The following is a 288,358-nucleotide window of genomic DNA, read 5'->3' on the forward strand; positions in this document are numbered from 1 at the left end:
TATATGCAACAGTTTGGGCTGCCTGGCACATTGCGAACTAATTTGCCAGAATTTTACGTAATTATGACATACATTGAAGGTTGTGCAATGTAACAAGACTATTTAGACTTAGGGATGCCACCCGTTAGGTTCCGTATTTCACTGAAATAATAAACGTTTTGTTTTCGAAATTATAGTTTCCGGATTCGATCATATTAATGACCAAAGGCTCGTATTTCTGTGTGTTATTATGTTATAATTAAGTCTGATTTGATAGAGCAGTCTGACTGAGCAGCAGCAGGCCCGTAATCATTCATTCAAACAGCACTTTCGTGCGTTTTGCCAGCAGCTCTTCGCAAGCACAGGGCTGTTTATGACTTCAAGCCTATCAGCCTAATGGCTTGTGTAACCAATGTGAAATGGCTAGCTAGTTAGCTGGGTGTGCGCTAATACTGTTTCAAACGTCACTCGCTTTTAGATTTGCGTTGCAAGGGCCGCGGCATTTGTGGAGCCATGGGTAACGATGCTTCGAGTGTGGCTGTTATCTATGTGTTCCTGGTTCGAGCCCAGGTAGGGGCAAGGAGGGGGACGGAAGCTATACTGTTACACTGGCAATACTATAGTGCCTATAATAACATCCAATAGTCAAATGTATATGAAATACAAATGGTATAGAGAGAAATAGTCCTATAAATACTATATTAACTACAACCTAAAACCTCTTACCTTGGAATATTGAAGTCTCATGTTAAAAGGAACCACCTGTTCTCATGTTCTGAGCAAGGAACTTAAACGTTAGCTTTTTTACATGGCACATATTACTTTCTTCTCCAACACTTTGTTTTTGCATTATTTAAACCAAATTGAACATGTTTCATTATTTATTTGAGGCTAAATTGGTTTTATTTATGTTTTATATTCAGTTAAAATAAGTGTTAATTCAGTATTGTTGTAATTGTCATTATTACAAATCAAAAATATAAAAAAAATCGTCCGATTAATCGGCATCGACTTTTTTGGTCCTCCAATAATCGGTATTGGCGTTGAAAAATCATAATCGGTCGACCTCTAATTTGGAGACTAAAAAACCCTGACCTAGTGAGATATACATGGAGGAGATTTAATCAATCAGATTTAATCGTCTTGACTACTTTCTTGTCTCTTTCTCTCTTGCATCAAATGTTAAAAAAGTTTTAATAGGAGACAGAATGCGATCTGATCATCATCTAATTGGCATTCACATAACTCTTGTAGATTGTCCACATGGACGGGGGTATTGGAAATTTAATCAAAGTTTACTGGAGGACAACTTATTTTTAACTAAGACAAAATAATTTATAACTGAATTTTTCCAGTATAATATAGGTTCAGCAAATCCCCTTATTGTTTGGGATACCTTTAAATGTACCTTAAGGGGTCATTCAATTCAATATTCATCAATAATAAAAAAGCTGTTTCTGTCTAAAGAGACTACTAACAAGGGAAATCCATGAACTAATAGTACAGGTAGATAGCAATAAAAACTATACTACAGAGATACAAAATAAGTTAGAGGAAAAACAAAAAGAACTTGAGGAACTTATTCAAGAACAATCTAATGTAATTTATTACAAAAATAAAGCAAACTGGATGGAATATGGAGAAAAATGCACAAAGTTCTTCCTGAATCGTTAACAAAAATAATTTGCAGAAACTCATTACTGAAGACTGAGTCATTGTCAGCGTCGTGTGTATAGGTGACAGGGAAGTCAGGCGCAGGAGAGTCAAAATGGAGTGTAAATGGAGTCTTTTAATAACTGTCCACGGAACATGCTCCATAACACTAAAAGTACAGACATGAACAAACATGGGTACGAGGACAAGTCGAGCACCAACACAACAATAAACAACACTGACAATAAAACAATCTCTGACAAAGACATGAGGGGAAACGGTAATGAATGGGATTGAAAACAGGTGTGTGGGAAGACAAGACAAAACCAATGGAAAATGAAAATGGAAAATGGATCAATGATGGCTAGAAGACCGGTGACGTAGAACGCCGAGCACCGCCCGAACAAGGAGAGGCAACGACTTTGGCAGAAGTCGTGACAGTCATCTATGATTCTTCGAATTATATTTTAAAAGAGGAAGCAAATTATTTTAGGCAGATGTTCTCTTTTCCGTCTCATCCTTTCCCACTGAATGAAGATTATGGTAAGGAATCCTTTCTAAATCATGCTTCCGGGTTGGAGCGAGCGGTCGCATTCGCACTTCGGCCGCAGGTTGTATAACTTTTCATAACTTTTCATTACATTCCACTATAGTACAACGGTTTGATTTGTCTAATCTTAGCAATTTCCTCTTAGCTAGCTACATAGCCGTCTTTGTATCAAAGATAATTGCGTAATTATCGTATTTCGTCGTCCTAACGCAGTCTACACTGCTATCTGCCCAGCAGCTAGCCAGCTAGCCAGCTAGCTAACGTCCACCGTCTATCGAATAGCAGCACTAAAAACTATTACACTCAACTGAATGACCTGATTAGTGTAGTGTTAGCTAGCTACATAGTTGTCTTTGCTGTCTTCGTATCCAAGATAATTGTGTAGTTTAGAGTGTGTAGTCTTAGAGTGATTATCTTAATTTACCGAGGTTAGCTAGCCAGCTATTTGTCGTCCTTAACGTAGGAGACACTGCTAGCTAGCCAACAGCTAGCCAACGTCCACCGAATTGAACTTCCTCACTCAACAACCCGGTCGCATTCCGCTTCGCTCCACAGGTAGTATCACATTTTCATTTCATTTCATTACAGTACAACGGTTTGATTTGTTTGATCGTAGCTAGCTACATAGCTAGCTACATAGCCGTCTTTGTATCAAAGATAATTGTGTAGTCTAGAGCGATTTTCTAGGTTAGCTAGCCAGCTATTGTCGTTCTTTTAACGCAACGTAACGTAATCAACACTGCTAGCTAGCCAGCTAGCCCCGAATAGCAGCACTGTCGAAACTATCACACTCAACGGAACGACTTGATTAGTGTAGTGTCAACAACGCAGCCACTGCCAGCTAGCCTACAAAGTCAACAACGCAGCCACTGCCAGCTAGCCTACTTCAGCAGTACTGTATCATTTTAATCATTTTAGTCAATAAGATTCTTGCTACGTAAGCTTAACTTTCTGAACATTCGAGACGTGTAGTCCACTTGTCATTCCAATCTCCTTTGCATTAGCGTAGCCTCTTCTGTAGCCTGTCAACTATGTGTCTGTCTATCCCTGTTCTCTCCTCTCTGCACAGACCATACAAACGCTCCACACCGCGTGGCCGCGGCCACCCTAATCTGGTGGTCCCAGCGCGCACGACCCACGTGGAGTTCCAGGTCTCCGGTAGCCTCTGGAACTGCCGATCTGCGGCCAACAAGGCAGAGTTCATCTCAGCCTATGCCTCCCTCCAGTCCCTCGACTTCTTGGCACTGACGGAAATATGGATCACCACAGATAACACTGCTACTCCTACTGCTCTCTCTTCGTCCGCCCACGTGTTCTCGCACACCCCGAGAGCTTCTGGTCAGCGGGGTGGTGGCACCGGGATCCTCATCTCTCCCAAGTGGTCATTCTCTCTTTCTCCCCTTACCCATCTGTCTATCGCCTCCTTTGAATTCCATGCTGTCACAGTTACCAGCCCTTTCAAGCTTAACATCCTTATCATTTATCGCCCTCCAGGTTCCTCGGAGAGTTCATCAATGAGCTTGATGCCTTGATAAGCTCCTTTCCTGAGGACGGCTCACCTCTCACAGTTCTGGGCGACTTTAACCTCCCCACGTCTACCTTTGACTCATTCCTCTCTGCCTCCTTCTTTCCACTCCTCTCCTCTTTTGACCTCACCCTCTCACCTTCCCCCTACTCACAAGGCAGGCAATATGCTCAACCTCATCTTTACTAGATGCTGTTCTTCCACTAACCTCATTGCAACTCCCCTCCAAGTCTCCGACCACTACCTTGTATCCTTTTCCCTCTCGCTCTCATCCAACACTTCCCACACTGCCCCTACTCGGATGGTATCGCGCCATCCCAACCTTCGCTCTCTCTCCCCCGCTACTCTCTCCTCTTCCATCCTATCATCTCTTCCCTCTGCTCAAACCTTCTCCAACCTATCTCCTGATTCTGCCTCCTCAACCCTCCTCTCCTCCCTTTCTGCATCCTTTGACTCTCTATGTCCCCTATCCTCCAGGCCGGCTCGGTCCTCCCTCCCGCTCCGTGGCTCGACGACTCATTGCGAGCTCACAGAACAGGGCTCCGGGCAGCCGAGCGGAAATGGAGGAAAACTCGCCTCCCTGCGGACCTGGCATCCTTTCACTCCCTCCTCTCTACATTTTCCTCTTCTGTCTCTGCTGCTAAAGCCACTTTCTACCACTCTAAATTCCAAGCATCTGCCTCTAACCCTAGGAAGCTCTTTGCAACCTTCTCCTCCCTCCTGAATCCTCCTCCCCCTCCCCCTCCTCCCTCTCTGCAGATGACTTCGTCAACCATTTTGAAAAGAAGGTCGACGACATCCGATCCTCGTTTGCTAAGTCAAACGACACCGCTGGTTCTGCTCACACTGCCCTACCCGGTGCTCTGACCTCTTTCTCCCCTCTCTCTCCAGATGAAATCTCGCGTCTTGTGACGGCCGGCCGCCCAACAACCTGCCCGCTTGACCCTATCCCCTCCTCTCTTCTCCAGACCATTTCCGGAGACCTTCTCCCTTACCTCACCTCGCTCATCAACTCATCCCTGACCGCTGGCTACGTCCCTTCCGTCTTCAAGAGAGCGAGAGTTGCACCCCTTCTGAAAAAACCTACACTCGATCCCTCTGATGTCAACAACTACAGACCAGTATCCCTTCTTTCTTTTCTCTCCAAAACTCTTGAACGTGCCGTCCTTGGCCAGCTCTCCCGCTATCTCTCTCAGAATGACCTTCTTGATCCAAATCAGTCAGGTTTCAAGACTAGTCATTCAACTGAGACTGCTCTTCTCTGTATCACGGAGGCGCTCCGCACTGCTAAAGCTAACTCTCTCTCCTCTGCTCTCATCCTTCTAGACCTATCGGCTGCCTTCGATACTGTGAACCATCAGATCCTCCTCTCCACCCTCTCCGAGTTGGGCATCTCCGGCGCGGCCCACGCTTGGATTGCGTCCTACCTGACAGGTCGCTCCTACCAGGTGGCGTGGCGAGAATCTGTCTCCTCACCACGCGCTCTCACCACTGGCGTCCCCAGGGCTCTGTTCTAGGCCCTCTCCTATTCTCGCTATACACCAAGTCACTTGGCTCTGTCATAACCTCACATGGTCTCTCCTATCATTGCTATGCAGACGACACACAATTAATCTTCTCCTTTCCCCCTTCTGATGACCAGGTGGCGAATCGCATCTCTGCATGTCTGGCTGACATATCAGTGTGGATGACGGATCACCACCTCAAGCTGAACCTCGGGAAGACGGAGCTGCTCTTCCTCCCGGGGAAGGACTGCCCGTTCCATGATCTCGCCATCACGGTTGACAACTCCATTGTGTCCTCCTCCCAGAGCTCTAAGAACCTTGGCGTGATCCTGGACAACACCCTGTCGTTCTCAACTAACATCAAGGCGGTGGCCCGTTCCTGTAGGTTCATGCTCTACAACATCCGCAGAGTACGACCCTGCCTCACACAGGAAGCGGCGCAGGTCCTAATCCAGGCACTTGTCATCTCCCGTCTGGATTACTGCAACTCGCTGTTGGCTGGGCTCCCTGCCTGTGCCATTAAACCCCTACAACTCATCCAGAACGCCGCAGCCCGTCTGGTGTTCAACCTTCCCAAGTTCTCTCACGTCACCCCGCTCCTCCGCTCCCTCCACTGGCTTCCAGTTAGGCTCGCATCCGCTACAAGACCATGGTGCTTGCCTACGGAGCTGTGAGGGGAACGGCACCTCAGTACCCCCAGGCTCTGATCAGGCCCTACACCCAAACAAGGGCACTGCGTTCATCCACCTCTGGCCTGCTCGCCTCCCTACCACTGAGGAAGTACAGTTCCCGCTCAGCCCAGTCAAAACTGTTCGCTGCTCTGGCCCCCCAATGGTAGAACAAACTCCCTCATGACGTCAGGACAGCGGAGTCAATCACCACCTTCCGGAGACACCTGAAACCCCACCTCTTTAAGGAATACCTAGGATAGGATAAAGTAATCCTTCTCACCCCCCTTAAAAGATTTAGATGCACTATTGTAAAGTGGCAGTTCCACTGGATGTCATAAGGTGAACGCACCAATTTGTAAGTCGCTCTGGATAAGAGCGTCTGCTAAATGACTTAAATGTAAATGTAAAAAATAGAAAATTAACAAATGTACAGAAAGATCAGTGCTAAGGCCAAATGACAGAGGAATAACTTTTTGAGGCTATTAAATCCTTTCAGTCTGGAAAAACCCCCAGGGCTTGATGGCATACCGGTAGAGGTATATCAAATATTTTTTTATATATTTAAAGCTCCATTGTAAGATTACCATTTCTATAGGAGTAGTTAAAACAGTCTGTCAGGTACTCAGCAGGAAGGTCTGATTTCTCTATTATTAAAACAGGACCCAGATGGCAAATATAAAGACCCAGTTTATCTAAAGAACTGGAGGCCCTTTACACTTCAATGTTGTGATGCACAAATACTAGCAAAATGCATAGAATTAAAAGGGTTTTATCAGGTATTGTTCATCCTGATCAGACAGGTTTTTTACATAGACGATACATTGTAGATAATATACGACAACTATTAGAAATAATAGAACATATAAGAAGCCAGGAATGGTATTCATAGCGGATTTTGAAAAGGCATTTTTCAAAGTAAGACTGGATTTAATTTATAAATGCCTGGATTTTTTCAATTTCGGTAATTCTCTTATAAAATCAGAATTGTACGGAAAGGTCTGTTCAATCCAAGAGTACAACCAATGGATTACAGCATTACCCCAAAAATGGAGGAGGCGGGTGGCAGCGGGAAGAGGTCGGTGAACTGGTCTGTCTCCCCAATATAAAGGATCAAAACTGACAGAGGAATAAAAATAGCATAAATAGGAAAGTATACCAGTTTAATTTGAGGACCAGGATGTTGACAACTGTGCCATACCGATTGCAAAATAGTTGGGAAGAGATTTTTGATGTACCGATTCCATGGTACAGGGTGTATGAGTTGATATATAAAACAACTCAAGATTCAAGACTTTGTGCTTTTCAGCTAAAATTATTATATAGAATTCTTGCCACCAACAAAATGTTGAATATTTGGGGCATAAAATCATCGAAGCTCTGCAGATTTTGTTGTGAGGATACAGAATCAATAGACCATTTATTTTGGTATTGCCCTCAGGTAGCCTGTTTCTGGTCTCAGGTTTCACTAATGGCTGAAAATGCATAGCATTGATCTAAAATTGACCCTATAAATAGTATTGTTAGGAGATCTGGACAGACCGGGTCAGTCAATTACTAATATACTAATACTCTTAGTAAAAGTATTTATCTTCAACTCGCAATCTGTGGATTCTATTCGATTAGATTGATTGAAATTGTACGTTAAACATCACTGCATAGTTGAAAGATATGTTTTGTGTAGCAACCCGTTGTGGGTGGCCAGCAGAGATAGATGGGATGGGCTGAGGGACGCTGAGGGTTGGTATGTGGAATTGGAGTCAAGTGGGAGTGGAGTTGCTGTGTGGGAGATAGAATGATGGTCAAAGATAAAAGTAAATGTTTTTTTTAAAGTCTAAATTAAACATAATAAAAAGTACATTTGAATGACAATAAGTGACAGTGTTTTTACAACTAATGCCGGTTTGCCTGAGGCTGATGCCGTGCAGGTGTTTGTACACATGCATATACACACACTCTCATTAAAATAAACACATACAAGAACACCCACATACATGTATTAGTGCCAGACATGCACAGAAACATATCGTTGGCATTGCTGATATGACTTTAGTTGTCCTTGATGTCCTTTGTTTGAAATGTATTATTATTATTTTTTTGCATTGTTGTTTGCTGTTTTCTCTACTCCCCCGCTAAGAGTTCATTCTCTTGGTTGTTGGTGCATTGGGGGGGGGAGGGGGGTGGGTTCTTGGGTGGTGGGGAATGGAATTAATTGTATTTTTATTTTTATTCCTGGGGGGACTGTGGGAGGGGTTTCAAATGGTTGATGGACAGCTATGGGGAACTGTGGGGGGGATCTTGGAGGGTTCGGGTTCACGTTTTTTGGCCTGGTGGTAGATTGGTCAACATGCCCTTGAGCAGGGCATTGACCCTGGATGCTTCTGTGTGTTGCTCTGAATGGGAGTCGGATGACTGATATGATGTAGTTGTTGAGCGGCTTCACTGCAAGTATATTGTGTGTTTCGAATATTCAATAAAAAAACAATTTTATTATATATATATTTTTTAAACATCATCTATGCCAATAGTTACTGTAGACATTTGCATTACAAACCTGCACATACTGTTGCAAACTTGACATACAGCGTTGGGCCAGTAACCAAAAGGTTGCTGGATTGAATCCCTTGAAATCCCCGAACTGACAAGGTAAACATCTGTTGTTCTGCCACTGAGCAAGGCTGTTAACCCACTGTTCCCCGGGTGCTGTGGATGTCAATTATGGCAGCCCCCTGCCCCTCCCTGATTCAGAGGGGTTGGGTTAAATGCAGAAGATGCATTCAGTTGTACAAGTGACCCTTACAATGACATCATTGTGGACTTTGTAAACACTAGCAATAGAACCTGGCACCATATAGTCTGGATGGAGTACTTCAGCAAAAGTTTCTAAATGTAAATTGACAATCAATCAAAATCGGGTTGTTTTGACCATGCAGTTTGTAGTTACTCAGCCCCTAGGAGTTTTACCACCGATGTGAGAAAGTTGAGTGTTAGCAGTCCATGGTGTTCCGTACTCCTGTAGGAGTGCCTACCCTGTGCCTCACTCAGCGAAAGCATACCCTCCCCAAAGCAGAAAAACTGGTTCCACCTTCAGCATACCTTCCCCGTGCCTCAGTCGGTGAAAACATACCCTCCCCAAAGCGGACAAACTGGTTCCATCTTCGGCATCCCTTCCCCGTGCCTCAGTCGGTGAAAACATACCCTCCCCAAAGCGGACAAACTGGTTCCATCTTCGGCATCCCTTCCCCGTGCCTCAGTCGGTGAAAACATACCCTCCCCAAAGCGGACAAACTGGTTCCACCTTCAGCATACCTTCCCCGTGCCTCAGTCGGTGAAAACATACCCTCCCCAAAGCGGACAAACTGGTTCCATCTTCGGCATCCCTTCCCAGCCACAAACTGTCACACACATTCTTCAGTCCAGGTAGGCAGGGTGATCACGGAAAACTGGCCTCTCAAGACTGGAACTGTGAGATGGAGAGTGCTCTGTTTTTCTCCATCAACACACCAAGACAGGTGGAAAAAAATATTTGTCTGTTGATATAACAAAAATGCAGAGGTGTGCCAAAGAGTTGTCTTGTTTCAAGGGAGGGGCAGCTAGGCGTTCATTTATGACTCATGGTAATTATAAGGCACAACAATGAAGGTGTGGCATGATTGAGAGATTAACACTTGAATAGAACTGATTTATGAGACATAACATTCTTACTACCGGTATGTAACCATACCTTTAAGGTGGGGCTCCTCCTCCTTCCAATTATCGTTAATGACAATTGTGTAATCGTACTGAGATTCTGATCAACCCAAACTCAACAAAACAATAACATGGCATGTGTAAAACAGAAATATAACTAATGACTAATTATGACGATTATCATAATGAACTTCAAGCAGTGACAAGACGTGTAAAACCAGTAGAGCCATTTGATTTTGAACATGTTACAACTTCATATTACTGTACATGAGAGTACTGACCTCAAGTGAAAACGCTGTATGTAAAGGCGATTCTCCCTGAGATGTTCTCTCTTACAGTGTATTACAAAACAGAAACATTCTCAAATGACTGATATACAGTAGTTCTACTACAGAATGGCTTGAAATCAGATGTAACAATATTGTGAGGAACTTCCAAACAAATGTTCTCTGTGTGAATGGTAAACAAATAGAAAAAAGAGTAACTTTAAAATGTCTTTATCTCAGTCTATTTGTCTGCAACACGTCCATAGAGCAAACAGTGTGTAAAACATGAATTTTATCTATGTGAAGAATGTCCATTATTGTGCACTCTGTCTAGCTATAAAGGTCATACTGCCAACAGACCAGGTGCAAGAGGAATCTCAGACATTCATAAATGATTGACGATGCTGAAATGTGAATGACTGTCTTACTCTAGGAAGAAAACTTTTCAGTCAAAATAAATCCATTATAGCTCTATAAATTACTCCCTTCAACACAAAAGCAATTACAGTACTTATTCTATGTTCCTTCATTCCTTCTGTGCTACTGACACATCAGTTCTTTGTACCACATTAACGTGTTTCCTGAATAAAAAGCAGAGAAATTCCACAATGCCCAGGTTAGAAAATTAACCCGGCTTCCTAAAATGTAGTTAAATAATAATCTCACTTGGGTTGGACTATTCAGACCTTGCTCTCTGAGGTGAAATGTCAGTCGGTGGGCCTCAAGGCAGAAGTCTCAGCCCTTAACCACAGATCTAGGATCAGATCACCCTACACTAAATCCTAACCTTAACGATTATGGGGATGAAAAAAAAAATCGATTATGACCCTGGACCAGTAATTATTATAGGGCCAACTTCTACCACCTCCATTGAACAGGTGGCTGGTTGGTCCACCGAGTCCGACCACCACTGGCCTCCTGTGAGGAAACAGAGAGAGAGAGATCCCCATTGACATTTCCCATTGTCTTTAGTCCTCTGATAGCTTCTCTTCTTATTCTCCCCTCCCACCAACCAGCTTGCAGAAAATAGAGTCATCTCTTTGGCACAGATCAGCAGGGGTGTCAAACTCCACCACCTTCCCAGAATGCATCACCAGCACCCTGTCGGAGTCCAAGATGGTGTTGATCCTGTTGACAGAGAAAATCAAGATGTCAAATTACGTTATAAAATGTACCATGAAAACTTAAGTTATGTATAATTTGGTTTAAATGTCTACTAAAGCACTTAAGATTATTATGTAAAGTTGTGTTCTTCGAGTAATTTACCTATGGGCAATGGTGAGGACGGTCTTGTCTTGAAATGTCTCTCTGATTGTCTGTTGTAGCAGTTTGTCAGTCTTTTGGTCAACGCTGGCTGTAGCTTCGTCAATACACAGTATCTATAGAGAGGAAACAATGGTTGAGAAATAAAGCCATGTTAGTTTTTTATTTCACCTTTATTTAACGAGGTAGGCCAGCTGAGAACAAGTTCTCATTTACAACTGCGACCTGGCCAAGATAAAGCAAAGCAGTGCAACAAAAAACAACACAGAGTTACACATGGAATAAACAAAAGTACAGTCAATAACAATATAAAATATATATACAGTGTCTGCAAATGGAGTAAGGAGGTAAGGCAATAAATAGGCCATAGTAGCGAAGTAATTACATTTTAGCAAATTAACACTGGAGTGATAGATGTGCAAGTAGAAATACTGGTGTGCAAAAGAGCAAAAAAAGTAAATAAAAACAATATGGGGATGAGGGAGGTAGTTGGATGGGCTATTTACAGATGGGCTGTGTACAGCTGCAGCGATCAGTGAGCTGTTCAGATAGCTGATGCTTAAAGTTAGTGAGGGAGAAGTCTCCAACTTCAGCAATTTTTGTAATTCGTTCCAGTCATTGGCAGCAGAGACCTGGAAGGAAAGGCGGCCAAAGAAAGTGCTGGCTTTGGGGATGACCAGTGAGATACCTGCTGGAGCGCGTGCTCTGGGTGGGTGTTGTTATTGTGACCAGTGAGCTAAGATAAGGCGGAGCTTTACCTAGCAAAGACATATAGATGACCTGGAGCCAGTGGGTCTGGCCGACGAGAGCATACAGGTCGCAATGGTGGGTGATATATGGGGCTTTGGTGACAAAACAGATGGCACTGTGATAGACTGCATCCAGTTTACTGAGTAGAGTGTTGGAGACTATTTTGTAAATGACATCGCCGAAGTCGAGCATTGGTAGGATAGTCCATTTTACGAGGGTATGTTTGGCAGCGTGAGAGAAGGAGGCTTTGTTGCGAAATAGGAAGCCGAGTCTAGATTTAATTTGGGATTGGAGATGCTTAATGAGTCTGGAAGGATAGTTTATAGTCTAGCCAGACACCTAGGTATTTTTAGTTGTCCACATATTCGGGCGGGCGGGTGCAGGCAGCGATCGGTTGAAGAGCATGCATTTAGTTTTACTAGCGTTTAAGAGCAGTTGGAGGCCACGGAATGAGTGTTGTATGGCATTGAAGCTCGTTTGGAGGTTTGTTGACACAGTGTCCAAAGAAGGGCCAGATGTATACAGAATGGTGTCGTCTGCGTAGAGGTGGATCAAGGAATCACCCGCAGCAAGAGCAACATCATTGATATATACGGAGAAAAGAGTTGGCCCGAGAATTGAACCCTGTGGTACCCCCATAGAGACTGCCAGAGATCCGGACAACAGGCCCTCCGATTTGACACACTGAACTCTATCTGAGAAGTAGTTGGTGAACCAGGTGAGGCAGTCATTTGAGAAACCAAGGCCGTTGAATCTGCCGATAAGAATACGGTGATTGACAGAGTCGAAAGCCTTGGCCAGGTCGATGAAGACGGCTGCACAGTACTGTCTTTTATTGATGTCAGTTATGATATCGTTTAGTACCTTGAGCATGGCTGAGGTGCACCCGTGACCAGCTCGGAAACCGGATTGCACAGCGGAGAAGGTACTGTGGGATTCAAAATGGTCAGTGACCTATTTGTTAACTTGGCTTTTGAAGACTTTGGAAAGGCAGGGCAGGATGGATATAGGTCTGTAACAGTTTGGGTCTAGAGTGTCACCCCCTTTGAAGAGGGGGATGACCGCTGCAGCTTTCCAATCTTTAGGAATCTCTGACGATACAAAAAGAGAGGTTGAACAGACTAGTAATAGGGGTTGCAACAATGGCGGCAGATAATTTTAGGAAGAGAGTGTCCAGATTGTCTAGCCCAGCTGATTGTCTAGTAATTGATATGGATGGTTGAATTCAAAGCCATGATAGTACTTGGTATGGATGGATGAATTCAAAGCCATGTTAGTAATCGATATGGATGGATGGTGTGGGCTGGTTCTTACATTAGCTTCAGTCAGCAGAGCCCTGGCCAGACACAGCAGCTGTCTCTGTCCCAAAGAGAGAGACTTGCCCCGCTCTCCCACCTCAGCACCAAGACCACCTAAGATACACAGATGTTAGTGAGGCCACCTGACCGAACTCTTACAGACAGAAACATGAACTAATTACTACCGTCACTCTCTTCCTTCCTTGTTCTTTCACTCTCACTTGGTTTGATACCAAACGTGAAAGTAGAATTAATGTCTTACAGGTACTAGACATGCTATGTTTTTTTTTAATGGGTCTAATCTAGGGCTGTGGCGGTCATGACATTTTGTGATTGTAAAGCAAATAACTGCCGGTCTCACGGTAATTGACCGTTAATTAACAAACACATTTGGCATCTCCTGGCTTCCACACTGATGCAGACCTTTGGAACCTCTACATTTTAAAAAGTCTAATAAACCTATGTAATATAACCTACACCATCACAATAAATCCATTATTTATTTTAGACAGGTCTAAAGAAACATGATATGAAGAAAATGCAGTCTATTTCAGAAGAACAGAAACGCATATTCTGAGTTGTCGTTATGTTAGGCCCTGATCTGGCTTTGCCATATGGCTGTGGGCGACACTATTTCAATTAGCAGACAAGATTTGCTTAGAATTCAGTGGCATTATTTTATAGTGTGAAGAATACAATTCAAAAAGAATACATACAGTTGAAGTCGGAAGTTTACATACACTTAGGTTGGAGTCATTAAAACTTGTTTTCCCCCACTCCACAAATTTCTTGTTAACAAACTATAGGTTTGGCAAGACAGTTAGAACATCTACTTTGTGCATGACACAAGTAATTTGTCCAACAATTGTTAACAGACAGATTATTTCACTGTATCACAATTCCAGTGTGTCAGAAGTTTACAAACACTAAATTGACTGTGCCTTTAAACAGCTTGGAAAATTCCAGAAAATTATGTCATGGCTTTGGAAGCTTCTGATAGGCTAATTGACATTATTTGAGTCAATTGGAGGTGTACCTGTGGATGTATTTCAAGGCCTACCTTCCAACTCACTGCCTCTTTGCTTGACATCATGGGAAAATCAAAAGAAGTCAGCCAAGACCTGAGAATAATAATTGTAGACCTCCACAAGTCTGGTTCATCCTTGGAGCAATTTCCAAATGCCTGAAGGTACCACGTTCATCTGTACAAACAATATCACGCAAGTATAAACACCATGGGACCTTGCAGTCGTCATACCGCTCAGGAAGGAGACGCATTCTGTCTCCTAGAGATGAACGTACTTTGGTGCGAAAAGTGCAAATCAATCCCAGAATGACAAAGGACCCTGTGAAGATGCTGGAGGAAAGAGGTACAAAAGTATCTTTATCCACAGTAAAACGAGTCCTAGAGCGACATAACCTGAAAGGCCGCTCAGCAAGGAAGAAGTCACTGCTCCAAAACCGCCATACAAAAGCCAGACTACGGTTTGCAACTGCACATGGGGAAACAAGATCGTGCTTTTTGGAGAAATGTCCTCTGGTCTGATGAAACAAAAATAGAACTGTTTGGCCATAATGACCATTGTTATGTTTGGAGGAAAAACGGGGAGGCTTGCAAGCTGAAGAACACCATCCCAACCGTGGCGCACGGGGGTGGCAGCATCTTGTTGTGGGGGTGCTTTGCTGCAGGCGGGACTGGTGCACTTCACAAAATAGATGGCATCATGAAGAAACATCTCAAGACATCAGTTAAAGTTTGTTTGCAAATGGGTCTTCTAAATGGACAATGACCAAGCATACTTCCAAATTTGTGGAAAATGGCTTAAGGACAACAAAGGCAAGGTATTGGAGTGGCCATCACAAAGCCCTGACCTCAATCCTTTAGAAAATGTGTGGGCAGAGCTGAAAAAGTATATGTGAGCAAGGAGGCCAACAAACCTGACTCAGTTACACCAGCTCTGTCAGGAGGAATGGGACACAAGTTACCCAACATATTGTGGGAAGCTTGTGGAAGGCTACCCGAAACGTTTGACCCAAGTTAAACAATTTAAAGGCAATGCTACCTAATACTAATTGAGTGTAAGTAAACTTCTGACCCACTGGGAATGTGATGAAAGAAATCAAATCTGAAATAAATCACTCTTATTATTCTGACAGTTCACATTCTTAAAATAAAGTGGTGATCCTAACTGACCTAAGATAGGGAATTTTTACTTGGATTTAAATGTCAGGAATTGTGAAGTTTAAATGTACAGTGAGGGAAAAAAGTATTTGATCCCCTGCTTATTTTGTATTTTTGCCCACTGACAAAGAAATGATCCGTCTATAATTTTAATGGTAGGTTTATTTGAACAGTGAGAGACAGAATAACAAATACATCCAGAAAAACGCATGTCAAAAATGTTATAAATTGATTTGCATTTTAATGAGGGAAATAAGTATTTGACCCCTCTGCAAAACATGACTTAGTACTTGGTGGCAAAACACTTGTTGGCAATCAGAGGTCAGAGGTTTCTTGTAGTTGGCCACCAGGTTTGCACACATCTCAGGAGGGAATTTGTCCCACTCCTCTTTGCAGATCTTCTCAAAGTCATTAAGGTTTTGAGGCTGACGTTTGGCAACTCGAACCTTCAGCTCCCTCCACAGACTTTCTATGGGATTAAGGTCTGGAGACTGGCTAGGCCACTCCAGGAGATTAATGTGCTTCTTTTTGAGCCACGCCTTTGTTGCCTTGGCCGTGTATTTTGGGTCATTGTCATGCTGGAATACCCATTCACGACCCATTTTCAATGCCCTGGCTGAGGGAAGGAGGTTCTCACCCAAGATTTGATGATACATGGCCCCGTCCACTGTCCCTTTGATGCGGTGAAGTTGTCCTGTCCCCTTAGCAGAAAAACACCCCCAAAGCATAATGTTTCCACTTCCATGTTTGACGGTGGGGCTGGTGTTCTTGGGGTCATAGGCAGCATTCCTCCTCCTCCAAACACAGCGAGTTGAGTTGATGCCAAAGAGCTCTATTTTGGTCTCATCTGACCACAACACTTTTACCCAGTTGTCCTCTGAATCATTCAGATATTCATTGGCAAACTTCAGACGGGCATGTACAGTGGGGCAAAAAAGTATTTAGTCAGCCACCAATTGTGCAAGTTCTCCCACTTAAAAAGATGAGGCCTGTAATTTTCATTATAGGTACACTTCAACTATGACAGACAAAATGAGAAAATCACATTGTAGGATTTTTAATTAATTAATTTGCAAATTATGGTGGAAAATAACTATTTGGTCACCTACAAACAAGCAATATTTCTGGCTCTCACAGACCTGTAACAACTTCTTTAAGAAGCTCCTCTGTCCTCCACTCGTTACCTGTATTAATGGCACCTGTTTGAACTTGTTATCAGTATAAAAGACACATGTCCACAACCTCAAACAGTCACACTCCAAACTCCACTATGGCCAAGACCAAAGAGCTGTCAAAGGACACCAGAAACAAAATTGTAGACCTGCACCAGGCTGGGAAGACTGAATCTGCAATAGGTAAGCAGCTTGGTTTGAAGAAATCAACTGTGGGAGCAATTATTAGGAAATGGAAGACATACAAGACCACTGATAATCTCCCTCGATCTGGGGCTCCACACAAGATCTCACCCCGTGGGGTCAAAATGATCACAAGAACGGTGAGCAAAAATCCCAGAACCACACAGGGGGACCTAGTGAATGACCTGCAGAGAGCTGGGACCAAAGTAACAAAGCCTACCATCAGTAACACACTACGCTGTCAGGGACTCAAATCCTGTAGTACCAGACGTGTCCCCCTGCTTAAGCCAGTACATGTCCAGGCCCGTCTGAAGTTTGCTAGAGAACATTTGGATGATCCAGAAGAAGATTGGGAGAATGTCATATGGTCAGATGAAACCAAAATATAACTTTTTGGTAAAAACTCAACTCGTCGTGTTTGGAGGACAAAGAATGCTGAGTTGCATCCAAAGAACACCATACCTACTGTGAAGCATGGGAGTGGAAACATCATGCTTTGGAGCTGTTTTTCTGCAAAGGGACCAGGACAACTGATCGGTGTAAAGGAAAGAATGAAATGGGGCCATGTATAGTGGGATTGAGTGAAAACCTCCTTCCATCAGCAAGGGCATTGAAGATGAAACGTGGCTGGGTCTTTCAGCATGACAATGATCCTAAACACACCGCCCGAGCAACGAAGGAGTGGCTTCGTAAGAAGCATTTCAAGGTCCTGGAGTGGTCTAGCCAGTCTCCAGATCTCAACCCCATAGAAAATCGTTGGAGGGAGTTGAAAGTCTGTGTTGCCCAGCAACAGCCTCAAAACATCACTGCCCTAGAGGAGATCTGCATGGAGGAATGGACCAAAATACCAGCAACAGTGTGTGAAGCCAACAAAGGGTATATAACAAAGTATTGAGATAAACTTTTGTTATTGACCAAATACTTATTTTCCACCATAATTTGCAAATAAATTCAATAAAAATCCTACAATGTGATTTTCTGGATTTTTTTAACTTTTCATTCTGTCTGTCATAGTTGAAGTGTACCTATGATAAATTACAGGCCTCTCATCTTTTTAAGTGGGAGAACTTGCACAATTGGTGGCTGACTAAATACTTTTTTGCCCCACTGTATATGTGCTTTCTTGAGCAGGGGGACCTTGCGGGCGCTGCAGGATTTCAGTCCTTCACGGCGTAGTGTGTTACCGATTGTTTTCTTGGTGACTATGGTCCCAGCTGCCTTGAGATCATTGACAAGATCCTCCCGTGTAGTTCTGGGCTGATTCCTCACCGTTCTCATGATCATTGCAACTCCACGAGGTGAGATCTTGCATGGAGCCCAAGGCCGAGGGAGATTGACAGTTCTTTTGTATTTCTTCCATTTGCGAATAATCGCACTAACTGTCACCTTCTCACCAAGCTGCTTGGCGATGGTCTTGTAGCCCATTCCAGCCTTGTGTAGGTCTACAATCCTGTCCCTGACATCCTTGGAGAGCTCTTTGGTCTTGGCCATGGTGGAGAGTTTGGAATCTGATTGATTGATTGCTTCTGTGGACAGGTGTCTTTTATACAGGTAACAAACTGAGATTAGGAGCACTCCCTTTAAGAGTGTGCTCCTAATCTCAGCTCGTTATCTGTATTAAAGACACCTGGGAGCCAGAAAACTCTGATCGAGAGGGGGTCAAATACTTATTTCCCTCATTGAAATGCAAATCAATTTATAACATTTGTGACATGCGTTTTTCTGGATTTTTTTGTTGTTATTCGGTCTCTCACTGTTCAAATAAACCTACCATTAAAATTATAGACTGATCATTTCTTTGTCAGTGGACAAAAGTACAAAATCAGCAGGGGATCAAATACTTTTCCCCCTCACTGTATTTGGCTAAGGTGTATGTAAACTTCCGACTTCAACTATAGCTGAATAAAATAGAAAGGATGCTTTCACCAAACAATTTCTGAGGCAGTGCGCTATTCTGTGTTGAGGGGTTAACAAAGAAATACAAAACTTTAGTTGTGATACAAACTTTGGGCTATATGTTTTGATTGGTAATACAATCTAAGGCTGCAAGATGCGAGTAAGGAAGATTTGAAAAAAGTTGCATGAAAGGCATGAGTTCTGCTTTGTTGCTTGCACAGGCTGCACACACTTCATCAGTCTCTCATTCACAATTTGACAAGCACTTGATAATGCCTTAAATTTCCTGGTGGCATCCCCCTAGTGTGGCCGTAATGCCCCCTTAAAAAAACGATGCCTTTTTACGGCCAGTGGCAGTTGTGCGCTTGGTCTGAATATACAGTGCATTCGTAAAGTATTCAGACCCCTTCACTTTTTCCACATTTTGTTACGTTACAGCCTTATTCTAAAATGGATTAAATAAATTTTGTTCCTCATCAATCTACACACAATGACAAAGTGAAAACAGGGTTTTAGCATATTTATTACAAATAAAAAACTTTTTAAAAGCAATGAGGCTGATCATTGACTACAGATCAGAACATGTAGCTTAAAATGTTGATAAACATTGGGCTATTTCTTCACATTATAAGCACGAATGTTCCAAAATGCAATCAATTAGCAGGAAAACGCAATTCGCAAAAGTGAGCATAAATGCGATTATGCATGCAATTCTTTATTATAAAGGTGTATTTTTATGGTGAAAATTATTTGCCCCAAATTTTAAACTCGTGTGCTACCTATGTATGCACGTTAGGCTCTACACCGGTCATTAAGCAGATTAATGTGCTTAATTTTAAGAAGTTATTTGACCACTTTAGTTGTGATTCAAACCTTATCAAAACATATAGGCCTATGGGCTTGGCTACATTAGGTGTTTCCTGCCTTAATGCACACAAGCGGCATCATTCACAATTGATAATATATCATTCACAAGTGATAGGCTAATCATGTCACCCATTAGACTATTCTCAAATCAAACTTTGTCACATGCGCAGAATACAACAAGTGTAGACTTTACCGTGAAATGCTTACTTACAAGCCCTTAACCAACAGTGCAGTTCAAGAAGAAGAAAATATTTATCAAGTAGACTAAAATAAAAAGTAATAATGAAAAGTAACACAATAAGAATAACATAACGAGGCTATATACAGGGGGCACCGGTACCGAGTCAGTGTGCTGGGGGTCAGGCTAGTTGAGGTAAATAAATGGGGGGGGTTAACGTAAATTGTCTGGTGGTAATTTCATGAATTGTTCAGCAGTCTTATGGCTTGGGGTAGAAGCTGTTGAGGAGCCTTTTGGTCCTAGACTTGGCGCTACAGTACCGCTTGCCGTAGCAGAGAAAACAGTCTATAACTTGGGTGACTGGAGTTTCTGACAATTCTATGGGCTTTCCTCTGACACCACCTATTATATAGGTCCTGGATGGCAGGAAGCTTGGCCCCAGTAATGTAATGGGCCGTTCGCACTACCTACTGTAGCGCCTTACGGTCAGATGCCAAGCAGTTGCCATACCAGGCGGTGATGCAACCGATCAGGATGCTCTCAATGGTGCAGCTGTAAAACCTTTTGAGGATCTGGGGACCCATGCGAAATATTTTCAGTCTCCTGAGGGGGAAAACGTTTTGTCGTGCCCTCTTCACGACTGTCTTGGTATGTTTGGACCATGATAGTTCGTTGGTGATGTGGACACCAAGGAACAAGAAACTCTCGACCCGCTTCACTACAGACCCGTCGATGTTAATGGGGGCCTGTTCGGGCCGCCTTTTCCAGTAGTCCACGATCAGCTCCTTTGTCTTGCTCACATTGAGAGAAAGGTTGTTGTCCTGGCACCACACTGCCAGTTCTCTGACCACCGCCATATAGGACGTCTCATCGTTGTCGGTGATCAGGCCTATCACTGTTGTGTCGTCAGAAAACTTGATGGTATTGGAGTTGTATTTGGCCACACAGTCGTGGGTGAACAGGGAATACAGGAGGGGACTAAGTACACACACCTGAGGGGCCCCAGCGTTAAGGATCAGCGTGGCAGACGTATTGTTGCCTACTCTTACCACCTGGGGGCGGCCCGTCAGGAAGTCCCAGATCCAGATCCAGTTGCAGAGGGAGGTCCTTAGCTTAGTGATGAGCTTCGTGGACACTATGGTGTTGAACAATGAGCTGTAGTCAATGAACAGCATTCTCACATAGGTGTTCCTTTTGTCCAGGTGAGAAAGGTCAGTGTGGAGTGCGATTGAGATTGCGTCATCTGTGGATCTGTTGGGGCGGTATACGAATTGGAGTGGGTCTAGGGTGTCCGGGAGGATGCTGTCGATGTGAACCATGACCACCCTTTCAAAGCACTTCATGGCTACTGAAGTGAGTGCCACGGGGTGGTAATCCTTTAGGCAGGTTACCTTCGCTTCCTTGGGCACAGGGACTATGGTGGTCTGCTTGAATCTATGCACTTAAATAGCAAATGAAGGAAACTTTTCCCGTGATTAATTTTAATGCCAGCCAGGGAGGCTATACTTCTGTTTTAAAGCAAAGCAATGTGTTTAATATTAGGGAAGCCTAGCTTATAGAAAGCTGATGGGATCCTCCTCTTTTTAATAGAGGCCATCAAAACACTGTTCTCTCCCACAATTTCATATCCTATAGAAATGTTGCGCAACATGAGCTCATGAAGTGTTTGATTTGATTTCTGATTACATTTGCATTGCTGTCAGAGTGATTAGAAGGACAATAGAGTGCTGAGTACCAGGCAGTTAGCAAGTTTGGTAGGCTACTAATGACCATCAGCAGCATCAGAGCTTGGAGAAGCCTAGTTACCATGACTAAACGGTCACGCGGAATTTGACTGCGGTCATGACTCGTGACTGCCGGTGTGGCGGTAATATGGTCACTAACAGCCCTAGTCTAATCATAGAATGACATATAGATGGATATATTACATATAGAATCGCTATTAATGTCATATGATCGCCGTGTCATAACTTTTATCATGTATTAACTTTTAATGTGGCATAAAAACAACCAGTCATGAAGTTTTCACTTGAATGTGAAACAATCACTTCAAAAGGCACTCCTTTTAGCTACCCACGCATGTTTGTCCACTCACAAAATAATTCCAGCATCCAGTGCACCCGCAATTTTCTGAATGGAAAGACAAATCTGTTACAAAAAAACTAAAAGTGTAATGACATTCAGCGATTGTCATTAGGCCCACTACTCTTGTAGCCTGAATTGATGCATCCAATGCTGTATGTGCGCATCTGTCACTTATCTCCGCAACATTTTTGTGTTCTCTTTCGAACCACAGCACGTGGACCAATTTTAAGTAAACTCGCTCATTTTCATGCAGCTGACATGCGGTAATGTTAAATAATGGTGTCATTGCATATAGTTTTCTTGGCATTTCCTTTTAATTATTGCAATGGGCAACGTTTTACCAGGACGGCATTCCACCACTAATTATTGTGTCGGGACATGTTACCGGAATGTACCGGCTTACTTTCACCCATGTTTGATACCCCTCCTCTCCATTGGTCTCTCATTCTGTTTGTCTGTTTAATTCAACTCCTCCTCCTATTTCTTATCCGCTATATCACCCTTTCATTTGCATGCTTTTTCATCATCCATCTCCCTTCTATCACCATCACAATCTCCCTCCTCTATTGTCCTCAATCCTCTCCCACCCTCCCGCTTTCTCACCGATGCGGTTGATGACAGGGCTGAGGTGACAGTGTTCCAGGACCTCCAGTAGCCGGGGGTCAGGGTGACGTCCACATGGGTCCAGGTTCTCCCTCACTGTCCCGCTGAACAGGAATGGGTCCTGGGGGATAATGGCCAGTTTGGACCTGCAGGGGGAGCCACAAATACAGTGTGAAAGATTGATCTGTCAACTACTCTAGATTCATGAATGAATGAAGGAAGGAACACAGATTTCTTATAGTTCAAAATATGCAGATGTGCACGATGAATGTCGTCACCTATAAAGGGCTTTTATTACAGATGCACAGATCACCATCCAAGTACACAATAATGTTGAGTCTAGCAGTTGGAAAAGTACCAAAAAAAACATTCAAATCCATTATCATCATATCACCACCATATTCATCAACATCATCTCTTAATCCTCTCACCTGAGCTGGGCCAGTCCCACCTGTCTGGTGTCCACTCCGTCCAGTAAGATCTGACCCTGGTTCAGCTCCACCATGCGGAAGAGGGCCAGGAACAGGGTGGACTTTCCTGAGCCCGTCCGGCCCACCACCCCCACCTTCTCCCCAGGCCGGACCACCAGGCTCACCCCGTCCAGGGCGTTGGGCAGCCCCTCTCTGTAGGACAGCACGGCCCCACGGAACTCCACCCAACCCTGCTCCGGCCACGAGGTGGGCACCTATGGTAAAGACGGAAGTAGATGGGTCCTCAGTCATTTAACAAATGTACTTGTTTTCTATTCCCCCGAGTGGCCACTTCAGTAAGAAGTAACTGACCAGGCTAAAAGACCCAAAGAACTTGAACAAATAGATTTAGTAATTTTAGAAATAACATCTATCCAACACCTCATAAAGACAACCACTGAAAACCTGCCACATAACCTTCTAAAGGTCTACAGAGTGGTGTACACTTCTGACATTGAAAAAATGAATTATGAAACCTCTTCAATGAGGTGCAGCTGAGTGGTATGCAATAAGACACACGCCCTCACAGGACTCCTCACCTGTGGGTTGCTGTGTTGTGGCTCAGTGGGCAGGGTGGTGGAGTACTCCTCGGTGCGCTCCACACTCACCAGCTGCAACTCTGTCTGGGTGAAGCTGAAGATGAGGCTTGACAGCAGGCCTGTGATGGACAGAGCATAGGACAGGGACAGACCCACCAGACCTGGCAGGGAGAACACCCATAGGACAAACAGTCATTATTAAGGCCTAGACACAGCAAACAGGACATATCTAGAGTATACTCAATACAAAACAATATTGCCCTCAGAACAGCCTCAATTCGTCAGGGAATGGACTCTAAAAGGTGTCAAAAGTATTCCACAGGGATGCTGACCCATGTTGACACCAATGCTTTCCACAGTTGTGTCAAGTTGGATGGATGTCTTTTGGGTGGTGGACCATTCTTGATATACACAGGAAACTGTTGCGCGTGGAAAAACCCAGCAGTGTTGCAGTTCTTGACACAAACTGTGCGCCTGGCACCTACTACAAAATATTTTGTCTTACCCATTCACCCTCTGAATGGCACATACACAATCCATGTCTCAATTTTCTCAAGGCTTAAAAATCATTTAACCCGTCTCCTCCCCTTCATCTACACTGATTGAAGTTGATTTAACAAGTAACATCAATAAGGGATCATAGCTTTCACCTGGATTCACCTGTTCAGGCGATGTCATGGAAAGAGGTGTTCTTAATGTTTTGTACACTCAGTGTACATATACTGATACTATTTCTAAATTCTCCTCTACACCAGCCTCAACAACTAATAGACATAAACAGTGTAATCTGAGTCAAGGCCTGTGTTGTGCTAGGTCTGTGCTGACTATGGGACACCTGCTAACACGCTAGCTGGCTGCTCACCTGGGTCGATGGATTTGAACTGGTGCTGGACGATGGCGATCACGCCGATGCCCGTCACCACGACGACGCCGATCATCTGCAGGCGGATGTCCAGCCACTGCATGGCGGCGTTGCAAAGGAACAGACAGCGCTGGTTCTGCTCCAGGCGCCGCTCATTCTCCTCCTCGAATCTGGAACCACAACAGACAGAGAACATGAACATCCTTCCACTCAAAGTTAACCTAATTCATGCATTGATAGCAATATTTTCAGCTGTAACCACAGGCAGACAACTGTGTATTTATACTGAAATCCTATTCACTTATTTTTACATTTTCAAATATTACAGTAGTAGCCAGCACAAAATACATGTTTCGGCTTGGACCTTGGACTGGTCCTAGAGAGGTACAGGTTAAGCAGGCTTTTGTGCCAGCTCAACACTAACCGCTAACACCCCTGATTCAACTAGCCAAATCAAAGTTGGCAACCACAGATCTAGGTTGGCCTAAAATATAAATTCCTCATTCTAACTTTACCGTCCTCACCTGGAGGCACTGGAACTTGCTCGGATGGTACCCAGGCCACTCAGCGTCTCAGAGAAATGTGAATACACCGGCGAGAGGGTGAGGCTGCACAGACGCTTTAGGTCTCTGGATGTGTGTCGGTAGAAGCGCTGTGTGCAGTGGTAAAGCAGGCCCAGGGGAAGCAGGGGCACTAGGACCCAGGGCAGGCCGTAGCTCATCACTATCAGCATGCCCAGTAGGCCGAAGATGTTAGCCAGCAGGATGTTGAGGAAGAAAGGGAGAGTGTCGTCCACGCTGTACAGGTCGGAGGAGAAGCGGTTAAGGATGCGGCCCAGCGGTGTAGTGTCAAAGAAGGTAACTGTAGCCTGGATTGATATAGAGAGAGGCGGGTCAGGGGTAGTTAGGTGTGTTTGTACTCTATCATGGCAATGTAAATAGTAAACATTACAAACACGTGGATTAAGGTGGTCTAGCAGTCTAAACCGCTGCCTCCCGATCACATATAGCGCTGCAGCATGGGACCAAAGCCTTTTCAGCCTAAAATTAGCTTTCCCACTGTCTCTCCTCTATCCAATAAAGCATTTTGTTTAAGTACAAAAAAAGTATGTATAATAATTGAATATATGCCATATATAATATATATATAATATTTTTTTTTACAAACAGTACCAAACACTAGAAATGTGTGGACACACAACAAGTACACTGTAAATTATTTGAAAGCATCAACTCTCACACAGTGGAGGCTGCTGAAGGGAGAACGGCTCATAAGAATGGCTGGAATGGAGTCAATGGTGGTATCAACCACATGGAAACCACGTCTTTGATGTGTTTGATATCATTCCATCGACTCCATTCCAGCCATTACTATGAGCCATCTTCCCCTCAACAGCCTCCACTGCTCTCACAGCATGAGTTGAACAATGAGAATTTTTCAAAATAAATCATATTTATGCTACAAATTTAAAATACTGCCTTTGCATGATTGAAACCATGACCATGACTAAACCAGTTTCCCGAGGAGTCAACTTAACAGAAAAAGCCCACCTTGAGGACTGTGTCCAGCAGTCTGTTGTGGACAACCGATGCCGCACGGATGCCTCCATAGGCGAAGAGGAAGGCTCGGATGGCGGTGAAGATCGTGTTAGCCCCCGCAATGGAACCGTAAACCGTCAGATAGAACTTCACCTCTGAGCTTATGTTGGCGAAAGGTGTCGTTTCCATAATACTGACCGGGTGCCTGGAGATAAGTGGAGAAAACATGCATTTTAATATGCAATTGCTTAATAAATCTTGTCATGCGTGTGTGCTGCATCATGGATGTCTGTGGGATTTGACACCTCATCCTTTTACTGCACAATCTAAAATATGTAGAGGCTCTATATATAAATGTATCTAAGTATGACTTAAAGCAGTGTGGAGTCGTAAGTGGATTATATAAGAGGAATCACACTGCACATTCTGAGTAATTGGAATCTTATCTAGGGTATCAGTCCTAACGTTGTAACAACCTCTAACTTACATTAGTCCTCCAGGAGAGAATAGCAGCAGATGTGGTGAGCTGTAGGCAGGCATTAGAACACTCTGGGAGGAACCATTGTTCTTCAGGTTAGAGATCCAGTGGGACAGCCACCAGTCAGACACATTCTTAGAGGCTGAGGGACAAAGACAGCAAAATGTACAAAACATACACAAGCCTGCAAAGGCAACAGAAGTGTGATGTGATTAAGGCACCAGGTGGTCACTGTACCTTGCATGAGGAGTAGGGACAGTAGGATGGAGACAGCCAAAGCCCCTCCTACCGCTCTCCAGTAGGCGTGGTAAACCTTCCAGGCCAGCCCGCCCACAGCCTTCTGCTCCTCCCCTGAGAGTGAAGACTCCACCTCTGCAAACAGCTCATTGGACGGACCCTGCTCCTCCTCTCGCTCAATAACATCTGATTCAAGTCAGAATGCATATAAAAACACCTGGCAATTTTTTCATACAATAGTCCACCACTCAATTCAAGATGTAGAAAGTAATTAAATGGAGCTTCGTTCCTCTGCATCAGTGATATTAGCACTGTGTCGCAAGCAATACATTCCCAAAACACAATGCTAAGAGACATTAATGACTACTGTTACCTTTCTCCTTTGCATTACTGTCATTCTTCCGGTTCTTGGGCACTGCTTCTACCAAAGGAAGGACCTCTTCAGGTGTACCTATTTAAAACAAATGAGTTTATTCAGACATATAAATGCGTTAACACAGAAAAGTAATTAATTATTCCATTATCAATTGAAGAACATAAGGCCCAAGTTCACTACCAGTTTTAATAATTGTTCCATTGTCCATGAGAATCACCACATCAGCTTTGTCCACAAACTCTATGCGGTGGGTGCAAAGGATTCTGGTCTTGCTCCTGAGGATTCCCATGATGCATCTCTCCATGAGGTGATGGGCCACGTCAGTGTCTACTGCTGCCAGTGGATCGTCCAGGAGGAAAATGTCTTTCTCCTTGTGTGTTTAAAAGAGAGAGTGGGAGTAATGCAGATGTGTGCAAGAGAGATAAAGACAAAGAGAGATAAACCTTCAGTACAAAAAGCTAATCATTGAATGTTTTCTGCTATCCAAACTCCCAACCTGGTAAAAGCTTGCTTGTTAAATCAAGTTGGAGATTCACTGTTCTAGATGGCTGTTACCATGGAATCTGGTGAGGACTCTTACCATGTAAACAGCTCTGGCCAAGGCCAGGCGAGCTTTCTGTCCTCCACTCAGATTAACTCCATTCTCTCCCACCTCGGTCCTGTCCCCATTAGGCAGAATCTGGACAAACAAGACAATTCAGTCAAATACTTTCATATGCACCGAGTTTGGAATTTGTGTTTATAACATTCATTGGATATATCACAAATATATTAGGGGTTGTCAAGTAAAGCTTGTACTGGGCCAAAATAAAAATGGAACAAGGGATAAAGCTAGCATTGAGGTTGTCTGTGAGGATAAGAGAGATTGAAGCAGAGACAGAAACAAATAAAGAGAGTGAAAAAGAAAAAGAGAGATGCTGAGTCTCACATTGATGTCGTCTGTGAGAGCACAGGCCTCCACCACGGCCTGGTAGAAGGAACTGTTGTAGTCTCTGCCAAACAGGATGTTGTCCCGAACTGTTGCATGCTGGATCCACGGCTCCTGAGCGGCTAGACCGAAACCATCCTCCCTGCCCTGGACGTATACAACACCTCCACGCCTACAGAGGGAAGTAATAACTCAATGATAGATCGAAAAAGGTCACTGAAATAAACAAACAAAACAAATTTACTTGAGCTTTGTAAACTTAGTAAATGAGGCGATGAGCACTACCTGTTGAGTTCTCCAGTGATGGCTGCCAGTAACGAGCTCTTCCCAGAGCCCACCTTTCCCACCACAACAACTAGGGATCCCTGACAGACAAGAAAAAAAGCATTACAACATTGCAGTGATTAGATGGTAGACCCCATGATTTACACGCTGTATAGGTTACATAGTTTGTGATGCAGGGTACACACCTTAGTGATGGTGAGGTTGAGGCTATGGAGCAGCAGACTTCCTTTGGTGGATTCAGTCTCAGAGCCTGTATCTCCCTCTGTGGGGTGGTCTGGCCCCCCAGGCCCCTGCCATGAGAATGTGCCCTGACTCATCACAATGATGTCCTGGGTGTCCTCAGGGGCCACTGTAAGTTGGAGCCACAAAGTAAATGAAAAACATTCATACACATAATCGCATCTCACTTTCATAGACAGAGTTATTGAACATGTATTAATCATGTATAACAATTAATGATGTATGTACAAGCAAAATGTACTTAATTTATGCTGCGCACTCTCACACACACACCTACCATGACTGAAGTATGCATCGAGGTCCTGGTTGGGCAGCTTGAGGAAGCGTTGGATGCGGTCCAGGGACACCTTGGCCTCCAGGGTGCCGTTGAGGACCCAGGGGAAGCTGTTGAGGGGGAGAATCAGCATGCCCACTAGAGCCAGAGTGGTGAACACCTGCAATGGAGGAGGGGAAGTGTCCCTATTCGAATTAGTCTCATGTACCCACATCCTCATTGTGTTCCTGGGTATCAGCTAGTAGGTCTTTCAACAGTTAATACGTCTCTTCCAATGTCCATTCTGGCATAGCCACCACTTGGAATGTTCTATCCGAAACATTACTTCATACAAGGTGGTATGCTAGTGAGGACATTGGAACAGATTGATTGCAAAATAGTTTGCTGACATTTAAAAGTGAAGCGCTCTAGTTTCACAAAATGAAACATGCCTACCTTGGCTGCAGTGAGCTCATGGCCGAGCAGCACGTATGTGACGAAGGTGATGATAGATATGACTACGGGTAGAGCTCCCCAGGTGTACACACACAGAGCATCCAGGTACTTAATGGCCTTGAGGTGGGACAGCTCTTGCCTCCGACAATCTGCTATCTTCTGGGCAAAGTAGGCCCCCCAGTTGTAGAACTTGATGACTCGTATTCCAAAGAGGACCTCTGTCATTAGCTGGAAGGCAAGGACATGGCAGACAGACGACATTGAATGAGTTCACATCTCACATCTGATATTGAAGTATTTTAATATAAAAGCTGTAGGACTAGGTCCACAAGAACCCGTATAGTATGTATGAAGTTGTATAATGCAATTACTACTTTATTACTACTTAATAGTACTACTCTAAACAATAAACATAGTGTCCATATTGATGTTTGCTATGGTTGGTATGTTAAGATAAAAGTCAAAGATAGCCAAAGCCATAGAGAACTTCTCACCTTGACACGACTATCCTTATGTGTGAGCATGTGCTTGTTATTCTCCATGATCTTCGAGGCCAGCACCTTATTGAGCGGCACCAGCAGCAGAGCCACACCCAGTCCTCCTAGGAAGGCCACGCCCACCTGCAGGTAGAGCAGGTAGAGGGCAATAGAGAACTGGAAGGGCAGACTCCACATCTCGTGGAAACTGTTGAAGAAGTTGACCACGCGGTCCGTGTCCGTGCTCATGAAGTTGACCACCTCACCCAGGGTGAACCGCGCCGCCAAGCCACCGCCGTTGACCCGCAGTGCTTTGCCGTAGATGGAGGAGACGAGGGCGGCGCGCGCCGATAGTGAGACCTTCGAGACCTCAAAGACGAAGAGGTTCCGGATGAGGGCGGAGAATAAGGTGCTGAAAAAGAGGCCCGTGGCACACCAGGCCCCCCAGCTGATGGGGGCCCCCTTCTCCTCCATGTAGGTCACCAGGCTGCTGAGGAGCAGGGGCCCCGCAAAGCCCAGCATGTTGCCTGCTAGCTTCAGCACTCCAAGCAGGTAGTAGCGCAGCCCGAAGGCTTTGTGCAACACTTTTAACAGTCCTACCTCCTCCACTGCTATGCCAGATAGTTCCTCCTGGAGGGGTGAAGTCCATGTTCCATTCTGTAGGCTCCTGCTTGCAGGCCTGGGTGTAGTGTTCCCTCTCTGTGTTGCTGCCCGCTGTTGGCAGTCCTCCCAGCAGCGGAGGAAGTGTCGGCGCACTACGCTGGTGCGCAGTCTCCGGGGAAGGAGATAGACGTCGCATGGCCTCTCCAGCTCCCCACGCCGCCCACGCCTCAGCAGAGGGTTCAACCACAGGTACAGCAGGCGGGAGATGCAGCCACTGCCATCCTCTGCCACCATCTCTCCCGTGTCCTGGTAGAAACTCTCTGGGATGAGGAGTGAGCTGTCTGCATCATTGACTGACATGGAGGTGTAACTCCATTCACCAACGCAGGGAGCAGCGAAGGCCAGGAGGTAGACCAGGAGAGGGAGTCCCCGGGCGGCTGCGAGCACCAGCCGGGCCACTCTAAGGGGCTCCGCCAGGTCCAGGTAGGTGGAATCCCGGGCGTAAGCCAGCAGGATGACCACCAGGTTAGGGATAGGCAACAGCACCAGCAGTAGTAACATAGAGGGACCCCTGGTTCTTCTATGGATGGACCTCTGGAGGACAAGCAGGGCCCCAAAGTGGACCAGCCAGGCTAGAACGGCACATCCATCAGCTAGGACGTCCAGGTACATGTCCCCCCGGTGGAGGAGGGCCACCAGGACTAAGTCCCCCACAAAGAGCAGGGCCACCAGTAGGGCCGAGGCCACCCTGAGGCCCCAGCCACACGGGGGAGAGGGCCGGAGGAGACTGCATCTGTGTAATGCAAAAGGATAAAATGGTAGATGAGCCGTCTGAAATATTGCCTGGCTAGATATAATAACTGATAAAGATGCCGATCTACTGAATGGGATCCAGGACAGACATGAACTAGACATGAACTAGACATGAACTAGACATGAACTTACTGTTCTGGAGGTATGCATCTTTATTTTGCCTAGGTGCAATATGGGGGCCTGTATTGCATGCTACTGTATGTGCTGTAGGATTAATAGAGGCCAGAATGTTCTAGCCTATGCCTTGTGATTTTGTGAGCGGCCTGACTGTGACCTAAAGTTACCTCTGAGCACTCAGGTAGACGGCACTGAAGACGGCCACCACAGCGTGAGCCAGGGCTCCCAGAACCAGCTGGTTAAAACAGGGGCTGATGGCTCCATCCTGCCACACTGGGAACGGGTCAAGGGTGTCCGTGTGGCACAGGCCAGAGATTAACTCACTGGGGCCAAAATCAGCCACCACACCTGTCCCCATTCTCCAAGCATCTGGGGAAAAGATATATACACAACTTACACTACTGTTCAAAAGTTTGGGGTCACTTAGAAATGTCCTTGTTTTTGAAAGAAAAACACATTTTTTGTCCATTAAAATAACATCAAATTGATCTGAAATACATTGTAGACGTTGTTAATGTTGTAAATAACTAGTAGCTGGAAACGGCAGATTTTTTATGGATTATCTACATAGGCGTATAGTGGCCCATTATCAGCAACCATCACTCCTGTGTCCAATCGCACGTTGTGTTAGCTAATCCAAGTTGATCATTTTAAAAGGCTAATTGATCATTAGAAAACCCTTTGGCAATTATTTTAGCACAGCTGAAAACTGTTGTACTGATTAAAGAATCAATAAACTGGCCTTCTTTAGGGTAGTTGAGTATCTGGAGCATCAGCATTTGTGGGTTTGATTACAGGCTCAAAATATCCAGAAACAAATAACTTTCTTCTGAAACTCGTCGGTCTATTCTTGTTCTGAGAAATGAAGGCGATTCTATGCCAGACATTGCCAAGAAACTGAAGATCTCGTACAACGCTGTGTACTACTCCCTTCACAGAACAGCTCAAACTGTCTCTAACCAGAATAGAAAGAGTGGGAGGCCCCAGTGCACAACTGAGCAAGAGGACTACAGCACAGTTCTGTACTACCTAGCTATAGTTACACTACATATATAGCTAAATGATTTGTTTTAAGAAATGTGTTTGTCTCTCAATAAGCAGTCTACTGTCAACTCATTTGAAGCCCTCTATGATTCAGTTACACATGGTTTAGCTAGCTAGCTGTCATATTCTACTGGTCAGCCACACTTGCTTGGGGGGAAAATGTGTAAACATTGGGATGAGACTGGCTAGCAAATCTCTCAACAGCAGCGTGTGTTATTGTTCGTCAAGTTAATTAAACATTGCCTTTTTCATGATATAAAGCGTATATATGGCAAGACTCTCTCTGCAACTTGGGATAACATAATTGTCAATATAAAGTTAAATACCTGTTCACAGCTTTGGATTTATGGGAGAATGTAGCGTTTGGTGGCGGAGCATCAGCAGTGTGACAACTTCCGGTGACGAGACAGATATTTTTCTCCAAGCGTAGGGTGCGTTCGCAATTGTATACAAAATGTATAAAGATTGGAACTTTCTAGATTAGAAATCCACATTAAAACATATTTTCGCCCAAAAAATTAACTAATGTAACAACATTTTTTAAATTGTTATATATTTTTTATTTCACCTTTATTTAACCAGGTAGGCTAGTTGAGAACAAGTTCTCATTTACAACTGCGACCTGGCCAAGATAAAGCATAGCAGTGTGAACAGACAACAACACAGAGTTACACATGGAGTAAACAATATTATTAAAACACTTAGATTTTTCAGGCTACACCATAAATAGAACAATAAAACAATGTATGGTTATTAGTTACATTGAGCATAAAAGACACAGGATGCTTCTCTATATGGAATGTTTTTTTATTCCGTGTCAGAAATATCAGTAAGAAAAGTCCTATAAAAGACAGGTATGTATGTATGTATGTATGTATGTATGTATGTATGTATGTCTTTAAAATATAAATATATCATCACAAAGTTGAATAGTTTACAAATAATAAAAATGTATTTCTTTTTAAATGTAAGTAAACTGCAGGTGAACAGAATATTTTTGGTGACAGACATAGTCACAGACTATCAATACTATGAAGGCCTACATTGAAAATAAGACATATTATTGGACAAGCTCTGCATTGTGTTTGGTTTGAGGTAGGCTATGTTGTATTACCTGTGTCTCTGTAGATGTGTGTGTGTCAATAAGTCTGATTCGATGGCAACTCTAACATACACAATTCCAAACCTGCGCATCTCCTTGTTCCAGTATTGCGCCCCAGGTTTCTTCTTGCGGCCAAAGAAACCGCAGAACCAGCCACAACACTTGTTTTTCTTGGGAGCCAGCTCCAGCCAGAAGAGGGGTCAGAGTTCCTGTGAACAAACAGAGCTCGTGAGCAGTGGTGTGTATTCATGAATGCCAAGGGAAGCCAGTCTTTCCCAAAACATTTACCAAGAAAAAAAACATAAAATAATTCATCTTTCATGTCTCTGTGTTTCATAATTTTCCTTCAATTCGCAAGAGGCTGAATATGCAGTATCTCCACTGAGAAAGCATCCACACGACCGAAACAGCGCCCCTCTGCCGCTGTACAGTATGTGTAGGCCATCTATCTGATGCTGTCTGGTCCAAAAGAGTATACCATTGTTGACGGCTATAGCTTTGAACACAAGGGAAGCCAGCAAGCATTTGGCCTCCCTTGATAAAATTGTATATAAAATAATAGCCAATCAATAATAGCCAATTAAACTGTGTGCGTTCAACTGTAAATGGTCCTGGCGCACTAAAAAAGTGTCAATGGATGCCAGTTTGGATTTTCCTTCACTCTTATCAAATTGTATTGAGAGCATACTATCATTTAAAGAAACAACTTGAATTGTTTCATTTTGGTGATTTCATGCAAATTGCCATTTCCTATATTAGTCATGGATGGAGATAGCTATTTGGACTTGTGGTTTTACTTAATTCTCCGTACTGGCCAATGATTATAAAAGCGATTCTGATCCAACCATTAAGTCATACATTGTGCCCTTGGCCTGAGAGGATGGACGTTCAATATGTAGCTAGATGGTGAAGGCTAATGTTAGCTAGCTAACGTTGCCCATGAAAGGACGTAAGGCTAGCGAGAAAACATTTTAGCCAGGTAGCATAGGACAACCAAAAATAAAAGCATGTACTGTTTGACAGAGTGATAGACTGTTTTGTCAACATGAAAGAGAGAAGGGTGGCATTGGCTGCAGCTCAGTATGGGACAGACAACATTCAAATTGACGGATATTATCAATGAGACAACACAGAATACAGTGTAGCTGACCTTCTCAACTGGGGTGAGGAGTTTTTCCCAGCACTTGCTTTCTCGATATGTAGGTCCATCTTGGTTTTTATCTGGGATTAATGGTAAAGTGACAAAATAGGACCTGTTAGAACAGAAGTGCATTGTTATTGCCCAACATGTTAACAGCTGTGTACTCGAGGGGATGTAACTTCATTTTGTATGTATGTATTCATATTTGCTGACAATTATTATGGCTAAATAAAAAATATTTGATCACATAAAAAAAAGTAGCTGTGTCCTCAACATTGGATATTGTTGTGAAATTGTGAATGAAAAAACATTGTGGAATACAAGTAATTTACAAGAGACTAGGCCTGATTCTGAATGTACCACACCAACAGTAACAGTGTTCTACCTGTATCATCCGGGGTTCTAGTCTCTCTCTTGACCGGGATGTTGATGCAGTATGGCCGGTCATCACCCTTCTTGGTGTCCTTGGCGAAGGTCAAGGTAGACCTCAGGTGAGCCATGATCTCACTGACCGCAATGTTGCATACCAGCAGAGATCGTCTGTCTGGATACAGCTGGGATTTACATCTTGCACATTGACAGAAGGTCTTGAAGTAGTCCTTCCTAATGTAGAGTTTAATGTCTTCTAAGAATTTGGCCATATTGTCTGGCTCATTGTTGAGTTACTTCAGTGCCTAAGACTATACAGTGCCTCCAACACTCTACTCAACAAATTGGATGCAGTCTATCACAGTGACATCCGTTTTGTCCCCAAAGCCCCATACACTACCCACCACTGCGACCTGTACTCTCTCGTTGGTTGGCCCTCGCTTCATACTCGTCGCCAAACCCACTGGCTACCGGTTATCTACAAGTCTCTGCTAGGTAAAGCCCTGCCTTATCTCAGCTCACTGGTCACCATAGCAGCACCCATTCGTAGCACTCGCTCCAACAGGTATATCTCACTGGTCACCCCCAAAGGCAATTCCTACTTTGGTTGCCTTTCCTTCCAGTTCTCTGCTGCCAATGACTGGAATGAACTGCAAAAATCACTGAAGCTGGACACTCATATCTCCCTCACTAGCTTTAAGCGCCAGCTGTCAGAGCAGCTCACAGATCACTGCACCTGCACATAGATGGGCTGTTTACAGATGGGCTATATACCTCATCCCCTTACTGTATTTATTTATTTATCTTGCTCCTTTGCACCCCAGTATCTCTACTTGCACATTCATCTTCTGCACATCTACCATTCCAGTGTTTAATTGCTATATTGTAATTACTTCCCCACCATGGCCTATTTGTTGCCTTAATTAACTCCCTTATCTTACCTCATTTGCACTCACTGTATATAGACTTTTTGTTTTCTATTTTCTACTGTATTATTGACTGTATGTTTTGTTTATTCCATGTGTAACTCTGTGTTGTTGTATGTGTCGAATTGCTATGCTTTATCTTGGCCAGGTCGCAGTTGCAAATGAGAACTTGTTCTCAACTAGCCTACCTGGTTAAATAAAGGTGAAATAAAAATGTAAAAAAATCCTCTTGGTTTTGGTATTTCAATGCCTCATTCTGAACGTGGATATGTATGTGCTGGACCATATCACTGCAAAGTGGGATGTTATTACATTCGTAATAGTGCTTGAATGTGCATGAATCCTGGAACACACTTTCCTGTCAATAATAACAGGAACAATATCAAGGTTTGTCACCTTTGGTTTGTCCCTCTCTGCATCCTCCTGAGCCTGATCTTGTGGAGTCTTTCCACAATCCTTTGAAGTTGGTCTCTGATGTTACAACCTCTTCATAGTCATCCCCAACAAAATATTTGGGACGGATCCAGACCACATCTCTGACGGAGAAGTGAGGCAGAGTTACACGGTGGATGTATTCTAACTTGTCGCTGTCAGTCAAAGGAGGGAATTCCTCCTGAGGAGGGAACGCCTTCTGGGACAGTGCCAGTTTCCCAACCTGAGAGCTGCACTAATGGAAAATGCCCTTCTTTAGGTCTTCAGGTAGGGCAACTGTAAAGAACTTCCTCTGCAAAGCCTCTTCGCAGCTCTTAGCTATTGGACGCCGTGGGCTGCGGACTTGAAGCGGATAGGTGTCACTTGTACACCATCAAGATTCCCTCACAGATATAATTGGGAATGGTGGAGATGACTGCTGGGTCCTTCATGGCCACAAGTTTTTATTTTTATTTAATTAAAAACATTTCAATCTTACTCCTGGAGCCAAACGTACATTGCCTTGCAAAAGTATTCATCCCCCTTGGCGTTTTTCCTATTTTGTTGCATTACAACCTGTAATTTAAATGGATTTTTATTTGGATTTCATGTAATGGACATACACAAGATAGTCCAAACTGGTGAAATGAAATGAAAAAATTACTTGTTTCAAAACATTCAAAAAAATTAAAAACAAAAGTGGTGTGTGCATATGTATTCAGCCCCTTTACTTTGAAGCCCCTAAATAAGCCCCTAAATAAGATCTGGTGAAACCAATTACCTTAAGAAGTCATATAATTAGTTAAATAAAGTCCACCTGTGTGCAATCTAAGTGTCACATAATCTGTTCTGAAAGGTCCCAGTGTCTGCAACACCACTAAGCAAGGTGCACCACCAAGCAAGCGGCACCATGAAGACCAAGGAGCTCTCCAAACAGGTCAGGGACAAAGTTGTGGAGAAGTACAGATCAGAGGTGTTGTTTTTTAAATATCAGCAACTTTGAACATCCCACGGAGCACCATTAAATCCATTAAAAAATGGAAAGAATATGGCACAACAACAAACCTGCCAGAGAGGGCCGCCCACCAAAACTCACGGACCAGGCAATGAGGGGCATTAATCAGAGAGGCAACCAAGAGACCAAAGATAACCCTGAAGGAGCTGAAAAGCTCCACAGCGGAGATTGGAGTATCTGTCCATAGGGCCATTTTAAGCAGTACACTCCACAGAGCTGGGCTTTAAAGAAGATTGGCCAGAAAAAATTGCTTTAAGAAAATAATAAGCAAAGACGTTTGGTGTTCGCCATAAGGCATGTGGGAGACTCCCCAAACATATGGAAGAAGGTACTCTGGTATGATGAGACTAATATTTAGATTTTTGGCCATCAAAGAAAACGCTATGTCTGGCACAAACCCAACACCTCTCACCACCCTGAGAACACCATCCCAGCATTATGCTGTGGGGATGTTTTTCATCAGCAGGACTGGGAAACGGGTCAGAATTGAAGGAATGATGGATGGTGCTAAATACAGGGAAATTCTTGAGGGAAATCTGTTTCAGTCTTCCAGAGATTTAAGACTGGGACGAAGGTTCACCTTCCATCAGGACAATGACCCTAAGCATACTGCTAAAGCAACACTCAAGTGGTTTAAGGGGAAACATTCCAATGTCTTGGAATGGCCTAGTCAAAGCCCAGACATCTATCCAATTGAGAATCTGTGGTATGACTTAAAGATTGATGTACACCAGTGGAATCCATCCAACTTGAAGGAGCTGGAGCAGTTTTGCCTTGAAGAATGGGTCAAAATCCCAGTGGCTAGATGTGACAAGCTTATAGAGACATACCCCAGTAGACTTGCAGCTGTAATTGCTGCAAAAGTTGGCTCTACAAAGTATTGACTTTGGGGGGTGAATAGTTATGTACGCTCAAGTTTTCCGTTTTTTTGTCTTATTTCTTGTTTGTCTCAACAAACAAAAAAATATGTTGCATCTTCAAAGTGGTAGGCATGTTGTGTAAATCAAATTATACAAACCCCCTAAAAAACTGTTTTAATTCCAGGTGGTAAGGCAACAAAATAGGAAAAATGTCAAGGGGGGTGAATACTTTCGCAAGCCACTGTATGTATCATGGCACTCTGCTTTTGCAACACTGATTAATACTTGATTAAAAGTTCAAAGTAAACACTATACATCAAATTCCTTATATTAAGCAAACCGGACAGCACGATTCTTTTATTTTTATTTTTTACAGACAGCATGATTGTCTTGTTTTTAATTTATTTACAGACAGCAGGGGCACACTCCAACACCCAGCTTCTTCACCTGCAGGATCGTCTGAGACCAGCCACCCAGACAGCTGATGAAACTGTGGGTTTGCAAATCCAAATAATTTCTGCGCAAACTGTCAAGAAACTGTCTCAGAGAAGCTCATCTGCATACTCAAATCAAATCAAATGTATTTATATAGCCCTTCGTACATCAGCTGATATCTCAAAGTGCTGTACAGAAACCCAACCTAAAACCCCAAACAGCAAGCAATGCAGGTGTAGAAGCACGGTGGCTAGGAAAAACTCCCTAGAAAGGCCAAAACCTAGGAAGAAACCTAGAGAGGAACCAGGCTATGTGGGGTGGCCAGTCCTCTTCTGGCTGTGCCGGGTGGAGATTATAACAGAACATGGCCAATATGTTCAAATGTTCATAAATGACCAGCATGGTCAAACAACAACAATCACAGGCAGAACAGCTGAAACTGGAGCAGCAGCACGGCCAGGTGGACTGGGTACAGCAAGGAGTCATCATGTCAGATAGTCCTGAGGCATGGTCCTAGGGCTCAGGTCCTCCGAGAGAGAGAAAGAAAGAGAGAAAGAGAGAATTAGAGAGAGCATACTTAAATTCACACAGGACACCGGATAGGACAGGAGAAGTACTCCAGATATAACAAACTGACCCTAGCCCCCCGACACATAAACTACTGCAGCATAAATACTGGAGGCTGAGACAGGAGGGGTCAGGAGACACTGTGGCCCGATCCGATGACACCCCCGGACAGGGCCAATCAGGAAGGATATAACCCCACCCACTACTCGTCTTCTTCACCAGGGTCTATAGCAATTTGATAAGATCCTGAGGCCCATTGTTGTGCCATTCATCCGCCGCCATCACCTCATGTTTGAGCATGTTAATGTACTGCCCCATGTCGCAAGGATCTATACACAATTACTGGAAGCTGAACATGTCCCAGTTCCTCCATGGCTTGCATACTCACCAGACATGTCACCCATTGAGCATGTTAGGGATGCTCTGGATTAACGTGTACAACAGTCTGTTCCAGTTCCTGCCAACATCCAGCAACTTCGCACAGCAACTTCGCATCATTGAAGAGGAGTGGGACAACATTCCACAGGCCACAATCAACAGCCTGATTAACTCTATGCGAAGGAGATGTGGCAAATGGTGGTCACACCAGACACTGACTGGTAACTTATTTTTGAAGGTATCTGTGACCAACTGATGCATATCTGTATTCCCAGTCATTTGAAATCAATAGATTAGGACCTAATTCATTTATTTCAATTGACTGATTTCCTTATAAGAAGTTGTTGCATGTCAAGTTTATTTTTTGTTTAGTATAGAAGAATAGCAAGACAGTTAGGTGGGATTTCCATCGATGCCATCAGACCAAGGGCGAAATGGTGGTGTAGATATTGGGGGGACGAACACTAGACATACACTTTTTACAGTTTAAAAACACATTTCCTGCAATTCTACACAGTTTGACATAACTTATTATGTCCCTCAAGGGGTGTTTTGAGGGATATTTTGAAAACGCAGTATACGTGGAAGGATAAGTCGTCACCATCATCAATGAAGGTATTTCACGGCAAATATATAGACACAAAATATGTAGAATGAGTTGTATTATAATGATGCACACATGGATATTTATTTATTTTAAAAAGACACAAAAGATGAAGACTGAGTTTTATTATAGTTTGAGTTTGCCTACCTTATGCCCAGTCCACATTTATATACAGTGGGGAGAACAAGTATTTGATACATTGCCGATTTTCCAGGTTTTCCTACTTACAAAGCGTGTAGAGGTCTATAATTTTTTATCATAGGTACACTTCAACTGTGAGAGACGGAATCTAAAACAAAATCCAGAAAATGCAAATTAATTACTTAAAAATCATACAATGTGATTTCCTGGATTTTTGTTTTAGATTCCGTCTCTCACAGTTGAAGTGTACCTATGATAAAAATGACAGACCTCTACATACTTTGTAAGTAGGAAAACCTGCTAAATCCGCAGTGTATCAAATACTTGTTCTCCCCTCTGTATGTGTATATATATATATATATATATATATATATATATAAAATAATTGAGTGTGAACATACCATGGACACAGAATCTTGTTAAAGGTTGATCCTGACTTTCGAGTCTGTCTCCCGACCGTATTCTGTCAGCTATTCAGAATTTTTAATTACATTTTTTTATTTTTATAAATAACTTATTTTAAGTTAAAGAAATTATTGTGGGGGACGAATTGACCTATTCTGAATATTTGGCGGACATGTCCCCCCATCCCCAATGGCAATTTTGCCTATGCATCACAGCATACAGTACATGTCTAGCATGAACAGCTGGGGTCTATGCTGCATCAGTTGGGCTACAGGTGATCATGCTTATTGCTAATAGCACATCTGATAGTATAGTATCTCCAACCCTGTTCCTGGAGAGCTGTACTCATGTAGGTTTTTGCTCCAACCCTAGTTGTAATTGACCTGGTTCAGCTTATCAAACAGCTAATTATTAGAATCAGGTGTGCTAGATTAGGGTTGGAGTGAAAACATACAGGACGGTAGCTCTCTAGGAACAGGGTTTGAGAGCCCTGATATTGACAATGCACAGGAACAGGGGTTCTCAACTATTACCCTACGAGGTCCGGAGCCTGCTGGTTTTCTGTTTTACCTGATAATTAATTGCACCCACCTGGTGTCCCAGGTCTAAATTAGTCCCTGATTAGAGGGGAACAATGAAAAAAAAATGCAGTGGAACTGGCTTCGAGGTCCAGAGTTGAGTAAGAGGGGGCTATATGCATGGTCCAATATGTTAAAAATAATTGTAAGATACAGTAATTTCTACAATATGTTAATGTGCTCATTTCTGGTGGTGGAAACTATATTTTAGATGAGTGTCAGCATCATTAAAAAAAATATATATATATATATATACTGTATATAATTATATATATAGTAGAAGGTTCTTTTAAAAAGTCACCAGAACAGAGCTTGTCCTTCTACATAAAAATGATCCCGAGGAGGACACTGAACCCACTAAGCAAGGGGACTGGAATTGGTCAAATTTACAGCTTAATACATGTAGAAAGTTATCCTCTTTCCCTAAAAACACAATGGTCATTACTTATTTTTGTACATGAAAGCAGAGGTTAACTTTGCCCTGCAGGCAATCGATCTGAGATCGACTAAAGTTTGCTTTAACCCTAAAGAACATTATGTGACAAACACATTTAAGTCAACTGTCCAGACATCAATCCATGAAGGGGATACAGCACCGAGACCCTATAGCTTGGAAACGCTCAATCCTTTTGTTTTCTGAAAGTACAATTCTAAAATAAATTATTTTATTTTCTCATTAGCCATGCACATTTAGCATAGGGTTTCCCAAGCTCGGCCCACGTTTCGGGGCAGCGCACAACTGTCCCAGCGTCGTCTGGGTTTGGCCGTGGTAGGCCGTCATTGAAAATAAAATAAAATGTTCTTAACTGACTTGCCTAGTTAAATAAAATGTCATTAAAAAATGTTTTTTTGCCCGAGTACTACACAACTGATTCAAATAATCAAAGCTTGATGAGGAGATAGATATTTGAAATCAGCTGTGTAATCATAGAGCAAAAACCAAAACATGCACTCAGGGCGGGGCCCCAGGACCAAGTTTGGGAAACCCTGATTTAGCGGACACTCTTACCCAGAGCACCTTACAGGAGCAATTATGATTAAGTGCCTTGCACAAGGGCACATCAGATTTTTTTCACCTGTCAGCTCAGGGATTCAAACCAGCAACGTTTCAGTTACTGGCCCAATGATCTAGACTACATGCCGCCCCATGTAAAACAAATGACAGCCAGGTAAATACTTATACACACACACCCGTTTCAAAATTCACCCTATGGTCCTCAGTGAGGGCAATCTCTCGTGAAGGCTGATGGGACCTGAATGAAGGACAACACAGAATACAGTTTGAATGCTTTATTGAGGGGGTGGGTGACTGTAAAAAAGGAGCAAGCACCTGTAGTAAGCGCCTTAATACAAGTTATAAAAGATGGGCAATAGCTGGATATCTGAGAACTTCTGTTAAACAAAGGAAGTCTGAAATGTCACCCTATTCCCTATATAGTGCACTACTTCTGACCAGAGACCATAGAGCTGTGGTTGAAAGTAGTGCACAATATAGGGATTAGGGTGCCATTTCAGACATACACAGGGCATGTATCTATTACTGTGGTAGATTAGGTTTAGAGAGGGAAAAGCACCTGGTTCACTGAGACCAACATTAGGACCTTTTCAGTTTAGGTAAAATAACTCATCCACTGATCATTACTTAAAAATAAAATAAAAATCACATATTTTCAACCTGGGCTCAAGTCAGTGCACAAACATTGGCATTATGTAACATAAGTTAGACAAAAATAAAAGGAACTCTACAAATGCCATTCCCTGGAAATTAGACAGAAATCTCTTTAAATACTGGGTGCAACTGTCTAAGGCAACTTTAAATTCGATAGAAAAGGGATTATCTAGAAGTAATGGTGTACAAAGCAGGAATGAAGCTATACAACGTCACATTACGCATTTTCCTTTCACACTGTACAGAGTCCACTTCCTTCAGCTCTGACCAGGCCGGCCAAAAATACAAGGCAGTGCAACTTTCTATCCTACATTTTACTGTGTCTCCCAGACACATTGTATATACACATTCAGGACATACAATACAAACATAAATATGAGCAGGACTTTCTTTCCGTCCCCAAGGCCCAGTTTAGGCATCCAGACATACTGGACATGATTTTCATATGGGCTATTCAATGAAACGTTGATCTCATTTTAAAATGCACGAGGATCATATTTTTTTGTTGGGGGACATTTATAAATCTTTCTGATTAGTTAATTAAATATTTGAAATAAAAATAAAATGTAGGCTGTTATGCAGTTAGCTACATAAACAGTCAATATGTATTCATTGAACAGAACTTATTGTAATACTACAAGTAAAAGTATAGCGCTGGTGTTCTCCCTTGAGGTTTAAAGGAATTGAAACACCAGAAACCTTAGATAAATAATAGTAGATAGCTTGTCAACTTGTATGTCATATGAATCGGAAATGTTTTATCAAACATATTTGCCTCAAACGGATCTTAATGTAGATCATAATAGACAAGTTATGACTTCTAATGTAATCTAATAACTTGTGACAGGCCCGAGAAAGCATTTTAATGTCGATTTTTTTTTCTCTTCATCTTATGACATGATTGTCATGCCAGACCAATATTTGGGACATATTTAGTTAATATCATAATGATATACACATAGCAAAGCACTACATTTAAACTCATTAGGAGGGAGTCTGTATTCAAAATAATTTGTAACTCTTCACTCAAACAAAAAAATGCCAAAACCTAAATTACATTTTCGATTTACAAAAAACCTCCCGAAAAGGGTATTATGTCTGAACATCATAAATATCTATACTTGCCCATGTATGTGTGGATGTATGTTTGTACGCATATGCACAAATTCTTTTGCCAACTTAGGTTTTCCGAGTCTGGAACTGTGTAAGGTTTCAAAGTGGTCACCAAGGCCTCATAGGTATGCATGTTTTCTTTCCAACCAAATCATTTATTTGTTGGAAAATCAATAATATTACTTTGATATTGAACAAGAATAGAATTACAAATACCGTTCAAACTATGTAAAAGGATATGCATGTAGTGCAATTTACTGAATAGGATTTGTTTGACTGAAAAAAGTACCTTGGATACTCGTGGGGCTTGAGGATCAACTTTGAAAAAACCTTATTCTGGAGCTTCAACAACAATAATATTTGTTATTAATATTGAAAATAATGAAACATGGAAAAACAAGAAGGGGCAAGAGTGGCTGGAGTCTCCTTTGGGCTCGGGTACTTTGGTAGACTAAATCTATCCGTTTCGCTCTCATTCCTCCCTCAGGCCTGGTGACTGGATTTGGATATGGCGCTCCGAGCGTGAGGTCATCAGAACACAGCAGCCACGCTTGTCTGTCTTTCTGGGAGACCACCTTTCGCTGTTATAAGAATTCTGCCTACGTAGGTAAGCATGCTGCCCATAATTATATATATATTTTAATCATTAATAACTTGACTGGAACAGTTGAGTCCGTGAGGGGGAGGATTGGTATGTACACCAGGCTACGAAGCCTCTGTGGGGGAGTAAGGAGAATGGGGCGTATGGGGCCTTTTTGGGGTTCACCCATCTTGGTATCCTCTCCTGCGGCCCTCTATGGGGTTTAGTTCATCAGGGCATGTCTGTGTATACAGTCGGTATACAGCACAGCTCAGCTCACAAGTTCTTGGTGTTTATGTGTGTTTTGTAATGCTTCGTGAGATGGTCGCTCCTCATGAACCGTTTCTGACACTGGTTGCACTCGAAGCGCTTGTCTCCTGCAAGGAAAAGACAGAATAAATGAGTGGTTTAATTTTCCTACATAACACAAAACTATGAAACAGCAATACCATTCTTCTCTGCTGCAAGGGAATCTCTGCTTCAAATCTGAGTCCTGACATGTGGTGAAAACAATGGTGTATGAGAATGTTTTGGCATATGGAGCATTGTCGACTGACTTGCTGTGTACGTACCTCCTGGGGTGTGTTCAGTAGGGGGAAAACATTTTCAAAAACAGGGGAGGTACTATCTGAACTTGTCCAATAAGAACACAGAATTTTATCCAATGAAAAACATTTTGCTACAGTGTCTTACTGAACATGACCCAGTGAGTGTTGTACAGGCTGACCTACATTCATCCTACAGTGTGTATTAGTGTGTCCCCTACGGTGGACAGACCTGTGTGTGTCCTGGCGTGTCGCTGCAGCTCGTCACTGCGCGTGAAGCGTTTGCCACAGAAGACCCAGTTGCAGACGAAGGGCCGCTCGCCGGTGTGCAGGCGCACATGTGCCCGGAGGAGGGATGTTTTCCGGAACGTCTTCTCGCAGCCCGGGATGTGACAGATGTGCTTCCTCTTCCCCACCTCGCCGGGCCTGCACAACACAGAAAACACAAACTTAACTACACTATATATACACAAAAGAATGTGGACACCCCTTCAAATTAGTGGACTTGGCTATTTCAGCCACACCTGTTGTTGATAGGTGTATAAAATCAAGCACACAGCCACACAACCTCCATAGACAAACATTGGCAGTAGAATGGCCTTTACTGAAGAGCTCAGTGACTTTCAACGTGGCACCGTCATAGGATGCCACCTTTCCAACAAGTCAGTTCGTCAAATTTCCCCCCTGCTAGAGTTGCCCTATAAGTGCTGTATAGTGAAGTGGAAACGTCTAGGAGCATCATCGGCTCAGCCGGGAAATGGTAGGCCACACAAGCTCACAGAACGGGAGCGCCGAGTGCTGAAGTGCGTAAATATCATCTGCCCTTGGTTGCAACACTCACTACAGAGTTCCACTGGAAGCGACGTCAGGAACTGTTCGTCTGAAGTTTAATGAAATGGGTTTCCATGGCCGAGTAGCCCATCACAAGCCTAAGATCACCATGCGCAACGCCAAGCATCGACAAGAGTGGTGTAAAGCTCGCCGCCATTGGACACTAGAAGTGCGTTCTCTGGAGTGATGAATAATGCTTCACCATCTGGCAGTCCAACGGACTAATCTGGGTTTGGTGGATGCCAGGAGAACGCTACCTGACCCAATGCATTGTGCCAAATGTAAAGTCTGGTGGAGGAGGAATATTGGTCTGGGGCTGTTGTTCATGTTTCGGGCTAGGCCCCTTAGTTCCAGTGAGGGGAAATCTTAACGCTAGAGCATACAATGACATTCTAGACGATTCTGTGCTTCCAACTTTGTGGCAACAGTTTGGGGAAGGCCCTTTCCTGTTTCAGTATGACAATGTCCCCATGCACAAATGAGGTCCATATAGAAATGGTTGTCGAGATCGATGTGGAAAAACTTGAGCCCTGATCTCAACCCCATGCGAGGCCAGGCCTAATCACCCAACATCAGTGCCCGTCCTCACTAATGCTCTTGTAGCTGATTGGAAGCAAGTCCCCGCAGCAATGTTCCAACATCTAGTGGAAAGTCTTCCAAGAAGAGTGGAGGCTGTTATAGCAGCAAAGGGGGGGACCAACTCCATATTAATACCCATGATTTTGGAATGAGATGTTTGATGAGCAGGTGTCCACATACTTTTGGTCATGTAGTGTATTCACTATATTTCTGATTGATGCACAGGTATTTAACGCAGGAGGATGGAAAGTAGTTGCTTGCAATCGTGGTTGTTTCCCTGCCCCAATCTCACAAAAGGGTACATTTTGCCATACAGGTATCAGTTTGTATCAACCAAGACTTTCCATATTGGTAAATAAATATATGGGTTTATACTGTATATCATGTTTTTTTCCACCAGGTGCTCAGGCCTGTCTCTAGTTTGCTAGTAAGAGCCACTTGCCTCTTCTCGGAGTCCTTACAGTTGGGGCAGGTGCAGGCCATGCGGCGTTTCTTCTCCCCAGGCTGGCCCTGCAGCTCCAGAGCCAGAGTCTGCTCCATCTGCACCTGGTGGCCCTGGGAGGTCACGCCGCCCAGCTGGAGGGCCCCGCCCTGCACCGTCTGCACTGTCAGGTGCTGCTGCCCTGAAAGAACAGTAGAGAAACTTTAACATATTGCACATGAGTAATAAACATATATTGTACATATATAAACATACATTACACAGACACACATACTGACACACACATGCAGGCCTCCATTAGCTTGCTAAAAGTACACTGGAATGCAAACCATTTTTAAAGGAAGACAGTATGGAAATAGAGCGGATATGCCCTTGTGGATTTGGATACGGACAAGCACTTTTTATATTTGTCACGAACACACAGTACACACACACACCTCCTGCGTTGGTGATGGTGACGGGCACTCCTTGCACCTGGACCCCGTTGATGTTTATAGTCTGCACGGCCTGGCCCGCCGAAGAGAGCTGGGCCGCGTTCAATGCTATCATCCCCCCCGCCGGAGCTATTTTTGGTAGGGTCCTCTCCTTCCTGCCCCCCGCCAGTGTTCGCTTGGTGGCCCCCACGGACGACAGGGTGGTGGTGACCATGCTGGAGGGCGTTGTTGCCGTGGAAACTGTGGTTTCCTGGAGCTGTACAGTCTGCCATTCGCCTGATGCCGTTTTGATCAGCAGCTGAGAGGAGCACAGTGGTGTCAGACTAACATGGAACAAATCTGTCAGATTAGGACACAATTCTGTATTAAAGTCCCACTTCCATTACATTTCAGCTGTTTGGAAAGCGCATGTGCAATCAAGACTCAATCGTGGACACCCTTACTGACAGTTGTGGCTGCTTCGCGTGATGTATTGTTGTCGCTAACTTCTTGCCCTCTGTGCTGTTGTCAGTGCCCAATAATGTTTGTATGATGTTTTGTGCTGCTACCATGTTGTGATGCTACTATGTAGTTGTCATGTGGTGTTGCTACCATGCTGTATTGTCATGTGTTACTGCCATACTGTGTTGTTGTCTTGGGTCTTTCTTTATGTAGTGTTGTCTCATGTCGTGATATGCGTGTTGTGCTATATTTATTTTTAATCCCAGCCCCCGTCCCTGCAGGAGTCCTTTTGCCTTTTGGTAGGCCATCAGTGTAAACCCAAATTTGTTCTTAACTGACTTGCCTAGTTAAAAAGGTTAAATAAATAAAAATAAAATAAATAAACATGTGGATAGCCTGGAGTGAGTGTAGAGAGGTGGTGTGCATGCAGCACATAGGTGTTTTGTGTGTGTGTGTGCATGACTACATTGACAACTTCAGACTGACCGATCTACAAATCACCTTGCATCCTAACTAACTACTCTGAGTAACTCCTAGATCTGTCAGTTTGCTGAGAGAGCTACATTGACGATCTATAACAACTTGTGTGTGTACCTGAGTAGGCTCTGGCTGCAGGCTGGGTGCAGGCTGTCTCTGTGGGACCTGAGGCAGGGTGGCGGAGGCAGCCTGCACCACCTTCAGGGCCTGCTGGGGGATCTGGACCACCTGCTGCTCCTGTTTCTGCTGCACCAACTGCACCAGCTGCTGCTGGCCCGACCCGGTGTTTTGCACAATCAGAAGCTGGTTCCCCGCCTGGGGAGAACACCGAGAGAGCAGCAATGAAACACAGCCCTAAATCTGTCCAATACTTACTCATACAGGGACCCCAATATTGGAGGTTGAAGGGGTGATAGAGTAGGCTAACCCCCACGTAAAGCATTGCATTTTGAGTTTGAGAAATACATATGAAATAATTAGATACTCATTTACACACACACACTCACAAGCATTGTAGACACATTCAGTAATTAGTACCCATTTGTAGCCCAATCAAGCAAGTGAATTGGTCCACAAGTCATGGTTGACCCCACACCAAATGCAGCAGAACAAACATACCTGAATAATATTCTCCCCAGCTTCTAACAATATAGTCTCCATCTGCTCGGGGGGCGGAGAGGTGGTCTGTGGTGGAGGGGCTGCTGCCACCAGCTTCTTCCTTCCTCGTCTGCCCTTTGTTGGCGGGGGAGGAGCTGCCGCTGGCTCATCTCCGGTGGCTACGTTGAGGGGCAGCGTGAGCCCGCTGGGCAGCCGCACCACGTTGGCTGCATTGGGTTTCCGCCCCCTGGGGGACGGCTTGATGGCCACCGTCTTCTGCGGGGTGATGGGCGCGGTAGCGGGCTGCGGCTGGGGGACCGTCATGGGCGTGGTGATAATGGCCTGGTTGGTACCCGGGATGAGCTGGATCTGTCCGCCCTGCTGCATCATCTGGATGGTCTGTGTGCCTCCCAGCTGCGGCATCACCTGGTATTGGATGTTGGATGTTTGATTCGAGCGGCCAGGGCTCTGCTGGATGGTGAGGACGATGGGGGTGCCGGGGTTGTTGGAGCCCAGGCCTGCTGGCAGCTGGATCACATTTCCTTTAGCGGACAGGAAGCCCAGGTTTTTGGGAGGGGCGGGGGCGATGGGGGCGGGCTTGATGGGGAGGAGACGGCGAGGTTGGGGTTGGGTAGGAGGGGCACTGACAGGGGCCTGAGCAGCAGGGGGGCCGATCTTACTACAGGTGGCGGCCAGGAGGGCCAGTGGGGAGGGCTGGGAGTCCTGTAGACAGGACCAAAGAGAGATGGACAAATGGTTAGGGGTGCAACGAGTCAGACACAAATGATTTACTGCTGATACCAGACCTGGGCCAAATCCCTGTCATTCGCATGAAGAAGAGGGGACGCAGGTCCCGGGTGCCTTGTGAGAATTCATCGGTAAGTGGGTAACACGCCTCTACCATCTGTCCTATTGGCCAACGTCCAGTTATTAAGTTAAGAATAAACTGGATGAGCTCTGTTCAAGAATATCCTACCAACAGGACATTAAAAACTGTAATATCTTAGGTTTCACAAGTCGTGGCAGATCGACGACATGGATAACATACAGCTAGCTGGCTGGTTTTTCCATGCATTGGCAAGACAAAACAGCTGTCTCCGGTAAGGGGTGGCGGTCTGTGTCTATTTGTCAATAACAGCTGAATTGAATTCTACTGCACTGGCTCCGACGCTCGTTGGATGTGGCAGGGCTTGCAAACTATTACGTACTACAAAGGGAGGCTCAGCCACGAGCTGCCAAGTGACATGAGCCTACCAGACGACCTAAATGACTTCTATGCGCACTTCGACACTGAAGCATGCATGAGAGCACCAGCTGTTCCCGACAACCGTGATCACGCTTTCCGTAGCCAATGTGAGTAAGTCCTTTAAACAGTCAACATTCACAAGGCTGCCGGGCCAGATGGATTAGCAGGACGTGTACTACGAGCACGCGCTGCGCCGAACCAACTGGCAAGTGTATTCACTGACATTTTCAACCTCTCCCTGACCGAGTCTGTAATACCTACATGTTTCAAGCAGACCACCATAGTCCCTGTGCCCAAGAACACCAAGGTAACATGCCTAAATTACTACCGACCCGTATGACTCAAATGTAGCCATGAAGTGCTTTGAAAGGCTGGTCATGGCTCACATCAACACCATCATGCCAGAAACCCTAGACCCACTCCAATTTGCACACCATTCCCAACAGATGACGCAATCTATATTGCACTCCACACTGCCCTTTCCCACCTGGACAAAAGAAACACCTACGTGAGAATGCTGTTCATTGACTACAGCTCAGCGTTCAACACCATAGTGCCCTCAAAGCTCATCACTAAGCTAAAGACCTTGGGACTAAACACCTTGCTCTGCAACTGGATCCTGGACTTCCTCACGGGCCGCCCCCAGGTGGTACGGGTAGGCAACAGCACATCTGCCACGCTGATCCTCAACAAAGAGGCCCCTCTGGGATGTGTGCTTAGTCCCCCCCTGTACTCCCTGTTTGCCAACGACTGTGTGGCCAAGCACGACTCCAACACCATCATTAAGTTTGCAAGGAACACAAGTGGTAGGCCTGATTACCGACAACGATGAGACAGCCTATAGGGAGGAGGTCAAAGACCTGGCAATGTGGTGCCAGGACAACAACCTCTCCCTCAAGGTGATCAAGACAAAGGAGATTATTGTGAACTACAGGAAAAGAGGGCAGAGCACGCCCCCTTTCTCGTCGACGGGGCTGAAGTGGAGCAGTTTGAGAGCTTCAAGTTCCTTGGTGTCCACATCACCAACAAACTATCATGGTTCAAACACACCAAGACGGTCGTGAAGAGGGCACGACAAGAGCATCTGGTTGCATCACCGCCTAGTATGGCAACTGCTCTGCCTCCAACCGCTAGGTGCTACAGAGGGTAGTGCCTTCGGCCGAGTATATCACAGGGGACAAGCTTCCTGCCATCCAGGACCTCTATACCAGGCGGTGTCAGAGGAAGGCCCTAAAAATTGCTAAAGACTCTAGACTGTTCTCTCTGCCACCGCCCGGAAAGCGGTACCGGAACACCAAGTCTATATCCAAAAGGCTTCTTAACAGCTTCTACCCCCATGCCATAAGACTGCTAAAGAGATAATCAAATGGCTACCCAGGCAGTGACCCCCCCCTTTACGCTGATGCTACTTGCTATTTATTATCTATGCATAGTCACTTTACCCCTACCTACATTTTACCTCGACTAACCAGTACCTCCGCACATTGACTCGGTACCGGTACCCCCTGTATATAGCCTTGTTATTGTATTGTTGCTCTATTTGTTTTGGTTTATCTTTTGTTTTATTTAGTAACTATTTTCTTAAAACTGCATTGTCGGTTAAGGGCCTTTTAAGTAAGCATTTCATGGTAAGGTCTACACCTTTTGTATTTGGCAAATTTTTTGCACCATGGATGGATATGGGCTGGGCGATATATTTAATTAGAATGTATGTTTTAGCGCAATGTTCCAAATGCCTGTATCACAAGAATCAAAGTTTTATTTTTGTTCAGTTTTAAATGAGCGTTTTTCCCTTTTTGGTCACGTCTCCTGTGCTGTGTGCGTGCACCTTCCCAATCGCACAGACACCAAGCCCCTCCCCCTGCCACTCACCACAAGATCACTTCTTCCTCTCTGACAACAAGCAATTCCAACTTGCTATTTGCATTTGAGGTTTGGTCCAACAGAATCGGTTAATTCCCCTTCTAACGATACCCTTTTTATGTCTAAACTTATGTCTCAAAATTTAGAACAGATCATACTAAAATGGGAGTGTCAACGAACATGATTGTGGAAAATAAATGCTCAGTTTGTCGCATGCAGTATTGCAGTACGGTTAGTGCTATATGTGATCCTTGGGACATGCCTACCCTAAATCTTACCTAGCCCCAAACATTTAAAATGTCAACTTCAATGGGGTAGGGACGTCCCAAAGATTCCAGATAGCCAATATCATTGCGGTACCATGTACCGCTAGCAGCATTTTAGCCACATGCTGTTATGTGCCAGCTGTCTAGTCTGTGTTTTATACATTTGCAATGAGCATAAAAAGACGCATTTATATAAAAGGTATTGGCAACTCGTTCTCATTCTGGGAAATAAACATCTTATCCAGGTAGGTTACTTGATTTCAACATCTAAACAAAGTGAACAGGCTGTTGGAGACTGACAGCAGGGTGTATTCATAACAGTTCAACTGTTCTACGCTGCTAGCAAGCAAATAGATCCACGTTGGCTAGACTTTAAATATAAAAATTAGCTGGCTACCCAATGGCACGTGGGCTTGTGCTTGAGAGATTACTTATGAGACCAGTGTACATGTTCTATTATGCCTATTACAAGAAGAACATTATTAGTGGATGTGCATTGTGCATGGTTCCAGTATATATATATATTTTTTTTATCAAAAAAGGGTATTTTCATAGACTTGAAAGCCAGATCAGTGATTATTGCAACAACAAAAAAAACAGGTTAAACTATTTTAATTAAATTGTTAGTGTGTCTTATGGTGGTGGAAGGATTATATTTAGCCTAGGTATATTTTTTACAATCCCTGAATTCATTAGATTGCAGTGTATTGACCTTTAATTGTGGGTCATTTCAGCAAGCCATGACACCCACCATCTCAGATTGCTCTGAAATTGTTTCTGTAGTTAGAAACATATGATTTGCATTCCTGAAACATTATTTTGTTGAAATATGATTTGATCTCTGAGAAATTAAGCTAATTGATTGCACCCAAATTGCCCATTTTAAAATGTGTAGGATTCATATGATCTTCCATAAATATAGTACCTAACATCCGATTTGGACCATAATTCTTGCTAACAATGAGTAAGACATAAGGAATCTTATAAAATGATGAAAAGCCACCCACGGACCTCCCACACCCCACCCCAACAACCAGTATCAGTTCTCTGTCTGACAGTAGTATGGAACTGCTGCTTGGAGTATTGCATCTTCATCCTTTGTAATGTATTCCTGGTGAATCTGGTGATGTTTCCCACCGTTCAGAGAAAATAGCCATTGAAGTCGCTTGCATTCTTTACCATAAATTAATGTGAAAGTACCTAGTTTTGCACACTAGATGCCGCTGTTCCTGCTTCTGCCACCACACCCTATATCCACTTTGTTGTTCTCCTGTGTTTATTAATCGTATCACAAAATAGTTTTTACAACTTTGGATAGAAAACCAATGGCTATTGCTCATGATGAAAATAAACTGTGTGGTCATCCTCACAATTCAAGCCAGTCCTCCATGAACGCAATTCAGTTTTTCCTTCTCTTAGGCTTAATTTGTGTCCAGGAAAAGTCCCCTCTGTGTCTGGTTTACTACCTTAAAGAAAGGTCTGGATTAGACCATTCCTGGTGATTGGCGAACAAGCAAACCATTAGGCTACAGCAGTTCTAATGGTCTACATGCTACGGTCTCCAATGGTCTTCAATAATAAAAAGTCCTAAAACACACACTGTATAGTGTTTTGCAATGGTATTGGGTTGGGTATAATGGTAAATGTCACTAGTCACACTACATAGAGATATTTTCTAATCATTTTATTTAAAAAACATACGACTTCCATGCAATGGTTTATAATTGTACTTTATTAGGGTTGTCACAACATTTTAGTCACTAGCACATTTCTCCATCAAAGTTTTGGGCCTGTAGAAAAAGTATTCACCATACGGATAGCCCTCTCAGAGAGCTCCAATGTTTTGGACAATTCAAGGAGAATTGGGTTGAAACATTAGGTAGCTAAGAGAAGGTCAAGCTGAATTGCTTTCATGGAGGACTGGCTTGACCACACAATTTATTTTCATCATGAGCAAATGCTATTGGTTTTCTACCCAAAGTTGCAAAGAAAATGTTAATCCATTTAATAAACACAAGAGACTGGCAAAATTGATAAAAGGGTGTGGTGGCAGTGGCAACAGAGAAAAACTAGTTTGAAATTAATAATATAAAATATTATTTGTAAATTTTAGAAGCAATATATAAACATGTAATGTCATGAAATGTGAGATGCGTGTGTCTGCCGCCCCACCCCAACCCACATGAAATAGCCTATTTGAGGCTGTTGAGGGGAGGGCAGAACCACACAACAATGGCCAAAGTGAAATGGAGACAGTAGATCTATCTGAAATGTCATAATATAAGAGACAGTAGATCTAGCAGGTCATAATAATGTATTCAACCTTATGTTCCCTGTACTCTCTCTATATATATCTGTTTATTATACCTGTTGATACAGGGCTCATATGTGAAACTATTCTAACTTAACATTTTCTTTCACAGTGACACTGACTCCGAATGGGAGCCTTATCCGGTGTTAATTTAAGTATGCTCTCTCTAATTCTCTCTCTCTTTCTCAGAGGACCTGAGCCCTAGGACCATGTTTCAGGACTACCTGGCATGATGACTCCTTGCTGTCCCCAGTCCACTTGGCCTTGCCGCGGTTCCAGTTTCAACTGTTCTGCCTGTGGCTATGGAACCCTAAACTGTTCATTTTTACTCTTGAGGTGCTGTCCTGTTGCACCCTCTACAACCACTGTGATCTCTACCCGGCACAGCCAGAAGAGGACTGGCCACCCCTCATAGCCTGGTTCCTCTCTAGGTTTCTTCCTAGGTTTTTGCCTTTCTAGGGAGTTTTTCCTAGCCACAGTGCTTCTACACCTGCATTGCTTGCTGTTTGGGGTTTTAGGCTGGGGCTATATAAATAGATTTGATTTGATAGAGGACTGAGGGTCTTCCAAATATTGAAAGTGTGTAAATAGTTATCCATGTTATTTTGTAAATGTTTTTTAATCAATAATTATTCCCCCCCCCCCCATTTTTTTTCCCTTGATTTTTTTTTTTTGGGGGGGGGGGGGGGTGTTAGAATACCATTTTGGTATTTTGTAAATAGTTATTTGTTTCAAAATGTATACCTTCACCAATTTGGCCACTTGGGTACATTTGGGCTACTTGTGTGGGACACCTGGGTGACTCATTTTGCAAGTTATCATTCTGAAACTTTGCACAAGTACTGTTGCCCTCTTATATTTTTCACTGAAATTGTCCCCATCATCTTATCTGAATGTTTGTTTTATCTTGTTCATTTCAAAGATGATACAAAAATAAAAATCATATGGTTTTTTTCATTGTTTTATCTAAACCAGATCTATTGTGTTATATTCTCCTACATTCAATTCACATTTCCACAAACTTCAGAGTGTTTTCTTTCAAATGGTACCAAGAATATGCAAATCCTTGGTTCTGTGCCTGAGCTACAGGCTGTTAGATTTGGGTATGTCTTCAGGCGGAAATTGCACAAAGTAGGGGGGAGCTCTAAGAGTTAACAAACACTAAGTTGACTGTGCCTTTAAACAGCTTGGAAAATTCCAGAAAATGATGTCATGGCTTTAGAAGCTTCTGATAGGCTAATTGGATAATTTGAGTCAATTGGAGGTGTACCTGTGGATGTATTTCCAGGCCTACCTTCAAACTCAATGCCTCTTTACTTTGACGTCATGGGAAAATCTAAAGAAATCAGCCAAGACCTCAGAAAACAATTGTAGACCTCCACAAGTCTGGTTCATCCTTGGGAGCAATTTCCAAACGCCTGAAGGTACCACGTTCATCTGTACAAACAATAGGACGCAAGTATAAAAACCATGGGACCATACAGCCATCATACCGCTCAGGAAGGAGACGCGTTCTGTCTCCTAGAGATGAACGTACTTTGGTGCAAAAAGTGCAAATCAATACCAGAACAACAGCAAAGGACCCTGTGAAGATGCTGGAGGAAACAGGTACAAAAGTATCTATATCCACAGTAAAACGAGTCCAATAGCGACATAACCTGAAAGGCCACTCAGCAAGGAAGAAGCCACTGCTCCAAAACTGCTATATAAAAGCCAGACTACGGTTTGCAACTGCACATGGGGAAACAAGATTGTGCTTTTTGGAGAAATGTCCTCTGGTCTGAAGAAACAAAAATAGAACTGTTTGGCCATAATGACCATCGTTATGTTTGGAGGGAAAAGGGGGAGGCTTGCAAGCCGAAGAACACCATCCCAAACATGAAGCACAGGGGTGGCAGCATCATGTTGTGGGAGTGCTTTGCTGCAGTTCACAAAATAGATGGCATGAGGGAGGAAAATTATGTGGATATACTGAAGCAACATTTCAAGATATCAGTCAGGAAGTTAAAGCTTGGTCGCAAATGGGTCTTCCAAATGGACAATGACCCCAAGCATACTTCTAAAGTTGTGGAAAAATGTCTTAAGGACAACAAAGTCAAGGTATTGGAGTGGCCATCACAAAGCCCTGACCACAATCCTATAGAGAATTTGTGGGTAGAACTGAAAAAGCGTGTGCGAGCAAGGAGGCTACAAACCTGACTCAGTTACAGCAGCTGTCAGGAGTGGGCCAAAATTCAACCAACTTATTGTGGGAAGCTTGTGGAATGCTACCCGAAACGTTTGACCCAAGTTAAACAATTTAAAGACAATGCTACCAAATACTAAATGAGTGCATGTAAACTTCTGACCCACTGGGAATGTGATGAAAGAAATAAAAGCTGAAATAAATCATTCTCTCTACTATTTTTCTGACATTTCACATTCTTAAAAATAAAGTGGTGATCCTAACTGACCTAAAACAGGGAATTTTTACTAGGATTAAATGTCGAGAATTTTGAATGTAGTGTATGTAAACTTTTAACTGTGGGTGTGTGTATATTAGAAACTTTGAAGGAACAATACTCCACGCAGTAGCTCCATACTACTTCTAAGAGATAGAACTGATACTGTACTCTGGTTGTTGGGTGGGCTTGGGGGTCCGTGGGTGGCTTTTGATTAATTTTATTGGATTCCTCATGTCTTACTCATTGTTAGGAAGAATTATGGTCCAAATTGGATGTTAGGTACTATATTTATTGAATATTATATGAATCCTATAAATTAAAATGGCCTATTTGGATGCAATCAATTGGCTTAAATTTCTCAGTTATGAAATTATATTTCAACAAAACGTTTCAGGAATGCTAATCTTATGCGTTTCTAACTACAGAAACAATTTCTGAACAATCTGAGATGGTGAGTGTCGAAATGCTCTTTCTTGTGCTTTTTGAAGTGGAATGACTCTAGTGCAACAAAGCTTTAAAAAAAAGAGATATATCGTGAATTTCACCCAGCCCTAGGTGGAACACAGTTTACATACAGGAGGTTAAGCTACATCTCACCATAGGCTACCAATAAAATACATAAACTATTAACATCATGATTCACAATAGGATGGCATTGCTGGACTCAGTATGCAAGCTAAAGTCAAATAATGAACCCCTTAGTCACTTTTAAGACACCACTGGGTGATATTTACACATCCAAGAACAAGCAGGAAGTAGTCTAGCTGTGACTCACTTGAGAGGAAGTGGCAGAGGGCTGGAGATACTCGCTGGGACTGACAGCAACAGTGGTGGCCATACTGTCCTGTTGATCTGCAACACACATGGAAACACTCATTGCATATACTGTAAATAGTCTTAAAACATTTCAAGTACCAAAAATAATGGTCGCTGTCAATACCTCTGCTGCAGAGATTCAGGAAATTATTACATCCGAGGGAGCTGTTTTGCCCTAAACACGTGTAAAGGCATTCAAATAAGACAGTTCACAAAGGAAATGGGACCTGCAACTCCAATAGATGAGTTGTGGATGGCTAGCTACCACCCCGTGAATGCCAGTCACCGCAGATGTGTGTAAATTGCGTGACCTTTAATCCGTAATAAAAGGGCGGGTATATGACAAAAAAAAGATTGTCAGACACATGCATTGCCAACTACAACTCCTCGTCTACGAAGTACAAAATTAAAAAGCCCTAAACAAAAGTACAGTATAATAGCTAGCAAATGGGCACAGTAGAGGGCTACGATTTACAGTGAGATAGTGACTACGGTACCTGTCTGACTTCTCACGCAACCTCACAAACAGCTCGAGCATGATAATGTATCGCGAGAGTATCAATAAAAATGTGGACTGTGGATTATTGGGGTCAGTTGCAATCATGACCAATGTGACTGTCTCTTTAAAATCTGATATTTTGTGTTTAGAAAAAAAAATGTTTGAGCGCGGCCTGAAAATAGCGCCGCCATCAAACGTACACAGATAGCTTCTTGCTAACTAAACGGTTTGCTGGCTAACTGGTAGTCAGAAATGAAACAATTAGATAGCATTGCAAATACTTTTTAGTGCAGCTGACTTTTCGAACTGAGTGGAATAGACAGCCCATGGCGATACGTGCATGTGGAGTTTGTTTTAATGTGAAATATCGAAAATGATTAGCATCAATGTATAGCTAACGGTAGTTGGAATTACAAACAGGATTCAGCTTTACTGGTTAGTATGCTAAGCTAGATACGCGTAGCAAATCAAACTCTTTGATACTGGAAAAAAGGCAGCCCTTTTCCGGAAATGCATAGCTGGCTTGCACAATGCTCCTATTCAACCTTACACATAAAGGAATTTCCAGCACAAACTGTTCAATGTGTTTTGTTTAACACAGACCAAATTGTTTTACGAAGTACAATGTAATATAAACACCAATGTTTTAATTCCTACCCACCGCTCATGACGACACTCGCTCTCCGTGAGCCTTCAAGAGCAAGCCCCTGGAAGATTCCGCCCACGCTCATAGACCAATCCACGCGCTGTTGTTCAATGAAGGATGCCCAGGCCAGCCAATCGACAAGAGCTCTCAGTGTGATTGAAATTAAATTTAGCCAATGAATAACCTGAATCCTCTCACAACCGTCGATGGACGCAATTTTAACCAATGGAGTATATAGATTAGTGTCAATAGGGTGGGTTTTAAGGAACAGGTGGACTAGGCAAAGGGCCTATTATAATGCCTTTACATTTAAATGACGTCTATAATGTCCAATAAGAGCTCTATGGGACAAATCGGTCAAACTCAGAATGACATCCATTTTGATCAATGAGCTTGTTTTAAACCATTTGAATCAGATACTACCTGCGACAAAAGCACAGATACAGTATGTTATTAGAATGGATAGGCTATACTCAGTTTGTCATAGTCAACACACAATAAGGCTTACGGATAACAAGGTAGGAAGGCAGTGCTGATAAGAGCACAAGGCAAACTGTTACAAACATGTTTATCACTCAAACTAAATTACAGCAGATCTGTAGTGATGTAGGTCCTCGGGTAATCTATAGTAATAACATGTGCATGTTTTCTAAATACTCACCTACATCTTTGTCAATATCCCAGTCATTAGTCATCGGTTACAGGTGTAGCGCAATCATTGAGTGCATGCAAAATAGGCTTATTATGCATGATGATCAAGCTTGCAAAATTATGTCTAGGGGAACTATCAGATGTGCATTTCTGTTTATTATAACATTATAGTACCACTTTACACTAGTACCTAGTGGCCTACCCCTAGGCTGATTTGATTTATGACATGGATAATAAGCCTATAGAGCAGGGGTATTCAACTATTACCCTACAAGGTCCGGAGCCTGCAAGTGTTCTGTTCTACCTGATAATTCATTTTAAACACCTTGTGTGCCAGGTCCAGGTCTAAATCAGTCCCTGACTAGAGGGGAACAATGAAAACAAGCAGTGGCACTGGCTTCAAGGTCCAGAGTTGAGTTTGATGGGTATAGAGGGCAAGAATTTGAAACCAGTCAGCAACAAGAGACCAGTTAATGGTTAGAGTAATTTCCATTTCAACACAATCAGTAAAACAATTATACAAAAAAAATCTGCTCAGAATTTAAAATATCAAATGATTAAACTCTTAGTGTAGATCTGCTGGGCCTTCATATCTATTTTCCTATTTCAATGTATCATCACAAACCCATTCACACAACTGGATTCTCTCTATAGAGGCAAATCACCAATACTGCTGGCATAGTTAGCTGTCAAGTTCATCTGTTGTTCATCCATTGAGCTGGCCCCCAACATAGGAGCATGTGTGAATGAGCAGTCCTTGTTCTCCTAAAATGATCCTTCCTCTGTGTGTGTGAGTCTGTGTGTGTGTGAGAGTCTGTGTGTGTGTGCATGTGTGCATGCATGAATAGGATAACAATGAAAAAAGAGCACTATGACATGAGCATACGTTTGGTAGGGGGGAACTAAAAAGCAAAGCAGTCAAAATTACAGGATGAGTTGTTTTTGTCAAGTGCAAGTGTTAAAAACTATTCTGTGTTAAGATTGCCTTTATGCTTTGCATGCCTCTTGCCCCCACAACTATACAACAGGTTGTGTGTTGTCATTGGTGGTTTAGTTATCAAGAGTGTATGACAGAGTAAAAACATTTGACATTGATGCTGTTTAGACTACTACTTAATTATTACATCAGTCTGTATGGATTGAAAGGGCCATGTTCATCATTACCACAAAAACACCCACACAGGGAACTAACATACACTGAGTGTACAAAACATTAGGATCAACTTCCTAATATTGAGTTGTGCCCTCTCATGAAGGCCTGCATGTGTGTGTCAGTGGTCATGTGTCACTATGTACAGTGGGGCAAAACAGTATTTCGTCAGCCACCAATTGTGCAAGTTCTCCCACTTAAAAAGATGAGAGAGGCCTGTAATTTTCATCATAGGTACACTTCAACTATGACAGACAAAATGAGAAAAGAAAATCCAGAAAATCACATTATAGGATTTTTAATGAATTTATTTGCAAACTATGGTGGAAAATGAGTATTTGGTCACCTACAAACAAGCAAGATTTCTGACTCTCACAGACCTGTAACTTCATCTTTAAGAGGCTCCTCTGGCCTTCACTCGTTACCTGTATTAATGGCACCTGTTTGAACTTGTTATCAGTATAAAAGACACCTGTCCACAACCTCAAACAGTCACACTCCAAACTCCACTATGGCCAAGACCAAAGAGCTGTCAAAGGACACCAGAAACAAAATTGTAGACCTGCACCAGGCTGGGAAGACTGAATCTGCAATAGGTAAGCAGCTTGGTTTGAAGAAATCAACTGTGGGAGCAATTATTAGGAAATAGAAGACATACAAGACCACTGATAATCTCCCTCGATCTGGGGTTCCACGCAAGATCTCACCCCGTGGGGTCAAAATGATCACAAGAACGGTGAGCAAAAATCCCAGAACCACACGGGGGGACCTAGTGAATGACCTGCAGAGAGCTGGGACCAAAGTAACAAAGCCTACCATCAGTAACATACTACGCCGCCAGGGACTCAAATCCTGCAGTGCCAGACGTGTCCCCCTGCTTAAGCCAGTACATGTCCAGGCGAGTCTGAAGATTGCTAGAGAGCATTTGGATGATCCAGAAGAAGATTGGGAGAATGTCATATGGTCAGATGAAACCAAAATATAACTTTTTGGTAAAAACTCAACTCATCGTGTTTGGAGGACAAAGAATGCTGAGTTGCATCCAAAGTACACCATACCTACTGTGAAGCATGGGGGTGGAAACATCATGCTTTGGGGCTGTTTTTCTGCAAAGGGACCAGGACGACTGATCCGTGTAAAGGAAAGATTGAATGGGACCATGTATCGTGAGATTTTGAGTGAAAACCTCCTTCCATCAGCAAGGGCATTGAAGATGAAACGTGGCTGGGTCTTTCAGCATGACAATGATCCCAAACACACCGTCCGGGCAACAAAGGAGTGGCTTCGTAAGAAGCATTTCAAGGTCCTGGAGTGGCCTAGCCAGTCTCCAGATCTCAACCCCATAGAAAATCTTTGGAGGGAGTTGAAAGTCTGTGTTGCCCAGCAACAGCCCCAAAACACCACTGCTCTAGAGGAGATCTGCATGGAGGAATGGGCCAAAATACCAGCAACAGTGTGTGAAAACCTTGTGAAGACTTACAGAAAACGTTTGACCTCTGTCATTGCCAACAAAGGGTATATAACAAAGTATTGAGATAAACTTTTGTTATTAACCAAATACTTATTTTCCACCATAATTTGCAAATAAATAAATTAAAAATCCTACAATGTGATCTTCTGGATTTTTTTTCTCATTTTGTCTGTCATAGTTGAAGTGTACCTATGATGAAAATGACAGGCCTCTCTCATCTTTTTAAGGGGGAGAACTTGCACAATTGGTGGCTGACTAAATACTTTTTTGCCCCACTGTATGTGTGGATTGAGATGTGCATTACCCTCAGAACAGCCTCAATTTGTCAGGGTAGGGACTCTACAAGGTGTGAAAAGTGTTCCACAGGGATGCTGGCCCATGTTGACTCCACTGCTTCCCACAGTTGTGTCAAGTTGGCTGGATGTCCTTTGGGTGGTGGACCATTGTTGATACACACAGGAAACTGTTGAGTGTGAAAAACATAGCAGCGTTGCAGTTCTTGACACACTCAAACCGGTGCGCCTGGCTCCTACTACCACTTTACTTCAGTCAATTGAAAATGATTGTGCAAAAGAGGGAAGCCATATTTTTTCTCTTTTACTGAAAATGCTGAGCCTGTGGCCAGCTTGGGGTACGGAGGAACAGAATGATGCGCAAGTTACAATCAGGGATTTTTTGACGATTAAAACGAACAAACAAAGATCAACCATGGCCTCCTGTGGGCCAATTGGAGTCCACAACAACCCTCATAGCAACAGGAGGGAAGAAAACAAGAAAATTATGATAATGGAAAATAAATAGTAGTACAAATGGACCAGTGCATCAACTTCAGTTCATAGGTACAGTGAATATCTGTCTAGGGATTGATTCAAAGTCTAGGTTCAAGTTGTTTTTTTGTTTGTTTTCAGGTTGTTACAGGCTAGACGAGTCCGTTCTCCAGTCCGTTCTCAATGAGGCTGTGTCCTTTTTTGTCCCAGCCCCATGTGTGCACTCCGTATGGACAATTTTCCAGCATTCCACTACTGTCCCTTTCTACTCTCATTGGCCAAAGTCAAGAGAAGGGCTAGGTAATCTGGACCCCTTTGACTGCAGCCGACTGGATTCAGAGGGTGCCGAGGACTTTGATTGGCTGATGCTGGAAGACTGGCAGACCAGCAGACACCTCTTCCAGTTACGTCTGAGACTCCGCCTCTTTCTCTACTCCAGCCCCTGGTCGAATGCTCTTGATTGACAGGTACATCTCTTCCTCTGCATCGTAGTAGTAGAACTTCCTCAGGTACATGATCAGTGGTCTGGAGAGGGAGAGGTCAAATGAGTAACCCCCTATGCAAAAATATACCTTTACATTATGTTTCGCATGTGAAGTAGTTTTCTTTCTGTGTATAACACTCTCCATAAAAGAAAGGAAACTGATGATGATGATGATGGATTGCATTAAGTAGTATTCTATCTGTGTATAACACTCCATAAAATAAAGGAAACTGATGATGATGATGATGATGATGGATTGCATTAAAGTACAGCTGCTATATATACCACTTTTCACTTGGTCTCAAAGCGCATCATCCATGTCTAGTCTGTCAGCAATCAAGGATTATTTCCATTAGTTCTTTATTTAAACTAAAAGAATATGCTGAGGCATTTCTGTCAAAGCTCAGGAGAGAATGCTAATTCACTAACAACTATTTCCAAGAAAACAAATACAAGGTTAAAATGAATGACTAAATCAATATTTGGGTAAATTGAGTATGGCAGTACTTGGGCAGCGGCAGCTCCTGGATGTGGTCGATGCGGACCATTTGTCGGATGCAGAAGCGACAGAGGTGCTGCAGGGACTTGACGTTGCTGAACCGGGACACTGGGTAGAGCAGCTGCACCGGGGTAGGGGGGAGCCCTGGAACACACACAAACACACACACACACGAATGAGCACAAACAACCAATACAGATGTTCGTAACCTCTCAGCAACCTTGTATGCTATGCTTACTGTCATTACAACCACTACACTATGTGGTAGTTCACATAAACATCTAATTGGTTAGGCAGTGTAGGAATGGGGGACATTTTTACCTGGCACACGTGAACGCAGGAAGTAGAGGAATTTTCCATTTTTGGAGTGCATGATGGCTCGCTCGATAAACTCCACCACAGAATGACATCGGTCCTCAAACTTGGGATGACACCACAAGCTGAATGTCCCTATAGATGGAAACATGGAAGGGACACACCACTGAAGGTTACACCGAACACTCACACATACATACCATTTAAAGGGGAATGAAATAGAACCTTGTGGTACCACTTTATTTAAAGTGTTCAGGTATAATGCTTTATTACTTTTTTTAACAGCACGTATTATATCATATGTCATGTATCAAACCTGTTTTTCTCAACTACCCTGTGAGTTGGGTGGCTGATATGTGCAGTATGTGTAAACCATAAATATAATTAACTGCATGCTTTCTGTCTGTCATTTATTTACACTGCATGATGAATGTGTCTGTATGTGAGTAAATCCTGTTAGAAGTGCTTTATGCATATGCCATGTATATTTGCGAGCATGTCGTTGTCGTTTACCCACTTTGTGTGTGGGTGACTCACCACTTTGCTGTGTGCGTGTGTGTGTGTGTGTGTCTGTGTGAGTGTATGGGTGTGTGTGCGTGTGTACGTGTGTTAATAAACATAATGACTGAGTGAGTAGCTACAACATTTATATTTGTGTGATTGACTGACTATGTGTTTCTGAGTATTTACGGTACACACGACACCTCTTCAGTGCACCGTGCGCGTGTGGTGTGTGTAACTCACCTCTGTAGTGCTCCATGCGCGTGTGGTGTGTGTAACTCACCTCTGTAGTGCTCCGTGCGGGTGTGGTGTGTGTAACTCACCTCTGTAGTGCTCCGTGCGGGTGTGTTGTGTGTAACTCACCTCTGTAGTGCTCCGTGCGGGTGTGTTGTGTGTAACTCACCTCTGTAGTGCTCCGTGCGGGTGTGGTGTGTGTAACTCACCTCTGTAGTGCTCCGTGCGGGTGTTGTGTGTGTAACTCACCTCTGTAGTGCTCCGTGCGCGTGTGGTGTGTGTAACACACCTCTGTAGTGCTCCGTGCGGGTGTTGTGTGTGTAACTCACCTCTGTAGTGCTCCGTACACGTGTGGTGTGTGTAACTCACCTCTGTAGTGCTCCGTGCGGGTGTGGTGTGTGTAACTCACCTCTGTAGTGCGCGTGTGGTGTGTGTAACTCACCTCTGTAGTGCTCCGTACGCGTGTGGTGTGTGTAACTCACCTCTGTAGTGCTCCGTGCGCGTGTGGTGTGTGTAACTCACCTCTGTAGTGCTCCGTACGTGTGTTGTGTGTGTAACTCACCTCTGTAGTGCTCCGTGCGGGTGTGGTGTGTGTAACTCACCTCTGTAGTGCGCGTGTGGTGTGTGTAACTCACCTCTGTAGTGCTCCGTGCGCGTGTGGTGTGTGTAACTCACCTCTGTAGTGCTCCGTGCGGGTGTGGTGTGTGTAACTCACCTCTGTAGTGCTCCATACGCGTGTGGTGTGTGTAACTCACCTCTGTAGTGCTCCGTACGCGTGTGGTGTGTGTAACTCACCTCTGTAGTGCTCCGTGCGCGTGTGGTGTGTGTAACTCACCTCTGTAGTGCTCCGTGCACGTGTGGTGTGTGTAACTCACCTCTGTAGTGCGCGTGTGGTGTGTGTAACTCACCTCTGTAGTGCTCCGTGCGGGTGTGGTATGTGTAACTCACCTCTGTAGTGCTCCGTACGTGTGTGGTGTGTGTAACTCACCTCTGTAGTGCTCCGTGCGCGTGTGGTGTGTGTAACTCACCTCTGTAGTGCTCCGTACGCGTGTGGTGTGTGTAACTCACCTCTGTAGTGCTCCGTGCAGGTGTGGTGTGTGTAACTCACCTCTGTAGTGCTCGATGCGCGTGTGGTGTGTGTAACTCACCTCTGTAGTGCTCGATGCGCGTGTGGTGTGTGTAACTCACCTCTGTAGTGCTCCGTACGCGTGTGGTGTGTGTAACTCACCTCTGTAGTGCTCCGTGCAGGTGTGGTGTGTGTAACTCACCTCTGTAGTGCTCCGTGCAGGTGTGATGTGTGTAACTCACCTCTGTAGTGCTCGATGCGCGTGTGGTGTGTGTAACTCACCTCTGTAGTGCTCCGTGCGCGTGTGGTGTGTGTAACTCACCTCTGTAGTGCTCCGTGCGCGTGTGGTGTGTGTAACTCACCTCTGTAGTGCTCCGTACTCGTGTGGTGTGTGTAACTCACCTCTGTAGTGCTCGATGCGCGTGTGGTGTGTGTAACTCACCTCTGTAGTGCTCGATGCGCGTGTGGTGTGTGTAACTCACCTCTGTAGTGCTCGATGCGCGTGTGGTGTGTGTAACTCACCTCTGTAGTGCTCCGTGCGCGTGTGGTGTGTGTAACTCACCTCTGTAGTGCTCCGTGCGCGTGTGGTGTGTGTAACTCACCTCTGTAGTGCTCCGTGCGCGTGTGGTGTGTGTAACTCACCTCTGTAGTGCTCCGTGCGCGTGTGGTGTGTGTAACTCACCTCTGTAGTGCTCCGTGCAGGTGTGGTGTGTGTAACTCACCTCTGTAGTGCTCCGTGCGCGTGTGGTGTGTAACTCACCTCTGTAGTGCTCCGTACGCGTGTGGTGTGTGTAACTCACCTCTGTAGTGCTCCGTGCAGGTGTGGTGTGTGTAACTCACCTCTGTAGTGCTCGATGCGCGTGTGGTGTGTGTAACTCACCTCTGTAGTGCTCCATGCGCGTGTGGTGTGTGTAACTCACCTCTGTAGTGCTCCATGCGCGTGTGGTGTGTAACTCCCTGGGAGCGGAAGCTGAGGCTGAGGATGTAGCGGGGGTCAGAGCTGTCCCTCACCAGGAACGCCCCGTCATGCTTCCCCTTCAACTTCATCTCTGCATCTTCCCAGTTCATAGGACCCCAATACCAGCCACACTGGGGATAGACATGTAGATGATTATGAATGAATATCATAGAAACATACACACACACACCATCCATAGAATCGAATACAAACACAGAACTGAATTAATGTCATCAATTAAAGGTTTGTTATTACACACACACACCCACCCACACTTGGCAGTTATTATCAATTAAAGGTTTGTTATCACACACACACCAAGGCAGTTATCATCAATTAAAGGTTTGTTATCACACACACACCCACCCACACCAAGGCAGTTATCATCAATTAAAGGTTTGTACCTATTTGTTAGTATGTAACCCAATCGATTAGTAGTGATTCAATCAATATGTATGTGTATTTGCGAGTGTTGTTGAGTGTGTCGCAATTACTTTTTCCAGCTCTCTCAGACTAGCGGTGAAGTTGCTGGCCTCAGGCCGCCTCAGAGGACAGAGCCTTGGGGGCGGGGCCAACCTGGAAGGGGGAGGAGCTGAGAGGAGCTGTGAAGAGGTGGAGTGAGGCAGGGCCCGGAGGAATGCATCTGAAACAAATAGAGAAATATTCAGCTAGACACAATGATATGAATGTGTAGCCCAAACCATTGCATTTGGTATAAATGGGAGTTGCAAGAAAGTACAAGTTACATGCATAGATCTCAAGTTAGGACTTGTTATTAATAGATGATAACAGTGTTCAGTTTGAGTAAGACTGCTTAGACAGACCAGGTGCCACAAATACTCATTCTCAAGGCATATAATACAAATATTAGACAAGCATTGGTTTCCAACCACACACCATGCACCTTCACGATTCATTTCCACGCTGATCGGTCTGTATAGTCTTTCCTGAATACAAGCACTTACAGTATTTCACCTGAGGGAAATTATGCAACCTTCACCACAACACGCAAGTGTCACACCATATCACTCTATGAACTTAGGCATTAGCCGACAGGCATATAGGTTTTATGTTACATATATATTCAGAACTGCAGATATTACACATATGAAGGATTACTGATATATTCACACGTTTATAAATACAGCATTATAAATATATCATATTGGTACTGTTTTGTATTATGGTATTTTTATAGTCTTTGGCTCTGGCCATTACGTGCTCTATTACCACACCGTCCGCCCATTTGCCCCATGCACAGCTCCCAGCTCCCAGCTCTCTGCTCTCTGGTGTCTTACCATTGAGGCTGATACTATGCTGGATGGTGGCATGGGAGGGATGAGGAGGAGGAAGAGGCAGGGGGAGGGACTGTAGGGAGGCCCCCATAACACTCACTAGGAAAGGACCAGGCTGCGGCCCACCTATGTCATCTGGAACAGAGCAGGGGGGAAGGGGGGTTTCAGACCAGGGAGGGGTCTATATCACAGGCTTTCTCAACTCCGCTCCTTTGGACCCACTGTGATATGAAGTTTTCATCTCAACTTATTTATATATATATATATATATATATTTATTTTTTTATGCACTTTTTAATGCACTCCTTGAAGTATTCTAGGGTAACTAACAAATCCAAACTACAGTTGATATTTATAGGTTGCGAGAAACGGGTGATTCAACGTGACATTCAGCAAATTGGTTTGTCCTTGTTCCACTGCTTGGCTGAACATTCAATTCTGATAGGTCGAGAGGGTGGGTCCCCAGGATCGACGTTGAGAAACACTGGTCTGTAAGGCCACAATACAATGATGTGAGTGTTGCCGTGGGGATCAGAGAAGGTGTAAAGCTATTAGGCTCTCCATCACCATAAAACAGAATGGGTATGTTTATATACTGTGATATAGCTTTCAGGGGAGGGAGGTAATACAGTGGGTATAGGAGAGTAGGGTGAGTGAGGGTATGCAGTAATCATTTTTAGTGTTTATGTGTGCCTACAGGTACAATCATAAGCAAAAGAGATGCGTGCAAGAAAGGGAGGGACACAAGGAAACACACAGAGAAAAATAGGCTACTCTACAGAGAGACACACAGAGAGAAAGAGAGAAAGAACAGAGAGAAAGAAAGGAGGTAAAGTACCTAATAGACTGAGACTTCTGCGTGGCGGAGGTGGAGGCGTGGGAGGGTGCGGAGTGTTCGCCCCTCTCCTCGAAATATCCACATCCACCAATGAAACAGTCTCGCCTGCACCCAGAAATGGAAAGAAGGAAAGAGAAAGAGAGAGAGGGAATGTGAGAAAGGAAATGATAGAGGAAGAGAGTGATGCTAGTAAAGAAACGTAAGTTCTTGGACCCGAGTTTGCCTCCTCAGCCAAGAAATGGTAGAGCCCCTTACCAGTGAAAGGAGCAAAGGAAGCAGGAGAGAAAGCACTTTGGGCCCTGGTCATTTGGGGTTGGCTGTGGCAAGAGAAAGACAGCAAAATAGGAATGAAATAAGTTATAGAGGGATGGAATATAGAGGTGATCAGGTGAAAAATAGATATTAGGTAGCCTAGATTTAGAGAAACCCAGATTTAGAAACAATTCTGACAGTTCTGGGCCTATAATATCCTGATAGAAAATATTATATTTTAGGATAGGCTCTACAATAGTACCTGGCACTGAAACCAATCAATAAATGAGTTGATCTCTATAGCCTGCTATAAATTATAGGTATACAATCAGTAATTACTCACGATGCTTAAAAGTGTGGAAGTCCTTACCTGTCCACGTCATGCTCCCCACCACTTCCACTGGCCATGTCCACCAGACTTCCAGCGGAGGAGATTGAATAGGCCACTGATGGCCTCTTATCCAGAAGGCTATTGGAACCACTACAGCTTTTAGTTCTGAAAAGTTTACTCAGGCGTATTTTAAGTGAGCCCTTTCTGGACTTCCCTGGAACTTTGAGTGTTTTCTCGACCCGACCGGTTGGAGTCCGGGGCTCACTGACGCACTTGTCCGCCCGCTTCCGGGGTGTCGATGCCTGGCTAGGGGTTGGACTGACAGGTCGGTCCGAGCTCGGTGTAGCCGCAGAGGCCCCAGGTAATGTCGACACCTCCGGATTCTGTTCTGTATCTCCCGGGATCGGTTGAGTTGGGTTAGGTACGTTTCCATGCAGGCTACATACTTCTGCGTCACCGTGCGCCGACGGACAAGGTTCTCCAGCCACCCCTTCCATCTGTCTGGTCAACTCTGCCTGAAAGCTACTGAGAGAAAATGCACCGGACATCTTCTGAACTCGACGTGCTCGACTTTCATCCGAATCATCCTCTGGGCATCCAGTGATACCCAGCCTGGCCACGTCCCCAGTCCCCAGCCCCTCTAGCACCAACAAAGCATCGCTAGTCTCAGTGGGGTCATCCCCATGCCCCATCCCCGCTGGTGCCGGCCCATGTGCGCCCTGACACGAGCACTGGGGCATCGCCCCGTCCTTGAATAATATCTTGGGTACCGCGCCGAGCCCCAGCTCCCCGAACCTTCTGGCCAGGTCGAACACTGGGCCGTCGGGCAGCTCCCCGGTTGTGCATCCCCATTTCGACTCTATCATTGTGAAAGGATTGGATGTATCCCTTAAGGGAGGCCAGTCTGATGGGTTGGTGATCAAACTGTGCCGGTGGCATAGCTCACCTCCCTCGATATCGGCAGCAACCGTGGATAATACCACCCGGGGATGCAGACCCCAGCTCTGGGACAGATGGTTCTGCTGTTGCGCGTCGCCGGCACTGAGCGTATTGTTATTGATGCCTCCGGTTAGGTCGGAGACAGAGCCGGAGGTCTTGTCCAAACCAATATGTTTCCTCGACTGATTCCGACCGTCGGATTCACATTCTAAAATCCCCTCACCATCCCTCAATATGTTAGGAAACACAAGGAGCTGAGGCCGTAAGCCGCCTCTGTGAGCAAACTCAAAGCCCTTGGCCTCCATGGCGCTGTGTGGAGGAGGAATAGACACCGACGGTTTAGTCGCCATCACCCCGCTGTCAGGTGCCGCCGTTCCGCCGCTCTGCTGTGCATTGTTCAGCGAAGAGAGATTGCCGGAATGCGCGAGGCCTGTCGTGGGATCTCGGGCGAATTCCAAGCTCCCTTTCATGTTGCTATGAGCCAAGACCTCTTTACCGAGTCCTGCCACCACTCCACCCGACGACAGATTCCCATTCTCCTCGTCCAAGCGGTCATCCTCGGCCGCGGAAACCAAGCGCATCAAGACAAAATCGGGAGACATATCTTGCGCGTTGTTCATAATTATTCCTCAATTCACGAAAGGGAATAAACGAGTTCTACGCTTCACATAGCTACCGCCGTTTGATGGATCCCCGTTGTCTTATAATAAAGAAGGGCCAAAGCGCTATCTACCATAAATAGGCTACAAGCGAGTAAACTATTTCAAGCGTTCTTTCATTATCGCACAGATAAAGCGCCTACAAAAAAAACGACATCCATTTATATTCTAACGAAGACCGAGCGAGTGCACGCATAAATATATCCAGCTTGCTGTTGTAAGCAGGCGAACCCCGGGGTCAAACATACGGTCTCATTTGTTAGAATAAAAAGCCTCACAAGTCTGACCACTCTCTCTCTCTTTCTCTCCCTATCTCTATCTCGCTCTCTCTCTCTCCGGTTCCCAGCGAAGCCCCACCCGCTCCCTCACTTCCGCAAATCCTATGCATTCTGCGTTCAGTGTGTTACTTTGTGTACCTTGTCTCTGTCTCCCTCTCCCTCCCCCGTTTCAATTCAATTCAAGGGGCTTTATTGGCATGGGAAACATATGTTAACATTGCCAAAGCAAGTAAGGTAGATTATACACAAAAGTGAAATAAACAATAAAAATGGACAGTAAACATTACACTCACAAAAGTTCCAAAAGAATAAAGACATTACAAATGTCATATTATGTATATATACAGTGTTGTAACGATGTACAAAGGGTTAAAGTACAAAAAGGTAAACAAATAAGCATAAATATGGGTTGTAGTTACAATGGTGTTTGTTCTTCACTAGTTGACCTTTTCTTGTGGCAACAGGTCACAAATCTTGCTGTTGTGATGGCACACTGTGTTATTTCACCCAGTAGACATGGGAGTTTATCAAAATCAGGTTTGATTTCAAATTCTTTGTGTATCTGTGTAATCTGAGGGAAATACGTGTCTCTAATATGGTCATATTGGAATATTTAGGCTACAATGCAAGTCACTGATTGCAAAGTAGCCTAGCACGCTGAAATGATTAATTATTTGTTTAATGTTGTGTGTATTTTTTAAATAGCTAAATATTACTGCACTGTTGGAGCTAGAAAACACAAGCATTTTGCTGCACCTGCGATAACTTCTGCAAATCTGTGTACACGACCAATAAACCTTCATTTGATTTCTCTCTCTAATATGGTGCAGGAGGTTAGGAAGTGTAGCTCAGTTTCCATCTAATTTTGTGGGCAGTGTGCACATAGCCTTTCTCTCTCCCTGTAGTGTGAAGTGATGAGAGAGAGAAATCAAATGAAAGTTTATTGGTCGTGTACACAGATTTGCAGATGTTATCGCAGGTGCAGCAAAATGCTTGTGTTTTCTAGCTCCAACAGTGCAGTAATATCTAGCAATACAGAAAAAATACACACAAAATAAAACAAATAAGAAAAAATGTCAGAATGCTAGGCTACTTTGCAATTTGTGACTTGCATAGTAGCCTAAATATTCCAACATTCAAATTGTTCCTATTATTGACATTGATTGGGGGAAATTAATTCAATACAGGACTATATTTGTTGTTGCTGAATTTGATTGATTGATGGCTGTATAATAGGCTATGGATTGATTCATTGCAAGAATCAGCATAGTAATAACATCCGTAATAGTTTAGGCAATAATAAACATTTAGTATGCAAGGCCTATTTTGATTTCACTGCATGTCTTGGCAAATTATTGCATGACTTCAACAAATTTGTCCATTATTTTCTCCAGTGCACAGAATACAAATCTGACCACTTGTGCCAATGGCTGTGGGCAGTGCTGGGCACCTGTTCTGCTCAGTCTGTTCTTGGCATCTCACCGCCCAGTCTTCGCCAACTTAAAAGCTGTGTCAATTTCAATTCAATTTGGCTCAGGAAGAAATAATCTAACATTGTGCTATTAAAGTGACTAAGGAAATTAGGGGAGAAAAATAAGAAATAAAATATTCAGATTCTATTCTACTCCAGACTGTGACACATCGTCAAAACATCCTGGACGAGAGTCCTTACACAGGCCCTCACACTCTATGACTGCACTTAAAAACATAAATATGGTGATTCAGCAATCCATGTGTCACTCATAAAATGTAATGTCATAGAATAGAACAGGATAGAATATAAATTCCACCAATTCATTTTCAAAAGATAAATCATCAATGCATGGGCATTTATAATTAGACCTCTCCTATCATAACCATTTGACTTCCACTTTTAGCCTGCTAGATCCAGAGGAGTGGCCTCCTAGACTGCACTCATTGTTCCCCAATTAAAGTGATAAGATGTGATTGGGTAATTCTAGAGCCTTCCATCAGAGCAAGCAGCACGGTCCTGTGCTTGACAACCTACATTTCAGAAATGCCTATCTCCCCTTGTTGGTATTTCAAATTTCAGGTGCTATCAATTTCCTCCACCTCTCATATACAAAACACACCACCTTGCAGACAAAGGATGACAAAGGTTTTCACCCATAAATCATGACTCATTCAATCCATTGTAAAAATACAATTGAAGTCGGAAGTTTACATACACTTAGGTTGGAGTCATTAAAACTAGTTTTTCAACCACTCCACAAATTTCTTGTTAACAAACTATAGTTTTGGCAAGTCAGTTAGGACATCTACTTTGTGGATGACACAAGTAATTTCTCCAACAATTGTTTACAGACAGATTATTTCACTTATAATTCACTGTATCACAATTCCAGTGGGTCAGAAGTTTAAATACACTAATTTGATTGTGCCTTCAAACAGCTTGGAAAATTCCAGAAAATTATGTCATGGCTTTAGAAGCTTCTGATAGGCTTATTGATATCATTTGAGTCAATTGGAGGTGTACCTGTGGATCTATTTCAAGGCCTACCTTCAAACTCAGTGCCTCTTTGCTTGACATCATGGGAAAATCAAAGGAAATCAGCCAAGAAGTCAGAAAAATAATTGTAGACCTCCACAAGTCTGGTTCATCCTTGGAAGCAATTTCCAAATGCCTGGAGGTACCACGTTCATCTGTACAAACAATAGTATGCAAGTATAAACACTATGGGACCACGCAGCCGTCATACCGCTCAGGAAGGAGACACATTCTGTCTCCTAGAGATGAACGTACTTTGGTGCGAAAAGTGCAAATCAATCCCAGAACAACATCAAAGGACCCTGTGAAGATGCTGGAGGAAATAGGTACAAAAGTATCTATATCCACAGTAAAACGAGTCCTAGATTGACATAACCTGAAAGGCCGCTCAGGAAGGAAGAAGCCACTGCTCCAAAACTGCCATAAAAAAGCCTGACTACCGTTTACAACTGCACATGGGGACAAGATCATACTTTTTGGAGAAATGTTCTCTGGTCTGATAAAACAAAAATAGAACTGTTTGGCCATAATGACCATTGTTATGTTTGGAGGAAAAAGGGGATGGCTTGCAAGCTGAAGAACACCATCCCAAACGTGAAGCACGGGGGTGGCAGCATCATGTTGTGAGGGTGCTTTGCTGCAGGAGGGACTGGTGCACTTCACAAAATAGATGGATTCACGAGGGAGGAAAATTATGTGGATATATTGAAGCAACATTTCAAGACATCAGTCAGGAAGTTAAAGCTTGGTCGCAAATGGGTTATCCAAATGGACAATAACCCCAAGCATACTTCCAACGTTGTGGCAAAATGGCTTAAGGACATCAAAGTCAAGGTATTGGAGTGGCCGTCACAAAGCCCTGACCTCAATCTTATAGAAAATGTGTGGGCAGAACTTAAAAAGCGTGTGCAAGCAAGGAGGCCTACAAACCTGACTCAGTTACACCAGCTCTGTCATGAGTGGGCCAAAATTCAACCAACTTTTTGTGGGAAGCTTGTGGAAGGCTACCTGAAACATTTGACCCAAGTTAAACAATTTAAAGGCAATGCTACCAAATACTAATTGAGTGTATGTAAACTTCTGACCCACTGGGAATGTGATGAAAGAAATAAAAGCTGAAATAAATCATTCTCTCAACTATTATTCTGACATTTCACATTCTTAAAATATAGTGGTGATCCTAACTGACCTAAGACATGGAATCTTTTACTAGGATTAAATGTCAGGAATTGTGAAAACCTGAGTTTAAATGTATTTGGCTAAGGTGTATGTAAACCTCCGACTTTAACTGTATATATTTTTTATTTACATCTCTCAACCAGAAGGTGGTGCTACAGGCCACCAATGATGGTAAACCCACAAGTCCAGTTGAATACAAATGACTATAGTGGAATGGATGGAAAAGACATTTAATTCTTGATGAGTGCTAGCTAGTATGTAAACACATATATTTAAGTCAATGAGATGGTGCAGAGTAATGCATTATCATGATCACAGATAATGTTTAATTCAAAAGCTGCTCATACAGGTAATGTTGGACAGGGTTGGCAACACAAGGGGCTGAAAATGCACATATGCTCAACTATAAAATTGATTGCTTATCTAGGGTCATTTTAAACAGTGTCCTGATTGTGAGATTTGCATTGCCATTAAGTCCTGAATGTGAGATTTAAATGGATGTATACATAAACACAGACTATGCACGGATCATTAGGTATCTTAACATTTACAAGTAGGCTTAATTCTGTATTACTATGAACAAACTCCCAACTACATACAGTAAAAGCACAGGCACATTTGAACACACAGATGATACACATTTAAATACACACACACGCACACACACGCACACGCACACACATGCCATATGCACGGACCCACACTAACAAATACGTTGATAAAGTCTGCACATACATTCATACAACTGCAATCAATGTACTGTGACATACACATGCACACACACACACACACGCACACACACACACACACACATCTGTGCAGCCTCATTGTCTTTCCCACACCACTGCAGCACCTCCCCTGCTCTGCAGTCCTGGGTGGGGGTAGGGGGCCCACAGGAATGGATGAAAATTCTCAGAAGCCCGTTGCCATGGCACCAAAACAAGGATTTGCCTGCATCACCCAGAGCCTGCTCCATCACTGCGATATGGGATGGGGTGGGAGGTGTCTCTCTCTCATTCTCTCTCTCTCTCTCTCTCTCTCTCTCTCTCTCTCTCTCTCTCACAATCACACTCGCTCCCTCTCACACACACAAACACTCCCCCTCACTCTCTCCTTCTCTCCCAACCTCCCTTCTTCCATCATTCTAAGGGAGATTCCCATTTTATAGCCAAACATAACGACACTCAATATGAATCTATCTCCACCTGTTCACTAAATAGACACGGGCAATCTATTTGTCAACACACATCATATAGCTGAAAGCATCATCATATCTATAGAATCCCTGGCTTCCCTTACAGTGTGTGTCACTGTGTACATATTCCAGGATGATCAAAGAGCAGCCTGGTCCCTCATCCACTCTCCTGGCTGACCCCGCTGGAATGCCAGGGGTTAATCCATCGAGCGCACGATTCTGATGGATCCCCAAATACAGGCGGATTAACCCTCATCCTGCATCCTCCTCTCTCCTTTTTGCGCTGCAGACACACACACACACACACACACACACACACACACACACACACACACAAACACAAACACACTAAAACACACACAAAGACACACACAGACATACACGGCCGTCCCTGCCACCAACAGATGTGCACTCTCATCACTCCACGGGCACAACAGTTACATTAGCATCTCCAGCAGCATACTGAGGGGGAATCACAGAAAGAGAGAGAGGGAGGGGCAGAGAGAGAGAGGGGAGGTAGAGGTTGAGGAGCAGGGGTAATCACCGTCAGTCAGAGAGAGAGAGAGAGAAAGAGAGTGGACAGTGAGCGCGAGAGATGCTTTACAGAGGAGCTGTGGAGCGAGAAAGAATGTAACAGGCAGATAGAAGGAGGAGCGCAGAAGAGAGACGGAGGAAAGCTGCTCTTTTTCTTTCCCCTTCTACACGCTACTATACCTGCTTTCTCACTCTCCTCCCACCTTGCCTCAGACCTTCAATTGTGGGCTGTTCCCTCCCTACCCTCCTCCCTCTCTGCCTCCTCCTATCGTACACGCTAGCGCTTGCTTTGGGCTGGGAGTGTGGCGCACCTCTCTCTCTCTAATCTCGGGTGGTTTTGTCTCTCGTTGCTCTGCTGCTGCTCTCAGGGGACTCGTCGCCGGGAAACTGGAATACAAACATGGGAGTGACAGGCAGATTGACTGTGGACATGCTGGGAATGGTAGTGGGATTGAGTGGGAACGCCACTGGATTTCCCCAACAATTCCCTCTCCTTCCCACCGACATGCAGGATTAACCAGGAACACCAGTTGGATTCCCCCAATTCCCATCGGAGGTAGAGAGTATGATTTTTATCCGTGTGTGTGTGTGTGAGGAGAGTGGGAATATGGGGCACAAATGAACACGGTGTCTTGTGTGTCTGAGACAGTGCTACAGATGATTGACTCGCCCTTGTCGTTACAGCAGACACCTGCTGGACCACCTCTGCCTGTATGACTACAACTGGGGAGAAGAGACGTAAAGAGAGATGAGAGAAGAGGCTTATGAGGCTATCCAAGCCTAGGTCAAAATGTGACATTTATTTGAGGATTTTGAAAAAGGTCAAAACTAGAGATTATAAAATAGTATTAGTATATGGCCCTCCCAACTAGAGTGGATTTGAGAATGGGCCCTGTTTGGCTCCTCCTGTTGCTGCTCACACCCCTCCTTTCAGCACAGGTTAGCATAGTTTCTGAATTGGGGACTACAGCCGAGTCAGAGGACCCAACGGAGTCTGTTGTGAGCACTACAGGGGAGCCGGGCACCCCCTACAGCCCCGATCCCTCAGGGTCGGTCACGATCCCCTCGGAAGCCCCAAAGGAGGACTGGACGCCGGCAGAGGTTTTTCTCTACAGCGGGGACTACTCCGTCTTGGGGAGAGTGGAGTGCGACCGGGCGTACAGTCTCACGGGCCAGAACGGCCCCCTGCCGCGAGGGTTCTATGGCCCCCTCCGACCGTCCATGGACGCCCTGGCCAACACGGCCAACTTCCTCAACATGATCTTCCAGGCCAGCGATCTGCGGGAGAGCAGTGTGCGGGAGGACATGGAGTGGTACCACGCCATGGTGCGCGCCCTTCTGGAGGCCGACCCCCTCATCCGGCAGGCCCTCCTCACCTTTGACGCCGACCCAGCCTCCACCACCCCCCAGCTTGTGCTCCGCGCCTCCCGGAACCCTGCCCCCCCCAGGTACCAGAACATCCTCCTCCAGGACCTCTCTAGCCAATGGGAAAGTCTGCACCTCCCGGCCCCCGCACCCGACGACACCTGGTTCAGCAGTTTCAAGTTTCCCGCCACCTCCAACCAGCCCACCTCGACACTATCTAAAAGAGTCCTCCTCAATGACCTCAGCACCCTGGACACGCCCAAATGGGGGCGGGGTGATAGCTACGTGACCAATCGCAGTGGGGTGCGCTGGGCCAATGGGCCATTCCTAGAGTGTGAGGACGGCCGCTTCCTGCCGGGCTGGCTGCTCACCCTATCCACTTCCTTCTACGGCCTGAAGCCCGACCTCAGCCCTGAGTTTAGGTCAGTCAGGGCCCTGGCTGCGTCTAAAATGGCACTCTATTGCTTATAAAGGTTTTGACAAAGTGTCACCCTATTCCCTATATAGTGCAATACTTTTGACCAGGGCGAGTTGGGCGAGGGCCCTGGTCATAAGTAGCACACAACATAGGGAATAGGGTGCCATTTGGACAAACCCATGTCTCTGTGTCTCATACTGATGACATAATTGATGTAGATAGGTTAAGTACCATCATCAAGGCATATGATGGCCCCAACCCACTACTCCTGCCCCCAGTAGGCTATAATTCACGTTTAGTGCATGGCTCTCAAAATATCTGGCCCCAGTAGTAGCAGTAGCAGGTGTAGTAGCAGCAGTAGCAGCAGCAGTAGCAGGTGTAGCAGCAGTAGTAGTAGCAGCAGCAGTAGTAGTAGTAGTAGCAGCAGTAGCAGTAGTAGCAGCAGTAGCAGTAGTAGTAGCAGCAGTAGTAGTAGTAGTAGCAGCAGCAGTAGTAGTAGTAGTAGCAGCAGTAGTAGCAGCAGTAGCAGTAGTAGTAGTAGTAGCAGCAGTAGCAGTAGTAGTAGTAGTAGCAGCAGTAGTAGCAGCAGTAGCAGTAGTAGTAGTAGTAGCAGCAGTAGCAGTAGTAGTAGTAGTAGCAGCAGTAGTAGCAGCAGTAGCAGTAGTAGTAGTAGCAGCAGCAGTAGTAGCAGCAGCAGTAGTAGTAGCAGCAGCAGAAGCAGTAGCAGTAGTAGCAGTAGTAGTAGTAGTAGCAGCAGTAGTAGCAGTAGCAGCAGTAGCAGTAGTAGTAGTAGTAGCAGCAGTAGTAGCAGTAGCAGCAGTAGCAGTAGTAGTAGTAGTAGCAGCAGTAGTAGCAGCAGTAGCAGTAGTAGTAGTAGTAGCAGCAGCAGCAGTAGCAGTAGTAGTAGTAGTAGCAGCAGTAGTAGCAGCAGTAGCAGTAGTAGTAGTAGTAGCAGCAGCAGCAGTAGTAGTAGTAGTAGCAGCAGCAGTAGTAGCAGCAGCAGTAGCAGAAGCAGTAGTAGTAGCAGCAGCAGCAGCAGCAGTAGTAGCAGTAGTAGTGTAGTAGAAACCAGAGAGCCACACTGGAGATACTTTGATAAGCATTTGAAATAGCAGATATGATTGAATTACCCATTGCTGGAAATCATCTGACATTTCAAAGTAAGTCACTTTTAAAGGCCAAAGAAGTTTATCGAGAGAAAATGTCAAGCTTCAGGCGATATTGTTGAATAATGGATGATTCAATTATAATAATAATATATTTGTTCCCATAAAAGGTCCTGTTGTTTATGTTGCTATTTGCAGGGATATTCTCTTTTACTGAAATGGATGTTTCTCTTTGTGTGTGTGTGTGTGTGTGTGCGCGCGTACTTGTGCCAGGGGTGTAATCCGTGTGGATGTAAACGTACAGGGCCTTGATGTGAACCAGTGTGACACGGGGGACGCTTGGTTTGCCAACACACACCAGTGCAACCGCACCACCATGGAGGTAAAGATCTTCTCAAAACATTTAAATGGAAAAATAGTAATTGAACTCCAAATTGTTGTTGAAGAGTTACAGAACCCCTTGTCTCTGACCAAGGCCTAGATTCAATCAGATCAAGCGTTAACCGGTGATAGTGTTGGAGCTGTCAAATCGGTCAGCAGCTGCTCTTGATCATTGTCACGAATCCACACCCATCCCACTCGCATTACACTGGGTGTTGACCAGAGGCAATGCCTCCTCTTGACAATCCTTTGCTCCAACGCTTCACTTTGCTTGAAATTTGTATAAAGTAGAGCATTTTTCTACTGCTCTGCTAGCAGGGTTCTCGCGGCTCACCTTCTCACAATCCCCCGCACATTTCTCTGCATGCCCTCGTTGAAAATGAATGGGAACACAACTTCTCCTTGTTGGTGAAACCCCCAACGAGAAAGTGTAGGCTACATATACACAATGACGCTCAAATTGAAAATCATTCAATGAAATAATGAGGATTTCTATCACCCTAACCGAGGTGTAGATCTCACATTCCAGTTTTGGAATTTGTAAACAAGGCTGCATTGGAATTATCTTAATGCAACTCCATGCACTCAATGGCAACGTCTGCTTTAGATATAATGCCAGGAGCCACTTGTGCATTTGACCGCTCTAATGCACTTCCACTTCCGACAATGCCAAAAACAACAGCGGATGTCTGCTAAAGCGGATCTGATTGAATAGAGCCCTACATCTCCTAGGACCAAACCTTGAGTGGGCTACTCTGTCACAAGAGATTGCAAAATCTCTAACTGACTAAGCTCAACTCCACGATTTACATTGGAGTTGAGGGTACTGGAGCTCCGACGCCACATAAAATGTTTATTTTATTCAAAACTACTGATTAAATCACCCAAAGAATAGCCCGCAATTACACACAACATTGTTCTGTGTAATTGCGGCCTATTCTTTGGGTGCTAAAATCTGTAGTTTTTGACACGACTACAATACGCCAAGCCCTAACCTATACACTTTTGTAAGTCACCATATAGGCACCATTTAAGTAGTAGTAGTGGGTATTGTTACATCATATGATGCATATAAATACACTCATCAAACCTAACCGCTTTAAATAGGTTTACTCTCTCTCCATCTCCTCCTTTACCTTCACCCTCCGATTTATTCCCCTTCTCTTGTTTGATCATCATCTGTCCTTTCTGACACAATCCTCTCCCTCTCATCCAGCCCTTCTGTGAAAAGATAGCTGTGCTGGGTGGCGGAGGGATGAGCTGCAGGATTAAGATGATAATCCAGCCATCCTTCCCCCAATCCCCATGCACCCATCACTCATCTGACAGACAGAAACAACACAGGAGCACAACCATATCCCAATCTCATCAGCATCATCCCCTCTCTAGTCTCATCCTGTCCCCTCATGGAACATCCAGAGACAGGTCAGAGGTGGAACAAGAGAGAGATTGATTTCCAGGTAGAATGGGATGTTATATTAGATATTATTTCATTTCCTACAAAAGGAGTTAATTGATTAATATCTAATTGTGGGCTAAGGCCTCTTTAAAAAGGGGAAAGATGGCTTGTATGCTGAAACCAATTTAAAAAGAAATGTAATGATGTATTTAAACTATATGATATATCTACACTTAAATCAAGTGATTTGATACCTTTATCCGATTTTCTCAAAAGGCAACAGATGTGTCTTTCACTTTCACTTGTATGTGTGTGTTACATACAAATTACTCACCAACTCAATTTTAAATCCATGTAACAGTCAATTAAACAAAATAAAAAAACACCTCTCTCAATCAAAATGACATAATGCAATAAAAAGAAATCACACAATGAACCACATTAGATAGACACTAAGTAAGTGAGTCTAGCCATAGAGCAAATACGACTCTGGAGTGAGCTTGATATGTACATCATGAGGCTTTAAAGTGCAGGTCCATGCTAGGTTTACCAACCGGCTGACTTTTAATGATTTACCATGTACGCCATCTCCATCTGAGAGAATTAAATTGCCTTCATGTCTGCGTTCAATTGAATCCACCGCACATACAAATATTTAACCCTTTAAATAGGAACGAGAATACCCCGCCCACCTTAGGATCTGTATTTTTCAGGCATCTATTTCTTGTGTTTCAGGGATTCAAAATCCACGTCAATTAAATTCCGCTAGATTGATAGCTTTCATTTTGATCCTCCGACTCTTTCATACTCTTGCTTGTGCCTGTCGTTTTTCCCGTTAACGTTACGAACGTGGAAATGTTTGTTATGCCCTGTCAAACACACCGCGGTAATGGCTGCAATGGGCTACATTGTCTTTCTGTTGAATCTATACGAAAGCTAAAGCGTCGTCAGGGATTTAACACACCGTCTCGACGCGTACATCAGAAAAATGAGAAGAAAGATGACCTAATTTCGATGGTGTTCATTTTTGTGGAATTTGAAAAAGTAATAATTTAATAGACGTAGGGAACTGGTCTGTCTGCCCGATATAAAGGGTCAAAACTGGCGGAGGAATAAAAATAGCATAAATAGGAAAGTATACCAGTTTCATTTGAGGACCAGGATGTTGACAACTGTGCAATACAGATTGCAAAATAGTTGGGAATAGATTTTTGATACACCGATTCCATGGTACAGGGTGTATGAGTTGATATATAAAACAAGGAGATCTGGAGTGACCGTGTCAGTCAATTACTAATATACTAATTCTCTTAGTAAAAGTATTTATCTTCAACTCACAATCTGTGGATTCTATTTGATTATATAGATTGAAAATGTACTTTAAACATCACAGCATAGTTGAAAGATATGTTGCGTAGAAATCCGAAGAGGGTGGTCAGCAGAGATAGATGGGATGGGCTGAGGGAAGCTGAGGGTTGTTAGGTGGAATTGGAAACAACTGGGTGTGGAGTTGTTGTGTGGGAGATAAAAGTAAAACAATTTTTTTAACATAATGAAAAGTATGTTTGAATGACACTGAGGGGCAGTGTTTTTACAACTAATGCCGGTTTGCCTGAGGTTGACGCCGTGCAGGTGTTTGTACACATGCATATACACACACTCTCATTCAAATAAATGCATACAAGAACACACACATACATGTAATAGTGCCAGACATGCACACAAACATATACAGTTGGCATTGCAGTTATAATCTTTGTTGTCTTTGATGTCCTTTGTCAATTTTTTGTTCTTTTTGTGTTTTTTATTTATTTTTTGCATTGTTTGCTGTTTTCTTCTGTCTTTTTCTTTTTTTCTCTTCAGTTCATTCTCTTGGTTGTTGATGCATTGGGGGATTCTTGGGGGCGGGGAATGGAATGAATTGTATTTTTATTCTTGGGGGGACTGTGGGAAGGGTTTCGAATGGTTGAGGGACAGCTATTGGGGAACTTTGGGGGGATCTTGGAGGGTTCGTGGTTCACGTTTTTTGGCCTGGTGGGAGATCTGTCAACGTGCCCTTGAGCAGGGCATTGACCCTGGATGCTTCTGTGTGTCACTCTGAATGGGATGTTGGATGACTGGTATGATGTAGTTGTTGAGCGGCTTCACTGAAAATATATTTTATGTTTCGGATATTCAATAAAAACACATTTTTTAAATAAAAATAATTAAAAAAATGTATACAAAAACACTTTTTGTAAATATATTTTAATACTGTTGAAATGTTTACAAATTAGATGCACTGAAGTGAAACCAACTTCAGAAAATGAAGACTTGAATTATAGTGATATGTCTGATCTCGCAAACAATGTAAATTATGTTTAGATACTGTAGGTGTAATCTAGAGACAAGCGTGTTGATTTTTAATGTGAAGGTATCCTGCTATTGACACACTTGTTGAATTATGCAAGAGAACGTGACAACAACAGTAAAAAATGAGGTGGTCTAGACAGTGCAGGTAGGGTTGACCGAGCAAGTGTCTGGTGGTTGCGGCCCTGTTCCTCCTCTTTATGTTAATTTACGCACATATGCAAATACGTCTGGTGTATTTATGCAAATGAGGTACATATAATTGAAAAAATACCTGATACAATAAGTAAATGTATATGAGTGCATTCTAAGAAGAAAAAAAAGTGAAATTTGACAATAAATTGAATATCTGCATTCCCACCAAAATCCCTGAACTCCATTCATTATTTGTCCGTGCCAGTAAAATGTTTTTATTATGTGCTATAACTCAATATCTCATGGATTATAAAAATTCAAAAAGTTTGGAGTATCTTCATCCATTGTCCAACTGATGCATTTATTAGAATAGTTTAAAAAAAACTTTTAACAATTTTGATGACCGTTGCTATTTTAAGCATGCCATTAGGTCTGTCACTACCTGATGTGGGAGTGCACGTGTACTTGAGTGTGGGCGTGTGTGTGTTACGTGCATGCGTGTTTGTGTGTGTATGTGCATATGGGATTTCACTGGCATAAAAGGGATAATGCTCTTGGTAGCGAAGCATTACATATCCATTTAGGTTTTAACTTAGATTAACACGGAGGCGAGAGGAGAGCGTCCAAATGGCTGTTTCCTTGACTGAATGCTGCTGTGCTGGGAACCATCATGGTGGAGAAACTAACACCAGGCTGGCTGAGAGAACATATGGAACACACTCCATCTCCATTAACTCGAGAACAGCCAAGCATGTCAGTCCAATCAGGCATAGGCAATACAGTCACCTAACTAATAATTCATACCCTTTTTACCATAACAAGAGAACATTGTGCTTTTGGCCATTTTTACCCAGAAATGCTGGTATTACAGCAGCAGCAGAGATGATGCCTTGGTTGCATTGGTTTTTCTGACATCCACAGCTGTTTACAGCTGGAAACTTTGCAATGGATGCAGATATGCCAACGAAAAAGTATTGCTTGCATTTAATTAAATAGTTTTTTTATTCCCTAGACCCTATTCATCCTTGGTAATCATGTGCGTAGACTCCGTCTAGCCAATCAGGTTTCAGCCAATTAGGACATTGATTGATCAAAACTCAAACTACTAGCCTCAGGGGATATTTACACCCCTGTCCTTGTACTGTGATGTGAACTCTAACCCCCACTGCTTTTACTACCCTCCAGTGTGAGCCAATCACAGGCCAGGGATTCAGATTGGGCCAGTACTGCTGTCGCTGCAGAGAGGGATACTACAGCCCCCCAATGGACGGTAATTAAGATACACAGGTTTCATCCCAAATGGCACCCTATTCCCTTTATAGTGCACTACTTTTGACCGGGGCCCATAGGCTAGTGCACCATGTAGGGAATAGGGTGCCATTTCGGATGCATACACAATCAAGAACATTTCTATTCAATATTTGTCTAAGAACTTTACTTCATATAAGACCCTGGTCAAGGTGATGTAATCTTTTGACTTGTATGCCAAAAACAGCTCTAAGACAATACTTAAGATTTATTGTCGTCACTGTCCAGCTGTCTTTGTTTCTATCCCCATGCATGTCTAATACAGAAGGTGGTGCTCTGAACGGCAGCGGTGAGGAGGGGGGTGGCGTGTGTTACCCGGCCCTGCCCATCTGTCTCCCCTGTTGGCCGGGCTGCAAGCGTTGCGAGGACGGCACCCCCTGTTGGGTAGAGGAGGACTGGTTCCTCAGAGCCGGGGTGCTGGCCGTCCAGGGCTTCTTCATGCTGCTGGTGTTCATCAGCATGCTGGTGGCCTACCAGTTCAGACGCAGCAGGGTGAGTGAGAGGGTCATATTCATTAGGGTACACTGTAGCAAAATGTATAGCAATGGAAAATGTGTGTTTCTTGTTGGACAAGTTAAGGTAGTCCCTCCCTATTGCAGTATGTTTTCTTCCATGTGGTGCCTAATGAATACACCTCTGGAGTAACTCCTCTAACAGTTAAGGTTAATGGTAGAGTCATATGATTCTAGATCTGTGGTTAAGGGCAACTTCTACAACAAGCCATCATTGATGGTTAACTGTGCGGTTTCATCATGAAGTTCTCACTAATCTTCAAGTTTCAAAGTTTATTCGCAGTGCTACTTTAGTCTATACTTACAAGGAAATTGATATCAAGCTCTGTTAAAAGTAACAATTAAGTTGTTCCCTCATTCTTTGGAAACACTGTCAGTGCTAGAATATTGCTTCCTTGTATATTGCATATGCTGAAACTCTGCTCTGTGGCTCTATCACAGGTAATCTAGTCATCTTGACGTCTTCTGTCATTACTCATCATAGTCGTTGTCACTCTAGATAAGAAATATGGAAATACCTAACTCTGGGCTCTGTGCTTGAATTTAAAAAACGTCTCAAAGTAGGAGTGCTGATCTAGGATCAGGTCCTCCCTGTCCATATAATATTATTCACTATGACCTATGAGACCAAACTGATCCTATATCAGCACTACTCTAAGACTCCTGAATATGAGCCCTGAGTGTCAACATGAATTGAATATCTTAAGCCATGTTCTATGTGACAGCTTATGAATTAATACATTTATCCGATAACAGATGTATGCAAACAGTATGGCCAACATACAGGTAACTGACAAAATAAAGAAAACATACAGAAAGACAACATAAGTTGTCTTTAATAGGGCGTTGGGCCACCACGAGCCGCCAGAACAGCTTCCATCCACCTTGGTATAGATTCTACAAGTGTCTGGAACCCTATTAGAGGGATGCGACACCATTCTTCCTTGAGAAATTTCATAATTTGGTGTTTTGTTGATGGAAAACGCTGTCTCAGGCGCCACTCCATAATCTCCCATAAGTGTTCAATTGGGTGGAGATCTGGTGACTGAGACACACACACGCTTTAAACCCCCTATACTCCTTTGAGACCCCTCTTTCAGAGTCACTGAGATCTCTTCTAGCCATGGCTGCCAAATTAATGGCCAACTGGGCATGTTTATACAAGCATGATGGAAGTGGCCATTTTAATTGCTTAATTAACTCAGAAACCACACCTGTGTGGAAGAACCTGCTTTCAAATACTTTGTACCTCTCCTTTGCTCAAGTGTTTCCTTTATTTTGGCAGTTACCTGTATATCTTCATGTGTCATCGCATTACAGCAGGGGCATTAGTATAATTGTACCTCCCCCTGGCCATTCTTCCTCTACAAGATAGTGCTCCATGGATCTAGTCTCTGCATACATCAACACATCTAGAGTTAAATGGTTAAACACGGAGCAGCGATGGTCCACAGAGACATCACAAATCAAAGCACTGTAAGATAAGCACATCATACTGAACCAATCATGTTTCCTCAATTCCTCTCTCTCCCCCTCCCCTCACTTTCCATCTCCCCTTCCACCTCTCTCTCCCTCATCCACCCTTTCCCTCGCTCTGCCTCATCACCCGCATCCTTCTTTCCATCGACCTCTACCTTCCGTCTTCTCTGCCCTCCCTCACCCTTTCCCTCCCCCTCACCTTCCCTCTCTCCCGCATCCATCCCTCCTCTCTTCCCTCCCTCCATCTCACCTCTCCCCCTTCTCTCTGTCTATCTCACCTATAGAGGATCCGGGCATCAGGTCTCCTACTGTTAGAGACCATCCTGTTTGGCTCTCTGCTCCTGTACTTCCCGGTGAGTGAGAGAGTATATGAGCGAGTGAGGGGAGGGAGGGGAAGGTTGCATCCCAAATGGCACCCGTATAGACCCTAGTCAAAAGTAGTGCACTATATAGGGAATAGGGTGCCATCTGGGACGCAGCCAATGTATTCGTTGCATTACTCAATGGCCGGCGATAGATTATCGATCACTTGTGTGATTCATTATCTAAATGAAGTAGTCGTTGCAAGACTCACTCATACATGTATCTAGCCTGAATCACTGATCAAAGTATCCCGTTCAAGCCAATGGTAAGTGATGGGGGCATGCCCTTGTAAGTCATGGATCATATTACTTCGCTCGCTAGAACATAAGGTTGAGTTACATATGTGCGATATACACATATTAATGTGTTCCCTTCCTCCGTTCGAAACGGAGGAGCTTTGCTGTGTTCCCACTTCACTACGGTATCACAGATGCACTAAAGAAACACCTATGGGGGATTCGGACGCTAAAAGGCAGATGCAAAGGTGAAATTCCTTTCAGTCTGCTGTAGCTGTGGCGCATTGGCCCAGACAAAAGGGCAACTGAGGGACAGACTCTCTCATCTCTGTAGGGCATCACCTGGGGGGGGGGGGGGGGTCACACACCGCCCCCTTTAGCCCTCCAGCCATTTGATCTATTGTTGCCGCGGTCACCGACCTAGAGCACACATACAATTCCACTCATGTACACACACAGTCATGTACACTGCTCATTTCTGTATACGTTCTGTACTGTTGTATACAGTTGTGATTACTAAGTGCATCGTGTGTCTCCCCTCTTGAGGTAGGTAGAAATGTTCAATTTGAACACATTATAATCAATTATGCTTCTGTATGATTTTTATCCACAAAGCCTGTTGCCTATTGTAACTACAAAGACAAGGTAAACTAAGCTCATAGGGAGTGATTTCGCGTGATAGAACATCTGCTAATACCTCTCTCTATCTCTCCCCCTCAGGTTTTCATCCTGTACTTCAAGCCCAGCACCTTCCGATGCATCCTGCTTCGCTGGGTGCGACTTTTGGGCTTTGCCATCGTCTATGGAACGGTAACACTGAAGATATATAGGTCTGTACTACTGCACTCTCTCACTACTACATTTCACGTATCGTCAGTATCACCTCATGTGTATCCCCACGTTATAGTCAGGTCTAACAATATGTTGTGAGCTCTTTCACTGGACTCAGATCCGTTTGTATGCTGTAATGTAATTCAAAATGTGTCAAAAAGTGTCTGTAGATGTATCTCTCTGTGGAATGAGTAACATCAAGTCAACTTCCCACACATACAGGGTTCTCAAGGTGTTCCTGTCGCGCACAGCCCAGAGAGTGCCCTACATGTCCAGCATACACCTGCTGAGGTTGCTGGGAGTTATGGTTGTGACCGTCAGCTGGTTCTTGTGTGCGTGGACCGCGGGCGTTCTACAGAACCGTGACCGTAACGTTCCGTTACTGATCATATCGACCACGTCGGATGGTCAGGGCTTCAGCCTCTGTGACCTGGACCGCTGGGACTACATGATGGCCGTGGGTGAGTGGATAACACTAATTGAAAAAGACGGTTGTTTGTGTTTTCCAGGTAATACAGAGAAAAAAAATATATATTGGAAAGAGAAACTTCCAGCACACGAGCATTCTTGTGTCGACCTCTTGACCAAAACCAAAAATCCAGTAAATGCTACTGTTATCGATTTGGCTTTTTCTGACTGGTTTCAAATAAAAGAACACTGAGCTACAAATCACATTCCTGATTGAGGTCAGGGGTAAAAATCAATTTACAAACGTGATTTTGAGCTCAAAAACCCAGATAAAAACAACATTACTGCCTGACGCTATTTGTGTATGATAAGAAAATAAACGTTATGTCTGTCTATTTTTTGTCTCAGCCGAGCTGATGTTTCTGTGCTGGGGCAGTTTACTGTGCAGTGCTGTGAAGCCAGTGCCCTCAGCCTTCCACGAGCCTCGCTACATAGGTATCGCCATACACAACGAGCTGCTGCTATCCTCCATGTTCCACCTGCTACGGTAACCAGCGTTTACTGCCTCTAAACAGAGGCAGTAAACCGGGATAACGAATATTATTTATAGTATATAAGCCTACACTAGATGACTGACAGGGGGCAGTGTTTTGAAGCCACCGCACCTCCATCTCGGCACTCCCCAACCATTGTGATAAATATTATTATTCATGTCTACATGTTTTTTATACAATACGTTTATTTTATTACAGACACAATGCATACTTTAAATTATATTATGTGAGCTAGACGTTAAAAAAAACATGTTCCTTGAAGTATCATTTTTTGAAAGTTACTGTGCCCACTCCAACAAAAAATACCTAAATTCATGTAATTTTCTCTTTGAAACATTTAATTCCTATGGAGGACTGCTTCTTCTGGGGAGTGCCAATATGGCCGACCGGTGGCTTCAAAGCCTCTCATTGGCCAATACATAGCATCAGCAATCCAGGGTTTATATACATCACTGAATAAAACATGTTTATTCACCAGGAGAAATGCATATTGTATAGGGACATAGAACATGTCTTTCTGTTCTATATTTTCCTTAGGTTTGTCATGCCCTCTCTGCATCCTGACTGGATGCTGTTGCTGTTCTTCACCCATACGCATGTCACTATCACTGTGACACTGGCCCTGCTCTTCATACCCAAGGTACACTACCGCTCAAAAGTTTGGGGAAGTCTTAGAAATGTCCTTGTTTTTGAAAGAAAATCACCTTTTTCCCCCATTAAAATAACATCAAATTGATCAGAAATACAGTGTAGACATTAATGTTGTAAATGACTATTGTAGCTGGAAACGGCTGATTTTTTTATGGAATATCTACATAGGCCCATTATCAGCAGCCATCACTCCTGTGTTCCAATGGCACGTTGTGTTAGCTATTCCAAGTTTGTAATTTTAAAAGGCTAATTGATCATTAGAAAACCCTTTTGCAATTATGTAAGCACAGCTGAAAACTGTTGTCCTGATTTAAAGAAGCAATAAAACTGGCCTTTCAACTAGTTGAGTATCTGGAGCATCAGCATTTGTGGTTTCAATTACAGGCTCAAAATGGCCAGAAACAAAGAATGTTCTCCTGGAACTCGTTAGTATATTCTTGTTCTGAGAAATGAAGGCTATTCCATGTGAGAAATTGACAAGAAAAGGAAGATCTCGTACAACGCTGTGTATTACTCCCTTCACAGAACAGCGTAAACTGCTCTAAGCAGAATAGAAAGAGGAGTGGGAGGCCCCGGTGCACAACTGAGCAAGAGGACAAGCAGTTTGCGCTGTAGTGTGAAGTGAGTAGTACACAGCGTTGTACGAGATCTTCAGTTTCTTGGCAATTTCTCGCATGGAATAGCCTTCATTTCTCAGAACAAGAATATACTAACGAGTTTCAGGTCTTTGTTTCTGGCCATTTTGAGCCTGTAATCGAACCCACAAATGCTGATGCTCCAGATACTCAACTAGTCTAAAGACCAGTTTTATTGCTTCTTTAATCAGAACAACAGTTTTCAGCTGTTCTAACATAATTGCAAAAGGGTTTTCTAATGATCAATTAGCCTTTTAAAATTATAAACTTGGAATAGCTAACACAACGTGCCATTAGAACACAGCATGATGATAATGGGCCTCTGTACGCCTATGTAGATATTCCATAAAATAAATCTGCTGTTTCCAGCTACAATAGTAATTTACAACATTAACAATGTATACACTGTATTTCTGATCAATTAGACGTTATTTTAATGGACAAAAAATGTGCTTTTCTTTCAAAAACAAGGATATTTCTAAGTGACCCCAAACTTTTGAACGGTAGTGTACATGGCAATTTTCTTCCACAAGCAATATAAGTATAAATCTGAATCTGACACATAATAACTACTGTCTGTGTGTTCTGTAGTTCCTCCATGTTTCGAGGGCGGGGAGAGAGGAGATTGCAGAGGAGGTTTATGAGGATGAGGTGGAATTGCGGCGATCCGGCTCGTACCTCAACAGCAGTTTTACCTCAGCAGTTTGGAGTGACCACAGCTTGGACCCCGATGACATTCGGGTAAAGTCCTTTTCTGCCCTGGACACTTACTAAGTGACCATTTCTATTCAGGCACTGTCTAGGCCAAGAGGGGGAGAAATTATGAATCAAATTTAAATCTTAGTAAAATAAAACAATTATAAACATTGAATTACTGCTATAACCATTTGCAGGATCACTTTATACTAATTTAAAACAATTCTAATTTTCATTATAGACATAGAAAGCCCTGTGTGTATTTCACAATTTGTGGCCTGGCATAGAACTGACCTGTGTTTTCTCCTCCGCCTGCCCCTTCTCTTCTCCCTAAACTTGCTCTCCTTGTCCTTAACAATAACTCTTCCCCAACTAACTGTTCCCTATGGTTTTTCCCTCTGCTCACTCATACCAATACCCTCCCTAATTCCCTTTATCCTTCCTTCTCTCTTCCTTTTCACCTGAAACCAGGATGAGCTGAAGAAATTGTATGGTCAATTGGAGGTCCACAAGACCAAGAAGATGACAGCAAACAACCCCCACCTGCAGAAGAAGCGCAGCTCTCGGCGCGGGCTGGGCCGGTCCATCATAAAGCGTATCACTGAGATCCCAGAGTCCATGAGCCGACAGTGTAGCCGTGATGGCAAAGAGGTCAACTTGGGCAGCAGGGATGTTACGCACGCCGAGTCCAGTAAGAGAGCGCCAGATACTTTTAGCGTAAATTACAAAGATCAACCAGTAAAGCAGCCTTCACCAGTGCTGCGTAAATCTCAAAGTGACTATGACTATGTAACCGATAAAGACCCCTCCTTGCACGACTCCATGTTAAGGGCGACTCTAGCTAAGAGATGCTCACAGCGCTCTGAGACAGACTCGTTGTATATGGCACCATTGGTCTGTAAGTCGGCCAGTGCCCAAAACCTTACAGTCGATAACAATCTCCTGCTTCCTGGACCTACCAAGCTACACAAGTCACTGAGTTTAGCGCCCAGTAAAACCCACAGTCTGGAAGACACCTCTCGGGTAGGCAGAGATACCGAAGGCGAGCAAGGGCAGTCCCAACAGGATGTCGCTATCAAGGACCAGACATCAAGTGCCCTTGTGCAATCCCAGTCCTATGACAAGGCCGAAGTGTGTCCCTGGGAGCTTGCGGAGGAACGCCCTGCCAACAAGAACCAGCCACACGTTACCTTTGCTCCCTCTGAGGAAGAACCAGAGAGCCCAGAGGGTTTATCATCACCAATACTGAAACATATTTGCCCCTGGGACCATTTACCAGTTCCTACCCCAGCAGAAAGTACTGCTGGGGATTCACAAGGCGGAGAGGCAGAATGTGAGTCCCCGAGACCCCAGGCTCCCATCTCCGCTAGTGTACCTGGGTCCCCAAAGAACACGCGGGTCTTCTCCTTCCGCACTTCCACCCAGAAATGGCTCTCTGTAAAATCTTTTGTAGGATCTGTGGATGCAGGCATCAAGGAAAAAGACAAAAAGGAGACAGCAGGAGATACGGTTAAGAAACTGGACTCAATATCACAAAAAAGCCAGGGGAGTGTAGCCACCATCGCCGTTATCGCAGCATTAAAATTAAAAACTCCAAGCATTTCAAGCGCAGAAGTGAAATCACAAAGTGTTTCAAACTTGGAGAAGAAATATAATGTTTCAAGCATAGACAAAAGGACACAGCAAAAAAGAAGTATGACAACAGTAGATGTGAAACCTGCCCTCGTGAAACAGGCTGCAATCAGACTGTCCTCAAGTGATTCCTCTGAAAGAAGTCCTAGGAGAATAGTGGTTGTACAGTCCACTGTCTATCCTTGGGAGTCAGAGGACATGCAAAAGGACAGTATGTATGAAAACGTGTTCATCTCAAGCAAAAACACTGCACATAGCACAGCTAAGACTCCTTCCACTCACAGAAGGGGTTGCCAAATTAGGCCTGCTCTGAGTGTTGCCCAATCAGATATTAGCCCATGGGATGTTCCTGCTTCCTCCCAGCAAGCCCCACAGAGACAACAAAGCATCATAGCAGACATCTGCCCGTGGGAGGTGGAGGAACCAGAGGAGGATCCAAAGGCGCCTGCACGTGTCAGTGTATGTCCTTGGGAATCAGAAGAAGTATTGAAAAGACAGGAGAGTATCCGGGGAGAAGTATGCCCTTCGGAAGCTATTGTTTCCGCCATCCCAATTACTTCAGCGTCCAACCAGTCTGAGAAGAAATCAGACGGTCTGAACAAGAAACCAACAGACGTATGTCCTTGGGAAACCGATGAAACCCCACAGATTTCTCAAGGCCTAAAACCCCAAGAGAGTGTACGGGTTGATGTCTGCCCTTGGGATGTGGGGGATTCCTTCCCTGAAAAAGTAAAGGTGGCAATTATTTATGAAAATGTTCATCCACAGGAGAATAAGGGATTGCATAAGGCGCCACCAAAATGTCAGGAGACAATACATGCAAATGTCTGTCCATGGGAATCTGAAGAGACCCCAAAATCCCAAGACGGTGTACGGGAGAATGTCTGTCCTTGGAAATCAACGGACATGCCAAGCATTGGGAAGCAAGATGTACAAACAAAAAGCACAGAGCAACCTAAATCTGCCCCTGAAAAAAAACGAAGTGTCCCCATAGCGAAAGCATGTCCATGGGAATTCCCTGACCCACCGAAAGACTTGACAGTACTTTGTCCTTGGGAAAAGGAGGAGAGTCCAATGCCACCCATAGCCATAAAGATCACCAAAGGATCATTTTCCCAGGAGACCACTGTTGCAAAACCCAATATTTGTCCATGGGACATTGGAGACCAAGAAGAGATAGAAGGAAAAGACAGCCCTTGTACAAATGTTTGTCCTTGGGAAACCCAAGGCAGAACTCAAGCTGATCCAAAAAAGACTGACAGCGTTCAAGTAAATATTTGTCCTTGGGAGACTGAGAAACCAGAGCAGCAAGAAAGCACTCCGGCTATTGTCTCCATAGAAACAGGAAAGATTAAAAGACCAGACAGCGCTCTGGCAGATGTTTGTCCTTGGGAAACAGGGGCAACTGATGAGCCAGACAAGACAAAAAGACGAGATGGCACTCAAACGGAGATTGGTCCATGGGAAACTGAGGATCCAAAAAAGACAGAGGAGAAAGATGGTGTCAAAGTTGATGTTTGTCCTTGGGAAACTGGAGAGACTGAAAAGACAATTGGACAAGACAGTACTAAAGCAGATATCTCCAAGGAAACACAAAAAGAGAAAAGACGAGATAGTGTTCGAGTTAATATTTGTCCTTGGGACACTGATATCCCCAAAGAACCAGAAAAGATGAAAAAAACAGACGGTGTTTGGGCAGATGTTTGTCCATGGGAAACTGGTCCAGCTGAAGAGTCAGAAAAGACTAAAGGCCAGGACAGCACCAAGGCAGACATTCTTCCATGGGAAACTGGTCCAGCTGAAGAGTCAGAAAAGACTAAAGGCCAGGATAGCACCAAGGTAGACATTTGTCCATGGGAAACTGGTCCAACTGAAGAGTCAGAAAATACTAAAAGCCATGACAGCACCAAGGTAGACATTTGTCCATGGGAAACTGGTCCATCTGAAGAGTCAGAAAATACTAAAAGCCAGGACAGCACTAAGGCAGACATTTGTCCATGGGAAACTGGTCCAGCTGAAGAGTCAGAAAATACTAAAAGCCATGACAGCACCAAGGTAGACATTTGTCCATGGGAAACTGGTCCATCTGAAGAGTCAGAAAATACTAAAAGCCAGGACAGCACTAAGGCAGACATTTGTCCATGGGAAACTGGTCCAGCTGAAGAGTCAGAAAATACTAAAAGCCAGGATAGCACCAAGGCAGACATTTGTCCATGGGAAACTGGTCCAGCTGAAGAGTCAGAAAAGACAAAAGGCCAGGAAAGCACCAAGGCAGACATTCTTCCATGGGAAACTGGTCCAGCTGAAGAGTCAGAAAAGACTAAAAGCCAGGACAGCACCAAGGCAGACATTTGTCCATGGGAAACTGGTCCAGCTGAAGAGTCAGAAAAGACAAAAAGCCAGGACAGCACCAAAGCAGACATTTGTCCATGGGAAACTGGTCCAGCTGAAGAGTCAGAAAAGACTAAAAGCCAGGACAGCACCAAGGCAGACATTTGTCCATGGGAAACTGGTCCAGCTGAAGAGTCGGAAAATACTAAAAGCCAGGATAGCACCAAGGCAGACATTTGTCCATGGGAAACTGGTCCAGCTGAAAAGTCAGAAAATACTAAAAGCCAGGACAGCACCAAGGCAGACATTTGTCCATGGGAAACTGGTCCAGCTGAAGAGTCAGAAAAGACTAAAAGCCAGGACAGCGCCAAGGCAGACATTTGTCCATGGGAAACTGGTCCAGCTGAAGAGTCAGAAAATACTAAAAGCCAGGATAGCACCAAGGCAGACATTTGTCCATGGGAAACTGGTCCAGCTGAAGAGTCAGAAAAGACAAAAGGCCAGGAAAGCACCAAGGCAGACATTCTTCCATGGGAAACTGGTCCAGCTGAAGAGTCAGAAAAGACTAAAAGCCAGGACAGCACCAAGGCAGACATTTGTCCATGGGAAACTGGTCCAGCTGAAGAGTCAGAAAAGACTAAAAGCCAGGACAGCACCAAGGCAGACATTTGTCCATGGGAAACTGGTCCAGCTGAAGAGTCAGAAAATACTAAAAGCCAGGATAGCACCAAGGCAGACATTTGTCCATGGGAAACTGGTCCAGCTGAAAAGTCAGAAAATACTAAAAGCCAGGACAGCACCAAGGCAGACATTTGTCCATGGGAAACTGGTCCAGCTGAAGAGTCAGAAAAGACTAAAAGCCAGGACAGCACCAAGGCAGACATTTGTCCATGGGAAACTGGTCCAGCTGAAGAGTCAGAAAATACTAAAAGCCAGGATAGCACCAAGGCAGACATTTGTCCATGGGAAACTGGTCCAGCTGAAGAGTCAGAAAAGACTAAAAGCCAGGACAGCACCAAGGCAGACATTTGTCCTTGGGGGACCGGGGATCCTATAGAACCAGAGAAGATAAAAAAGCAAGAGAGTGTTCGAGAAGACGTTTGCTCATGGGAAACTGATGAAACAGAAAAGTCTGCCGAGAAAGAGGAAACTATGATTGCCAGTGGCATACAGGACATCACAGAGACCCAGGGTGCACTCTCTATGGAAGAGGGTGACGCTGCAGAACCTGTAGCCGGCAGCACACAGACGGCAGAGGCAGCCAAAGCTAATATGCCCCTGGCTCGGCGTGATGCTATGTGCCCTTGGGAGATGGAAGGGACCAAATCACCATCATCCCCGTCATCCATCACAGAACACGACAATAACTCTGACGTTTTTACATGGGAGCCTGAAAACATTCTTGAAGAGGAAGAGGAAGAGGAGGAAGATGATGCCGAGAGTGCTGCTGAAGCCTTCATCTTCCCATCCGACTTGTAAACGCCAAGACTGTCAATTACTGGCTAGAACAAGAATGGTCTCAGTGGGTTGTTGCACCCGATTCACTGACTGGGTCACTGTGCAAAGCTGTCCCATAGCAGGGGGGGTAATGAATAGGACATGACCTTTGCAAACCTGAATGTAGCAAAGGCCCCTGGACTGTCCATCCATAACACTCCCCAGAAAAACACTGCTCCACAAGCAATACGCCCCTGGGCCAGGATCTGCAAATGCTCTGCCCACCAGAGGTACATTTACCCTCCCAGGTTCTCAATCAGAGAAAGCTTCTGGATGCAGTCCCTCTTCTTCTTACCACTTTGACCCCTTTTAGAAATGTATATTGTTTTCGGTCTTTCTGTGTTTAAGTGACAATGGGCTCTTCTGTATCACACAGTTAAAACCCCATCGCCATGGCTGTGAAAGGTTGACAATGTGTTTAAATAACAGCCTGAGCTTGACGAAGCTGGCGATAACTCCTTATAGACACACAGGGAAATAATCTACACCAGACCAGTGCTCCTTCAGGTTAACCTGGAAGCACATCCAGCATTTTTGTAAATCACTGATTACAATGGTGGTGATGCATGTCCTTTTGTTGCCTGCTATAAACACATTCCAAACAATTTAAGGACAGCTTTCCAGCTGTAATATAAATCTGTGCTTTTTCAAAGTCAATTGTGTCAATTACAAAGTCGTGGCTACAAGGATATCAAATGTAATGTCAGTAATGTGGATCAACAACATGATCATGTCCCCACAGACACAGAGCTAATATTAATAATACATCTAACTTTAACAGAGAACTTAAATCATACTAATTCAATACTGACTTGTGAAGAACTAGCTATGATCTGTTCTTTTGAATCATTTACAATACCAATTTTATTAAAGAAGAATAAATACATGAATTCATATTTAAACATTTAAAAAAGGTAGATCTACACTTTGAAGAGAATGCAAGACCAAACCTTTTTTCACATTTATTTTTTTAAAGCATACAACTCAATTTGGAAACAGTTGCCCTAAAAAGAACTGCACCCCAGTATAGTCCTGCTAAAACTGTACATAAGGCCATTGTCATTGATTTATTCACCATTTCCATGCTTTATTTACCAAATGTATCCATCCATCTTGGCCACATCTCCGCATTCAGTGGAAATTAAAGTTTGTGCGGTGGTGATATCATGTTATTCGCAATGGACTAACTTTGTTTTGTGAGCGTTTTTTGAATGGTGCTGTCTTTTTGTTAAGTAGAATGAAACACCATCATCACACAATGCATCCTTTGTGTACGCAAGTTGAAAGTGATTTCTGTTGATTTCAGTTATTTTTGTATGTTTTGCTTATGAAAAGTACAGATTATTCGGATATAAAATGTACATTCACTGAAATCAAAAAGGTATGAAAAAAGAGATGGGACATTTTATTTTTGTATTCTTTAAATGAACATGTAATATATTCACCATTGAAATAAACCATACAATCTGTACAGATCTGGACAATATGGATTATAATTGTTTTAGATGCAACGAACAACAGTGCATTTGTATATAAAAAGGCAGAAAACTAAATGTAGCTTCATGATGTTTTCTTAAAAAAAATGGAATGTTCATTTTAACAGTTGATTTTGAGTCTGTATTTGTTGGCCCAGAATTACAGCTCCCACCTGTGGTCTATTTGTGCCACTGCACAGCCTTAGGCTTGGGCACTTCATAGTTGAGCCCCTCGAATTCCTCGCCTGGCTTGAGCTCCGGGCCAAGGATCATAACAGTCTGAAACGGAGGAAATAAAAGCCAGTGAGCAGAAATTACAACCAGACAAATGGGCGCTCATATTAGCTTGTGTGTACCATACTAAGAACACTGAGTGAGGAAATCTAAGGCCAGTCCTAAAACTGTCTGAGACAAAACACATATGGTAAATAAGTTGCATTACATTACAAATCATTTAAAGTCCATTCAGGTAATGAACTGAAAATATATTCAGGAATTTCATTAGTCATCTAATAACTTTCTAATCAACCCTTTGGTAAACAGTGTCAAAGGGGCACATCACCACTTTTTAACCTCATTCATTTGTGAAGTGGCCCTTTAATCAGAAAACTTGCTATAGACTCATATGAAAGGTCACCTTGACGATGGGTTCCTTCACCGGGGCCCAGGCTGGTTCTATCTTGCCATGTAACCTCCACATGCCGTAATGGTTGACGAGGTACCTCTCCAGAACCAGGTACTCCAGCACATCCCTGGGCTCCTCTTCGCTCCCCATCATTAGTCTGCCGCAGCGATCGTAGACGGCCAAGGTCTAACCCCCAGAACAGACAGGTTAACAATTTAGGAATTATGTTAATTCAGGTAACACATCAAGGTAACACAACCCTTAGAGGATTACGGTGACACGATGATGTAGCCATGAGTGGGACAGATTCAGGGGTCCGGAAATGCCACCGTAGCGTCTTGTAGCGGTTCCCCCTCACCATCTCCTGCACAGGATGGACAGACAGTGAGCTAATGCCATCTAAGTAAAAAGAGCATCCCAAAGACAAAGACAAGTAACTTATAGGTTACAAGTATAATTAACATTTTATCATACTATTTCTTAGTAAAATACCTGGTTATTTCTGTACCGTAAAATTAAGTACAATAGGCTTGGGCAATAGAGACCACGTGAGGTCGGTATGTGCTAGCCCACTACTTATAACTAAGAAATGTCAAATAAATGATATCCAACTCAGGGCTGCAGCTATGCATTTGGTTTGCTAACTGGCTAGATGTCAAGATCAAGCGTCTCGCTTACTGCAGGGACATTCAATTCCCTCCTGGATCAAGAGCCCGGTTGCCTAAATTGTTTTGAGCATTTAAAAAACAGAGCCACATGTGTGCACTTGCATTACACAGTATGATACAGAAACGGTATGACAATCCATATACCGCCCAACACTAAAGTGCAACCACACAAACACTATTTGCAGCAGAAGCAGCCATTTTTATAACATCATGATAACACTGGGATTGTATCAGTGCAAATAGAACTGAGGATAAATATACATGGTGAAATAAATAACTGTTTATACAACACACAGGCTAACAGTTAAAGAAAGTGTCCTGGTGATGGTGACAACTGCCTGAAGGAGGGAGAACTTACAGGGTAACATCTTTCTGTCACAAGGGAGTGATACGCTTAAAAGAGCGACTGCCCCCAAAAGGCAACATCTTGATTTGATAGCGACCTGTGGCAGCGATGAGCCAAAAACATTTATTCTGGTGTCAAAATGTACTAAAGTGTAAATAGGATTATTTCGGTCATAAAATAAGTCGTCTCGACCAAAACTGAGATTTGCGAGATAGCAAAAAATGGTAGATCACGGAATAAAGGGTACTGTAACAGTTTTCCTTGGGTTGTGTTTATTTCAATCCTGCCCACATACCCAAAGCTGGCAGCACCCAAGTAATCATAAATTTTGAGCGCAGCTGCACACAACCAGATTTTAATGCCCATAGTCAATTTGGTTTGACATTCGATATACCTATGGAGCTAGTTAGGGACCATTGGTAAAATACACACTGGACAGTACATTCAGACTTGACTTTTTCAACATTTTGCTACGTTACATACAGCCTTATTCTAAAATTGATTAAATTGTTTTCCCCCCCCAATCTACACACAATACCTCATAATGACAAAGCAAAAACAGGTTCAGAAGTTTTTGCAAGTGTATTAAAAATAAAAACCTGAAATATCACATTTACATAAGTATTCAGACCCTTTACTCAGTTGAAGCACCTTTGGCAGCGATTACAGCCTCGAGTCTTCTTGGGTATGACGCTACAAGCTTGGCAATCCTGTATTTGGGGACTTTCTCCCATTCTTCTCTGCAGATCGTCTCAAGCCCTGTCAGGTTGGATGGGGAGCATCACTGCACAGCTATTTTCAGGTCTCTCCAGATATGTTTGATCGGGTTCAAGTCCGGGCTCTGGCTGGGCCACTCAAGGACATTCAGAGACTTGTCCCGAAGCCACTCCTGCGCTGTCTTGGCTGTGTGCTTAGGGTCGTTGTCCTATTGGAAGGTGAACCTTCGCTCCAGTGTGAGGTCCTGAATGCTCTGGAGAAGGTTTTCATCAAGGATATCTGTACTTTCCCCGTTCATCTTTCCCTCTATCTTGACTTGTCTCCCAGTCCCTGCAGCTGAAAAACAACCCCACAGCATGCTGCCACCACCATGCTTCACCGTAGGGATGGGGCCAGGTTTCCTCCAGACGTGACGCTTGTGCCAAAGAGTTCAATCTTGGTTTCATCAGACCCGAGAGTCTTGTTTCTCATGGTCTGAGAGTCCTTCAGGCAAACTCCAAGCGGGCTGTCATGTGCCTTTTACTGAGGAGTGGCTTCCGTCTGGCCACTCTACCATAAAGGCCTGATTGGTCGAGTTCTGCAGAGATGGTTGTCCTTCTGGAAGGTTCTCCCAGCTCCACAGAGGAACTCTGGAGCTCTGTCAGAGTGACCTTCAGGTTCTTGATCACCTCCCTGACCAACGCCCTTCTCCCCCGATTACTCAGTTTGACCAGGAGGCTAGCTCTAGGAATAATCTTGGTGGTTCCAAACTTCTTCCATTTAAGAATGATGGAGTCCACTGTGTTCTTAGGGATCTTCAATGCTGCAGACATTTTTGGTACCTTTCCCAGGTCTGTGCCTGGACACAATCCGGTCTCGGGAGCTCTACAGACAATTCCTTCGACTTCATGGTATGGTTTTTGCTCTGATATACACTGTCAAGTGTGGGACCTTATATAGACATGTGTGTGCCTTTCCAAATCATATCCAATCAATTGAATTTACCACAGGTGAACTCCAATCAAGTTGTAGAAACATCGCAAGGATGATCAATGGAAACAGGATGCATCTGAGCTCAATTTCAATTATTATTATTTTTTTAACGTTTTGGCTTTGTTGTTATGAGGTATTGTATGTAGATTGATGAGAAAAAAATATATATAATCAATTTTAGAATAAGGCTGTAATGTAACAAAATGTGGAAAAGGTAAAGGGGTCTGAATACTTTCCGAATGCAATGTACATGGGACAATATTTTAAATGTCCATTTCAATAACAAACTATAAATTGTAGAAATTGATTTACAAATATTAAAAGCATTTGAGACATCTAAAAGATGCGCAATATGAAAATATTGTCCCCTTTACATTGTGTCATTTATTGACGGTCCCTAACTAGCCCCAGAGATAGGCTATCCAATGTCAAACCAACTTCGCCACGGACACACTAGTCAGCTGAAGCTAATTGGCAAAAGAAGTTGGCTAGCACTAGCTAGCCTAGGTGACTTCAAGACAAGACCTGGTTAGACTGTTTCAAGTTATCTAGAAGGCCGAGTGACTAACTGTGTACTGTTTTGGCAGAGTGAATGTACAAACACTTACCATGTGCGAACACACAAAAGACACCCACATTAACCCCCCTCCCCCCCGCTGCATTTTCTTAATGACCAAGCCAAAAAACTAGGCCAAATCAGGTAGTTCAGATTGACAAACAAGATTAGCCTAAACAGACTTTCACAGCAAGCTATATCAGTGAAAGGAAGATATCCATTATGACCAGTGAGTCACTATCTCACTTCCATTAGAAATGCCTCACTGGAATAACTTGGGACACCACCCACCCCTTTCACAGATCATCTTTGCCTGGTAGCCAAGAGTGTAAGCAGGATAGGGAGCAGTTGATTTGGGTCATATGAGAGTGAGTGTATCTCTTACTGTGTGAGAGCATTGTGCACGTCAACGAAGATCTCCTGAGCTTTCACTGGGAACGCCTTTTTGGTGAACTCAGCGTCATGCTCTTTGATCTTGCGTATCCTGCAGTGGAGAGAAGGTTTGGTGTTCCCACTTTAAATGAACTACAACTTTTAAGCCTTCATAAACCCTTTATAAGGTTTTCATGAATGGACTATAAAATCTTTATAAGTTTGTTTAAAGTGTGACCGGGTTTGTTTCAACGCCAAAGACGTTAATGCAATATAAGAGACAAATAGGTACTCAGTCTAAGTCTAATGGAGAGTAAGAATATCTAACAAGTACATGACAGACAGTCTTTGCTAGCTGGGAGTATTTGAGTGTGTGTGAAAGATAAGGAACGATCGCTCAATATCCTACAAAAATATAAATGTTAGAGTGTGACCCAGGAAGACTGTCTTAAGCTAGCTGGGAGGCTAGCTGATCTGCTCTGTGCGCTGTTTCAGGCCCTCTTTCGACAGACTGGAGAGACGAGCATCCCCTTCTGGGGGGATATAGGGGTCAAACACTCCCTCTGTGGTAGTGGAAAAGAGAGAGATATTGGTTATTGTGACTACGTATATTATAAGCTTCATTGTAACAGTGGCAACCCTCTTAACTTTGATTCTGTGTACAACAAACGGAAGGTTTGAACTTTAAGATAACCACAATGCATATGGCTGATACTGTACCGGTCTAGCTCGCTTTGAGAACAAGTCTACAACATATCTTCTCAAAATGGCTGTCAGTCTTACACTACTGATGATGTGCAGTAATCAGCAGTAGTGTCAGACTGTCTGACATTTTGAAAAGTGTATACGCACATAAACAGGTCTGTACCAGTGCAGGCGATGTTGATGTCTCTCTCCATGTACTCCTGCCGCTCTGGCTTTGGCCTCCTGATCTGCCGACGCTGCTGCCTTTCCTTTTATCCCCACTGCGGGGGTAGCGCTTCTTGGTCCTTCTCGGGACAACAAAGGGCAGGGGATACCGTACCTCCAGCGAAGCCTCTGCATTCTGCATGAGGGAAAAGCAGGTGGATTAGATAAGAAATCATGGAGTACCAGTCTATGCATAAAGGTTATAGCAGAATTTGTTAATGTGGTTTGCAATTCATGGAGATTAGAGATTTGCACATCGTTATTATTGTATGGTTGATATCATAATATGATGGCACATTCGAGTACATTTTCGTTTATGCATTTAATTGAACAAACAACTTGGTTTGGGAAATAAATACAAAAATGCTAGTCAAAGAGACTGAAGTAAACTGTTATAAAATGCAATTATGACATCTTATTAAGTTACATGTATTTTAGGTTGGCTACGGTGATTGATTAATGAGTATAGACTAGCTAGGTAGTTAAACTGGTTTAAAACTCAGTTGAGTTGCCTTCCAGAAATATCTGCTTGCTGGGTTGAGCTAGGTTAACTTAGCTAGCCACTGCTGATTATAAACCTACAGCTTTCCGTGGCATTTTCTGGGGCTGAGCAGTCAATATTTCAATGAATTATGTGTCATTTATAGCTAATGTAATCAAAATTTTCTAAAATAATACCTTCAAATTGCTGAATCTCATCCGATGCAGAGGCATTAATGTCCTTCTCATGGACGTCGCCATATTTGCTGTCAGACTCAGTTTGAGGTGTGTTCAAGAACAATAAACCTTTGCTGTGCTGCGCATTGTTACGATTCTTCTTGAAACGTTTTGGGGGTCACTTTGGCTATTCCACCTTGCTCTGCATTTTAGAATAAACTATTACTGTTTAGATTTTTTTTTATCTTGAGAATCTGCTTTCAGTTATTGTTGGTTTATATATCAAAGATGTATAGATCAGAAGACCAACAATCTAAGATTTGTCTACAAGGTGCGGCCCAACATTTAACCTTCTGTGCAACATGGTCATTCCAACGTCTGCATAGGCCATGCAGCATTTATGGTGAGAGCCAACTTATGCTTGGCTTCGCAACTGCATCACACCATCCATACACATCCGACCACATTTTTGGATCAAGCATAAATTGGCTCTTATGGTTACAGGCTACAATACCAGTTGCTTAGCCGTTGGACACAGATAATAAAGCGTTACATGCGTTTAGATGATGGAATTGTCTCTTAAATTGGTTGCTTTTTCATGACATGTTCTGAAGACTTGAGCAGCAGCTACTTCGAACACCTGCAATGGCTGTGCACGTCTTCTTGGCAGCAGTAGGATTCTTAAGCAAACAACATATAGTTGATAGAGAGATGTCTGCAATGACCTACATGAGCCATGTGAGTAGCTAAGCCCTCTGACTACTGGTTTCCATAAGTGATTTACACACACTCACTACTAGGCAACCATAAAAACGTTCACAACATAACAAGGTAAACAACCTGTTGTTGATACAAATTCTTACTTATTTTCAGAGAGTGCAGATTATTTCATTCATTGCTACTATCTACTACTACTAATAATAAGGAATGCCACAAACAGAAAGCATATAATTATCAATTATGATTTATGTCAAATATTTTACATAACATATAGCTATATTTTTTGAGAAAAAAAAGGGACAGCAATTGACAAACAAACAAATTAAAAACCAAAAATGTTGAATACACCCCCTTGTTTCAGTGGTCCTCCGCGATGACGCTGTTTCCTTGTCATACTGCGCTCCTACACACGTTGTTTCGGTGGATTTGAAGTGAGAGGGGAGGACTCTAGCTGGCAACATTTCTAGCTAAGGATTTTATGTTGCTGGTTCTCGGCCGTCGGGTTTCGCTGTCATTCGTAAAACGAGTCATTCCCCAATATCCAGTTTTGTTGTCGAATCCCATTTTGCAGGACTTAAGAACTATCAAATTCAGAGTAATACACAGCAGCACCGTCTTCGCAAGCGCTACCAGACAAAATACAGACACCATGCCTGAAAGGAGGCCCTTCGTAAGGTTGCCCACTGACGTCTACCCGGTCAACTACGGGTTGTGCTTGAAGCCCGACCTCATCGACTTCACTTTCGAGGGCAAGCTAGAGGCGATTGTGAAGGTAGGTGAAGTAATTGAAATAATGTGTGTAGTACTTTGAGCATGACGGGGACTCCCCTGTGTAATCTATTTTGCCTAATTTACAACGTTCGAATGGCGAACGGCAAAATGCTAACTAGCTAGTCGTCTAACGTTAGCTAGCAAACTCCTAACTAACGTTATCTACTAGCCCATGATAGTGGTGACAAACAGCTAGCCTAGCTCACTTTAGCTAGGTTGAAAATAAATTAGCACTTTACCTGCCCCGAATGGTACTGTCCAGAGTAACTAGTTACCTAGCTGAACCGTCATTTGTTAGTTAACTGTTAATACTAGTTAGTTAGATAGGTAGGCACATTAACGTTAACTCGCTGTCAGTTTTGAAAATCGTTAACTGGCTAATAGTCACTACTACATCTCACTTGAAATGAATGTATAGTATGATCAACGTCAGTGCAAAGATGTGGATTTAGCTTAAATGCTAACGTTAGTTGCATGCCAGCGCACCCAGTTAGCATGCGCGCTAGTGCTACCTTGCTAACTAAGCTAATGTTTGCTAAATCATAGCTAGCAAATGTCTTCCTACTAGAGAAGACCGCCCAGCTTCCGCCTCTGTTATAACCTATTTTGCAAGCGTGTTGCTAGCAGACCATGAAATGACAAAACACTAGACATTCACAACACCCGTGACGTGTAATATCCAGAACTCATCTTGTTTGATGATATGCACGACAAATTTAGCTAAATGATTCATAATCATTGACTGTTGGTATGTTGGTGTTAACCAATTACTACATACGGATGTCAAAGTTCGCTCTTTAACCATAGATTATTTTTTTTATTATTTTTTAATATACTTAACTATTTGGTGGAATGTGCCTGGGCTACCCGAACATTTTGTCTTAAAGACAACTTTTGACTTTCGGGACACAACAAAAAAGAAAGCAAGCCAAATATTACACCGTTTCTCTCCCAAAATTCCCTTACCCCTCCATGTCTCATTCACTCAATTGCGTTCTGACTGCTCCCTACACACAGGCGTGCTGAGTGTGCATCACAAGCTCCTGTTAGGCCTACATAAATAAATGCCTATAAAAATGTATCTAACTGATGGGATACACAAACTACATTCCTTGCCAAATGATGACAGTTTTCACAAATTATAAATGGATTGGTTGAAGTAGGAAAATGTGTTTCAACAACGAACAGCAGTTTGGAAATAATTGTCTCCAGCCTATTTTCCGCTGGATTCACCTAGACTGACCAGGTGAAAGCTGTTATTCCTTATTGATGTCACTTGTTAAATCCACTGCAATCGGTGTAGAAGATGAAGGAGAGGAGACAGGTTAAAGAAGGATTTTTAAGCCTTGAGGCATGGATTGTGTATGTGTGCCTTTCAGATTGTGAATAGGCAAGACAAAATATGCCAGGCGCACCGGTTTGTGTTGAACTGCAACACTACTGTGTTTTTCATGCTCAATCGTTTCCCGTGTGTATCAATAATAGCCCACCACCCAAAGGACATCCAGCCAACTTGACACAACCGTAGGAAGCATTGGGTCAGCATGGGTCAGCATCCCTGTGGAACTCTTTTGACACCTTGTAGAATCCATTCCCTGACAAAATAGTCCTGTTCTGAGGGCAAAAGGAGGGGGTTTAAGTCAATATTAGGAAGGTGTTCTTAATGTTTTGTACACTTTGTCTGTGTGGGGCAATTAGGATTTGTTATCTGTAATGTTTATGATAAATTAGGCATTGTTGCGATCTGTTGACATATATGTTAACTGCCCATCCCTAATACTACACCACATGTGTATTAGACTTGCTTCATTTAATTAGTTTCTAATGGGTGTCATATTTGGTGCCAAATATGGTGTGTATATTGCCCTCGGATGTTTGCATACACCATCTTCATCTCAGAACACAGGCTAGGAACACAAGTTACTAGTCATCATGTGGACATAACACTGGCTGTGTTTCAATGACACTGCTGGGCTAAACTATTTTAGTACTTTCCACACACACGTTGTCTAAATCTAAGAGATTACTGTATGGTTATCTATGTGCCACTGATCTATGTTTGGTAGCCTATCCATAGGAGGATGGCACATTGTATTATGTAGTTGGTGAACAGCATTTTCCAAGGAAATTAGGCTACATGAAAGATTAGGCTACTCTTAGCGTTTAAGTGACAAATAGCTGTCAAGTAGGGCAATTTCAACTGCAATACATGGGCTGTGTTGTCAGTTGCATGGTTGTTATTTGCATGCACATGCTATAATTTCATTAGCCAAGTTAATGACAAAGCCAGAACATGATTTAGAAGTTGTCAGATAACCGCACAATAGCCAACGAGACGCATAGCGACGTGGCACCGTGCCATCACCGAGCACGCTCTATAATTACATCCCTGCCTTCTCGGTTACAACCTCCCAGCTCTCGATTTGAGTATCAAAATAAACTACTACGGCAGCACCCAACCGTCAATAAAAGGGACTAGCCTACTCTCTCAAAGCTGCATCTGAGTGTGCTGCTGGGTTCCGCCCTCAATAAGTCGGACGTCGACCGCTATCACATTGCATTCTAGTCAGAAGCCCTACAGGATGTCTCTTTCTTTCCCTCTCTCCAAACCATCGTTTACTCCCGTTCCGATCTCCCTGACAAGTCACAATGTTTTCACGGTGACACTGAGCCACTGTAGGTTTAGCCTGCTTGGCCTACAGTAAGTTGTTTGATCCCTATCGCTGCTGTCTGACACATAACAGATTAGATTTACCCTTATAGTGGATTTGCTTATGGCAGGAAAAACAAAAAATATACTAGTTTAAAAGTATTATATTGAGGGAGTATTATCGTTGAGGGACTCTAGAATGAATATGTGTGTTTTTTACACAAATTAAAAATATGGCGTTCTTATGTCATCCCAGGTATTTATGCAAGGGTCTGCTAGTCCCCGATTTTACTTACACTAGTTGTGTTTCTGTCGTTTTTCCAGGTTAACCTGGCAACTAATCAGATTGTGATGAACTGTGCTGACATCGACATCATCACAGCATCCTTTGTACCAGAGGGAGGGGAAGGTGAGGGTGAGATTCTGTCAATAGTTTTTTTCACAGTTGTCTTAAATATAGACAAACTATTATATATTTTATATATTCAATGTATTCTATTTCCTGATTAGACCTGCTTTCTAGGCCTTGTTAGGCACGTTTGTATATTATTTTTGTATGTTATGGCAGCGAATATCAGCCTTGCATTTTTTCCCTTCTCTTTAGAAATTAACGCTACAGGATTCAACTATCAAAATGAGGACGAGAAAGTCACTCTGTCATTCCCTAGTGCTCTACAGAAAGGTAAGTTGAAGGACTCGCCGTTAACCAGAATGGCTACAGGGCTTTTTAGGGTTCTAATGAACCCTCCACACTCTGCCATTAATTATCCTTCCTGGTGTTTGACATCATGCCATGTCTTTTTGTTTGTAGTTGACAAAAACAAACCTCTTATTGTCGTAAAGGCTGGATAAACACATGCTGGCTTTTTTGCACCTGTTTCCCAGGATCCGGTACATTGAAGATTGACTTTGTTGGGGAGCTGAATGACAAAATGAAAGGTTTCTACAGAAGTAAATATGCAACTCCTGCAGGAGAAATCCGCTATGCTGCTGTCACACAGTTCGAGGTACAGTAACTAGGCGCTCCTCCTGTCCTGCATTACTTCTGTTACCATAAAGAGGACAGTTTCTCTAGGCAGCAGAGTTGATTGCTTAACCCATGTTGAAATAGTTTAAAAGGAATGTGACTGCCATTTGACCCCAATGTTTGAGGACTGTCACACCCTGGCTATAGGCTGAATGTTTTAGCAACCATTGTTGGAGATTCTTCATAATTCAACTTTCATCTCTTATCTTTAGAAAAAATGTGTGTGGGGGGGTGACATGTCCAGCTGCTATATACGGCATGTTGTTTATTTTCATTTTTCACTAGAGGTCATTGGAGGAGCTTTATTATAAAGCAGCCCTCTGACACCCTCCAGGATGTTTGCCTGACCTACCACGCTGTGAAACGTGTTGTCCACTCTGTTTTGCTTAACCTCCCATGGTCTTTTCTCCTCTATCCTCTATTCTCTCCTCAGGCCACGGACGCTCGCCGGGCCTTCCCCTGTTGGGACGAGCCAGCTATCAAAGCCACCTTTGACATCTCTCTGATAGTTCCCAAGGACCGAGTAGCCTTGTCAAATATGGTACGTGTCACACTAACTCTTCTGCCTGGGGACGCCAAACAGCTTGAGTCACATTTCGCTACTCTGTTGTTGCGCTCTGCTAACATTGGCTTATGTAACATAAGACTGTCTTGTTGGGTCACTGCATTTCCTCCCATCTAGCTACAAGAGTAAGTCTGCTGGCATTCAAAATGCAACTGAATTAGTATGTTTTTCCAAGATGTCTGCCCTGTGGACTGTTAAAGGCTATGAGCTCATTCTTCAAAAGCATTGCGGACCCTATGACTTTCTGATTACATTTTCTGTCCGTACTAATATGCCCTTGTCCTCAATGACACAGAATGTCATCGATCGAAAGCCACATCCAGAAGATGACAGCCTTTTGGAAGTGAAGTTCGCCACCACCCCCATTATGTCCACATACCTTGTAGCGTTCGTCATCGGCGAATACGACTTTGTAGAAGGCCAATCGTCGGACGGCGTGACCGTACGCGTCTACACACCTACCGGAAAGGCGGAACAAGGGAAATTTGCACTAGAGGTGAGTTGTTTTTACTTCTTTTAAACTTGGATAATGGTTAGACCAGTACAAAACACTAGTCATGTATCACTATGACTGTTTGTTACATTGATGAATGACTGTTGTGCTAGCAGCAACTATCTATTGGTGTCAAGTGTAAAATGGAAATGATATCTAGTTTTTTCTATCCATGTTTCTCACAGGTTGCTGTAAAGACCTTACCTTTCTACAACGACTACTTCAATGTTCCTTACCCATTGCCTAAAATTGATCTAATAGCGATCGCTGACTTTGCTGCTGGTAAGTACAATTCATATGACTCTATTTCAATTATTATATTGTGATGAAAAATAGGAATTATAGTCCAGATCTAACACGCTTGGTGCTGCCCCCCCCAGGTGCCATGGAAAACTGGGGCCTTGTTACCTACAGGTAAATCTAAAGTAATGTTGCTAAATTTGCAACTAATGAGAGGATGCACAGTTAGCCTGCCAGTCATGTTATTCCACAAAAAGATTATTTGATTACCACTAGCGGGAAATGTATGTGATTTTATATTCAATGTATTTTTGTGTTAATGCATGCTACCACTAGGGGCAGTGTGAAATGAATCGCTTTTGCGCTTGTTTTTCTTCGAGTTGACCTCGCTGTTTGACCTCGTTTCCCAGGGAGACTGCGCTGCTGATTGACCCGAAGAACTCTTGCTCGTCCTCACGGCAGTGGGTGGCCCTGGTGGTGGGACACGAGCTAGCTCACCAGTGGTTCGGGAACCTGGTCACCATGGTAAACGACCACTGCGCTCTTTACTGCTTATGTAGAAACTAAAAGCAGTCTCCTGATCAATGACAGAAGGACATTACATTATTGAAGATTAAATTATATGAACAACATTCTTCAATTGCATTGGGGTATACATTGTTGTCCTGAATTGGATTTAGTCAATATGATTACCCCTTGCCTTGTAGGAATGGTGGACCCATCTGTGGCTTAACGAGGGCTTCGCATCATGGATCGAGTACCTCTGTGTGGACCACTGCTTCCCTGACTACGACATCTGGACACAGTTTGTGTCTGCCGACTACACCCGCGCCCTGGACCTGGATGCGCTGGACAACAGTCATCCCATCGAGGTGTGTTGTCTTTAAATTTGTAAGATTCTGTGTGTGTACTGGACCAAAGTTTTCCAGTAGATTTGAATGTACGTGAGGTATCTCTATCAGATGAAAGCGACCCTCGTACTGCGTTTCGAAAGCATGAACTGACTGATCCCCTGGACTGCAGGTGAACGTGGGCCACCCGTCGGAGGTGGATGAAATCTTTGATGCAATATCCTACAGCAAAGGAGCGTCTGTGATCCGTATGCTGCACAACTACATAGGAGACAAGGTGAGGAGCTGCTGCCCAGGCACACTGCCATGTTGTCCACTAATTAGTCTAGCTCTCTTTCATATACTAGCTAAAAGGGTATTGTGTGAACAAGTGTCTCTGGTAAGTATTTGTATATTTTCATCTCTGGCATTTTTCTTTTGTAAACCTATTTGTTTCTTCTGTCTCTAGGATTTCAGGAAAGGAATGCATTCCTATCTGTTGAAGTTCCAACATAGAAATGCAGCAACAGGTAACACTGTCAAGTCTCCTATAATTTCTCAGGAATTTATAATGGACATGTCTGGTCCATTATAACAAGATTATTATTTGAGCGTTGTAATTGGTTGTTGACCAACTCTCTCCCCACCTCCTCTCCCAGAGGACCTATGGGACTGTCTGGAACAGGCTAGCGGGAAACCCATCGCCCTGGTGATGAGTTCCTGGACTAAGCAGATGGGTTTCCCTATAATCGTAGTGGACCAGGAGCAGGTAAATAGACCACAATGGAAATTGTCTTGGGACAATATGAATTTACTGTTTTATATCCTGTTGTGGATATAGCAGTTTGTGTATTAAATCAAATACTTTTTGTTTTTGTAGCAAGGGGATGATCGCATCCTCAAGATATCTCAGAAGAAATTCTGTGCCAGTGGACCACATAATGGTAAGATAATATTTTCCAATAAATCAACACGACAAAAGCCAAGTACAAATCGCTGGTTCACTACTTGTCACTTAGCTACTTGAGACAAAGTTCCTACTTTGCTCCATCTCATTGGGTCTTGCTTGTGTCAATCATCCACCAGGTGAGGACTGCCCTAACTGGATGGTACCAATCAGTATCTGTACGGGTGAGGACCCCGGCTGTACCAAGCTCAAGGTGCTGCTGGACAGCCCAGAGACCACCATCACGATCAACAACATCAGCCCTGACCAGTGGGTCAAGGTGATGACAACAAAATTCCACCTATTACAGCTGTCTAATATAGAATTGAGTTGAAAACCAAGCCCTGAGGCCTTACAATCTGTACTATAACCCTTATACAGAGTTGCATGTTTAGGGAAATAGAAATCTGTCTAATAAAAGCGTAATGGATACAAGAATGCTGATGACCTTGAAGGTCTGCTTGCTTGGAGAATTATAAACGTTTGTGAATGGGCCGTAACATTCATGATTCTGAGTCTGTTTCGTGTTTACTAACGGGTGGGAGATCATTGGGAGTTCAGTAAACCAATCACCTGACCAAAAGGGTGGACGAGAATTTAAGGAAACGATGACCCTTGAAGGTCTTTGAAAGGGGTCAAAAGGTCACACAGATGGATATTGAAGGGGTCATTAGAGGGTCAGGATTTGTGAATGGACCATATACATTTCTGTTCACTGAAAGGACATCATTAATGTCAAAGTAAGTTTGAGGAACTGAGAACCATTAAAGAATAACCACTTGATTGGGACTAGTGGTTGCTTGAGTGGGATCATAGCCTGGCTAGTCCCTATCTAGTTATCAATGCTAAAGAGGATCCACAAGGCCAGTGGTTCCCAATCAGGGGAACTAGGACCCCTAGGGGTACTTGGCCTATCCACAGGGGTACTTGATAAGACTCATGAGACCATAGGCCTACTGCTAAAATGCACAAGGGGATACTTCAGGGGTACTCCGGGCAGAGCGAATTTCAATTGGCAGTACAGTGACTGAAAAGGGTTGGGAACCACTGCCCAAGGCTGTGGTAGGGAGAGTGAAACTATGAGTGTGCCATTCAGAACAGAGACTGCTCTATGTACGGAGTTGATCAAAGGGATAGAAAGTATCTCTTCCTTAATGCTAAGCTGCACTTTTTGTGGCTAGAATATAACCTAATTTTGTTTATTTGTTGGGTGGGTGTCACTCAAGCATATAAAGGCTTTCTTCCACACTTGCTTGTTAGGCAGATTTATTTTCCGCTTTAGCTAACAAGTTTGTAACCGCAAATGGTTTGGCATGACGCTGACAAAAGTAGTGGAAGAAAACAGATTGGCAACAAGGCTATAGTCTTTGGCCGCTGTTCAACTGTCCTCCTCCTCCCCCTATAGATCAACCCAGGAACAGTAGGCTTCTACAGGATCCAGTACAGCTCGGCCATGTTGGAGGGCCTGCTGCCTGGTATCAGAGACCTCACCCTGCTGCCTGTTGACCGTCTGGGCCTGCAGAACGACCTCTTCTCCCTGGTCAGTGGCACAGACTACCGTCAACACTACACCAACATGCCCTTTAGCTCGACGCTAAAGCTCAATAATAAATTGGATATGTATGGTTATGGTGCTTGTATATAAAGTCAGTCATGGACAGGGAAAGGGTCAGTTCCTGTAACAATCATATTCAGGGAATGGCTTGAAAGTCACTTTTTTTCCCCCATCCTTTCTGCCACAAAACCCTTATTTCCTCTTCCATATAGCAAGGCCCCATCTGTCTAGCCTAGCGCTACAGTAGCAAAGAAACACACCCTTTAGTGTATAACCAGATCATTTTTGAGGAAGCCCAGGGTCAAAGCTTCCCCTAAAATAAACTCTAGCCGCTCGATGTTGTAATTGTGCAGGAAACCCCAACATAAAGTGTCATATCAAATTTTATTTGTCACATGCGCCACAGTGAAATGCTTACATTGTATTTTAAGAAAAATACGTGTTAAGTAAAAAAGAACAAATGTCTTAATAGGGCGTTGGGCCACCACTAGCCAGAACAGCTTCAATACACCTTGGTATGGCTTCTGCAAGTTTCTGGAACTCTCTTGGAGGGTGCGACACCGTTCTTCCATGAGAAATTCCATCATTTGGTGTTTTGTTCATGGTCGTGGGAAAACACGGTCTCAGGTGCCATTCCGGAATCTCCCGTAAGTGTGCAATTGGTTTGAGATCTGGTGACAGACAGCCATGTCATATGGTTTACGTCAGGGTTCCCCAACCCTTTTCTTGGGCCACCACTAGCCAGAACAGTGTAGGTTTTCACTCCAACCCCAGTTGTAACTAACCTGATTCATCTTATCAACCAGCTGATTATTAGAATCAGGTTGGCTAGATTAGGGTTGGAGTGAACCTGCAGGACTGTAGCTCTCCAGGAACAGGGTTGGACAGCCCTGGTTTACATTGGTTTGATGAGTATGAAAACTTTCAGTGACTACTTATTCCCTGTGGCTGGGGGCATTGTCATCCTATGGGGCCGTAGTTGGATTGGTTGGTTAGCATCGACGCACGTATGTCATTTTCGCCAACCTGTCTATAGCTGTGGTAGCCAAAATAATTCTCTGCCCAGCATTTTTATACATGACCCTAATCATCATGATGATAATTGCTTAATTAACTCAGGAACCACATCTGTGGTAGTGGTGCGTGGGTCATCCGCAACTGCACACGACTATATGTATTAAAAAAGGAGGCCATGGGCCGGACCCTAATCCGCAAATATAGGAAATGCGCTGTACTGTAGGCTACAGTCAGACGGCGGAACGTTTTTTTTGACAGGGGTGTAGGATTTATTTTTGCCTAATTTATATGCGTTTCTGATTTAAAAATATATATAAATCTGACATTTTGGAAGGATATTTCGAGAGCTTGGGCCTCAGGTTGTCCCTGTGATTTTCGTATGCACTTTTTAATCTAAATGATACAATTCTAAAAGTAACTTCTATTGCCAATATGTAAAAATATCCTACATAAAGCCCAAAAATGTATATTGCAACCTGCAGGTAGAAAATATCCTGATTTAAAAATATATATATAAAAAATAAAAAAAATCCTATAAATCACATTGGCTTTGCCTGTCTGCAAGGAACTTGAAACATTGTATGAACTTGGTCCAGCCGGAAGCTGGTGCTTGCAACATTGTGTAAAATATTCTGGGCCCTCAATATTCTGGGCCCTCAGTTTCCTGCACCAGTGAGCTCCAGACACACAGCTGTAGGCTATTTGCGCAAGGGCTAAGAAGTAATCAGGAAGGCATATTTTATGACGTTTCCACCGGATCTAAGCTTTACTTTCTTTCCCCTTTCATGCTGAGTGGTAGGATAATCAAAAGCTGGAAATATTGTTCAAATTGCTACATTAAGGAAAATATTGTTTACTTGCTGTTTGAGGCAAATAAATTACTTTGAGAAGCTCCACAGGAATGGTGAGTTAAGACAATCAGAAATGGTATCAGATCACTTATAAGGATACAGTGAGTCCTAGTCCTACCTCTATGCGTAATCAGGTGTGTGTCCTTAATCAAAATTGACAGTAGCGCTTCAAACAAAGGACAATGAATAAATTGACAACTTGTAAATGGAATGAAATATAACCAAACTTTTTTTTCTGAAGTGTAGCCTACGTTGTGCGCTCTGCAAACATACCCACTCCTAGAATGAGAACGTTAAGACTGTAATAATAATATATTGAATGCATTAACAGAAATAACTAGCCAAACATTGTAGATTAAAAATTATGGGAATTAACGGTAAATGTACTAGTGTGCCATCCCCGCGGCCTCCACAATGGATTAGTCCACTCAGAGGTGTGAATCAGACCTGTTTCTCATGTGCCATTTAAAAAATGTGTTTGTGTGGGACTGCTCGAGTACAAAAAATCTTGGTCGATCAATCCACAGCCTATCGACCGAACTATCGACCATGTCGGCTAAATGGGTTCAGCCCTAATAAGGTTCTATCTACATTTTTGTCAAAATCTAGTTATTGACTTGTTTTGTTCAATGGTCTCTACCTATATAGTACTCTAAATACCCCAATTCATGTTGATAAGTTCAGAAGAATACAAGATAAAAAATGAACACCATTCAAACCAATGAAGGTTTGGAACTTTAAAGCCAGTTATCTCAATCATCTTTTTGCACATGGCACCCAAGCTCGCTGTCGTTTTGACCGGTTGTAAGGAAGTAGAAAGCTATGAAAACGACCCAACATGTTTCTGATAAGTTTTAAATTCGGCTTGGATGCATATTTTACGTGGTAGGAAATATGATCAGCTTTTATCATGCTGATTTAAGAGAGCACATCTACAGCTGTTACCCTAACTGCAATCGCATTCTCTTAAGATGCTGAAAGTTCTCCACATATTTCAAAATGTACATTTGGTGCTGCAAGAAATGCTTAATTCTGCAGGAGTTAATATTAAGGTTATGTGAGAGGTTATAGGCCTACAGTCAGTGTCCACATTTCAGTTTCCATTTAATTCACCTGAGCAGTAGGCTAAAGTTCCCTGTGTTGACTGTCGAATATGTATAGTACCCCAAACATTACTTTTCTGGGCTTCCCTTTATTTTCACCTCCATTTTGCCGCATTTCTCTTATTTAAACTCCGACATTTTCCTTTTTTCCCCTCAGTGGATCGACATTCACTTTTTCTGTCCGTTTCCAAAAGTATTTTGTGATTGGCATGTAGGCTATTTGGTGCGTGTACAGTTCGGCCCAAAAGCTTATAGGCTTACATACAAATGCCAGATGGCCTAAAAATAATGAAAGAAAAACCTCAATGTAGCCTATAGATATATAAATTAAAAATGTATGTATTTTCTCTTTATTCAACCTGCCCTTCATCTATATAATATTTAATGAGCCTAAACCCACCCCACGGATCAACCCGCGGGGTCTGCGGCTTCTGAGTCAACCCTCACATCACTACTGTGTGGAAGCACCTGCTTTCGATATACTTTGTATCCCTCATTTACTCGTGTTTACATTTTTTTGGCAGTTACCTGTACATGTTATTGTTGTGTGTTTTGTGGCCATGTAAACGTAACTTATTATTGGGTAACGATACTTCTCCTTTCTCCCTCAGTACCATGAGAATTAAGCTCGTCGACTAAGATATGTCATGTGAATTGTTAAGCATTGATTCTTTGGCCTTTTTCTCACCAAAGCCTCTTATGAAGATGTTTACTGTAGACGTTAGATAAACAATGTGTAATCTAATCAACTTGTTTTCCTGCTTTATCCTATTCCTCAAAAGCTTTGTCCCATCCATTCAGGGCTCAATTACAAAAACTGTACATAACATCACAATACTGTGACTCTTACTAACTTTTCCCCTGCTCTTCTATTCCTCTTTTACCTCTTCCCTCATTCTTCATATTCCTTCTCATCTATTCCTCTTTCACCTCTTCCCTTCATTATTCATATTCCTTCTCTTCTATTCCTCTTTTACCGCTCCTTCATTTTCCTCTTCTATTCTCCTTCTACCTCCACCCCCCCCCCATTCCTTCTCTTCTTGTCCCCCATGTTCATCCTATTAATCATCTTCAACAGTCGCGCGCTGGCATGATCAGCACGGTGGAGGTGCTGAAGCTGATGGAGGCCTTTGTCAACGAGCCCAACTACACGGTGTGGAGCGACCTGAGCTGCAACCTGGGCGTGCTCTCCTCCCTGCTCTCCCACACCGACTTCCACGAGGAGATCCAGGAGTTCATCCGGGACCTGTTCACTCCCATCGGCCTCAAGCTGGGCTGGGAATGCAAGCAGGGCGAAGGTGAGCCCCCTGGGGCCGGTGGTAAGAGCTAAGAACTGAGCTGCCGAGTCATTCCGGAGTTGATCCTCAGCCTTAAGCCCCAAGTCACTTGATGTCGCTCTGAATGTGTTGGATAGGTGTAAGAGAGATGGTAATCAATCTATGTTGCACTGGTGGGATTTATTTTCTGTTACATTGCTGACACCTATACGATCCTTTCAGATCTGCTCAAGTGCCTAGGGGTTAGGGGCTAAGGGTCAGGTTTGGAATTAGGCAAGTGTTTTCTGTAGTAGGGGTATCAGCCCAGAGCTGGTGACGTATGGATTTACTGGCTCCTGGATTGCCTAGCAGTAGATAAATTCTGTCCTTTTGGATGAAGTTCAGTGTATCAAAGCGCTTGTTTTTAACATGTTTGAGATTGACTGGCGCTTTTTTTCCTTTCGCCTTCTGTTCTCTGGCCCCCGGTTCTCCTATTCTCCCCCCCCCCTCAGGTCACCTGGATGCCCTGCTGAGGGGCCTGGTTCTGGGGAAGCTGGGGAAGGCGGGACACAAGCCCACGCTGGAGGAGGCCCGGCGGAGATTCAAAGACCATGTGGAAGGCAAGCAGATCCTCTCTGCAGACCTCAGGAGCCCAGTAAGCTGTTCTGCCCCCCCGCCACACACACACACACACACTTATTCATAGAAACACACACGTATTCTTAACATGTAGTTACGTAAACAAAGGCCCCATTCCAAACTAACCTTTGCCATCTAACCCTAGGCTCTTGATGACTTTCGTGAATGTTTAAAGGATTTGATTGGTCAGCAATTTGATAACGTCTCCACCTAGGCCTCTGGTTGGCTAGGTGACGCTTCTTCAGTACTGCTTTCACCTGTCCATTAATTTCAATCAATTGTGTTCAACATTTCAACAATGGGCCTGTAGTCATGTTATTGATTCTACTTTCAAACAGTGACTTCTCATTTGTAGATCATTTAAGTACTAATGATAGTTATTTAGTACCATCATGACTGGAAGTAGATGCCGTTTATGATGAGACAAAGACATAAAAAGCTTGTAAAATCAAGTGATGAAACCATATTGAATGCCCATGTGTATGGTCTTTGTTTCTCTCCAGGTATACTTAACAGTGCTGAAGCATGGCGACAGTGCCACGTTGGACACAATGCTGAAGGTAAGTCACACCAGCTAAATGGTGTATTCACTAGTTCACACCATAGCAAAATGTTTTGTGACGAAACCAAGCATTTCTTATTGGATAAATTCAGATTAGTCCCTCCCTGTTTCTGCTCATTTGGTTCCTAGACAATACACCCCAGCCAGGACAGCTGGTTGGAGATCAGCCTCCTCAATATCATGAGTCATATATTGTATCATGAACGATTTCAATTACATTTCCTCAGTCAGATGAACAGGATTACCAGCTCGTTCCATGTCCTAGACTCTCGTTAAAGCCTCACCAATAATCTGACAGATAAAGATTTAATCACAGTCAATTGATATAATTTGATTTTGTCACATAAATGTCAAAGGTATAATATGTATATATTTTTCTCTCACATTATTGCGGTCTAATCTCTCCCATCCTCTTCAGCTTCACAAGCAGGCTGACATGCAGGAGGAGAAGAACCGCATAGAGAGAGTGCTGGGAGCCATCTCTGCCCCCGACCTCATCCAGAAAGTCCTCACCTTTGCCCTCTCGGTATGTGCACAACCATTCTTGCCCTAGCAACTGGAGTGTGTTACTTGTGCCTGCTATTTTGTCAGGAGAATATAAATGACGAAACAAAAATCCCTAGAAACATTAGTATTTACACTTTGTTCTATTTACACCTGGTGTTCTATTTACACCTTGTCCTTTTTGTCTCGCTTTAATGGTATTCTTTCTTGAATATAGCCGGTGCAATTGTTAACACTGGTGTTAACTAGCTTTGTAATTGTAGCCTTCCTAGTTGTTTTGGTCATTGGAGTTTGCTTATAGGATGATCATGATGAATTAATGGAAATTGGCAAAAACAGACCCCTCTGTCTCCCCTACCCAGGAGGATGTGCGTCCTCAGGACACGGTGTCAGTAATCGGGGGCGTGGCCGGAAGCAGTAAGCATGGAAGGAAAGCCGCCTGGAAGTTTGTCAAAGACAACTGGGAGGAGCTTCACAACCGCTACCAGGGCGGCTTCCTCATATCACGGCTCATCAAGGTAAAGGCTCCGTTCATTAAGCAATTTTTCTCCAAAGCATTGTTTAACTGTTCTTATTCTCATATTTTCCTCAGCTCCTCAGAGGGCACTGTATACAGTGCATTTCGAGAGTATTCAGACCCCTTGACTTAACACATTTTGTTACGTTATAGCCTTATTCTAAAATGGATTAAATAAAAACAATTCCTCAGCAATGTACACACTATCCTATAATGACAAAGCAAAGAGGTTTTTAGAGAAGTTTGCACATTTTATTAAGAACAACAAAACAGATACCTTATTTACATAAGTATTCAGACCCTTTGCTATGAGACTAGAAATTGAGCTCAGGTGCATCCTGTTTCTATTGATCATCCTTGATGTTTCTACAACTTGATTGAAGTACACTTGTGGTAAATTCAATTGATTGGACATGATTTGGAAAGGCACACACCTGTCTATAGAAGGTCATTCAGTTGACAGTGAACAGTTGAAGTCTGAAGTTTATATATACCATAGCCAAATACATTTAAATGCAGTTTTTCACAATTCCTGACATTTTAATCCTAGTAAAAATTCCCTGTATTAGGTCAGTTAGGATCACCTCTATATTTTAAGAATGTGAAATATCAGAATAATAGTAGAGTGATTTATTTCAGCTTTTATTTCTTTCATCATGTTCCCAGTGGGTCAAAAGTTTACATACACTCAATTAGTATTTGGTATCATTGCCTTTAAATTGCTTAACTTGGGTCAAGCGTTTCGGGTAGCCTTCCACAAGCTTCCCACAATAAGTTGGGTGAATTTTGGCAAATTCCTCCTGACAGAGCTGGTGTAACTGAGTGAGTTTCGGGTAGCCTTCCACAAGCTTCCCACAATAAGTTGGGTGAATTTTGGCAAATTCCTCCTGACAGAGCTGGTGTAACTGAGTGAGGTTTGTAGGCCTCCTTGCTCACACACACTTTTTCAGTTCTGCCCACAAATGTTCTATGGGATTGAGGTCAGGGCTTTGTAATGGCCACTCCAATACCTTGACTTTATTGTCCTTAAGCCATTTTGCCACATTGGAAGTATGCTTGTGGTCATTGTCCATTCCTCATGACGCCATCTATTTTGTGAACACAACATGATCCTGCCACCCCCGTGCTTCACGGTTGGGATGGTGTTCTTCAGCTTGCAAGCCTCCCCCTTTTCCACCAAACATAACGATGGTCATTATGACCAAACAGTTCTATTTTTGTTTCATCAAACCAGGGGACATTTCTCCAAAAAGTATGATCTTTGTCCCCATGTGCAGTTGCAAACCGTAGTCTGGCTTTTTTATGGCGGTTTTGGAGCAGTGGCTTCTTCCTTTCTGAACGGCCTTTCAGGTTATGTCGGTATAGGACTCGTTTTACTGTGGATATAAATACTTTAGTACCGGCTTCCTCCAGAATCTTCACAAGGTCCTTTGCTGCTCTTCTGGGATTGATTTGCACTTTTTGCACACAAGTACGTTCATCTCTCGGAGACAGAACGTGTCTCCTTCCTGAGTGATATGACAGCTGCGTGGTCCCATGATGTTTATACTTGCCTACTATTGTTTGTACAGATGAATGTGGTACCTTCAGGTGTTTGGAAATTGCTCCCAAGGATGAACCAGACTTGTGGAGGTTTCTTGTTAACCTCTTGAGTGTAGGGGGCAGTATTTTGATGTTTGGATGAAAAACATACCCATATGAAACTTCCTATTTCTCAGGCCCAGAATCTAGAATATGCATATCATTGTCAGATTAGGATAGAAAACACTAAAGTTTCCAAAACTGTCAAAATATTGTCTGTGAAAATCCAACCAGGAAGTGCTGTTTTTCCTGAAAGCTCTCTTCCATTGTATGCCTTCCCTCCATTTAAAGGGATATCAACCAGATTCCCTTTCCAATGGCTTCGACATGGTGTGAACAGTCTTTAGACATGGTTTCAGGCTTTTATTTGGAAAATTTAGCGAGAAATATCACATCGCGTCATTGGATGGCTGGATGCCAGCAGCGTTTTGCATGTGCCAACAGAGTGGAGCAGACATTTTCTCTCTCTCTCTCTCCTGTTGAAGAAGCTACAGTCCGGTTGAAATATTATCGATTATATATTGTAAAAACAACCTGAGGATTGATTATAAAAAATTAAAAAATGATTGACATGTTTCTATGAACTTTACGGATACTATTTGGAATTGTCACCTGCCCCGTCTTGACCTCTTGAGCCTATGGAATTCTGAACATAACGCGGCAACCAAATGGAGGTATTTTGGAAATAAAAAATTATCTTTATGGAACAAAAGGAACATTTATTGTGTAACTGGGAGTCTCATGAGCGCAAATATCCGAAGATCATCAAAGGTAAGCGATTCATTTTATTGCTTTTATGACTTTAATGACCAATCTATTTTGCTGCTAGCTGTTTGTAATGTTTTGTCTGAGAGAGATGTCCTTACATAAACGCTTGGTATGCTTTCGCCGAAAAGCTTTTTTGAAATATCACATGCCAGGTGGATTAACAACAAGCTAAGCTGTGTTTTGCTATATTGCACTTGTGATTTCATGAAAATTTAATATTTTTAGTAATTTAATTTGAATTTGGCGCTCTACAATTCAGCTGATGTTGACTAAAATGATCCCACCAACGGGATGGGTGTGTTAAGAAGTTAACAAGAAATTTGTGGAGTGGTTGAAAAACGAGTTTTAATGACTCCAACCTAAGTGTATGTAAATGTCTGACTTCAACTGTATATCAGAGCAAAAACCAAGCCATGAGGTCGAAGGAATTGTCCATGGAGCTCAGTGACAGGATTGTCTCGGCACAGATCTGGGGGAGGACAACCATCTCTGCAGCCCTCCACCAATCAGGCCTTTGTGGTAGAGTGGCCAGACGGAAGCCACTCCTCAGTAAAAGCCACTCCTCTGTAAAAGCTACGTGACGGGCCGCTTGGAGTTTGCCAAAAGGCACATAGGACTCTCCGACCATGAGAAACAAGACTCTCGGGTCTGATGAAACCAAGATTGAACTATTTGGCCTGAATGCCAATCGTCACGTCTGGAGGAAACCTGGTACCAGTAACGCTCCCCATCCAACCTGACAGAGCTTAAGAGGGTCTGCAGAGAGGAATGGGAGAATACAGGTGTGCCAAGCTTGTAGCGTCATACTTGAGGATGTAATCGCTGCCAAAGGTGCTTTAACCAAGTACTGAGTAAAGGGTCTGAACATGTATGTAAATGTGATATTTCTGTTTTTCATTTTTAAATCTGCAAATATTTTTAAACTTGTTTTTGCTTTGTCATTATGGGGTATTGTGTATAGATTGAGGGGGGCATTTAATACATTTTAGAATGAGGCTGTAATGTAACAAATGTGGAAAAGTCAAGAGGTCTGAATATTTTCTGAATGCTCTGTATATATTATAAGAGGAATGTATTATGGAAGACTGGTAGCTTTTGCCTTTGGCCCAATGACCTAAGCCAACTCACTTGTATTTTCACCCCTCTTCACAGCTCTCTGTGGATGGATTCGCCATTGACAAAATGGCTGCTGAAGTGAAGGTGAGCATCATTGGTTTATACGTCTTTTAATATAGTGGTCTCGCTCAATAAAATGGTTAAATAACTTCTGTAGTTCTAATTCTACATGCGGCCATTTTGTGTCTTCCAGAGTTTCTTCGAGAGCCACCAAGCGCCGGCGGCTGAGCGCACGGTGCAGCAGTGCTGCGAGAACATTCTCCTGAATGCCGCCTGGCTCAAGCGCGATGCCGACGACATTCACCAGTATCTACTGAAGCGCAAAGCTCCCGGTCTGAACAACCCAGCCCCCCCCCCCCCCTTCTTCCAGCGCGGACCTCCCTGCATCATAGCTGCCTCGGCCCCCCCCTTCTCAGTCCATAGATGGACGGAGAGCGAGCATACTCAAAGCAGGCTTAATTTCTCTAAAAGAAAAAATACAAACGACGATGACGTCAACAAACAAGCCAAGAATTTAACCAAGCGTTGAAAAAGAAAAGACTATTATACATAAATAACAAAGCAAATTCATTTGTCTGACAAGGAATGTAGTTACCCCCATTCTGCCCATCGGAAGATGATACATGAGTTTGGTTAATGGGGTTTAACACTCCCAGATATGATTTGCGAAATGGCTATCCCAGGGTGCATCCCAAATGGTACTCCATTCTCTACGTTGGTGCACTATTTTTGACTTGAGCCAAATAAGCCCTGGTTAGTGCACTTTATAGGGTTCCATTTGAGATGCACACCAAGTCTGAGTGCATACTCACACTCCCATACAGTTACGACACGCAAAACATGAACACTTGCATACACACACACAGCCTTGCATCGTAGTTTGAAAACTGTGAATTTATTTTTCTCATCACCTGCTCCTACTCTATGGAGAAAAAAAAGCATGAATTATATGATATATCCTGTGTTGCTGTTCACTTTGTTTGTTTTCTGTACAAACAAATTATTTTCTTTTTTTCCTGCCATCGGCGTTTCGCAGTTGCTGATTTATACCCAACAGGTGTTGTGATTGGGTGAGAGCACAGCTGGGCAGAATGGGGATAATATAGCGTTTGATGTTTTGTTGGCGGTAGTTAAATGAACTCATGGCACTGATCTCCATCTCTAATAACGGTTAGGACAAAAGGTGAGCAGCGCTAGCATGGTACTACATGTATACTGTTTAATGCAAGCATACTTGCAAAGACGTTCCACAAATCTGAATAGCGATGTTCATCGTTACCTTACCTGCCCCTCTTCCCCCTCCATCCATCATCCTACTCTGGCATTTGATACATACCTTCCCCACATCAACACCCCCCTCCCCTCTTCTGTAGCCTGTATTATCAGCCCTCGGTAAAGTTACAGAATTATATATAGTATGACAAACATGCATAATTAAATGGTTTCTTCATCTGCCACATTATATACAAAATTACATCTTGTTTTCAAAAACCTGTTTTTTTTAAGATGCAGTGATTTTAACGTTGAGGAAAAACGTTCATTTATTCTTAAGAATTAGTAAAACAACACTACTTGGCCCTTTAGTGCAGTTAACACCAGGAAACTTTAGTTAAAAAACTTAATGATGTACTGGCCCAGTTTGAACTTTGAAATGATAGGATTTACTTAACACTGCTATTGAACTCTGAAGCCTTAAATTGGTGGTTTGCAATAATTATTACACTGAAGTGGGTGATATTCCACTGCAAAGTAAAAATATTGTTTCATAACAGATCTACACAGACTTGTTGAACGAGTATATCTATATAGAATTTGATGTGGCTTAGAAAACATTTACCGGAGAAGATCATCAAAATAATTGTCCCCCTTTCCCTGGAACATTTTGTTGTGCTTTTGTTTAAAAATACAGTTGGTGTTCATTAAAGTAAAAAAAGAAGAAGAAAAAGACTTCAATGTCAAACTAGTAGAGTTGATTTATGATTGAGGTGTGAGTGTGCATGCCTGGAAACCAGTTGATATGTAATTTAACAATTCTTAATACAATTTAATATTTTTTTGTATGATCCTAATAAAGCAAAAACATGATCATAAATAGATTACAAATGGTTCTAGGAAAAACTGCAATAGAAATGGACGCTGTACATAATTCAAGTTGACCTAAATGAGAATAAAGAAAATGGGTATGATGTGTAGATGGTGGGAAGTAAAATCAGTCTTTACATTTTGTTTCACAAGGTGTAAACTTGCGGTGGGGGATGTTGGTATATCTGAGATTTACATGCCGTTATATTTTCATTGCAGTATTACGCTGCAGTCCAACGCTTTGGGGTAGTGGGTGGGGGAAAAAGGCCTCCGTTTTTCATCATCTCATTGGTCAAACTTCGTTTTGAATGTCACATTGCTTCCGAGAAAAAAAAACGTTTTTGGCAGAACGGCTGTGACGCTGGTGTTGCCAAAACAGAAATGAAGATACAGTACAATAAAGTAACGTGGTAATATCCTTCACTATGAGAGATTGTCTTTTCACCTTGGTTTACAGTACCTTGATCGGATGATGCATTGATATGCTAATGAGTCTTCAAATCCAGTTTATTTTACCCCTTTCTATAATCCAACGCACAGTGCTTGGAAACTGTAATACTAGAAACCTGATCTTGACGGCTGTATATAACGGGGTTGGGGACCGCTGGTCTAACTGCACTTCATGCATTGATGTAATGTGTAAGCATTTTCTACAAAGAAATAATGCTGACATCATTCGACCAATGTGTAGTAACGTTTTTTGTATCTCTTTGTAGGCTACTAAAATGGTGTTTGGGGTTCAGAGCTCCCTTAGCAACTACATTACTGCTGTGTGAAGTTTACAACCAAGTTACTGAGGGGTGTGGGTATGAACTTGACCATAAATAGATCAGGTTACTGTAAATAACTTAGAACTGGTGAAGATCACAATTGTCTATTTATATAGAAGTTCCCATATCAAATGTACATTTTTAGGATGACGTGATTAATATAGGCCCAGTGTTTATTTTTTGTGTTCAATTATGAATGTGCTACTTTCCCTGCACCGTAGGCGGCGCCAGTGGATGTTTAGGTGTGAGAGACCCCGGAAAACGGAAGAAGTGAACTTTACACTGACTGGTTCGTTAGTTACTGGCAAAACAATAACCATTACTAAATCTGTGCTCGGAACAATGTGCTGGTGAGTAGCTAATTTTGTTGTTCCACAAACCTGCTAAATATTGTGATAATAGTAATTGTTGCTTCTCGTCGCCCCGGAAAGTTGTTTGTGCTAGACAACTAACGTTAACGTTAGATAGCAATGTAACGTTAATTTAGCGTAGCCAGTTAGCAAGCTAGCCAGCTTGTTCGGATGAAGAACGCTGGCAGCAGTAGCTTGCTCCTTGCAAGGCTGATGGAATGTAGCTATGTTCATATCAAGTGAAAGCTATTTGCATATGTGTTGTTAAATATATGAATTTAGCATATAGTCAACTAGCCACAAGAAAAATACTCACTTGACGTTTCGCTATCTAGCTAAAGTGTCCACATCATGGCCACGTGCTGTCAATCGTTGGAAAGCAAACAATTGCTTTAGGACTATATTCTGCGTTAGCGCATAACTGAGTCTAGCTTTATAAGCTATTTTGTTAATGGGATTAGCCAGTCTGTGGCTGCTCTAATAACCAATTCACAGGCCAGCGACTTAGACGGACATGTGCAAGTGAGCATTAGCCAGCAGACAGATAGGGTGGGCGTAACGTCTTTACAGATGGCTACTCAAGAAGTAACTGCTAAACATGTGTAGTATAGTACAAGGTTGCAGAGGTCACACATTGCTAATCTTTAGAAGAAGCTATCTTGCTACTGTACTTATAGAGCAGAGATTGGCTTGGCTTGTAGCCAATACAGTGCTCCACAGACAGGAGGTGTCAGTTTTCTAAACATCCCTTAAAAGTCAATTGGCAGTCTGACACTATGTTCTGGCTGAAGACAATATTTCCCCCTTGAGGATTTGCCCTGTACAAGCTTTATCATGCTTATACTGTACTGTAGGTAATGCATTTGTTTCTGTGTTGCCCTTCAGGTTATCAACAAATGGTAGAAGGTGGGTGTTGTCCAGTTGGTGACTCTGACCATCCATCTACACTATGGTGCTGTGCAGCAGCCTGCTGGCTGTGGCGTTCCTCCTGTCTCAGACTGGGGGGTTCCTGCACTCTTTGGAAGAGGATGCCCTTCCTAAGGAGTGGGTCCTGCTCCACGTGGTGCAGGGCCACATCGGGGCGGGGAACTACAGCTACCTGCGGCTCAACCACGACGGCAAGATCATCCTGCACATGCGCAGCCTCAAGGGGGACGCAGACCTGTACGTCTCAGACAAAACTCTGCGGCCCAGCTTCGACACCTACAAGCTGCAGTCGGTCACCTGCGGCCAGGACGTGGTCGTAGTGCCTGGAGACTTTGTGAGGCCCGTGGGGATTGGCATTTATGGCCACCCGTCGCACCAGGAGAGCGAGTTTGAGATGAGGGTGTTTTACGATCAGACTTCCCTCCAGGACCCGTTTGATAAAAGGTCGTACCCCTCTGAGGAGGAAGGGGGGAAGCAGAGATATGCTCCAGAGGATGACTTTGAGGAAGAGGAGTCCATCTTCTGGACTATTTTAATCGGGATTCTCAAGATTATACTTGAAATTTTGTTCTAAGAAATGTGTGCTGCTGCTCTCTGCCATGTGCATTAAGAATGAGGATACTTGTGGTATATTTCAGATGAGCGCATGTGTTAATCTCTGGGCCTGGTTTGCCAAAAACATTTTAAGGCTAAGTTCATCTTAGAACCATAGGATGCTTTTGGGAAACCTGGGCCTGGCATTGGTGATCTGAGGAATTAACCTGAGGGGAAGAAGCGGAAAAATCTAAGGGAATATATATTTTTTAAATTTCGTAATTCAACTGATTGTCTTTTGATTAATGACAAAGGCAATGCCTCAATTACGTTGCTTGTCAATCAGCCTCTAGGCTGAGGCATACCTCTGTGAAAACATTATTGAATCAAACCACTAGTATTTGCATATATCAATTTTGCCATCTGATTTAAATGACTGGGTTATGTTCTGTATCTATGGACGCAAGCCAGACACAAATCTTAGGTTGCTACCCAGGCAGGCTGGTCATTAATTCTATCGGTTACCAGAGACACGACCCAGTCGTTCACTTCTTTTGTTCTGTATCTGTGGACGCAACCCAGTCGTTCATTCGAAATGTTCCATTGCCATGCTGGCTGGCAACATTGTTATCCCTTGCTTGCTAGCTAGCCAACTACGGTTAACTTAGTCACGTCAAACAGCGCAACCAGAATAACAGAAAAGTAACTGCGTTTGTTTAAGCTGTTTTCCAGAGACATTTCTCATCAGGACACTGTTCAGAGGAGTAAGCTAACACAATCCCTTCAAACTGAAGCTGGAAAGACTACAAACTAGCTGCATTTCGTTTTACCGATCCTATTGACATTTCTTTGTGTATATCCATAAAAATTATGCGAGTTGATTCATGATTTCGATTGGCTGAGAAAAGCTTCCTGCCTGCCTGCCAACTCCCGACACACGTTCATTACTATGGGATAGCTGGAGATCGAATTTCAATTTTTAAACAATGTTGCAAATGTCAGAGATGGACAGCAAGATGTATTCAAGTCTCCGCTGTTGAAAATCAACTGCTAGTCGAAAAGAAATGGGAGATAGGTATTTCAACGTCATAGCTTTAGCCGGTGCTAATTTTGGGAATAGACACCGGCTGGAATGCATCCCAAAACACCAGGCAGAGAGAGCGTTCACTAAGTGTGTCGTTGAGGCATGTGTCGATACTGATAGGATCGGATAAATACAACGCTGCTCTCTGATCAGCTTTCTCTATTCAAATCTTACCTTAACATTCTAATTATTCCACGATACTGGCGATGGATCAGCTCACAGAAAGATATCACATATGACTAAAATATTAGGCAAACCAAGATTTGGCACAACGTGAAATGTATATTAAGACAAATTACAGACAGTATCATACAAGTAGCAAAATGGAACTCATTTGATTGAACATGAAATGTATTTCAATATGATTTAAAATGGGTCTATATCCTACTTACTGTAGGCTATTTATATTTTAATGCAGTCATCTCGGTTTTAATTTGAAGCGTGTTTTTATACCTCGCTTGTTTGTATCAATTGCAAAGATGTTGGCATCTTTGTATTTGTAGTGAACTCCGTTCTGAAGTTCTCAGCAGTCAGAGGCAAATAAACTGTGATTTTATGTTTAGTGGAGATATGTGTATCAAGTGATGCCGGAGGGCAAGTAGCATCTAACGCTGTGCTACGAGTGGTCTGAGCCAGGCATTCGATTACGAGCATTTAAGTCCAAAGATGTTTTTTGGAAACCGCTCAGAGATTTAACGATGCGCCTACAAAGGTTATAACGATGAACTTCGCCTTAAGTTGTTTTTGTGAAACCGGGCCCTGTTCAATAGGTTCCAAATGGGAACAAATTACTTGAAGTGGAGGCTTTTCAATAGGAATGATCTTTTGCATTTCCATTTGAAAATGTTTGCTCCCATGTGTGCCTAATGAACAAGACTCAGGTCTAAATTGGTGTCCTGGGTCTGAATTATGCAACAACTAAATATCAGTACACCAGAGAGCAGAGATGTTCAACAGTGCCTTTTGATCTGTCAAGTCTTGGGTGAATGGCAATGCAACATCTCATGCAAATGGAGTCATTTTATAAGATTTTCAAATAAAGATGTATCTTTGCAAAATACCTAGTGTCAGATTGTCTGTCTGGGATATCACAATATTTTTGTAAAATGAATTCAGATTCACTAAGTGCAATGTTTATCCCAGTTTGTTCACTTGACCGTATCAGACTCAGTGAAATGCATATAGGTTTCACTTACAAGCAATATTTGTACATTTTTCTTAACATTATGCATGCATGAACACATCTGACATGAGGCAAAAGCAAGAAGAGGACCCTGCTCCACACACTCGAGGGTGTCAAAATAAAACAGTCTAAGATTAAGTCGTTTCTTTTAAAATAAAATATCCTCTTGACACAAGAACAGTCCCAAAATAAATGGTCAGTTGATAAACTCTTCGGCAGTGATCCTGTTACCTGCCTCCATTTTGTGTTGGACGGCCCATTTCCGGGTTTCCGAGTTCTGAAGGGAGAATCTCGCTTTGCTTGCTGGTCAAGACGAGAGCAGAATAAAAAGTACATGAAATAGGATATAAACTGGAGATACGCGTACCTCGAATTAGTTTATGCACATAAATAGAACTTGTTTACAGCCATAGTTAAAACGCCAGCTAAATTCCACTTGACAGCTGTCGCGAGTAAACAGTAACTTAGCTGGCAAGCTAACTTTGGGTATCGGATGAGCTGCTAGTGTTTTGTATTTGATTTTCTAAGCAAGTAACCAAGAGAGCCGCCTACTGCCTGGGATTGTGTTAACTAGCAAACTTGCCACAACTGCAGTGTCCATTCATGTTGTTATTGAAGACGAGACTCAAATCCTTCGAGACGGGGTAAGTCACTGCCAATCCACCCAGCTAACTTTCGTTAGATCAACATGTTATCCAGATAATGGATAGTTAACACACCTTATATACATGTTACTTATATTGCTACATTAATTCAAACAGTAATGCACAGTTAGGTAGTTCAACTTTTAGGCCAAGAGGAAGGAATTGCATTTTTTTTCTAACGTGCATGTTTTTAGGCTCGCTCACCTGTCACCTCTTGTAGATGTCACCTCTTGTAGACGGAGTGTGCATAGACATTGGCTAGCGACTCGAGAACACTTCTGATTTGGAATGTTCCCTTGTCAAATCTGTGCTTACAGTTCAGTAACAAACTTCGTCACATTTTCTGCATATCATAAAGTGAAATTCAAGTGACTCTTCTGACTCATGCCTGCACGTTTTAGGGTTGCTAGTTTGTTTTATATGACGTTAGGCCCAGAATAGTTAATGACATCATGCACTTTTTCTCCCCTCGTTTATTTCCCCGTCCACAAAAGCATATAACTCAGTTGGTCACATATTAGGTTGGAGAAGGGGCTGTACACCTCCCCTGCCTTGTAAGAATGTCATAAAACCTCAGACATAGGATTCACATTGTAGTCCATTAGCAATTCTCCAAGTAGGCGCATGTACAGGTGGTAACTGCCAAAATAATCAAAACACTACAGTAAATCAGGAAAGCAAGTGCTTCCACACAGGTGTGGTTCCTGTGTTAGTTAAGCAATTAACATCCCATCATGCTTAGGGTCATGTACAAAAATGCTGGGCAGGCCATTATTTTGGCTACCATGGCTATGCCCCCATAGGATGACAATGCCCCATGTGGAAGCATGAGTGGTCACTGAATGGTTTGATGAGCATGAAAATGATGTTACCCATATGCCAAGGCTGCCTCAGTCACTAGATCTCAACACAATTAAACATTTATTGGAGATTCTAGAGACATTTTGATATGTGTAAATGGTTGGTGCCACTAGGGCAAAAACAATAACATCAAATCCTGTCAATTGATGAGTCATGAAGTGGTGGGCTGTGCTGTCCACTCTCGGTTTCGCTCGAGGTAGCAACTTACAACGGCTACTACGTTTCCGTTCCCGTTCCTTATCGCCTCACTGGCAAGCTCACCCGATGACATTCCATTTGTTTCCCTCTTCTGTGAAAACCTTTTCAAACACTCTTGACAGGTAACTTGTGGAATGGAGTTTAGGGGTGAGCGAAGGAGGGTGGGGTTTGCTGCGCGGCCTAGCTCAACGTGCTGTATGTCTGTATTCACAATGAGCTCCGCCCAGCCAGCGAACTGGTTTGGGGAGCTCTCCTGAGCTGAATCATTCTAGAGTGAGTATATGCATGTAGAATTTGAGGATAGCTGTTTTTAGTGTGGGCCACGCCACCTATGTAGTCAACAACTACTAATAGAGGTGAATTGTAATGGTCCTTGAACAGATGTCCCAATGATATCTAGACTTGCCTGAATTCCATACAGTCTACCAATGTACATCCTTGTTGTGTCATGATTGACAATTTTACTCTATCCCCAGTTCAGGAGTGTTAATTTTTCACCCTGTTGTGTGCATTTAATTGAGCCAAGTCTCCCCTCTGTTTTGTTTCGCAGGAGTTTGAGGGTGTACCCAGAGCTGAGACGGTGAACAAGCCTCCTCCCCAAGGTGCCCACAGAGGGACAGGATGCCCGTCCCTCCTCCTCCCCCTCCTCCTCCAGGACCTCCCCCTCCCCCCACCTCCAACCAGGTCAGTCCAGCTCCTAAACCGATGTTCAAAACATGACAAAACTCAGAAGTCCTCTGAAGGGTTTCTAGAGATTCATGATTACATGATAAAATAACTGAAGTCACTCATTATTTGCTGTTGTATTGTTAAGGATGATACGACACCTTCTGATGTTAGATACTATGCCTAATATATTATTATGCCCACATTTCCTATAGTATGATTTCTAGGGTTGATATGCCATGTTTATAAAGGCTTCAATTTAATGATGCAGTTTTTACCTTTTAAACAAATCCAAACACAAACCAAGAAGGTCCAAGCTGGCCAAACACACACCCACGCAGGCACCATGTGGATTACTATCGACTTGCACCATAATGCTGCATTGCCATCTACTTTATCTGTTGCTATAACGACAGTACGGTATGCAGATCATGTTATCATTTGCGTGGTCAACCTAACTAACATGGTGGTTTGCGCTTATCCTCTCCTCAGGCGAACACTAGAGCACCTAAGTTGAATCGGGATGAGGCGAAGGGGAGAGGAGCGTTGCTCTCTGACATCTCCAAAGGAGCCAGGCTGAAGAAGGTTGGAGTGGTCAATGACCGAAGTGCACCTATTATAGAGAGTAAGTAGCATAGTAAACATATAGGAGATAGAAACTAACTTTTGCACTCCTCAATTCCCTCTGACACACACTCACACACAGACTTTATACATCACATACAGTACCAGTCAAAAGTTTGGACACACCTATTCATTCCAGGGTTTTTCTTTATTTGTACTATTTTCTACATTGTAGGATAATAGTGAAGACATCAAAACTATGAAATAACACATATGGAATCATGTAGTAATCAAAAAAGTGTTAAACAAATCAAAATATATTTTTGATTCTTCAAAGTAGCCACTGTTTGCCTTGATGACAGCTTTGCACACTCTTTGCATTCTTTCAACCAGCTTCATGAGGTAGTCACCTGTAATGCATTCCAATTAACAGGTGTGCCTTGTTAAAAGTTTATTTGTGGGATTTATTTTCTACTTAATGCGTTTGAGCCAATGAGTTGTGTTGTGACATGGTAGGGATGGTATACAGAAGAGTGCCCTATTTGGTAAAAGACCAAGTCCATATTATGGAAAAAAAAAAAAAAACTGAAATAAGCAAAGAGAAATGACAGTCCATCATTACTTTAAGAAATTAAGGTCAGTCAATCTGGAAAATGTCAAGAACTTTGAAAATTCTTCAAGTGCAGTTGCAAAAATCATCAAGCGCTATGATGAAACTGGCTCTCATGAGGACCGCCACAGGAATGGAAGACCCAGAGTTACCTCTGCTGAAGCAGCCTCAGAAATTGCAGCCCAAATAAATGCTTCACGGAGTTCAAGTAACAGACACATCTCAACATCAACTGTTCAGAGGGCACTGTGAATCAGTCCTTCATGGTCAAATTGCTGCAAAGAAACCACTACTAAAGGACACCAATAAGAAGAAGAAGAGACTTGCTTGGGCCAATAAACACGAGCAATGTACATTAGGCCGGTGGAAATGTTTCTTTTTGGTGTGAGTCCAAATTTGAGATTTTTAGTTCCAACCTGTGTTTTCGTGAGACGCATAGTAGGTGAACGGATGCTCTCCGCATGTGTGGTTCTCACCATGGAGCATGAAGGAGGAGGTGTGAGGGTGCTTTGCTGGTGACACTGTCAGTGATTTTATTTAGAATTCAAGGCACACTTATCCAGCATGGCTACCACAGCATTCTCCAGCAATGAGTTGGACCGCGGTGTGAAGGAAAAGCAGCCAACACGTGCTCAGCATATGTTGGAACTCCTTCAAAACGGTTGGAAAAGCATTCCATGTGAAGCTGGTTGAGTGAATGCCAAATATATACTTTAATTATTTTTTTGAAATAGTTTTTTGGTTACTACATGATTTCATAGTTTTGATGTCTTCACTATTAATCTACAATATTAATCTACAAAAACCCTTGAATGAGTAGTGGTTCAAACTTTTGACTGGTACTATACATGCAAAATTCCTTGCCACAAAGCTTTCAACAACATAAATGCAAGCATTATCAACACAACAGTGTAACAAGGACATTTGTACCTCTGCTTTCCCCAGAACCAAAGGAAAGTGGTGGTGGCTGTGGTAGAGGAGGAGGGAGCAGTGGTGGGTCAGGGGGAGGCCCTGGAGGCCTTTTCGCTGGGGGCATGCCAAAACTACGATCAGTTGGAGCTGGAGGTAAGCAGAATTCACAAAATAGGATTAGAATGTAAATGGGGCCCTATAAACTCAGCTTTATTTTTTGCCTGGTTCTGTTTAGTTAAATTTGTTTTTCAGTTGCTAGCTGTGCCACTAGAGATCCTGGTTTGAGTCCAGGCTCTGTCGCAGCCGGCCACGACTGGGAGACCCATGGGGCAGCAAACAATTGGCCCTGCGTCATCCGCGTTAGGAGAGGGTTTGGCTGGCAGGGATGTCCTTGTCCCATCACCCTCTAGCGACTCCTGTGGCTGTCCAGGCGCAATGCACTCTGACATGTTCACCAGGTGCACGGTGTTCCTTCCGAGTGACTAGCTTCCGGGTTAAGCGGGCATTGTGTCAAGAAGCGGTGCGGCTTGGTTGGATCGTGTTTCGGAGGATGCATGGCTCTCGACCTCCGCGAGTCCGTACGGGAGTTTCAGCGATCAGACAAGACTGTAACTAACAATTGGATACCACAAAATAGGGGAGAAAAAGGGGTAATTTTTTTTTTCTTTTTCCCCAGGTTTGTTTTCCCAAGTTTTCACGCTCAATCACACTTTAAATGTGCACAATGCAGAAATAGCTCCGCCATTTCCTGGTTGCTAAAATTCTAATAGTCAAATCAAATTTGATTTGTCACATGCACGGAATACAACAACCTTACTGTGAAAATGCTTACATACGAGCCAACCAACAATGCCGTTAAATAAATAGTTAAGAAAATATTTACTAATTTATCGCATAATTTCAAGAAACTATAGTATAGAGAATCATTGTACCATCTAAAATGCTGTGAAATCTTTTCCATAAACCAAAAATATGGTATTTTCAGCTGTTTGAAGCTGGTGTGAATAGAACACAGAACAGATTTACCACTTAAACTTGCTTTACCACTTAAACTTGCTTTCAATAAGAATAACATGTGTAACTCACATTTCTATGTGAATTTGGTCAGGTCGCCCCCAAAAAGTTACATATTGCAGCTTTAATAGAAAAAACTAAGTGGATGTTCTAAGTCCACAGCAATGCTTATTTAGATTATTGGGTGTAGTTTAATGCAAGTTCGCACCAGCAAGAGACTGTTGTTCAGCAACGTTTCTGTAGAAAGTTGCAGAGTTTGCAAAACAAATGGCCACTGGATTGATGCAAATAATCATATAATTCTGTCAGGTAGGGATAGGCTACTTTGTAGTTAACGTTTAATTGTAGTTAACGTTTTGGGAAAGCCTTTCCATCTCTACCAGAAGAAGGTTGAATGAAAATTCAGAATCACTGATGCATTTTTTTCAGATCTTATGATTAACTTGGGCAAATTAATGACTAAGTTCAATACATTTTTTATGAATATTGTTGAATTACATTTTGTCTGGATTCCGTCCACGTTCTCCACAACATGGATTTAATAGGGCCCTATATAAATACACCACTATAAATATACTGCAGAAACAGACTGGCACCCAGGCAACTAGATGTTCTACATTTGCTATGAATCTTGATGTGAATGGGTGTATTTATGCATAGTGTTCTAAGATGTGTGTTTCTATGCCTTCCTTCCAGACGCCTCAGTGGGCAGATCCGCCCTGCATCCCCCAGGCTCCAGACCTGCAGCCCCCCGACCCACCCCAGGCCGCTCTACCTCCCCTTCCCCAGGAGACAAACCCTCCCCAAGTGATAAACCTTCACCCCCGGAGCCCCAGCGCTCCCATCGCCCCTCTCTCCCCGACATCTCCCGCCCCTCAACCAGTGCCAGCTCCTCCCACTCCTCCAGTGGGGGCATGAAGCACAGTACTTCAGGCTCAGCTCCGCCCCCTCCTTCAGGCATGAAACATAGCACATCAGCCCCACCCGCTCCACCTTCTTCGACAGGGGCCATGAAGCCCAGCACATCCGTCCCAGCTCCTCCCCCGCCATTTAACCGAGGTGGTTACCGCAGCAATGCCCCGTCAACCCCGCAACAAAAGGCCCCAGTAGGCATCAGCAACAGCCGGGAGAAGCCCCTCCCCCCACCGCCCCAAAGAGGCCCGGCTCCGCCCAGTTCTGGCCCTCCTCCATCAAGACTGCCTCCTTCCTCCACGCGGCCGCCCACTGGTGGGTCCTCGGCGCCCCCTCCGCCCCCACCTTACAGGCACTCCTCTGGGGGCACCTCCAACGGCCCCATGGGGGACCATGGTGGAGATGGGGCTCCGAAACTTCCCCAGAGGCACAACTCTCTGCACAAGAAGAACACCTACGGCGGACGCAATCATGCACCTCCTCCACCCCCCTCGCCATCTCCAGGACTTCCAGGCGTTGGCAGACCACCCCCACCTGCCAGAGAGCCCCCCAGCAAGAGATCAGGTACTAGAAGATCAATCCTTTCTTCCACACACAATTTCATGGTCGGAAAGGATGGGTAGTAGCCATAGTCTTAGACATCTCAACATTGTTTATGTCCCATTATGCTGTCTGAGCATTGGACAGTTCCACTGAGTCAATTTTCTGAAAGGGGGCATACTGTTTATTACCTTTAGTGTGTTGTTGGAATAGGTATGAAGCCAAGGTTGCAGATTTTACTACCACCTGCAGTTATAGAATGTTTGCTCACAAGTATACAGTGCATTCTGAAAGTATTCAGACCCCTTGACTTTTTCCACATTTTGTTACATTACAGCCTTATTCTAAAATTGGTTTGTGTTTTTCCCCTCATCAATCTACACACAATACCCCATAATGACGAAGCAAAAACTGTTTTTTTTAAATGTTTGCAAATTCATGCATTTTAAATATCAAATGTATGTAAGTATTCATACCCTTTACTCTGTACTTTGTTGAAGCACCTTTGGCAGCCTTGAGTCTTCTTGGGTATCATGCACCTGTATTTGGGGAGTTTCTCCCATTCTTCCCTGCAGATCCTCTCAACCTATTTTCAGGTCTCCAGAGATGTTCGATCTGGTTCAAGTCTGGGCTCTGGCTGGACTACTCAAGGACATTCAAGGACTAGTCCCGAAGCCACTCCTGTATTGTCTTGGCTGTGTGCTTAGAGTAGTTGTCCTGTCTGAGGTCCTGAGCTGTCTGGAGCAGGTTTTCATTAAGGATCTCTGTACTTTGCTCCGTTCATCTTTCCCTCGATCCTGACTGGATGATTCTGCCACCACCATGCTTCACCGTCAGGATGGTGCCAAGTTTCTTCTAAATGTGATGCTTGGCATTCAAGCCAAAAAGTTCAATCTTGGTTTCATCAGACCATAGAATCTTGTTTCTCATGGTCTGAGAGTGTTTAAGTGCCTTTTGGCAAACTCCAAGCGCACTGTCATGTGCCTTTTACTGCGGAGTGGCTTCAGTCTAGCCACTCTACTATAAAGGTCTGATTGGTGGAGTGCTGCAGAGATGGTTGTCCTTCTGGAAAATTCTCCCAATGCCACAGAGGAACTCTAGAGCTCTGTCAGAGTGACCATCGGGTTCTTGGTCACTTCCCTGACCAAGGCCCTTCTTCCCCAGTTGCTCAGTTTTGGCTGGGTGGCCAGCTCTAGAGTCTTGGTGGTTCCAAACTTCTTCCATTTAAGAATGATGGAGGCCACTGTGTTCTTGGGGACCTTCAATACTGCAAATGTTTTTTGGTACCCTTCCTCAGATCTGCGCCTCGACACAATCCTGTCTCTGAGCTCTACGAACAATTCCTTCGACCTCATGGCTTGGTTTTTGCCCTGACATGCACTTTCAACTGTGGGATCTTATATAGACAGGTGTGTGTGTGCCTTTCCAAATTATGTCCAATCAATTGAATTGACCACAGGTGGACTCCAATCAAGTTGTAGAAACATCTCAAGGATGATCAATGGAAAACGGCTGCACCTGAGCTCAATTCCGAGTCTCATAGCAAAGGGTCTGAAGACATATGTAAATAAGGTATTTCTGTTTTTTATTTTTTATAAGTTTGCAAACATTTCTAAACCTGTCATTATGGGGTATTGTGTGTAGATTGTAATTTATTCCATTTTAGAACAAGGCTGTAATGTAACAGTGGAAAAAGTAAACGGGTCTGAATACTTTTGGAATGCACTGTAATTTATTGGCTGATCCCTCCTGATGACTCTGATGGAATCATGTGATCCTTACTTAACCATAGAAAGTCCTCAATGGCACGGCCCATGCTAAATTGGGCTTTTGGGCACTAGAGTCGTCTATCTATCTATGGTAATTAGGTCTGACCCCATTTAGTCGATTGTTTGGTCGATAGGCTGATGGTCGACCAAGATTTTGTTGTTGTTGTTGAGCAGTGGCAAATACGTTTTTAAAAATCATGTCCGATTCATGCCTGTCTGAGTGGACTAATCCATTACGGAGGTTGCGGGAATGGCACACCAGTAGTACATTTACCGTTAATTCCCATTTCTAATCTGCAATGATTGTTTGGTTACGGTCATTTCTGTTAATGCCGTCATTAAATTATTATTACGGTCTTACTGTTCTCGTTGTAGGAGTGGACACATTGTTTGCAGAGCACACAACCTAGGCTACACTTGTGAAGTTTTGGTTTATTTCATTAGATTTACAAGTTGTCAATGTGTTCATTGACAATAAGCACTCCAAATTATTTCATCCATCTAGACACATTACCCCATAAGGACAACGCAAAACAGGTTTTTAGACATTTTTGCAAATGTAAAAAACGATACCTTATTTACTTAAGTATTCTGACCCTTTGCTATGAAACTCAATTGAGCTCAGGTGCATCCTGTTTCCATTGATCATCCTTGATGTTTCTACAACTTGATTGGAGTACACCTGTGGTAAATTCAATTGATTGGACATGATTTGGAAAGGCACACACCTGTCTATAATAAGGTTCCACAGTGTACAGTTGAAGTCTGAAGTTTACATATACCATAGCCAAATACATTTAAACTCAGTTTCTCACAATTCCTGATATTTTAATCCTAGTAACAATTTCCTGTATTAGGTCAGTTAGGATCACCTCTTTATTTTAAGAATGTGAAATGTCAGAATAATAGTAGAGTGATTTATTTCAGCTTTTATTTCTTTCATCACATTCCCAGTGGGTCAGAAGATTACATACACTCAAATAGTATTTGGTAGCATTGCCATTAAATTGTTTAACTTGGGTCAAACGTTTCGGGTAGCCTTCCACAAGCTTCCCACAATAAATTGGATGAATTTTGGCCAATTCCTCCTGACAGAGCTTGTGTAACTGAGTCAGGTTTGTAGGCCTCCTTGCTCACACACTTTTTCATTTCTGCCCACACATTTTCTATAGGATTGAGGTCAGGGCTTTGTGATGGCCACTCCAGTACCTTGACTTTGTTGTCCTTAAGCCATTTTGCCACAACATTGGAAGTATGCTTGGGGTCATTGCCCATTTGGAAGACCCATTTGCGACCAAGCTTTAACTTCCTGACTGATGTCTTGAGATGTTGCTTCAATATATCCATATCATTTTCGTTCCTCATGACGCCATCTATTTTGTGAAGTGCACCAGTTCCTCCTGCAGCAAAGCACCCCCACAACATGATCCTGCCACCCCCGTGCTTCACGGTTGGGATGGTGTTCTTCAGCTTGCAAGCCTCCCCCTTTTTCCACCAAACATAACGATGGTCATTATGGCCAAACAGTTCTATTTTTGTTTCATCAAACTAGAGGACATTTCTCCAAAAAGTATGATCTTTGTCCCCATGTGCAGTTGCAAACCGTAGTCTGGCTTTTTATGGCTGCCTTTTCAGGTATCTGAGCGGCCTTTCAGGTTATGTCGGTATAGGACTCGTTTTACTGTGGATATAAATACTTTTGTACCTGTTTTCTCCAGCATCTTCAAGGTCCTTTGCTGCTCTTCTGGGATTGATTTGCACTTTTCGTACCAAAGTACGTTCATCTCTAGGAGACAGAACGTGTCTCCTTCCTGAGTGATATGACAGCTGCGTGGTCCCATGATGTTTATACTTGCCTACTATTGTTTGTACAGATGGATGTGTTAACTTCAGGCGTTTTGGAAATTGCACCCAAGAATGAACCAGACTTGTGCAGGTTTCTTGTTAACAAGAAATTTGTGGAGTGGTTGAAAAACGAGTTTTAATGACTCCAACCTAAGTGTATGTAAACGTCTGACTTCAACTGTATATCCGCAAAAACCAAGCCATGAGGTCGAAGGAATTGTCCATGGAGCTCAGTGACAGGATTGTCACGGCACAGATCTGGGGAAGGACAACCATCTCTGCAGCCCTCCACCAATCAGGCCTTTGTGGTAGAGTGGCCAGACGGAAGCCACTCTTCTGTAAAAGCCACATGACAGGCCGCTTGGAGTTGATTTGGAAAAGCACACACCTGTCTATATATGGTCCCACAGTTGACCGTGTATATCAGAACAAAAACCAAGCCGTGGGGTCGAAGGAATTGTCCTTAGAGCCCCGAGACCGGATTGTGTTGATGAACAGATCTGTGGAAGGGTATCAACACATTTTTGCAGCATTGAAGGTCCCCAAGAACACAGTGCCCTCCATCATTCTTAAATGGAAGAAGTTTGGAACCGCCAACACTCTTCCGAGAGCTGGCCGCCTGGCCAAACTGAGCAATCCAGGCAGAAGGGCCTTGGTCAGGGAGGTGACCAAGAGCAACAATGTAATCCATTTTTGAATAAGGCTGTAGGGTAACAAATGTGAAAAACTCTAAGGATCAGAATACTTTCCGAATGAGCTATACCACTTTTTTTCAGGTTACTGTAGAGTACAGTACATTCATTTTTCAGAAAGTTACAGGTTGGAAGGAATATTTTTGCACCTTAATTGCTGCTATGTGATTATTTTAATTAGGCACCATCATGGTCTTACTATTGTGTGTGTTTGTTTGCTACCAATGCAGCCCCTTCTGCACCCAATCCTGGGTCACGAAACGGGGTGGTGGGCAAGCCCCTCTTCCCCCGCCCCCCTACCGGATCCACAGTGCTATCACTCCCAACACTACCTCCTCGGAGCCACCCCACCACACGCGGGGGCCCAGGCCCCCTCCACCCCCTTCATCTTCCTCCCGCACCGGACCCCCGCCGCCACCCCCGCCCATCCGCAACGGATACTCCTCATCCTCCAAGTCCAATATAGGTGAGTCAGTACAGGCTAATTTCCTCCTGGTCCTCAGTGCCCCCTGTACATTCTGGTTTTCATGGAAGTCCAGTTTTTGAGCAGCTGTCACTGCGTTTGATTAATATGTGATTGACGGCTTTTCATCGCTTTTTAGAATCTATTTTGTGTTGAGTATTAACCTCCACAGCCCTGAACACGGTCTACTTTGGATCACTATTGCCATTTTGTTAGCTCTCAAACCAACAGACATGTTGGAGACATTAGTAGCCTAGTTGTTGTTGGTAGTAGATTGTCAGATATTATAGCCCCATATTCAAATGCCAGCTCAGTCATGCAAATGTCCCCCAGTAGTTCCTCTTGCATTGTGACCAATCCAGAGCGTTCATAGAGTTCATAGATTGCACAGTCAGATTAAAGTTTCCAGGAGAACTGACCGTTGTGCATGGCTTTGTTAATGGAAATGGACATTACTAGAGCAAGCTCGAAGTCAAAAAAAGTTAGACTTCTAATTTGTTTATATGCAGGACCAATGATAAAATGTTACTGTACCTTATTCATTCTATTACTATACTAAGGTGTTGGCCTTAATTTGTTTGCTAGTTTAGTGTTATCTTGATTTACGGTGTTGTTGACCTTTACCTTTTCTGAACCCTCAGAGGATTTTGAGTCCAAGTTTGACTTCCACCCAGTGGAGGACTTCCCACCCCCTGAAGAATATAGGAATTTCACCAAGATCTACCCCAGCAAAAGCAATAAACTTGGACCAGGTACAGGATTAGGCTTCATTCATTCTACACACCACTGCCTGCATACATACTGTACACAACATCCAATATATGGCCTCTGCACTACTGTCACAATGTTATTACCATATGTAATGTCAGCTGGGATTGAGTTAAAGCGAATATGGGCTCTTTCAAATCGTCTTTCCGTGATTCCTCGCATTCTGTCGACTTGCCTCCTTTGCACTTGTATTGGAGAAGGTCCATGATCCCTCCCCTTCTCCAATTTGTTTTGAGAATGATGTGAGGAATTGAGAAAAGATTAATAGAAAAGAGCCACATGGTTGTTTTTTGGAGGTAAGAAATGACCTGATGTAACCTTTTTTGTTTCCTCTACTTCCTGTAGGCATGATCCGAGGAGTACCTCCAGCGCCACCGGTGGCTAGGTGAACTATGGAACTCGGGAACAAAATGACTTTAATTAATAACTCAGTCTAATCAGAGGACGCTCAGGGGAGTGGCGTGACACTCGAAACACATACAGGTCTAAACATAGACACTTTATATGACCACAAGGAAACAAGTCAACCCCAAACTTTATAGAAAATTCAATAGTCTTGTTAGACGCTACGTTTTTATAAAGCCCTACACTACCAGTCGCTCTCTTTTGCACAAACACTTCAGACACTTCTGTTTCAGCATGATAGAACAAATCCACTCTGAACTGAGGTGCTGAAGAACAGACCTGTTTGACTGTTGTGGACACAAGCGTTGCATTGATTATACTTTATAGCAGCAGGACCAACTAAGAATTCTGCATTTCATCTTTTGAAATGTGTACATAATCCACAGTAACGATGTTGTTGATGATTTCCTGCGATTTATGAATTATGTTTTTAAACTGTTCTATGGTTAACTGCAGTAACTGTGCCATCAGTGGGAAAATATAGGACACACACCAACGTTGCCAACAATGCGTTGTGTCAATTGGTGTACGTGGTGGTTTTTTAAAATGCCGTGCTTCCAGTGCCCTGAGGAGAAGGGGTGTGTGTGTGTGTGTGTGTGTGGAATAAAATTCTCTCCCTTCTTGATTTGCCAATAGTTGGGTGGAGTAGAATGAGGGGCCTCTCACACTTAGAAAAGCTGTTTGGATCACACAGAAATGGCTTAGTTTTTTGGTATCTTGTTTTTCATTACTTTGAGTAATGAAATGGGGACAGGAGAAATGACTTGAATGCTTGTCATGTTATGAGAGGTTGAGTTGCTGACGTGAGTAACAGTCTTTACATTGTGTGAGGGGCATTCCCAATTAGATATTTTTAATTCTTCCTCATGGCATTGCTCTGTGGCAGCATAACCGCTTAACCGTGGCACCTATGATTGCCATGTTTTTACACTAGAGAACAGAAAGTGCTGCTCTGATTGGTTGCATTCTAGGTTTATCTGAAACAAAAACACTATGAAATGCTTCAGGGATCTGCCGCTCTTCTTTAATGGGCATTAGCTGCCAAAGCTCCTTTACTTTATTGATCAAGGAAGGCGTTTGAGAGTACTGTATGAAATTCTACTTTCACTTTATTCAATGCTGTCCCTGTTTCTTGCCACAAGGGGGTGATCATGGTTAAATTATTACCCTCATTCCTTTCTTTGGACCAAGGGTAGCTTTGTAGGGCTGTCAGTCATTCAACCCCATCTTTCAGGAGTTCCTTCAAGGAACAAAAAAAAATGTCATCTCTTTTTTTTTTTTTACTAAAATATTTGATTTTACTGCAGGTGGCCCTTTTGGAATAGACCGTATCATGGCCAGAGGGAAACAATAATGCTTGAGTTTTTAATGCATTCCTATGCAAGGAACAGTTTTGTATGTATTCTCACTTCTCGTTGGTAGCATCTAACCAAAAAGGAAACACCTAAGTGCCAGAGGAATGTGTAGTGCGAAGTTGCTCCTAGATGCTGATTTTGGGGTCTGTTTTCTATATTCCCTACTAATGCTTAAGGTTAGGATTGGGGAAGGGAATCTTATCCTAGATCTGTACCTATGGGAAACACCACCTGGAGCACCAGGGAACTATTTAGGCAGAGTAGGCCCCAGAAATGTCATCATGGTGGATTTATATCATTTTTATGACTTATGAGCTCCTAAATGTGTGCTACCTATACTGTCATTACATTGTTGCATTGTTATTTCTGTTAGATGCCACTACAGTGAAAGAAAGCTTCATGAGAATAGATTCCTTTTCTCTTCTCCATTCCTTTTATGTAGTCCTCAGGCTGATTGTTGCCTAACATATCTGTCATACTTATTGGTACCAGTGCATTTGTAAAAATAAATAAATATATATACGTTTTAATTATACTCACTTTTATTATTAAAAATGCAATAATTAATGTATATTTACATAAAGTATGAGGAATATGGAAATTGTAGTTATCAATATTTTAATGTTTGCAAAAAAGCTTGTAATATAGGGAGTAAATTGATTAAAAGGTTTATCAACAGGCCAGTTGTGGGCGTTGTCTGACAGCCAGAGAGACTGGTCTCTTTGCAGCACTTGTCTATATGCCTGACTGTGTGTAACTTATGTTCTGTCTCACACAGGTGAGTCATTGACTGTTATTCTCATGTTCTCACCCTGTTCATTCCTACCATGGTCATTTCACTTGTTAATTAACCATGTTTTATCATTTTGAAATAAATATATGATTTTTGGGGTGAAAAGGGGTACATGATTGTCCATTGTATTTTACTCTTTATCACCATGTCAATCATATTTTAAGCTTCTTGCAAATGCAATTTACAGTAATTTATTTTGGAAGTTAATGATTGATATAGCTGACACAGAAACATAAAGAACTCAAATTAGTTGGTTGTACAGTTACACACATTACATGTTTACCAGAGCACATATGCATAAATTATAGTAATAATCTCAAACTGCAATCAAGTTACTAACAACACCAGAGAATATTGTGTCAAATGTTACACCAGACAATGCTGAATTTCCCGGGAAATATCCAGTCCGCCGAAATATATATTATTGAAACTCCCGCCACCATGTACGTGTGTGACGTAGACACTGGCGCTCCTGACAATCGAAGATGAACCAATGAGAGCCTGGGAAATAACAAAATGACACAAGACGGACAAATCAGACCTTAGCGGCGGGAAGTCCAGCTGACTGGGGGAGGAGTTTTGGAGACATTTGGCGCAAGTTTTGTTCCTTAGACTAGAGCGCGCCGGAGACACCACGCGAAATCCATCAAGACGAATACTTCTTAATCAGGAACTAAAATAAGGTATCACTACTTTCAATGCATGTGTAGCATTACGTTTGATTTGACGAGATATTGTTGAATGTTTTGTCAGAAGTTTAGGGGAGATATGTTGGCGAGCGAGTTGCCGTTGCGTACTGGGTGGTTTGGTCAATCCGTAAAGTTGAACTAGTTAGTCAGATATAAAACAGTTTGTCGAATACACCAATAAATATATGTAATATTTTCTTTGATTGTGGTATTTTACACCATTTCAGTGTTTAATAATAGTTGTGCTGTTGGCGCCACACATGAGTACACGTATTGTTGTCGCCATTGAGTCTGCAGATACAGTAGTTACTGAGAATTCACACCATTGTGATTGATGGCCCTTATCTTTTGTAATGGTGATTTTTTTTTTTTAACAACCGTGCAAAGATAAAGAGTCATGCTTAACAGTAATGACATTAACTTGTGTGGAAAATACTGAAACTAATTTGATCAGGGGAGACCTGATAGCTAGGATGGATGTTAATCATTTGCTATTATGTGGTTTCGTACCTCTAAAGAAATCTACTCATTTCAAATCACTCTTGATCATAAGATAATTGTTTTTTCTTGCAGTCTATCAATTCATGGGTGTTGTCACAATGGCTGACCTTATCTCTTCCCCCTTTAGTCTTTTGAAACACATCTGCACGCTAAGTGCTCACAGCGAAGATGCCCAGCACACGTTCCCAGGCTCAGCCCATCCTCCAGTTCCCCAGATGCAAGTCCTCCAGGGTTGACTTAAAAAGCACCAAGAGCACATCCCAGACCGAGACCCAGTCCCTCTGCTCCGTGGAGTCTCCTAAACCGCAGCCCCTTCCAGAGAAGATCCAGCTAATGCCCCGCTCACGCAGGCCCGTGGCACTCAAAGGCATAACTCTGTGCCCAAGGCGGACTCCAAGAAAACCCCTCAGCCCTCGCAAACGCACAGGTATGGGATTGTGTTATTATACACCTTTGAAAGTGTTTCACTGTCTAAAACTCTGATTTATTCATTTTTTACATTCTGTGCAACATTTAAGATGATAAACCACTTTAGGTAATTTGTGATCTTTACATATTCTGTGCAACATTTAAGATGATAAACCACTTTAGGTCATTTGTGATCTTTACATATTCTGTGCAACATTTTAAACTGATAAACCACTTTAGGTAATTTGTGATTTTTACATATTCTGTGCAACATTTAAGCAGGTAAATAAACCACCATGCTCGAAACCTAAGTAATTTTTTCAACTCTTGATGCAAACGTGACATGCTATCTGAAAGACAGACATCTTGTTTCTAACCTAACCATGTGTTTTCTGTGTGTTTCTCAGGAGATGAAAATGGCTGTAACCTCAGTGCCAACCTACTGGGCTCTCCTCCCAAACAGCCCTGTCTTAACCTGGCCTCCCCCCGCAAGCTGGGCTTTGATGAGAACTCCCCCGTTCTATCCCAGAGGAGTCTACTGACCCCCCTGTCACCAAAACGGCAGCGCCTCTCCCACCCCAGGGCCTCCCCTAGCAGACTCCATGTGACTCCCAGTGGGAGCCCATCATGTCCCCGATCAGAGAAGGCCACTGTGGTCGGCCTCTTTGCTGAAAGTAAGACATGTCTCTCTCACGTTCTCTTCCTTTTTTTCCTCCCTCACGTTCTCTTCCTCGTAGCTTTTTCTCAAGTGCAAATGAAAAGCGTTAAACTCCAAAGAGAAATGTGTGCCTTTATTTGATTTGTTCATTATTCTAATGTTCACTTCATATAGACTTAAGGCAAACTATGAACCCCTTCTCCCTCTCTCCATCCCTCTCCAGAGTCTAAGTTCCATAGTGTGAAGCAGGCCCTCCACACGGCTGTCCCAGAGCGCCTGCTATCCCGGGAGGCTGAGAGGTCCTCAATCCGCTCCTTCCTGGAGGACAAGACCCTAAAGGCCAGCCCAGCCAGCCTCTACATCTCTGGAGCCCCCGGCACTGGCAAGACCGCTTGCCTCAACTTTGTGTTGCAGGAGATGGCGGTTAGCATCACTGTTTGCATTAGTCTCCGCTTTGTTAATGATGGGTTAATTGTTAGCATTAGCCTAGCATTGGATCTGTTGCCTTGACAGGATTCAAACACTCATTAGCCTAGTGTTGGCTCTTGAGTGGATCCCAATACCTCTACCATAAGGTGCAGAATCACTTAATTCCACCCCTTGTGTACAGCCCTGAACCCTGTGTAAATTTAACCCCATTGATTTCTGTTACGTGAATTTAACTATTTCCTCTCTTGATCCAGGATGAATTGAAGGAGATTCAGACAGTGGTGATCAACTGTATGGCTCTGCGTAGCTCCCACGCCATCTTCCCCCTGCTGGCAGAGAAACTGGGGGCCTCTGGGGGCCACACTGACACCAAGTTGCAGAAACTGCTGACCAGCACGGGGCCTACTGTGTAAGTATCTAGCTACTGTGCTAAACCATAACCCTGAACTATAACTTAAATCCATGACACTTTCGCAAAGGTAAAAGTAGAGTTTTTCTTTATCCAACAACTCTGAATTTACACCGTTAAAAAACCCCACAAATATTTGAGAAAGGAATTGCATTTTGCCGACCGATAAGTTTGGTCTATTAACCTTCTTTCTCCTTCTCTCCCCAGTCTTCTAGTCCTGGATGAAATGGACCAGTTGGACAGCAAGGCCCAAGATGTTCTCTACACCATCTTTGAGTGGCCGTACCTGCCCAAGTCCCGTCTCTGTCTCATTGGTAAGAACCCCCTAATATACAGTGTTAAACAATATACACTGTCTCTGGTATACACATTTTATTGGATGTTACAATTTCTAGTTAATATCTAAGGATTCATCTGAAGATTTCACCCTAAAACTTCATATACACATCTGCCCGTCTCCTATATTTACATTCCATCCATTCAACTCTCAGCCATTTCCTCATATGGGCTGTCGTTAGGTCTTCCTGTATGCAGGCAGGTGTAATGACGGTGTCGTGCCATTCTAGGTATCGCCAACGCTCTGGACCTGACGGACAGGATCCTCCCCAGGCTCCAGGCCCTGCCTCGTTGTCGGCCCCAGCTGTTACACTTCCCTCCCTACAGCCGCCAGGAGCTCGCCGCCATCGTACAGGACAGACTCAGACATGTGTCCGGAGAGGGGTTACTAGACGCATCGGCCGTGCAGTTTTGTGCCAGGAAGGTGTCTGCTGTGTCGGGAGACGCACGCAAAGTTCTGGATATCTGCCGGTAAGGGAATGAATTGACGAAATATCTTAAATACACTGTATTAATAATCAATAACATGTTGGTTGCAATGATGACTTCTTAGGACACCTTTGGATTGCCCATGAAAAGAAATGTAAGATCAAATATGAGCAACCAAAAATGTGCGTTTTACTACGGCTAGTTATAAGTGGTCTCGGAGAGTTGGTATGGGAAGGGAAAAGGGGGATACCTAGTCAGTTGTACGATTTGAATGCATTCAACTGAAATGTCTTCCGCATTCAACCCAAACATCTGAATCAGGAGCGCTGCCTTAATCGACATCCATGTCTTCGGCGCCCGGGGAACAGTGGGTTAACTGGTTGAAGTTTTGTTCGAGAACAGAAAGTGTCATGAAGCCGGTTCCTCTGTGTTACAGGAGAGCTGTAGAGCTTGTGGAATCTGACGACAGAAAGGCAGCAGCAGAAACGACAGCGTCTCGTGTGAGCGTGCCCCAGGTGGCCAGGGTGCTGTCGGAGGTGTACGGGGACCGCATGTCCTCGTCAGAGGGAGAGAGCTTCCCCATCCAGCAGAAACTCCTGGTCTGCTGTCTGCTACTGCTTACCCGCAACGGCAAGAACAAGGAGATCCCACTGGGCAAGGTGAGAGATGGGCACTGCATTGGTGCGAACACAGTACTACAACACAAGTTTGTAAATTGAGAGCAAACATTTTGTTTTTTGCTGTTAATCATTTTCTAATACACCTTGATATACACAGTGTACAAAAGATTAAGAATGCCTGCTCTTTCCATGACAGACTGTCCAGGTGAAAGCTATGATTCCTTATTGATGTCACTTGCTAAATCCACTTAAATTAGTGTAGGAGACAGGTTAAAGAATCTATTTTTTTGCCTTACACAATCCATGACTCAATTGTCTGTTTGCCATTGAGGGGGAATAGGCAAGACACAATATTGAAGTGCCTTTGAACAGGGTATGGTAGTAGGTGCCAGTTGCACCAGTTTGTGTCAAGAACTGCAACGCTGCTGGGTTTTTCACGCTCAGCCGTTTCCTGTTTGTGTCAAGAATGGTCCCACCACCCAAAGGAGTAGAATGCATTGGAGTCAACATCTCTGTGTAAAGCTTTCGACACCTTGTAGAGTCCATGCCCCGACTAATTGAGGGGGGAAATGGGGTGCAATATTAGGAAGGTGTTCCTAATGTTTTGTACACTCAGTGTACATGCATCATACAAGTCTAGGTAGCTAGTAAGAATTAAACGTAGACGACAGTTACAGACGTTTTCTCTTGCACTGACCTGGTTACCACTGAAGGTCATTGGGTTGCTGAAGCTTAGTACCAATTATCTGACTCTTCTTCTCTATCCCTCAGCTCCATGAGGTGTACAGCCGTCTGTGTGCCAAGAGACAGGTGGGCGGCATGGGCCAGGGCGAGTGCCTCTCCCTCTGCGGTCTGCTGGAGAGCCGGGGCATCTTTGCCCTGAAAAAAGCCAAGGAGGCTCGCCTCACCAAGGTTTCTCTGAAGATTGAGGAGAGGGATGTGGAGAATGCTCTGAAGGATCGCACCCTGCTGGGCAGTATCCTGACTGCTGGCCTACCATGACCTTTCACCTTTATTTGTGCCTTATTTTGTTTGTTTTGGGATTCCTTTTTTTTCTGGTGGGGTGATACATATCCAACTATGACCTCCCTTTTCAGAACAATGGGAAATGCAGCAATTTGTTAGATTTTTATTGACAGATTAACATGGACTGGAAACATTTAAAATGGTCAAACTGACCAGCTGCTTTTAACTTGAGTTTAAATGCTTATTTATTTTTGGGGGGTGAAAACCTTATGTACATTTATGTTGTAATAAATTAATGTACAAACTTAAAAAAAAAAATGTTGCTCTTATTTTAATTCAGCAAGAGGCCTACTATTTTTTGTTAATCATGGTGAATCAAAAAAAGAAACTCAAATAAAAACAACGTTTTTGTAAACTGTCGGCACACCTATCAAAATCATTAACTTTTTAGGAAATCTAGCCTTAGTCCTTATTAAAAAATAAATTAAAGGCCTGCCTGCTACTAATGAGCTTTCCGTGAAATATGCAGTGCACGAAAACGGGTGCAATGACAAGTGAAAGTAAAATATTTAAACTAGCAAATCCAATGACAACCAAACAGCCGTGGGAAGCAAACAAGAAAGGTAAGTCTTTAATTAGCTAATTGAATACAGTACCCACAATAATTGCACAGTGCACTTTCAACTGTTGAAACCGAGGTTGAGTTTTTAATTTGGAAACGATATCAACACAGATCAAGTCATCCATATTGTGAGTTCAGGTGCAATTTCTGTTTTCTCCTTTGGTCCTTCTGAATAGCATGCTGTAGTTACTAAGATACCTACTATCAGGTTGCGTTATAAAGGGTGTTTCATTTATTATTCTGGATTCACACTTGAGCATGGGTACCTCCAAGCCTGTAGCCTGCAAAATGCAATTTCCTGTAACAGAAATGTTTATTTGTAGGTTTCTGTCAGAACCAACAACAGCCTAAATGCCTATGTTCATGACCACCTGATCTGGATAGCAAACATTTTACTCTATCCCACATGGCAGTCATATTAAATATACTGAACAACGTGTATTTATAAAGATAGTAAACATGATAAATCGCCCGAACTGCGGAAAGCTGTCGTGCGAAGTTAGTGGCGATATCCTTTAACGTGTTCTACACAGTTTGTGACGGGGTGGAAATTCCATTTCAACATGGGTGAAAACTACCAACCGCCTGCTTGCCAACACTCGAAGAACATCTCAACTATAATGTAGTGCAGCTTTTATTATTCTTAGCAGTTTTCATAAGCAATGCCATATGAATAACACGGTTGACTGTATTAGCTTGGATAGTTACACTGCTGATATTCATATGAACGTGATGCATTATAGTAAACCAAGTGGTGACCTGCCGCAATGTTGTTTTCCAAATGAAGGAATGTGCCTTTAACTGCCATCACAATTCTATTCTCTCTACACAGTATGAGCATACTGGCTCTAAAAGGAGTCTCTCTGGGGAGAAAGTGGAGGCGGGCAGTGCCTCCAAAGAAATGTCACTGATGGAATTGACATTTACAATGAAGCTGGAAGGTGAGTTGTATGTATGGGACTGACACAGATTCCAAACAGCATATCTATCACAAATATTGATATTAATTGTAGAGCTCAGAAGTGATATTATATTATAAGGCAGAAGTAGCCTGGGTACTAATCTGTTTGTGCCATCATGTCACTCCTTGGCATACAAGGAGTGGCAAGGAATGGCGTAATGGCACAAACAGATTGGACCCAGGCTAAGGCAGAAGATAATATTGACCGAAGATCTGTCTCTGTTGTGTTGAAGCCAAATCCAGCAGGAGAGACCAGTCTCACCTGTACCCAGCTGTCTGTCCATGCAAACAGACATGTCTATTGATCCTCTGTTCAACTTCATGACAGAAAATATATCTACTGATCAAAAGCCTTTCTGGTTTGTGTTCTCTTGTTCTGCTCATTTGTTTCTAATCAATATTTTGAAGCAAACAGTAAATCACCAACGTCCTGTAGTTTTATGAGTTACATTGAATGTGCTTCTTTACGGGGCCCAGCAGCAGAGACCAGTTCTGTCCACGAACAGTGACCAGTCAATGGGACATCAAGAACACTTCAGGGATGGGAACACTGGGCATGCGTAATAAATTATCACGGCTCCCTCTTTTATCGTCTTTATGTCTCCACATTAAGGCATGGAGTCAGGACTCCCTTATGTTTGACCTTGGGTCTAAGTTCTCTGCTGACAGGATCCAAGAGGAGAGAGCCAATTCTCCTGGACCAAGCTTTGAGTCCTTTAAGAGTGACTGGTCAATGGTTCATCCGAAAACACAATTCGGGTAGGAAGGCATTTGTACTGATCAAAGGTGAGTGCTTTAGATCTTAGAGCTAGACAGACAATTGCTGTATTCCACCATGTGCCAGATTCTTTCTGGGGGGATGATGATCATCGATAAGGTAGCACTGTGATGCGTGTTATGTCACATGTGTGCAGAGACCAGCAAGAGAGATCGGAGTCAGACATTCCCCGTGGCCGGTCTACGGCAGACATGTCCTCCATATTCAAGGTGAACTGACTCGTGTCTTACAGTTAAAAGTGAATGGATAGTTTTTTGATATCTTTGTGACCTTTAACCTCTGACTACTGTATGTAGTCTTTAAACCCCACAAGGCTCAATGACCCACCAGGTAATTCAAATTATGAAATATGATTACAGCATTAAACTTTCAGATAAATGTTTGTTCTTTACATATTAAGTCCTGTTTTTGCCTATTCCAGTTGGTTGAAGACCAAGTCATCACATTTGTAAAGAGTGAATTAAAGAAGTTCAAGAAGATTCAGAGTCCAGATCACCCAGAATGCTCTAACAGTCAGGGGAAGGGTGGTGGTGTACGGTGAAGATGAGAACCAGGAGAGCAGTGCCAGAGAGGGGGCTCTGAAGATCACACTGCACATCCTGAGGAACATGAACCAGAAAGAGCTCACTGACACACTGGAGAACAGTAAGATCTTTAATATGCCCACAAACAGTTGGCTTGATGTACAAAAATATGTATTAAAAGTACTATGCCTTTAATAGTATGCTTCAAAGTACATTTGTCCTTGTCATTTTCAGATCTTTTAGGTGAGCTTGCTGTACGTCAACCTAAACTCAAGATATCAGTTGATATTTTCACTTCCTTTTCAAGAGCTGATTTAAAAAATAAAATGGAAATAAGAGTCCGCAATCTCAGACTTCAACAACTATAATGTGCTGTTTGTATTTGATGGTCTGGTGTGATGTTTCAAAGTCAACCTCAGTGGAAGTGCTGCTGACAAACCTCATTCAGGGGAATCTGCTTCCCTATGCTCACATCTGGATAACCTCCCGACCAGCAGCTGCTAGTCAATTTGAATACCTGAGTTTTTCCCAGTGTACATTGTGGATCCTCCAGTATGGCAGAGAGCAGCTTCACCCCTGAGTCTCCTGGGTGATTGTAGCTCAGGTCCAGCTTTCTCACATGAAGGTTTGGACCGCAGCGCTTCAGCTAGAGAAGCACAGCCTTCCTTTGCGACTCCACAGAAGGACAAACTGCAAATAATATGAATTTCACTCCAAGTAGTTGGTTGGAAGTAGGCTAGAGTGTGATCCGCCTCGATCCACGTTGAGTGAAAATCTAGTAACAAACCGTTTGATGCTTAAAATGTGAGTTTACTTTAGTAATTGTAATATCATAAACTGATTTTACTAACCTGAGTGTCTGCAGTTTAGACCCTCCAGTCCAGCAGAGCAGCTTCACTCCTGAATTCTGGTATGCAATATGTATATGATCATAATCCTGAATTCTGGTATGCAATATGTATATGATCATAATCCTGAATTCTGGTATGCAATATGTATATGATCATAATCCTGAATTCTGGTATGCAATATGTATATGATCATAATCCTGAATTCTGGTATGCAATATGTATATGATCATAATTGATTGTTGCCCGGCCTTTGTTGTACTGTATGGGAAGACCTCAATTGAATAATCCTCTCGTCCTCAAAGCCCATTGGATGAGAAAGCCAGAAGTTTCTCCCCTCTGACCTCCTCGAATGGGTTTTGAGATCTTCCCTTTGTGTTTCTCAACCACTGTCTTGTGTTCTGCTTTTACATTGTGAACCATGATGCAGAACGCTGGATAAAATCTGGCCTAAGAAAATGTGACTTGATTTCTCTTGAAAGCTGCAAACACAAATGATTCAGTGAGAATACTTGAAAATGTGTATTTGTTGGATAGAAAGATTAAAAGGACAGTAATTAAACAAAATACTAATAATCGTGTCCTTCCATTAGATGCCTGTGAGCCAACACTGGACGCAAACACGGCACACAGAAAACTCTGTCAGAGGGGAACATGGGGGAGAGAAGAGCAGCCGTATCCTGATCACCCAGAGAGATGGGAGGGCTGTTGGCAGGTGCTGTGTAAAGAGGGTCTGAATAGGCGCAGTTATTGGGAGTCGGATCGAAGAGGAAATGGGAGTGACAGAGAAACATCGGCAGGAGTGGAGAGTGACTGTTGGCTTCGACGTAATGACAAGTCCTGGAGTTTGCGATGCTTTGACAACAGTTACATCGCCTTCCATAATGCTAGGAGTATTGCTTTACCTGCTCCCTCGTCTTATTCGAACAGAGTAGGAGTGTATCTGGACTGGCTGGCACTCTGTCCTTCTAGTGTCTCCTCTGGTACACTGACCCATCTGCATACATTCTACTCCACATTTTCTAACAGTAAAATCATAATCAATACTCAGTCTGCCTGTACTTTAATATATTCTTTATTTTCTTAAACAAAATTGAAGTAAAAACCTTTATTTAGAAAGACAAATTCCCTGTCAGTAGCGTTCCACCTAAGGTTCTTGATTTAGGGCCTCCAGTAGACTCCCGTCTATTGGGTTGTTCTCTTCTACTGTGTGAGTCAACGTAAGAATATTACACCAGAGTCAGTACCATCTCTAACTCCCTACTAGCTCATGAATTAACTCACTAACTTGTGAATTAACTCATGCAGACTTTCGAGAAACACAGTGGGAAGAATGTTAACAGCAAATAGTGTTAAAAGAAAGTTAAAAACAGCAGTGTCCGTTACAAATGCTGAAGAAAGAAAGCAAACATGTGAGCAGGTGAGCTGTATAGTACACATCGTTGTCCAGTCACCTCTGGCAGTGTTTTCAACTAGTATTGAAATCGGGGGAAAAAAAGAAAAGAAAAAGGAATCTACATGATTATCGTCACAAAATAAAATCTCTTTGGCATAGATTACCCACCCGAAAAGCGCACACAACCTTAAAACGTACTTGACTAAAAACCTGTGCATCATCATCATTCTTAGAAAACAGAAGGTAAGCCCTGTTAGATTCTGAGCCCCAGTCAGTGATAATTGCATATACTACATCGAGGTGAGCAGAGACAGATTGACATCACTCCATTTGAAGATTCTCTGTGATTTCTCCTCTTCTTCTGCTCCCCCCCCCCCCCCATCTCTCCTCTTCTTCTGCCCCCCCCCCCATCTCTCCTCTCATCCCTTCAGTGCCTGTCGAGAGAACAGAATCTTTATTAAAAGGGGTCCAACTGGTTGACTTGGTGTGTGACTTGTTTTTATAATAATATGTATATGTAACTAATGGCTGCTCTGTCTTAGTGTGTCTGCGCCGCTTGACCATAAGAGCATGGGTACATTTGTCTGTATTATTGGGTGTATGCACTAACCGTTGTCCTAGTAGCGCTCAGCATATCCCGGTTGCCTCATGTCGTAGGTCATGCCGCCGCCACCGCTTTGGTATTCAACATCGGACATCCCCATCTCTCCATCCATGGGCATGTCACCAGGGTAGTCTCCATATTGGTGGTAGCCTGCGTCCAGCTCTGAAACACACACACACACTCAGATCAACACTTTGCAAAATATTTACATTTCTGGAGATGATACCCTTATATTTAATTCATAAAACAATGGGGGGGGGGCTCACTTTTAACATGGTTTAAGTTAACCGTTGAAGTGATATAGAACCATTTCTTTTGGTCTCCTTGTCAATACAGTATAATCATGTCAGAAATTCAAATATAGCAAAGCAATACATTGACTAACATTAACTTTACATAGAAACTGCCCATTGGAACAGTGACTAACTAGCACATTAACCCACTGGCACACCTGCCCCATGTGTCAGTCAGTCAGTATGGGCACCTTTCCGCCAGAGTGAGTTACTCACCGTCTGCTGCATAGCCGGACTCCATGGGGACAGCATTGTGTGCCTGGGGAGGGGTCACGAGAGGTGTAAGGTCAAAATGAAGTCAGCGAGTTGCCCATACATGGTCGACAGAAACCGTGTCACACTGTCACCTGTTTTCTTAAACTGCATCGTCTACCTACCTTTCTCTTAATACAAATATTACACGTTTGCCATTTTACAGAAACTAAAAACTTCACATGTAAGAACCTACGAAAATGTAATACATGCATTTATCAATGTTAAATTACCGATCGAAGCAAAGTCTTTTTTTCCAGTTTCATCGGAATTGAGAGAAGCTGCAATTCGTTATTAGATCCTGCAGTGGCTCCCTCCTCGCCATAGATGGCACTAGAGGCCTCGAGCATAGGTACACTCACCATTTCCCAGGCGGCGGGGTCGTGCTTGAACAGGGAGTGCGTGAGCTCCACGGACACACGCTTCTTGTAGTCGGAGTTCTTGTCCTCGGAGATGCGGAAGAGAACGGCGGCAGCGTAGGTGGCTGGGAGGGAGGAGAAAGGTGACATGATCACTAACAGTCAGATTATCATATGTACACATTGATTGACAGACAAAGTTTGTCTATACCCAGATCTGAGATGATGTATCAAATGGCTGTGGTGTGTAATGCTTCTTCTCAATTCTTGCCTCTCATTCAACTGAGTTAAGGGATCAGATGTGGCCCAGACTCAATAATTGGTCAATTATGAGCGAGAGAGATGAAAGCCAGCAGAGACTTGCACCCGTTGAGGTTCCACTGGTTTATGGAAATGCAGTCAGACTAAAAAATAAAAAAACATCTTCCAGATAACTTCCTCTCAATGGACGCCAAACAACAACCTCAATCTATTCACATGGACCGCAAGGCCCTCCAGCAGGTGGTGATGACGGCCCAGTGCATCACTGGTACCGTGCTTCTACCCATCAAGGACATCTACTGGAAACAGTGCCTGAGGAAGGCATGCAGCATCATCAAGGACCCCCACGCATCCCATTGCGAGCTATTCTCTCCCTTACCGTTGGGCAGACGGTATTAGATCACACGGTCTGATACCAAAAGGCTCAAAGACAGTTTCTAACTACAAGCCTTCAGACTGACCACCTGCTCTGACTCTCCACACATCACAACTGCTGCTACCAGACTCTTATTATACACTTGCCCCCCCCCACCACATCCCCAAAACATGGAAATATTGGACTATAAATTGTGCCAAAATGTTTTCTATTTCTACTGAGCCATTTACTTTTGTTCGTATTCTTATTATTTCTTATTGTTGTTGCATTGTCGAGAAGGAACCTGCAAGTAAGGATTTCGTTGGACGATGTATACCATTCGTATACCGTAAGACTAATTTAAAAAACGGACACTAGTGACGCAGCCATCGCAAATCCTGTTTTCTGATGTTTTAATAGAAGTGGTCTCACCGATGCCCTCGTTGTTGGAGTGCAGCAGCTCCATGAGCGGCGCGGAGGCTCCCTCTGCGTCGATCATCTCCGCAGACTGTTTGTCCAGGGCCAGCTCACACAGAGCCCCCGCTGACACGCGCTTCACGTTCTCCACTGGAGAGTACAGCAGCTAGGTAGGAGGAGGGAGACAATGGTTAACACAATCTACAGGAGATAAAAGCAGCGAGATATTGAGGTTTTAAAAGTAAGAAACAAATATTTAAGAAAGAAAAACTCTTACCTGTACAAAGAGTGGGATGGTCTGCATGCTGGCGATCTCTCCTCTGTTGATGGGGTCTCTGGCCATGATGTGCAGGGCCCCTGTGCACCCCTCCACGATCTCTTCCATCCTCACGCCATCCTGAGAGAGAGAGACAAAGAGAGAAAGCAAGAGTCAGTCAGCAACAAAAGAGACTAGGGAGGTTAAGAATAGGGCGAATTACTGATGTAACAGTTGGATATTATTTTATTTTAAGTACATAGATCGGTTTCTACACCTACCTGGTATGTCTGCTGTGCGGCGGAGCCGTGTTTCTGGGCGTCCTGGTGGGCTTTGAGCAGCAGATTGACCAGGCGGGGGATGGCCCCCGCGTCCCTCAGAGGGGTCTGGTTGTCTGGGCACAGTGCCAGGTTACGGATCAGACCAACCACAGCCTAAGGACAAGAGAGAGGCGGGGTTAGAGACGGGCGTCATTTTGATTGGTGATCAAAGAAAGCAACATTATCTTTGGTTCGAGACGGTTTGTTTTACAAATTTTCACCCATCTCATCATCGTTTATCTTGCGCTACCATTTCTCTCCCTGTTCTCTATACGTAGCTTCTTCCTTATCCCTCATTTTCCTCCTTCCATCACATCCTCGTCCTCCTCCTAATTCTCACCTCATAGCGAATTAAGCAGCCAGTTACGTGAATGGTTAGCCCTCTCCCTTGGAAACCATCTGTCAACTATTAATCTCCCTCTATCCTACCACCCCTCACTCTCTCACCTTGATGACAGGCCAGTAGTAGGGCTGGTTGAGCAGCTTGACGATCGCAGGAATGCCATAATGCATGCGCACTGCATTCTGGGCCACCTCTGCGTCGGAGTGGCGCGACGTCAGGTGACGCAGGGCGCACACGGCCGGCTCCGCCACATCCTCCTTCTCTCCCGCCCTCAGGACGGCGTGGATGAGCGCCTCGATGCCGTTGCTCTGGGTGACCATGGCCTTGTTGCGAGCATTGTTGCAGGTGAGGTTGGAGAGGATGCCAGTGGAGCAGGTGAGCATGTTGACGTCGTCAGAGCTCAGGAGACCAACGAGAGTCTGAAGAAGACTGTCCAGACCCTCCTAGAGAGACAGAGTTTAGTTTATCTAATATATTAGTGGTTCTTAAAAACTGTTTTAAAAAAAAAATTGCTTTTGCAATAAATAAGAACATTTAGAGTAAATGCAAGGGAGGTAAAAATACTATGTTAAAGGTCAGAGATTAGGACAAACAGAAACAGACAGCAGGATGGAAACAGTCTCTATATGTCTCTAGGTTGGAAGGTAGAAGTCTCACCTGTTTAGTGGCAGCGTCCGACAGGTTCCTCAGGGTCCACAGACAGTTCTGCATCAGACGCTGACTGGAACCGGTCAGGTGCATCCCCAGAGCCTGCATCCCACCTGACAGAGGGGAAACAGAGAGAGGGATAGATCGAATGTGTATGAGAGGGTGGGAGAGAGAGAATCTCTTGTCTAACTCATTTTTCTGCAAAATATGAACGTCATTCATAATCCCATAGATTTACAACTGAAAATAAAGAAGCCCATTTCTATTTATTAAAACCACAGTATCAGTTGTCGCAAATCTACAACAAGTAACTACAAATACACCCCCTCCCTGTGTTTCAAACACTTACCAGCATCCACGATGGCAGGTTTGTTACTGGGGCAGACAGAGAGCACTTTGAGCACGCGGCTGGTGGTCCACAGGAGCTTCTCATAGCTGTAGTTCCTCATGATGTGGACCAGGCCCTCCGGACCACTGTTAGCCAGGATGATCAGCTGAGAGCGAGAGCGAGATGGGAAATGGAGTTTAACAATATGAATCAAGCGATAGCATTTCTATGAGCATCAAACAGTGTGGACAATCACTTTTAGTCCTGCTCGTGACATGCTTGGATGTGCACAATTCCTCATTTTCCAGTAGGGGTTTAGGCGTTAAAAAGTTAACGGGAACATCTTCAAAGGGTCAAAACATTCCATGTATCGCTCCTGTCCAAACATGCACTTACCCATTAAATAACAGGCAACACACACAGGGTAGACATCAATACCCAGCCACACCTGTCTGATATCATCACATGCACATAAGCGTGCAGTCACAAAATTACTATGGTAGCCACACCCATGCCAAAACAGGGCTATCATTCAAACACACTCTCATTCACAATATTGACATGCATAACATCACACCCCTTACACTTAACACCCCCCCCCACCTTGCTCTCCTGGTTGCCGTAGGACAGCAGCTGCAGGCAGTCGGTGGTGATGGCCAGGAACTTGGGGTTGCTCTTCTTCAGCAGAGGCACCATTCGCTGCAGGCCGTCGGCCAGGCGCACCGCCATCTTGGCTCCCTCCTGGTGCAGTAGCAGGTTGTGGAGGGTGGTGATGGCATAGAACAGCACAGACTCCATGGGAGAACTGACAGAGGGAGAGAGAGTTATCCTAAGGATTTGGATAAACATAGTTCATTACGAGTCTTACTTTGAAATGCTTTGTCAATCTTGTGGTTGTACGGAGCGAGAAAGCGAGCAGAGAGAGACTTGCAACAACTTTCACCCCCAACATGTCATCCCCCACCCAGGTATAGAAGGCCACAAAATAAAAGAGCTACAAGAGAGAATGAGAGACGAGAGGAAGCATTCCCACACACTACCTAACTAGCCACCCCCCCACAGACCCTCAGACTCCTACCTGAGCATGCGGACCAGGGCAGGGATGCCCCCACACTTGAAGATGGAGAGCAGGCCCTCTCTCTGGTGGGACAGGTTGTGGAGGATGCTGGCTGTAGCCCGGGCTGTCTCCATGTCCCCGGTGTTCTGCATGGCCCGCACCACCGCCGCCACCATCTGGGGGGACGCCATCAGCGCCCGGCGAGACGCCTCCTTACGGGTCAGCTGGTTGACGATCAGGGAGGCTTTGTTGACCACCACCTGGAAGACAGAGAGGGTTTGGTTAGTTTGAAAGGAGGGAAAATGCAGAGCTATTAACAGGGAAGGGTTGACTATTGGAAAAGTACAGCAATGTGAATGACAGCCAGCTTGACTACCACCTAATGGGAAGGAGGGGTAGAGATGGGTTAGGTTTATGGGGAAAGTGTGATTACTGGTGGTAAATAACATCAATGAATGACTGTCATTTAGACATTGATTAATTAATTCAAAGGTGGATTGATGGCTAGATAAAGAAAAATACACATGCATAGCAGGGCTGTGATCAATTCAGAATTGAAAATGCCTCAAATTCCAATTCAATTAATACATTTGAATTGTAGTAGTAAACAGTGTACAGAATTGCAATTCAAATGAATTAAAGGAAATAGAATGTGAAATTCAAATGTATATCTAGTTGATAAAATATCAAACATGTTAAATACATGCATATAAAATGTTGTTTCAACAACAGATTTTCAGGACAAACTTCAAATGAATGAGCAAAGTTATTTCATTAATACCACACCCCCCCAGAATGCATTAGTTTAACCCTCAAGTTGACCCTAAGACATTCAAAAAGAAGCCAAACAAATTCAATCATTGGAAATATAATGGTCTATTCTAAGCACTATGGTTGAAAGACTACACAAACATTGCTTCCAGAGAAGTGTGATATGTTCCTTGGTATCTGGAAGTGTGACCTATCAGGGTCAATTAAACTTTCATGTTCTATGACTGAGTGCAATTTCTTTGAACAGCACTGAATAAAATTGTACTTCCTGTTACTCAAACTCAAAAATTCTACATTCTGTGTGGCCAAATCAATCAATGAGCTGAATGGGAGTCAATTCAAATATTCTGAATTGAGCCCAACCCTGACGCAAAGACCGACGTGTCAAACAACCAGTACTGTACCTGGTCCTCATCGTTGAGCAGCTTGGTGAGCTCGGGGATGGCGCGCGTGGCCAGCTCGGCGTCGTCCTGGTAGTTGATGAGGTGGACGATGGCCGTCTTGAGGAGCTGCGAGGGCTCGGCCAGCCGCTGGACGTTGGTCATCTGGGACGGGTCAGTCTGGGTGGACAGGATGGTCGTGCCCTCCATCACAGTCTCTGGGAACATGGCCGCTCGGACACGCTGGGCCCGGGTCAGGGCATACTGAGACTCCACTTCTACAGGGAGGGAGGAGAGAGGAGGGGGAGAGGGTTGAGTGGTTTGTATTTTTAGATGGTGGGTTTGAATGACAGTTCAGTATTAAGTAGTAATAAGGTGTGTGTGAATGTGTTTTTGTTGTGTCACTTTAACTCCATGTTCCTAAGTGACAGTGGTTGTTTGTAGCGGGTTGCACTTTTGAATGTTTGTTTATGTCAATTTGAGAGCGTGTATTCAAGCACTAAACTGAGCGCGTCTCACCAGCAGGGTTCTCTGAGATGACGGTGGTGGTGACGGTGCTGTACTGCTTGGTGCTGTACTCGGTCCCGTCGTCATCGGTCCTCACTGTGGTGGCTCCTGACTGGATCCCAGAGTCCCCGGCGTAGTAGGTCTGCTGCCACTCTTTCACCTTCCCCCTCCCCTCATTGCCCACTACAGAGGGAAAGAGGGCAGAGAGGTTAGAGTGGAAGTGCACTTTGAAGTAATATATTATAATATGTTCAACACACTTGTTAGTGCCCTCAGGGCTCGCCCACTACAGAGGGAAAATGTATGGGGTTATTATGGACTGCACTTAGAATAATAGCCGACACTTGTTAATGCACCTGGAGGGAAAGCAAAGAGAGGTTATAAGAGACAACACTGCACTTAGAAGTTACCTATGAGCCATTATGCGTCGAACATACTTGTTATTGCACTAAGGGGAAGACATTGTGTTCAGTTGAACAAAGGAGAGGAAGGAATATGAGGGAGAGGAGGAATTAAGAGGAAGAAAAAGGAAGAAATAAAAAGGTTGAGAATAATATAGCCAGATTATGAACCCACTCTGCATTTCCATGGTGGCCTCCTGGGCTCAAACCAACAACAATGGAGAAGTCCTGAAATACACAAAAAAATAACATTTAGATCAATAATTATCTTTCACATTTTGCCACAAATTACAATCATACCACTCTATTTTACAGTATACAGTTTACTTTCATATTCTTCTAACCGGTTTTAAGGCTAAATATGAATTAGGCCATTAGTTAAAATGCATTTGATTTCATATTCTTTCTCCCAGGTAAGAATACAGATAGGTGAACGAATGCCCTCCCTCTGAACAGTGCCAGAAATGACAACGCCGAGTCAGCAGCAAAGGCTGCTGGGATAGGAGGGGAGGGTGAGGGGGCAGAGGGACAGCTGCAGGACAGGAACGCCAACTGCTAAGCCCCCACGGCCTTTAACCCCAGGCAGAGCCTCCGCCTATACATACAGCTGTGGGAGCTAGACACCTGCCTGCCGACTCACAGTATCAGCCACCAGAACCCACTAGACAGGTTTCTTGTGTGTATGTGTGTATGTGTGTGCGAGAGAGAGAAAGTAAGTAGTCATTCATACACACCTTATTCCTCCTAAGACAACACCTTTATAGTGGACACAGTCACACACACACAGTTCCTCCTCAAAACACCACACCTCCTTCGTCTGTAACTACAGGCCCAACGCTTAATGACCATTTATCACCATATAAACACTCCCACCTCAGTTTTTTTCCCCCCCAATCCTTATCAAGTCATTTTCCCGGCAGTACCTGCCTCTTATCTCTATTCTGCTCTCTTGTTGTGACCATCTATCATACACCCGGGCTCCGAAGATGTGGATGACGATAAAGGCAGCCCTCCGCACCTCTCTGATTCAGAGGGGGTTGGGTTAAATGCAGAAGACACTTTTCAGTTGAAGCCATTCAGTTGTACAACTGACTAGATATCCCCTTTTCCTTTTCTCTCCTCCTGAACTATCCGTCATGCAGCTAAAGTGCATTCTTTCTGCAGTGTTGGTTTGGACCTCATCTACTCTTTCCCCATTTAAAAGGATTCCTCTCCTGGTTTACTCAGTTGGCCCAATGTGGTTTCTGCATTATGATGCAGTTACATGCCGACTCATTCTATTGCAGCCATGTTGTTAGCTCACCATTAACATTACATGGGGATATTTAACCAACGCTATCTATCTGAATGTCTAGAATTACACCAACATTCTAAACATTTCTTACAAGTGTGTGAGTCTGTCCAAGTGTTTAAGCGTTTGTTTATGGGCATATTATTTTCCGTGTGTGTGTGTCTCTCACATTGCACACATTCCTAATTCTGAATGTCTTCAGACTCAAAATAACCTCTGGTGCAGGAGAAAGCTAGTTGGAGAATAACCCACATCCACTCAATAAAAAACACTCAGTTTCACTGAACAAAACGTCACGACTTCTACACTCAACCCACAACTCACTCAATACATGATCAATGATGGCTCGTTCATTGCAGTTAAATGCGATGGGAGCGGCACGTGACGCCACAGTCCACTCTAACAATGTCACCAGTGTGTGGTTCAGATGTTTGCGGTGAAGGGAGTTACTGTAATTGAAGGGATGGGATTCTTCGCTGGACACAGACATTACTGACATGCTGTGTGTGTTTGTAAACTGGATCGGATTGTGGGAGAGTCGGTGGGAAGAGTCAGGCTGTTTAGAGCCATTCTCCCAAAGAGCAAAAGGCCAAGTGTGCGTTCACACGTTTCTGTTTACGTGCATCTCATTTTTCATACGCATGAATGTAGCAGCTTGAGACGTCACAGTTCCACATGAATGCGCCATACGACCAAGAATTAGCGAAGATCAACTACGTATGACGAAGTCGATTTATTTTGCACTGCCTTTCCTTACTGATACGAGAGCGGGTTTTCCTGACGCTTTTAAACCATTATATTTACCTGCTCATTTCTAGACTCAGGCCGCAAACAATATGAAATACTTCATACGGGGCATGAGACAGAGTAGCTTACAAATTCACTTAATATTGCCATGAATAGAAAAGTCTGACAAATATAGGTTTCTTTCCAAATATATGCTGCTATGGAAATGAGGTGGAGAGTTGGGCTGACTACCGTATGGCAGGATGACAGGAATGAAGGAAAGCAGATCCATTTTCCACCTTGTAGTAGCTAGGAGAGATAATGTGGCAAGTCGTGACAGCATGTCCCGCTGGCGTGTTTGTACTTGATGGGCGATGCACTAACATTCCTGGCTACCTCTGCCTTACCTTGTACGCAATCCAGGCACCTCCAGGCACTGTATTTACATATATGTGATTATGGCCTAATACAGTAAACATAATATATCCATCTATGAGCTTTACTATGCAAAAGCATATTAGTTTCATCTCATATATAGGACCATTTTAGAAATATAATTACCATCCCTCTGGAAATCACATGTAACACAAGTTACTTTATGCCCCTCCAAAGTATTTCTGTACAATGCGAGGTAGTAGAACTATTGTACCAGCGTGCATAACTATTCTTGTCTGAAATGAGTCTGGAGTTGCTCTGTGGGTCTGCCAAGCAGTGAGCCCTGTTACGGATGTGAATGATAGTACCACACCCTTCTGCTTTAGCCCCGGGGCTCAGAATGGGGGATGTGTGTGTGTGTGTGTGTGTGTGTGTTCTTATGTTTCAATCTCTAGAACTGGGGAGTTTTCATGCATTTCCCACAGAGACCAGAAGTGTAGTGGTGATGCGTGTATAATTCTCACTAATGAACTTCCTGTGTTTTCCCCCGGGTTCGGAGAGAAATTAGATTGTGTGTTTATTCTAGACCCTCCACCCAGAGAGCCCTCATGTGTACTTATCTCACTGGCATTTGGAACAACAGACTGGTGAGTCACAGGCAAGTCACCATGTTGCCATGGGAGTGTCAATGTCAATATATATATATATATATATATATATATATATATATATATATATATATATATATATATATACACACACACAGTATGCATCGGTCTCACTCTAAGCCCTTGAGAGGTACTTGTGCCTAGCTCAGCTCCATTGGGAATAGTCGAGTCACAACCCAGCCAGCTAGCTAGCTAGCTGACCTATGGGGGTTCACAGTGAACGGGGCGTTGGCGTTTCTGTCTGAGCTTGTACTTTACAGGTACAAGCTGACTCATCATGGACACAGAAAATGTCTCCCAGGCTCTTTCCCCACCTCTCCTACTCTCGCTCACTCACTCTGTTTAAATAGAGGTGTGGCACTCATTTCTCCTTTTCCCAAGCTTGGGAGTGTCTCGTCATTTCAACTGTGCCAACTACCATTAGGTAATAATAAATAAAATTATACAGAAAAAAATTATACCATGGCAAAATTCCAAAATACTGGGCATGCTGTATATCCTGGTTCCACAAGCTTACACACACACACACACACCTCTGGAAGGTGAAAAATGAACTTTTCATAGTTTTTGGTTAATCTGTCAGTTTGTGTCATCTGTTTTCCTGAGCAAGGCAGCAGGTTCAGACAACGCGTTCCGATTTGATTGTCGCGCTGTTGCGACACACCCCGCATCACCTTAGTAACAAAGACTTCACTCACACACACACACTATACTGTTGACTTTATCTAGGTCTATCAACTCTTCCTGGTTGTCCATCAATCTTATTCTCACGCGTTTTTGGAACACTGTGCAAAACAGCCTCGGCAGCCTTGACCCTGACTGCACCAGACTATAGATGGCTATGGTGATACAGTTTATATGATAGCAGAGAAGAACAGATAGGAGAGAGAGAGGCATGTTGAGTGTGTTTTTACAGTGTTCTAGGTGCCAGTAAAACAACAGACCTAGAACTTGTGGCTCCTTCACCAACCAACCATGGATTGCTTGAGCTGTGTGGACCACAAGTTAAAAGTAGTAGTATTGCAATATGTCGTCTACTGACAGAAAAACACTGTGTATACCTGCCAATGAACACTGCTACATCGTGGGTAGTGACCAGGAACTGCTGTTGGATTTCATGGTGTGTACTTCGGAGTGGACTTTGCTCCTCGGCCCTGCATTCTAAGTAGTGTGGTTAATGACTGATGGACTCGCTCCCTCCTACTGTACCTCGTTCCATTCTCTTTCACCACTGTACTAGGAGCTATAGTTTCCTTCTCCAAACCCCTGCCCACCCCCACTATTGTTCTTCCTGAGCTACTGGGATAGTTGAGGATTCTGATCTTGGGTCAGTTTTGCATTTCCCCCCCACTAATGGTTAAGGTTAGGATTGGGGTAGGGGAATCTGATCCTAGATATACCCAGGGGAAGCTTTACCCTAGAGCATTCTGGACTGATGGTCAGGCCTTCCAGGAAGCACAACACATTGAGGGCAGGAATGTGACGGTCAGAGAGCCCCCAGTGGACGAGAGTGAAAGAGATGAATGCGGTTTGGCCCCGTCGCTCTAATCCTGGTGTGACATTCCACACTAGCCCCATACATTTAGCCTCGTTCAACACACTTTCCCGCTGCGAACATCAACCAAAATAGTCCTGAGCTAAACTCTCTCTTCACTGCAAACAAACACCATCACCTCCTCGCAGACAAACAAGTCATAATAACTATTGTCTCACATCCAAACGATCCCTTCCCGACTAAACGGGCTCACACAGACGCTGTGTCAGTGGATGATTAACTAGGTTCCACAGATGGTGTGAATACTGCTCATCATCTCCAGCCTCCACACACAGGCATGCCAGACTGGGGAGTGTCCTCATAACCCTGGCAAGGTGTGGCAGTGTGTGTGTGTGTGTGTGTGGTCTTTGGCTCCTATCTGGCAAAACACACCCATTCGCTGGAGTGTATAAACCGCAGCATTGCTAAATTTAAATTGGAACCTCTTTACAGCCCTATCCATTTATACACGGACTTGAAATCAAAAAATGGCTATTAGCTTAAGCCTTGACACACTAAAAGATCCAGCAGTTTACCAAGATAAGGTTGACTGAACCAGGCTAGCCTAAGCTACACCCAAAAGGAATGAAGAGGGCTAAATGACAGAGTGGAAGAACCCAGATCTCAGGAGATAAAAAGGGTTCAATCTGTGTCAAAAGCCTGATGGGGGGAAAAAAAACAATGGTGGAGGTGTGGCTCGAGGCATCATAGACCTTCACAGTCTAAACAGTGAGTCTCTAAAGCCCATCATAAATCTACATCTGAGAGCAGTAATACAATGTGCAGAATTTCTTTCTGGTCTCGTAGACAGAGGTTTGTTTTCTTGATCCTGGTAGACTTGTTCCACAGACAGCCATAAGAGACAGAGGGATCAAGAGACTAGAGACAGTTGTGACAGAGATGGGGGGGGGGGTACAGATCAAGCAGATTAAGTCCCATTACCATACATCTGTAAAGCTGCGTTCACCATCTGTGTATAAGATGGACCTGCCTCCCCCCACACATATACGCACCGTGACACACACACACAGAAAGACACAGACACACACTAGGGTTTAATAGTGGGAACTGGGTTAGCAAGATTAAGAGATTTTCCATCCAAACCTACTCCTGTTTCCCGGGATAAATAACTGAGAAACCGGTAAATCATTTCTAAGGACCACATGATGTGAAATGGAAATGTTCATTTATAATGTCATGTCTAAAAATCGAAAATCGGTCTTCTCTGTAGACTTTTCTGCATGATAAATAACACTGTGTGGTGACAGACAGAGCATATGGAGCGCAATTCACAGTGCGAGTCTTCACTCTTGCACAATAGTCACCGGCCATCCGCCGGCCTCTCTCCTTAACTCTTGTGGAGTCCCAGGAAAAGCTAGACTAGAATGTAGTATATTTGCGTCCTAAGAGGGATGCAAGCTTGCTGAACGTTAAATGCTATGGTGATCGACTATAGCAGTTATTTATTCAGACCCATAACCATTCAATCTCGGTGAAGAGAAGCTAAATCCGTCTGCATCTTATTCTAGTCCCATATTATTCACGCATGTCATTACAAGGAGGGCCAACGATTTAACTGACGAGAACGAGGAAGCAATGAAGCAACAAGAGCGAGAGGGGTAATATGCATTACTCACGTCGTACAACACTAGGATAAATATTACAAAAGGTAAGCTAATGAGTCAGCCTACTAATTATACAAAATGTAAAATAGGCCATATTATATTTCAAATTCAAATCTAATTTACTAGCTTACAAATGTCCCGCACCAGCATCACGTGTTCTCCCCAGCTTCATGGTTTAAACAAGGTGCATAATTCCAGTCCATGTAAACAATAATACAAGCCACAGTTAAAAAGTTAACTGGATCGTTTTACTTTCGTGCGAAATGTGCAGTAGCCTATTGGATAACGGCACAATCATTTGGGCTTTTTTGGGGCTCGGGCTAATAAAATGTCTTTAATGAATGGCTCGTCTGGCTCAGGTAGCATCAGGCTTGAATTTTCATGCCGATCAGAGCTCTAATCAAATCCTAACATTTATATGACACACCTGGTTTTGGACAGAAAAATGTTATTTAGCAGACACTCTTATATAGAGCGAATTACAGTCAGCGCATTCCTCTTAAGATAGCTCGGTGGGACCACCACATATCACAGGCATAGTGAGTACCCTTCCCCTCACCACCACATATCACAGGCAGAGTGAGTACACTTTCCTGCAAAGTAGCGATCAGCAAAGACTGGGCTAGTAAGGGGGCGGGGTTGTGGCGAGGAGGGCAATTATTTAAAATACTCTGAAGAGGTAGGGTTTCAGGTGCTTTCGGAAAAGATGGGCAGGGACTCTGCTGTCGTAGCTTCAGGGGGAAGCTGGTTCCACCGTTGGGGTGCCAGGAAAGAGACGAGCTTGGTCCTACTGAGTCATAGCTACTTGGTGTTGCTGAGAAATACCAGGTTACCCAGGAGAAAAAAATATATGTATTAAAATTGGGATGAACACTTGTAAAATACCAGGGGGAAAAAAATTCAACACACATATATACTCTCTCTCTCTAAAATGGATTTGTGAGTGGTTGGCTTGCCAGCTGAGCCCCGCGGTCAGTAAGTGCTCTCTAGACATGGTACACACACAGCTGTGTGCCCCCTGTGTGTCTGTCAGGTGGTCTTGGTCCAGCTAGCCTGCTGAGAGAAAGCTTAAAGCCCTCAGGACCCTCTCACCACCATCTCCCCTTCTTATTCATACTCTCCCACTCACCCTGCACATTGTCCAATGTGGGACTACGCAAAGAAATAGGGGTTAATTGACCAATTGTGCAGTATAAAAATCTATACAGGAGGATGTGCAGTGGTGTGGAGCGTGATGCTAATGGATCTACTGTGTGGGCTACAGGAAGTTGGTTATTCCACGGTCAGACCAGGCTATGACTCAGCAGCACCGGGGGTCTGGATTGTCCCCCAGTCAGAGGGATAGGCTCAACGACATTTGCTACACAGAGAGAATAGTTTCCCATGCAGATACAACCACATCAAAAACTAATGTTGGGCCAATATTTAGTTACAGTTATCAGTCAAAATTGAAGAAAAGGTGCAGGAAACTACTATCTGTGAAGGTTTACTTTAGGTGAATGCGCCCACTTGAGTGTAGGCTACAGTCCATTTATACCAACTTCAGTGGCCCTCAACTTGAACAAGACAAAGGAGATGATCGTAGACTACAGGAAAAGGAGGGCCGAACACGACCCCATTCCCATTGATGGGGCTATAGTGGAGCACACCAAGACAGTCGTGAAGAGGGCACGACAACGCCTTCTCCCCCTCAGTAGGCTGAAAAGATTTGGCAAGGGTCACCAGATCCTCAAAAAGTTATACAGCTGCACCATCGAGAGCATCCTGACCAGTTGTATCAGCGCCTGGTATAGCATCTGCTTTGCATCCGACCGTAATGCACTAGAGGCTAGTGCTTACGGCCCAGTATGTCAATGGGGGCAAGCTTCCTGCCATCCAGGACCCATTTACAAGGCAGTGTCAAAGGAAGGCCCCAAAAAGTTGTCAAAGACTCCAGTCACCCATGTCATAGACCGTTCTCTCTGCTACTGCACAGCAAGAGGTACCCGGAGCACCAAGTCTAGGTCCAAAAGGCTCCATAGCAGCTTCTACCACCAAGCCATAAGACTGCTAAACAATTAATCAAAATGGCCACCTGGACTATTTGCATTGAAACCACCCTCATTTTTGTCTTTACACTGCTGCTACTCGCTGTTTATTATCTATGCAGTAACTTTACCCCTACCTACATGTTAAAAATTACCTCGACTAACCTGTACCCCTGCACATTGACTTGGTACCGGTACCCCCTGTATACAGCCTCATTATTGTAACTTTTTTTTAAAAACTTTAGTTTATTTAGTAAATCTTTTCTTAAAACTGCATTGTTGGTTAAGGGGCTTATAAGTAAGCATTTCACGGTAAGGTCTACACCTGTTGTATTCGGCGCATGTGACAAATAACATTTGATTTGAGGTTAGTGTCCACCCTGATATTGGAAGGTTGGGAGTTCGATCCTCGGCTGAGTCCGACTGTAAAAAATGGGACCTGATCAGTCTCTGCTTTGCACTCAGGAGATAGATTGGCGGTAAGGCCCTGCGATAGACTAGCATCCTGTCCAGAGGGTTCACTCATAGGCTCCTGCCCTACGAGCTGTTCCAGCTACTTTCTTACAGTGCATTTATCAGTCCACCGATAACAGCCAGTCGATGGAACTCCCCTCTCGGCTCCACTAGCATGCCAAACCCCCACTACAGTATGGCACATTGAAAAGGCTTAAGTACACAAAGCAGGGCCCCGCTGGCAGGATCGCATGTGAACCAGAGCGCTGGCGCACATTCGCCAACTTGAAAGAGGGGACGATATCTGATTCTGTGAAAATCCATGTCTAAGAGAACTTGCGTGTCAAAGACATTTTACGTCTGTTTATAATATGCTTTCAAGAGTCGAAGCATGAAGTCTCTCGGACTTAAAAAACATAAAAAATAGGATTTAGGCCTAGTTTGAGTTTTGCTTACTGGACTTGATGAAATGCTTTATTACCACCCTAACTAAAATACAGTGGCAGCATTATAAAACGGTGGCCATTCCCAAGACTTTAACAGCATGGTTTTACATTACAGCAGCTACACTGTGTCATTAGTAGTGATTCATCAGGAGAAATGCAATGCCTTAGCTAATGTTATTACGGTGTTAATTGACACAGCCCGGAAAACAGCCCGGAAACCAGCTAGCAGTCAACTGACACAAAAATAAAACGATGACTTGCAAGTCAATGTAGGTTTTATTGGACATACTGTGTTACACTAATGTCTAACCAGTAAGTGATTAAATAATCATTCTAAAATATTAGGCTTACATCCATCGGTAGATGTGTCGAAAGAGTGTTACACCAGACCAAAGGGGGGTAGAGTAGAATTGGCTCCGACTGGGACGAGCTATATGGGTAATTCATGTTTACTCCCTGTACGCTCCTCTCACTATGAATTATAGCAGGTCTGTGTTGTCTCTGAAGTGTGGAAGTGCAGACTAGGATCAGATTACACAGATAAGGGAAGGAGGAGGGGCCAGAGCAAAGGGCAGGAGGAAAGTGTGTAGCAGTAGAACTAGGCCTCCATGTCTGTGTGGCTTCTCTGATGTAACAACGACTGAGGGCCTATGGACGGCTGTGTGGTCTATGGAAGAAGGCTGAGCCGTCATTGTGGTATCTGAAGAGTTGAGCTTGCCTTGTTTCCGGTCTCCATTGTTATAGAGCCCTCAAACTCAACTCTGGACCCGAATCCAGTTCCACTGCTTTTTCCCCCTTCCATTGTTCCCCTCTAAAACAAGGACTGATTTAGACCTGGGACACCAGGTGCAATTAATTATCAGGTAGAACAGAAAACCAACAGGCTCCGGATCTTGTAGGGTAAGAGTTGAATACCCTTGTTAGAGAGTAACGAGAGGCTGTGTTGTCACTGCAAGGAAGGACGATGCTGCATGAACTGATGTAACATGCTGGGCTGCTGTCCACAATTACTCTGTATGGAGGTAGAACGGACGAGGAGGCTGGTGTCACACTATCTAGGGCGAATGGGAGGACGGCAATGGGAGTGAATGAAAATAAGTATTTTATAGTGAGCTTCGTATCTCAGTTCTCGATGGGGACCATACAAGAGTTTTCTACAGAGCATCTAGAATGAATGTCTGTCGCCGTTTGGACAGCGAGGTTCGCTTGGTTCCATCTAAAGCCCTCCTTTAGGGTCAGTGGGGAGGCTTCACCTGCTGCAGCGTGGATACTGGATATATGCATGGCTGTGCTGGTGAGCATTGAGGCGATGCGACAGATGATGAATATTTCAGAAAGATCAGAGGCGGAAGGGAGGCTAGGGAGAGCACGGAGGGGATTAAATCTGAGGGGACGCTAAAGAATACCCCCCCGCCCAAAAGATGTACCAGACATCCTTGGATGGGAAGCTTGAGTAGCTACATTTACCTGCAGTGTTTATGCTTCCACTTCTAAAATGTTCTTCACGTAAACCGTGACCGATATAAAAGACGACAGGGGACTGAAGCACGGACGGAAGAGTACAGATAACTTTCTTTCTTTGGTGGAAGTGAGGTTATTGTGAGGTGTTGCTTCCATAAATAAATGTCACCTACACGTCATTGTGCATCAATCATTCTAACAGACACTTCATATCTGTGTGTGACTTATAGTCACTCTTCTAGATGGAGGCTGATGATTCTCTTCTCGGATACTGCATGTCTCGACGGTGAAGAATTCCCAGTCGTTAGCGTTCCTTTTCCACCACACCCGCACTCCTCCCTTCCTCTCCCGCTCATTGGAGTGCAATTAACGGATGAGTAGGAAGTGGGAGATGAGAGAGCAGAGTGAAGAGCGACACCACAGCAAGGACTAGGAGTAATCATCCGAGTCAACTTCTTGAGAAGCATTGCTCAGTGCAGGCTAAACGAACCAGCCCAACTGTAAAATCTCTATTTAAGTCACTCATGGATTCAGGAATCCAGTCCACTCCAGTCCCTCCCTTCCTGTGAAACTATGTCAGTAATGAAAAAAATTATCAATGGTAATATATTCATAAAAGAAAGAAAGTAATGGATGCAGCCATTTCCAGCATGCTGTCAGCAGATGTGGCGTGGTGGTTTATGAAGAGCTGTCTGATAGGAGCCGACTTGAAAATAATACACATGGCAGAGCAGTACAGACTTCCAGAGCACAGAGTGATGGGGACAAACGGTTGTTAGGCCTCCCCAGAAAGAAAAAAAAAGTTTCGAGTGAATAATTCATATTTGTGATGGTAATGGGAGCACAGCTGTGTTGGTCACCCGGGCGATGCCAGCTTGGATGGATTCTTTCATATCGTGCCACCTCTGCCACTCCACTGATGACTGGGAAGAGGGTTCCAAGACACTGAGACTCTATTGTTTGTTTAATTTAACTTCATATCTTCTGTTCTGCCCTTGTGTAATGTCCTTGACATTTGCAACAGCCGTCCAATATGGAAGTCTTAGTCTGGGGATAACGTATCAAAAGATAAGGATTTTTGTCTTTGACGTCTTTTGTTGTTCTATGCCAAGATTGTTTTTTAAATGGTGGCGATGGGGAGGGTAGAAGTCAGAGTAAATCTGCTTTGAGTTGATAACAGCATTGTCTGAGAAGATATCTTAAGCCCCTGCCTGGCGATTTAACCCTTAGGGGATTAGGTCGCTATCGTCCCACCTCCTCTTTAACCCCAGATAGAAGACGAGTCCATATCATGGCTGACCAGAAGGAAAAAAACAAACAGTCTTCCATCCCCATATGTAGCCTACACATGCACACAAACACGCTCGACCTGGATACACACATTGGCACCGAGGCCTGGTCCCACGCGTGGCTTGATTAGGTTCTGTGGTGTAACTGAGCCCTCTGTTCTGCTCAGACGCCACCGGGGAGGGAGGGCAGGGGGTGAGGAGAGAGACTAAAGTCAAGACGAACCAAGTTAGAGACACACGTAACAAGACAGCATGATAATAAAAGGAAGGAAAGAAAAGAAAGAGGAGATATATGGAGTTGGTTGAATCGTCGGTAATCCCCTCACCCCATGCTGGCCTAATGTAGGACAATATCAAGGAATTAAGCAGGGGGCAGGATTAGCGCCAGTATGACCCCAGCTGCAGCTGAAAATCTCAGCCTAACCCCCCCCAGAGGCAGTCAGCAGCCCCAGGCGAGCCAGACTGCACCTCATGGCACAGCACCAGCAGCATGGCAGGCCTGGCCAGGGCAATGCACTGGCGTAGAGAATGTGTGAAAGGATGAAACTCAATTCAACCTGACATCCATTCAAAACATCAGCTGGGCTCACTGGCCCAGATTCAATATGCTGTTGAATGCCAAAAACTTGGTTGTTTTGATGCGATTGTTCTTGGTTGTTTCTGGTCATTGGAATGGCATGATCATGACTGGTGTGACAGCGCTCCATCTTGACAGACATCTGTCCAGCCCTAATACCAGGCTGTGCCATGTCAAATTCGACTTGGACAGTTATTAAAGTTGGTCTTTGGTGTATTTGAAAAGACTAAACCATGTAAGATGAGCAAACAAGATAATGTTATTTCGGTTGCATGTTGGAAGTGAAAGTGGATTTACTTGTGAAATAAAATGAGAGGATCAGTGCTCTGCTATTGCAGTGGCATAGAGGAGGTAGTAAAACTACTGTAACTAATGGCATATGGTTCCCTTTGGAAAAGGATGAATGAGGCAATAGAGGTTCACTGCTATGGATAATGTCATCAGCCTGAACACCTCGTTTGTGTCCAATGGGCCTTGATCAAAAGTAGTGCACTATATAGGGAATAGGGTGCCAATTGGGACAAAGACCTGGACATTACTGGCACCACTTCCCTTGTGGATCTGAACTGCCCTAAAAGAGAATGTATTGTAGGTGTGAAAGTCATGTAAGGACATTTCGGTATCAGTATTATTCATCCTAACCCATTATGTATGTGTGAACCATGCAGGCACTCATGTCATGCCCCACCCCCAACTCACTGGGGTTGTCAAAGCCCCGGGGGGGCGGGGGGGGGCAGTGGATTTGACAATGGATGAGGGGGTAGACGAACTTCGATCATCTCTCACTCTCTACTGTGTACCCACACGGTCACACCAGTATTGACTTTCAGCTCTATTCAAATGTGCATGAAGTCAAGAAGTTGATCAATAGTTTGTCAACAACAACAAAAAATGCGCACATCTATTTGGCAGGAACAGCGTTTGACAAAACCTTGTAGCGACATAAACCATCAACATTTGCTCTTAAATAGGTAGGAAGGAGTAAACGGTTTCTGTTGCATAACGTTTTGCAACAGTATCGGCGTAATGAATACACCCACGATAACTAATGTCCTACTTTAACGACGTTTGGGTGGCGACTAGACACTTGACAATAGGAAAGGAACATTACGCTATTCTGCCATCAGGTTCAGAGACAATTCAAAAAATTGACGGAGACAGAATGTCAGAGATAGGCTACATTGTATCCAGACCGGGAAGAACATTTATGGAACGCTGGGAAATTATGTTTCCAGTTGAGACAAGCGCAACGCAGGAATGGAGAAACTGTGATTATCCTATCCCACTCGACTCACTTGACACGAATTTACTCTCTCCGAAGACTGTCAATACACGGAAATGTGACCATAAATACATATCTGTCTTACCTGTCAAAATACAAGAAGTTGTTTCGAATATTCCAAGTCTACGCAGGTCCACAAACAGACTTTTCCACCGATATACTTTGTTCTCTATGCCTCACCTCAACTGCGGTAGGATGATACTCAGAACAATGAGTAAAAAGGCTAACATCGGAGACTCCGCCCCTCTTACCACAAGCGCTGTCGACCCGACCCCACCCTTTAATTCTCCACAATTTGGAATTTAAAACGCAATTGGCCAGAACAAAACAAAGGTGTGTTTACTTGAGTCTACCGACCAATTAATATTAAACCTCTGTACAGTAATATTACTTTTGTTTCAACAGTATTTTTGGTCAACTACATAAATAAAACATTGTTATTTTGTTTTTTCGAATGTACAACTATGGATAAAATGTTAGTGGTTAGCATGCCCTGCTCACACAGGGTATTAGTCTACCTGTGGGAGAAAGTAGCCTACAGAATGGCCACACCTTTGGCTACGTCATGAAACTTGCCGAGACAGAAGGTGAGTCACATGGGTAGACTGGCTTTTATGTCGCGAAGTGGTGGCATACATTCGTATCACATTTTTATAGAGAAGACAGCCCACAGTGGTGGAAAAAGTTGTCATAATAGAAAAATACTCAAGTAAAAGTGAAAGTCACCCAGTAAAATACTACTTGAGTAAAGGTATATGGTTTTAAATATACTTAAGTATCAAAAGTAAAATGATTAATAATGTCAAATTCCTTAAATTAAGCAAACCAGATGCCACCATTTTCTTGCTTTTTATTTATTTACGGATAGCTGGGGCACATTCCAACACTCAGACATAATTTACAAACAAGGCATGTGTGTGTAGTGAGTCCTTCAGATCAGAGGCAGTAAGGATGACTTGGGATGTTCCCTTGATAAGTGCATGAATTTGACAATTTCCCTGTCCTGCTAAGTATTCACAAAAATGTTATGAGTACTTTTGGATGTCAGGGAAAATGTATGGAGTAAAAAGGTACATTCTTTTCTTTAAGAATGAAATTAAGTTAAATTAAAAGTTGTCAGAAATATAAATAGTAAAGTAAAGTACAGATTGCCCAAAAAGCTACTAAAGTAGTACTTTAAAGTATTTTTGCTTAAGTACTTTACACTACTGCATACAAATACTCATACAAATCACAAACGTCTGTGACTTTCACCATGGATTTAACGTAACCTGACACTTTTGCTTTGTTGTCTGCTTTTTCTGTGAGGAAAATCACACAAACACCATTCAAGACAGTGATGATGGGGTGTTGTTGCCCCTAGACACCCATCTAAGGTCATGGGAGAAGGAGAAAGTGCAAGACAGAGACGCAAAATACAAGTTAAATCTGGATTCATAATTTTAACCCACATTCACACTCTCATTCGTCTTTTCGAGAAGAAAAAAACTCAGTGTGCACAGAGAGTTTTAGTAACGTGTGGATGAAAATTCAAAGTGACACCCTGCATGGTGTTAGGAGTCTAGAAAGGATAGAGAATGAGGTTGTGTGAGGAAAGTGACAGAGAGAAAGTGAGCATGTGGAAAGTGTTTGTCTCTCGCATGCTATGTGACAGACTGAAATAGGTCAGTCCATATCCTGCCTCGGGGTGTATTGTTGTCAGGCTAGCAGCTAGCTGTCCATTGTGACAGCCATATTCTATCCCCTTAGCTGGATGAGACAGGGGCCAGAGCCGGTAGCACGGCATATTGGGTCAGTGCTGCTGATTATATAGGCCATGCGTCTGGGTGTAAAAGCATGTGTGTGGTTGACAGACTAATGTCTGAAAGCCTTAGGGCTAATTGACACTTCTCATCACAAATTTGTGTACTTTGTGATTGTGTTGCCTAGTCTACTCTTAGTAAATTGTCGTTTTGAGTGAACCTATTAGAACCTAACATGCAAACCTATTAGGAAGAATGTATCAATAAGTTATTGGTGAGGGAACCTGCAATTTCTCCCAAAGTTGAGAAATGGTTTGACTGGTCCATTCGTGAATTAACACTTAGACTTTGGCTCAAGAGATCACATGATTGTTCATATCACAATAACTCACTTTAAATTCCTTCTGAAGTGGTGTAACATGATTACAACTGTGTATTACAATAAAAAAAGGCTGAATTTCATTCATTTGTTTTAAATGAATTCTATCATTAACTCTGCTAAACTTTCTTTAGAGATGAATGGATATTGTGGATAAGTGGCCATAGGATTTTCAGTGAGATGAATGGTCCTATTGTTTAAACACTGCATGCCTTGTCCTTGAACATTAGCCTGGAGGAATTATAGTGTGGGGTTCATGTGGGTTTCTGACTCATTGACTCGGTCTTGCCACCTATTTAGGGGCCTTCAAAGACGGGTGTTGACTCTTTGTAAAGGTGGGACTATTGCGGTAGATTTTCTAAAGATTTTCTCCAGAATCAAAAACAGAACATCCATCTGGTTCTCTTGTATGGGCAAGCATAACACACCCTATTCCTCTGTATTTTCTCTCTCTCTTTCACGCATGCACACACCACAATGCCTCCTACGCGATATCACAGATGTATTCATTGGCTTGTAGTAAGGCTTGTAGCTGCTCTGAACTTACTACATATGGGTCATCTGAACATTCTGATGACTACATTTGGGTGCCAGTGACCAATCAGCCCTCTCCGACCTCAAAGCAACTGGACCAATGAATCTCAGTGTATATGACTGAGTCATTCTTTCACTCCAAGGTCATGGCTGGCTGATATGATGTCCTGCCTCACAATACTCCACTGTCTCTGCTTTTACACCCGACAGGAAATGGCCCCATTGTCCTTGGGAGAGGATGAGGCCGCCTGTCCGGGACCGGACCAGCCCCATCGGCTCACTGGCTGGATTGATGGAGAGTGTTGTAAATTATTAACGGCTGTTTCCCCAATGTGAGACACTGTAGTCTTGTGTTTAATGCGGAAGAATGGACAGTGGGAAGCTATATATGATCTCACACCACAAGACAGAATTAGACTACTCTGCTACATTAAAACGTGTTCGAGTGATTAGTGTAGAGAGGTTCAAGTACCAATGCTTTTTTGATGGATTAATATGGATAATAATATTGTCTATAAAGTGGATTGTTTAGCATGCACCAGCTATGACAGAGTATATGTGATAATATCTATAATGTCCTTTGTAACCCAGTTGCTAGAGCATGGTGCTTGTAACGGCAGGGTAGTGGGGTTCCCAGTGCCAACCATATGTAAAATGTATGCACGCAGGACTGTCACTTTGGATAAAAGCATCTGCTAAATGGCATATTATGTACTGTATATGTACAGTTGAAGTCGGAAGTTTACATACACTTAGGTTGGAGTCATTAAAACTCGTTTTTCCACTCCACAAATTTCTTGTTAACAAACTATAGTTTTGGCAAGTCAGATAGGACATCTACTTTGTGCATGACAAGTAATTTTTCCAACAATTGTTTACAGACAGATTATTTCACTGTATCACAATTCCAGTGGGTCAGAAGTTTACATACACTAAGTTGAGTGTGCCTTCAAACAGCTTGGAAAATTCCAGAAAATGATGTCATGGCTTTAGAAGCTTCTGATTGACGCAAATGATGTACACCTCCAATAGGCTAATTGACCTGTGGATGTATTTCAAGGCCTACCTTCAAACTCAGTGCCTCTTTGCTTGACATTATGGGAAAATCAAAATAAATCAGCCAAGACCTCAGAATTATTTTTGTCTGGTCCACAAGTCTGGTTCATCCTTGGGAGTAATTTCCAAACGTCTGAAGGTACCACGTTCATCTGTACAAACAATAGTACGCAAGTATATACACCAATGGGACCATACAGCCGTCATACCGCTCAGGAAGGAGACGTGTTCTGTCTCCTAGAGATGAACGTACTTTGGTGCGAAAAGTGCAAATATATCCCAGAACATCAAAGGACCTTGTGAAGATGCTGGAGGAAACAGGTACAAAAGGATTTATATCTACAGTAAAACAAGTCCTATATCAACATAACCTGAAAGGCTGCTCAGCAAGGAAGAAGCCAGTGTTCCAAAACCACCATAAAAAAGCCAGACTATGGTTTGCAACTGCACATGGGGACAAAGTACTTTTTAGAGAAATATCCACTGGTCTGATGTAACAAAAATAGAACTGTTTGGCCATAATGACCATTGTTATGTTTGGATGAAAAAGGGGGAGGCTTGCAAGCCGAAGAACACCATCCCAACCGTGAAGCACGGGGGAGGCAGCATCATGTTGTGGGGGTGTTTTTCTGCAGGAGGGACTGGTGCACTTCACAAAAGATGGCATCACGAGGCAGGAAAATTACGTGGATGTTTTGAAGCAACATCTCAAGTCATCAGTCAGGAAGTTAAAGCTTGGCCGCAAATGGGTTTTCCAAATGGACAATGACACCAAGTACACTTTCAAAGTTGTGTCAACATGGCTTAAGGACAACAAAGTCAAGGTATTGAAGTGGCCATCACAAAGCCCTGACCTCAATCCTATAGAAAATGTGTGGGCAGAACTGAAAAAGTGTGTGTGAGCAAGGAGACCTACAAATCTGACTCAGTTACATGAGCTCTGTCAGGAGGAATGGGCCAAAATTCACCCAACTTATTGTGGGAAGCTACCCGGAACATTTGACCCAAGTTAAACAATTTAATGGCAATGCTACCAAATACTAATTGAGTGTATGTAAACTTCTGACCCACTGGAAATGTGATGAAAGAAATAAAAGCTTCTATCTACTATTATTCTGACATTTCACATTCTTAAAATAAAGTGGTGATTCTAACTGACCTAAGACAGGGAATTTTTACTCGGATTAAATGTCAGGAATTGTGAAAAACTGTGTTTAAATGTATTTGGCTTAGGTGTATGTAAACTAACTGTATATACACACGGAGTGTACAAAACCTTAAGGACACCTGCTCTTTCCATGACAGACTATCCAGGTGAAAGCTATGATCACTTGTTAAATCCACTTCAATCAGTGTTGATGAAGGTGAGGAGACAGGTTAAAGAAGGATTTTAAAGCCTTGAGACAATATAGATATGGATTAGGTGTGTGCCATTCAGAGGGTAAATGGGCAAGACAAATAATCTAAGTGCCTTTGAACGGGGTATGGTAGTAGGTGCCAGGTGCACTGGTCTGTGTCAAGAACTGCAATGCTGCTGGGTTTTTCACTGTAACTAACAGTTTCCCGTGTGTATCGAGAATAGTCCACCCACCCAAAGAACATCCAGTCCAACTTGAAACAAATGTGGGAAGCATTGGAGTCAACATGAGCCAGCATCCCTGTGGAACGCTTTCGAAACCTTGTAGAGGCCATGCCCGGGCGAATTGAGGTTGTTCTGAGGGCAAAAGGGGGAGTACAACTCAATAATAGGAAAGTGTTCTCAATGTTTTGTACACACAGTGTGTATATGTATATATTATTATTCAAAATAAACTATAGGTATTTCAAGACTGATAATCAAAATTTTTATCCATCAATTTATATTTAACATGTTTTCCTGTACAAATATTTAATTTAACACATTTTGAAAGTCAATGCATTGCTTCGTACATGACTTTAGCCACTAGAGGTAGACAGTAGCCACACATCAAAACACACAACACTACACATTCAAATACTGCTTTACCCCATATATCAGCACCACCGTGTGTGTGTGTGTGTGTCAGTGGACGCTGCTGAGGGGAGGACGACTCATAATAATGGCTGGAAGGGAGTTGATGGAATGGTATCAAACGCGTGGTTTCCACATGGTTCATACCAATCCATTGACTCCATTCCAGCCATTACTATAAGGCGTCCTCCCCTCAGCAGCCTCCAATGGTGTGTGTGTGTGCATATGTGCTGTTCAGGGTCAGATGGATGCATTCCCAAAGGGGTTTGGTGGTTCTCTCTGGGGGTTAAAATAGCCAGCATTTACTGCTCCAACCCAGTGTTGGCATCTTAAGGAGTGTGGGAGAATCTAGATATAGAGTAGGAGAGAGATGAAGCCCATCTTTAGAATGGGAGAGACATCAAGCCCATAAGAGTTCCTGCTGTTTTGGGAGGAGTGGTACAATTTCACAGCAAATTGGTCCTTTACAATTTTCTCACCATATACAGTACTGTGCAAAAGTTTTAGGCAGGTCAGGTGTGAAGAAAATGCTGTAAAGTAAGAATGCTTTCAAGAATAGACATAATAGATTATAATGATCAATTAACAAAATACAAAGTGAGTGAACAGAAGAAGAATATACATCAAATCAATATTTGGGGTGACCACCCTTTGCCTTCAAAACAGCATCCATTCTTCTAGGTACACTTGCACACAGTTTTTGAAGGAAGTTGTCAGGTAGGTTGGACCAAACATCTTGGAGAACTAACCACAGTTCTTCTGTGGATTTAGGCAGCCTCAGGTACTTCTCTCTCTTCATGTAATCCCAGACAGACTTGATGATGTTGAGATCAGGGCTCTGTGGGGGCCATACCATCACTTCCAGGACTCCTTGTTGTTCTTTACGCTGAAGATAGTTCTTAATGATTTTCGCTGTATGTTTGGGGTCGTTGTCATGCTGCAGAATACATTTGGGGCCAATCAGATGCCTCCCTGATGGTATTGCATGATGGATAAGTATCTGCCTTTACTTATCAGCATTGAGGAAACCATTAATTCTGACCAAACCTCCAACTCCATTTACAGAAATGCAGCCCCAAACTTGCAAGGTACCTCCACCATGCTTCACTGTTGCCTGCAAGACACTCATTTGTGTACTGCTCTCCGGCGAACAAACTGCCTTCTGCTACAGCCAAATATTTCAAATTTTGACTCATCAGTCCAGAGCACCTGCTGCCATTTTTATGCACCCCAGTTCCTGTGTATAGTTGAGTTTCTTGGCCTTGTGTCCACGTGGAGGTATGGTTTTTTGGCCGCAAGGCATCCATGAAGGCCACTTCTGACCAGAGTTCTCTGGACAGTAGATGGGTGTACCAGGGTCCCACTGTTTTCTGCCAATTCTGAGCTGATCTTCTGATTGCGAAGGGAAGTAAGCATGATGTGTCTTTCATCTGCTGCAGTAAGTTTCCTTGGCCGACCACTGCGTCAACGGTCCTCAACGCTGGCCGTTTCTTTGTGCTTCTTAAAAAGAGCTTGGACAGCACATCTGGAAACCCCTGTCTGCTTTGACATTTCTGTCTGGGAGAGACCTTGCGGATGCAGTATACAGTGCCTTGCAAAAGTATTCACCCCCTTGACGTTTTTCCTATTTTGTTGCATTTCATGTAATTTCATGTCATGGACATACACAATAGTCCAAATTGGTGAAGTGAAAAAAATTACTTGTTTAAAAAAAACGTGAAAGTGGTGCGTGCATATGTATTCACCCCCTTTGTTATGAAGCCCCTAAATAAGGTCTGGTGCAACTAATTCCCTTCAGAAGTCACATATTTAGTTAAATAAAGTCCACCTGTGTGCAATCTAAGTGTCACATGATCTGTCACATGATCTCAGTATATACAGTTGAAGTTGGAAATTTACATACACTTAGGTTGGAGTCATTAAAACTTGTTTTTCAACCACTCCACAAATTTCTTGTTAACAAACTAAAGTTTTGGCAAGTCGGTTAGGACATCTACTTTGTGCATGACAAGTAATTTTTCCAACAATTGTTTACAGACAGATTATTTCACTGTATCACAATTCCAGTGGGTCAGAAGTTTACATACACTAAGTTGAGTGTGCCTTCAAACAGCTTGGAAAATTCCAGAAAATGATGTCATGGCTTTAGAAGCTTCTGATAGGATAATTGACATCATTTGAGTCAATTGGAGGAGTACATATGGATGTATTTCAAGGTCTACCTTCAAACTCTGTGCCTCTTTGCTTGACATTATGGGAAAATCAAAAGAAATCTGCCAAGACCTCAGAAGAAAATTGCGGACCTCCACAAGTCTGGTTCATCCTTGGGAGCAATTTCCAAACGCCTGAAGGTACCACGTTCATCTGTACAAACAATAGTACGCAAGTATAAAAACCATGGGATCACACAGCCGTCATACCGCTCAGGAAGGAGATACGTCCCGTCTCCTAGAGATGAACGTACTTTGGTGCGAAAAGTGCAAATCAATCCCAGAACAACATCAAAGGACCTTGTGAAGATGCTGGAGGAAACAGGTACAAAAGTATCTATATCCACAGTAAAACGAGTCCTAGATCGACATAACCTGAAACGCCGCTCAGCAAGGAAGAAGCCACTGCTCCAAAACCGCCATAAAAAAGCCAGACTACGGTTTGCAACTGCACATGGGGACAAAAATCGTACATTTTGCAGAAATGTCCTCTGGTCTGATGAAACAAAAATAGAATTGTTTGGCAATAATGACCATCGTTATGTTTAGAGGAAAAAGGGGGAGGCTTGCAAGCCGAAGAACACCATCCCAACCGTTAAGCACGGGTGTGGCAGCATCATGTTGTGGGGGTGCATTGTTGCAGGAGGGACTGGTGCACTTCACAAAATAGATGGCGTCACGAGAAAGGAAAATTATGTGGATATATTGAAGCAACATCTTAAAATAAAGTGCTGATCCTAACTGACCTAAGACAGGGAATTTTTGATAGGATCAAATGTCAGGAATTGTGAAAAACTGGGTTTACATGTATTTGGCTAAGGTGCATGTAAACTTCCAACTTCAACTGTATACACCTGTTCTGAAAGGCCCCAGAGTCTGAAACACCACTAAGCAAGGGGCACCACAAGCAAGCGGCACTATGAAGACCAAGGAGCTCTCCAAACTGGTCAGGGACAAAGTTGTGGAGAAGTACTGATAAGGGTTGGGTTATAAAAAACATCTGAAACTTTGAACATCCCACGGAGCACCATTAAATCCATTATTAAAAAATTGAAAGAATATGGCACCAGAACAATCCTGCCAAGGGAGGGCCTCCCACCAAAACTCAGACCAGGCAAGGAAGGCATTAATCAGAGAGGCAACAAAGAGACCAAAGATAACCCTGAAGGAGCTGCAAAGCTCCACAGCGGAGATGGGAGTATCTGTCCATAGGACCACTTTAAGCCATACACTCCACAGAACTGGGCTTTACGGAAGAGGCCATTGCTTAAAGAAAAAAATAAGCAAACACGTTTGGGGTTTGCCAAAAGGCAAAAGGCATATGGGAGAGTCCCCACATATGGAAATGGAAGGAGGTACTCTGATCAGATGAGACAAAAATGTTGCTTTTTGGCCATCAAGGAAAAAGCTATGTCTGGCATAAACCCAACACCTCACATCACCCCGAGAACACCACCCTCACAGTGAAGCATGGTGGTGGCAGCAGCATCATCTGGGGATATTGTCATTGGCAGGAACTGGGAAGCTGGTGAGAATTGAAGGAATGATGGATGGCGCTAAATACAGAGAGATTCTTGATGGAAACCTGTTTCAGTCTTCCAGAGATTTAAGACTGGGATGAAGGTTCACCTTCCAGCAGGACAATGACCCTAAGCATACTGCTAAAGCAACATTCAAGTGGTTTAAGGGGAAGCGTTTAAATGTCTTGGAATGGTCTAGTCAAAGCCCAGACCTCAATCCAATTGAGAATATGTGGTATGACTTAAAGATTGCTGTACACCAGCTGGAGCAGTTTTGCCTTGAAGAATGTGCAAAAACCCCAGTGGCTAGATGTGCCAAGCTTATTGAGATACATCCCAAGAGACTTGCAGCTGTAATTGCTGCAAAAGGTGGCTCTACAAGGTATTGACTTTGGGGGGGGGGGGGGGGGGGGTGAATAGTTATGCATGATCAAGTAGTTTTTTTGTCTTATTTCTTGTTTGTTTCACACAAAAAAAATATTTAGCATCTTCAAAGTGGTAGGCATGTTGTGTAAATTAAATGATACAGACCCCCAAATAGTCTATTTCAATTCCAGGTTGTAAGGCAACAAAATAGGAAAAAATGCCAAGGGGGGTGAATACTACCTTGTGGCTGTGCTCAGTCTTGCCATGGTGTATGACTTTTGACTGTAAACTGTCTTCAGCAACCTCACCTTGTAAGCTGATCCTTACCCAGTTTTATTCCAGTTTTATTCCTCCTACACCCATGTTTCTGTTTCAGTTAATGATTGTGTTTCAACCTACATATTTAATTGATGATCATTAGCACCTGTGTGGTATAATCATACACCTGACTATATGCCTACACAATCACTGACTTTGTGCAAGTGTACCTACAAGAATTGATGCTGTTTTGAAGGCAAACAGTGGTCACACCAAATATGATCTATAATTTAGATTTTTCTACTGTTCACTCACTTTGCATTTAGTTAATTGAATCTTTATTTAACTAGGCAAGTCAGTTAAGAACAAATTCTTATTTACAATGATGAGTGGGTTAAGTGCCTTGTTCAGGGGCAGAAGGACAGATTTTTACCTTGTCAGCTCAGGGATTCAATCTAGCAACCTTTCGGTTACTGGCCCGACGCTCTAACCACTAGGCTACCCTATAATCTATTAATATGTCTATTTTTGAAAGCATTCTTACTTTACAGCATTTTTTCATACCTGCCTAAAACTTTTGCACAGTGCTGTATATCTGTACCCATTTGCACCCTTGAATATTATTACACCCATCCAATTTTATCTTTCAAAAAATAAGTATGAATATAACCATAAATAATATCTAAGAAAGTCAATAAACAGCCTCAAAATGTAATATAGGAAGTAGGCCAAGCTTATTAATAATTTCCATGCTTGTAATCTGCTGCCTTGAGGTTGACTACTTCCTTTAACCTACTAGATGAATGCCTGATATGTCAGATATAGTATCATCAAAATGATCCATGGAGCAGCAGGACATGACTAAAATACATTTCATGTGACCGCTGGTTTGGCTGCCTCTAATTTGAACATGGCTGGGCTGCAAACTGCAGGGAAGTTACTTTTATGATGTACCCAGGGAACTTCCACTGGATGTTTTTAGGTGGTTTTCTATAATAATGTTTTGTCTGTTGAAATCAAACAACAAGGTATGTGTGTACATCTCATACTTACATGTTAGACACATTCTGAACACATTGACATTTGTAATACATACAATTTCACTAAATAGTTTTCATATTTGCGCATGAATGCGAGATTGTTGAGGTGTTCATCATGTCTGTTACTGTTCCTGGGGGCCACTGCTTCAAAGTATTCTAGCTAAGCAAGGAGGTTGCCCGTGGAACTACATGTTCCATAATGCTTCGCTTCCAAGATGACCAAATACAGACGGACCCAGCGCTTTGAAAGCCCGAAGTCTGGAGGAAAAGTTCCTGTCAAGTTTGCCTACAATGACCTTGAAGAACTTGGATAAAAGCAAATGCGTAAGTCTATATAAACTTGTCACCGTATGTCACAGTATTATCTGTTGATGGTTGCATTTAGGTAATTATCTTCTAAACAAAGCAATGTGTGACCAACTTGATGAAGCGAAGTTTCCATAGGCTTGCTCACATAGGGTGGGATCCCTGCCCTCTTGTTGTCGGTGGAAATGCAAAACGCCTGTGCTCTTTGAAAATGTTCTCAAAAGAAACACTTATTTATCTCAGAAGTAGGTCACATTAATACATTGTACACGACTGTCACCCTTTTCAGTTGCAGCATAGTGAATTAATTATCAGCAGAAAAGATGAAGAGAAATGTAACGTTAGCTAGTCAACTGGAAAATTGGCTGAGGCAAATCGGATCGTATCACGATAACATTATCTAATCTTTGTTAGGCCTAATTGACAAATGAATCGCACCCATCAGGTTGCCGACAATTCAAGTCGATATTTAACATTTCCTTTTTACCCCAAACATGTCAATCTTTAGTTTACATGCTATTGATTCATAGTGGACGACAAATTACAACGGGATATAGGAAAACGGCAGATAAATATTGAATAGGATAGTTTACTAACAGGACTTGCCATGTTTCTGTTTGCAACATTGTTTCTGTTTACGACACCATTTTTGCAACGTTTTGCAATGTTTCAAACACAGTAAAGTTTGTCTTTGAAAATCCCCTACCGGTATAACTGTGGTAGGCTATAATTTTATGACTACTGTCAATGTGTTCTGTAGTGGTGTTTCCGTACCAGTCCTCTGTCAATGTGGCCATGTTTTGAAAACATTTATCAAAATGGGTGTATAAGGCCCTATTCTGTCATCTACTGCATATTGATAGTGTTAAACAACTGATGTTAAGTCCTTGGAACTATCCAACACACCCTTGACACTGACTATACCAACCCTACATATTGATGGGTGTTTGCAATATACTGTAGCACCTCGATACAATCAAGCGAGTTGCTGCATGTCAGATCCAGTCACCTCACTCTTTGAACGTCATAATCACTTTAGCCTAGGCTGTCTTGACTGCATCCTGTTGTATTAGCTCGGGACACAACAGGTGGTGGCGCTATCACCCTCATTTATTTGATGACTAAATAGAAATGCCAATATATGGCAGCCCTTATTACTCAGAGCTGTAACTTAGAACATGCCTTTTTTAAAAGTTGTGATACTTTTCCATAAATAGCCTAACATTTCATGACCAGCCAACTGGTTTAGAGTCTATGCCAAATAATGACGCCTCTGTAATCACAGATCTATGATGTATTCATGCCTTTCATATTCAGTGCATTCCTTTATTGCCCATTGTCTGGTGTTGCCCTACCATATGCCATCAGCATGTAGCCGAAGCGTCCTAGTTTTCCGGTTAGTTTAATTGTCAAACTACAATGGACAATTATTTCTAAAACCCATAAGCCAGATTTAAAGAGCATTTTGGAACCAAACAACATGAGCTAAGTTTATCTTGGTTGGTTGCACGTCACTGGTTTCATTATGACCATATTTGAGCATTATTGTTTGTTAATCAGTCATCTTCTACTTTAGAAAAACAGATTCATTATAATAGCTGTAGGTAATAGATGTTGAACTGTAGCGTAATATAGTAGTGCACGAGTAAGCATTTGATTTGGCTCGTGTACAGCCTTGTGTAAAGCAGAAAGTGAGATGTCTGATTTGACTGATGCAAATGAATGGCTCTAATCAGAGCACCAGACTGAGGCAGATAGTATGACAGAGAGAGAGAGGGGAGAGGGAATTCCTTGCCTGCAGCTGCAATATGACAGGGTGTACAAGTGCTGACTCAGACTGTCTTTCATTCTCACACACACACACACTTTGTCACACACACACTTTGTCACACACACCCTCTCTTTCTGTCCCTCCCCAACTCTCCATTATAACCCCACCTCTTCCCGCCTTCCCTCCCTCACTTACTCTCTCTCTCTCTAAGGTAGCTGACAAGAGAAGCAGCAGCTGTAGAGGCCATTGGATTTGACTCGGGCTCACTCACTCTCAAGGAGAGACTGTCCTACCAACAGTACCTGCAACCAATCAATGCAAGGATACTCCTAGCAGCACAGGAAGAACTGTCATTTACAACAGTAAGTGATATACTGAGTTAGTCAATAAATCGAATAACCTAATGTTATTAGCATTATTAGCATACCGTCTCTGTGTCTATGCTGCTGTAGTTAGCCTCTGACTCGGTTTGCGTTCATTATCCCTTATTTGTTGTTATTTTGAAGATCATAGAGGCTGAGGTTCACTTCATAGCTGATGTATTGTGTTGTCATGTGTGTATTGTTGGCCTTAGCTAGGTTGTGTAAGAGCCAGTCAAAAGACCTTCAGAAGGACTATAGGCCTGTTGAACCACAGGTTGATTTGGTTGTAGGCCTGTTGAACCACAGTACTTGCAAGATGGGGTTAACATATACCAAGATACGGTATTTCACAAACTGATGCTGTGGTTGTACTTTAACAACTGTTTAACTGTTATTATGATGGTATGGTTTATCTATCCTAAGGTTGTGGCTGTGTTATTATAATGTTATGAGTCTGCTAATGTTGTGGCTATGTTATTATAATGGCATGAGTTGGGTAATGTTGTGGCTATGTTATTATAATGGCATGAGTTGGGTAATGTTGTGGCTATGTTATTATAATGGCATGAGTTGGGTAATGTTGTGGCTATGTTATTATAATGGCATGAGTTGGGTAATGTTGTGGCTATGTTATTATAATGGCATGAGTTGGGTAATGTTGTGTCCATACCACCTGCCACCTGTTCTCTTGACTAGGGAGGCCTATATGGAAAATATTAAATATATAGAAGTATAGGGAAATATGTGTCTGGTGTGTGAGAGGGCACATGTCTGAAAGGATTTATAGTTTACCAGGCGTGGTATGACTGACAAACAACTGAAGGAGCTTTTGGCCAGACAGAGCACATGTAGTTGGCAGCCATTGCAGAACGTGTGTGTGTGTGTGTGTGTGTGTGTGTGCACTCAACACGTTCATTTGTATTTGTGTGGGGCCACTTTAGGTTGATTATTGACCTGTGACAACTGCCTCATGAGTGGTTTCAGTTTGTAATACCGTCTTCCTACTAAAAACGTCGAGAGAATGTAACACGGTGTAGTCGTCCAAGGTATTTGTGCAGCGTCAAGTTAGCATGAGTCTGATTGCATGTTGTGTGAAAGTCTAGTTTAGCCACGTCGTAACTGCAGCAATTCACACCAGCGCAGACCAAACGTGTGCATGATAAAGGATACAGTGCGTGCATTGGCGTTCCCAACTACCCAAACCATCAGCGTACTCTCTTCAAATACAACCATGTGTCTAAAATAGCAACTCTCTGTCTGTTAGCATATTAGAGTTAGAATGCCACTCTGCTAAGCTGGAATGGTCCTATTTGTCTTCTTAATGCCAAGTTGTGAATGACATTACATTGATGAGAATTACCACTTGACAGACATAATGATGACAGTGTGCGACTCTCAATCCTTCAACCTCTCATTCACTTGTAGTTTTTGTTCACAGACTCTTGTCTCTAGCTACAGAGTGTGCAGGCTTTTGTTGCAGCCCAACACTGATGTCAACTAATTCAACTGATCAAGGTCTTTATGAGTAGTAGATTGGTCCGGTCACATCAGTGGGTATGTTAGAGCTGGGCTGGAACAAAAAGCCTGCACACCCTTTAGTGTATTAGCTCTGTAGGAGCAGGGCTAGTGACCTCTGGTCCACACAGAGAATCAGCTGAGAGTGTGTTGGTATTTAGGTTTAGGCATTTAAGGCCACTTTCTATTCATACTGTAGTTGGAGTCCAGATATAGCTGCTCCAGTTGTCTGGGTGACTAGTGGGTTGTAAAAATAACCCGTATCTGTCCAAGTAAAGGTTCTCCTGATACACTGCTGTTGTCTCTCTCTTTCTCTCTCTCTTTTTGTGGCTCTGTGTCCTCTCACTCTGTCTCTCTGTCTCTCACCCCCCCCTCTTTCTTTGTCCACTTTCCCATGCCCTATACCTGCCTCTGTATCATAGCTGTATTCATTAGCTTGGAACAAATCTTCTGGATAGAGGTCATTTTTAAAGATGCATGCTGGTGTCTATGTAGTATCTCTCTCTAGCTTTCTTACTATTTATCCCTCTCTCTCACCTCACATCCTGTTTTGTCTTTCTCTCAGACTATACCAAGTGTTTCCTCATTTGCTTTGTGGAGAGTTTATCTCTCACCTCACATCCTGCCTTTTGTCATGACTCATGACAGGCTTGGTGATTTGCATTTTGCCTTGGTTTGTACCTGATCGAGGCCCTGCTCCTATGATCATGTCAATAGTACCTGTGGCTTCATCTCTGTAGATCCAGAGGCTTCAACGTTTATCCAGACTTTGGTTTCGTCTGTACCATCCATATGAAATGTCACAGTGGAAATGCACAAACAATGATCTTCAAATGCTTTGTCCTACTCCTTTCCCTCTCTATTCCCGTACCAGAATTAACACAATATACGTTTAAGAGACGCCACACCTTTATCAGTGAGGTGGTTGATAGACTGGGTCTTTATGGGAAATAATACAATGAGGAAGTTAATGGTTAACCGAACAGTGCTCCCAGTTTGAGTTAATGGAGATTGCAGTGTTTGGGGTAGAGGTCGACCGATTATGATTTTTCAACTCAAATACCGATTTATTGGAGGACCAAAAAAAGCAGATACCGATTAATCAGCCTATTTCATTTTTTTACAACAAAACTGAATTAACACTTTTTTTTATTTTAACTTAATATAATACATAAATAAAATCAATTTAGACTAAAATAAATAATGAAACAACATGTTCAATTTGGTTTAAATAATGCAAAAACACAGTGTTGGACAAGAAAGTAAAAGTGCAGTATGTGCCATGTAAAAAAGCTAACATTTCTGTTCCTTGCTCAGAACATGAGAACAAATGAAAGCTGGTGGTTCCTTTTAACATGAGTCTTCAATATTCCCAGTTAAGAAGTTTTAGGTTGTAGTTATTATAGGCATTATAGGACTATTTCTCTCTATACTATTTGTATTTCATATACCTTTTGATTATTGGATGTTCTTATAGGCACTATAGTATTGCCGATCTAATCTCTGGAGTTGATAGGCTTGAAGTCATAAACAGCGCTGTGCTTCAATCATTGTGAAGAGCTGCTGGCAAATGCAGGAACGTGCTGTTTGAATGAATGCTTACAAGCCTGCTGCTGCCTACCACCGCTCTGTCAGACTGCTCTATCAAGCATCAAATCATAGACTTAATTATAATATAATAAACACACAGAAATACGAGCCTTAGGTCATTAATATGGTCAAATCTAAAACAAAACGTTTATTCTTTCAGTGAAATACAGAACTGTTCCGTATTTTATAGAACGGGTGGCAACCCTAAGTTTTTAAATATTGCTGTTACATTCCACAACCTTCAATATTATGTCATAATTATGTAATATTCTGGCAAATTAGTTAGTCTTTGTTAGGAAGAAACGGTCATCACCCGTTTGGTGAAGTTGAAGTAGGCTGTGATTCGATGATACATTAACAGGCACTGCATTGATTATATGCAAAGCAGGACAAGCTAGTTAAACTAGTAATATCATCAACCATGTGTAGTTAACTAGTGTTTATGTTAATATTGATAGTTTTTTATAAGTTTAAAGCTTGCTAGCAACTTACCTTGGCTCCTTGCTGCACTCGCGTAACAGGTGGTCAGCCTGCCACGCAGTCTCCTCATGGATTGCAATGTAATCGGCCATAATCAGCGTCCAAAAATCCTGATTACCGATTGTTATGAACTTGAAATTGGGCCTAATTAATCGGTCGACCTCTAGTTTGGGGGGACGTTGCTTTATAGGAGTGAGAGCTAAGCGTCTGTTAGAATACCTATGTAGACAGGGTGTGATAGATGTGTCATCTGTTGGATGGGATGGTGTGTGTCAGTTTGTCTTCAAAAAAGAGAATGTGTTAAACATTTTGTTATTTAGCAGACGCTCTCATCCAGAGCGACTTATAGTTGAGTGCATACTTTTTCATACTTGTTCCTACCTGACCCCCGTGGGAATCGAACCCACAACCCTGGCGTTGCAAACGCCACAAGCTACCAACTGAACCACACATTAATTGAGAATCTTTGCACAAAGTGACAGCTATTTTTTTTCCATTTGCAATTTCTATTTTTCTTGTTTATTTTGTACTTTAGAGTAACCTTGCTTTTGGTGTATGAATGTATTTTGATATGTCACGGCAGTCTGTTTACAGGGGCGTTGACTTTGTCAGCGGTTTTAATCTGGTTAAAGAGAAATTTAGAACATATATATCGTGTTCCTCGTCCTCTGAGAAGCTTGAATTTGTTTTTTTTGTATTGGAATCAGAACTTTGTTTACTTTAAAGGTAGGCTCAGCGATATGATGTCGATGCAGAAAGTAAACAGCACAGGGGGCCAATTTCCGCAACAACTGAGAGCGTTGAAGTGTGAGGCTGTTTTGGTGCCCCGTCTACCACGCTTTAATACTGTGTGAGAGCGAAGTCTTGCATCTCACTTATCTCAATATCTGCGGTGCTGCTCGTGGCGACATCATTTCGCCGAGTCCACCTTTTTAAATTGAGATATAATTTAGTTGTAATTGCCTTGTGACTTGATGAATCAGGTTTGTAGTGAAGGCAGTTCAGCCATGGTAAGTGTGCAGAAGGTTTCGTAGGCAATGTTTATTGTTTGGGAGTGAACACTGTGTCTAGATACTCAACTGATACAACACAGCAGCTTATCTCTGACCATGAGACAGTGGCTAAGGTCATCTCATCAGTTCAGCTGTTTGAAATGTCTCTGCATACTCCTCACCCGCCTCAACCCATGTCGTCTGGCTGCTTGGCTCCAGAGATGTGTATAGTATTTACTTACTTACTCAGGCCTGTTACTCCTTCTGGATCATAGGCCGTCGACTATTTTAATAGTTCATTTTCTGATTTTTATTAGTATAGTGTGTTGACTAATTATTGTCTTTTCTCAGAGGTTTGGTGGGTTTTTGGTGTCTTTCCCGCAATTTTAGTTTGAAGGCCTACCTAGTAGGAACTAATGATACTTGTTCTATTTTGGGGGGGGGGGGGGCACCTCTATTGCCATGTCTACACTTGACACTTACATGCGGTTTCTGCTATCAGAATACGAAGATCGTATTAAAAATTACGGGTCTAGACGCATAAAAGTCGCACTGTGGTCTGGGATGCATTGTGGGCGGGTTTCTCCTCAGTCTGGATGCAATCAGGCTACCTAAAGCGTACACAGTGGGTGACGTCATCAGCACTCCGCCCATAAGTCTCCAGAAAACGTGTGTTTTGGTACTGAGAGGCACCTTTTCATTATAACGCTGGAGGAAATACGTTCCGAGTGTGTGAGGAGCATGTTCGCTGGCCTCAAATGCTAGCCGGCTAGTTAATAGTTAGAAAAACACATTTTCTTTTGGCTAAACTTATGTTCTCCTGTTTGCAATCCCTTTAGTTTTGCTAGTTGTTGTGTTATCATATTTAGCCTATCTTACCATTTGCAGAATGCAGTCTGGCATTTTAATATAGTGCGGGAAAAGGGAATCCGGACACAATGTGGACACATTTTAGTGTAGATGCATGATGTGTTCGGAATTCCATGATCAGAACTCCATAGTCCGAATACAAAAACTGCATTAACTGTCAAGTCTAGACACGGCCATACGGGAGCATCACTCCAAAATGAGGCCACTATAATTAGCCTGAACCACAATCATTAGAAAGGCTCTAATCTCGTCACCCAGAACTACATTTCATGTGCATGCTGGCCGTTCAGCCTATCAGGAGAGACTATATGCGCTACTATCTCATGGCAGTGTTTAATAATGAAATGGTGGGTATCGTTCAAGCACTAGTTTATCTACTTACCTATCAATCTGATCTCATTATCCCATAGTGCCCACACTGCCCTCCCTGGCCACCACAGTAATGGACTGTGTGGCACTGCTTGATGTAAATGAGGCCAGTTATGGGGTCAGTTACACTCTCAGTGAAAGAACGTTGAAGTTCTTGGATGGAAGCCCTGTCTGGGTTCAGAAAACAAGTTTCATCACTGATGCATTGTATATTAGCTTGTGTGTGTGTGTGTGTGGGGGGGGGGGTCTGGCTTAGTTTTACTAAAGCGATCTCAGAGGTGTACTTTCCTCTTGTTGTTATGTGGAAGTCTTAAATGGTTTGACTTTGATTGTTCTAGCTTTTCCTGTTCCCTCTGGGGGAAAAGGTGCAGATTCCGCTCTAGTGCAAAAGGTCTTGTAAATCTTACCACATTTTAGTACAGAGCCTTTCTCTGGTTTGTGTAAAAGCTTCTACCTTGAAGTTGAATAATTACGTACTTACCATTTGAATAAAATCCCTACTGGCAGAGGCATCAGTTGGGCTTCGTCACATGACTGAACTGTTGCCCGGGTGACCATGGGTCCAGAGTCCTTGGCCCTCTCAGCCAATTAGAGGCGAGATTTGCATTTGACAAGCTTCTCCCTCTCAGCCGGTTTGCAAATTCTGATTTGTTATTCAATCTGGTGGTGACAGGCTAAACCCATTCATCCCTTTCTTTCCTCTTTCCTAAGTACCCTTTTCTCAAGGGCGCCTCTCCTCCCTCCTGTGCCCTCTCTCGGCCGTCTCAGTTTGCGCCCTCTTTCCTACCCCTTCCCTTCCCACTTTCCTAAGTACTGTACCCTGCAAGTGTCCCTCCTCCCTCCTCAACCGTCACTATCTGTCTATTTTCTACCCCCTCCCTCCCTCGCTTCTTTCTGTAACACCCTCGTCTGCCCTTCCTTCCTCTCTCGTTCGCGTGTGACTCCACACACGTACACACCCCTTCTGAACGGCCAAAGAGCTATCAAAGACGGGCTCTTCCAACCGGCCTCTACGAGTTCAACGCGAGTCCTCTGGAAGGTCAGTTGGACTCAGAAGGACATCCATTATTAGAGTCAGAGAGTTACACTTTTATACGTGACTTATTGAAGTTCCCTCGGAAAAGTCTCCTTATTATTCCTTCACCTTTGGCGCTGCTCATCTTGGATGAACGGCCCTATGCAACTGTAACACTTTAAGGTAACGTTTGAACTTCTCATTTACGTTAGGAAAGCCGTTTGCAATCCTTGACATTCAGATTGACGTAACTTTCCTTGTTTGAGTTAAACCACGTAGCATACTGCTGTGCATATTGCTGTTCATTCCACATTTCTCAAGAGTAACTTGTGTAGGCTACACAAAAACAATCGCCTGTGTGTTTGATTATATCCTTATGGATATACTGTACTGAACACATCCTCAGGGATCAGACGTTTTTGGCTTTGCCCTTAGTGGCCCAGTCTTCCGCACCCCACTGTGTGTTTGTCTAGGGAACTGGACAATTGTTTTCTCACAGTTCCTGTAGATTCTCTGGACTGTTAATTTGCTGGCAGACCTCGGAACGAGGGCCTGGTGGAGCCCAGGGTTGTACAGTGGGCACACTGGGCAGCGTAACAGGGTCTTTCCCTTGGCATTCTGCCTGGCCCAATGACAACCACACAGAGAAAGAGACGGGGAGATGGCCAATAACCATACTCGCTGGTGACCCCCTCTAAATGGGATACAAGGCTGTGCTTGGCTGGGTAGTTAATAGACCCACAATACAATGCCTGCCAACTTGGCCTTGGCAGCATGTAAATATGACAGATAAAGGTATGACATGTCTTTTGTTTGTGTGTGTGTGTGTACGCACGGATGGGCATGCTCCATTTGTTTTGTGTGTGAGACTGTGTGCTGCAGGTTAGTTGAGTGCCAGTACCAAATGCCAATTGATTCCCCTCTATTTTTTAATTTGTCATTTAAGAAGTGGGAATAAGACATTTTATAATTGTATAATAACATGATATTTAGCATCCTAGTGAAAACACAAGTACTACTTATCATTCTTGTCAATAGACACGACATGCTACAGGACTACCAGACATTAATCATCATGGTGGTGGGGGTGGATACAGTAAAAGCCAGACCTAGAGTATGTATACGACCCTGCTGTATGTATACGACCCTGCTGCTCCCTCTGACAGCTGTACGTGGAGGGAGTGGATGGATGGATTTGGCAGGAGTGACCAGAGCAATACACTCAGTTAATTAAGGAGGTTGGAGAGGGGGAGGAAGGAGGAGGAGAGTGTCATTCTCATCTGTCTCTTGAGTGGGTGTGTGGCGAGCTGCACACAGCTGAGTTAATATATTTTTTTTAATGTAACCTTTATTTAAGTAGGCAAGTCAGTTAATAACAAATTCTTATTTTCAATGACGGCCTAGGAACAGTGGTTTAACTGCCTTGTTCAGGGGAACGACAGATTTGTACCTTGTCAGCTCAGGGATTCGATCTTGCAACCTTTCGGTTACTAGTCCAACGCTGTAACCACTAGGCTACCGTCGTGCGCGTGCATGCGTTTGTCACATGTTTTGTCTACCCACATGCACGGTCAGTGCTTTGTTAACCAAATAGTCCTCATTGGGGCGGCAGGGTAGCCTAGTGGTTAGAGCGTTGGACTAGTAACCGAAAGGTTGCAAGTTCAAATCCCGAGCTGACAAGGTACAAAATCTGTCGTTCTGCCCCTGAACAGGCAGTTCCTAGGCCGTCATTGAAAATAAGAATTTGTTCTTAACTGACTTGCCTAGTAAAATAAAGGTAAAACAAGGTAAATATATATCTATATATATAATATGTCCTTGACTCAGACTGCAATGCATAGCTAACGTATTGTATGATATCCACTGTCCTTTACCACTGACCTTGATATTGCCTATGTCTGATGTATCCAAACACTAACAACCACAATATGACAATAAAACTGGATGTGACAATTAGGACATTGTTAGAATGTCCTGAACCCCCCCCCCCCCCCCCCAGCATTTCCTGGCAGACATGTAGATGAATTGATATGCCTTACAAAGAGGGACACTCATGTTTCTCTTTGCTTTTGTAAACGGTATGAATTAGCATTTTACTCCTAATACTATAATACAGGTTACAGCAAGCCTTTAGCACGCAGTCCCAGTTGGAATGTACAGCACTATTTATTGTGCCTCGTCAAGATTTGTTTAGTAACTGTGTTGGTTTAAACGTCATAAGGTGGTGTGTTGTGCGCCGGTTGTAACGTGATCTGTGTGTAGCTAGGGTAACTCTAGCTTTCTGACCCTGAAAAGGGGAAAGGCCTAGTGAGACAATTGGAGCATACATGGCACTGTACATGGCTTTAATAAGATTAAGATGCTTGTAAATTTGTGGTTCAAGTGTCTGAAGTAAATTTATTTTCAACTGGTCCTTAAAAGTGACCGAAATCTGTATGTCTTTTCACCAGGCTGTTATAGAAAACGAGAGAATCATTTCAGTGTCTCACCTGGAAAAACGGGTGAAATACATTTCAGTAAAGGGATGAGAGTTTTCTTGATACATTCGCATTTGATGGCATTCCCATGTTCAAACGGCATTTAATGTTATGCCGTTCCGCACTAAAAACGTAAAAGACTATGATGTTGGTGAATTAAAGATGGTCGGTTTGAATTCATCTTTCTAACCAGGTTTCCATCCAACCTTTTTATGCGAGTAAAGTACATGTCAGATCAAAAAAGACTGATGGAAACAGAAAATGTTTCAGTAAAACTTTACAAAAATAAACTAGGTAGGATCATTTTGTGTCTGCAATATGAATTATGTGTAAAATGTCATTGGAAGCTCTTTTATGCAAATATGAATATAATAATCGTAATGTCAAAGGTAACTTGGAGTCACACATGGAGTTTATTAGGCTACAAATTTAAATACATTATGATGAACTTCACAGGGTGGTGAAAGTGCAAGGTGATGAACTTGATGCTCCTTTCCAATAAATACCCAAAGGTCTCATTCTGGTGACATGGTCATCAATGCTTGACTGCCGTTTGACAAATAAAAAATAATCTTGCACTTTTGTCGTAGATACAGTAGCCTACTGTATCTACGCTGTTGGCTGGAGAGCACGTGCCAATACCAGAGTTGGCACATGCGCTTATGTCACGCAATTTTTTGTTGTTGTGATAAACCCGTCAATGTAGTTGAAAATGCGATGGAAACCCATTTAACTTTTATTCAGTACATGGGAACTTAACTGCAAAATGTATTTTGATGTGCATTACGTCATCACACACCTTTCATCTGCAACAAGTCAATTTGATGGAAACGCATCTCTGGTGGGAAAATGCGCATAGTGTTTTTATGCAGATTTTTTGAATATTTGCATGAAAATCTGTTGCCAATTGGATGGAAACCTAGCAACACTATATATATTTTTTCTCTCTTCCTCTCTCAGACCAGCCCTGGTACCAGATGTGCGATCAGCCTGCTGTTTCTCCCTGATCCACCAGGGGGCCTCAGTCACTCACAGAGACCAACCCTGAGTCCTCCACCCTCACCCTGAACACCCCGGCCCCAGTCAAGCTGTCCCACCCTCATCCCTCTCCATCTCCTCCTCATCACTTCTTCTGGCCCGCACACTCCCCACTGGACCCCCTGTTGACCCTCTCCCTTTATAGGGGGGAGGCGTCCGGGGGCCTCGATGAGGAGACCCTGCCCCTTTATGAGGGCCTTAATATGGAGTGCGACCTCCTGGAAAGAGTGGATAGGGGAAGCCATGATGTGTCCACCCTCACTGGTAGGTCACAGTAAATGAATGTAGCAGATGGGTTGTAGGGAATTAGAGAAGGGGTTCACTTTCATGTTGGACAGCACTTGTTAGAAGCTAGTGGGAAGATGTGTCTCTTAGAACCAATGCAGGGGACATTAGATGGGAACTCCATCCAGTCAGTGCCTCAGGGGGGCAGCAGAGACTTGGAGATTTCAGAACACTCAATCCAATGTGATGAATGCTGTCTCTTTGTTCTTCCATATCTCCCTTGCCACACCCTCATACACCCCCTCCCTCCCTCCCTCCCTCCCTCCCTACTGTCAGAACTTTGTTCAGGTGGCGATAGTGAGGTAGAGATAGTGAGCCTGCTGTCTGAGGGACTGCCTAACTACACTCTGCGGGCAGACTGCATGTTTGGGTACGACCACGACGACTGGCTCCACACTCCTCTGCTGCCCCCGGAGGTTGCCCTGGGACTCACACACGACCAGATAGAAGAGACACTCAAGTACTTCTGTAAGTTCACCACTCTGTCCACGCTAGGCATCTAACACAGGAGAAGGCAACTCTGGTACTGGAGTGCCAAAAGTACCGCACCTGTTTTACTAGTTAATCACTTCACCAACTTAGCTTGGAGGGAATCAACCACTTAAATCCAATGATGAGTTGACTCATGTGGTGCAGCTGGCTTGAGTGAAAGCACCTACCTGGTCTCCTAGATCTAAATTGGAGCTTGTATTCATAAAGGGTTTTAGAGTAGGAGTGCTGATCTAGGATCAGGTCCCCCTGTCTCTCCTATATTACACCATTATTTATCATTGCTGCATATCAGAGGCAAGAACAATTCGCAGATGAACTTGAAAATGTCTGGTATAGCCTACGCTCCAAATTGCGATGTGATTTGACGAAAACACAGACATTTTGCCAAGGCAGAGATGAGTGGCTGACACCGAGACATACTTGGACAGCAGTGGACACTTCCATTCGGGCCCTTTTGACAATCGCCAAATGTCATAATACTTTTTGATGTTTTGTGTAACAGATGTCTCTTTCAATGCACCACTGTTTGGAGGCTGGAAATATGTTGCCAGTGGCTGAACATGCACAGGTAGTCTAGTAAAACAGCCCTTTGAAGCAGGGCTGGATTAATGCAGGGGTTTACAGGGACTGATGCCCCTGGGCCTAGGACTGTGGGGGGCCCAAGAGGTAGCAAAAAAATATTTTAAAAATGTGTTTAAAAAATATATATATACGGTGCATTCAGACCCCTTCCCTTTTTTGAAATGTTATTACGTTACAGCCTTATTCTAAAATTGATTTTAAAAATGTTTTCCTCATCAATCTACACACAATATCCCATAATGACGAAGCAAAAACAGGTTGTAGAAAGTTTAGCAAATGTATAAAACATAAAAAACATAAATACCTTATTCACGAAAGTATTCAGACCCTTTGCTATGAGACTCAAAATTGAGCTCATGTGCATCCTGTTTCCATTGATCATCTTTGAGATGTTCCTTCAACTTGATTGGAGTCCACCTGTGGTCAATTCAATTGATTGGCCATGATTTGGAAAGGCACACACCTGTCTATATAAGGTCTCACAGTTGACAGTTCATGTCAGAGCAAAAATCAAGCTATGAGGTCGAAGAAATTGCCCGTAAAGCTCTGAGACAGGATTATGTCAAGGCACATATCTGGTGAATGGTACCAAAAAATGTCTGCAGCATTAAAGGTCACTAAGAACATCATTCTTAGATGGATGATGTTTGCAACCACCAAGACTCTTCCTACAGCTGGCCGCCTGGCAAAACTGAGCAATTGGGGAGAAGGGCCTTGGTCAGGGAATGTTTTCCTCAACCACAGGAGGACTCAGAAGCCCGCTGTCAATGAGTGCACACAGCCTGCTCCTGCTGCCCTGTTAATCGTCAGATGGTGGGGAGGAGAAGGAGGTAGGGGGCCCACATGGGTAACTGGGGAGCCCTGTCTTGATTGGTTAACTGATTAATAAACTTTTTTTTTAAATGTTTTAAATGCATAATAAATCAATGTTACTGGTCAATTGTGTGAGTCAGGGGCTGGGCCCAAGCCCGTTGGAAGCCCAAGAGGAAAAATAAATTGTATTATTATTATTTATTTTATCCAAGGGAACTGACCAAGAATCCGATGGTCACTCTGACAGCGCTCCAGAGTTCCTCTGTAGAGATGGGAGAACCTTATGGAAAGGGAAGCCAGTCCTCAGTAAAAGGCACACGGCAGTCCACTTGGAGTTTGCCAAAAGGCACCTAAGACTCTCGGACCATGAGAGAAACAAGATTCTCTGGTCTGATGAAACCAAGATTGAACTCTTTGTCCTGAATGCCAAGCGTCTTGTCTGGAGGAAACCTGACACCATCCCTACGGTGAAGCATGGTGGTGGCAGCATCATGCTGTGGGAATGTTTTTCAGAGGCAGGGACTGGGAGACTAGTCAGGAAAGAGGAACGGAGCAAAGCACAGAGATGAAAACCTGCTCCAGAGTGCTCAGGACCTGACCGGGGCGAAGGTTCACCTTCCAACAGGACAACGACCCTAAGCACACAGCCAAGACAACGCAGGAGTGGCTTTGGGACAAGTCTCTGAATGTCCTTGAGTGGCCCAGCCAGAGCCCGGGTCTTGAACTCGATCGAACATCTCTGGAGAAACATGAAAATAGCTGTGCAGCGACAATCCCCATCCAACCTGAGAGCTTGAGAGCTTCTCTTCTGCAGAGAAGAGTCTGTAACGTAATAAAATGTGGAAAAAGTTGAGGGTCTGAATACTTTCCGAATGCACTCCATCTTTCTTTTTACTGCAACCGCCAACCACAGGAGGACTCAGAAGCCCGCTGTCAATGAGTGTACACAGCCTGCTCCTGCTGCCCTGTTAATCGTCAGATGAGGGGAGGAGGTAGGGGGCCCATGTGGGTAACTGGGGACTGATTTAATAAACTTAAAAATAATAATAATTGCATAATAAATCAATTTTACTGGTCAATTGTGTGAGTCAGGGGCTTGGCCCAAGCCTGTTGGAAGCCCAAGAGGTAAAACAAATTGTATTATTTGTCACGCCCTGGTCTAAGTATTTTGTGTTTATCTTTATGTATTGGGTCAGGCCAGGGTGTGGCATGGAGTTTTTGTATTGTGGTGTGTTTTGTCTGGGGGTTTTGGTGTGTATGTTAGTGGGATTGTAGCTTAGTAGGGTGTTCTAGGAAAGTCTATGGCTGTCTGGAGTGGTTCTCAATCAGAGGCAGGTGGTTATCGTTGTCTCTGATTGGGAACCATATTTAGGCAGCCATATTCTTTGGTTGTATTGTGGGTGATTGTCCTTAGTGTCCTTGTAACTAGCTACTGTTAGTTTGCACCAGTTTAGGCTGTTTCGGTTTTCGTTACGTTTATTGTTTTTTGTATTGATTCGTGTTTACGTGTGTTTTTCATTAAACATGGATCGCAATCTACACGCTGCATTTTGGTCCGACTCTCCTTCACCAATAGAAAACCGTTACAGAATCACCCACCACAGGACCAAGCAGCGTGTCAACAGGCAGGAGCCACAGGAGAAGCAGCAAAGGCAGCAACAGCGGCGCAATGAGGATTGGACATGGGACGAGATATTGGATGGCAAGGGTTGCTACACATGGGAGGAGATCCTGGCGGGAAGGGATCGCCTTCCATGGGAACAGGTGGAGGCAGCGAGGAGAGCAGAGGCAGCCGGAGAGAGGAGCCGGCGATATGAGGGAACACGGTTGGCAAGGAAGCCTGAGAATCAGCCCCAAAAATGTATTGGGGGGGGCTCACAGGGAGTATGGCTACGCTAGGTAGGAGACCTACGCTAACTTCCTGTGGTTACCGGGGGGCTAGAGAGAGACCGGGCAGGCACCTTGTTATGCAGTGGTGCGCACGGTGTCCCCAGTGCGGGTGCATAGCCCGGTGCGGTATATTCCAGCTCCTCGTATCGGCCGGGCTAGAGTGGGCATCGAGCCAGGTAAGGTTGGGCAGGCTCGGTGCTCAAGAGCTCCAGTGCGCCTGCACGGTCCGGTCTATCCAGTACCACCTCCACACCCCAGCCCTCCGGTAGCAGCTCCCCGCACCAGGCTTCCTGTGCGTGTCCTCGGTTCATTACCACCAGTGCCAGCACCACGCATCAGGCCTACAGTGTGTCCCACCTGTCCAGCGCTGCCGGAGCCTCCCGCCTGTCCGGCGCCGCTGCCGGAGCGTCCCGCCTGTCCGGCGCCGCTGCCGGAGCTTCCTGCCTGTCCGGCGCTGTCAGAGCTACCGCCCCTCATGCCAGAGGCGCCAGAGCCCCTCATTCCAGAGGCACCAGTACTCCTCTGTTCAGCGCAGCCGGAGCTGTCGGCCTGCATGAAGCATCCAGAGCTGTCAGTCTGCCCAGCGCCGCCAGTGCTACCAGTCTGCCCAGCGCCGCCAGTCTGCCCAGCATCGCCAGTCTGCCCAGCGTCGCCAGTCTGCCCAGCGTCACCAGTGCTCCCAGTCTGCCCAGCGCCGCCAGTTTGCCCAGCGCCGCCAGTCTGCCCAGCGCCGCCAGTCTGCCTGCCCAGCGCCGCCAGTCTGCCCAGCGCCGCCAGTCTGCCCAGCGCCGCCAGTCTGCCCAGCGCCGCCAGTGCTCCCAGTCTGCCCAGCGCCGCCAGTCTGCCCAGCGCCGCCAGTCTGCCCAGCGTCGCCAGTCTGTCAGGATCAGTTAGATCCACTAGTCAGCCAGGATCCGCCAGAAGTGCCAGTCGGCCAGGATCCACCAGTCTGCCAGGATCCGCCAGAAGTGCCAATCAGCCAGGATCCGCCAGAAGTGCCAGTCAGCCAGGATCCGCCAGAAGTGCCAGTCGGCCAGGATCTGCCAGTAGCACCAGTCAGCCAGGATCCGCCAGTCGGCCAGGATCTGCCAGTCAGCCAGGATCTTCCAGATCTGCCAGTCAGCCAGATTCTTCCAGATCTGCCAGTCAGCCAGATTCTTCCAGATCTGCCAGTCAGCCAGACTCTTCCAGATCTGCCAGTCAGCCAGACTCTTCCAGATCTGCCAGTCAGCCAGACTCTTCCAGATCTGCCAGTCAACCAGACTCTTCCAGATCTGCCAGTCAGCCAGGATCTGCCAGTCAGCCAGGATCTTCCAGATGTGCCAGTCGGCCAGGATCTGCCAGTAGCACCAGTCAGCCAGGATCTGCCAGTCAGCCAGGATCTGCTGAGACCACCAGCCAGCCAGGATCTGGTGGATCTATCTACCTGCCTGAGCTTCCTCTCACTCCTGAGCTTCCTCTCACTCCCGAGCTTTCTCTCACTCCCGAGCTTTCTCTCACTCCCGAGCTTTCTCTCACTCCCGAGCTTTCTCTCACTCCCGAGCTGCCTCAGTCCCGAGCTGTCCTTCAGTCCCGATCTGCTCCTCAGTCCAGTGGGGTTCTGGGTGAGGACTACTAGGCCATGGTCGGCGGCGAGGGTGGACTATCCAGGGACGCGAGGAGAGGGGACTGAGACATTTATTGAGTGGGGTCCACGTCCCGCACCGGAACCGCCACCATGGACAGACGCCCACCCGGACCCTCCCTATTTGTTTTGAGGTGCGTTCGGGAGTCCGCACCTTAGGAGGGGGGGGGGGGGGGTTCTGTCACGCCCTGGTCGAAGTATTTTGTGTTTATCTTTATGTATTGGGTCAGGCCAGGGTGTGGCATGGAGTTTTTGTATTATGGTGTGTTTTGTCTGGGGGTTTTGGTGTGTATGTTAGTGGGATTGTAGCTTAGTAGGGTGTTCTAGGAAAGTCTATGGCTGTCTGGAGTGGTTCTCAATCAGAGGCAGGTGGTTATCGTTGTCTCTGATTGGGAACCATATTTAGGCAGCCATATTCTAGGGTTGTATTGTGGGTGATTGTCCTTAGTTGTCCTTAGTGTCCTTGTAACTATCTACTGTTAGTTTGCACCAGTTTAGGCTGTTTCGGTTTTCGTTACGTTTATTGTTTTTTGTATTGATTCGTGTTTACGTGTGTTTTTCATTAAACATGGATCACAATCTACACGCTGCATTTTGGTCCGACTCTCCTTCACCAATAGAAAACCGTTACATTATTATTATTTATTTTATCCAACCACAGGAGACAACTCTCAATGTTCAAAATACAACAGAGAGCATAATTTAGCCAAAGAGGATCAATAGTTTCTAAACAATAAATGTGGATTAAATTTGATCACAAGCCATACATCTAACTGCCAAAATAAATGAAACACCCAACATAAAGTGTCTTAAAATGGTTTGGGCCACCACAAGTTGCCAGAACAGCTTCAACGTGCCTCTGCATAGATTCTACAAGTGGATCTAAACCATGCCAGGAAAATGCACCCGACACCATAACATACTGTATACTTTGTATGCCTCATTAAAAAAGAAATAAGCCCCCAGCTTTGAAGTCATTGTTTGACAATCAGATCAAAACATCATGACTGGTTGTGTTTATGCCACAATAAAAGGTCATACATTTTTCGAGTAAAATTACAAATCTTTATGACTAGGCCCACAGAGATCATATTAAATTGATTGGGATTCTATATTTAATTCTATGTTTTAGGCCCATACATTTTTTGGGGACACACTCAAATGGATGCACATATAGGAGGTCCCATACCGGGAAGAAATTAGTTCTACTTTCAGCCCTTACAGGAACTGATGCTTAAACATACACAACTTGATGTACTGTACCTGTGGCATTCAGGACCAGGGCTACCGACTCCCAAAGCTATTGCATGTACCACTGTGGAGGCGTGTCTTTATATTTCAGGGTTGAAAACATGCTGTCCACTATCTAGTGTCCTAACCTGGTAAGATTAAGTCAATACATGACTTATTCCTCAGTTGAATATGTACTGAATGTCGCAGGGCTATTCAATTCTGGTCCTGGAGGGCCAAAACACTTCTGTTTTGCGTCCTCTCTTTCCAATTAGGGACTAATTTAGACCTGGGACACCAGGTGAGTGCAATTAACTACTAAGTAGAAACAAAAAAACAAATGTTTCGGCCCTCCAGGAACGGAATTGAACAGCCCATAGTGTTTTATAGGCAATGTTTTAGCCTACAGCAATTCCATCTTAAAGTCCTACTGTGAATTGACCCCTCACATATGCTTTGTAATTGGTAAATGGAAACTTTTTCACAGATTACACATATCCTTTAATCACTGGACTTTATAGTATAACATTGATAGGATAATCTCTCTCTCTTTTGCCATTATCAGGTCATCCATATGGTGTGGATCTAAAGAGCTTGTGGTCTGACTCCTTGCCTGTAAGACAAATACAATTGGAAGAAATAAGATACAATGCCTTGCAGAAGTATTCACCCCCTTGGCGTTTATCCTATTTTGTTTCATTACAACCTGTAATTTACATTTATTTTTATTTGGATTTCATGTAATGAACATACACAAAATAGTCAATTGGTGAAGTGAAATTTAAAAAATTACTTGTTTCAAAAAATAAAAAAAAACACGGAAAAGTGGTGCGTGCATACAGTGGGGCAAAAAAGTATTTAGTCAGCCACCAATTGTGCAAGTTCTCCCACTTAAAAAGATGAGAGAGGCCTGTAATTTTCATCATATGTACACTTCAACTATGACAGACAAAATGAGTGAAAAAAATCCAGAAAATCACATTGTAGGATTTTTAATGAATTTATTTGCAAATTATGGTGGAAAATAAGTATTTGGTCAATAACAAAAGTTTATCTCAATACTTTGTTATATACCCTTTGTTGGCAATGACAGAGGTCAAACGTTTTCTGTAAGTCTTCACAAAGTTTTCAAACACTGTTGCTGGTATTTTGGCCGATTCCTCCATGCAGATCTCCTCTAGAGCAGTGATGTTTTGGGGCTGTTGCTGGGCAACACGGACTTTCATCTCCCTCCAAAGATTTTCTATGGGGTTGAGATCTGGAGACTGGCTAGGCCACTCCAGGACCTTGAAATGCTTCTTACGAAGCCACTCCTTTGTTGCCCGGGTGGTGTTTTTGGGATCATTGTCATGCTGAAAGACCCAACCACGTTTCATCTTCAATGCCCTTGCTGATGGAAGGAGGTTTTCACTCAAAATCTCACGATACATGGCCCCATTCATTATTTCCTTTACACGGATCAGTCGTCCTGGTCCCTTTGCAGAAAAACAGCCCCAAAGCATGATGTTTCAACCCCCATGCTTCACAGTAGGTATGGTGTTCTTTGGATGCAACTCAGCATTCTTTGTCCTCCAAACACGACGAATTGAGTTTTTACCAAAAAGTTATATTTTGGTTTCATCTGACCATATGACATTCTCCCGATTTTCTTCTGGATCATCCAAATGCTCTCTAGCAATCTTCAGACGGGCCTGGACATGTACTGGCTTAAGCAGGGGGACACGTCTGGCACTGCAGGATTTGAGTCCCTGGCGGCGTAGTGTGTTACTGATGGTAGGCTTAGTTACTTTGGTCCCAGCTCTCTGCAGGTCATTCACTAGGTACCCCCGTGTGGTTCTGGGATTTTTGCTCACCGTTCTTGTGATCATTTTGACCCCACGGGGTGAGATCTTGCTTGGAGCCCCAGAACGAGGGAGATTATCAGTGGTCTTGTATGTCTTCCATTTCCTAATAATTGCTCCCACAGTTGATTTCTTCACACCAAGCTGCTTACCTATTGCAGATTCAGTCTTCCCAGCCTGGTGCAGGTCTACAATTTTGTTTCTGGTGTCCTTTGACAGCTCTTTGGTCTTGGCCATAGTGGAGTTTGGAGTGTGACTGTTTGAGGTTGTGGACAGGTGTCTTTTATACTGATAACAAGTTCAAACAGGTGCCATTAATACAGGTAACGAGTGAAGGACAGAGGAGCCTCTTAAAGAAGAAGGTACAGGTCTGTGAGAGACAGAAATCTTGCTTGTTTGTAGGTGACCAAATACTTATTTTCCACCATAATTTGCAAATAAATTCATTAAAAATCCTACAATGTGATTTGTTGACGTGTACCTATGATGAAAATTACAGGTCTCTCTCATATTTTTAAGTGGGAGAACTTGCACAATTGGTGGCTGACTAAATACTTTTTGCCCCACTGTATGTATTCACCCCATTTGCTATGAAGCCCCTAAATGAGATCTAGTGCAACCAATTACCTTCAGAAGTCACAGAATTAGTTAAATAAAGTCCACCTGTGTGCAATCTAAGTGTCACATGATCTAAGTATATATACACCTGTTCTGAAAGGCCCCAGAGTCTGCAACACCACTAAGCAAGGGCCACCACCAAGCAAGCAACACTATGAAGACCAAGGAGCTCTCCAAACTGGTCAGGGACAAAGTTGTGGAGAAGTACAGATCAGGATTGGGTTATAAAAAATATCTGAAACTTTGAACATCCCACCATTAAATCTATTATTAAAAAATGTAAAGAATATGACACCACAACAAACCTGCCAAGAGGGGGCCGCCCACCAAAACTCACAGACCATGCAAGGAGGGCATTAATCAGAGAGGCAACAAAGAGACCAAAGATAACCCCGAAGGAACTTCAAAGCTCCATAGCGGAGATGGGAGTATCTGTCCATAGGACCACTTTAAGCCATACACCCCACAGAGCTGGGCTTTACGGAAGAGTGGCCAGTAAAAAGCCATTGCTTAAAGAAAGAAAATAAGCAAACACGTTTGGTATTCGCCAAAAGGAATGTGGGAGACTCCCCAAACATATGGAAGAAGGTACTCTGGTCAGATGAGACTCAAATGTAGCTTTTGGTCATTAAGGAAAACGCTATGTTTAGCGCACACCCAACACCTCACATCACCCCGAGAACACCATGATGGTGGCAGAATCATGCTGTGGGGATGTTTTTCATCAGCAGGGACTGGGAAACTGGTCAGAACTGAAGGAATGATGGATGGCACTAAATACAGGGAAATTCTTGATGGAAACCTGTTTCAGTCTTCCAGAGATTTGAGACTGGGATGGAGGTTCACCTTCCAGCAGGACAAGGACCCTAAGCATACTGCTAAAGCAACACTCGAGTGGTTTAAGGGGAAACATTTAAATGTCTTGGAATGGCCTAGTCAAAGCCCAGACCTCAATCCAATTGAGAATCTGTGGTATGACTTAAAGATTGCTGTACACCAGCAGGAACTCATCCAACTTGAAGGAGCTGGAGCAGTTTTGCCTTGAAGAATGGGCTAAAATCCCAGTGGCTAGATGTGCCAAGCTTATAGAGACATTTCTCAAGAGACTTGCAGCTGTAATTTCTGCAAAAGGTGGCTCTACAAAGTATTGACTTTGGGGGGTGAATAGTTATGCACGCTCAAGTTTTCAGTTTTTTGTCTTATTTCTTGTTTGTTTCACAATAAAAAATATTTTTTCTGTGGTAGGCATCTTCAAAGTGGTAGGCATGTTGTGTAATTCAAATGATACAAAACCCCCAAAATTCCAAGGGGGGGTGAATACTTTCGCAAGACACTGTATCTCAATACACAGTGTAAGCATTAGTAGTGTCCACAAGAGAAGACTGAATGTAGCAATTTGTCCTGCAATAATATATCTGATATTGGACCAATTTATGCTGGTGTCTTTAAGTCACACTTGAAAATACCCTCATAATAGAATCACACATAGTGGTGACAAAATTCTTGGTTGGATGGGGTGGTATGGGTCCAAAGGGCTTGGTTGGTAGCATGTTGACAACAGGGAGTACCGTATATAATGACCATGGTAAACTCCTGCTAGTTTATCTTGAACTGTAAATCTGAGGTCTGACGCAGATTCCGAGTTAAGGTCTGGCTAAAGATGATATCTGTTTCAATTGTCCTTTCAACAAAGTGTTTTCGCTTGACTCTCCTACGTAGACGTGGAAAAACAAATGTAATGAGATTTGTAAATGTTTTTTCAGCAATATTGTGATCGTTTTAATGGGGTAATGTTATAAAGGTAAATGCTAAAATATGAGCTAGAGATAGATATGGGTGAAATTGATCATAGTCACAAGATCATAGTCTGATTCTAGGAAGAAACAGTTGATTTGGTACATGGACTCCTGCATACTTTATCCCTCAATCTAACACAACAAACACTCAGTTTACCCAAATCCAACACTCAACATCATCATGCTACTGACTGTTACAATGCTACTCCACTGTCATAATGACGTTAACGGGACACTATTATATCAGCATCTCCATTTATCAATACAGTACAGTAGTACACGTATGTATGGTCTGTTTAGTAGAGGAGCTAACAGAAGATCCTTCCCCCTCCCTCTGCTCCTCCCCCCTCCCTCTGGTGACTTTAGGGGAGGTGTCTAATCCTCTAGCCACATCCCTTCCCCTGTTGCTTGGGGCCACAGATGCCAAATGCCACTAAACTGATTAGCCTGTTAGCTACAATCAGTTTCCTTCTGCACCTCCAGTCCAGGACTGACTTTAACAGTAGCCTTTACAAAGGGCTTGGTCCCGAGCACTGACTGCTCTTCCGACATCACGGCGACACTGACCGTACTCTCGTCACTGTGTAGGACTTGGTCGTCTTAGCAACCCATCAGTAGTGTATATTTTAATGATCTGTCTGTGAGCATAGTCAAGGCCAAAGAGGTGTCGGAATGGTGACAGGTTGAAAGCTCAGAGATTGGGTTTGCCGTGTAAACAGTGTGTATTTGTGGCCTTTGGTGTAATTCTTGAGAGAGACATCCTGAAGAGGTTAATTCATGTTAAAGCAAGTCGATGGTCTCAAATATAGACGGACGTTTAAGATTGGTTGAACATTTTGGCCAGGTCTCCCCTGTTTTTTTTGTGTTTTTTTTTTACCTCAATGGGACAGCCTGGTGATATATGATGTTTGTTTCCAACATTAGGACTGTTTCCCTAAAGAAGTTACATCCGCTTTGTGTTTTGTTTTCTTGCCAAGATACTAACGAGTATCGCAAGGCTGGTATTGTCCCAACCCTACACTCAAGCCGATCGTGACTAGGGGTACATTGCCATGTTGGTTCCCATGTAAGACAGGATAGACTGTACTCTCTTTTACTCAAGTCAATCGTAACTGGGGGTACTGTGCCAGGGATACGAGGGTTGCCAGATTCCAATAAGATAGTGAGAATAATCCCCCATAAGGCAGGATAGGCTGTACCCTCCTTTCATTCAAGCTGCTTTGGGCTGGGGGGTACAGTCCGTGCCAGAGTTGCAATATCCCATATGATTGCATGGCGTACTCCTTTATAAGGCAGGATAGGCTGTACCCTCCTTTCACTCTGTCTTCTTTGCAGAGCACAGGACAGACGGGTACACAGCCAGTCAGCTGACACACAGCTGTGTCTTATGCCTGATCCCGTGTTGACATTAGCTCCTTAGCACGCGGCACGTGCCCTAAACTTCTGTAAAGCTCTTATTTGGGTGTCCCTCTTCTGGCAATCTACATTGGTACACACCTGTTCTGATCAAAATCTGTTCCCTCGCTCCTGTTTTTGTTCTCAGTTCCGTCTGTGGGTTGACCCATTCACTGCTTCTCTCACTTTCTACCCTCCTCTAGCTGTCTCTTTTATACCAATTCAGTATGTTTCTCTTACTCCCTTTTCTCTGTTATTTCCAGGTTCTTTCATGCACCTTCTGTCTCCTGGCTTCTTTTCCTCCATGTCAAAGACTCTCTCTCCTTCTCTGCCACCCTTTTTTTTTTAAAGATTCAACTTCCTTCCAGTTACAGACGTATTAGTAAGTAGTCCTTTTGTGTCTGGCTCTGTTGCTTGAAATACCGGTACAGCTTACAGTCTTAACAGAGCTGGTAAGGATATGGGTGGATGCCCATGTAAGTAAATAGACCCACCTGAAAGGGAGTTAACCCCTATCTCTGGTTGCGTCTGAAATGGCATCCTATTCCCTATGTAGTGCACTACTTTTGACCCGGGCTCTGTTCAAAAGTAGGGCATTAGACAGGGAGTAGGGTGACATTTCAGATGCAACCTTTGTGTTTTGCCGTTGCGCTGGACGGCTGACCACGTCAAAGAGCAAAACGTGACTGATTCCACTCTTCATATGTCGTTGTTGATCGACGCTTGCTATGTGACCACTTCATAGTGTACTTTACACTGGTTCAGTCTCTCTTTATCTGATCAGTGATATGGAGCTTATGGTGTTGTTTTGCTCATACTGTGTTTCCACGGAAACCGTAGGCGCCCATAAAACTATTTGGCCATTGACCTCTAAGGGTGTGTTCTTTCATCTTAGTTAAATATTGAACTGTGAACTGCGTTCCATTGGTTGATTGCAAGGAAGTGATATCAGTGCAAAGTGGTTTCTTGTGTCAATATTGACTAGCAACTTATGTTTTTGTCCATATCTGCAGAGGCAGAATGAATTTGTCCATGAATAGCAGCTCTTGGTAACACTTTACTTGATCCTTCCACTGTTATTAGTATGATATTACATAAGTCATGATAACTGACATCATTTTATGTCAATATAACATTGTCAGGTTGCTTGCAGTGCTATTTTATGCACTCTAATAATGGCTAGGCTGGGGTGTGGGACTGTGTGGGGGCTCCCAGATGGTTGAGGGGCAGTTCTTGGGGAACCGTGGGGGAGGACGGCTTGGGCCGGTGGCTGATGGATCACTGGTTCAGGTCCCCATTTTTGACCTTGTGGGAGATCTGTCGACGTGCCCTTGAGCAGGGCGTTGACCCTGATTGCTTCTGTGTGTCTCTCTGGATGGGAGTCTGTTAGATGACTAATGTGATGTAGTTGTTGAGCTTGAGCTTCACTGCCAGTATATTGTATGTTTTTTAAATATTCAATAAAAAAAACAATACAAAAACAAAACAATGGCTAGGTTGGCATAGTCATGACTGTGTCAAATGAGTCAGCTAATTATGACTGCTTAGTGCTTACGGTACGTGTTATTTCATGCCTTGGCAAAAACGTCAGCTTTGTCATAGATAATGTGAGGAAAATGTTAACAAACTTTACTACTACACGGCTTTTAATGAGCTTTGGTTTGGTGCACTTTTTATTGGAGACAAAGGGCCCGACCGTGTATATTCTGCACTGTAGCCTTCTTTAGATTAAGCTAGGGCCAAGATGGCTAACTTTCCATTGTCTTTCTAATACTGTGACTCAACAAATCCTATTGTATCAGCGACCGGTTTCTGTTAACTGAATTAATCAGTTAGGTTTGGAAGGGTAAGGAAGTCCACTTGTATTGGATAGGCTGATTATTTTTAGGGAGCTGGCAGCCTCCATTTTGTCTTGGCTGGTTAATGCGCCGTGTTGGGGTGCTGTGTACACAACCCTGGTAGGAAAGCAACGTGGATAGGGGGATGAAACGGGATGGGGGGGGGTAAAGAGCGAAAGGAAAAGAGAAGGGGGAGACTGTGAAAGTTGTGTCCCAGCCGCCCCTTGCGTGCCGCACTCGACCTGAAAGAAACCGTCTGCGGGTGAAACATTTATGAAGGGGAGGTTAATATTTGATTGGGAGAGAACACTTGAGTGCCAGGGTAGCAACAGGGAGGGCACTGGGTGGATGAAGGGATGATGATGGTTGGTGGTGATGAAGGCTAGACTTCAGGGATGTGTTTTTCCCTATACAAAGTTGTTATATGTCAATAAAGCATACCTGGCATATATCTGATATATTGTTTTTCCACATATCAGTTGATGTGAAATAAGCAGCTTTAGTACTTTGGGATTACTTTATTTTAACTCTGTCAATACAGACCATTATTTGCAAAACATGAAAACAATGGGCATCTCTCCAGTTTGTACATTCACTATTGTGTTTGCATTATTTTACTGTGCATGTGAGGTTTGTGCTAACATACTAAAGAGCTCAGTAAATTGAGAGGCCCTGCTGAAAACCCAGCTTGACGTCAATTCATATACTACTTTCCCTCTCAGACACCTATCCTCTCTCCATACAAACAGCAACAGTCCACACAAACATCAACAGTCGATTTACAATCCCAGTCTGTTTGTACAGTATCAGTGTTGCATCCCTCTCCCTCTAGAAGGGGGTGTGGCTCAGTCTGCACCAATATTATGTGTGCAGGAAGATAACAGTCATGGCCTTGGCTGGAGCGTACCATCTCACTCTGCCTCACGGGGATGCCGGGACTAAGCGCATTCTCTCGCTAAACCAGATTATAATTTTGCATTGTGTTTTATATTAAAGACTTGCATTTCTATATGTATAGTTCTTAGGCAAAGTTGGATATGATCTATTTTAGCTTTTATGCATCGTTCTGGTCTCAAACTACCTCCGACACCGCTCCTTCTCTTTCTGCGTTCCCACAGTCCAGTGTGGCCAGGTCGATATAAGCAAGAGGGTGACGGCAGATGGACCTCCCAGTCAGAGGGATTACATATTAACACTAAGGACAGCTCAGTCTCCTCTCACACACGTAACACATACCCACACAGTCACAGGGACACACAGAGGAGGATGCTGTTTTGAACGCGCCACGGAGCATCGGCTGATTGGAACGTAGAGCTGAAACGGGGAACAGAAGAACAAGAATAAATAGAGCAATATAACAGAAGGATCGATGGAAGAGAGCTTCTGTCCGGTCACCATGGAGGTGTGGAGCTCCTCTGCTTCCGAGGAGGAGGAGGAAGAGAAGGAGAGCGGCCACGGGAGCCAGGAGGAGGAAGAAGAGGAGGTGGAGGACGGAGGAAAGCCACACAATAAGGAGATTCTGTGCAGGGAACTGATGCAAGGTGAGGGGGTAAAGGGAGGATGAGAGACGGACAGAGAAGAGAGAGTGATTGGGAGAGGAGCAAGGATCGAGGGAGCAATGGAGGAGGTTGAGAGAGGGGAAAAGGAGGGAGTTGCAGGCGATCAGGGGGATTCTGCAGCCATAAATCTGTCTTGTTGGCAGTGTTGCTGTGCTGTTAACATATTGTAGAATCTGTGCAGGTTACAGTCAAGCTAAGTGAGTGACGGTATGGCTGGGAAGGTGCTTATGCATTAATTATTTGTTGTATGAATGGTTCTTTCAGCTGTGATTTCATTCACATGCAGTAACACATGGTTAGGTTATTGACTGGCTGTATGTGTGTATATGAATAACTGTAGCCTGATCTGTGTCTCTACTTTTGAGTCATTGAAGTCACATATGCCAAATGTGTAACTTACCTCCAGTGAACAGGGGCTGCCAGGTATACTGAGCTTGCAGTTCTCCCCATTGAGTGTGAAGGTCACTGTGCCACAGTGTGTGTTCTTAGCAGCAGTTTGTGTGTTTTCCGTCAGCAGCAGCAGTGTTTTCTGTGGTGTATTGTCTCTGTGCCTTTTGAGTGTCGTTGACTTTGGGCTGCAGTAGACAGACTGGCTGGAAAAGGTTTGTGGACTTTTAGGACTCAATATGAAGGTCAAAAACATGGAACATGGAAATTTAATAGAATTTTCAATTCATGCCCTAAATTGATGAAATGACAAGCTGGTCATGCTGACCATGCTATTCTGTTATGGTCCTTCAATGTGGCAGGTATCATGATGATGCCCTAGATTCACACCCTAGTTAATTGTCTTCACTCCGTGCCTCTAGCAATATTCCATATGCTGGGTTACAGTATATTATACACTTAGTGGCCAGTCCCCGTTCGCGAAAATGGTTCTCCTACGGACAGTGAGTCACGTGGCCGTGGCTTGCTATATAAAGCAGGCATGGAGACATTCCGTTTCTGTTCGGTTGAATGTTAGAATGGGCAAAACAAGTGACCTAAGCAACTTTGAGCGTGGCATGATCGTCGGTGCTGGTTCCAGTACCTTGGGACACACAACTCGTCGGTCCTTGTCGGGATGGGCTATTGCAGCAGATGAGCACATCAGGTTCCACTCCTATCAGGTAAAAACAAGAAGAAGCGGCTCCAGTGGGCACGTGATCACCAACACTGGACAATTGAGGAGTGGAAAAATGTTGCCTGTTCTGACGAATCCCGGTTCCTGTTGCGTCATGCTGAGTCAGGATTTGGCGTAAGCAGCATGAGCCCATGACCTCATCCTGCCTGGTGTCAACGGTACAGGCTGGTGGTGTAATGGGGTGGGGAATGTTTCCCTGGCACACTTTAGGTCCCTTGATACCAACTGAGTAACATGTCTATTCCCCAAAGAATTCAGTCTGTTCTGGAGGCAAAGGGGGGTCCGACTTTGTACTAGATGGGTGTACCGAATAAACTGGCCACCGAGTGTATAATTTTATTTCACCTTTTATTTGTCGTTTTGCCCGTTCCTGTAGGTTCATGCTCTACAACATCCGCAGAGTACGACCCTGCCTCACACAGGAAGCGGCGCAGGTCCTAATCCAGGCACTTGTCATCTCCCGTCTGGATTACTGCAACTCGCTGTTGGCTGGGCTCCCTGCCTGTGCCATTAAACCCCTACAACTCATCCAGAACGCCGCAGCCCGTCTGGTGTTCAACCTTCCCAAGTTCTCTCACGTCACCCCGCTCCTCCGCTCTCTCCACTGGCTTCCAGTTGAAGCTCGCATCCGCTACAAGACCATGGTGCTTGCCTACGGAGCTGTGAGGGGAACGGCACCTCAGTACCTCCAGGCTCTGATCAGGCCCTACACCCAAACAAGGGCACTGCGTTCATCCACCTCTGGCCTGCTCGCCTCCCTACCACTGAGGAAGTACAGTTCCCGCTCAGCCCAGTCAAAACTGTTCGCTGCTCTGGCCCCCCAATGGTGGAACAAACTCCCTCACGACGCCAGGACAGCGGAGTCAATCACCACCTTCCGGAGACACCTGAAACCCCACCTCTTTAAGGAATACCTAGGATAGGATAAAGTAATCCTTCTCACCCCCCTTAAAATATTTAGATGCACTATTGTAAAGTGGCTGTTCCACTGGATGTCATAAGGTGAATGCACCAATTTGTAAGTCGCTCTGGATAAGAGCGTCTGCTAAATGACTTAAATGTAAATGTAATATAAATGTTCTGCCCCTGAACAGGCAGTTAACCCACTGTTCCTAGGCCATCATTGAAAATAAGAATTTGTTCTTAACTGACTTGCCTAGTTAAATAAAGGTAAAATAAAACATTTAACCAGGTAGGCTAGTTGAGAACAAGTTCTCATTTACAACTGCGACCTGGCCAAGATAAAGCAAAGCAGTGCCACACAAACAACAACACAGAGTTACATATGGCATAAACAAACATACAATAGAAAAAAATCTAGAATGATACTACTACAGTATAATACTGAGTATATGAAATAAGAATACGGCAGATTATTCATTCTACCTCAGAATATTCTAGATCGATTCTTTGCAATATAGATCAGAAATTACTGTACACTATCAAGGGTTTGACTTGCAGATTAAAGGGGCACCCTGGTTTGACACACTGATATATAGTTTCTAAGAAGTGGCCTATTTCAGCTAGAGAATGTCTTTCTTTTCAGCCTCCATTTGGTCCTTTGTCTGAACGGGCAGCGTGCTGGCTGGCTGGCACCTTTTCTGTCAGTGCACTGCGACACTGGCATAGATGCTGGCACAGACCCAGAAAACGAACAGACTTTTCTAGAAAATCTCTGGCGTTACATGACGGTTACACAATGGCTAAATAAAATTGGATGATTTATAATATTTCATTACACAAGTACAGTCCAGCTGTAATCTGTAGGCACTGCTACTCAAGGGATTTGATGATGATGTCCTCAGGGCTGCCTACACCACAGACGGGCAGAAACTTTAACCTGGGTGCAGTTTCTGCCACAAATTATGATTTCTTATCTCCCTTGTCGTCATTTAGTATTACGTGGAATTAACTAGGCTAATGATGTAATCATAAATTATGTATAGCTAGAGGCTGGATATATTTGATGACGTCTAATATATTTAATAGATTACGTAGAGGTCTAATATTTCAGACCAAATAGTCAATTGGGTTTTAATGTTTATAGACCCAAGTTCAATATTGAGATTCACTGGCTCTTTACTGCCTTAAAGCACTCATAGTAGGCCTCAATGACCCTCTAGGCAGGACATTGTTGTACTGGCTGTCTCTTTCTCCCTGACACCTGCACCACACAGCTAAACGGATCAGGGCAGGAAGACGTAGGTATTGTGATGTCACGTGCAAGTTTCTGCAATCTGTCCCAGGCCCATACAATGGCCTGCCCTGTATTAGTAGCCTAATGCCTCAGAATGGACGTTCCAAGAAGATTGGGAGAAAGGCTTATTTATGGTAACGTCTGTAGTGATGCGAGAATCAGACTGACAGAGGACAGAGTTGAGCTTGTTGGATTGATCCCTATGGATCCCTGTTGATCCTGTAGGCTCCTATGTACTGTACAGGATCCACTCTGAACCCTCTCGGTTAGGGTACATTGAGCTAGGATAGTGTGGTCTTAGTGGGTAATATAGTACAGTATGTATTGCTCACAGACAGTCAATCAACTACTGTACTGTGGCATAGCTTTAAAAGGGATAGTCCACTCAGATTTCATCATTCTTGAAACATTTTCTTTCCAAAGAAATCAATAAAGCTTGACACTGTGAAAATAAATTAAGAAAATAAGTTAACATCTAGATACAAATTCAGCATTAGTTCTTCTTGATAGTCCAACACAATGTTCTGTCTGCAGTGTGGTTGAACTAAATACCCTTTTCTTGTCTGGAAAGTAGTCCAGTCTATAAGCTTGTAAAGATTGAGAAGCTATTGGGGAAGCTAAATGGGGATTTAGCATTAGCATAAGTATGTACTCCATGTAAATTACCATATAACCATTGGATTTTAAGTTCTATGGATGAATCTATTTTGATAATAGTACAATTAGGAATTGTTACATGGATAGAGCTATTTCAATTGTAGTGGCCCGATTTTATAATTAGTCTTTGTTCTAGGAAGTTACTTTAATTGAAGTAGGCCTCGCCATATTAGAAAATGTGCCTTTTGTTCTATGGAGGAAGCTATTTTAATTGTAGTTTCAGATGGGAACATTAGCAGTTCGCCTATCCCAGTTAGGACGACAGTGTTTTAGGAAGCTATACTTACTTAGCCACATGGATAACTGACCCTATGTAATTTTATTATTGAAAACTGGACACCCTTGCTCTGCTCTACCATTGAAAATGGTAGGCTACCTGATCAAACTGATTGTCCAGATTAGGCTATTCCGGGGTATTTTACAGAATGTTCGTCTTAATAAAGAACACAATTAGGGTTTGTCTTTATGATATACTGAACTGTAGGAATGTATCATTGTAGACTCAGCGATTAAACAAATGACCTGCAACGTATTGGCACTTCTTTTGGTGCATAAGTAGCAGCTCTGTCTGTTGCAGGGGTTAGGTTGGCATTGTAGCTGCAGTCAGCTAGTGCCCGTGCCCAGTGCTGCGGGAAGCCGTTGGATCCAACTCAACCACCACCCGCTTCTGTGGACCGGTCTCAGTATCCTAGAACAAAATGTTATTTCTCTTTCTCTCTCACTCTTTCTTTCTCTCGTTCTCCTTTTATTTCATTCTCTGTTTCTCCCTATATCTCTTTTTTCCCCACGCTGCAGACCCCCATCACCTCTAAACAAGGACACACACTATTTTCTTAAAGGGTTGAAAGGATTAATGACTGTAGGCATACAGTAGATCCGGCCCAGGACCATTTCATTCCATTGAATAATTGGCTCATGGATGCTGTTACAGTCACCCCATTTTCAGCCAAATGCTGCCCCTCACTTTAATGATTTGAATCTACTGTACAGTACTGATGAGTACCTCATCTCCTTGGTGCCAGCCAGGCTTTTGATCAAAGGGAGATTTTTAATGGCATGTACCTGCATGAGACTACATCTGCAGGATGTATGCTGATGAAAATAAATGTCAACTTGAATGTCCCGGCTGATTGGTCGGGATAGAAACATATTTTTGGATTATTTGGAGATGAGGCCTTGCACAGAAACCATGGGTCCCCCTTCTTTAGGTCACCAGAATGATTACTATGACGAACGAAGCATCAACTGTAACTCCATGATGACTCCGCTTCCAAACAAGATGACCACTATTGACCCGCCCATCAGTCTTGAACACGGTCGCGGTGTCCATTCACAAACCAGTAAACGAACTGACCTGCCTATAACCAGACCTTTCTATAATCACGGCCATAGATATCCAGCCCGACTTCCTACTGGGAGTTAACTGTTCTCATTACCGGTTTCTACAGCAGCTTGTGCTGAGGGAAGGGTCTTATCCCTGTAATGAGGATCAGGCTAAGAGGATAAACTCTGACTGACTGGCTATGTGGTGGTCAGTGCCTCGGTCTGTTTCCTTTCAACTGTTGTTGACCATGAGTCATTCACTGAACGAGAGGGGATAAGAGAGGACATAGTTGCGGGACAATAATGACCTGGGCAGTTAGCTTTTACCTGTCAAAGTTTTACTGCCCGATATCGTGGTCAGTGTACGCCAGAAATTATCTTAGCTCCTGTGACCAATTTAAGTTTCTAACCAGAAAGTTACTGTCTCTATACTGTCCCAATAATTCACTGTCCAATACTCTTACTTTTCAGTGAACTATATATCAACCAGGTATTTTTCTTTTCTCCCTCCATTCCCCATCTCCCCCCTACAGTGCTGTGTTCAGAGAGAGTGGGCCAGGTCACTAAGACGTACCATGACATCGAGGCTGTCACCCACCTACTGGAAGAGGTAAGTAAATATAAGGGGATTGTTTTCATACGTGAACCCTTCATCAAATTGAATAACGTGTACCTGAGTATATTATCCATTTGAGCAAATCACGATAGTCATCAGCCATAAGCATGTTGCTAGAATGATAAACAAGTCTTCTACTAGAAACTAGACTGTAACTACATCACAGAATGAAGAACATCAAACCGCTGTCGTCTTGCAGAAAGAGCGGGACCTCGAGTTGGCGGCCCGGATCGGCCAATCACTGCTCAAGCAGAATCGGGAGCTAACGGCAAGGAATGAGTTAATGGACGAACAGCTGGAGATCGCTAAGGAAGAGGTATGAAACCATCACTGTGGCCCTGCTTTGATTTATCTCACCTATTACAGACAGAATACAGTAGTACTGGAGCATAGCATTTAGCGAGAGGAAATACATACAGCGTATGTAGTCTTTAGTTCCAGCCCGGCATTAACACAGCTGGTTCAACTTTGATTTATAGACCTTGTATCACTTGAATCATTGCATTAATGCTAGGCAGGATCAAAAGCCTGCACACCCGGTAACTCGCCCGGACCAGGAATGGGGACCACTTTACATGATAGATCCTAGATCAGTACTCTGACCTTGCATCCTGGTTCCAATTCACCAGATAGCCCAGCTGCGACATGAGCTCTCCATGAGAGACGACCTGCTCCACTTGTACGCCAGCACAGAGGAGATCGAGAACGCCTCCGACTCACATGCACTGTGAGTGTGTACACATACACACACATACACTGCAGAGTACACATACACATCGTACATGCCCTCAGGCATATCAGCACAACTTTGGCAGGTAAATGTAAGACTTAAATTCTGACTGCCTTCTCCCTCTCTCCTGGTTTTCAGAATGAAGAGGAACGAGTCGTCTAACTCCCTCAGTAACTTTGTCAATTATGACTTCATACAGCAGAAACTCAAAGGTCTGGAGGAGGAGAACCTCAAACTACGCTGTGAGGTGTGGAACACTGACTACTTCCAAATACCTGAAGTCATTGAAGTGGATTGGAAACTTGCTAATGCAATTGATGTTGCTACTCCACAGGCCAATGAACTGACGTCAGAGACCGCTAACTATGAGGAGCAAGAGCAGGAGCTGATGATGGTGTGTGTGGAGGAACTCAGTAAGTATATGTACTACAGTGTAATACTATGCATACTTGTGAAGGTATACGGTATTACTGTATTCCTGAGGGAGAGGTAATTGGTGAGTGGGTGAATACAGTGAAAATAGTATGTGTTCGTAATGTGTATTCATACTAACCCTCTCTGTCTCTCTCCCTCTTTTTCTCTCTCTATCGTGTTCTCTCCTTCTCTCCCTCCAATCTTTTTGTTCTACCTCCCTCCCCCCTCCCTCCCCCAGCCTCTGTGAATAAGCAGGTGGTGGACCTGTCTGATGAGTTGGCCCGTAAGGTGGAGGACACCCTCAGGCAGCAGGAGGAGATCAGCTCCCTGCTCGCACAAATAGTCGACCTGCAGGCACGGTGCAAAAGGGTGAGTGATCACAGACCCAACGAGGCAAAAGCATACACGCACCTAAATGCATACCCAGACACACACACACACACATACAGTGCACGGACACACACACAGAGTTGACATGGCACTCCTCTCATGCCTTGAGGTTCCACAAGGACAAAAGACTCAAGACTCACCCACACCGAACACTTCTATAAGGGAGTACATTAAATATTTACATGTGCACTGAAGTTGGAATCTACAGTATCAAGTTGGTATACAGTGTCACTGATACGATCATGGTATTAACTCTCCACTCTGTTCCTCTAGCTCAACACTGACAACGAAGAGCTGACCCAGCACCTGAGTGCCTCACGGGAGAGCCAATCACAGCTCAAATCAGAGGTAAGACACGCCCTCCACACTCTCCCAACAATCCATTACCCTCCAATGAGCTATCTAGAACTATTAGGATAAAGTTGCTCTTTAACACAAAACTAAGGTCTGTTTTTGGCTTTTCCCCCTTATTGTTAATGCAATGATTTGAGGAGGCTAAGCTGATCGTAGATCTGTCCCTCAAGGCAAGCTTGTAAATAACCACAGTAGCAGTGTGTATCTAACTGACCTCTGGCACTCCCTGGCTGCAGCTAAACTACCTGCAGGACAAGTACTCAGAGTGTGAGGACATGCTACGGGAGGCCAGAGAGGACATTAAGAACCTGCGCAACAAGAGCCTGCCCAACAGCACGGTGCAGCGCTACAGCTCCCTATCAGCCGTGTTCCCCATGGACTCCCTGGCAGCGGAGATTGAGGGCACCTTCCGCAAGGGCCTGGACGTCCCCGCCCCCTCCGAGTACAAGTGAGTGATGATGTCACTGTGAAAACATAAAACACTGGGGACAATGTGCTTTTTCCAACCTGTTAAGCTCAGTTGAATGACAATGCCGGTATGTCAGTTATGTGCCAGAGGTGAAGTGTTATCAAGTATGTTTGATTGAACAAAGACAGCATGACATAACAAAGCACATCTGTTGATGAATAATATAGAATAAGTCAAGTACAATGTTTCAAATGTTTCCAGAATTACACTAAAGGAGATCGAATTTTCAAGCAGAAATACACTGACAATGTTAGACTTACTACCAGGCACTTTGTCACCACCACTAATCTATATGGTTTATCTATGGTTGTCAAAGGAATCACCCGTGGCGCGTGTTTGAGACGGTGAAGGTGGTGAACCAAGCGTCGAGGCTGCGGTCGCGGTGCCACTCCCCCGGCCAGGTGCCCGGCTCCAGCCCTGTGTCGCTGCGCTCCAGCCGTGCCTCCACCCCCCGTACCAGCTACTACGGCTCAGACAGCGCCAGCCTCACCTTGGAGGACAAACCACCTAGTGCCGTATCGAGACTGGCAGAGGTGGCACACACTGAGGACAGCAGGTGAGACTGGCAACCGTGTGTAAATATACACTCCCGGTCAAAGGTTTTAGAACACATACTCATTCAAGGGTTTTTCTTTATTTTTTTGTATTTTCTACATTGTAGAATAATAGTGAAGACATAAACTATTAAATAGCATGAAATAATGACTGTCGTGTCTCCTTGCTTATTTGAGCTGTTCTTGCCATAATATGGACTTGGTCTTTTACCAAATAGGGCTATCTTCTATATACCCCCCTACCTTTTCAGAAGACTACTGATTGGCTCAAACACATTAAAGGAAAGAAATTCCACAAATGAACTTTTAAGAAGGCACACCTGTTATTTGAAATGCATTCCAGGTGACTACCTGATGAAGCTGGTTGAGAGAATGCCAAGAGTGTGCAAAGCTGTCACCAAGGCAAAGGGTGGCTAATTGAAAAAGCTCAAATATAAAATATATTTTGATTTGTTTAGCACTTTATTTGGTTACTACATGATTAGACATTCTAAAACTTTTGACCGGGAGTGTACATGGGTATTTATGGGTATATGTGTGAATCACATTAACTCTCATGGAGTCTACAGACCTCAGACACACAGAGTATTTACTTTTCAAATTAATTTGTATTTGTCACATACGTCGCAGACAACAGGCGTAGACTAACAGTGAAATGCTTTTCCATAGTATATTAATGGACTGTCCTTCATACATGTTCAAACAGACCAGAGAAATATAAGCTGTATATGTGTACTAATAACAGCAGTGTATTTGTAGTCAAAACCTATCCTACCTCCTCTGCTCTGAGTGTTCGTGCATCAACAGTGTGCAGTATATCATTAACCTTCCTTTATTTCTCTCTGATCTCAGTGTAAGTGGCCCTAAGCGTCTGGGTATGCCGGGCATGCCTGGAGGCCAGGACCTTGAAGCCGCCCTCCGCTGTTTATCTGACCGCCAGCAGAGCCATGCCTCAGAGCGGCCCTTCTTTGAGGTGGAGCGTGAACGCAAACTCCGCGCCCTGGCCGCCGCCTGCCAGCGGGGCAGCGAGAAGGGTGAGGGGGTGGGCGAGCTGGGCTCCAGCGGGTTCCTTACGCCCAACGACAGCCTGGTGTCCAGCTCGGTGGCGTCAACAGGCACCAACTACTCCAATGGCAGCTCGCTGCACTCCTCGGCCGGATCGGGGGGCTCGCGCTCCTACCTACCTGACCGCCTGCAGATTGTCAAGCCCCTGGAAGGTGAGGAGGGACGGGGAGACCCTGTGTCTGTTCTTAGCGGTAACTCAACTGTTAGTTTTACGGTAACTTGCCTAAGGTTGATGGACTCAGTTTCAAGTGAAACTATGAATGTAGACTTCATAGCTGAAATTAGACACTCTTTACAATTATTTCCTTCTTTCAATCTGAAAAATATGCATGATTAGAGAAATACAGGTTATTACATAAACAAATGTGTTATTCCCAACATGCAACAATGTTAACTATATCACACTTCCTCTGCACCCCAGGCTCAGTGACCCTGCACCACTGGCAGCAGCTGGCCAAGCCCAACCTGGGAGGTATCCTGCACCCTCGCCCGGGGGTCCTCACCAAAGACTTCCGGGAGCTGGAGATCGACCTCCAACACGTCTACAGCCTCAATGACCTGGAGGAGGACGAGCCTGACCTATTACAGCTCTCCCATGGCCTGGCTGCCGGAGCCCACGGAACCATGGGTAAGAAAAGAGGCCACTGGGTAGTGTTTAGTTGAATTTAGTAGATACGGTTGATAGGGTCTCAATTGTGAGTGAAAACACTCACACATACACACACATTACACACTCATTCCTCTGGTCCATCTAGTCTGGTGTGGAAATCTGATCATTCTCCCTTCTCCCTCCGACGGAACTCTTTAGGTCCGTCAGATTGGGTAAGGGAGAACGATCAGGCATTGACACTGGAACCTTCTATTTGGATAACATGTCTACTGTGGTCCATATCCCCCTAAGTTCACCTGTGTGGTAGGTGTGATGTTACTAAACAGTTTGTGTCATTCCAACTCATACTGTCGTTGTATATCATACATTCTCCCATCTGTGTCGTGTGGTGGGTGGCTCTGGGATTTTAGCTTTGTGTGTTGTTGTGTTTGTGTGTAGTTGTGTTAAGTGTGTCCATCACCCACAGTCACTCCTCCATCCTCTGGCCCCAACCTACCCCAGACCCCTCCCACCCACACCGTCACCACCTGTCGGCGCCACCACCCCTCCCTCCTGCTCCCCTCCTTCTCCACCAGGTAAGATCTGCGAGTCCCTCACACACACCTATTCATTGGTTACACTTTATTGTACAGTCCGGTTTCACATTTTATTTGATGTTTGTTTTATTTAACCAGGAAGGCCATTAAGATATTTTTTTCGAAGGAGACCTGGCCAAGAAAGCAGCATACAGTCAAGTGCATAAAGTGACATGTTTTTTGTCTGGTATTTACTAAGAGCGTATTTATGGTGACAATGAATACTGGTAATGACGTGTAATGTAATTTACAATATGACGACAAAAGACTACACCACTCTCAAAACAGCAGCTTTTCTGCCCCATTTTTCTCCTCAAAGGTACCTTGCTACTTTGTGTGTATAGCAGTCCTTCTCTCCTCCCTTACTCAATCCGTCTCTCCTTACCCCATGTCTCTCCCCTCAGTGGTAGGAAACGCTGGTCCAAGCACTTTCTCCAGCTCTAAAGGGGGCTTCCTAGGCAAAGTAAGAGCCAACAGGCACGGACAGAGTGGGAATGATGCAGGAAAATCCCATTTGTAATCCCCTAACTTTTCTAAACCATGCCCCTTCTAACTCTGACCCCACCCAACCCGGAAGCAAAACTATTGATCATACCCCACGCTAGAGCCTTAAACAAACACCACTACAAAGTAACGTGAATGAATGCACTCGCAGCTTCGACAATGCTTCAACCTTCTATGCATAAAACAAATGGATGTTCTTGTGTCTATTTAAATGACTGAGGTTTAGTATTCGATTATTGGGGTCAAATCCTAAATTAAGATGCACACGTAACTCAAACTTTAATACACACAGGTATCCCATTCCAACATCTTAATGCCTGCTTCTCTATTAAGGATGTGGTCCATTATCTTGAATCTACTTCGTAAGCAACATGTCACACACTTGCTTGGCTTGCTATCTTGGACACCATGGCCCCTGTGCTCATCTTAACAGTTCCTGATCCCTTCCAGATTCTTCCAGGTAAACTGAATGAGCCAACAGAAATCCTCTTTTCAGTTCTCAGGCTGACTAACTAACTGACTAACACAATCTCTAACCCACCCTTACAGGCGTAATCCATCACTGGGAGCAACTAAACTGACTAACCACTCTTAACTAATGCTGCACTGTTACTAATGCTCCTAAGCTTCTCGCTATGTATTTATTGTATTTAACAGAACTCCTGTGTCTGATTGGTATTTTTCTCTTGTCCTGTATATACAGCCTTTGCTCTCGCAGCCTGTCCGCTCGTGGGAGCTGTGAGCATCTGAGTCCCACGTCGCCCTCCTCTTCCAATCAGCAGCACTGTGTGCTGACCTTGGACCCTAGCCAGGGTGGTGGCCACCACTCCACCCCAGCACCTCCTCTATCACTGGGACTCCTGAAGCTTTTGGAGGAGCAGGGCATCTCTGCCTCCACCCTCCCCTACCCTTACCACCAACTGACCCCACACACACCCCACACACGCCCCACAACGGCAGAGGAAGAGCGGGGTGGAGGAACATGCATTATGGAGGAAGAAAGGAGAATGAACATTTTCAGCTTCAACCTGGTAGAGAAGCTGAGGAGTCTGGGACTTCACAAGGTGGCAGCCCGAGGCGTGGTGGACTGAAAAGAGAACGAAGAGGAGAGAAAAGCAATCCGACAATACAGACATCCACCTAGAGTCTGAGAAAGACTGGGAAAACTCCTTCTCCCCTTCCTCCTTAATCCTCATTGACTTCAATCCACATGCTGGCTATGCCGCTGTACCGACATTTTGTGTTTCGGGCCCACAGCAATACATCGTAAATGGAACCTCGGGAGAACCATAGAGCCATACATTGAGTTTCTGTTACGTGTACAGTCACTCTTCTTTTTGTAATGGACTCATGTATTGTATATACTAGGTCTCCACGACAATGTGTGATGTCATGATCATTCTCAGGAGAATCACCTGATCACCAGTCCGGCTGGCTTGAACACGTGCAAGGTTTTTTTTTTTTTTTTTTTTAAGATAAAAAGATCAAAGAAAAACATGCGTTTCTTTTTTATACCTGTGTTTCGTGGGTGTCGGATGGTTTTACTTTTTTTTTTAAAGCCCCCCCCCCCCCGCTATGCTTTTTTATATATATGTTTTACCATCAAATACAATCACATGACCTTTTCATTACATTGGGAAAGATTCAAGGTATCGTTATTTAAGAACCACCACCAAACGGACCAGTTTGTCATCCAGATGCACTGGAATTCAGTATGTCCTTTTGCATATTAGCTGCTATTAGAAAATGAAGCATTTGTGGGTATTAAGCACATTGACTTTACTGTGGTAAAACCACAAGCACTTCAATCACTCCCCATTACAGAATGGTAGAGAGATTGATGCACTGACTTTACTTCCTGAACGTTTGTGACATTATTGACATTCAATGAGTTATACTACTCTGCTCTTTACTCGAAAGTCCTAATTTAGCACTCGCAGTACTGTGTGTTTACATGGCATCACACAACATCACCTGCTACAAGTCATTGTAAAATGCTTTACTTCGAAATGCTTTCAATTATTGTAAACTTCTGTATTTAGTCGAACCTCACCAAAGCATTCAGGTGGTCTACCATGCTGTATCAAAGACAACAGAAAGTGACTGTAAAAGGTATCGGCACTAGTCTATGGGCTGGATCTGTGTTAACAGAGCTTAAACTAAAGTGTGTAATTCATGACATCAGGAATAATGAAAGTGAGTTGTATGAAAAAACGATGATCAAGTGATCATGGACTGCATGCTTTTTTTGGATGCTCTTTCAGCTGTCTGGACAATCAATTGTAGATAAAAGGCGTAGGATACTGCATATCAAAAGGGAAAATGATAGCAAATGATGACAATTTGAATTCAGAAGAAAATTAACCAAACAGCACTACATATATTTCAGATGTTGAAATGGACTACTCTGTGCTGAATTCTATGTTATGATCACTGAGATGAATGTCTGTATATATTGCACCACATGTACATTAAAAAGTACATTGTATTTCCATCAGCCACACGTGCATGCGTGATCTTTTTCTACTCTTAAGGGCCGATTTCCCCAGACACATTAAGCCTGGTCCTAGACTAAAAAGAACAGTTAATGTAGATTCTATGTCAGGCCTATGTCCTAAATTAAATCAAGAAAGGTCCGTAGACATATACTGCAAACATGTTTATTTTGACACTTGGATAAAAATCAAAACTCATGACATAAGCCAATGAAAATTTCAAGTAGGGATGGCTTCCTGAGTAACGCCAGTGCAGGCAGACGTTCCTCATTTGGCGAGTGATACATCTCTACTCTGCACTTCGCCGTCCAAAGTCTACCCATCCTTGGTAGTCCCGGTCCGGACACTCGTTCATCTCTGCGAACAATACAAACCTACATGAACCAAACAGAAAAGTTCAATGTGCATTTAAAGTGCTCAAGCAAACAACTATACACTTCACATTTGCCACATCTCTCTCTCACGCACTTGACTCGACACCACCACTTACCTGAGATGGCCTGCATGATTTGCTTGGACATGAACTCGCGCTGGTCCTCCGACAGGTGCGCCATCCTCTCCATCCGTGCTATGCTCGTTTGAGTGTCTTGCGCCGTCCTAACCATGTTCTCCGCAGCATTTCTCACTGCCTCCCTCCTGGCCAGTAGCTGTGGCAGTATCCCACCCTGTTTGGTGTTGCCATCCGACTTGGATACAGGTGATGTCAAACCAACCCCCACCAGCGCTGCCATGAGGACGCACACCAACAATCCACTCATTGCCATGCCTAGACGCAGAATAAGAGTTTTCTTACAATAAAGCTTTAGATTATTAGAAGTAGGGAATGCAAAAAAGCTATTTTTCTGTGTGAAAGTGAGAGGTGACTGTATGTAACAGTCTGTACAAAACGAAGTCGGCAAGTGCGAATGATATTGCCAGTTGTCCATGTCAGGTCTTTTATAGACAAAGGTCTATGTAGCCAATCTGGTAAAAGAGCAATATCTGATAACAATGTCCAAGATGGATCCCTTGATTGATTGAAAAAGACGATGGAAACTCCATGCGTAATGGATGCTCGGTGCCAGAATGGGGCGCATCAATATTCTAATCGTTCACCTGGAAATGAGAGACAATAAAGTATAACTCAGATATTCAATAGTGGTTGTTGTTACAGAAGTCTACAACCCTGTTATAACACCTGTATCCAAGGCCAAGGTCCACCAACTCTAACTTCCACTTGCATTGACATGCAGTAAAACCCATAGATCAACAATTAGAAAGGCCATAGAAAAAGTTGCAAGTGGTGCATCACTTAGAAACACATTTGAAACACAAAGGCACCATATCATTACTGTTGTTCTTAATATAGACCTAGTTGTAAAATTATAATGACTGATATCATGAAAGCATAACCTAAACAACCGATGGGGAAGGTTTAAGTGGACAGTGTATGATGACGTACATCCTCCATCTTTGACTGGGAACAACAGAGTTGTTTACCTATAGATTTTTGTTAAAGAAGTAACTTCTGTATATAATAGTCTTTAGTGTCACTGTTGTATAGAGGAGTAGGCAGGATGCAGTTGCAGGTTTATAACTACTTAATTTGTTTAAGCACCATAGATCAAAGCCTGTCGAAACCCAAACGCTGTTGTGCTCGAAATATATCTTCCTTATCAAAAAGGCACAGGACGAACCCAAAGTGCAAAATATAAAGTACTCAGGAAATAGTAGGAGAGTTTCCTCTCAGGAAAACAAGTAACATTTACAATGACCGACAAAGACAAATGGCAGACGGAGTATATATACAGTGATAGAGTGGGGATTGGAACCAGGTGTGTGTAATAATGACGAGACAAGTCCGGGATTGATGAGTGAAGGCCGTTTGCCAGCAGTAGGTTCGACAGCAGCTAGGCCGGCGATGCCGAAACGCCTGAGCTGGACAGGAGAGGGAGCCAAAGCAAAGGCTGGTGTAACATTTAGAAGCTGTGTATTTTTTAAATTCATATGATTTAAAAAACACGAATTGTTGTAAGGATACCACAGCCAAAGTGATATGCTATTGGATATAAGAGCAACGTCAACTCACCAACATTACGACCAGGAATACGACTTTCCCGAAGCGGATCCTCTGTTTGGTCCACCACCCAGGATAATTGATCGGATCCCAGCCGGCGACCGAAAACAACAATGCCGCAGAAGGGGTAGATGGAGCGGTCTTCTGGTCAGGCTCCGTAGACGGGCACATCGCGCACCGCTCCCGAGCATACTACTCGCAAATTTCAGAGATTGTAATTTTCTTTGTTTCACGGAAGCATGGCTCACTCGGGATACGTCATCAGACTCGGTACAGCTACCTGGCTTCTTCACGCATCGCGCCGACAGAAACCAACATCTCTCTGGTAAGAAGAAGGGCGGGGGTGTATGCCTTATGATCAACGAGATGTGGTGTGATCATAACAACATACAGGAACTCAAGTCCTTTTGTTCACCTGACCTAGAATTCCTTACAATCAAATGCCGACCGCATTATCTACCAAGAGAATTCTCTTCGATCATAATCACAGTCGTGTATATCCCGCCCCAATCAGACACATTGACGGCCCTGAAAGAACTTCATTTGACTCTATGTAAACTGGAAACCACATATCCTGAGGCTGCATTTATTGTAGCTGGGGATTTTAACAAGGCTAATCTGAAAACAAGGCTCCCTAAATTTTATCAGCATATCGAATGTGCAACCTGGGCTGGCAAAACCCTGGATCATTGTTATTCTAACTTCCGCGACGCATAGGGGCGGCAGCGTAGCCTAGTGGTTAGAGCGTTGGACTAGTAACCGGAAGGTTGCGAGTTCAAACCCCCGAGCTGACAAGGTACAAATCTGTTGTTCTGCCCCTGAACAGGCAGTTAACCCACTGTTCCCAGGCCGTCATTGAAAATAAGAATATGTTCTTAACTGACTTGCCTGGTTAAATAAAGGTAAAATAAAAAAAATAAAAATAAATTAAATATAAAGCCCTCCCCTGCCCTACTTTTGGAAAATCTGACCACGACTCCATTTTGTTTCTCCCAGCCTATAGACAGAAACTAAAACAGGAAGCGCTCATGCTCAGGTCTATTCAACGCTGATCCAACCAATCGGATTCCACGCTTCAAGATTGCTTCGATCACGTGGACTGGGATATGTTCCGTATAGCGTCGGACAATAACATTGATAAATACGCTGATTCGGTGAGCGAGTTTATTAGCAAGTGCATCGGTGATGTTGTATCCACAGCGTCTATTAAAACAATTCCCAACCAAAAACCGTGGATTGATGGCAGCATTCGCGCAAAACTGAAAGCGAGAACCACGGCTTTTAATCAGGGCAAGGTGGCCGGAAACATGACCGCATACAAACAGTGTAGCTATTCCCTCCACAAGGCAATCAAACAAACTAAGCGTCAGTATAGAGACAAAGTAGTGTCGCAATTCAACAGCTCAGACACGAGAGGTATGTGGCAGGGACTACAGTCAATCACAGACTACAAAAGGAAAACCAGCCCCGTCGCGGACCACGATGTCTTGCTCCCAGACAAACTAAACAACTTATTTGCTCGCTTTGAGGACAACACAGTGCCATTGACATGGCCCACTACCAAAACCTATGGGCTCTCCTTCACTGCAGCCCACATGAGTAAAACATTTAAACGTCTTAACCCTCGCAAGGCTGCCGGCCCAGACGGCATCCCCAGCCACGTCCTCAGGGCATGCGCAGACCAGCTGGCTGGTGTGTTTATGGACATATTCAATCAATCCCTATCCCAGTCTGCTGTTCGCACATGCTTCAAGAGGGCCACCATTGTTCCTGTTCCCAAGAAAGTGAAGGTAACTGAGCTAAATGACTATCGCACCGTAGCACTCACTTCCGTCATCATGAAGTGCTTTGAGAGACTAGTCAAGGACCACATCACCTCCACCCTACCTGACACCCTAGACCCACTCCAATTTGCTTGCCGCCCCAATAGGTCCACAGACGACGCAATTGCAATCACACTGTACACTGCCCTAACCCATCTGGACAAGAGGAATATGTAAGAATGCTGTTCATCAACTACAGCTCAGCATTTAACACCATAGTACCCTCCAAACTCGTCATTAAGATCGAGACCCTGGGTCTCGACCCCGCCCTGTGCAACTGGGTCCTGGACTTCCTAACGGGCTGCCCCCAGGTGGTGAGGGTAGGTAACAACATCTCCACCCCGCTGATCCTCAACACTGGCACCCCACAAGGGTGCGTTCCCAGCCCTCTCCTGTACTCCCTGTTCATGACTGTGTGGCCATGCACGCCTCCAACTCAATCATCAAGTTTGCAGACGACACTACAGTGGTAGGCTTGATTACCAACAACGACGAGACGGCCTACAGGGAGAGGTGAGGGCCCTCGGAGTGTGGTGTCAGGAAAATAACCTCACACTCAATGTCAACAAAACAAAGGAGATGATCGTGGATTTCAGGAAACAGCAGAGGGAGCAGCTTCCTATCCACATCGACACGACCGTAGTGGAGAAGGTGAAAAGTTTTAAGTTCCTTGGCGTACACATCACAGACAAACTGAAATGGTCCACCCACACAGACAGCGTCGTGAAGAAGGCGCAGCAGTGCCTCTTCAACCTCCGGAGGCTGAATAAATTAGGCTTGTCACCAAAAACACTCACAAACTTTTACAGATGCACAATCGAGAGTATTACCGCCTGGTATGGCAACTGCTCCGCCCACAACCGTAAGGCTCTCCAGAGGGTAGTGAGGTCTGCACATCGCATCACAGAGGGCAAACTACCTGCCCTCCAGGACACCTACACCACCCAACGTCACAGGAAAGCCAAAAAGATTGTCAAGGACAACAACCACCCGAGCCACTGCCTGTTCACCCCGCTATCATCCAGAAGGCGAGGTCAGTACAGGTGCATCAAAGCGGGGACCGAGAGACTGAAAAACAGCTATCTCAAGGCCATCAGACTGTTAAACAGCCATCACTAACATTGAGTGGCTGCTGCCAACATACTGACTCATCTCTTGCCACTTTAATAATGAAAAAAATGGATGTAATAAATGTATCACTAGCCACTTTAAACAATGCCACTTTATATAATGTTTACATACCCTACATTACTCATCTCATTTGTATATACTGTACTCTGTACCATCTACTGCATCTTGCCTATGCCGTTCGGCCATCACTCATTCACATATTTGTATGTAGATATTCTTATTCATTCCTTTCCACTTGTGTGTATAAGGTAGTTGTTGTGAAATTGTTAGGTTAGATTACTTGTTAGAAATTACTGCACGGTCGGAAGTAGAAGCACAAGCATTTCGCTACACTCACATTAACACCTGCTAACCAGGTGTATGTGACAAATAAGATTTGATTTGATTTGATATGCTGTTATGGAAATAGGAAACAAGATAAAGGTCAAGATGGTTCATTGTTCAACATGGACCTGGTGGTTATGTTCATTGTGCACTTCACAGTAATGTAAAGTATCAACTAATTTATATAGAAAACTGGAAGGTTAGTTTCATATTGGCAGATTGAATTCACTGCAGAGCTCTTGAAAGGATTTCAGTGCATATCAGGGAGGACATGTTTCTGGCACTCCAACGACATTGAAAGGGAAATCAAAAGGATCATCATTAAAGCAAAAAAAACACAATAGTGTTGATGTCCTATATTAGAAAGACATCCATTTTGTTAATGTCCTTCCATCTCCAGGCCTCCAAACGGTGCTGGCCGCGTCTGTGACGTGTCCCTCTTCTGTTGCTATCTTGCTACACCTTATACAACCAACTAATTAGCTTTACCTTAACTGAAAGGGGGGAAACATCATTCCAAACCAACCAACCATGTTATTCTCATTTTACTGGTGGAACTTCCAGTAAAGGAGGTATACCACTCCCCTCTACAACTGATTTATCATAAAAGCCCAGACACACAGGCATTCCAACTGACATTTGAAAGGAATTGCACGTAGGCCAAACACAATTAGCACTCACCCTTTCGCTTTAGTTGCCGTCTTACCTAATCGAGGCAGAACATAAATATCTCTACCGGTGATAATAGAACCAAAGAAAACAGTAGAAATAGCACGCGATGGTGTCTTGGTTTCCCTGGAAATACCTCTGGTCACACGGTGCGAAAGAAGATTTGAGTCAAACACTCCCTTTTAACCTTTAGGGTCACCAGAGAATACATAGAGGCCATGAAGTTAAGTGTTTGTTTAATATACAGTCTATTGGCTGAATGAGGGGGCTTTGTGGTTTCAATAGGTGGTGGTTTGAGGATAGTGACAGTGAAGTCTTGATGGGGATGAGTTTACATAGCGAGGCATGTGTATCATTCATTATGTTGTCTTGTTGGTCTAATGTGTATGAATGATTTGTACTTTTGTGGCTTAGAGGTAACTCTAACCCTTAAGAAAGTATTCACATCCCTTGGTTTTTTCCACATTTTGTTGTGTTACAGCCTGAGTCTAAAATTGATACAATTTAGATTTTGTGTCACTGGCCTACTAAAAATACCCCATAACGTGAAAGTGGAATTATGCTTTTAGACATTTTTACAAATTAATTGACATTGAAAAATGGAAATGTCTTGAGTCAATAAGTATTCAACCCCTTTGTTATGGCAAGCCTAAATAAGTTCAGGAGTAAAAATGTGCTTAACAAGTCACATAATAAGTTGCATGAACTCACTCTGTGTGCAATAATAGTGTTTAAAATCATTTTGGAATGAATACCTCATCTCTGTACTCCACACATAGAATTATCTGTAAGGTCCCTAAGTCAAGCAGTGAATTTCAAACACAGACTCAACCACAGGGAGGTTTTCCAATTCTTGCATAGAAGGGCACCTATTGGTAGATGGATAAAAAGCAGACATTGAATATCCTTTTGAGCATGGTGATGTTATTAATTACTCTTTGGATGGTGTATCAATACACACAGTCACTACAAAGATACAGGCGTCCTTCCTAAGGAAACCGCTCAGGGATTTCACCACGAGGATAATAGTGACTTTAAATAATGTACAGAGTTTAATGGTTGTGTAGTTACTCCACAATACTAACCTAAATGACAGAGTGAAAAGAAGGAAGCGCATACATTATATAAATATTCCAAAACATGCATCCTGTTTGCATCCTGTTTGCAACAAGGCACTAAAGTAAAACTGGAAAACAAATTGTCAAAGAAATGTACTTTAGGTTCTGAATATAAAGCATTATGTTTGGGGCAAATCCAACACAACAGATCACTGACTACCACTCTTCATATATTCAAGCATGGTGGTGGCTGCATCATGTTATGGGTATGCTTGTCATCGGCAAGGACTAGGGAGTTTTTTTGGGATGAAAAGAAACGGAATATAGCAAATTCCTAGGGTAAAAGCTCGTTCATTCTGCTTTCCGCCAGACACTGGGAGACAAATTCACCTTTGAGCAGGACAATAACCTAAAACACAAGGAAAAATATACACTGGAGTTGCTTACCAAGATGACATTGAATGTTCCTGAGTGGCCTAGTTACAGTTGACTTAAATAGTCTTGAAAATCTAACTTGACAGAGCATGAAGAATTTTTTAAATAATAATGTGCAAATATTGTACTGTCCAGGTGTTTACAGCTTTTAGAGACGTACAGTTGTAATCACTGCCAAAGGTGATTCTAACATCTAACATCTAACACTCAGGGTGTGAATACTTATGTAAATGAGATATTTCCGTATTTCATTTTCAATAAACGTGCAAACATTTCTAAAAACGACTTTTCACTTTGTCATTATGGGGTATTGTGTGTATATGGGTGAGATTATTATTATTTTATTCATTTTGAATTCAGGCTGTAACACAACAATATGTGGAATAAGTCAAGGGGTGTGAATACTTTCTGAAGGCACTGCATCTGTGTGCTATTCATCACTAATGGTTTTTGTTCATGTGAAAAGGCCCTGGGGATATGTCTGTTCATGCTCTGACAAGGTAGAACTCATTCATCATCATTACATGGAAAGAGGCAGGGCTCAATTCAGTCTAACCTGCCTTGCAGTGCTTACACAGCAGCTCATTTTCCCCGAATTCAAATAACATCAGAATGGTTTTCACAACTGTAACAATCCAACTACAGACTCCTCTAACTTGGTTTTAAGAATTAGTGTGTGAGCTTGGACAGTTTTTATTAATCAAAGAGAGTGTGCAAACATACAATACGATGCGCTCTCAAAAAGGAAAAAGCAGACATTGCTCTATTACAAGAGACACACGTCTGTGATGCCGAACATGCTAAACTCTGCAGAGCTTGGGTGGAACATGCTAAACTCTGCAGAGCTTGGGTGGGACAGGTCTATATCTCATCTTTCAAATCTAACAGTAGAGGCACAGTCATACTTATCCATAAGCATGTTTCATTCATAATTGACAAAAACACATCTGATTCAGAGGGGAGATATAATAATAACTGGGTCATTGTTTGGGTAATCAATTACTATCTTAAATATATTTGCCCCTAACACAGATACTCATGATTTCATGTTGAACATAATAACCCTGTTCAATGAGCATTGTGTTTCCTTTGGAATGCTAGCTGGAGATTTGAATTGTACCCTCAACTCAACTCTGGACAAATAATCTCAAGTCCCCACCACAAACCCTAGATCGGCAAAGATGTTGAACTCTCTTACTAAAGACATGGGACTGATCGATATCTGGAGAGAGACTAATAGCTCATCTATGGACTATACTTACTACTACAATGTCCATAAGACCTACTCTCACATAGATTACTGAAAGAGTTAAACAGGATGGAGTGGAGATTTCTGTTCTCAGTCTTAGAAAAGTTCAATATGGGCCCAAACTTTATTAAATGGATTAAGTGACTATATTCTCATCCAAATGCCATGGTGTCTACTAACGGTCTGAACTCTGACAGATTCCCTTTGGGACGTGGCACAATACAAGCATTCTTGCTGTCCCACCTGCTCTACTTGTTGGGGGCAGAGCCTTTGGCAGAGTTGCCAAGGATCAATCCATCCAAGTATCATGGGGGTTTCTGCAGGCGGTCTTCAGCACAAGAGTTCACTCTATGCGGATGATGTCTTGCTCTACATTTCCAACCCTCCCATTTTAGACATAATGCTAGGTACATTTTCAGGATATAAAATACATTTGAACAAATCCATTGTTTGCCCTCTCAATCTTCCACTCAGCAGCTCTATGAAGACACTCTGCCCGTTCCAATGACAGACAATACCTTGGAATCTTTGTAACACCAGATCTGAACTGCCTTTTCAAGGAAAATAATCTCCCACTCCTGGATTGAATTAAGAATGATCTCTGAACCTGGACCTCCCTCCCAATTAGCTTAGTCGGAAGAATCAATGTTATTCGTGCGAATATCCTCCCTAGATTGAACTATTTATTTCAGATGCTCCCATGCTATCTTCCAGTCGTTTTTTTTTCAAAACAACCAACCAAAGTTTCACCAAATTGATATGGGGAAATAAAAAACCTAGGATTAAGTTCCCCACTCTATCAAAATCTGAATCTAAGGGTGGTCTTGCCCTTCCCTGCCTTAAATTGTGCTACTTGTCTGCTCAAATCGGCAACATGTTAACATGGATCACAAACAGACAAGATTCAATGTCGATTCAGATAGGTGCAATGAACAACAGGATTGGGCCTCTAAGATCAATTAGTGTATATTCATGAATAACTTTAGTGAAGGGGGCAACATACCCCAAACCTTTGTGATTTACAACACCCTACTAGCATGGAAGGACTGTGAGAAATACATTGGCATTTCCTCCCTGATATGGTCTCACTCGCCTGTAGTATGCAACCCAGACTTGCCAAAAGCCCTGAGTGATACCAACTTTCATCTTTGGCATACTCTAGGGATCAGGACCTTTTCAGACCTGTTTCATCAGAACACAACCACACTGAAATCCTTTCAAGAGCTCTGCAGTGAATTCAATCTGCCACAATGTTTTTATTATCTTCAAACTAGACACATCATTTCCTCCGTCACTTCCAAGGGGAGGTTTAGAGCTGAGCTGAATAAAGTTGAGACCCTTCTTGCCATGCCACAATCCATCAAAGGCAAAATCTACTATATCTATAGAGTCCTTTCTGAGAATGTGGGCTCCTCCTTTACTCCTTTGAAAATAATCTGGGAAAAGGACCTTTGTTTGACTATCAGTGAGTTATGGGCGGATGTTTGCAACAGGGTATACTGCTCCTCTACTAATATAAAATTAAATACATTTTATTACACCCCAGTGAGCCTCCATAGAAGGAATTCAGACATTTCTCCTGATTGTAAAACACGTACCTCTGAAAGTGGAACCTGCTGTAGAAGTATGTATATGTATAGAGATTGCCAAAATCTGGTAATCTATACAGTGAGGCAAAAAAAGTATTTGATCCCCTGCTGATTTTGTACGTTTGCCCACTGATAAAGAAATGATCCGTCTATAATTTTAATGGTAGGTTTATTTGAACAGTGAGATACAGAATAACAACAAAAAATCCAGGAAAACGCATGTCAAAAATTTTATAAATTAATTTGCATTTTTAAAGTTTAAAAAAAATTTGACCCCTTTTTCTCCCCAATTTCATGGTATCCAATTAGCTACTATCTTGTCTCATCGCTACAACTCCCGTACGGGCTCGGGAGAGACGAAGGTTGAAAGTCATGCGTCCTCCGATACACAACCCAACCAAGCCACACTGCTTCTTAACACAGCGCGCATCCAACCCGGAAGCCAGCCGTACCAATGTGTCGGAGGAAACACCGCATACCTGGCAACCTTGGTTAGCGTGCACTGCGCCCGCTAATTTTATTTGTCACATACACATGGTTAGCAGATGTTAATGCGAGTGTAGCGAAATGCTTGTGCTTCTAGTTCCGACAATGCAGTAATAACCAACAAGTAATCTAGCTAACAATTCCAAAACTACTACCTTATACACACAAGTGTAAGGGGATAAGAATATGTACATACAGATATATGAGTGAGTGATGGTACAGAGCGGCATAGGCAAGATACAGTAGATGGTATTGAGTGCAGTATATACGTATGAGATGAGTATGTAAACAAAGTGGCATAGTTAAAGTGGCTAGTGATACATGTATTACATAAAGATGCAGTAGATGATATAGAGTACAGTATATACATATACATATGAGATGAATAATGTAGGGTATGTAAACATTATATTAGGTAGCATTGTTTAAAGTGGCTAGTGATATATTTTACATCATTTCCCATCAATTCCCATTATTAAAGTGGCTGGAGTTGAGTCAGTGTCAGTGTCAGTGTGTTGGCAGCAGCCACTCAATGTTAGTGGTGGCTGTTTAACAGGAGTTGCTGGTGCGCGATGAGTCAAGGATATCCCTACCGGCCAAGCCCTCCCTAACCCGGACGACGCTGGGCCAATTGTGCGTCGCCCCACGGACCTCTCGGTCGAGGCCAGTTGCGACAGAGCCTGGGTGCGAACCCAGAGTCTCTGGGTTCGCGGAAGGCCCCCTAATTTTCATTTTAATGAGGGAAATAAGTATTTGACCCCATCTCAATCAGAAAGATTTCTGTCTCCCAGGTGTCTTTTATACAGGTAATGAGCTGAGATTAGGAGCACACTCTTAAAGGGAGTGCTCCTAATCTCAGTTTGTTACCTGTGTTTGTTACCTGTACAAACTGAGATTAGGAGAACTCCCTTTAAGAGTGTGCTCCTAATCTCAGCTCATTACCTGTAAAAAAGACACCTGTCCACAGAAGCAAACAATCAGATTCCAAACTCTCCACCATGGCCAAGACCAAAGAGCTCTCCAAGGATGTCAGGGACAAGATTGTAGACCTACAAGGCTGGAATGGGCTACAAGACCATCGCCAAGCAGCTTGGTGAGAAGGTGACAACAGTTGGTGCGATTATTCGCAAATGGAAGAAACACAAAATAACTGTCAATCTCCCTCGGTCTGGGGCTCCATGCAAGATCTCACCTCGTGGAGTTGCAATGATCATGAGAACAGTGAGAAATCAGCCCAGAACTACACGGGAGGATCTTGTCAATGATCTCAAGGCTGCTGGGACCATAGTCACCAAGAAAACAATTGGTAACACACTACGCCGTGAAGGACTGAAATCCTGCAGGACCCGCAAGGTCCCCCTGCTCGAGAAAGCACATATACATGCCCGTCTGAAGTTTGCCAATGAACATCTGAATGATTCAGAGGACAACTGGGTGAAAGTGTTGTGGTCAGATGAGACCAAAATGAAGCTCTTTGGCATCAACTCAACTCGCCATGTTTGGAGGAGGAGGAATGCTGCCTATGACCCCAAGAACACCATCCCCACCATCAAACATGGAGGTGGAAACATGTTTTGGGGTGTTTTTCTGCTAAGGGGACAGGACAACTTCACCGCATCAAAGGGACGATGGACAGGGCCATGTACCGTCAAATCTTGGGTGAGAACCTCCTTCCCTCAGCCAGGGCATTGAAAATGGGCCGTGAATGGGTATTCCAGCATGACAATGACCCAAAACACACGGCCAAGGCAACAAAGGAGTGGCTCAAGAAGAAGCACATTAATGTCCTGGAGTGGCCTAGCCAGTCTCCAGACCTTAGTCCCATAGAAAATCTGTGGAGGGAGGTGAAGGTTCGAGTTGCCAAATGTCAGCCTCGAAACCTTAATGACTTGGAGAAGATCTGCAAAGAGGAGTGGGACAAAATCCCTCCTGTGTGCAAACCTGGTGGCCAACTACAAGAAATGTCTGAACTCTGATTGCCAACAAGTGTTTTGCCTCCAAGTACTAAGTCATGTTTTGCAGAGGGTTCAAATACTTATTTCCCTCATTAAAATGCAAATCAATTTATAACATTTTTGACATGCGTTTTTCTGGATTTTGTTGTTGTTATTCTGTCTCTCACTGTTCAAATAAACCTACCATTAAAATGATAGACTGATCATTTCTTTGTTAGTGGTCAAATGTACAAAATCAGCAGGGGATCAAATACTTTTCCCCTCACTGTACATACTGCTGCACAGGAAACATTAGATGTACAATTTGATATCACCACGTCTCTATCGTCTTACTGCCCAGCCGGACTTTGTTCTTCATCCATTCAGAGAAAAATGTATTTTTGACCATCACGTACTTTGCTAAAAAATGTATTATTTTTACTGTGGGCTTCTAATTCTTCTCCAACATTTAAAATGTGGATTAACCAGATTGAAAAGCCCACTTATGACCTCCACAAGAGACAGCCCAGGTTCTATAGACTCTGGTCTCCACTACTCAACCTATATTTCAAATTGGATAGAAATGTGTGTATATCCATGCTGTGTAAGGTGCTGTAAAACAAATGATTTGCTTGCTGTCTCAGCTAAAGCTGGAAATAGCTAACATGATCACAGATAGTGCTGCTGCAAATGTGTTTTTTTTTTAATTCTATTTTATTCTATTATTTATGTCTGCCACATCTGTGAATGTGGAATGTGTTTTGTTTGTTGATAGAAAAACAACATTTCATAAAACTTTAAATACATTTACAAGTACTGTCAGACTGATTTGTAATAGAGAGCAATACCCCCAATTTCAAAGTAAACATTGACCGTTGATTACATCACTTTATTTAATTTGCTGGGGTTGCAACCATTTTTTAAAATCAAAATGAGGTCGAAGGTCAAAAAAGGTTGGGAACCCCTGCGTTATGGGCAGGTTGTATGTAAAATAACCATAGCCCAACCACGTTCTGACCAAGCTCTAAGAAACATATGGTTCTCAGAACTTTGTGCGGTAGCTGGCATAATTTAAGTATTTGAAAAATATAAAAAATGTAAATAATGATGTCACAAATATATAATTTCTTTATAAAAATATATTAATTTGTTACATTTGACTGTGTGAAACTTAGCAGTAGTAACTGTCACGTCGACTCCTCCCCTCCGGCATTCGACGTCGCCAGTTTTCTAACCATCGGTCCTGTCAACCATCATTACGCGCACCTGGCATAAATCATTGCGCGCACCTGCGCTTCATCATGAGTCACACCTGGACTCCATTACCTCACTCATTACCACCCCTTTATCCGGCACTCCCTTAGGTTCTTTCCCCAGGCAGTGTTGTTTCATGTCAAGACGCTATGTCTATGCTGTATTGTTCTTTGTTATATTAAACTTGCCACCTGCTTCTCGACTCCCAGCTTCTACGTTACAGAATACTGCCTCACAAAATGTAAGCAGCAGGAAATCAGAACATCTCCGATACCTATTTTGTCAACACCACGACCAGCTGGCTCAACTGGGGACGGCTATGGAAGAGGTTCTTCGCAGTGTTCAACGTCTCAAACATACCCGAGAGGCGTTGCCTTCCAGGATAATCTGCCACCAGTCGACCCAGCGAGCCCGCACACCAGTCAATTCAGCAACCTGCCCAGGTCGGCGAGGCCTTTCGTCTCTCCCGGATAAATATGACAGGATCCCATCTAAATGCTGTGTCTTCCTACTACTCCCTCTACTTTGCGCACCAGATGGGATCCCCCACCACAGAGGTCCAAGGTTGCCAAGGTTATTTCTCTGCTGACTGGGAAGGCGTTGGAATGGGCCACAACCATCTGGGAGAGAGGAGAGGAGGAAACTTTATTGACCAGACCCTTGCCTCCTCTCACCTCATACCCACTCTCCTCTCCTTTCCCGGTTCAAGCCCTCAACAATCGGCCATTAGGTTCCGGGGATCATCACACATCGCCAAACCACTCACCCTCACCGTGGAGTCCATCCATCAGGATAACATTCCCTTAGTGATGGATGTCAAAAAGGTAGATGTGGTCAGGTCATGGTCAGTCCCAACTACCATAAAGGGGTACAATAGTTTTTGGGGTTTGCTAACTTCTACCCCCATTTCATCAGGAACTTTAGCTCCTTCGCTGCTCCTCTCACCTCTCTCCTCAAGTGTGGTCCCCATAGGTTGGTGTGGAGTCCAGCAGCTGACGAGGCCTTCCACCTACTGAAGGGACATTTCACCTCTGCCCCATTGCTCAAACACCCAGATCCCACGATACCCTTTGTGGTGGAGGTAGATGCTTCAGAGGTGGGCGTGGGGGCTGTCCTGTCTCAACGACAAGGTAATCCACAAACTGTATCCGTGTGCGTAATACTCTAAAAAACTGTCCCCTGCAGAGAGGAATCACAACGTCGACAATCGAGAGCTCCTGGTGGTGAAGTTGGCATTAGAGGAGTGGAGACACTGGCTGGAGGGCGCCAAGGACCCATTTGTTATCCTCACCCAACCTGAAGTACGTACGGACAGCGAGGAGGCTGAACAAGATTTGATTTCACGATGACCTATTGCCCAGGTTCAAAGACCACCACAGCTGTTGCCCTGTCCCGTCTCTACGATTCTGGAGAGGGTCCTGTCCAAAATTCACCCGTAATCCCTTCTCTCGAGTCGTATCTCCTGTGGACTGGGATGTAGATGTGGACATTTGCCAGGTTCTGGAGAGGGAGCCAACACCCACTACCTGTCCTCCTGAGTGCATTTACGTTTCCACTGGGATAATGGATTGGCTGATGACCTGGGGGCACACAGCTGAACATCCAGGTATTCTCGTACTACTCGGTCTATCTTCGAGAAGTATTGGTGGCCTACCTTGGCACAGGACGTTATTCACTACGTCAAATCTTGTTCTGTATGTGCTCAAACCAAATCCCCCCAGCATGCTCCAGCAGGGGAACTCCTTCCCCTTACTGTGCCTCAGCGTCCCTGGTCTCATATATCCATCGACTCTGTCAATGATCTTCCCTCTGATGGTTTCACCACCATTTTGGTGGTTGTGGATATATTTTCCAAATCCTGTCATTTCATCCCTCTGGTCTCCCTACTGCTCTCCAGGTCACTGAGGCAGTATTCCAGCAAGTCTTCTGGCATTATGGCCTTCCGGAGGATATTGTCTCCGACCATGGTCCCCAAGTCACATCACGGGTATGGAGAGCCTTTATGGAGAAGCTTGGGGTCATGGTCAGCCTCACTTCTGGGTATAGGCCTCAGTCTAACAGGCAGGTGGAGAGGATGAACCAGGAGCTGGGGAGGTTCCTGAGGAGTCACTGCCAGGACCAGCAGGGAGAGTGGGCCCATTTCCTTCCATGGGCAGTGTATGCCCAGAATGTATGTCACTCCACCACTGGGAGTGTTCTGGGTTTTCAGCCGACCCTGACTCTGTGGATCCAGGGCCCGACTGAAGCACCTGCGGAGGATAAGTGGTTAAGGCACATAGAAGAAGTGTGGAGTGAGGCTCATGTAAGACTCCAGAGCGACATCCACCGTCAGAAGGAGCAGGCAGACCTCCACCACAGTGAGACTCCTGTGTTCCATCCTGGGGATCGTGTCTGGCTCTCTACCAGGAACCACCCACTCCGCCTGCCCTGCAAGAAGCTGAGCCCCCAGTTTGTGGGGCCGTTCAAGGTTCTCCGGGGGTCAACGAGGTGAAGTATAGGTTACAGCTTCCCAGTGACTACCGTATGTCACCTTCCTTTCCTGTCTCCATTCTCAGGCCGGTGGTTCCTGGTACCCTGACTGATGCTGTCCCCCCCCCCGACACCCCTCCTCCCACCCTGGACGTTGAGGGAGGTCCCGCCTATGCCGTCAGATCCCTACTGGACTCCTGACATTGTGGGGGTTGGCTCCAGTACCTGGTGGACTGGGAGAGGTACGGCCAAGAGGAGCGGGGTTGAATCCCAACATCATCCGTGATTTCCATCTCCGCTGCCTGGACAGGCCCGCTCCTCGTCCTCAGGGCCGTCCCTCTGGCCTGCGTCATCCTGGAGCCGCGAGTCAGCCTCCGGCGTTCGACGTGGCTGGTTTACTAACCACCAGTCCTGGCAACCATCATTACATGCACCTGTGCTTCATCATGAGGCATACCTGGACTCAATTACCTCACTCATTACCTCCCCTTTATCTGGCACTTCCTTAGGTTCTTTCCCCAAGCAAGTGTTGTTTCATGTCAAGATGCTACTCCTGTTGTATCGTTCCATGTTCTTACCACCTGCTTCTTGACTCCCAGCATCTACATTACAGTAACAAATACATGTGTCATTGAACAAAATACACACCAATCTCTTTCATAATGTCTTTAAACAACAAAAGATAATTGACCATCATTTCTAAAAATGGATATAGAGCGTTTTGGAATGAAACTGTTCAATTTACTCAGACTGTTTAAAATTCACTTTTACCTTGAATAAAACACACTATACAAACCAACATCTGAGAGCAAGTACGGAGTAGGCAAAATGGAATGTGAGGAATTGAGGTTTATTCATATTTCAAATAAGTTACTGTACATCTTTGAATGAGAAAATCAAAGTGACTTGGGACAATGTTCTATTTTGGGGAAGAAATAGCAATAGCTACTACACATCTTTGACAATGATTAAACACACTATCCAAACCAACTAATCTGAGATCAAATAAACCGAGTAGACAAAGTAACAACATTGAATGTGTTGCATTTATGAACAGTTCATAATGGTTATCTACATTTCAAAAAGATGACTGTTACTGACCATCTTTTCAAGTGGATAGAATGACAAATCATCAAATGTAAGTGAAGGAGTGACCTGGTGCAACATTTATGTATCTCTCTCTCGGAGGACCTGAGCCCTAGGACCGTGCCCCAGGACTACCTGACATGATGACTCCTTGCTGTCCCCAGTCCACCTGACTGTGCTGCTGCTCCAGTTTCAACTGTTCTGCCTTATTATTATTTGACCATGCTGGTCATTTATGAACATTTGAACATCTTGGTCATGTTCTGTTATAATCTCTACCCGGCACAGCCAGAAGAGGACTGGCCACCCCACATAGCCTGGTTCCTCTCTAGGTTTCTTCCTAGGTTTTGGCCTTTCTAGGGAGTTTTTCCTAGCCACCGTGCTTTTACACCTGCATTGTTTGCTGTTTGGGGTTTTAGGCTGGGTTTCTGTACAGCACTTTGAGATATCAGCTGATGTACGAAGGGCTATATAAATAAATTTGATTTGATTTGATGTATATATTCACATACATTAAAAACATTGCCAATTTCAGTAAACAAACAATGTAATTGAAAATGGATATCTGAAACCATCAAATGTCAGTTTTAAAAAACACATCCAGTGAATTTCCAGAGGATCTCAAACTCTCATTTGTCTATACCTGTCAAACACAATACCCTTCATAAAACACAACCCTTTCTGAACATTTAATTCCCTAGATGTCCTTCGTGACTTGATGTATCTTGTTACATAGTTATTGCAAGCCCTGTACCCACCCACTGAACAAAACATTTGGGTCTACCTTCATTCCAAGGAAAAGTGGTGACCTTGTCAGTCATTCTTAATCGAACTGTATAAGAGTTAAGAGACCCTGTATAAGATTTTATTTGTCGCCTCCAACTCGGAAGAACGCCCTTTAACCTCACAGGACGCATCTCCAGACCATCTCTCGCCATGTCCATTGTAGCCAGTCGCAGAAGTAGTCGTAGTCACAGTTCGCGTAATGGTGTCGGTTCGAGTGGCCTCCGTTCGTCCGATGGGTTGCAGTTTTCCAGCGGTTTGGGAGGCGGTAGATCCAGTATGAGCGTGTCCTCTGTTGGGAGCAGTCGCGCGCCGAGTGTAAACAGAGGTGCCGGGAAATACTGCACCCGTATCTCTCAGTCTTCTTTCTCTATGGACGGGCCAGTCCGGATTACCTTTGGCGCCAACGAGAAGCATACCATGCAGAATCTGAATGATCGTTTGGCCACCTACCTGGAAAAGGTAAGGCAGAGTGATGGAGATGTGTCTGGAGATTAGGTGCGCTCCGCGATATTATGCACAGCCCAGATTATGCGCTTGGAGACCGAAAGTCAAGGCACGAACGACAAGGCAGTGTGATCAATCTTTTCAAAACATAACGTATTCGATGATATAGAAAACTGCAATGAGAAAGTGATCTTTAATATTTGTTATAAAGCTTTTTTACATTTTTTATAACCCCTTTCACCAATACTATCCACAATGTTCAATTAAATGTGATAACACAGTAGGCTACAGCTAATGGACCCAATACACATATATTTAAAACAACTTTTACAACTTTTAAAAACTTTTTTAAAACGATGTATTCCACCATTAACTTTTCTAATTGTAAAATTGCTGTTGAGAAGAAACAGTAACCTATCGTTTTCCTGTAAAGCTCAAAGGGGAAATCTTATTATTATTAAGACACACCTGTATTACTATTGTAAACACAAGTTCCTACATAATGAGGACAATGACATAGCAGGATTTTATTATTTCTTTTCAATTCCATTATGTTGGGGATTATTTTATGGGAGTGCGCTGATTCACATAACGTGATGGGATGCGCCCCAAATGGAACCCATGGGTGCTATTTCGGATACAGCAATGAACTTGAACTGATTCCCTCCACTCCTTGTTTACACAGGTGCGCTCTCTAGAGGCAGCCAATAGCAAGTTGGAGCTGCAGATCAAAGAGTTCTACGAGATGAGATCACCAACTCACAAGAAGGACCTCAGTGGGTTCCATGCCACCATCACAGACATCCGCAGCAAGGTACTTCTGGGTAATGTAGTCATAATGTAGCAACCTAGTGGCCATACACTGGTTGAATCAACATCGTTTCCATGTCATTTCAATTTAAATATGTTGAACCAACGTGGAATAGACGTTGATTTGATGTCTGTGTCCATTGGGAAGGGAGGTGGGGATTGGATTGAGAAGGCGCCAACAGGTTTGTGAAAGATGAGTCACTAGAATGAATTAGATAAGTGATAGATTTTAGGTATAATTCCTATTGTCTATCTTGTTGACCGTCGAAAAATGGTGTCCTGTTGTTTATGAATGAACTGTAGACATGAACCAGATCTGTGGATCTAAACACATGATATCCTATACATAGTTGACTCTGTTATTACATCCCATTGACTGTGGCTGTCCTCCTGTTCCTAGATCCAAGCCAGGTCTGTGGAGAACTCTCAGATGATCCTGCGGGTGGATAATGCCAGACTTGCAGCTGAGGACTTCAAGATGAAGTAGGTGCACTTCCTGTTTGTACTGTACACAGCCTCTGTGAGTGTACTGATTCTGTTTGTAACTCTTGGCCTATAGGTTTGAGATTGAGTAGATTGAATCCTCCCAGATCTACAGAAATGCTTATGGGGGTTGGCAGGGCTATGGATCAGTTTATGGTTGGGCAAGTTGTATCTTGGTTTGTTGTGAGAAGGAACTAATCAATCCCTCTTCTTTCATCAACCCCTGTAGGTTAGAGACGGAGGCTAACATGCGTATGAAGATGGAAGGGGATGTGGCTCGTCAGAGAGGAGTCCTGGACAGCTTTACACTCACCAGAGCAGAACTGGAGATACAGATTGAGGGGCTGAAGGAGGAGCTGGTCTACCTCAGGAAGAACAACGGGGAGGTCATTTCTCCTCACACACTCAAGTCGTAACGCTTGTGCTGTTGGCTGAAGTCTCAATATGCCAGGACAGCCACATGGGGTTTTTCATTTGGACACAATGGCTTCGCCTGTAGTTTTTGCAATGTTTTCGCATTGAATGTATTTATCAATTCTCAGTGGGTTTGAGATCTTTCCATGTTTGGCCACAAGGGGGCAAAACTCACCCACAACAAATCTAGGGCAACTTCACTGTTATTAGTACTCAAATATACAGATTGTTTTCAGGTGCTTTTGCCCTCCCATCTGTATAAGTAAACTACAAATCCCAGGTATTATAGCACAATTTGTTCCCCTTTTCCTGTTGTTAGGAGATGCAGTTGATGCGGCCGCAGCATTGTGGTGCTGTGAATGTGGAGATGGACTGTGCTTCCTCAGTGGACATGAGCAAGGTGCTGGAGGAGATGAGGACCCAGTATGAGGGCATGATAACGAAGAACCAGAGAGATGCTGCCAAGTGTTTTGAGAGCAAGGTGAGACAACCTCTGAAAATAGGACAGGGGGACTCGAAAGATGTGGGCATGGGTCCCTGAATGTGTTTTGTGAGAGGCACAATTGACATGTATTTTGTGAAGTGGTACTATACTTTTGACTAATACGGTGTGTGTGTGTGTCAGGTGGAGGTGCTTCAGAACCAGATCACCACCAGCACCACAGAGGTGAAGACCTCTCAGTCTCAGGTGACTGACCTGAAGAGGACCTTCCAGAGCCTGGAGATTGAACTGCATGGCCTGCTCACACAGGTATGATGTCAAACCATCTTAGTGAATCAGCATCCCTAAACATATAGCTTTTTTCTTTACCCTACCTCTGTTCCTAAAATATGGAATTCCTTTAGGTCTTAAAAGAACAGTACACTCCAAAATCAAAGTTTGTTAGATGTTTTCAGACCTCCACAGTGGTCTAATGTCAAGGTGTTCTAACACCTTTATGCACACCAATCTAACTATCTCTACCATTCTTCATCTCCCTCTTTATACATTTCTACTACCCTCTCCTTCTTTCCTTCATCTCCATCCCTTACAAACATAAACACATTCCTAGAAGGGGTACCTGGAGCAGAGCGTCGTTGATATAAATGGCCGCCACGGCTCCCAGCTGAGCCAGCTGCAGGTTTGTATCAACAGCATGGAGGAGGAGCTGCAGCAGCTCAACGTCAGCATCCAGCAGCAGGCCTCTGAGTACCAGATCCTCCTGGACATCAAGATGAGGCTGGAGATGGAGATCGCTGAGTACAGGAGGCTGCTGGATGGAGAGGGACTCAGGTGAGTGGTGATAATGGAGGGGCAGGATAGAGAGAGGGATAGCGAGATGGGGGAATGGAAAGAGCGGAGAGTAGAGGGAGGATGGAGATTGAGCCAGTTGGAGTAATTGGGGGTTGGAGAAGAGGGGAGGGAGGAGGGGATGTGGGATGAGAGTGGAGGGATGGAAGATTAAGGGAGAAAGGAAAGAGAAGTAGAGAGAGGGAGAGGTTAGTGGAAGAGAGAGTGTGGACCATAAATATGTGGTACCACAGTATCTAAGGTCATTTATACTGGTGTTAGGTAAATACACAGTTGGTTGGTATGGTGTACTCCAGTACCCACAAGGCTTTTTGTAAGCTGTCCCATCTCCTTATCAATGCTGGTACACTACAGTGGGTTCAGTGAATGACAGCTGTTTATTAACACCTCATTGCAAACTAGTAGATCAAGATGTGTGTTGGTGAGTTTAGCTGACCGTAAGTGTTCTTCGCCTGTGTCCATCAGTAGGCATGTGGAGACCAGACAGGAGGTCAGGAAAGTGATCGTGGTCGAGAGGGTCCAAGAAGTACAACACGTCCAGGAAGTGGTGGAAGGTGAGCAAGCAGGAGAATAATTAACAAAACAAATTAATCAATGAAAGTTTCAAGTGTTGTTACCCATAATACACACAATTCATTCATTCATTCTTTTTCGGTTTTGCCACAGCGTATTACCCCCACATAAAGAAGTGTGTGAGGGTGATTGTGGAGGAGGAGGTGGTGTCCACCGTAGTGGATGAGAAGGTCCAGGAAATGAACGAACTGAGAGGTCGAGATAGTTCCAGAATCTGGTGAAGAGGTAACACTCTTGCCTCTGGACCACAAATACCCCTGATGATGGGGGTTCAAACCATATATATATGTATATGTATGTCATGGTCGCATACTGTAATAATACCCTTTTGACGGGATTGCATCAGCTGAATGATAACTGATGTAATTTACTCATGTTACCTTATATGTGGACAATTGAATATTATTTCTAGAATGTGTTTTTCCCATTGTTCCATTCATTGCCACCAGGTGGCATTATCTCATTTAAATATCTTTGTGTAACCCCATTAAAAGTGAAAATGATTTGAGTAAATTGGAAACAGATTGGTACAGTTACATAAGTGACATCAGGGAAAATACAATTAGCTTCATCAGCTATTATAAAGGTATTTTAGCTCCATTGTATACTCCCAGGAACACAAGCCATAAATGTTCTCTGTACTCTATGACAGGTTTAAAGTTCATGTTCTATAGGCCTACGACACTGACGCTACATGATACATTTGGCTGTGGATTAAATCTAGATGTCAACGCATTTCAGGACACTGATATCATTATTGAGGGTGCGTTGTTGTCCTCTAAAAATCTGAAAAGAAACACCTTTACAGCAGTGTCAGTCGGTGCTGTTTAAGATGAGGGAGGAAGACCATTTTTTTGATGAGCATGGCCTTATTTCTATTATAGCATATTGGATGACTGTCTTTCATATTTCATTCCCCCAGTTCAGTGTTACAATGACCGGTTTAGGCTTCTACACGATGCTCACATTTTCCTTATACCCATCATGAGGTAGCTACAAGATAGTCTATGAATTAAAGTTTACAACATAGGTGCAAACAGGTCGATTGAAAACCTTTGAGGTGACAGACAGTGACACATTCATTACCACCTTGCACACTCTTGCATCGAGCTGATCTAGAGTGTAATCATTAGTCCAACAGTTGCAAACGACAGTTTCTATTGGCCAAATTCGGGTATGTTTATCCCCGTTTCGTTCCACTTAAGAAAGGTTTTTCAACAGAATCGACAGAATGAATACACCGCTGATCACACGCACAGTTCACTTTCATAGCCACATTGCATTCCTTTTCGCATCTACGTGCTCCTCCTTTCAACCTTGTTTGTTGACTTAAATGCACAACACATCAGCTGTCTGTAACCAGGCAAAAACAACAACATTCCAAACCATATCATAACCGCTGAACACCACACACAGCCTACATCGTTGTCACCATATTAGCTAAAGTAACATCATAGCTAATATAACTAATGCGTTAGTAATCCCGCAACAATTATGCAGTACAGTCTACAGGCAGTAATCAGTTTAGCAGTTACACCAGCGGGCCCCGGTGGCAATAAATTAATAAAACCAAAAGCTTACCTTAATTTGGAAGAGTTCCAGTGTTGGATAGCCATAGCCAGCTTTCTAACATAGCATCCCTGTTTGTTTGAACGAGGTTTTCTAGTAGGCTAAACTAGCTAGCTGCATTTTCTTGTACATGCAAGTTAATTTTTTAAATAAAAAATACAACGAAATATAGTTAGCTCTCTCAGTTAAAACTATGGTCTTTCTCTCTCTTTGAGTCAACTACTCACCACATGTTATGCACTGCAGTGCTAGATACATTTGAAGTCGGAAGTTTACATACACTTAGGTTGAAGTCATTTAAAACTCATTTTTCAACCACTCCCACAAATTTCTTGTTAACAAACTATAGTTTTGGCAAGTCGGTTAGGACCTCTACTTTGTGCAGGACACAAGTCATTTTTTCAACAATTGTTTACAGACAGATTATTTCACTTATAATTCACTGTATCACAATTCCAAAGTGGGTCAGAAGATTACATACACTAAGTTGACTGTGCCTTTAAACAGCTTGGAAAATTCCAGAAAATTGTGTCATGGCTTTAGAAGCTTCTGACAGGTTAATTGACATCATTTGAGTCAATTGGAGGTGGACCTGTGGATGTATTTCAAGGCCTACCTTCAAACTCACTGCCTCTTTGCTTGACATCATGGGAAAATCAAAAGAAATCAGCAAAAGACCTCAGAAAAAACATTGTAAACCTTCACAAGTCTGGTTCATCCTTGGGTGCAATTTCCAAACGCCTGAAGGTACCACTTTCATCTGTACAAACAATAGCATGCAAGTATAAACACCATGGGACCACGCAGCCGTCAAACCACTCAGGAAGGCGACGTGTTCTGTCTCCTAGAGATGTACGTACTTTGGTGCGAAAAGTGCAAATCAATCCCAGAACAACAGCAAAGGACCTTGGGAAGATGCTGGAGGAAACAGGTACAAAAGTATATATATCCACAGTAAAACTAGTCCTAGATCGACATAACCCGAAAGGCTGCTCAGCAAGGAAGATGCCACTGCTCCAAAACCGCCATTAAAAAATGCAGACTACGGTTTGCAACTGCACATGGGGACAAAGATCGTACATTTTCGAGAAATGTCCTCTGGTCTTCTTGTCTGTCCTCTGGTCTGAACAAAAATAGATTTGTTTGGCTATAATGAATATTGTTATGTTTGGAGATAAACGGGGAGGCTTGCAAGCTGAAGAACACCATCACAACCGTGAAGCACGGGGATGGCAGCATCATGTTGTGGGGGTGCTATGCTGCAGGAGGGAATGGTGCACTTCCCAAAATAGATGGAATCATGAGGGTGGAAAATTATGTGGATATATTGAAGCAACATCTCAAGACATGACAGGAAGTTAAGCCTTGGTTGCAAATGAGTCTTCCAAATGGACACTGACCCCAGGCATACTTACAAAGTTGTGGCAAATGGCTTAAGGACAACAAATTCAAGGTATTGGAGTGGCCATCACAAAGCCTTAAAAAGAACACAAATAACTTAAAAACCTTGTGCAAGCAAGGAGGCCTACAAACCTGAGTCAGTTACACAAGCTCTGTCAGGAGGAATGGCCCAAAATTCACCCAACTTATTGTGGGAAGCTTGTGGAAGTCTACCTGAAACGTTTGACCCAAGTTAAACAATTTAAAGGCAATGCTACCAAATACTAATTGAGTGTATGTCAACTTCTGACCCACTGGGAATGTGATGAAAGAAATAAAAGCTGAAATAAATTATTCTCTCTACTATTATTCTGACATTTCACATTCTTAAAATAAAGTGGTGATCCTAACTAATCTAAGACAGAAAATATTTACTTGGATTAAATGTCAGGAATTGTGAAAAACTGAGTTTAAATTTTATTTTATTTATTTTACCTTTATTTAACCAGGCAAGTCAGTTAAGAACACATTCTTATTTTCAATGACGGCCTGGGAACAGTGGGTCATTGAAGGGGTAGAACGACAGATTTGTACCTTGTCAGCTCGGGGGTTTGAACTCGCAACCTTCCGGTTATTAGTCCAACGCTCTAACCACTAGGCTACGCTGCCGCCCCAAATGTATTTGGCTAAGGTGTATGTATATTTTCCAGACTTCAACTGTAGCTGTAGCTTATGCTTTCAGTACTAGATTCATTCTCTGATCGGTTTGATAGTCGCAAGAAGTTAAATGTATTTGGCTAAGGTGTATATATATTTTCCCGACTTCAACTGTAGCTGTAGCTTATGCTTTCAGTACTAGATTCATTCTCTGATCCTTTGATTGGGTGGACAACATTTCAGTTCATGCTGCAAGATCTCTGATAGGTTGGAGGAAGTCCTCTGGAAGTTGTCATAATAACTGTGTAAGTCTATGGAGTGAGAACCACGAGACTCCTAGGTTCTGTATTGAAGTCAATGTACCCAGAGAATGATGGAAACTAGCTGTCCTCTGGCTACACCATGGTGCTGTTGAGGCTACTGTGGACATAGTTGAGGATACAGTGCTTTAAATTAATTATTTGGCGACGTGAATATATTTAGTATAGTTTTATATTAAAATGATTACATTTGACATTTCTCACTGTTTATATTTTTCTGAAATTCACTGAGGAGGATTGAGGAGGATGGTCTTTCCCTTCCTCCATTGATTGAAACAAAGTGTGTACAGAGAATCGGTCGGTAGTTTCAGCAGAGAAAGTTCCAGTTACATCTATATATCAGTTTAAACAGCTAAGAGTATGACATAGAGTAGCTCTGGTCCAGAGTGTTACGTGCAGCTTGAGCCATCAAGGCTCTCACCGCAGGTAAGGCTCTGGACCAGAGCTAAACATGGAGCAGATACAGTGAAGGCAGGTTTGTCATGCAGAGAAATGTTGGGCCTCATTCACCATCATTCAAAAACATTTTTCAAGTTCTATATAGTAGTAGTAATTGGTTAGAGACTTCATCCATAACTGCAATGATTGATTACTTATTCAATTCTGCGTGTTACAACAATCTTTCCTCTCGGTCAGCAGGTGATACATAAGCACAATTCATTATACAGCTAACATCTATATGTGCCTGGTCCATTACTTCAAGCTTAAGCTAATTTAACAGAATGGGCCTTGATCAAAAGTAGCACACTATATTGAATAGGGTTTCATTCGTGCCAATGAGGGTTGTTTGAAAGCAGAGGTGTCTTCTGGTCCTAGATATATCTTCCTCATCTGAGCCATCGGCTCATTTAGACTCTGTTCCTTCTCCCCTAACAGGAAAAATGTTTCATGGAATGTGTCCGAATACCCATTCTAGCATTCTAAATAGTAGGCATTTTGAGTATACGAAAATAGAACGTTATACAGTATGTGAAATTTCAGAATTGTAGTAAGCTTTAAATACCAGGATGTCATACTCATTCAGTTTTTTTATCTAGTAGAATTCGTTGCACTCTATTGAAGAAAGTAAATGTATTTTGCGACCTACATGTTTTTGACAACAGCTGATAATCAGAATGGCGGGATTCAACACAATTGATCATTGGATGACACCTTCGAGGCATGGATGAGCATAGTATGTTAATATTAGTTGCGTACTGCATTAGTTTATACTAAGCAGCACATTCTAAATGGTATGCAGTTTAACTAAGTAGTAGAAAAGCCAGATTTCGGACAAGGCCATTGTTACTTGAAACTACTTAAGATCTGCCAATTAGTTTCGCCGACTCATAGAGTCGAGAGTGGTGAGTCACACTTTAAATCAGAGGACGGCTCAATGTAATGGCTGAAACAGATTGAATGGAACAGTATCAAGCACATGGTTTCCATATGTTTGATACACTTTCGTTCAATCCATTTCATTCCAGCCATTACTATGAGCTGTCCTCCCCTCACCAGCCTCCACTGATACATGGGGACTTGGCTTTTCTGTGCTCACCGTACAGATACTACAGTATTCTTAAAAGGTGTATTTGGTACTGACCTTCTCAGGGATGGAGTAGGCCACGGTGATATCCTCTGGGAGGTCAGGGACAGGGCCTGAGGCTCGCATGAGCTGCTCATCAGTCACCTCTGAAACCAGCTCAAAACCCGAAAGAGCAACAACATACAGTGCATTCGGAAAGTATTCAGATCCCTTGACTTGTTCCACATTTTGTTACGTTTCAGCCTTATTCTAAAATGGATGACATTTATTTGTCTCATCAATCTACATACCATACCCCATAATGACAAAGCAAAAACAGGTTTTTAGAATTGTTTACAAATGTATTAAGATAAAAAACAGATTCACCTTATTTACATAACTCTTCAGACGCTTTGCTATGAGACTCGAAATTGAACACAGATGCATCCTTTTTCCATTGGTCATCCTTGAGATGTTTCTACAACTTGATTGGAGTCCACCTGTGGTAAATCCAATTGATTGGACATGATTTGGAAAGGAACAAACCTGTCCATATAAGGTCCCACAGTTGACAGTGTATGTCAGAGCAAAACCCAAGCCATGGGGTCAAAGGAATTGTCCGTAGAGCTCCAAGACAGGATTGTGTTGAGACACAGATCTGGGGAACAGGACCAAAAAATGTCTGCAGCATTGAAGGTCCTCAAGAACACAGTGCCCTCCATCATTCTTCAATAGAAGAAGTTTGGAACCACCAAGACTCTTCCTAGAGCTGGCCGCCCGGCCAAACTGAGCAATCGGGGGAGAAGGGCCTTGGTCAGGGAGGTGAACAAGAAACCGATGGGTGAACCTTCCAGAAGAACAACTCTGCAACACTCCACCAATCAGGCCTTTATGGTAGAGTGGCCAGACTGAAGCCACTCCTCAGTTAAAGGCACATGAAAGCCAGCTTGGATTTTGCCTAAAGGCACCCAAAGACTCTCAGACCATGAGAAACAAGATTCTCTGGTCTGGTGAAACCAAGATTGAACTCTTTAGCCTGAATGGCAAGCGAGTCCCTACGGTGAAGCATGGTGAGGCATGGTGGTGGCTGCATTATGCTGTGGGGATGTCTTTTGGCAGCAGGGACTGGGAGAGTAGTCAGCATGGAGGGAAAGAACGGAGCAAAACTGTCTATCCTATCGATCCTCGACTTCGGCGATGTCATTTATAAAATAGCCTCCAACACTCTACTCAGAAAACTGAATGCAGTCCGTTGTGTCACCAAAGCCCCATATACCATCCACCACTGCGACCTGTATGCTCTTGTCGACTGGCCCTCGCTACTCCAGGTCATCTATAAGTCTTTGCTACGTAAAGATCCACCTTATCTCAGCTCACTGGTCACCATTAACACCCACTTGTAGCACACACTCCAGCAGGTATATCTCACTGGGCATCCCCAAAGCCAACACCTACTTTGAATGCCTTTCCTTCCAGTTCTCTGCATGTAGATTTTTCTATTCTGTTATTGACTGTACTTTTGTTTATTCCATGTGTAATTCTGTGCTGTTGTTTTTTATCGCACTGCTTTGCTTTATCTTGGCCAGGTCGCAGTTGTAAATGAGATCTTGTTCTCAACTGGTCTACCTGGTTAAATAAAGGTTAAAAAAATGACCTGAGCAAAGTACAAAGACAACCTTGATGAAAACCTGCTCCAGAGCGCTCAGGACCTCAGACTGGGGTGAAGGTTCACCTTCCAACAGGACAACAACCCTAAGAACACAAGCAAGACAACACAGGAGTGGCTTTGGGACAAGTCTCTGAATGTCCTTGAGTGACCCAGCCAGAGCCCGGACTTGAATCTGATCGAACATCTCTGGAGAGTCCTGAAAATAGCTGTTCAGCGAAGCTCCCCATCCAACCTGACAGAGCTTGAGAGGACTGGGGGAAACTCCCCAAATACAGGTATGCCAAGCTTGTAGCTTCATACCCAAGAAGACTCGAGGCTGTAATCACTGCCAAAGGTACTTCAACAAATTACTGAGTAAAGGGTCTGAATACTTATGTAAATGTAATATTTCAGTTTTTTTTTAATAAATTTGCAAAAATATCTACAAACCTGTTTTTGCTTTGTCATTATGGTGTATTGTCTGTCGATTGTTGAGAGGAAAATACTATTTAATCTACTCTACCGGTCAAAAGTTCTGGAACACCTACTCATTAAAGGGGTTTTCTTTATTTTGACTCTTTACTACATTGTAGAATATTAGTGAAGATATCAAAACTATGAAATAACACAAATGGAATCATGTAGTAAGCAAAAAAGTGTTAAAGAAATCAAAATATATTTTATTTTTGAGATTCTTCAAATAACCACCCTTTACCTTGATGACAGCCTTGCACACTCTTGGCATTCTCTCAACCAGCTCCACCTGCAATGCTTTTCCAACAGTCTTGAAGGAGTTCCCACATATGCTGAGCACTTCTTGGCTGCTTTTCCTTCACTCTGCGGTCCGACTCATCCCACACCATCTCAATTTGGTTGATGTCGGGGGACTGTGGAGGCCAGGACATCTGATGCAGCACTCCATCACTCGTCTTCTTCGTAAAATAGCCGTTACACAGCCTGGAGGTGTGTTAGGTCATTGTCCTGTTGAAAAACAAATGATAGTCCCACTAAGCCCAACCCAGATTGGATGGTGTATCACTGCAGAATGCTGTGGTAGCCATGCTGGTTAAGTGTGCCTTCAATTCTAAATAAATGACACAGTGTCACCAACAAAACACCACCACACCATAATACCTCCTCCTCTATGCTTTAAGATGGGAAATACACATGCGGAGATCATCGGTTTACCCACACCGCGTCTCACAAAGACACGGCAGTTGGAACCAAAAATCTCCAATTTGGACTCCAGAACAAAGGACAAGTTTTCACCGATCTAATGTCCATTGCTCATATTTCTTGGACCAAGCAAGTCTCTTCTTACATTTACATTTAAGTCATTTAGCAGACGCTCTTATCCAGAGCGACTTACAAATTGGTGCATTCACCTTATGACATCCAGTGGAACAGTAGTGCATCTAAATCTTTTAAGGGGGGGGGAGGGATTACTTTATCCTATCCTAGGTATTCCTTAAAGAGGTGGGGTTTCAGGTGTCTCCGGAAGGTGGTGATTGACTCCGCTGTCCTGGCGTCGTGAGGGAGTTTGTTCCACCATTGGGGGGCCAGAGCAGCGAACAGTTTTGACTGGGCTGAGCGGGAACTGTACTTCCTCAGTGGTAGGGAGGCGAGCAGGCCAGAGGTGGATGAACGCAGTGCCCTTGTTTGGGTGTAGGGCCTGATCCGAGCCTGGAGGTACTGAGGTGCCGTTCCCCTCACAGCTCCGTAGGCAAGCACCATGGTCTTGTAGCGGATGCGAGCTTCAACTGGAAGCCAGTGGAGAGAGCGGAGGAGCGGGGTGACGTGAGAGAACTTGGGAAGGTTGAACACCAGACGGGCTGCGGCGTTCTGGATGAGTTGTAGGGGTTTAATGGCACAGGCAGGGAGCCCAGCCAACAGCGAGTTGCAGTAATCCAGACGGGAGATGACAAGTGCCTGGATTAGGACCTGCGCCGCTTCCTGTGTGAGGCAGGGTCGTACTCTGCGGATGTTGTAGAGCATGAACCTACAGGAACGGGCCACCGTTCTATGTTGTTCTTCTTATTGATGTCCTTTAGTAGTGGTTTCTTTGCAGCAATTCGATCAGTCTCCTATGAACAATTGATGTAGAGATGCGTCTGTTACTTGAACTCTGTGAAGCATTTATTTGGGATGCAATTTCTGAGGCTGGTAACTCTAATGAACTTATCCTCTGTAGCAGAGGTAACTCTGGGTCTCCCATTCCTCTGGCGGTCCTCATGAGTGCCAGTTTCATCATAGCGCTTGATGGTTTTTGCGACTGCACTTGAAGAAACTTACAAAGTTCTTGACATTTTTTCCTTATTGACATTTCTTAAAGTAATGATGGAATGTCGTTTCTCTTTGCTTAGTTGAGCTGTTCTTATCATAGTAAGGACTTGGTCTTTTACCAAATAGGCCTATCTTCTGTATACCCCCCTTCCATTGTCACAACACAACTGATTGGCTCAAACGCATTAAGAAGGAAAGCCTTTCCATAAATGAACTTTTAACAAGGCACACCTGTTAATTGAAATGTATTCCAGGTGACTACCCCATGAAGCTGGTTGAGGGAATGCCAAGCTGGTCGAGGGAATGCAAAGCTGTCATCAAGGCAAAGGGTGGCTATTTATAGAATCTCTAAAATTAAATATATTTAGATTTGTTTACCGCTTTTTTGCTTACTACATGGTTTCATATGTGTTATTTCATGGTTTTGATGTCTTCACCATTATTCTACAATGTAGAAAATCGTAAAAATAAAGAAAAACCCTTGAATGAGTAATGTTCTAAAACTTTTGACCAGTAGTGTATTTTAGAATGATGCTGTAATGTAACAAAATGTGGAAAAAGTCAAGGGGTCTGAATACTCTCCGAATGCACTATACATGGGTATTTCTGGGTATGTGTGAATTACATGAACTCTCATACAGAGATCTACACGGACAGAATACACACAGAGTATTTACTTTTCAAATCAAATTGTATTTGTCACATGCTTCGCAGACAACAGGCGTAGACTAACAGTGAATGCCTTTCCATAGTATATGTATATATTCCCCCCCCCCAATTTCATGGTATCCAATTGGTAGTTGCAGTCTTGTCTCATCGCTGCAACTCCCGTACAGACTCAGGAGAGGCAAAGGTCGAGAGCCGTATGTCCTCCAAAACACAACCCTACCAAGCCACACTGCTTCTTAACACAATGCCCACTTAACCCGGAAGCCAGCCGCACCAATGATTCGGAGGAAACACTTTACACCTGGTGACCGTGTCGTTCTGACCTTAGTTCCTTTTTATGTCTTTATTTTAGTTGGTCAGGGCGTGAGTTGGGGTGGGCATTCTATGTTGTTTTTCTATGTTTTGTTCTGTTGTTATATTTCTATGTGTTTGGCCTAGTATGGTTCTCAATCAGAGGCAGGTGTCAGTCATTGTCTCTGATTGGGAGCCATATTTAGGTAGCCAGTTTTCTATTGTGTTTTGTGGGTGGTTGTATCCTGTGTTAGTGTTTTCACCATACTGGACTGTTTCGGTTGTTTGTTTGTACTTTTGTTATTTTGTTTAGTTGATTTATTAAATATATCATTATGGACAATTACCACGCTGCACATTGGTCTGATCCTTGCGACTCCTCCTCTGAATAAGAGGAATTCCGTTACAGAACCACCCACCAGTCAAGGACCAAGCAGCGTGGTAACGGGCAGCAGCAGAAATCTCGGGACTCATGGACATGGAAGGAGAATCTGGACGGCAAGGGACCCTGGGCACAGGCTGGGGAATATCGCCGCCCCAAGGCAGAGCTGGAGGCAGCGATATGAGGAGGCAGCACGGCAGCGCGGCTGGGACGAGAGGCAGCCCCAAAAATCTATTGGGGGGGGGCACATGGGGAGTGTGGCTAAGTCAGATAGGAGACCTGCGCCAAATCCCCGTGCTTACCGTGGAGAGAGGTGGACCGGGCAGGCACCGTGTTATACCGTGAGGCGCAGGCATAGCCCGGTGCGTTTACAGCGCAGCGCCTCGTATCGGTCGGGCTAGAGTGAGCATCGAGCCAGGTGCCATGAAGCCAGCTCAGCGCATCTGGTCTCCAGTGCATCTTCTCGGGCCGGGGTACATGGTACCAGCCCTACGTATGGTGTCCCCGGTTCGCCAGCACAGCCCAGTGCGGTCTATTCCACCTCGCCGCACTGGCCTGGCTATGGGGAGTATCCAGCCAGGTAAGGTTGGGCAGGCTCGGTGCTCGAGACCTCTAGTGCGCCTCCATGGTCCTGTCTATCCGGTGCATCCTCCACGCACCAGGCCTCCGGTGGCAGCCCCCCCCGCACCAGGCTGTCTCTCCGTCTCCTCCCTACAGGTGCTCCCCTGTCCTGAGCTGCCAGAGTCTCCCGTCTGTCCTGAGCTGCCGGAGTCTCCCGTCTGTCCTGAGCTGCCGGAGTCTCCCGTCTGTCCTGAGCTGCCGGAGTCTCCCGTCTGTCCTGAGCTGCCGGAGTCTCCCGTCTGTCCTGAGCTGCCGGAGTCTCCCGTCTGTCCTGAGCTGCCGGAGTCTCCCGTCTGTCCTGAGCTGCCGGAGTCTCCCGTCTGTCCTGAGATGCCGGAGTCTCCCGTCTGTCCTGAGCTCCCGGAGCCGTCCGTTACTTCGGCACTGCCGGAATCGCCTTTCACTCCGGAGCTGCCGGAATCTCCCGTCTGTCTTGTGCTGCCGGAATCTCCCGTCCATTCGGGACCCGTTGCTAGGGTCCCCAATCCGGGTTTGGTGGCGAGGGTCGCCACTCTAAGGTGCCACATAAGTGGGTCGAGACTATGGTGGAGTGGGGTCCACGTCCCGCTCCAGAGCCGCCACTGTGGTAAATGCCCACCCAGACCCTCCCCTATAGGTTCAGGTTTTGCGGCCGGAGTCCGCACCTTTGGGGGGTACTGTCACGTTCTGACCTTAGTTCCTTTTTATGTCTTTATTTTAGTTGGTCAGGGCGTGAGGTGGGGTGGACCTTCTATGTTGTTTTTCTATGTTTTGTTCTGTTGTTATATTTCTATGTGTTTGGCCTAGTATGGTTCTCAATCAGAGGCAGGTGTCAGTCATTGTCTCTGATTGGGAGCCATATTTAGGTAGCCTGTTTTCTATTGTGTTTTGTGGGTGGTTGTATCCTGTGTTAGTGTTTTCACCATACTGGACTGTTTCGGTTGTTTGTACTTTTGTTATTTTGTTCAGTTGATTTATTCAATATATCATTATGGACAATTACCATGCTGCACATTGGTCTGATCCTTGCGACTACTCCTCTGAAGAAGAGGAATTCCGTTACAGCCTTAGACCACTGCGCCACTTGGGAGGCCTTCCATAGTATATTAATGGACTTCTGTCACTCATACATTTTCAAACATAAAGCTTATACTTCTCTGGTCCGTGTGTACTAATAACAGCAGTGCATTTGTGTTCAAAACCTTTTCTACCTCCTCTGTTAGTGAATCAACAATGTGCAGTATATCACTAACCTGCCTTTATTTCTCTCTGATCTTAGTGTAAGTGGCCCTAAGTGTCTGGGTATGCCGGGCATGCCTGGAGGCCAGGACCTTGAGGCCGCTCTCCGCTGTTTATCTGACCGCCAGCAGAGCTATGCGCGGCCCTTCTTTGAGGTGGAGCGCAAACACAAATGCCACTCCCTGGCCGCCGCCTGCCAGCGGTGCAGCGAGGAAGGTGAGGAGGTGGGCGAGCTGGGCTCCAGAGGGTTCCTTACACCCAACGACAGCCTGGTGTCCAGCTCGGTGGTGTCGACAGGCACCAACTACTTCAATGGCAGCTCGCTGCACTCCTCGGCCGGATTGGTGGGCTCGCGCTCCTACCTACCTGACCGCCTGCAGATTGTCAAGCCCCTAGAAGGTGAGGAGGGACGGGGAGACGCTGTGTGTGTTCTTAGCTGAGATATTAGGTGTGAGGTAACTCAACTGTCAGTTTTACAGTAACTTGCCTAAGGTTGCTAGCCTCAATTACAGGTGAAACTAAAACTATGAATGTAGTTTCTAAAGCTGAAAATAGACACTATCAAATCAAATGAAATCAAATCAAATGTATTTATATAGCCCTTCGTACATCAGCTGATATCTCAAAGTGCTGTACAGAAACCCAGCCTAAAACCCCAAACAGCAAACAATGCAGGTGTTCTCCCAGAGCCTGGCTGCCGGAGCCCACAGCACCATGGGTAAGAAAAGAGACCACAGGGAAGTGTTTAGTTGAATTTAGTAGATACTGTTGATAGGGTCTCAATTGTGTGTGAAAACATTCACACATACATACACAGTACACACTCATTCCTCTAGTCCCTCTAGTCTGGTGTGATACTCTGATCATTCTCCCTTCTCCTTCCGGAACTCTTCAAGTCTGGAACCTTCTATTTGGACAACATGTCTACTGTGGTCCGTATGCCCCTAAGTTCACCTGTGTGGTAGGCGTGATATTACTAAACACTTTGTGTCATTCCAACTCATTCCGTTGTTTATATCATACATTCTCCCATCTGTGTCGTGTGGTGGGTGGCTCTGGGATTTTCCTCATCCATTGTGAGTAGTTATGTGTGTGGTTGTGTAAAGTGTGTCCATCAGTCACTCCTCCATCCTCTGGCCCCAACCTACCCCAGACCCCTCCAACCCACACCTTGACTCAATGCCCACTTAACCCGGAAGCCAGCAGCACCAATGTGTCGGAAGAAACACGGTACACCTGGTGACCGTGTCAGCGTGCACTGTGCTCAGCCCGCCACAGGAGTCGCTAGTGCGCGATGGGACAAAGACATACCTGCCGGCCAAACCCTTCACTAACCCGGACGATGCTGGGCAAATTGTGCGCCGACCACCTGTCGGCGCCACCACCCCTCCCTCCTGCTCCTCTCCTTCTCCACCAGGTAAGATCTGCGAGTCCCTCACACACACCTATTCATTGGTTACACTTTATTTTACAGTCCGGTTTCACATTTTATTTGATGTTTGTTTTATTTAACCAGGAAGGCCATTAAGATATTTTTTTCGAAGGAGACCTGGCCAAGAAAGCAGCATACAGTCAAGTGCATAAAGTTCCATGTTTTTTGTCTGGTATTTACTAAGAGCGTATTTATGGTGGCAATGAATACTTCCTGGAAGTTTCGTCAAAATAATAGGTAACCTGGTACTAAATGGTGTTCGAAATGAATTCAAAGGAACATAAGTAATTACCAGGAAGTGGACTGTTGAAGGTCAACTGACCTAAAGCTCAGCTACCATTAAAATAAATTTGCATCTGAATGGAAATGTGCAGAGACTTTTCCCTGTTTCTCCAGTTTTGCATTTTGCCTCCAGCACCATCGCTAATCGGTTTTGTGTGTACGGTAGATTCTGCCTATTATCCCCAGGTAGTGAACTGTAAAATAACGTGAAATACATTTATTTTTCATTAATTTGTCATTTAATTAATTAATTAAACCAAAGCCCAATATTAGTAATAACTTGAAAAGTTATTTACAAAATGACTACAAAAGTCAAAACAATAGCAGCTTTGCTGTGCCCCCGCACATTGACTCTGTACCGGTACCCCCTGTACATAGCCCGGCTATTGTTATTTTCTGCTGCTCTTTAATAATTTGTTATTCTTATCTCTTATTATTATTTTTTGGGGGGGGGTATTTTCTTAAAACTGCATTGTTCGTTAAGGGCTTGTAAGTATTTCACTGTAAGGTCTACACCTGTTGTATTCGGTGCATGTGACAAATAACATTTGATTTGATTTGATTACAGAATGGTAGAGATTGATACACTGACTTTACTTCCTGAACATTTGACATTATTGACATTCACTGAGTTATACTACTCTGCTCTTTACTCAAAAGTCCTAATTTAGCACTCGCAGTACTGTGTGTTTACATGGCATCACACAACATCACCTGCTACAAGTCATTGTAAAATAATGCTTTACTTCGAAATGCTGTCAATTATGTCAGCCATTGTCAACTTGTGCATTTAGTCAAATCTCACCAAAAGCATTCAGGTAGTCTACCATGCTGTATCAAATCAAATTTATTTATAAAGCCCTTCGTACATCAGCTGATATCTCAAAGTGCTGTACAGAAACCCAGCCTAAAACCCCAAACAGCAAGCAATGCAGGTGTAGAAGCACGTCAAAGACAACAGAAAGTGACTGTAAAAGGTCTTCTTTTGTAGAATTGTCCGTCTCTCCCTCTCTGTCGTAGTTATAGTGGATAGTTCAGAGTGACATTCATTCATCCAATTTGTAAGTCGCTCTGGATAAGAGCGTCTGCTAAATGACTTAAATGTAAATGTATGATGTAAATGTAATTCATGTTGTAGAATGGATGTTTCGGCGGTTGTCGTTCTTCGCATTCAATGATACCGAATTCCTAGCTGCAGACTAGTAATTAATATCAAAGACTTGTTCTTATTCTGTCGGTATCGATAGTCTAAGAGTTTAACCACGTGGTATGGTTAAAAGATTCAGCAATGGTCTGCAACCTTTGTCCTCCCGTGATTGAGAGAAACATGGTCTACTTGAGGAATTCTCAAGATTGGGGTTTTATTCAGAATTGCAGAAAAGAGGCTGTCCCAGGATGCCTGACCCTAACTGAGCTCATGGGCGGTCCTCTGATTTAGTTCAACTCAAAAGGGAATTGGAGTTTCCTTCATTAAACAATCCAAAATCACATTACACAATTTTACAAACAGTATCATACTCACTCATTCATCTTATACAAGAATTAGATGTAAGCCTCAGATATGAGGTTATCATATAAACAGCGTTATGGTAATGTGGCCACACCGTCTCCCATGAGCTTCTCAAAGTTGTAACAAACGGACCAGTTCGTAGCTGGATTCTTCACCGATCTTTTATACCTTCTCTGGAACATGAAATTTGTTCGGACCTCAAGTTCTGTGAGGTGGAACAAATTCCTTTGTTCTCTATGAAAATTCACTCTGTCTCTTATACTGTGTGGCCATGAGGCAGGGTCTTCTCCTCAGGAATTTACGACCTCTCTCTTTCCACAGCAGTCTGGTTGAAGGAGGCAAGGGGGAGGCAGGGAGAGGAGGATAGGGCTTGCTGTACCCAAAAAGGGCAACGTCATGACACTTGAATGCACATGCACTCAATTCTTCATTGCTGCGACTTGCTTGCTTGCTAGTTGAGATTTCTGATCGCGTTAGGCTACGTTTCATTTTATTTTTTATGTCAGTTTGAATGCGGGGGAAACACTAATGTCTGCAGTTTTCGGTTTGGCTATTTGTTTCAAGTGTATTCGTCTATAAATAAAACACTTTGTCATCTCTCCCATGTCTTATTAGACTAGTAGTTGTTCTGTTTATTGCTTGCCTATGTTTTACTCTCTCCTCTGTTTAATTTAACACACTTTTATTAATTGTGGTTGCCTATCCTGACGTGAAGTTTGTTCTATAGAAAGTATTTGACTCATGTGGGCCACGAAGTATTTGACTCTAGCCATATAGGAAATTCCCCCCCCCTTTCTATCTTGGGACTGCAAGGCCTGGCACACTTCAGAATAATTTTGGTATCTCATGTTGACCAGTAGTGTGTACCACAAAGTATTTGACTCTAGCCACAAAATTAAGGAAATTAAGAATTAAATATTTAACCAGGTAGGCTAGTTGAGAACAAGTTCTCATTTGCAACTGCGACCTGGCCAAGATAAAGCAAAGCAATTCGACACATACAACATCACAGATTTACACATGGAATAAACAAACATACAATCAATAATACAGTAGAAACTAAATCTATATACAGCATGTGCAAATGAGGTAGGATAAGGGAGGTAAGGCAATAAAAGGCCATTGTGGCGACGTAATTACAATATAGCAATTAAACATTGGAATGGTAGGATGTGCAGAAGATGAATGTGCAAGCAGAGATACTGGGGTGCAAAGGAGGGTATGTTTGGCAGCATGAGTGAATGATGCTTTGTTGCGAAATAGGAAGCCGATTCTAGATTGAATTTTGGATTGGACATGTTTAATGTGAGTCTTGAAGGAGAGTTTACAGTCTAACCAGACACCTAGGTATTTGTAGTTGTCCACATATTCTAAGTCAGAACCGTCCAGAGTAGTGATGCTGGACGGGCGGGCAGGTGCGGGCAGCGATCGGTTGAAGAGCATGCATTTAGTTTTACTTACATTTAAGAGCAGTTGGAGGCCACGGAAGGAGAGTTGTATGGCATTTGACGCTCATCTGGAGCTTAGTTAACAGTGTCCAAAAAAGGGCCAAAGGTATACAGAATGGTGTCGTGTGCGTAGAGACGAGAGCGACATCATTGATGTATATATTGATGTATTCCAGGCTCTGATCAGGCCCTACACCCAAACAAGGGCACTGCGTTCATCCACCTCTGGCCTGCTCGCCTCCCTACCACTGAGGAAGTACAGTTCCCGCTCAGCCCAGTCAAAACTGTTCGCTGCTCTGGCCCCCCAATGGTGGAACAAACTCCCTCACGACGCCAGGACAGCGGAGTCAATCACCACCTTCCGGAGACACCTGAAACCCCACCTCTTTCAGGAATACCTAGGATAGGATAAAGTAATCCTTCTCACCCCCCTTAAAAGATTTAGATGCACTATTGTAAAGTGGCTGTTCCACTGGATGTCTTAAGGTGAACGCACCAATTTGTAAGTCGCTCTGGATAAGAGCGTCTGCTAAATGACTTAAATGTAAATGTAAATGTATACAGAGAAGAGTCGGCCTGAGAATTGAACCCTGTGGCACCCCCATAGAGACTGCCAGAGGCCCGGACAACAGGCCCTCCGATTTGACACACTGATCTCTATTAGTTGGAAGTAGTTTGTGAACCAGGCGAGGCAATCATTTGAGAAACCAAGGCTGTTGAGTCTGCCAATAAGAATGTTGTGATTGACAGAGTCGATGAATACGGCTGCACAGGAATGTCTCTTATTGATGGCGGTTATGATATCGTTTAGGACCTTGAGCGTGGCTGAGCTGCACCCATGACCAGCTCTTAAACCAGATTGCATAGCGGAGAAGGTACGGTGGGATTCTAAATGGTTGGTAATCTGTTAATTTGGCTTTAATTTTTTATTTTTTATTGCCTTGTTATATTTGATTTATTGTCATCTTATATATTAGTATGCAAAGATCGAATTTGGGAGAGGGGGGCTTTCGCAGCAAAGAAAATAGCCATGCCGAAATCCCCCCATCCCCCTTCTAATTTCCTTAATTTTGTGGCTGGCAAGGGAAGCACAACACAAATTTCCCCGGACACATTAAGCCTTGTCCTAGACTAGAAAGAATACTTCATGTAGATTCTGTGACCGGGAAACCAACCCATATCCTAAATGGAAACCCGCCCATTGTCCTAAATGAAATCAAGAAATGTCCGTAGACATGCATACTGCAAACATGTTTATTATGACACGTGGGTTAAAAGCAAAACTCATGACATAATCCAATTCAAATTTACAATCTACTTCAAATAGGAATGGATTCCTGAGTAACTGAAGATGTGGTACATCTCTACTCTGCACTCCGCCGTCCAAAGTCTACCCATCCTTGGTAGTCCCAGTCCGGACACTCGTTCATCATCTCTGCGAACAATACAAACCTATATGAACCAAACAGAAAAGTTAATTGTGGATTTAAAGTGCTCAAGCGAACAACGATGCACTTCAAATGTGCCACAGTAGATGTTGGCATCTCTCTTTCTCTCTCACACACGCACTTGACTCGACACCACCACTTACCTGAGATGGCCTGCATGATTTGCTTGGACATGAACTCGCGCTGGTCCTCCGACAGGTGCGACATCCTCTCCATCCGTGTAATGCTCGTTTGAGGGTCTTGCACCCGCTTAGCGATGTTCTCCGCAACATTCCTCACTGCCTCCCTCCTGGCCAGTAGCTGTGGCAGTATCCCACCCTGTTTGGTGTTGCCATCCGACTTGGATACGGGAGATGTCAAACCAACACTCACCAGCGCTGCCATGAGGACGCACACCAACAATCCACTCATTGCCATGCCTAGATGCAGAATACGTGTTTTCTTACAATAAAGCTTTAGATTATTAGAAGTAGGGAATGCAAAAAGCTATTTTTTTGTGTGAAAATGACAGTGGCAATTACCTTAAGAGAGGTGATCGTACGTAACAGTCTGTACTAAACGAAGTCAGCAAGTGCGAATGATATTGCCAGCTCTCTCTGTCAGGTCTTTTATACACAAAGGTCTATGTAGCCAATATGGTAAAAGAGCAATATCTGATAACAATGTCCAAGATGGATCCCTTGATTGATTGAAAAAGACGATGGAAACTCCATGCGTAATGGATGCTCGGTGCCAGAATGGGGCGCATCAATATTCTAATCGTTCACCTGGAAATGAGAGACAATAAAGTATAACTCAGATATTCAATAGTGGTTGTTGTTACAGAAGTCTACAACCCTGTCATAACACCTGTATCCAAGGCCAAGGTCCCCCAACTTTAACTTCCACTTGCATTGACATGCAAGGAAAACCATGAATCGGTCATTAAATATGCCATGAAAAAAAGGGCAAGTTGTCCATCACTTAGAAACACATATGAAACACAAAGGCACCATATCATTACTGTTGTTCTTAATATAGACCTAGTTATAAAACTATTATGACAGCGATATCGTTATGGCGTAACCTAAACGACGGATGAGGAAGGGTTTTAAGTGGACAGTGTGTGATGACGTACATCCAACACTCTTATCTGGACTAAAGAGGGCATCATTGACTGGAACCAACATTAGAGTTGTTTACCTATAGATGTTCTAAATAGTCAAGGAAATATCTTCTGTGTATATTATATTCTTTAAAAGCTTAAAAAAATTGTAATTCAAGTCATACAGATATGATATCCGTTTAGAATGTTGTCAATGAAGCTTGTCAATATTATTGACACTGGAATTGTTGTCAGGATACCACGGCCAAATTGATATGCTGTTATGGAAATAGGAAACAAGTGATAATGGTTTAACATGGACCTGATGTCTCTTTACATTGTGCACTTCACTAGAATGTAAAGTATCAACTAATGTACATAGAAAAACTTGAACCCAGTCTGTCAGTTTCTGGCACTCCAAGGATGATAAGAATGTATAGGAGGCTCATTCTTATGAAGACTGGAGGTGTGTGTGTGGTAACTGGGGTAATTAAGGTATGTTTGAGATGTTGTTCATTTAGTTTTGAGATGTGGGTGTGGAAGAGAGTGTTATGGAGAAACTGATCATTAAAGGGAAATGAACAGGATAATTACATTTGAAAAAAGCACAAAGATTGTTTATGTCCTAGATTAGAAATAAACCGATTTTGTTAGGGTCCTCCCACCTCCAGCCCTCTAAATTGTGCTGTGTCCCTCTTTTTTACTGCTGTAACTTCCAGTAAAGGAGGTATACCACTCCCCTCCAAACTTTCTTTATCATAATATCACAGACACACAGGCTTTCCAGCTTACACTTGGAAGGAATTGAACGTAGGCCAAAGACAGAGGACTCACCCTTTCGCTTTTGTTACCGTCTTACGCTAATCAAGGCAGAACATAAATAGCTCTACCTGTGATAATAGAACCAAAGAAAACATTAGAAATAGCAGAAGGCCTGCCAAGTGATTAGGCACGCGATGGTGTCTTGGTTTCCCAGACATTACTTGGATATACCTTCTGACACACGGTGCCAAAGAATAATCAAGTCAAACACTCCCTTTAGGGTCACCAGAGAATATATAGAGGCCATGAAGTTAAGTGTTTGTTTAATATACAGTCTATTGGCTGAATGAGGGGGCTTTGGGGTTTCAATAGGTGGTGGTTTGAGGATAGTGACAGTGAAGTCTTGATGGGGATGAGCTTACCTAGCGAGGCATGAGGATCATTCATCACGTCGTCTTGTGGGTTCACCGTGTATGAACGATTTGACCTTTTGAGAGGTAAAAAATGTCAAATGTCAGTATTCACACCCCTTGACTTTTTACACATTTTGCGTCACATCCTGGATTTAAAATTGCTACAATTAAAATGTTGTGTCACTGGCCTACACAAAATACCCCATAATGTGAAAGTGGAATTATGTTTTTATTATTTCATTAAAAGTGAAAAGCTGAAATGTCTTGAGTCAATAGGTATTCAGGTCCTTTGTAAGGGCAAGCCTAAATAAATCCAGCAGTAAATAATTGCTTAACAAGTCACATAATAAGTTGCATGGACTCACCCTGTGTACAATAATAGGGTTCAATATCATTTTTGAATGACTACCTCACCTCTGTACCAGACACATACAATTATCTGTAAGGTCCCTCTGTCAAGCAGTGAATTTCAAACACAGATTCAGCCACGGAGACCAGGGAATTTTCCAATGCCTCGCATAGAGGGGCACCTATTGGTAGATGGGTAAATTTAAAAAAAAAGCAGACATTGAGTGTCCCTTTGAGCATGGTGAAGCTATTAATTATACTTTGGATGGTGTATCAATACACCCAGACACTACAAAGATACAGACATCCTTTCTAACTCAGTTGCCAGGAGAGGAAGGAATCTACGCAGGGATTTAACCATGAGGCCAGTGGTGACTTAAAAACAGTTACAGAGCTTAATTGTAGCAATAGCAGAAAAGTGAGGATGGATCAACAACATTGTAGTTACTCCACAACATTATCCTAAATGACAGAGTGAAAAGAAGGAACCCTGTACATAATAAAAGTATTCCAAAACATGCATCCTGTTTGCAATAAGGCACTAACATAAAACTGCAAAAAACGTGTCAAAGAAATTGTCCTAAAAACAAAGCATTATGTTTGGGGCAAATCCAACCCATCACTGATTACCACTCTTCATATTTTAAAACATGGTGGTGGCTGCATCATGTTATGGGTATGCTTGTCATCGGCAAGGACTCTGGTTAAAAATAAACTGAATAGAGCTAAGCACAGGCAAAATCCTAGAGTAAAAGCTTGTTCAGTCTGCTTTCCAACAGACACTGCGAGACAAATTCACCTTTCAGCAGGACAATAACCTAACACGGAACCAAACCGGCTGGCTGCGCGCGTACGCTATCGTGCGCCATCGTGCGCCATCGTGCGCCATCGTGCATAAATGTATTTTGTCCCCCTACACCAAATGTGATCATGACACGCAGGTTAAAATATCAAAACAAACTCTGAACCAATTATATTAATTTGGGGACAGGTCGAAAAACATTAAACATTTATGGCAATTTAGCTAGCTAGCTTGCACTTGCTAGCTAATTTGTCCTATTTAGCTAGCTTGCTGTTGCTAGCTAATTTGTCCTGGGATATAAACATTGAGTTGTTATTTTACCTGAAATGCACCAGATCCTCTACTCTGCCAATTAATCCACACATACAACTGTCAACCGAATCGTTTCTAGTCATCTCTTCTCCTTCCAGGCCTTTTCTTCTCTTGACTTTGGCAACTTTCATAAAATAGGTGTATTACTGCCACTGACCTTGTTCGTCTTACAGTCACCCAAGTGGGTATAACCAATGAGGAGATGGCACGTGGGTACTTGCTTCTATAAACCAAGGAGGAGATGGGAGAGGCAGGACTTGCAATGCGATCTGCGTCACAAATAGAACTGACTTCTATTTTAGCCCTTGGCAACACAGATGCTTGTTGACGCGCGCAAGCAGCGTGGGTGCAATAATTTAATAATATATATTTCTAAATGTATTTTTGCAATGCTCATGCACGCGATGCGAGAGGTGTAGTCAGCCTGTAAAACACAAAGCCAAATATATACTAGAGTTGCTTTCCAAGACGACATTCAATGTTCCTGAGTGGCCTAGTTACAGTTTTTTAAAACTTAAGTCGGCTTGAAAATCTATGGCAAGACTTGAAAATGGCTGACTAGCACTGATCAGCAACCAACTTGACAGAGCTTGAAGAATTTAAAAAAGAATAATGTGCAAATATTTTACAGCTCTTAGAGACTCTTAGACCCAGAAAGACTCACAGCTGTAATCGCTGCCAAAGGTGATTCTAACATGTACTGACCCAGTGGTGTGAATACTTATGTAAATGAGATATTTCCGTGCAAATATTTCTAAAAACAAGTTTTCACTTTGTCATTATGGGGTATTGTGCATTTTTTAAATTCAATTTTGAATTCAGTCTGTGACACAAACACATGTGGAATAAGTGAAGGGGTGTGAATACTTTCTGAAGGCATATCTGTGTGTTATTTATCACTGATGATATTTGTTCAGGTGAAAAGGCCTTTGGGATATGTCTGTTCATGCTCTGACAAGGTAGAACTCATTCATCATCATTACATGGAAGAGGCATAGCTCAATTCAGTCTAACCTGCCTTGCAGTGCTTACACAGCAGCTCATTTTCCCCAAATTCAAATAAAATCAGCATGGTTTTCACAACTGTAACAATCCAACTACAGACTCCTCTAACAGGTTGATGCTTGATGGTTTTCAGAATTAGTGTGTGAGCTTGGACACATTTGATTAAACTAAGACAGTGTGTAAACATACTGTACAGGTTTGACTGAAAACCAGCCTCAGTATGTAGGAAAGTAAAGATCCAGCTGGCCATCAGTAGACATAATTTGATTTGATCATGGAGATGTATTTGAAAAGTTTATTTCCAAAACGCTATATCCACAAGTTTTTCAGCGTTTAAAAAAATCAGAAATGATTGCTTATGGTACCTTCGTGTGCTTTTAAAATATGAATGTTCTCAGATTGTTCATTCCTAGATTTGAGATTATAAAAATGTTTTTTTGTTGCAAAATGTTTAAAAAAAACATTGTTTAGCTTGAATGGAATGTTTGTATCCTGTATATTTGACAGTGATATCCCAGCTAGCAAATGTGTTTCCTTGGAAGTTGTGGGAATGTATGTTTTTGGTTCTGGGAACAAAGTCATACATTTCCTGACCATTAAAACTGACCGTTTTTTAAACGAAAGGGAACTATTCTCCTATTTTGGGAACATACATGTTTAAGTTGCAGGGAGGTTCTGAGAACGTTTTACTATGGTTCCCTGAATGTTTTTTTCAGAGGTTTTATTAATGTTCTGAGAACGGAAACTATTGGTTATTTGAAGGTAATGAAATAACGTTCTGAGAACATGTATGTTTCAATAAGACATTATCTGAGGACAGCGCCCCGCTTGCAAAAGCATGAAAAACATATTTCAACCAGGCAGGTGCTCCACGAAAGTCAGAAATAGCGATATAATAAATGCCTTACCTTTGATGATCTTATTCTGTTGGCACTCCAAAAGGTCCCAGATACATCACAAATGGTCCTTTTGTTCGATAATGTCCTTCTTTATATCCATAAAAACTCAGTTTAGCTGGCGCGCTTCTGTCAATAATCCACCCAGTTTCCCTCCATCAAAATGCATACAAAATAAATCCCAAACGTTACTAATAAACTTTTCCAAACAAGTCAAACAACGTTTGTAATCAAACCTTAGGTACCCTAATACGTAAATAAATGATACAATTTAAGACAGAATCGTTTCTGTCTTTACTGGAGAAAAATACCAAAGAACGCGCTCTCTTCCATGCGCTTGGAAACACTACAGCCAAAATTTGAGCTAACTAGATAAACAACCATTTCTGGCGAATTTTTCCAGAAACCAGCCTGAAACTCTTTCTAAAGACTGTTGACATCTAGTGGAAGCCCTAGGAACGCAATCTGGGAGGATTTCACCTTATAATAAAAGTGATGGCCATTGAAAACAGTGGTAGGCTGACATTTATTTATTTAGGGATGGTTTGTCCTCGGGGTTTCGCCTGCCGTGTTATACTCACAGACATAATTCTAACAATTTTAGAAACTTTAGAGTGTTTTCTATCCAAATCTACCAATTATAGGCATATCCTAGCTTCTGGGCCTGAGTAACAGGCAGTTTACTTTGGGCACGCTTCTCATCTGGATGTGAAAATACTGCCCCTACCCAAGAGAGGTTAAATTACAGTGCTAGTTCAGTTGTTTCCAACTCCAAGCAAAGATAGACATTTATTTACTTAGGCATTAATCGTGCAAACTGTCACACTGATCTGTTTCACCTGTCTTTCACCTATCCCTCTAGTGGTGTGGGGGCTGTGCTTTGGCAAAGTGGGTGGGGTTATATCCTTCCTGTTTGGCCCTGTCCGGGGGTGTCCTCGGATGGGGCCACAGTGTCTCCTGACCCCTCCTGTCTCAGCCTCCAGTATTTACGCTGCAGTAGTTTATGTGTCGGGGGGCTAGGGTCAGTTTGTTATATCTGGAGTACTTCTCCTGTCCTATTCGGTGTCCTGTGTGAATCTAAGTGTGCGTTCTCTAATTCTCTCCTTCTCTCTTTCTTTCTCTCTCTCGGAGGACCTGAGCCCTAGGACCATGCCCCAGGACTACCTGACATGATGACTCCTTGCTGTCCCCAGTCCACCTGGCCATGCTGCTACTCCAGTTTCAACTGGCCTGGGCCCTAGGACCATGTCCCAGGACTACCTGACATGATGACTCCTTGCTGTCCCCAGTCCACCTGGCCATGCTGCTGCTCCAGTTTCAACTGTTCTGCCTTACTATTATTCAACCATGCTGGTCATTTATGAACATTTGAACATCTTGGCCACGTTCTGTTATAATCTCCACCCGGCACAGCCAGAAGAGGACTGGCCACCCCACATATGCTCTCTCTAATTCTCTCTTTCTTTCTCTCTCTCGGAGGACCTGAGCCCTAGGACCGTGCCCCAGGACTACCTGACATGATGACTCCTTGCTGTCCCCAGTCCACCTGACTGTGCTGCTGCTCCAGTTTCAACTGTTCTGCCTTATTATTATTCGACCATGCTGGTCATTTATGAACATTTGAACATCTTGGTCATGTTCTGTTATAATCTCTACCCGGCACAGCCAGAAGAGGACTGGCCACCCCACATAGCCTGGTTCCTCTCTAGGTTTCTTCCTAGGTTTTGGCCTTTCTAGGGAGTTTTTCCTAGCCACCGTGCTTTTACACCTGCATTGTTTGCTGTTTGTGGTTTTAGGCTGGGTTTCTGTACAGCACTTTGAGATATCAGCTGATGTACGAAGGGCTATATAAATAAATTTGATTTGATTTGATATTGTGCTTGTCTCCAAGCCCCTCCCATTTTCCCCATTAGCCCCCGTACATTTATACCTGTGTTTTCTGTTTGTCTGTTGCCATATTGTCTTGTCTCGTCAAGCCTACCAGCGTGTTTTTCCCGTACACCTGTTCTCTCTAGTCCCTGTTTTCTAGTTCTTCCGGTTTTGACCATTTTGCCTGCCATGACCCTGCCTGTACCTTTGTGACACTGCCCTGGATTGCTGACCTCTGCCTGCCCCGAGCCCGCCCTTCTGTACCTTACTGACTCTGCCCTGGATTGCCGACTTCTGCTTGCCCTTGACCTGTAATTTGCCTGCCCCCTGTTTTGTAAATAGACATCTGTGATTTGAACTGTCTGCATCTGGGTCTGACCCAGCAGACTCAGACCAGCTCTGCAACGCAGTCTCCTTCAAAGGAGCCACCATTGGGAGAAACGAGGATATACTTCCAGGTCTTATGGAAGGATTCCAGAACTTGGCGGAACGCCATGACCATGCCTTGAATGTTCTCTGCTGAGAGTGCCTGGAACCCGGAATCCCTGTTTGACAAGTTCCTTCACGGATTATCGGAGAAAGTTATACAAGCTCCCAGCCCGGGAGCTGCCTACAGATCTCGATTTGCTCATCGCCTTGACCATCAGGACCGATGGCCGTCTATGGGAATGTACAAATCAAATCAAATCAAATTTTATTTGTCACATACACATGGTTAGCAGATGTTAATGCGAGTGTAGCGAAATGCTTGTGCTTCTAGTTCCGACAATGCAGTAATAACCAACAAGTAATCTAGCTAACAATTCCAAAACTACTACCTTATAGACACAAGTGTAAGGGGATAAAGAATATGTACATAAAGATATATGAATGAGTGATGGTACAGAGTGGCATAGACAAGATACAGTAGATGGTATTGAGTACAGTATATACATATGAGATGAGTATGTAAACAAAGTGGCATAGTTAAAGTGGCTAGTGATACATGTATTACATAAAGATGCAGTAGATGATATAGAGTAGGAGGTCTGCTTCCGGTCCCACTTGCTCACCCAAGGATCCCAATCCCAATCCCGGAAGTCCCTGGGGCCTAAATTCCAGAGAGAATCCGAGGTTACCCGAGTTCCCCGGAGAGTCTCCTAAGTCTGCCATCCTCCGGGTTTCACCCCCAGTCTAACGGCCAGTTGGAGTGAGCCAATCAGGACCTGGAGACGACTCTTCGTTTCCTCGTCCCCGCCAACCCCACCACCTTGAGCCAGCAACCATGTGGGTGGAATACGCCCGCAACACCCTCCCCTGCTCAGCCACTAGTCTTTCACATTTTGAGTGTTAATTGGGTTATCAGCCCCCTGCTCTTCCCTGAGCAAGAGGGAAGAGGTCAGCATACCCTCGGCCCAGATGTTTGTCCGCCTCGGTCACCATACCTGGAAGAGAGCCCGGTCTTCTCAAGACCACCTCCAGGTATTGATGACAGGCGGACCACCACCGGACCCCCGACTCCCCATTATTGTCTCGGGCAGAGGATATGATTGTCCACTCGGGATCTGCCACTCCGGGTGGAGTCCTGCAAACGTTCACCCCATTTTATAGGCCCTTGCCCCATCTCTAAGATTCTTAGCCCCTCTGCTGTTCTACTGTTGTCTCGTCAAGACTACCAGCGTGTTTTTCCTGTACTCCTGTTCTCTCTAGTCCCTGTTTTGACCATTCTGCCTGCCTTTACCCTGAGTCTGCCTGTTGGTCTGTACCTTACTGCCTCTGCCCTGGATTACTGACCTCTGCCTGCCATTGACCTGTCATTTGCCTGCCCCCTGCTTTGTAAATAAACATTTGTGATTCAAACTGACTGCATCTGGGTCTTATCCTGAGTCCTGATACAAACATGTATTTGTTATTGTGGTATGGCATCTGTGAGATTCAAACCTATGATCTTCTGATGTATCCATGGAATTAGTCATCTGCACCACCAGGATGGAGCTAGCATGCCATGTTTTTTTTACTCATACATAGCTGTTCATTTTAGTTTATTCAAACGGATCCTATTTCAAAGGAAACAAGCACTCATTAAGATCAGGTGTGGCCAATTAGTGGGCAGGCCAACACACCTTAACACACTTAACAGGATAGAGGATGAGAAAGTTTTGTTGATGCTAAGAACGGAATATATGTTTTTAAATAACATTCTTAGAACGTTCTTAGAGCGTTACTCATGTTTTCTTGTAGATTTTATGGAAAGTTTTCTTAATGTTCTGAGAACATGACTTTAAATAGAACCACAAGGAAACCTGCAGAAAACGTTATGCTGAAGAATTGAAGTTGTTTCCTAACGTTCTCTGAACAGTCTGCAAACATGACTTTAAATAGAACCATGAGGAAACCTTCAGAAAACGTTACGCTGAAGTACTGAAAGTCCAACAGAAGAACGTTGTTTCTTAACGTTCTCTGAACAATCTGAGAACATAACTTTAAATAGAACCACGAGGAAACCTGTAGGAAATGTTATGGCAGCGTTCCCAAACTACGGGTTGCCTGATAAAAAAAATGGAGAGAGAAACTCTAAAATAAAATAAAAAAGATTGCACTTGGTTCATAGAACTGGGGTTACGTCAATAAACTATTGTACAGTAGCCGCAAGTGTGAAATGTGACTATCTTTTGAATGGTTTAAGCTCCAAAATATTATGACCCCATCACTGAAAGACAAGACTCTCAGGAACACATACATGGTTTTATGTTTCCCTCTGTCGTGTCTTTGGCTATGCCGGATTAAGTGATATGACATGAAATTCTAAAAAATAATGTATCTCTAATTATTATTACCTGATTAAGCTAATCAGGTAAATAATTAACTAGAAAGTCGGGGAAAAAAAATATCACCCCCATCCTCATCAATGATGATGTTCTTTTCTACACAGAAGACCATGAAAAATGATTGACTAGTGATCTTCTAAACTTTCCAATACCTTTCTGATGTGTTCAGTCACTTCAAACCATACTTCCTTCAGATTGAAATACTGTCAAAAGTATTGTCAGACTTATTTGTAATAGACTGTCATAGCCTCAATTAAAAAAGTAAACATTGACCGCTGATTACATCACCTTTTTTTTACATGGTGGGGTCGCAAACATTTTTTTGATATCAAAATGAGGTCATGGGCCAAAACAAGTTTGGGAAGCCCTGCTTTATGAGAAGGTTGTATGCAAAATAGCCACAGGACAACCACACTCTCACCAAGCTCTAAGAAACGTGGTTCTCAGAACGCTATGTGCTAGATGAGATGTGGTTGTCTCACCTAGCTAGTTTGAAATTAATGCACTTTCTGTAAATCGCTCTGGATTAGACCATCTGTCATGACTAAAATGTCAAATGTAAACATTCTACATACAGATATTGACTATAGTGAATATTATTTTTGTAAAACATTTTTAAATATTGATGTCACAAATGTATAATTTGTACATTTCTTTCTATTAAAAAAAAAATAGGTTACATTTGACTGTGAAAACTAACAGTAGTAAGAAACACATGTATGTCATTGAACAACCTCATTAGATAGTGAAAAAACAAACCAATCTCTTTCATAATGTCTTTAAACAATAAAAGCTAATTGACCAACATTTCTGAAAATGGATATAGAGCGTTTTGGAATGAAACTTACTCAGGCTGTTATGTGGCTGTTTTGCATTTGTCCCTTGAACAAAACACACTATCCAAACCAACATCTGAGAGCAAGTACTGAGTAGGCAAAATGGAATGTGAGGAATTATGAGGTTTATTCATATTTCAAACAAGGGTATAGTTACTGAACAGGACATCTTTGAAGTCAGAAAGAAAGAATGAGAAAATCTTCAAAGTGACTTATACTCAAAATAGTAAGAATACCTGCTACACATCTTTGACAATGATTGAACACACTATCCACACCAACTAATCTGAGAGCAAATATACTGAGTAGACAAAGTAACACAATTGAATTTGTTGAATTTATGAACAGTTCATAATGGTTATCTACATTTCAAAAATATGACTGTTACTGACCATCTTTTCGAATGGATAGAATGACAGAAAACCATCAAATGTAAGTGAAGGAATGACTTGGTGCAACATTTTAGTTTGGTAAAATAATAACATAACAAATACAATATTTAGCCTACAAAGATATATTAAAATATTGCCAATTTCAGTAAACAAACCAAAACGTAATTGAAAATGGATGTCTGAAACCATGTCAGCTTTACAAAACACATCCAGTAACGTTCTCAAGCTGTCTGACTTGCCAGTCGATACCTGTCAAACCCACTGTCCTTCATAAACCACAACCTTTACTGAACCATTCATTTCCCTAGAAGTACTTAGTGACTTTAGTGATGTCTCTTGTTACATAGTTGTTGCAAGCCCTGTACCCACCCACTGAACAAAACAATTAGACATACCTTCATTCCAAGGAATAAAGGTGACGCAGTCAATCATTCTTAATCCAACTGTATAAAAAGCTCGAGGACACGAAGGGGGTTATTTTACCTGACGCCTCCAACTCGGAAGAACGCACTTTAACCTCCCAGGACTCATCGCCAAACCATCTCTCGCCATGTCCATTGTAGCCAGTCGCAGTAGTAGCCGTAGATACAGCTCACGTAGCGGTGTCGGTTCGAGTGGCCTCAGTTTGTCCGGTGGGATGCAGTTTTCTAGCGGTTTGGGAGGCGGTAGGTCCCGTATGAGCGTGTCCTCTGTTGGGAGCAGTCGCGCGCCGAGTGTATATGGAGGTGCCGGGGGATACGGCACCCGTATCTCTCAATCCACTTTCCCTATGGACGGGCCAGGCCAGATCACTATCGGTGCCAACGAGAAGCATACCATGCAAAATCTGAACGATCGTTTGGCCACCTACCTGGAAAAGGTAAGGCAGAGTGATGGAGATGTGGTGGGCTCCGAGATATTACGCACAACCCAGATTATGTGCGTGGAGATCGAAAATCAAGGCACGAACGACAAGGCAGGGTGATCAATCTTTTCAGAACAAAATATATTCGATGATATAGAAAACTGCTATGAGAAAGTGATCTTTAATCTTTGATATAAAGCTTTTTTTTTAATAACCCCTTTCATCAATACTCTCCACAGTGTTCAATTAAATGTGATAATACAGTAGGCGACAGTAAATTGACTCCATTAAAAAAAACGTATTTAAAACAACTTTTACTTAACTTGAAACTTGAAACTATTTATTCCATCATTAATGTTTCTAATTGTAAAATTGCTATTGAGAAGAAGCAGTTACCTATCGTTAGCCTGTAAAGCTCCAAGGAAAGTCTCATTATTAAAAAGACACACCTGTATTACTATTATAAACGCACGTTCCTAAATACATAATGAGGACCAGTGGTGGAACAAATACCACATTGTCATAAGGATTCCTTAATAGAAAATGACTCAAGTATAAGTGAAAGTCATGCAGTGAAATACTACTTCAGTAAAACTCCAAAAGTCTCTGGTTTTAGTATCAACACATGTAATTGCTAAAATATACTTCAGTATCAAAAGTAAAAGTGTAAATCATTTCACATTCCTTATATTAAACAACCCAGAAGGCACAATTAGTTATTTACATTTTTTGTACAGAATGCCAGGGGCATTCATACATCATTTACAAACAAAGCATGTTGGTTTAGTGAGTTCACCAGATCATAGGTACTTGGGATGACCAGGGATGTTCTCTTGATAAGAGTGTGAATTGGACCAACTTCCTTTCCTGCTAAGCATTCAAAGTGTAATGAGTACGTTTGGGTGTCAGGGAAAATCTATGGAGTAAAAAGTACACTATTTCCTTTAGGAATGTAGTGGAGTAAAAGTAACAGTTGTCAAAAACATGACTAGTAAAGTAAAGTAAAGTAAAGATACCCCCCAAAAAACGACTTAAGTAGTACTTTAAAGTATTTTTACACCACTGATGAGGACAATAACATAGCAGGATTTGAACATTTATTTTAAATTCCATTATGTTGGGGATTATCTAATGGGAGTGCACATATTCACATAATGTGATGGGATGCGCCCCAAATGGCACCCTATTTCCTATGTAGTGCACAACAGGGCCCATAGGGCTCTGGTCAAATGTAGTGTTCTATATAGGGAATAGGGTGCCATTTCGGATAGACACATGAACTGAACTGATTCCCTCCACTCCCTGTTTACACAGGTGCGCTCTCTAGAGGCAGCCAATAGCAAGTTGGAGTTGCAGATCAAAGAGTTCTACGAGATGAGATCACCGACTCACAAGAAGGACGTCAGTGGGTTCTATGGCACCATCACAGACATCCGCAACAAGGTACTTCTGGGTAATGTAGTCTAATGTAACAACCCACTGGGCTCACACTGGTTGAATCAACATTTCAATGTAATTATATTGAATCAACATCGAATAGACGTTGAATTGACGTCTGTGCCCAGTGGGAAGGGAGGTGGGGATAGGATTGAGAGGATGCCAACAGGTTTGTGAAAGAGTCACTAGAATGAATTACAGTGCATTTGGAAAGTATTCCGACCCCTTGACTATTTCCACATTTTGTTATGTTACAGCCTTGTCCCCCTCATCAATATACACACAATACCCCATAACAAAGCAAAAACAAGTTTTTAGAAACTTTAGCAAATGTATTAAAAAATATATGGAAATTTCACATTTACATAAGTATTCAGACCCTTTACTAAGTACTTTGTTGAAGCACCTTTGGCATTGATTACAGCCTTGAGTCTTCTTGGGTATGACGCTACAAGCTTGGCATACCTGTATTTGGGGAGTTTCTCACATTCTTCGCTGCAGATCCTCTCAAGCTCTGTCAGATTTGATGGGGAGCGTTTCTGCACAGCTATTTTCAGGTCTCTCCAGAGATGTTCCATCGGGTTCAAGTCTAGGATCTGGCTGTGTCACTCAAGGACATTCAGAGACTTGTCCCAAAGCCACTCCTACATTGTCTTGGCTGTGTTCTTAGGGTTGTTGTCCAGTTGGAAGGTAAACCTTTGCCCAGTCTGAGGTCCTGAGTGCTCTGGAGAGGGTTTTCGTCAAGAATCTCTCTGTACTTTGCTCCGTTCATCTTTGCCTCAGTACTGGCTAGTCTCCCAGTCCCTGCCGTTGAAAAACATATCACAGCATGATGCTGCCACCACCATGCTTCACCGTAGGGACGGTGCCAGGTTTTCTCCAGACGTGACGCTTGGCATTCAGGCCAAAGAGTACAATCTTGGTTTCATCAGACCAGAGAATCTTGTTTCTCATGGTCTGAGAGTCTTTAGGTGCCTTTTGGAAAACTCCAAGCTGGCTGTCATGTGGCTTTTACTAAGCAGTGGCTTCCGTCTGGCCACTCTTCCATAAAGGCCTGATTGGTGGAGTGCTGCAGAGATGGCTGTCCTTCTGGAAGGTTCTCCCATCTCCACAGAGGAACTCTGAAGCTCTGTCAGAGTGACAGATTTCTCAATTTGGCCGGGCGGCCAGCTCTAGGAAGAATCTTGGTGGTTTCAAACTTCTTCCATTTAGGAATGATGGAAGCCACTGTGTTCTTGAGGACATTTAATTCTGCAGAAATGTTTTGGTACTGTTCCCCAGATTTTTGCCTCGACAAAATCCTGTCTCAGCACTCTACGAACAATTCCTTCAACCTTATGGCTTGGTTTTTGCTCTGACATGCACTTTAGTCCCACATCAACTGTGGGACTTAATATAGACAGGTGTATTCCTTTCCAAATCATGTCCAATCAATTGAATTGACCACAGGTGGACTCCAATCAAGTTGTAGAAACATTTCAAGGATGATCAATGGAAACAGGGTGCACCTGAGCTCAATGTCGAGTCTCATAGCAAAGGGTCTGAATACTTATGTAAATAAGGTATTATTATTTATTGTTTCTAAAAACCTGTTTTCGCTTTGTCATTATAGGGTATTGTGTGTAGA

The 288,358-nt window shown here is 43.5% G+C and overlaps 13 protein-coding genes, 2 long non-coding RNA genes, 1 other non-coding gene and 2 pseudogenes across 38 annotated transcripts in view; 11 read left to right on the forward strand and 7 right to left on the reverse strand.

Annotated features, from left to right (window-relative positions):
• Positions 1–9,782: 9,782 nt before the first annotated feature.
• Positions 9,783–32,436, reverse strand: LOC115142523 (ATP-binding cassette sub-family C member 10-like). Of its 2 annotated transcripts, XM_029682045.2 has the most exons (22): positions 32,355–32,436; positions 31,152–31,353; positions 29,470–30,847; positions 28,976–29,203; positions 28,544–28,700; positions 28,212–28,375; positions 28,027–28,106; positions 27,742–27,913; positions 27,394–27,492; positions 26,994–27,183; positions 26,811–26,888; positions 26,438–26,623; positions 26,210–26,342; positions 25,735–25,927; positions 24,709–25,052; positions 24,185–24,354; positions 23,323–23,483; positions 22,745–22,998; positions 22,314–22,459; positions 13,164–13,261; positions 11,103–11,215; positions 9,783–10,964 (listed from the first exon to the last, which is right to left on the reverse strand). In XM_029682045.2, exons 2-22 carry the CDS (start codon positions 31,340–31,342, stop codon positions 10,829–10,831), a joined length of 4,671 nt encoding a protein of 1,556 aa, XP_029537905.1. In that variant the 5' UTR covers positions 31,343–31,353; positions 32,355–32,436; the 3' UTR covers positions 9,783–10,828. The 2 variants fall into 2 exon arrangements, with proteins under 2 accessions (XP_029537905.1, XP_064857604.1); XM_065001532.1 differs by lacking the exons at positions 9,783–10,964; positions 13,164–13,261 and having other exon boundaries at positions 11,112–11,215.
• Positions 32,437–42,235: 9,799 nt separating this feature from the next.
• On the reverse strand, positions 42,236–58,876 carry LOC115142524 (transcription factor Sp2-like). Of its 3 annotated transcripts, none has more exons than XM_029682046.2 (8): positions 58,775–58,876; positions 57,574–57,650; positions 48,690–49,391; positions 48,189–48,386; positions 47,157–47,451; positions 46,720–46,900; positions 45,100–45,293; positions 42,236–44,699 (listed from the first exon to the last, which is right to left on the reverse strand). In XM_029682046.2, the coding sequence occupies exons 1-8, from the start codon at positions 58,842–58,844 to the stop codon at positions 44,599–44,601; spliced, it is 1,818 nt and encodes a 605-aa protein (XP_029537906.1). In that variant the 5' UTR covers positions 58,845–58,876; the 3' UTR covers positions 42,236–44,598. The 3 variants fall into 3 exon arrangements, with proteins under 3 accessions (XP_029537906.1, XP_064857606.1, XP_064857605.1); XM_065001534.1 differs by lacking the exon at positions 58,775–58,876 and adding an exon at positions 58,112–58,765; XM_065001533.1 differs by lacking the exon at positions 58,775–58,876 and adding an exon at positions 57,739–58,101.
• Positions 58,877–59,127: 251 nt separating this feature from the next.
• Positions 59,128–63,576, forward strand: LOC115142527 (uncharacterized). Its single transcript, XR_003865509.2, has 2 exons — positions 59,128–59,277; positions 62,940–63,576. It is a non-coding gene; the product is annotated as an uncharacterized LOC115142527 (long non-coding RNA).
• Positions 62,614–71,483, reverse strand: LOC115142525 (suppressor of cytokine signaling 7-like). The gene is made up of 9 exons (XM_029682047.2): positions 69,611–71,483; positions 69,244–69,305; positions 68,989–69,093; positions 68,154–68,285; positions 67,350–67,498; positions 66,818–66,986; positions 64,103–64,231; positions 63,790–63,925; positions 62,614–63,323 (listed from the first exon to the last, which is right to left on the reverse strand). The coding sequence occupies exons 1-9, from the start codon at positions 71,128–71,130 to the stop codon at positions 63,203–63,205; spliced, it is 2,523 nt and encodes an 840-aa protein (XP_029537907.1). The 5' UTR covers positions 71,131–71,483; the 3' UTR covers positions 62,614–63,202.
• Positions 71,484–76,852: 5,369 nt separating this feature from the next.
• On the forward strand, positions 76,853–98,625 carry LOC115143616 (G-protein coupled receptor 179-like). The gene is made up of 11 exons (XM_065001535.1): positions 76,853–78,651; positions 80,027–80,135; positions 85,203–85,287; positions 85,591–85,817; positions 87,601–87,669; positions 88,636–88,745; positions 88,969–89,207; positions 89,563–89,701; positions 90,246–90,348; positions 91,586–91,735; positions 92,162–98,625. The coding sequence occupies exons 1-11, from the start codon at positions 77,720–77,722 to the stop codon at positions 97,130–97,132; spliced, it is 7,134 nt and encodes a 2,377-aa protein (XP_064857607.1). The 5' UTR covers positions 76,853–77,719; the 3' UTR covers positions 97,133–98,625.
• Positions 98,535–105,179, reverse strand: LOC115143618 (large ribosomal subunit protein mL45-like; annotated as a pseudogene).
• Positions 105,180–105,569: 390 nt separating this feature from the next.
• On the forward strand, positions 105,570–126,663 carry LOC115142528 (puromycin-sensitive aminopeptidase-like). 4 transcript variants are annotated; one of them, XM_029682050.2, is made up of 23 exons: positions 105,570–105,939; positions 108,913–109,003; positions 109,193–109,270; positions 109,474–109,595; positions 110,049–110,156; positions 110,476–110,676; positions 110,859–110,955; positions 111,054–111,087; positions 111,324–111,438; positions 111,621–111,785; positions 111,937–112,041; positions 112,213–112,273; positions 112,403–112,512; positions 112,624–112,687; positions 112,830–112,969; positions 114,095–114,229; positions 118,294–118,534; positions 118,984–119,126; positions 119,614–119,670; positions 120,091–120,198; positions 120,539–120,694; positions 124,195–124,242; positions 124,352–126,663. In XM_029682050.2, the coding sequence occupies exons 1-23, from the start codon at positions 105,646–105,648 to the stop codon at positions 124,685–124,687; spliced, it is 3,009 nt and encodes a 1,002-aa protein (XP_029537910.2). In that variant the 5' UTR covers positions 105,570–105,645; the 3' UTR covers positions 124,688–126,663. The 4 variants fall into 4 exon arrangements, with proteins under 4 accessions (XP_029537910.2, XP_029537913.2, XP_029537912.2 ...); XM_029682053.2 differs by having other exon boundaries at positions 118,294–118,513; XM_029682052.2 differs by having other exon boundaries at positions 108,913–108,997.
• Positions 126,664–127,034: 371 nt separating this feature from the next.
• On the forward strand, positions 127,035–130,965 carry LOC115142529 (UPF0669 protein C6orf120 homolog). The gene is made up of 2 exons (XM_029682055.2): positions 127,035–127,360; positions 128,246–130,965. Exon 2 carries the CDS (start codon positions 128,310–128,312, stop codon positions 128,859–128,861), a length of 552 nt encoding a protein of 183 aa, XP_029537915.1. The 5' UTR covers positions 127,035–127,360; positions 128,246–128,309; the 3' UTR covers positions 128,862–130,965.
• A 381-nt stretch (positions 130,966–131,346) lies between these two features.
• Positions 131,347–146,210, forward strand: LOC115142530 (WAS/WASL-interacting protein family member 2-like; annotated as a pseudogene).
• Positions 146,211–146,658: 448 nt separating this feature from the next.
• Positions 146,659–151,959, forward strand: LOC115143563 (cell division control protein 6 homolog). The gene is made up of 9 exons (XM_029684064.2): positions 146,659–146,782; positions 147,417–147,716; positions 148,105–148,371; positions 148,579–148,778; positions 149,039–149,193; positions 149,401–149,507; positions 149,760–150,000; positions 150,395–150,617; positions 151,350–151,959. The coding sequence occupies exons 2-9, from the start codon at positions 147,458–147,460 to the stop codon at positions 151,578–151,580; spliced, it is 1,683 nt and encodes a 560-aa protein (XP_029539924.1). The 5' UTR covers positions 146,659–146,782; positions 147,417–147,457; the 3' UTR covers positions 151,581–151,959.
• LOC115143817 (small nucleolar RNA SNORD58) lies at positions 150,063–150,133 on the forward strand. The gene has a single exon (XR_003865714.1). It is a non-coding gene; the product is annotated as a small nucleolar RNA SNORD58 (small nucleolar RNA).
• A 110-nt stretch (positions 151,960–152,069) lies between the features above and the next one.
• LOC115142532 (uncharacterized) lies at positions 152,070–156,761 on the forward strand. Of its 3 annotated transcripts, none has more exons than XR_003865512.2 (4): positions 152,070–152,167; positions 152,999–154,550; positions 154,664–155,339; positions 155,871–156,761. It is a non-coding gene; the product is annotated as an uncharacterized LOC115142532 (long non-coding RNA). The 3 variants fall into 3 exon arrangements; XR_010458747.1 differs by lacking the exon at positions 154,664–155,339 and having other exon boundaries at positions 152,999–153,107; positions 153,361–154,550; XR_003865511.2 differs by lacking the exon at positions 154,664–155,339.
• Positions 156,335–178,201, reverse strand: LOC115142531 (junction plakoglobin-like). The gene is made up of 16 exons (XM_029682058.2): positions 178,065–178,201; positions 164,401–164,453; positions 163,837–164,007; positions 163,342–163,595; positions 162,188–162,426; positions 161,713–161,914; positions 161,131–161,275; positions 160,791–160,894; positions 160,238–160,576; positions 159,752–159,904; positions 159,492–159,611; positions 159,230–159,380; positions 158,185–158,306; positions 157,787–157,829; positions 157,284–157,439; positions 156,335–157,107 (listed from the first exon to the last, which is right to left on the reverse strand). The coding sequence occupies exons 2-15, from the start codon at positions 164,411–164,413 to the stop codon at positions 157,291–157,293; spliced, it is 2,205 nt and encodes a 734-aa protein (XP_029537918.1). The 5' UTR covers positions 164,414–164,453; positions 178,065–178,201; the 3' UTR covers positions 156,335–157,107; positions 157,284–157,290.
• An 11,100-nt stretch (positions 178,202–189,301) lies between these two features.
• Positions 189,302–231,902, forward strand: LOC115142534 (trafficking kinesin-binding protein 1-like). Of its 13 annotated transcripts, none has more exons than XM_029682067.2 (18): positions 189,302–189,398; positions 191,363–191,513; positions 201,782–202,123; positions 202,421–202,612; positions 223,656–223,732; positions 223,905–224,054; positions 224,368–224,465; positions 224,607–224,715; positions 224,803–224,881; positions 225,121–225,251; positions 225,546–225,620; positions 225,863–226,074; positions 226,412–226,651; positions 227,502–227,866; positions 228,136–228,342; positions 228,791–228,899; positions 229,737–229,863; positions 230,107–230,193. In XM_029682067.2, exons 3-17 carry the CDS (start codon positions 202,063–202,065, stop codon positions 229,831–229,833), a joined length of 2,202 nt encoding a protein of 733 aa, XP_029537927.1. In that variant the 5' UTR covers positions 189,302–189,398; positions 191,363–191,513; positions 201,782–202,062; the 3' UTR covers positions 229,834–229,863; positions 230,107–230,193. The 13 variants fall into 13 exon arrangements, with proteins under 13 accessions (XP_029537927.1, XP_029537929.1, XP_029537930.1 ...); XM_029682069.2 differs by lacking the exon at positions 229,737–229,863 and adding an exon at positions 229,304–229,362 and having other exon boundaries at positions 230,107–230,189; XM_029682070.2 differs by lacking the exon at positions 230,107–230,193 and adding an exon at positions 229,304–229,362 and having other exon boundaries at positions 229,737–229,795.
• A 145-nt stretch (positions 231,903–232,047) lies between these two features.
• On the reverse strand, positions 232,048–232,792 carry LOC115143565 (cholecystokinin-like). The gene is made up of 2 exons (XM_029684065.2): positions 232,389–232,792; positions 232,048–232,255 (listed from the first exon to the last, which is right to left on the reverse strand). The coding sequence occupies exons 1-2, from the start codon at positions 232,660–232,662 to the stop codon at positions 232,188–232,190; spliced, it is 342 nt and encodes a 113-aa protein (XP_029539925.1). The 5' UTR covers positions 232,663–232,792; the 3' UTR covers positions 232,048–232,187.
• Positions 232,793–250,616: 17,824 nt separating this feature from the next.
• Positions 250,617–254,642, forward strand: LOC115143619 (keratin, type I cytoskeletal 42-like). The gene is made up of 9 exons (XM_065000697.1): positions 250,617–250,706; positions 251,377–251,505; positions 251,902–251,984; positions 252,214–252,370; positions 252,718–252,879; positions 253,024–253,149; positions 253,451–253,671; positions 254,155–254,243; positions 254,356–254,642. Exons 1-9 carry the CDS (start codon positions 250,617–250,619, stop codon positions 254,481–254,483), a joined length of 1,185 nt encoding a protein of 394 aa, XP_064856769.1. The 3' UTR covers positions 254,484–254,642.
• An 18,074-nt stretch (positions 254,643–272,716) lies between these two features.
• On the reverse strand, positions 272,717–273,794 carry LOC115143566 (cholecystokinin-like). 2 transcript variants are annotated; one of them, XR_010458590.1, is made up of 2 exons: positions 273,068–273,154; positions 272,717–272,928 (listed from the first exon to the last, which is right to left on the reverse strand). XR_010458590.1 is itself a non-coding variant. In XM_029684066.2 (2 exons), exons 1-2 carry the CDS (start codon positions 273,339–273,341, stop codon positions 272,841–272,843), a joined length of 345 nt encoding a protein of 114 aa, XP_029539926.1. In that variant the 5' UTR covers positions 273,342–273,794; the 3' UTR covers positions 272,717–272,840. The 2 variants fall into 2 exon arrangements, 1 of the variants encoding a protein (XP_029539926.1); XM_029684066.2 differs by having other exon boundaries at positions 272,717–272,911; positions 273,068–273,794.
• A 10,973-nt stretch (positions 273,795–284,767) lies between these two features.
• LOC115142545 (keratin, type I cytoskeletal 19-like) overlaps positions 284,768–288,358 on the forward strand; it is an 8,008-nt gene continuing 4,417 nt past the window's right edge. The window contains exons 1-2 of one of the 2 annotated variants that reach the window (XM_029682086.2): positions 284,768–285,309; positions 286,609–286,737. In XM_029682086.2, coding sequence (XP_029537946.2) covers positions 285,001–285,309; positions 286,609–286,737 — 438 coding nt within the window. In that variant the 5' untranslated portion in view covers positions 284,768–285,000. The remainder of the gene's footprint in view (positions 285,310–286,608; positions 286,738–288,358) is intronic. The other variant, XM_029682085.2, reaches the window with a different exon arrangement.

The sequence above is a fragment of the Oncorhynchus nerka genome, linkage group LG15 (genome assembly GCF_034236695.1).
Source record: "Oncorhynchus nerka isolate Pitt River linkage group LG15, Oner_Uvic_2.0, whole genome shotgun sequence".
Lineage (NCBI taxonomy): Eukaryota > Metazoa > Chordata > Actinopteri > Salmoniformes > Salmonidae > Oncorhynchus > Oncorhynchus nerka.

Bases quoted from the DNA above. Each gene is read 5' to 3' on its own strand.
- LOC115142523 (XM_029682045.2), bottom strand. From the start codon at position 31,342: ATGGGGACAGGTGTGGTGGCTGATTTTGGCCCCAGTGAGTTAATCTCT. The intron at 27,184-27,393 runs GTAAGAGTCCTC...TAAACACACAAG, and splicing joins TGGCCAGAGCTGTTTACATG to GAGAAAGACATTTTCCTCCT. The intron at 11,216-13,163 runs GTAAGAACCAGC...TCCTCTCTATAG, and splicing joins CTCTGCTGACTGAAGCTAAT to ATACTGTGTATTGACGAAGC.
- LOC115142524 (XM_029682046.2), bottom strand. From the start codon at position 58,844: ATGAGCGTGGGCGGAATCTTCCAGGGGCTTGCTCTTGAAGGCTCACGG. The intron at 47,452-48,188 runs GTACACACACAA...TGCTCCTCTCAG, and splicing joins TGCAGCCAGAGCCTACTCAG to CTGCTGATCAAAACGGCATC. The intron at 45,294-46,719 runs GCAAGTGGCTCT...TGTGTTGTGCAG, and splicing joins TGTAAGGACTCCGAGAAGAG to GCCCGGCGAGGTGGGGAAGA.
- LOC115142525 (XM_029682047.2), bottom strand. From the start codon at position 71,130: ATGAACAACGCGCAAGATATGTCTCCCGATTTTGTCTTGATGCGCTTG. The intron at 69,094-69,243 runs GTAAGGGGCTCT...TTCTGGGTGCAG, and splicing joins TTCCTTTGCTCCTTTCACTG to GCGAGACTGTTTCATTGGTG. The intron at 64,232-66,817 runs GTGAGTTACACA...TTCCATCTATAG, and splicing joins GCGCATGGAGCACTACAGAG to GGACATTCAGCTTGTGGTGT.
- LOC115143616 (XM_065001535.1), top strand. From the start codon at position 77,720: ATGGCCCTCCCAACTAGAGTGGATTTGAGAATGGGCCCTGTTTGGCTC. The intron at 78,652-80,026 runs GTCAGTCAGGGC...TACTTGTGCCAG, and splicing joins GACCTCAGCCCTGAGTTTAG to GGGTGTAATCCGTGTGGATG. The intron at 87,670-88,635 runs GTGAGTGAGAGA...TCTCCCCCTCAG, and splicing joins CTCTGCTCCTGTACTTCCCG to GTTTTCATCCTGTACTTCAA.
- LOC115142528 (XM_029682050.2), top strand. From the start codon at position 105,646: ATGTTGCTGGTTCTCGGCCGTCGGGTTTCGCTGTCATTCGTAAAACGA. The intron at 109,271-109,473 runs GTAAGTTGAAGG...CCTGTTTCCCAG, and splicing joins CCCTAGTGCTCTACAGAAAG to GATCCGGTACATTGAAGATT. The intron at 112,042-112,212 runs GTGAGGAGCTGC...TTCTGTCTCTAG, and splicing joins ACAACTACATAGGAGACAAG to GATTTCAGGAAAGGAATGCA.
- LOC115142529 (XM_029682055.2), top strand. From the start codon at position 128,310: ATGGTGCTGTGCAGCAGCCTGCTGGCTGTGGCGTTCCTCCTGTCTCAG.
- LOC115143563 (XM_029684064.2), top strand. From the start codon at position 147,458: ATGCCCAGCACACGTTCCCAGGCTCAGCCCATCCTCCAGTTCCCCAGA. The intron at 147,717-148,104 runs GTATGGGATTGT...TGTGTTTCTCAG, and splicing joins CAGCCCTCGCAAACGCACAG to GAGATGAAAATGGCTGTAAC. The intron at 149,194-149,400 runs GTAAGTATCTAG...TTCTCTCCCCAG, and splicing joins ACCAGCACGGGGCCTACTGT to TCTTCTAGTCCTGGATGAAA.
- LOC115142531 (XM_029682058.2), bottom strand. The intron at 159,905-160,237 runs GTGAGAGAGTGA...TCTTGTCCTTAG, and splicing joins ACTACTGGCCTGTCATCAAG to GCTGTGGTTGGTCTGATCCG. The intron at 158,307-159,229 runs GTGAGACCACTT...CCTCCCTCCCAG, and splicing joins CTCCAACAACGAGGGCATCG to CCACCTACGCTGCCGCCGTT.
- LOC115142534 (XM_029682059.2), top strand. From the start codon at position 202,063: ATGGAGTGCGACCTCCTGGAAAGAGTGGATAGGGGAAGCCATGATGTG. The intron at 226,652-227,501 runs GTGAGACTGGCA...CTCTGATCTCAG, and splicing joins GCACACACTGAGGACAGCAG to TGTAAGTGGCCCTAAGCGTC. The intron at 228,900-230,106 runs GTAAGATCTGCG...CTGTATATACAG, and splicing joins CTCCCCTCCTTCTCCACCAG to CCTTTGCTCTCGCAGCCTGT.
- LOC115143565 (XM_029684065.2), bottom strand. From the start codon at position 232,662: ATGGCAATGAGTGGATTGTTGGTGTGCGTCCTCATGGCAGCGCTGGTG. The intron at 232,256-232,388 runs GTAAGTGGTGGT...TATTGTTCGCAG, and splicing joins AATCATGCAGGCCATCTCAG to AGATGAACGAGTGTCCGGAC.
- LOC115143619 (XM_065000697.1), top strand. From the start codon at position 250,617: ATGGACGGGCCAGTCCGGATTACCTTTGGCGCCAACGAGAAGCATACC. The intron at 251,506-251,901 runs GTACTTCTGGGT...TCCTGTTCCTAG, and splicing joins TCACAGACATCCGCAGCAAG to ATCCAAGCCAGGTCTGTGGA. The intron at 251,985-252,213 runs GTAGGTGCACTT...CAACCCCTGTAG, and splicing joins GCTGAGGACTTCAAGATGAA to GTTAGAGACGGAGGCTAACA.
- LOC115143566 (XM_029684066.2), bottom strand. From the start codon at position 273,341: ATGGCAATGAGTGGATTGTTGGTGTGCGTCCTCATGGCAGCGCTGGTG. The intron at 272,912-273,067 runs GTAAGTGGTGGT...TATTGTTCGCAG, and splicing joins AATCATGCAGGCCATCTCAG to AGATGATGAACGAGTGTCCG.